General features: G+C 41.9%; 4 protein-coding genes across 8 annotated transcripts; 3 read left to right on the forward strand and 1 right to left on the reverse strand.

Annotated features, from left to right (window-relative positions):
* Positions 1 to 11,588: 11,588 nt before the first annotated feature.
* On the forward strand, positions 11,589 to 20,389 carry upk1b.L (uroplakin 1B L homeolog). 3 transcript variants are annotated; one of them, XM_018245829.2, is made up of 8 exons: positions 11,589 to 11,727; positions 16,037 to 16,107; positions 16,450 to 16,650; positions 17,047 to 17,121; positions 17,494 to 17,616; positions 17,718 to 17,897; positions 18,186 to 18,269; positions 18,869 to 20,389. In XM_018245829.2, exons 2-8 carry the CDS (start codon positions 16,042 to 16,044, stop codon positions 18,917 to 18,919), a joined length of 780 nt encoding a protein of 259 aa, XP_018101318.1. In that variant the 5' UTR covers positions 11,589 to 11,727; positions 16,037 to 16,041; the 3' UTR covers positions 18,920 to 20,389. The 3 variants fall into 3 exon arrangements, with proteins under 3 accessions (XP_018101318.1, XP_018101317.1, XP_018101319.1); XM_018245828.1 differs by lacking the exon at positions 11,589 to 11,727 and adding an exon at positions 11,799 to 11,871; XM_018245830.2 differs by lacking the exon at positions 11,589 to 11,727 and adding an exon at positions 12,155 to 12,492.
* A 10,156-nt stretch (positions 20,390 to 30,545) lies between these two features.
* On the reverse strand, positions 30,546 to 118,851 carry arhgap31.L (Rho GTPase activating protein 31 L homeolog). Of its 2 annotated transcripts, none has more exons than XM_018245832.2 (12): positions 118,158 to 118,851; positions 64,212 to 64,314; positions 63,109 to 63,253; positions 45,754 to 45,836; positions 40,298 to 40,405; positions 40,050 to 40,195; positions 38,915 to 39,116; positions 36,333 to 36,460; positions 35,210 to 35,269; positions 34,438 to 35,103; positions 33,770 to 33,993; positions 30,546 to 33,516 (listed from the first exon to the last, which is right to left on the reverse strand). In XM_018245832.2, the coding sequence occupies exons 1-12, from the start codon at positions 118,255 to 118,257 to the stop codon at positions 31,243 to 31,245; spliced, it is 4,239 nt and encodes a 1,412-aa protein (XP_018101321.1). In that variant the 5' UTR covers positions 118,258 to 118,851; the 3' UTR covers positions 30,546 to 31,242. The 2 variants fall into 2 exon arrangements, with proteins under 2 accessions (XP_018101321.1, XP_018101320.1); XM_018245831.2 differs by having other exon boundaries at positions 33,770 to 33,996.
* Positions 118,852 to 144,806: 25,955 nt separating this feature from the next.
* Positions 144,807 to 202,508, forward strand: b3gat1l.L (beta-1,3-glucuronyltransferase 1 like L homeolog). Its single transcript, NM_001094610.1, is given in 6 exon segments — positions 144,807 to 145,160; positions 181,420 to 181,568; positions 183,789 to 184,321; positions 189,713 to 190,009; positions 201,938 to 202,042; positions 202,311 to 202,508. Coding segments are annotated over 4 exon segments (1,029 nt in total). The 5' UTR covers positions 144,807 to 145,160; positions 181,420 to 181,456; the 3' UTR covers positions 202,025 to 202,042; positions 202,311 to 202,508.
* A 30,434-nt stretch (positions 202,509 to 232,942) lies between these two features.
* b4galt3l1.L (beta-1,4-galactosyltransferase 3-like 1 L homeolog) lies at positions 232,943 to 262,850 on the forward strand. 2 transcript variants are annotated; one of them, NM_001095308.1, is given in 7 exon segments: positions 232,943 to 232,994; positions 244,923 to 245,300; positions 250,527 to 250,762; positions 253,883 to 254,073; positions 256,174 to 256,296; positions 256,494 to 256,598; positions 262,629 to 262,850. In NM_001095308.1, coding segments are annotated over 6 exon segments (1,065 nt in total). In that variant the 5' UTR covers positions 232,943 to 232,994; positions 244,923 to 245,059; the 3' UTR covers positions 262,798 to 262,850.
* The last annotated feature ends 975 nt before the right edge of the window (positions 262,851 to 263,825 follow it).

A 263,825-nucleotide genomic window follows, 5' to 3' on the forward strand; every position in this document is an offset into this window, starting at 1 on the left:
GGGCCCGGCAGCGCTGCATTTTTTTGAAGATCCGGGCCCCCCTTACGAGCGCCCGAGCCGTACATCTTGCCTCTTCAGTGCCGAATGCGGAAGTGCCGAAAAGCCGAAGCCGATGCGACGAAAAGACCCGAAGTCATGGAAAAAGCCGAAGTCCCGAAGTCACGAAGCGCCGAAAAGACCCGAAGTCACGAAAACAGCCGAAGCCGAAGTCCTGAAGCGGTGAAAAGACCCGAAGTCACGAAAGGAGGCGAAGTTGAAGTACTGAAGCCATGAGTTCAATTCTACTGAACACCAGTTTGTGTTTTTTTTTTTTTTAATCCCCTGGCCACCAATGTATTATTTTAATATTCTATAGGCCCCTGCCACCAATCTTTTTTTTAAAACTTTTGTTTTTGGGGCCCCAATTTTTTTTTTAACTCGTAAGGGGCCCCTTGCCACCATTGTTTTTTTTTGGCGGTTTTTTTTAAAAAAAAAATTAATTTTCTTTTTGGTGGCCCCAAATTTTTTAACTTGTAAGGGGGCCCCTGCCACCAGTTTTTTTTTTTTTCAAAAAAAAATTATTTTTTTTTAAAATTTTTTTTGGGGCCCCAATTTGTTTTTAACTTGTAAGGGGGCCCCTGCCACCATTTTTTTTTTTTTCAAAAAAATTTTTTTTTCTCCAAATTTTTTTTTTGGGGCCCCAATTTGTTTTTAACTTATAAGGGGGCCCCTGCCGCCAATGTTTTTTTTTTTTTTCAAAAAAAAATTAATTTTTTTTCAAATTTTTTTTTGGGGCCCCAATTTGTTTTTAACTTATAAGGGGGCCCCTGCCGCCAATGTTTTTTTTTTTTTTCAAAAAAAAATTTATTTTTTTTCAAATTTTTTTTTGGGGCCCCAATTTGTTTTTAACTTAGAAGGGGGCCCCTGCCACCAATGTTTGTTTATTTTTTAGTTTTTTTTACATTTTTTTTGTTGGGGCCCCAAGTTTTTTTTAACAGGGGGCCCCTGCCACCAATGTTTTTTAAAAAAAAAAATTTTAATTTTTTTTTTTTGGGGCCCCAATTTTTTTATAAGGGGGCCCTGACCATCAATAGCTTTTTACAACTTGTGTGGGGGGGGGGTTACTTTTTTAGCGCTGATGTCTGTGTGGTCTTTTAACTGCGATGTGGGCGGGATATGGGGCGGAGCTTGGTCGTCAGTGTGGGCGGGGCCCAGGGGGCCCCAAAAATTTTGTTGTACGGGGCCCCGTGATTTCTAATGGCGGCCCTGCTTGCACCGACCCACTAGACTGGGGCTTATTTCTGTGGGATTACAGAAAATTATTTGTAAATAATGATCTTTGTGGCTATTAACTTGGATATTGCACAAGCCCCTTGTCACCTGTATAATGAGCCGCAATCCCATAATATGGTGTTTTACCCAGAGGCAGCCCTACAGGGACTGGGGTATCATCTATCCATAGAATTCTCTGGTCCTGAGTTTTCCAGATAAGGGATCTTTCTGTAATTTGGATCTTCATACCCTAATTTAGGGGTAAATTTATCAAAGAGTGAAATTCCGCGACTAGAGTGAAATTCCGCAGCTCTCAATTAATTTCTATGGGATTTTGAAAGGCGTATTTATCAATGGGTGAAAATGAAAGTTCACCCTTTGATGAATACGCCTTTAAAAATCCCATAGAAATGAATGGGGAGTGGCGGAATTTCACTCTAGTGGTGGAACTTCACTATTAACTTCACTCTTTAATAAATATAAGTTATTATATTATATCTTAGTTGGGATCAAGTACAAGCTACTGTTTTATTATTACACAGAAAAAGGAAATAATTTTTACAAATTTGGATTATTTGGATAAAATGCAGTCAATGGGAGGCGGCCGTTCTGTAATTCGAAGCTCTTTGTATAACAGATCCCATACCTGTATCACCTCTGCAATACTTTGGATTAAAGGAAAATTATACCTCCCGAACAATGTAGGTCTCTATAAAAAGATATTGCATAAAACAGCTCATATGTAAAACCCTGTTTCATGTAAATGAACAATTTTCACAATAATATACTTTTCTAGTAGTATGTGCCATTGGGTAATCATAAATAGAAAACTGCCATTTTCCTGGGATCGTATGATTCACGGTGCACACAAACAAACCAAACCAACTATTCATGTTAGGTCACATGAGCCAATTTACAGACAGAGTTGTGTCTTTTGCTTCAACACTACTTCCTGCTACAGTTAGAGTTGCAGTATTTCTGGTCAGGTGATCTCTTCCTGTTACGGTTAGAGTTGTAGTATTTCTGGTCAGGTGATCTCTTCCTGTTACAGTTAGAGCTGCAGTATTTCTGGTCGGGTGATCTCTTCCTGTTACAGTTAGAGCTGCAGTATTTCTGGTCAGGTGATCTCTTCCTGTTACGGTTAGAGCTGCAGTATTTCTGGTCAGGTGATCTCTTCCTGTTACGGTTAGAGTTGCAGTATTTCTGGTCGGGTGATCTCTTCCTGTTACAGTTAAAGCTGCAGTATTTCTGGTCGGGTGATCTCTTCCTGTTACAGTTAGAGCTGCAGTATTTCTGGTCAGGTGATCTCTTCCTGTTACAGTTAGAGCTGCAGTATTTCTGGTCAGGTGATCTCTTCCTGTTACAGGTAGAGCTGCAGTATTTCTGGTCAGGTGATCTCTTCCTGTTACGGTTAGAGTTGCAGTATTTCTGGTCGGGTGATCTCTTCCTGTTACAGTTAGAGCTGCAGTATTTCTGGTCGGGTGATCTCTTCCTGTTACAGTTAGAGCTACAGTATTTCTGGTCAGGTGATCTCTTCCTGTTACAGTTAGAGCTGCAGTATTTCTGGTCAGGTGATCTCTTCCTGTTACAGTTAGAGCTGCAGTATTTCTGGTCGGGTGATCTCTTCCTGTTACGGTTAGAGTTGCAGTATTTCTGGTTGGGTGATCTCTTCCTGTTACAGTTAGAGCTGCAGTATTTCTGGTCGGGTGATCTCTTCCTGTTACAGTTAGAGCTGCAGTATTTCTGGTCAGGTGATCTCTTCCTGTTACAGTTAGAGCTGCAGTATTTCTGGTCAGGTGATCTCTTCCTGTTACAGTTAGAGCTGCAATATTTCTGGTCAGGTGATCTCTTCCTGTTACAGTTAAAGCTGCAGTATTTCTGGTCGGGTGATCTCTTCCTGTTACAGGTAGAGCTGCAGTATTTCTGGTCAGGTGATCTCTTCCTGTTACGGTTAGAGTTGCAGTATTTCTGGTCGGGTGATCTCTTCCTGTTACAGTTAGAGCTGCAGTATTTCTGGTCGGGTGATCTCTTCCTGTTACAGTTAGAGCTACAGTATTTCTGGTCAGGTGATCTCTTCCTGTTACAGTTAGAGCTGCAGTATTTCTGGTCAGGTGACCTTCCAAAACTTCTTTTCAGTTCAGTAGAAATAAGAAATAAAGACTTTTTTTCAATTACTTTTTATTTGTGACCTTTTTTTTTTACTTATGAAGTTGAAAGTTTCATCTTTCCCCTTCTTATGTGTTTGTGAAGCAGCTCTGGGAGTGAGGGGGTCAGCGACCCTGTAACAACCCAAAGAGAAAGTTGATGTGTCCCTCCACATCTCCAGTCCTCTTATCTTCTTGACCTTGTACTCCACATCCTTTGATCTCTCTCTGAGACTATTTGTGATCTCCACTGTTTCCTCCAGTCTCCTACTCCTCTTGATTCTTCTTCATTTGGATTCAAGTCTCAACCCTCCCAACCAAATCTGATTCCTGGACAAACAGGACCTTCCCATCCCTCTTCTCTGCATTTGATGTTGGTCACCAATCATCTCGGCTCTTGGCTTCCCTTGACATTATCTGATGCTGCTTTTCCTCAGATCTCTCCAACAAGTCCAAAGCTTACGGTGACAGTTCTTCCAAGAATAGTCTCCATACAGGGAGGTGCCAGCCTATGAAAATGATGACTGAAGGTCAATAGCTAGGACCCCAATCCATCATTCTTCTGATTTCTGATCCTTCTGGTTCTTCCTAATGTTCTGCTTCATAAATACTGAATACATTCCCAGTTACTCTTACCCTCCAAAATCATGTCTTCTCAACTGTGTTTGGTTTTCTTACCAGCAAGACTCAATCTTCCCTCTCTCAACCTTCCCTGACATCTTTTATATTTACCAGACTTTATTTTCTCCGTTCTTCTTCTGCCAGTCACTCTACTGAACAATGGGCTTCAGTCTTGGTCCTCACATACAAAGCTCTCGAGAACTGACCGGCGGGTGACTCTTCTCTGCTCACAAACTTCATTTTCTGAGCAGAACAACCATTTTCTCACTGACTTCATGTTCTGCTGACTGTAGCCAAACTGAACAGCAGGGGGTGCTGTTGTGTCAAATTCACAATATTAGCAGAATAAAAACTAATAACATTTTGAAAAGGTAAAAAAAAAAAATGAATGTAAATTGCTGAAGTAAAGAGGAGCAATTTTACAGTCGTTGGAGGGTTTGCATTTCCTTCAAAACCATCAATTTTAGGTAAGTGAATCCGCTGCCCAATAACTTCATGTAAAACATCAAGCAGCCAACCTTGGTACATGTATCTTAACCCAATTAACCTCTTTCATAATTGTGAATGAAATCTCTATAAATCCCTCTATAAGTGAACTGCAGATACCGGCCCTTCTCTTGAGATTAGAGGCCCTCCTGCTGCTTCTGCACTAGCCCCCATATTGGCAACATCTGCACTTGCTAAGGATCAGCTTGATACCTCAAGTGGCCTCATTCCTTCACTTGCCTTACAATGCCCACGGCCACAGAAGTAAATTGCAACCTAAAGAGGCTGTATATGGACTGGCTTGTTCAATATCCCACAGCTTGTCCCCAATGGACCAAATAGATGAATATTTAGCCATTTATTCCTTTCTATAATATTAATCTATAAGTAGACGTATAAGTCATTTCTGCATCTTTCCACTAGAGGGAGCAGCAATGAAAAGTCACAAAGTCTGACTTGTCATTAAAGGAATAGCGTGACAGGCCCCCATTCTGGAAACAGCTGCACTGGCACAGAATACGCCATTCATTTTGGTCTCAAATGGGGGGGTCACTGACCCCATCTAAAAAAACAAATGCTCTGTAAGGCTAAACATTTATTGTTATTGCTACTTTTTAATTGCTCAGCTTTCGATTCAGGCCTCTCCTATTCATATTCCAGTCTCTTATTTAAATCAATGCATGGTTGCTAGGGGAATTTGGATACTGGCAACCAGATGGCTGAAATTGTAAACTGGAGAGCTGCTGAATAAAAAGCTAAATAAGTCAAAAACCACAAATAATAAAAAATGAAAACCAATTGCAAATAGTCTCAGAATATCCCTCTCTACATCATACTGACAGTTGATTTAAAGGTGAACAACCAAGTGAACTGGGGGGAACAGGAGAGCGTTATACAGAAATGCACCACTAGGTGGCAGCAGTAACACAGAGGCTTAGTGAGGCCTCCTCTCTGATACTGTCAGACAAAAACTTAAAACTTCTAACCCATCACAGATCAGTAATTCCCAGAACTCATGATTTAAAGAATTTCAGAAATTTTCAGAACCTTTTGTCCCACAGAATTCCTCCTCTGCATTAATCAAAGAGGAGTAAAAGGTGTTTTCATTCCTGTTAAATGGATCTGCACTAGTAACTCTCCCTCCTGCACTTCTCCTTATTCACCTGTGTGTGGCGCTGGTCCTGACAGGCCCATAGCAACTGCACTGGGGGAGACCATAGACACAAGTAACTGGGCCAATACATAATCCTGCAGACAGTGCCTGGGGGATATAGGCATGACAAGGAGGTACAAGCTGACAGGGCAGCATAAAGTCTATGGTCTCATTACGTAGTCTAGAAAATTGCAAACTCTTGATCACATTCTAAAACACAGCAATTTAATTAGCTCCTTCTTGGGGTTATATTTCAGCTTGTGTAAAACAAATAAAAAATGTACCCCCAACTGTAAATGATAAGGATATTAGAAGTCACTGAGGGGTTGTTCTGTGACCATATAAAGACACAAGGCTGCAGGCTGAGTTATACAGGGAACTCTGAGTATCACTCATGTATTATAAGGGATAATGTACCCCCTACTGTAAATGATAAGGATATTAGAAGTCACTGAGGGGTTGTTCTGTGACCATATAAAGACACAAGGCTGCAGGCTGAGTTATACAGGGAACTCTGAGTATCACTCATGTATTATAAGAGATAATGTACCCCCTACTGTAAATGATAAGGATATTAGAAGTCACTGAGGGGTTGTTCTGTGACCATATAAAGGCACATGGCTGCAGGCTGAGTTATACAGTTATACAGTATATATTTATATTTGCACATAATAAGGCCTCTCATTGAGTGAGTGTGAGTGAGTGTGAGTGAGTGTGAGTGAGTGAGTGTGAGTGAGTGTGAGTGCTTGCGTATGAGTGAGTGGGTGTGGCCAATAATAATGAAGAGCTACAGGTTGTTTGTAGTGTTTGTGTGAAACCAGAGGCAGAAAGTCCTCATTCTTTACATAACTGGGACACATTCCTCCCCAAACACACCAGGCAGGTTTTACAGAAACCCCTTCCCACCCCTCACAGCAAAACCTTGCCTAGTCCCCATGTGCGACAACAGCTTCACCTGTTTAAAGGGGAACTAATGCAAAACAAATATGAAATAATAAAAGTGTGGACATTCCACTGTACCCCCAGCTGCTCAAGCTCAGGATACGGAACCAGTCGGGGGTCGCTGCATCCCTATCCCTCCATAGAATTTTACAGTAATTCCATCGCTGCACTTCATGCAGAACATTAGAAGATTCACAGGGAGCTGGAGTCTTAGCCGGGGTAGAAGTTGCTGCTAATACATTGTTTCAAGAGTCAGAACCAGCAGTGCAGAGAATAGAAAGGGACAGACCTGCTTTCAATAACAGAGGACAAACTGAAGGATAAAGAACTAAATGCCACTTACATATGTGCATTAAAGTCGGGCATATCTGAGCTGCCCCCACCCCAAATAAAGGGCAAGTTAAAATGCAGATGGATTACCCATAATGCTCCGTATAAAAGCAAAAAAGCTTTCAAAGCCAAAGGCTCATTTATTTGTCTCTTAATGGGGTTCCCCGGCCAGCGACCAACGTCTGCCTAAATAAATGACTTGTTTACCCATTTAATTCCCGGGGCATTCGCTTAGCAGTCAGAAAGTTGAGAGCCGACCGACCCCTCCAGCTTCTCACAAAACACTGGGTATTATTGCTGGAGTTGGACTGGGCAGACAGACTGCACCATTGTTAGAATAATAGGGGGGTATATGGGGTGCAGAGGAGGAGCAGGAATCAGGGTCACAGAGAAGGAATTGGTTTCAAATGTGGCTTTTGATGCAACACCTTTACATGAACAGTTGTGTGTGATATTCACATTTTGTACTGCTAATATCCTTATTTGTATGTATTACAGCGTACCTCCCAACTGTCCTGTTTTTAGAGGGACAGTCCCTCTTTTGACAGCAAAACCCGCAGTCCCTCGTTTGTACTGGAAAGTCCCGTTTTTCTCTGCACTGAAGAGCCACAAAAAGAAACAAAGTTTTTAACTTATATGGCTTTTGTCAGAGAGCCCAGAACAGCCACAGCTGCAGATAAGATACTTTTGTAACAATTTCAAGATAAGCAAATAATTAATGTAACAATATAAGATAACAGGTCCCTTGGGAGAAGTTACACTCACAGCTTAAAGGGCAATTCACCTTCATTAGCAAAACTGTAATAACTTAAAATATGTTCAGTCTTTCTTAACCTCCCAAATTTTGTAAGATGAACATGGTAATTAGGGGGTGTGGCCACGAAATGGGCTTGGGCAAAAAATGTCCCCGCGGTACATGCTTTTTATTTCAAAGATGTTGCTATGTATGCTATAGTAGAGCCTACTTATGGGGCTGTTCCTGCTGAATTGTGCTTAGTACAGAGGAATACCTATGCTGCCATAGTTTGTTTTATGGGATCTCTCTGTACAGACTATGAGCAAACTTAAGGTGGCCATACACGGATAGATCCGCTCGTTTGGCGATGTCGCCAAACGAGCGGATCTCCCTCCGATATGCCCACCTTGAGGTGAGCAATATCGGGCTGATCCGATCGTGGGCCCTAGGGCCCAACGATCGGATCCTAGCGTTCGCCAAACGGGCGGTCGGATCGCGGGACCGCATCAACGAACAGATGCGGCCGCGATCCGACGGGATTTTTAATCCCATCCGATCGAGATCTGGCCGACTTTCGGCCAGATCTCGATCGGGGAAGCCCGTCGGGGGCCCCCATACACGGGCCAATAAGCTGCCGACACGGTCTGTCGGCAGCTTTTATCGGCCCGTGTATGGCCACCTTTAGGGACTGTTCCTGCTGAATTGTGCTTAGTACAGGGAATACCTATGCTTCCATAGTTTTATGGGATCTCTCTGTACAGACTATGAGCAAACTTAGGGACTGTTCCTGCTGAATTGTGCTTAGTACAGGGAATACCTATGCTGCCATAGTTTTATGGGATCTCTCTGTACAGACTATGAGCAAACTTAGGGACTGTTCCTGCTGAATTGTGCTTAGTACAGGGAATACCTATGCTGCCATAGTTTTATGGGATCTCTCTGTACAGACTATCAGCAAACTTAGGGGCTGTTCCTGCTGAATTGTGCTTAGTACAGGGGAATACCTATGCTGCCATAGTTTTATGGGATCTCTCTGTACAGACTATGAGCAAATTTAGGGGACTGTTCCTGCTGAATTGTGCTTAGTACAGGGAATACCTATGCTGCCATAGTTTTATGGGATCTCTCTGTACAGACTATGAGCAAACTTAGGGACTGTTCCTGCTGAATTGTGCTTAGTACAGGGAATACCTATGCTGCCATAGTTTTATGGGATCTCTCTGTACAGACTATGAGCAAACTTAGGGACTGTTCCTGCTGAATTGTGCTTAGTACAGTGGAATACCTATGCTGCCATAGTTTTATGGGATCTCTCTGTACAGACTATGAGCAAACTTAGGGACTGTTCCTGCTGAATTGTGCTTAGTACAGGGAATACCTATGCTGCCATAGTTTTATGGGATCTCTCTGTACAGACTATGAGCAAACTTAGGGACTGTTCCTGCTGAATTGTGCTTAGTACAGGGAATACCTATGTTGTCCCTGAAGCTCAGCACTATTCACACTTATACACAATGTGCGGCACTTCAGTCTGACTCTGTTACTTCAACTGCAAAAATTGCATTGGGTTCTATTTAAACTTGTTAAAAAAAAACATCCACTTTTACCATAATATTTTTTAAAATCCAAACCCCTGACTCCTCCCTCCCCACAGTCTTGCTCTTTATTTCTTACTGTTCCTTGAAAAACCTGTTCCTCTACTTTCCTCATGTAAACACGGTGGGTTATATACTTAAATATATATATATCATATACTGACTGCTCTATCCCCCAGAAACAATCCCTCTGCACGGTGCCCCCCAAAAAACTGCCCCTCTACTCCTAACCCTAACCTGTTAGAGGGGGACAAGCCATTCTTAATTTACAGTAGGGGGTACATTATCCCTTATAATACATGAGTGATACTCAGAGTTCCCTGTATAACTCAGCCTGCAGCCTTGTGCCTTTTTATGGTCACAGAACAACCCCTCAGTGACTTCTAATATCCTTATCATTTACAGTAGGGGGTACATTATCCCTTATAATACATGAGTGATACTCAGAGTTCCCTGTATAACTCAGCCTGCAGCCTTGTGCCTTTTTATGGTCACAGAACAACCCCTCAGTGACTTCTAATATCCTTATCATTTACAGTAGGGGGTACATTATCCCTTATAATACATGAGTGATACTCAGAGTTCCCTGTATAACTCAGCCTGCAGCCTTGTGTCTTTATATGGTCACAGAACAACCCCTCAGTGACTTCTAATATCCTTATCATTTACAGTAGGGGGTACATTATCCCTTATAATACATGAGTGATACTCAGAGTTCCCTGTATAACTCAGCCTGCAGCCTTGTGCCTTTTTATGGTCACAGAACAACCCCTCAGTGACTTCTAATATCCTTATCATTTACAGTAGGGGGTACATTATCCCTTATAATACATGAGTGATACTCAGAGTTCCCTGTATAACTCAGCCTGCAGCCTTGTGCCTTTTTATGGTCACAGAACAACCCCTCAGTGACTTCTAATATCCTTATCATTTACAGTAGGGGGTACATTATCCCTTATAATACATGAGTGATACTCAGAGTTCCCTGTATAACTCAGCCTGCAGCCTTGTGTCTTTATATGGTCACAGAACAACCCCTCAGTGACTTCTAATCTCCTTATCATTTACAGTAGGGGGTACATTATCCCTTATAATACATGAGTGATACTCAGAGTTCCCTGTATAACTCAGCCTGCAGCCTTGTGTCTTTATATGGTCACAGAACAACCCCTCAGTGACTTCTAATATCCTTATCATTTACAGTAGGGGGTACATTATCCCTTATAATACATGAGTGATACTCAGAGTTCCCTGTATAACTCAGCCTGCAGCCTTGTGACTTTATATGGTCACAGAACAACCCCTCAGTGACTTCTAATATCCTTATCATTTACAGTAGGGGGTACATTATCCTATTGGTGCGTTGCTAGGGGAACCAGATAAGAGCTTAATTAAATATACTTTATAAAAGGAAGGTTTCAGACAAACTGAAAGTCTTCGCATCACAACGATTACATTTGCATGCAGATAAATTGCTTCTTTTTAACATGAATAAAACAAATACAAAGGGCATTTACCATTTAAAGGGGAAGTTTCGGTAAGGAACAAAAGCGCAGATGAGAGGGAAAGGCAGGAAATCAGGTAGTTGTGCACTAATAACCCCCATATACATACAACCTGTATCCTGCCATATAGTTCTGCACTATGAGTTGTGCATGTGGCACTGCAAGTGTTAACTAAGCCTTTCGTTTCCCACTGGGTCTGTATCTATGGGGCACTACTTTTCTATCGGCAAATCCCCCTAGATCCCACCGGAGACCCTCATAATATACAGGATCATATAAACCTACAATGGCTGCCAGGACTTTTACTGGGGCCCTAGGGGGCCCTCTGGGTGTTATCCTGGCCGGTCAATCCTACCAATTCTGTTTAAATTATACTCCCAGCAGGAATAGCCTGTCCAATCTGACACTCCCACCATATCTAGGACTCCAACTCCCAGCATGCCCTGTAAGTCAGAGAGAGGCAGAAACAGCACTGGGCCCCTGTAACATTGATCTGTTTTCTAAATGGAGACAGATTGAAGTTGGGCCCCTGCACCCTGGGACCCAGAATGCTTTGCACATTTCTTAGTTGCATTAACATCACTGCAACATAAACTGGTTATGCAGAACCATCAGTGCAGTCAATATCAGTTGTAGAATACATGGCACTACAAGGGTTAAACCTGGCATGCAGATAAAGAATGGCATCAGTTGTAGTTCAGCAACTCCCAGGGTCTTGAGGTAAAGAAACAGGGCCCTATAAAACCACATGGGGCTCCCCGAGTCACATTCCTGCCTGAGAAACAAAGAGACCTGATGCTTTTCCCCAGCCAAAAATCAAAGAACAGGTTTGGCCAGGTCCCTTGGTCACATGACTGGTTCCCACCAATAGCAGCGGGGCTCAGGTAAGGCTTGATGAATCTTTAAAGAGTTGCTGGAGAATCAGGCAGGACAGGTGTTTCCCATCTCTCAGGCAGGACAGAAGGTAAGTGGATCCCACCCCAGGGGCCCCCCAGTTATTGGCCAATCAGCCAATCAGCCTGGGTAATATCTGCTTTATACTCACATATTATGGGATGTCCTTCCATTCTTTCTTTCAAGGTTTTACCTACAGCCGCTGTAATTAAGGGTAAAGCAGCAACATGACTGTGTATTTGGGCCCCTTATGCTGTTCTACTGCGCCATGGTATCGGTTGGGATATTCTGGGAGATATAGGAAAGTGCTCGGTATATTCAGAGTGTGTGGGAATGATAGGGTTAAAGCCATCTGTTTATCAATTAACTCTTAGCAGTTCCAATTCAAACCAAAGATTTGCAGCTGCTGCTGCCCCCAAGAGCTTACACTCAGATTACGCACATAGTGTAGAGCAGCAGTTCCTTTCAGTCTGTCAGTGGGTGCGGCTCCTGTATGCACATTATATAAATAATCATCTGCCTGCGAGCAACTGCACCCAACCTGCACCCAACCTATATCTCTTCTGATCATGCCTATAGGGTGCTGGTAATAATGATCTGCTCACTCTTTTATCCATGGAGAAAGTTTACTTCCCCTTTTATCTGGATCTGATAGAAATTGGGGAAGGGGTTGTTGAATGTGAGAGGCCTGTGTTGGTTTTTTCTGTCTCAGTTACTATATAACTATAAAGGTGCTCAGAGGGGACACTCTTTGGGGTATTGGGGTTGGAGTGTGAGTTTCCTGCAGAGTAAAATCCCCAATCAGCTCCTGGTACAAATACACTGCAAGACTTATGTGAGTAAACTTCCCCTTTATTCTGGGAAATATTATACAATCCAATGTTGTGTTACATGTTGAGGCTTTTGCATTTGTGTAACCCTAACACTTATATAGAGGGGAATTTTGTGCATATTCCTTGGCTTTTAATAACCGGGAACATTACCCAAAAAGTTGTGTTTGTGTTCATTATTCGGGATGCACTGAATCCAATATTCGGCCGAACCAAATCTGAATTTGCATATGTAAATTAGGCGTGGGAGGGAAAATCATGTGCATATGCAAATTTGGATTCAGTTCGTTATTCGGCCGAATCTTACTTTTTGAGTTCATTATTCGGCCGAATCGGTGCATCCCTATTCATTATATAATGAAAGAAAATGCAATAATCCTTTAACCGTTTCCACTGATTTTAATGTGATGTGTGAATGTAATTGCTGCTGTAAGTGGAGTCCGTCTGGCTCTTTATATTATTCTCTTAATTACTAGTTGTGACTCATGAAACAATTTATCACAAGCCGCTTTTGTACAAGGCTTTGTTTCCTGGTGCAGTTTTATAGTCTGGGGGGAGAAGTAATGGACCCAAAGCTGAATGTTTGAGGCAGAGCGGGGGTTAAGGACCAGTAATAAGATTAGAATGTCGGGGTCTGTGCCTTCTGTCGTCACTCTGTGTTTGGGGGTGTCTGCTTGTGTCGGGGTGCAACACATACTATTTAGCTGGTATCCGGCTGATTCAATCTTTGTGGTCCATTAGATAACATGCCGGGGCGATGTCCCATTAATGAGCTACAGCCAACGAGTGGCCCCCAAATCCTGAAACCAGGGGGTACTGCATGGAAAGGCACAATAGGGCTGGTGCTTATAGGGGAGGGGAATTTGTTACCCCATTTCACTTGTTTGCAGGGCCCACCATCCAGGGGACAGAGGTGATCAGTAGGTTAATAATTTGGGGGACCCCTCTGCTAACTTACTAGTATGGGGCCCCATGATGACTAATGGGGGGCTCTGCTTGAGAAAATGAATGTGCATTGTGCTACGTCATTAATAGGGAGTAGTGATGAGCGAATTTATTCGCCAGGAACGAAATTGCTGCGAATTTTTTTTCAAAAATTAGCGAATTTGCAGTGAAAATTGAACGCCAACAATTTGCCAGCATCGAATGACTTTGGCGACGGTTCCGACGCCAGCGTTAAAGAGTTTTTTCGATGCCAGGCCTTGACTTAGGGCAAAAAAATGCAGATTCAGGAAAACAACTTGTTTTCAGTTTTCCTGTTTGTCCTGTTGTACTCGCTGTGAGATTCCAAAAACAAAGGCCCTGGAACGTCTCCACGGAGCGGCAGCATCAGGGCGTGTCCCTGGGTCCATTCAGCACCAGACACATTGGAGGTTCATGATGAAAAAAATCCAAAGGGTCAAAATGATTTGTCATCAGCAAAGGAAGGGTCCTTTTTTCTAAGGGCGAACAGAAGTATAGGAGGTTGTTCTTCACTGTAAGGACAGTCAATTAACCATGTGATGGCTCCACTTGGGGTTATATCACAGTAATGTCCTGTATAATAGTAAATGGAACCCACACACACACGGGACCCTAAAATACTTTGAGGTCCAAATCTAAATATATTTGTAGTTACTCAGCCGAGGGGCCATAAATGTTACCGAGGGCCGTTACTGGCCATTCACATCTGGGTCTCTGATTTCCCCTAATGCATTGGGGCCCCACTGGCCCCGCCCTTCTGTATTCTTTATTTTTCCCTTTCTCCAGCCCTGGTGCCATAGAAACTCCTTTAACATTAAAGTGTTCTGACCCGACTGCTGGAAAGGGTGAAGGTTGGCCCTTGGAATGTAGAAGGAATGTTACTTGACTGGCCCAACATGTTGGGGGGGGGGGGGGGGTCTGTCTGTCTGTCCTTCTCCCAGGCTGAAACATCTGCAATGGGACATATTTATTAAAGGACATGGAGAATTCTTTTAAAATTAATTTTTGTTAAATGTTTTGACACCCAATGACTTGTCACTATTCTGTATAGTCACAATAGCAACTCCCTGCACCCCTATCAGAACTTGTCTGTCTTGGTGACTGTTACCCCAATGTTTCTATATATCTGTAACCTTGTTATGAACTAAGGGGGCCCAGTCTGAAGGTCAGTTAGGGGGAGATTTGGGGTGAGTGCTTATTTGTACCCTGGGTACCCCTGGAACTATAGCAGGGTGACACCCCAATGTTTCTATATATCTGTAACCTTGTTATGAGCTAAGGGGGCCCAGTCTGAAGGTCAGTTAGGGGGAGATTTGGGGTGAGTGCTTATTTGTACCCTGGGTACCCCTGGAACTATAGCAGGGTGACACCCCAATGTTTCTATATATCTGTAACCTTGTTATGAGCTAAGGGGGCCCAGTCTGAAGGTCAGTTAGGGGGAGATTTGGGGTGAGTGCTTATTTGTACCCTGGGTACCCCTGGAACTATAGCAGGGTGACACCCCAATGTTTCTATATATCTGTAACCTTGTTATGAGCTAAGGGGGCCCAGTCTGAAGGTCAGTTAGGGGGAGATTTGGGGTGAGTGCTTATTTGTACCCTGGGTACCCCTGGAACTATAGCAGGGTGACACCCCAATGTTTCTATATATCTGTAACCTTGTTATGAGCTAAGGGGGCCCAGTCTGAAGGTCAGTTAGCGGGAGATTTGGGGTGAGTGTTTATTTGTGCCCTGGGTACCCCTGGAACTATAGCAGGGTGACTGTTACCCCAATGTTTTTATCTTGGATGAGGGGCTGACCAGATGTTTCTGCCTTTAGCCAAGTTATAGGCACAACAGGTAGTGAGGAGAAATGGGGAATGACAATTGTCACTCCCCAAAAATCTTGCTTTCATTCAGCAATGGTTTCCTCTTTAAACCATGGATGAAACATGCTTAATTGAAGCATCTGGCACACTGAGCCGCGCCTCTTTCTCTTGCAAATTACAGCATCTCTGTTGCACAGTATGGAGTTGTGATGCTCGGCAACACTATATACAACCAGTGAGAGCTGTAAGTAAATAGCATTAGATACATTGACTGAGCTTGCCAGTGTTCTCCATAGAGAGAGAGATTTTTTATTTTATATAAAAAAAGCAAAAACATTATTTTATTTATTTTTGCTTTTTAAAAATATTTTACATTTTTTTTTAAATATATTTTTATATTTTACTGAGTGGAATTCTTGATGCTCTCTCCTCCCTGCCCAGCTATGCATACATGAGAAGCTTGGGATGTTTTTAGATCTCAGATCTGGTCTGTGTTCCCTTTAAACAGACTGACCGGGAGAAGAAAAACCTGTTTTCCCCTGTTGATTCAGAAAACACCAAAGATAAAAATGTAACATTGTATGAAATGCGAGCGAGTTGCATTCCTTCTCATGGGTCGGGGCACACGTTCATCTTCTCGGTCTTCCATGGTGTAAACTATAGAAACCCTATAGGCCCACATTCCACACTATGTCCCAATCCTGCAGCTTTTCTTAATCATACTCAACTTTATTATATATATATTTATTTTTTTTTTGACATTTTTTTTTTTCTTTAAGGGAAAATGAAAGACGATTCTGGCATTCGGTGTTTCCAGTCCCTCCTTATCTTCGGCAATGTGGTCATTGGGGTAAGTAGCTGCTATATCCCTGGAGAAAATTCTGGAGAGGTGCCTAATAACTGAAACATTTGTTTCCCTGTTTTTGGAAATCAAGTCTCAGGGCACCTGTCCATAATTCGGCCATAATTTTGATGCCCCTAGTGCCTACTAGTTGTTTCTTTCACCCTCCACGTTTTATATAATTAAGTTGGATGTTGCTCCTGTATCTTTGTGTTCCTTGCAGCCCTCTGTGGGCCACATGGTCCAACGATGGGTCCAACTAGGGGATGTCCACAAGTCCAACAAAGGTAACCTTCAACGTTCTCTCAAAAATGGCTTGTGTTTTAATCATGCCCCACCTCATCTTTCCAGCTCTGTGGTCTGGCCCTGACAGCCGAGTGCATCTTCTTTGTGTCGGACCAGAGTGGTATCTACCCGCTGCTGGAGGCCACCGACAACGATGACATATTTGGCGCAGCCTGGATTGGCATCTTTGCTGGATTCTGTCTTTTCGTCTTGTCTATCCTCGGCATCATTGGCATCATGAAGTCGAACAGGAGACTGCTAATGGTGGTAAGGCTTGGGTACTGATCCAGTGAGGTTCTGCAGGCTCCATTCACTTTGGACCATTGGATGTTGGGGTTATATTAGAAAGGAACTCGCCTCAAAGAATAGAAATCCATGTTTCTGTCCATCTGGTTCCAAGACCTATTGGGTGTGGTCACAGTCATTCTACCCCTGATTCACTGGCTAATGTAGAACTCAGACAATTTCTGCACATAGTATTTATTTGTGAGGGTCCCTTCAAGAGTAACTGACCCATACTATTCAGTGGTGGTTGCCACAGTGACCAATCAGCCCTTAGTTGGTTTAATGCCATTCGATGCCAGAAGATAGTAGACTGGTTGGATTGGGTTATTGCTTGTTACCAGTGTTGGATGATGGTACTTTACTCCTTCTTCATTTCAGTATCTCATCCTGATGTTCATTGTGTATGCCTTCGAAGTGGCCTCCGCCATCACTGCTGCAACTCAACAAAACTTTGTAAGTATTTCTTGCCTAGAGATTTCCCAAGTCACTAATCCATGAAAATACTAAGGGAATAACTAATTGGAGATGGAAGAAGAAGGAGACAACTGTGGGTCTTCTCACACATACTGAGTAGGGGCATTAAGCAATAAGTCTTTGGACAGACCTGATAGGCAAACATTTGTGGTTTAGACCATCCAATAATCCTAAATCCCTTCCCATTAAGGTATAACTCAAGCATGTCCCCAACAATGTGTGACCATTAAAACAGTGTGGTTCCCTTACCAATTGGTGTGGTGGAACAAAAAAAGGTAATTGAAGAGGGTGATAGGAATTTCAGGGCTCTAAGTTCTACCTTAAACTTTTTTTTCTTCTTCCTTGGTCTAGTTCATTCCAGAACTCTTCCTGAAACAGATGCTAGAATTTTACCAAAACCCAAACCCAATCAACAATGACAACCTTTGGAAAATTAATGGAGTCACTCGCACCTGGAACCGCTTTATGCTTCTGGTATGGTATGGGGTTGTGTGTTTGGGTTGAAATGAGCTAAACATCCCTCCAGGACAAATTCTATAGTCCCTAAACTTGGGTTCCTTTTTTTTTTTTCTCAGAACGGCTGCTGTGGAGTCAACGGACCACAAGACTGGCAGACCTACAACTCCGTGTTCAGGCAGTTTAACAGTGACTCTGCCTACCCTTGGCCTCAGCAGTGCTGCGTCATGAACAGCCTCGGGCAACCCGTAAACCTGGATGCCTGTAAGCTTGGTGTTGCTGGATATGTGAATCTGAATGTAAGTATTCTAGCAGGACCTGCATAAATTGGGATGCATTATATATACTTCCAACTCATTGCCATCTGCCTTTAGCCGAACAGTTGACTTGCCCCTGTAAAGAGAGGAAGATAAGGGCATTGCTGCTGTAAGCCCCTTTTAAATGTAGTTAAGGGAAATATAATGCAGGTAATGGTCTATAATGCTGGAGTGGTGACTGTGAGTGGGGGGCAAAGTGATGGCAAAGGATTTTGTTGAGGGCAAATGAAGACCTATTTCATAACGATGTAACTTTTTGATACATTATAGGGTTGCTACGACCTGATGGCTGGCCCTATGACCCGTCATGCCTGGGGAGTTGCCTGGTTTGGATTTTCCATTCTCTGCTGGACAGTAAGTAACTCTCAAATTGCTTCCAAATGATCCAGGGGAAGGTGAAAAAAACCCACTTGAAGATAATGACCCCATTGTGGTCAACCAGACTAGTACCTTGATCAGCTTCATACTTTAGTATTAATGCCAGTATCCTTGTATTTTCCCACTTTCTAAAAACTTATCCCACTTATCACCCAGGTGACCCAGCTACGTCATCATAATATGTTTGTGCCCAACCTAAAGTGACTCTAAAGCTGCCCATACACAAGTAGATCCTCTGAGTAGATATGGTCTACCTACAATTATTTACCCAACCTGTCCTCCCAAGTGGTGTGTGCCAACCATGCTACAGTTTGGATCACATGGAGGGTCAGGAAAGACCTGTTGAGCAGTTGACATCAATGGCCCACTTGTGTACTCAATCCGTGGGATTTTTCGGTCTTCGAGATCAATAGCTGGTTGAGTTTCCATCACAACTTGGTCAGGGAGGGCTCTGCCTTTAGTCCTCATATATAAATCTTTTAAAGAAGCTGGGATAGTTCACCTTAGAAATAACAGACAGGAGAATTTAAGGAATATTACAACCAGGCTTTATTTTTTTTTTTTTCTTCTTTCAGTTCTGGGTTCTCCTTGGGAGCATGTTCTACTGGACCCGTATTGAGTATTAAGGCAGTTCAGACTGACTTTCTTCCTAAACCTTTTATAAAGGAAGGTCTACACTATCTTGGCCAGCATGAAGGACATGCCTTTTGGGCCTTTGCCAATCTCAAGCACGAACAACTGTTTTATGAAATATTGGCCCATGGACATGTTTGGAAGGAGAAGCCACGTGGGACACGCCTCTGTGTGTATAAAGTGTCACTGATTCCTGATCCATCCCTACTAGGACAAAACTGGTCAAATGAGTCTTAGAACAAGGTATTTGCTTCTGTTGACCAAGCTTGGATGATCTTTAACCTTCATCGTTTTGGAACGCCCTCCTCCCCCTCCATCCCACTGTAGACACGTGCATTTTAATAGGAGTTACACAGTCCTGCCAATTATAGATTTTTTTTTTTTTGTCTGTTTTATGTTTTTTCTTTTTAATTATATATTAAAGTTTATAGTATATCTTTTGAACTATTTGCATATGAACAAGTAATTGCAATCACAATTTTTTTTGCCTTAATCTTTCCTTTTGTCTCACTGAGCTTCGTCAGATTTCTCCACTATGGTTTTTATAATTTTTTTATAGGTGCCATTATTTTTGTCTATAGGCTGCAATTAGTCTGTCACAAACAGAGCGTGGGGGAGGGGGAAGGTAGAAGTCCTGATGATGATAAGTTGATGACTAGTCTGGATACCTTGACCTACAATAAGGAATTTTTCACCATCAAGTGATGTCCATGTAATATGTTCAATTGACTAAACGTCTAAAGATAAAACACCTCTTGCCCCAGGTCAATATCCCTCTCTTGAACGTTTCCATATTATTCCTCCTCTGAAACTCCTTTGTCCATATCCAGGAACAGTATGAAATCTTCAAGGTCTCTCCTACGTTCTTTGGAGTAAGAGATGTGTCCTACAGGAAAGAAGGGAGATCTTTCTACCTAAGTGTCAGGGCATACGCTCAGATTTGGGGAAATAAATCACCCGGCGACTAATCTCCCCGAACTGCCTCCCGCCGGCTAGAATGTAAATTGCCGGCTGGTTGGCACTTGTATCGCTTCGTTTTCCAATGTCGCCCGAAGTTTCCTCATCCGATGACTTCAGAAAACGAAGGGATCCGAGTGCCATCTCACCGGCGATTTACTTTCTAGCCAGCGGAAGGCAGTTCGGGGAGATTAGTCGCCCCGAAGAAGAGGAGATTAATCTCCCCAAATCTTAACGTGTGCCCTGACCCCAAAAGTCCAGAGTTCTTGTAAACCACTGTGTTGTTTTGTCTGTTTATTGCTCGGTTTTTCCATTCAGTGTGTAGAACTGTCTGTAATAATTTATTCATAATGATAAAAGCTTCATAATGTGAAAGGTCTTTTTCAATCCATGAAAGTAAGGAAATTCTCTCTTGAGCAAATGGGTTATTGGTTCATTAGAATAAATCACGCCACCCAACTAATACAGATCTGCTTTATAATAATCAATAAATTTACATATATTGACTTTGTTCTGATATATTTCCTATTTATATTTTAACAGAAATATAGGAAAGTTTTTAGTTAACGCTAATGCAATTTTGAGATTTAAAGTAGGGGGTACGTTATGCCTTATAATACACGAGTGATACTCAGAGTTCCCTGTATAACTCAGCCTGCAGCCTTGTGCCTTTATATGGTCACAGAACAACCCCTCAGTGATTTCTAATATCCTTATCATTTACAGTAGGGGGTACATTATCCCTTATAATACATGAGTGATACTAAGAGTTCCCTGTATAACTCAGCCTGCAGCCTTGTGCCTTTATATGGTCACAGAACAACCCCTCAGTGACTTCTAATATCCTTATCATTTACAGTAGGGGGTACATTATCCCTTATAATACATGAGTGATACTCAGAGTTCCCTGTATAACTCAGCCTGCAGCCTTGTACCTTTATATGGTCACAGAACAACCCCTCAGTGACTTCTAATATCCTTATCATTTACAGTAGGGGGTACATTATCCCTTATAATACATGAGTGATACTCAGAGTTCCCTGTATAACTCAGCCTGCAGCCTTGTGCCTTTATATGGTCACAGAACAACCCCTCAGTGACTTCTAATATCCTTATCATTTACAGTAGGGGGTACATTATCCCTTATAATACATGATTGATACTCAGAGTTCCCTGTATAACTCAGCCTGCAGTCTTGGGCCTTTATATAGCAGTGGAACTCCTGTGATGTAATAATAATAATATATTTACAAGGGGAGAATCTAATAGCCGGGGCTCTCTAGATAGAGTTAGAATGTCCATTGCTGATGACATCCAGAGGTGGTTAGAAATGTGCTGAGTTTCTTGAGCTGTGTTGGAGAAAGAGTCTTTGTTACACAGGATTGTGGTTAAAGGGCACCATTTTGGATATGTCAAAAATGAGGTTTGGCCCCAAAAAAATTCATTTCAACCAGAAAAACAAGAAGTCTGGATTGAGCTGCATGAAACACGGTGATGCAACAACAACTTAAAGGAATGCGGAAAACAAAGGGTTGGAGTCGCCCATTAACACCAACTTCACTTACTGCCATTGATCTTTTGTTAAACCCTAGTGGTTAATAGAGAAATGTTTATATGAGAGATCATCTGATATGGGCTTCACAAGTAACCGTTGCACCTCCAGCAGTCACAGGGAAGTCATTCTGAGTCTCTTTCTACAAAGGTTGGCTGTTTAGTTTCTTATTGGATCAACTTTACTCCACTTATTAGTTACAAGCCTGAGTATCTTGTGCTACTAGAGCTTCTCAGATTCAGCCCTAATGTGTCCCCTTCCCTGACTTTGTCAGCACTGGGGTCTTCTGACTTTATTTTCAACAATGTGAATTCAAGTGACTGAATATGAATTGTCCCCGTCCTTATATACACTGGCTGGGGGCTACTGGTGATCACTAGAGCTCTGTAACTTTCTGTACTCTGGGGGTACCCATTGCAAAGTAGCTTCTCAGCTCAGACTCTTGGTGGGTTACTGGCACCAGACAATGTCCTGTAGTACCACATTATTATATTTGATTAAGGGCAGGACCAAAGAGGAGACTGATCATCCAATGGGGTGCAACACCATTAGATCTTGTGGGCAAACCTTTTGGAATGACCAAAGTTGTTAACAGAAATACTAATAACTGTAATGGTCACATTATCTAAAGGCTGCCCCTGCTGTTGAAAACTTCTTTAGTAGATGTGGCCCTACAGTCAAGGCTCTCCCTCTTAATTTTGCAACAGAGCCCAACGAATGTATCTTGTTGCAATCTGATATCACTCCAGAGGTTATAGTATTGTAACAGGTGTATGGAACAGGGGATACCTAAGATCACAAGCTCCCCATTTAGATTGCATCAGATCCAGTCACATTGGGTTCAACTCCCAGTAGGGCATGTGCTACATGTTACTCTTCCTTCGCATATGGGCCCTCACTGTACTGTTGTAGGAAGGGTTAACCACACTGAATCTCCATCATACAGCTTGGGTCCCTATACTGGGAGCATTAGCCCAACTACCCTCCTCATTGGAGCCTCTGACTGCTCTAATAACTACCCTGATCTTGCCTCTCACTCATATAATAAACTATTACAAAGTATCTTGGTCCTATTGAAACCTACCTCTGTTCTAGATCCTAAAACACCTCCAGCTTCCCTTATTATAAACTAGGGGAATCCTGACACCCCATTGCCAAGATCTGAATTGCAAAGGGACCTGTTACCCCTCCCAATATAGGCCCAAATCTAGCTGCCCAAGAACCCTACAGGTTGGTAAAACCTTCACCCTCCTACAGGATTAACTGGATTCCCACTGCCATGGAACTACTTCTTACAGCACAGTTTGTGTATGACTTGCACAAAAGCAAAAGTTGTACCTTACAAACATATTTATAGGGAAACTGTCATGGGAAAGAACATTTTTCAAAATTAATCAGTTAATAGTGCTGCTCCAGCAGCATTCTACACTGAAATCCATTTCTCAAAAGAGCAAACAGATCTTTTTATATTCAATTTTGAAATCTGATATGGGGCTAGACATATTGTCAATTTCCCAGCTGCCCCAAACCATGTGACTTGTGCTCTGATAAACTTCAATCACTCTTTACTGCTGTACTGCAAGTTGGAGTGATATCACCCCTCCCTTTTCCCCCCCAGCAGCCAAACAAAAGAACAATGGGAAGGTAACCAGATAGCAGCTCCCTAACACAAGATAACAGCTGCCTGGTAGATTTAAGAACAACACTCAATAGTAAAAACCCATGTCCCACTGAGACACATTCAGTTATATTGAGAAGGAAAAACAGCAGCCTGCCAGAAAGCATTTCTCTCCTAAAGTGCTGGCACAAGTCACATGACCAGGGGCAGCTGGGAAACTGACAAAATGTCTAGCCCCATGTCAGACTTCAAAATTGAATAAAAAAAATCTGTTTGCTCTTTTGAGAAATGGATTTCAGTGCAGAATTCTGCTGGAGAAGCACTATTAACTGATGCGTTTTGAAAAAAACATGTTTTCCGATGACAGGATCTCTTTAAGAAACCTCCCTCCTCGTTCTGCCTCACATATCAATGAGAGAAACTACACCCAGACATAAGGAAGAATCAGTGGTATTTCAGATTCCAAGAACTGACGCCTAGTGTTGTTTCTCTGTTGTTTGAGGAGCGTCATGTACAAGCTCCAGCAGAAAGCTTTACAATATGTGGTTATCTTGATGTCAAATATCTTTTAGCCTTTATTCAGCCACATTCCATGCACTCATTCAGCAGTCTATTGTTTGCATTCTCATTACATGAAAGTCACAATCTTGAATTTAATTAGATCAGGGGACGTCCACCAGAAGGCGAGGAGCAGCCACCTCAGTCAGACAAGTTCTGAGGATGGGAAACTTGGTCAAACCTGTGGTGATTGTCTACATGATAAGTTGCACCATTATATTGTGGTGTTCCCTTTCATTCAGTCCGGCCAATGGAAATGGAGACTCTGTAACCAGCAAGTGGTCACTGTCTGCAGAGTTGATTCATGTTTCTAGTGATACATGGACTGAACAGTTGGCTGGACCCCCTTCACACTGGTGGTCTTTCAACTCTAGCTCGAAGCATCTAATATGAATTTACATGTCTTGCCTAAGTTCATAAGTTGGGTTTGTCCCTGCAGATATAGCACTAGTATTAGTTTCACCTTTGGGTTTCTATTATACCCCTATATTGGCCCCTATTGGTACAGCACCAATGGTAGATTCACCTCCGACCCAAGTCTCTAACTATATTATTATTATATCTCTTGATGTCTTCACATATTATTTATATAAAGCACTGCGTATCTTGACAGCGCTATATAAATAAATGATGATGATACTCTTTTTATCCCTGTTTCTGGCTTAGAGAAAGGGTCTCCTACTCCAGCCATCTTTGTCTCAACTTCTTCTCTGGTCATTTTATAAACACTTTTAGGCTTATTCCAGCATTTAGATCTCCATATCTGAAGTTACCAATATAGAACCCTCTACAGTAGTGGTGGTTCTATCAGTCATTCAGCCATAGTTACAACACTACCAAGGGAGCACCCACCCCAGATGTAACATTCATTCACCTTCAAGATGGGTATGTAGGTAAATCGAGGGAACAAATCGGAATTCTTTCCATATCTTACCATAGTTGACCTTCCCTGCTACTGGTTTAGGTCCCTGGGGGGGGCAGAGTCTTACAAATGGCCATCCTAATGCCATGGGGTTAGTTGACAGCTCTACTGTAGAACCCCATGGACCTCAGCCACCCAAATCTATATCATACATCATATATTTCCAGAAATAAGGGAAGAAGCTAGAGGATTTAGGGATCAGATGAAAAAAAGAGGCCATGTACTTTCCTACCTCCTGCCCTATCCAACTGATTGTCCTACAGCCAACCCAATGACCAAAGTAGCTGGGGATATTTTGCCCTTTTATATAATAACAGTAAGACATTATTTTGTAACTGTGAGGAATTCAGATAAAATATCTTAATGAGATCACACAGCAGCAACACAAGGGAATCCAAAGTATGTGATTGGAATTTGGCCTAAGGTGAAACTGAGAAGCTGCACAAAAATATTCACCTGTATTTCCTCTCCATCCGTCCGACTGAAGGTTGATCTGATACAGCAGATACCACTAGTGGGGTGAGAAGTTGGGCCGGTCTATTCAGTCTATTCAACAAGAAGCAGGTGGACACATATTGTGGCAAAGTGTCTCAAGGGGCTACTGGGGGAGGAGTGCTAATTCATTATGGGGGGCTGCTGGGAGTGGAGAGTTGTGGGGACCAATTACTGAGAACTGCTAAGGAGAGAAAAGTTGTGCTAATCATTACTGGGCACCACTGTAGGTGATGATCAGCCAGAGCAGTAAGGTTACAGACGGCCACTGAGAGGGGAAAAGCTGAGCTCATCAGTGGGTGCAGGAGAAGTTGGGCTGATCCAGTGCCTGATTAGAGAATATGTGCAGAACAATTACAGGGGCCGAGGAGAGAAGCTGTGTGGCTCAATAAAACTGAACTGTGAAGGAAGGAGCACTATCTTGGGTCAGTGCTGTCGCTGCTGAGAAAAGCCGTATACACCATCACTGAGAAACTGGAAAGAAAGAAATATCTGGGGAGAAACTGCTTTTTTTTATCTGAGATGATCATGACCCCTATATTGAGTGGCAATGGGGCCCTTTAGTGGCATATATCAGGGAAGATAACAGACAATCACTACTGAGAAGAGTACTAAAATATCCCTTGCAAAACATTTATCATCTTCATCCCTACTGTAAATCACTTATCTTCTCCCTTCTTACAGTAAATCGTGGATTATCTTCCTTCCTAAAGTAAATCACTGATCTTCTTACTTTCTACAGTAAATCATTGATTAGCTTCCTTCCTACAGTAAATCAATGATCTTCTTCCTCCTTACAGTAAATCACTGATCGTAATTCTTTCTAAAATAAATCACTAATCTTCTTCCTTTCTACAGTAAGTCACTGATCTTCCTTCCTACAGTGAGTAACTGATCTTCTTTCTTCCTACAGTAAATCACTAACCTTCTTCCTTCCTACAGTAAATCGTGGATTATCTTCCTTCCTACAGTAAATCACTGATCTTATTCCGTCTTACAGTAAATCACTGATCGTATTTCTTTCTACAATAAATCACTTATCTTCTTCCTTCCTACAGTAAGTCACTGATCATCTTCCTTCATACAGTAAATCATTGATCTTCTTCCTACAATAAATTATTGATCTTCTTCCTTCCTACAGTAAATCACTGATCTTCTTCCTTCCTACAGTAAATCATTGATCTTCTTCCTTCCTACAGTAAGTCAATGATCTTCTTCCTTCCTACAGTAAATCATTGATCTTCTTCCTACAATAAATTATTGATCTTCTTCCTTCCTACAGTAAATCACTGATCTTCTTCCTTCCTACAGTAAATCACTGATCTTCCATCCTACAGTAAATCAATGATCTTCTTCAATCTTACAGTAAATCACTGATCTTCTTCCTTTCTACAGTAAGTCACTCTTCTTCCTTCCTACATTAAATCACTAATATTCTTCCTTCCTACAGTAAGGCACTGATCTTCTTCCTTCCTACAGTAAGTCACTGATCTTCTTCCTTGCTACAGTAAATCACTCATCATCTTCCTTCCAACAGTAAATAACTGATCTAATTTCTTCCTACAGTAAATCATTGATTATCTTCCTTCTTACAGTATATTATTGATCTTCTTCCTTCCTACAGTAAATCACTAATCTTCCTTCCTACAGTAAATCACTGATCTTCCTACAGTAAATCATTGATTGTATTTCTATTTACAGTAAATCATTGATCTTCTTCCTTCCTACAGTAAATCACTGATCTTCTTTCTTACAGTAAATCGTTGATTATCTTCCTTCAGTAAATCAATGATCTTACTTTTTACAGTAAATCATTGATTATCTTCCTTCCTACAGTAAATCACTGATCTTCTTCCTTCCTACAGTAAATCACTGATCTACTTTCTTCCTACAGTAAATCATTAATCTTCTTCTTCCTAAAATAAATCATTGATCTTCTTCCTTCCTATAGTAAATCACAGATCTTCTTCCTTCCTACAGTAAATCACTGATCTTCTTCCTTCCTACAGTAAATCACTGATCTTATTCCTTCCTACAGTGAGTCATTGATCTTCTTCCTTCCTACAGTGAGTCACTGATCTTCTTCCTTCCTACAGTAAATCACTGATCTTCTTCCTTCCTACAGTAAATCACTAATCTTCTTCCTTCCTACAGTAAATCATTGATTATCTTCCTTCCTAAAGTAAATCACTGATCTTCTTACTTTCTACAGTAAAGTATTGATTATCTTCCTTCCTACAGTAAATCACTGAACTTCTTCCTTCCTACAGTAAATCACTCATCATCTCCCTTCCAACAGTAAATAACTGATCTAATTTCTTCCTACAGTAAATCATTGATTATCTTCCTTCCTACATTAAATCACTGATCTTCTTTCTTCTTAAAGTAAATCACTGATCTTCTTCCTTCCTACAGTAAATCACTGATCTAATTTCTTCCTACAGTAAACCATTATCTTCCTTCCTACATTAAATCACTGATTGTATTTCTTTCTACAGTAAATCACTGATCTTCTTCCTTCCTATAGTAAATCACTGATCTTCTTCCTTCCTACAGTAAGTCACTAATCTACTTTCTTCCTACAGTAAATCAATAATCTTCTTCCTACAATAAATCATTGATCTTCCATCCTACAGTAAATCACTGATCTTCTTCCTTCCTACAGTAAATCACTGATCTCCTTCCTTCCTACAGTAAATCACTGATCTTCTTCCTTCCTACAGTAAATCACTGATCTTCTTCCTTCCTACAGTAAATCATTGATCTTCTTCCTTCCTACAGTAAATCATTGATCTTCTTCCTTCCTACAGTAAATCACTGATTTTGTGACTTTAGTGATGAGCGAATATGTCGCATTTCACAGACGAATTCGTAAAACAGTGGAAAAAAAATCTTGAAATGGTGAAGAATTTGCAAAACACATTGAAGTCAATAGGATTCAAATTTTTTTACAGGTGTGAATTTATTTACAAATGCGCAGCAATTTTTCTCGCTCCAAAAGCATTAAAGTCAATGGATATTTCTTATTATGGCAATTTTTTCCCCTGGTGAATTTTTGCGTATAAACATTTGCAGACTGCAAAATGCTGAATTTTGCTGCCAATCCATGGCTGGCAAAAAATTCGCTCATCACTAATCTTCTTCCTAGATGACTGACCCACTTTCTTCCTGAGTAACAATCCACTCCCTTCCTAAGTGACTGATCCACTTCTTTCCTGAGTGATTCACCCACTTCCTTCCCAAATGGCTGGTTCATTTATTTTCTGATTAACTAATTCCCTTCCATCCCAAGTGACTTATCCACTTCCTTCTAGAGTGACAAACCACTGCCTTGCCAAGTGAATACGCTCCCACTTCCTTCCCAAATGGCTGATCCACTTTCTTTGCAAGTGACTATCCACTTCCTTTCAATGACTAATCCACTTCCTTTCAATGACTAATCCACTTCCTTCCCAAATGTCTGATCCACTTTCTATGCAAGTGACTAATCCACTCCCTTTCCAAATAACTAAGCCACTTGCTTCTCAGGTGACTAATCCACTTACTTTCTAAGTGACTAAACTACTTATTTTCCGAGTAACTAATCCACTTCCTTTACAAGTGACTAAACCAATTCTTCTCCAAGTGACTAATCCACTTCCTCTCCAAGTGACTAAACCACTTATTTTCCTAGTGACTAATCCACTTCCTCTCCAAGTGACTAAACCACTTATTTTCCTAGTGACTAATCCACTTCTTCTCCAAGTGACTAATCCACTTCTTCTCCAAGTGACTAATCCACTTCCTCTCCAAGTGACTAAACTACTTATTTTCCTAGTGACTAATCCACTTCCTCTCCAAGTGACTAAACCACTTATTTTCCGAGTGACTAAACTACTTCCTCTCCAGCTGACTATCCCCTTCCTTCCCGCGACTAATCCACCTTCCCAAATGACTTATTTTTCGAGTGACTAATTCACTTCCTCTTCAAGTGTCTAATCCACTTTCTTTCCAAACAACTAATACACTTCCTTTTTAAATTACTAATCCACTTCCTTTTTAAGTGACTGATCCACTTCCTTTCTGAGTGACTAATCTACTTCTTTCTCAAGTGACTGATCCACTTCCTTTTTGAGTGACCAATCCACTTCCCAAATGGCTGCTCCACTTACCGAACTACTTATTTTCCAGGTGCTTAATCAATTTCCTTCACACGTTATTTTACTGTGACCTTTAAGAATTTCCTGTGCAAATTGCGATTTACATTTTTTCAAACATTTTGCTTTTTCCAGTTTATTAGAAAGTGAGACAATTAAATACACATGTAGCACCTTAATTTTTTTTTTTATATATATAACATTTTCCTGTCGGATCCACAGTCCAGTTTTACAGGGCCACTTCACAATCCACTTTCTCAAAATATATTTATAACTTTCCATATTTATATTATTATACAAAATAGGTTTTTAGCTGCGCTGCTTGGCGAGAAAGTCCGTATACCTCCTGTTTATATATAATACAGCAATGGAACATTTTCCTATAATAATGGTGAGAAAATAAATTCACCCCTTGCAATGGACACAAATTCCGTTTTGCTGTAGAAAAAATGTTTTAAAAATAATTTTTCAAGCACAAAGTTAAAATAAAATATCAGGGTGAGAAAAAAGCAGATAAAATCAAATAGTCTTCTTTATACATTTCCTTTATACAGACACATGGGGTCACTCTATGAACCAGGGCCGAGGAGTTTTGGGGGGTTCCATGTTTGGAAACACTAAAGGTCTTTAATACTTTCTTCACATGTAAAGGATTTTTCCTATCGCTGTTGATTGGGACTTTTTTTAAAGAGACTTTTTTTGTGAAAACAGGGATAAAATTTGGACAAAAAAAAAAATTATGATCAGTGGCCAGGGAGGGAAATTTTACACATGAGATTTTTATTATAAGGGGATTTTATTTTTAGGCATTTTTCTGTTTTATTAATAAAGAAATCCAGATAAGAAGTTATTTTTGTCTAATTGAAATAAATACTTTGAAGGAATTTATAATCATTTAGTTGCTTCTATAAAGGTGTTGCATATTATAAACTAACAAGAGGGGTGTGGCCTGGCATTGTTTAGGGTGTGGCTAGATTTTGGACAGATTGTAAATAGAATTCTTTTTAAAGGGGTGCTTTACCTTTAAGTTAACTTTTAGTATGTTATAGAATGGCTAATTCTAAGCAATGTTTCCATTGGCCTTCATTTTTTTTCTTTTGTTATAGTTTTTAAATGAATTGCCTTCTTCTTTTGACTCTTTCCAGCTTTCAAATGGGGGTCACTGACCCCCATCTAAAAAACAAATGCTCTGTAAGGCTACAAATGTATTGTTATTATTACTTTGTATTTCTTATATTTCTATTCAGGCCTCTCCTATTCATATTTCAGTCTCTTATTCAAATCAATGCGTGGTTACTAGGGTAATTTGGCCCTAGCAACCAGATTGCTGAAATTGCAAACTGGAGAGCTGCTGAATAAAAAGCTAAATAACTCAAAAAACACAAATAATAAAAAATAAAAACCAATTGCAAATTGTCTCAGAATATCACTCTCTACATCATACTAACAGTTTATTCAAAGGTGAACAACCCCTTTAATACATACAACTCTAATTCACCATTGGAATCCCATACTGGTGGACCTGTTCCCCTCCTCGTATTTATGGGTAGTCTTTCCTATTTATACTTATGACTTGTGTAGAACAAGGAGTTTGGGTGGGGAAAAACTGGATAAGGAGGGGTTGTAATATGGCTTGCCCCAGGGCATGATGGGGCATGTTGAAACTCGTCTATGGAGATTGACCCCCCTATACATGGTATAAAGTCCAAATGTCTGACTCAAACGTGCCTACCGATTGGATGGATGCACATGATGTGAACTGCGCTGCAGTGTAGCCATCACATTGGTTTACACAGGGGATGCACAAAAGCTGAAGGTCCTTGGCGTGTAGACAAACAAACACCAGCCATCGTTGGGAGGTCTCTCAACAACCAACCAACCAACCAAAGCCATCCATTTTATATTAAAATATGTGTTGGTTAATATTTTAGGAAGTGGTTACTCCATTTAACCAAGTGTCCTTATTCAATAAAACATCAACAGAAAATAAAATAACTCTCCGACCTGTCGACACTGCTCTCAATACTTTAACATTATATTAATTCTGACAATACAAAGTTTGGAAGTCAAGTCAACATTCCTCATTCAATTTGTCTCCCACTCCGGCTATCAAGAATGACGGATCTCCTCTGTGGTTGGTAGAAACAACTGGTAGATGTCTCTAGTCTTTGACCATTTTTGGGAATCGTTAGTTTGTTCCTTAGTACGACCCCGTCGGGAGTCATTTGGTTCTCCAGTGCCGACTCCTGAGTGGTGGTGTGAGTTGGACTTTTTATTGGCGACAAAAGAATTCTGGAGTCAGCGGGAGAGGGATGATCCATAATTGGGAAAGGCGGGCTGAAAAGGATAAGACTTTGAGGTCTTCCAGGTCTGGACCTGAAATTGGGTTTTGAAAAACCAGAAGGTCTATCCATTTTGGATGACAGAGGTGTGTCTCCACTAGCTTCCCCATCAGATGTGCGTTTGCGACGAAGTATTGGGGCATCTTGAGAAACTACACGGCTCTCTGCCTGGCTGCTGCCATTAGACTGGTGAGACTGATGAGAAGAGTCTGAGATTGGATCATTGTTTTCCTTCTCCTCCACAACTTCTTTCTCAGGCTTGGGAACCTTTGGTTTATCAACGTGGGCATTGCATGGAGCTAAAGTTTGGCTTGAAATGGAGTTACACTCGGGCTGAGCCAACAACTCTTTTTTTTCCTCTGGAAGAACTTCAGAATCCGTATTGACTGTGTGCAAGGGCTGTGGAATTTGGGTGTATTGAACCTTTGGAGGTATCACGGGTACAGCTTTTGCTTGGCACATCTTAATCATAAAAGAGGCCCTCACCGCTGACACGCTCACAGGTGCCGAATTGCGTCGACCAGAAGGAGCGTGAGCAGCAGGCACATACAAGTCATTGTCTTTGGTTTGTAAAGACGAGTGCAAAGTCCATGAATCCCCCTTTCCCTGATTTATATCATTGGGTATTTTTGTGGTTGCATGGATTTTCTGAGCACCTATATCACTAGAACCACAGCTGGCTGCACGCTCAAACGTAAATAATTCATCTGCAGGATTGGAAGTATCCAAGCTCAGGGAAGATGGTCGAGTTTTGGGTTTTCCTGGTGCCTCCTCCTTATTATGGCTATTCTCAACAGTTTTTTCTGAATTAGAAACAGTGGGGGGCCCATTTCTGTTCTGCACCTCTACTGAATTTACTGGTATGGCAGGCAGCATTAGAGTTGAATGAAATGTTTCATGGCTCTTGATCAGTGGAACTTGCAGTAATGAGTCACCCCCGTTTTCTTTATTGTTTTTATTATTCTCTCCAGAACTAGATGTATTTTGGTTTTCAGCCGGAGATAAGTCTATCGTTTTCGCCAAGTGCCTTGACTGTTCAGAATCATTGTGTGAATTCTGCTTAACTGACATGTCTGTCTCAGACCTGGGATGTAGTAGACCATCAACTCTGTTTATTCCTACAAATTTACATGTCCATTTGCTCGCTCGGGTATCTTTGCTGTCTAGAGATAGACTGCGAGTAAACTCCGGCCTCTTATAAAGCTCTCCGGTGGTTCCCCTACGTTTTGGTTGGATTGACGGAGCATCTTTATCTGTCATGTTTTTTAATTTTGGTGAGTGCAGTGGACTTGTCACCCACTGGTGATCTTCCCAGAATTCTTCTAGTTCAAATGGCTGTGCATTGTCTCCACCAAGTTCATCATCGTTGTCTAAAGACCCACTCGATTTTCTTTCTAACCTCAACATTTGTACGTTCTTGTCTCGGCTTGACTTCGCTGTGTCTACAATAACCTGCAAATTATCTTTCTCTTGGGTTTCTAATAGTGTCAGATTGGAATTTCCAGTCTCACTCTTAATGGGCACAGGTTCAAAGAAACCCAAAGTGCTATTTCCTTTCTCTGTGTCACAATTCCAAATCTCTTTCTCACCAATGACATGTCCTTCATGCTCCTTGCAAAGCTGGTTTTCCTGAGGTAGAAGAAGACTTTCAGTTGCCTCCACTGGCAAGTCAAAATCTGCATTTTGAGGAATGTTTTCCAGTCTTTCCTGGGGTGGTTGAATAGAGTCCTGTTTTTGGTGGCTGTCATTTGGTTGAATGCCCGGATTGTCAATCACTAACAAATTTACAACAGCACCACCGTTATTTACTTCAGGTAAAAGAGGACTTTGTCTAAAGTCAGGGGTAGGCTGAACAGTGTCAGAAGAACCTTCAGGTAGGACAGAGGGGGATGGAAGTTCTTTGAAGTCGGTTGAAGGCTCTGATACAGGAAATTCTTCCTCGGACTCAATGATCTTTAATTCCTGCTGAATATCTGACCACAGAGGGTCAAGAAAAGAGAGGGGCGTGTCCTCCTAAAAATAAAAAAAAAAGAGTAAGGAGATGTTTTTGACTTGAATAACAACTGACATTCAACACATTTGGGGGCCAATTTATCATGGTGTGTATCAATGGATAAATTAGTCCAAATGGGTTCGACTTCATTGAGGAGACGACAGCAGTGGTCCTATTGGGCCCCATCTTGTTTGTAGTTCCTCCAATTGGACAGCACAGACCTAAGGAAAAGAAAATATGAATCGCCTGAACACAGAAGCAAACTCTACACACCTGGTCAATGTGGAATGTTTGCTCTGGTTGGTTCTTTGGGTTTTCCACTTGCTGTGACCTTGTTGAGTCTGGGTCAGGCCCAGATGGAGGGGAGCTAGCAGCTGCCTGTAAATCATCAGCGGGTGGAGGTGCCTGTTCTGCCGCCAGTTTCTTCTGTGCCACCTCACTTGCCTCTTGCTCCAGCAGCATTTCCAATAAAATCTCTTTGATGGTAAGAGTCGCCTCTTCTGTGACATAAATATCAAGAAAATTAATGTTAAAAAGTGTTATATTACATGAATTTTAGGTTTCTAGAAAAAAATATGATGATGAAGGAATATATTGCACCAAACCAAAACATCATTAGGGCAAACATTTGTATTGATTTTATATGAATTATGTCATCAACAAAATTCTTGGTAATGCAACCAAGGTTTGGAAAGAAAGGGTGGGAAAGTTAAGAGACCAGTGGAGAAAAGGTCTGAAGTGTAGAAGAAGGAGAACAGAAGAAAGATGGGAGAGAGGAAGGCCAGAGTTAGAGGGAAAGAGAAAAGAGTGAAGAAGAAAAATAAAAGGAAGGCTAGAGAGGAAGGGAGACTAGTGACCCCAGTCCAACACTGACCAACCATAGGAAGCCAGGCAGCTGCTGAGAGAAGTCAGTATGGAAAGAAACGAGTATTTGGCATTACCGTTTTCTGAATCGGACTCATTGGAACATGTTCTCTTTGGTCCTACATGCTTATCACTGTTTCCAATGGTGGGAGAACGAGGCTTTTCCTTGATCCCAGTATGGCTACATTTCTCCAGCGTGGCAGATTTGGAGATTCTATCGATCTTATCAGGATCCAACAAAGGAAGCTCCTCCAGGCTGGACAGAAGAGGCCTATCCTTGGCAGACCCTCTGCACGGGGTACTGTTGGTGTTGATAACAGCCGACACTCGTAGAGGTACTGACACTGCAAATGGCTCTGAGATGTTCATGGCCTTTCTCTGGTGCCTGGGAGAGGCTTCTAGAGGGAAAAGGCTACCAGGAAAGCTGGATTTGGCTGCTCCATCTCCCGCGGAGTAAAACATCTTCCTGATGTTTGGAGATGTCTGCTCACTATCCAGATCATCGCCAACCCTAAAGACTTTCATCTGTTCAGGGGGTGGCTTAGGTTGAGCGCTCTTGCCATTTGTCTGCCCAGACCCCAACCCTCCTGTGGCCCCTGTGACATCTTCTGCATCCCATTCAATTTCATGCTTGCTAACATCATAAGCACTGCCTGTTCCAGTCGCCCGAGACTTCAGTGTTGGTATGAAAAAGCCCCCAGTGGCCACTGATCTCTTGAATCTGCTCACCTTCTCATCTTCTCCTGTGAAGACATGAGGCAGAATAAGCCAAAAATGTTGACATTATATAGACCAGATTGGTCCCAACTCCCTGATTTACTTGTGTTTGTTTCCAGAATTCACACTCACCTTCTGCTGGCAGGGAACAGAGCGATTCCATACTCTTGGCTGGGCGAATGGTAGCTTTATCTACAGGGAAAGGAATAGCATGGGGTTAGGCTAATGACTTGTCCATATATAGCTGTTTACTAGTTAGGGTTGCCACCTGTCTGGTTTTGCCCCCAGTATTTGGAAGAGTCAAAACTACCTGCTCTGTTGTCCAAATTAGGAACTCAGGACTACCTGAGATTCACGCGGTGATCGGCCAATCGTCCCTGACGTCACTGGCCTGCCCCTAGAATGTGAAAGCCCTGCCCCCGCTATGTCACAGACCCCTCAATGTCATCAACCAGCCCCCTGCTCAGAGTTAGCGAAACCTAAAAGTGGCAACCCTAGTACTGGTACAAAATATACTTATGGGTAAGAGCCATTTTAATAATATCTAGGGCAGCAAATACATATTCACCAATAATATCAACCTAACTGACCTTCAAATTGAGCTTTTGGGTGCATCTAGGAGAACAGGTGGCCATTCTCTCCCTAACTGAGCAGAGCCACTCCTGCCTCCATTCCAAGACTCCCCCCCCCTGAGGTGGCCAGCTCCATAGTTTTGGAAATATGATTTTATATTATGCAAGTTTGTGTTCCAGTCCCACCACTATGGTTTGTGCAGGGGAGACGTGACCATGGCAGAGCTTGTTGGCCAGAATGACTGTTGGGTGGGCAGCTTGTTGGACAGATGGATGTTGGGTGGGCAGCTTGTTGGACAGATGGCTGTTGGGTGGGCAGATTGTTGGACAGATGGATGTTGGGTGGGCAGTTTGTTGGCCAGATGGCTGTTGAGTGGGCAGCTTGTTGGACAGATGGATGTTGGGTGGGCAGCTTGTTGGACAGATGGCTGTTGGGTGGGCAGCTTGTTGGACAGATGGCTGTTGGGTGGGCAGTTTGTTGGCCAGATGGCTGTTGAGTGGGCAGCTTGTTGGACAGATGGCTGTTGAGTGGGCAGCTTGTTGGACAGATGGCTGTTGGGTGGGCAGAGCTTGTTGGCCAGAATGGCTGTTGGGTGGGTAGCTTGTTGGTCTGATGGCTGTTGGGTGGGCAGCTGGTCAGAAGGCTAGCAAGATGAATACAAGTAGAGAAATTTCGAACTTACCACTCATCTCCTTCTGCCCTCTCACAAACACACTCCCATTGCGGCTTAATTTAGTCTTGGTTTCCGTTCCGGACCGACCCAGATTAAATATGGACTTCCACTTCTTAGATTTGGTGGAGAGTTTCCTCCTTCAAAAGCAGATAAAGATGATTTATTTACCCACGGGGCAAATGACTAAATGCAAGAAATGCAAACAGTTGGCTTTGAAGGGACTCCCCAAACCGACCGACCTTCACATTATCATCCCCATGATATTCTGAGATAATTTGCAATCGGTTTTCATGTTTTAATATTCAAGGTTTTTGAGTTATCTAGCTCTTTTATTCAGCAGCTCTCCAGCTTACAGTTCCAGCAATCTGGTTTCTAGGGTTCAAATTCCCCTAGCAACCATGCCTTGATTTGAATAAGAGACTGGAATATGAATAGGAGAGGCCTGAATAGAAAGATGATCAATAAAATGTATCAATAATAATACATTTGTAGCCTTACAGAGAATGTTTTTAATGGGTCAGTGACCCATATTTGAAAACTGGAAAGAGTCAGAAGAAAAAGCCAAATAATTAAAAAATGAAGACCAATTGAAAAGTTGCTTAGAATTGGCCATTCTATAACATACTTAAAGTTGAACGTTTAAAGGTGAACTACCCCTTTAAGTTTTAAGTGCATCTGGAGTGTGAGTGGGGTTAATCGGGGAGCAGGAGCCTCACTATCCAATCGGGTATCTATAAAGTAAAGTGACCTTCAGCTGAAACTGTGAAGGCCAAACTTATGTCTTATGATTGACAGGCAGGTTCCACCAATAGCCGACTCCACAGAATGTCCCAGAAATAGCTCAGCAACATGCCTAGGATTCCAGCCACTCATTCACTCTTCTCTCTGTGCCGCCCCTTAATTAGCCATGTCAGGGGATCAGCACTTTTTTCCCTTAAGAATTCTACTTATTACTATTTTTAGCTATTTCTATAGCAGCAACATATTCCCCAGCACTGTACACAGAATAAACATAAATCCCATCAGTCCCTGCCCCAGTGGAGCTTACAATCTATGCTCCCTATCACATTCACACACACTACAGTCACTATATAAATAACTATAATAATCATTATAATAAAAGTCTGAACATGAATTATATGAAAGTAACACTAGGTGGCGCCCTCCAACCACACTCACATTGGAGAAGTCGGCAGTGGGCGGGGACAGTATTTCCCTTGTGAACTCAACAAATTCAAAATTCTTCAAGCGTTTTTCAGAGAATAAACATAAAGAACAATGTTTTGCAAGAACTATAACTGCGTTTCCCCCGGATGCATAAAATATAAATACAGCAGTAAAGTTCCATTTATTACAGGTAAAGTCGAACAACCCACTTTCGGAGAATTTGTATTTTGATTGAGTTCAGTGTAGGGATGCACTAAATCCACAATTTGGGATTCGGCCCAACCCCCGAATCCTTTGTGAAAGATTTGCTAAATACAGAAACCAAATCCTAATTTGCATATGCAAATTAGGGACAGGGAAAAAAAGTTTTGCATTTTTTTCTCTTCCTTGTTTTGTAATGAAAAGTCACGTGATTTCCCTAATTAACATATGCAAATTAGGATTCGGTGCATCTCTAGTTCAGTGCGACTTGACTTTATTTCTTGAAATAATTATAGAAAATGGAATTTTACGCAACAAGGCTTGAACACCTGGGGCCCCCCAGCCATAAAAGGATCCAGTGGGGCCCCTGATGGATTAATATGTTATTATATGTTTGATAAACAGTGAATGAGGCCCATTATCACTTAAAGGAGAAGGAAAGGCTAAAAGTAAGTACGTTTTATCAGAAAGGTCCATATAAATTAGGGATGCACGCACCAAATCCAGGATTTGGTTCAGGATTCGGCCAGGATTTGGCCTTTTAAAGCAGGATTCGGATTCGGCTGAATCCTTCTGCCAGACCGAACCAAATCCGAAATTGCATATGCAAATTAGGGGCAAGGAGGGAAATCACGTGATTTTTTGTCACAAAACAAGGAAGTAAAAACCGGTTTCCCCTTCCCACACCTAATTTGATTATGCAAATTAGGATTCCGTTTGGTATTCGGCTGAATCTTTCGCAAAGGATTCAGGGGTTCGGCCGAATCCAAAATAGTGAATTCGGTGCATACCTAATATAAATACACCAGTAAACCCTCAAAGTAATGCTGCTCTGAGTCCTCGGTCAAAAGAAACAGCACATTTCTTTCCTTCTATTGTGTACTCATGGGCTTCTGTATCAGACTTCCTGTTTTCATCTTAAACCTCCAGGGCTAGGGCTTGAGCATGCTCAGTTTGCTCCTTCCTGCTCTGCTGTAATCTGAGCCCAGAGCTATGAGAGCAGGGAGAGACTCAGGCAGGAAAGTGGTCACACCAAGCTAATATGGCAGCTGCTATCCTTAACAAACAGAGAGAGTTTCTAGAGCTTTTTACTCAGGTATGGTAAAGTATTTTGCAGAATACAAAGTGTAGATATCTATATATTTAACTGAAATGCCCCAGTTGTAGGTAGGAAGACTGGGGGGAGAGAAGGTACAACTTGGCATCAGACTTGTAGAACCTACTTATTCTCAGGAAGGTCAATGACTGTGTGGAACAGGGATCCAGTGATGGGTACAATCTCCGGCAGGCTGTTCTCCCTCCTCTCCTTCCGCGCAGGGTGGGTGGCAGATAAACTCATGGCTTGTGCCTCCTCCAGGCTGACCAGCTTCATGGGAAGTGACCCTGATGGCAAAGTCAAGCTCTTCATCATCATCACGCGGCATTCTGGGGGGGGGGGGCAGAACGTTTTGTTAGCTGAAATGGTCAGTGAGGGCAAATTTGCTTAGGAAAGATGTGAGAAAGGTTTCTAATTTTATTCCTAAGCAGAAGAACATCAGAGCAGCCTCTTTCTTTCTCCTGACAACTTCCTTGACTACTTGGTGGTCAGACTGGTGGGAAACTGACCAGCAGGTGGCGCTGTTGTAACACAATTCATTTACATTAACAGCACGTGTATCCCTTAATATCTTGGAATAAAAACAAAATAAATAATGAATGTACATTGCAAAAGTTCTTAGAATAGCCCTCTCATCAATTTTACATTCACTTATTTAAAATGTTTACTTATCCTTTAATGGAAGGATGTGGTTGGCCAATCATAGCTCCCCCACTAGAGTTTCCTATTAAGTACTGCTGGTTTCCTGCCCACAAAATAGGAACTGGTTGGCAACCCATTAGTTGGTTCTTTTGGTGCAAATGGAAGAGCTGGATGCTGCTAGAAAGACTGCTTGCTATACATGCCCCTTTAAGGGTCTCTATTCTATCCTACAATGACACTGATGGAGTCAATGTTTTGGCACAGCCCCAGACATGGCACCAGCCTCCCAAAACTGAATCCTCAGCCGTGCAAACAAGCTTGAGATAAGGAGACCAGAAACCCTTTAGTGTCATGTTTGTAAAGGTGGCTGTTCAGACCCAACAATCCTGCCCGTTATGGTCAAACTCATGGAGAACAGAAGACATTTTGGCACTGTGTTGCCATAGTGATCGACAATATAACATAAATATATCATCAGCTCCGGTTCCTTAGCCAACAGCCCCTCAGATGATAAAGCATCAGATTCAAGTCTCACTTAAAGACCCAGTACAAGACACACACACACAATAATCAATCAGAGTCATATTTCAACCTAAAGTCAATGAGCTGAGCCCACTTACCCTCCTTCTGCTTCATGGGAGCAGCCGGGATCTTGTTGAATATTTGGTCCACGTTGTTGAGGATAAACTCAATGACAACTTGCTGGACACGGACCTCCATGAAAGCGGCATCCCCATTGCACCCGACATCTTCTATCTCTTTGGACCTGGAACAGAGACAGACTTTACTTCCCAACCGACCCAACTCCAATGCACAATTTAGGATCCCACCACAATGGCGGACGCATGGCTAAGGCAGTGGCTCCTACCTGAGTAGATTTGGGGCCCAGACAAGGGCCAGGTTTCTGATGTGCATGTTGGTGGTAGAGCTGTGAGATGCAATGTGCGTCAGGTGTTTGCTCAGATACTCCAGAGTCCTGTAATAGTAGGAAAATGTAAATAGAGTCTATCGGATAGGTAATCCTTTCAAATAAGTGACATTCTAAGAAATTTTGACATTTACCTCCAAGATATTAAAGGAAATATGCGCTGTTAATGTGAATATATTTGTTACAACAGCACTGACTGTGATCCCATCACTAACCAGCAGGTGGTGCTGTTTTAACAAATATATTAACATTAACAGTGCATATTTCCTTTAATATCTTGGAATCTTCAAAAAAAAAAAAAAAAATCTAAAATTCAAATAGTTTATAATAGCACTCTCATCAATTATACATTCACTTAACTGGATTGCTTAGCTGCCCTGCTCCCAAATATCCTGCCAATGCCCCTCCCACCCAAGGGTGGCCCACAGGATCGGACTGGGCCCCACCAACCTCGACCCGCACCCTGCTGGTGACCCTAGCTGCTCACTGACTGAAAAAAATATACCAGGGACGTGCGCAGGGGGGGGCATGCAGCTGGAGAGGGGGGCTGGGGAAAACGTGGGGGCCCCTGAGACAGAAACCCCGATGGGCCCTGGAACTCCAGTCCGAAGCTAGTGGCCCTACCCTATAATAATAAATAAGAGGTCTGGGTCCTGTGTTCTACAATTCTCTTAGTAACACTTACAAACAGGATTATTTCTTTGGGGACTTAATGGAGTTTTCCTTAAAGAGGGTGTTCACCTTTAAATTAACTGTTAGTATGATGTAGAGAGGGATATTCTGAGACAATTTGTAATTGGTTTTCATTTTTCTTATTTGCAGTTTTTGAGCTATTTAGCTTTTTATTAAGCAGCTGTCCAGTTTGCAGTTTCAGCCATCTGGTTACTAGGATCTAAATTCTCCTAGCAACCATGCACTGATTTGAATAAGATACTGGGATATGAATAGGAGAGGCCTGAATAGAAAGATGAGTAATAAAAAGTAGCAATAACAATACATTTGTAGCCTTACAGAGCGTTTGTTATTTAGATGGGGTCAGTGACCCCCATTTGGAAGCTGGAAAGATTCAGAAGCAAAAGACAAATCATTCAGTATCTAAATAAAATAAATAATATAGACCAATTAAAATGTTGTTTAGAATTGGCCATTACACATAGTAAAAGCTAACTTATAGGGGAACCGCCCCTTTAAATAAACTGTAAATAAAGTGTCTGAGAGTAATGGACCAGCCTATGGATTCACAAAGCCCAGTCTCTGGAGCTCGCTGCTCTCTATCCCAAATTCCTTAATTGTCAGCTGCTCCCAAGCTCCCTGTACTTCCATCATCATCATCAATGGGAAGGAGTGTGACTGAGTGGGGCTTGGGCTCAGCCAACAATTCCCCTGGAATAAATGTTTTGTGCTGATTGTGAATAAATCACCAGATATTTCCAGTGGCCTCTCTTAGCTAAACACTAAATAACATCCCTGCAACTGAGGCTGAATCTCCAGGAATGTTTATCTGAGCCCTGACATCCACTGGGGCTGGAGAAGTCTTGTGCGAGGAGCAAAGAATAAGGCAGAGCCTCTGCAGTGTAATCCTGAATAGGAACAGCCTCTAAATTTGGTCATTGCCTATCTAGAGATATGTCCTAACACTATTCCAGCACAAGTATACTCTTCTACTAAGCACAATTCAGCAGGAACAGTCCCTAAGTTTGCTCATAGTCTGTACAGTAAGATCCCATAAAACTATGGCAGCATAGGTATTCCCTGTACTAAGCACAATTCAGCAGGAACAGTCCCTAAGTTTGCTCATAGTCTGTACAGAGAGATCCCATACAACTATGGCAGCATAGGTATTCCTCTGTACTAAGCACAATTCAGCAGGAACAGTCCCTAAGTTTGTTCATAGTCTGTACAGTGAGATCCCATAAAACTATGGCAGCATAGGTATTCCCTGTACTAAGCACAATTCAGTAGGAACAGCCCCTAAGTTTGTTCATAGTCAGTACAGAGAGATCCCATAAAACTATGGCAGCATAGGTATTCCCCTGTACTAAGCACAATTCAGCTGGAACAGTCCCTAAGTTTGCTCATAGTCTGTACAGAGAGATCCCATAAAACTATGGCAGCATAGGTATTCCCCTGTACTAAGCACAATTCAGCTGGAACAGTCCCCTAAGTTTGCTCATAGTCTGTATAGAGAGACCCCATAAAACTATGGCAGCATAGGTATTCCCTGTACTAAGCACAATTCAGCAGGAACAGTCCCTAAGTTTGCTCATAGTCTGTACAGAGAGATCCCATACAACTATGGCAGCATAGGTATTCCTCTGTACTAAACACAATTCAGCAGGAACAGTCCCTAAGTTTGTTCATAGTCTGTACAGTGAGATCCCATAAAACTATGGCAGCATAAGTATTCCCTGTACTAAGCACAATTCAGCAGGAACAGTCCCTAAGTTTGTTCATAGTCAGTACAGAGAGATCCCATAAAACTATGGCAGCATAGGTATTCCCCTGTACTAAGCACAATTCAGCAGGAACAGCTCTGCACTTCTCACAAATGAAACTACAGAACTTGGTGAAGACTATTATTACCAACTAGACCTTCCCTATGTGGTTGCAGTTTGAGAACTTTACAGAATTAGAATTACTGGAATATAAGGGGACAGAAGCACAGGGGGCACAGCGAAAGAATTAGCAGCCGAGTAATTTGAATTAAGATGGAATATTATTTATGCTGAAAAACCCACACACAATCCATGTTACAATAAGTGTTGCTGTTGCACAAATGACTAATCTCACGCCAGGCACAAAGGAAGGGATTTGAGGGGGGAAAAACATTATGTTCTTTTCCAGTAAATAAAATACTTTTCCCACATGAGATTCCCAGGAGACGCTTTCTGTTCCATGTTGGAGGCAATTCTTGGGGGTTTTTTTTGATAAGAAGGGAATAAGTTAGTAATTTACAGCTTTTAACCTCAAAACATGCAGAAGCAAACATAGACCCTTTTTTTGGTCTTACCGGCCCTTTAAGTTTATAGTGACAAATACATTAACCAATAGTAGCAGGGGGCGGGACACAAATTTATATAAGCCAATGAAGGATGAATCTTCCCTGCAATGAATGTAATGATACAATATATTATAGATGTCACATGACTTCCTCTCACTTTGGCTCTAGGCATTATGGGTCAATTCCCTTTATAAGGGTGGGGGGTAGATTGTATTTTATAGTTGAATGAACCCAGAATGTTATAAGTTTTAAGTATTAGTGCTGTGGGACTCAGAGAGATGTAGTTCAACAACAGCTAAAGGGAGACAAGTTGTAACTCCCTGAAATAAACCTTTTTATTCCTTCAGACCAGGCCTTGGCCTCCCCACGCATTTCTAACAAGGGAGCTGCTCATTGCAGGAAGCTCAATGTTAGTTTATAGGCGTTAGATCATTGAGCTCATGGGGCACATTAGGGTGGTCTCCTCTGACTGTAGTGAATCAGACTGGGTGCCCTGTGTAACCCACTCCCTCACATACAAAGAATCCTCTCTATCCCAATAACCAGCACCTCCCAATGGAAAATGCACCGCAATGTGTTTGAACTGCGTGAAGCTGGGGCTGCGCCCAAATACAATCTCTGTGTTATTTGGCGCAAGCTCAGGGGGTGAAATTTCAAGTTTTTACGACATGATGATCTCATTGTTTAATTATGTTCTGAAGCTGCAACTCTCAACATCCTTATACAAATATGACTCACAGCAGCAGCTTTATGGGATCTCTCTGTACAGACTATGAGCAAACTTAGGGGACTGTTCCTGCTGAATTGTGCTTAGTACAGGGAATACCTATGCTGCCATAGTTTTATGGGATCTCCCTGTACAGACTATGAGCAAACTTAGGGACTGTTCCTGCTTAATTGTGCTTAGTACAGGGGAATACCTATGCTGCCATAGTTTTATGGGATCTCTCTGTACAGACTATGAGCAAACTTAGGGGACTGTTCCTGCTGAATTGTGCTTAGTACAGAGGAATACCTATGCTGCCATAGTTTTATGGGATCTCTCTGTACAGACTATGAGCAAACTTAGGGACTGTTCCTGCTGAATTGTGCTTAGTACAGGGAATACCTATGCTGCCATAGTTTTATGGGATCTCTCTGTACAGACTATGAGCAAACTTAGGGACTGTTCCTGCTGAATTGTGCTTAGTACAGGGAATACCTATGCTGCCATAGTTTTATGGGATCTCTCTGTACAGACTATGAGCAAACTTAGGGACTGTTCCTGCTGAATTGTGCTTAGTACAGGGGAATACCTATGCTGCCATAGTTTTATGGGATCTCTCTGTACAGACTATGAGCAAACTTAGGGGACTGTTCCTGCTGAATTGTGCTTAGTACAGGGAATACCTATGCCGCCATAGTTTTATGGGATCTCTCTGTACAGACTATGAGCAAACTTAGGGACTGTTCCTGCTGAATTGTGCTTAGTACAGAGAATACCTATGCTGCCATAGTTTTATGGGATCTCTCTGTACAGACTATGAGCAAACTTAGGGGACTGTTCCTGCTGAATTGTGCTTAGTACAGGGGAATACCTATGCCGCCATAGTTTTATGGGATCTCTCTGTACAGACTATGAGCAAACTTAGGGACTGTTCCTGCTGAATTGTGCTTAGTACAGAGAATACCTATGCTGCCATAGTTTTATGGGATCTCTCTGTACAGACTATGAGCAAACTTAGGGGACTGTTCCTGCTGAATTGTGCTTAGTACAGGGAATACCTATGCTGCCATAGTTTTATGGGATCTCTCTGTACAGACTATGAGCAAACTTAGGGACTGTTCCTGCTGAATTGTGCTTAGTACAGGGAATACCTATGCCGCCATAGTTTTATGGGATCTCTCTGTACAGACTATGAGCAAACTTAGGGACTGTTCCTGCTGAATTGTGCTTAGTATGACTGGATGGGCTCCTGTTGTCTGTATGTCACTTTCCCCACTATACAGTCAACCCATCCCCCCACAAGAGTCATCAGGAAACGTCTATCATCTTTGCTGGGGGTGACGTCACATTGAAAGGGGAAAGAAAATGCCTCCAGGAAAAGAAACGGTTAAGTATAAAGCCATCCCGTCTGTCTGTTCTGAGAAGCAGAGGAAACAGTATAGGGATGAGGTCATTTTGACCAATTCTATAGTTTTTAATATACAAGTTTAGTATTGATATTCCTAAACAGAACTGGTGCCAGAAAGTTTAAACTGGGCCCGGGGTGAAACCCAGAAAAACCCCGATATTCATGGGCCCCCCAAAGAAAGTAGGGGCTGAGGCTGCAGCTCCGGTGGGCCCCCGAACACCCCAGTCTGATGCTGAATTCCAGGACTAATCCCCATTAATATTGTGCACTGACTCACTCACCTGTAATGGGAAGGAGGCAACTCCTGTATCACTTCCAGAATTCGGAAGAGTTTCTCTCCGTCCACCGAGCATGATACTGCTTCCTGCAAAAGAAATAACAGATTATAAATAAACACATGATTTGGCTCAGGTAAAAGGTGTTTAGCCCTGAAACAGACTTTACAAATCTAAGTGAGTCTAAGTGAGTCTGCACAGCTTGGTAGATAGGGTTTACATTAGAATACTGAGCAGGTAACCTCTGAGGTGCTGTTATTCGGTGCATTTTTGTTATTCTGTTGATTTGTATTTATTAAGAACTATTACAAGAAATGTGACCACTGAATGCTGAGCAAAATAGACCTCAGCGACCCTAAGTGAGCCTGAATAGCTTGGTGGATATGATAATCTCAGAAACTAAAGATATGTACATAGAAGCCTCCTTCCCCTTGAAACCCTTGTAAGAAGCTCCAATAAACATGACCGCTGACTGCAGCCTGAAACAGACCTCCCTAATAGTGATAGGCGAATAAATTCGCCAGGCATGAATTCTCAGCAAACTTCCGCGTTTCGCCGCCCGCGAATAAAATCATCAAAATTGTTGCGCGTCAAAATTATTTGGTCGCTCATTGACTTTAATGCATTTGGCGAATTTTACAATGCTTTGCGAATTTTTTTGCCATTCCGCAAATTTTCCAGTGAAGCGATACGGGACGGATTCGCCCATCACTACTCACTAATTCAGGTCCAAGTGAGTCTGCACAGCTTGGTAGATAGGGTTTACTGTAGAACACTGGGCAGGTAACCTTTAAAGAGATTCTGTCATGATGTTTTGGTGTCCTTTTTATTTCTAAATGACACTGTTTTACACTGCAAATAATTCACTGTACAATATAAAATGTCATTCCTGAACCAGCAAGTGTATTTAGTTGTAATATTGGTGTGTAGGTGCATCTCAGGTCATTTTGCCTGGTCATGTGCTTTCAGAAAGAGCCAGCACTTTAGGATGGAACTGCTTTCTGATAGGCTGTTGTTTCTCCTACTCAATGTAACTGAATGTGTCTCAGTGGGACCTGGATTTTACTATTGAGTGTTGTTCAGGCAGCTGTTATGTTGTGTTAGGGAGCTGCTATCTGGTTACCTTCCCATTGTTCTTTTGTTTGGCTGCTGGGGGGAAAAGGAAGGGGGTGATATCACTCCAACTTGCAGTACAGCAGTAAAGAGAGACTGAAGTTTATCAGAGCACAAGTCACATGACTGGGGGCAGCTGGGAAATTGACAAAATGTCTAGCCCCATGTCAGATTTAAAGATTAAATATAAAAAAATCTGTTTGCTCTTTTGAGAAATGGATTTCAGTGTAGAATTCTCCTGGAGCAGCACTATTAACTGATGTGTTTGGAAACAAACATGTTGTCCCATGACAGTATCCCTTTAAGGAACTAACACTTGGGAAGCTCAAGAATACTATTATTGGCAGCATGAGATAAACAGTGGCATAAAATAAAAGCCCCGGAGCCTATGAATCCAGCATTGCAGGCTGCGTCGCATCTGATTTGATCCGCTCATAACCCCAGATGTTTCTCTCCAGCCTGCAGCCTAATACATTCCCAGTCACAGCCCAGTCATGATTAGTAAATGCAGCGTTTGGCAGTTGTGCCCATCAGCTAATTTGCAGTCAGGAGGGGGCAGAAAAACATTTTTAATGCTCCGATGCATTTGGCTGGGGGGGGTGCAGTGTATGTACAGTCTATTTATTGACAAAGGAAATGAGTTATAATTATAGTCATTAATAATGTACATGAAACAAATCCACTCACAGCTAAAAGGGCAAATAAACCCCATTTATAATTAGGGATAATGTTCCCTTTATCTTTCTATAAATGTTAACTAGTCGCAGGGCTGATTCTGATGTCCATAAACGGGACTGAATCATATCTTTATCCTGCTTTCTGGGAGACACTGCTGTGAATACACCGGCACAACTGGTCTAATGAGTCCAGCAAATGAGACTGCTTTACAGCGCCATCTGCTGTTTAAATACTGTGTAGCGACTGGGCTTGTCTCTTGCTTGGTAGGTAGCGATGAGCAAATTTATTCACCAGCCTTTAAAGGACCAGTAACATAAAAAAAATTTTTTTTAAAATACATTGAAAGCTGGAAAGGGTCAGTAGAAGAAGGCAAATAATTCAAAAACTATAACAACTAAATAATGAAGGCTAATTGAAAAGTTACTTAGAACTGGCCATTCTTAACTTAAAGGTGAGAGGGGATGGGGCTTATGGAGTGGATAGGGGGTTTGGGTTGATCGCTGGGGGTGTGGACTTTGGCATGGCCCATTCCATTTAGCTGGTGCACCACCCAGGGAATAATATTAGACTAATAAATGGGCCCCCTGGGGTACAGGGTATAACTATATACCAGCAGAGGAGGGTCCCAGATAGGACCTTCCTGTTACCTGGGAAGAAGCCCACAGACCCCTTCATTCATGGGTAGGGTGGGAGGGGATAGTAGTAACATAATGGGGGTCCCAAACATTCTTTTGCAGAAAAGTGCCCAGGAAAGTGAATGACACCACCGATATATAGTATAGGGCCTGTGATTTCTAATGGCAGTACTGCCGAAAAAGTATTCTATGTATTTAATGTAAGTTTCATTTGCATGTCTGACTCACCCTCAGATTAAAAGGGCAACTCCACCCAAAAAATCATCAAAAAAATGAAATTGTCAGCAGCTTTCATTACAACTTTTTTAACTCTATTTTGCTGTTTATAATCTCTGCACTGCTGCTCCTGAAATCTTAAACAATGTAGCAGATGCCAGCTGATTATAGTTATGTAGGATTAGAATATTTGCTCCCCATCTATATTATTACTGTATATGAAATGCAAAGTGCTCAGTAGTGCTATAACAATAAATACAGTTAGGTCATCCAAAAAAAAACCCAGAGAACCCAAAAAATAAATAAATGTTCAAATGTGCTGATGCTCCAGATAAATGTCTCCCCTCCCCCTCCCTGCTGTGTCCCCTTTAAATAAAGGATGCGTCAGTCATCACCCCCAGTCTGGACATCATTCACAGGAAGTGAGTCTCACTAAATATCAAGTGAATCACACACAGACACAGAGACAGACACATAGATACAGACAGACACACACACAGACACAGACAGACACACAGACAGAGACACACAGATACAGACACACAAACACACACAGACACACACACACAGATACAGACACACACACACAGACACAGAGACAGACACACAGATACAGACATACAGACACAGACAGACACACAGTCAGAGACACATAGACACATACAGACACACAAACACACACACATAGATACAGACAGACACACAGACCGAGACTCACACACAGACACAGATACAGAGACAGACACACAGATACAGACACACAAACACGCACACAGACACACAGGTACATACAGAGACACGCACACACAGGTACAGACAGACACAGAGACAGACACACAGATACAGACACACAAACACGCACACAGACACACATACACACATACACAGAAACACAGGTACAAACAGACACACAGACACACAGATACAGACACACATATACAGACACACAGATACAGACACACAGACAGTGTCAGACTGGGATGCCAAGGGCCCACCAGAAAACCTTAGACAGTGGGCCCACTTTCCAAACTATTATTCCTCCTCTCTTCTCTCAACCTCTTTATTCTTCTAGTCTTACTATATTTTTCCATTATTAAGCATTTTTCCCCATAAAGGAATAAGAAAGGATCATGAAAAAGGCTAAATGGCTAGAAGTAAGAGGGGCCACTGACACCTGGGCCCACCGGGAGTTTTCCTGGTATCCTGGGGGGCCAGTCCGACACTGCACACAGACAAACAGACATAGACACACAGATACAGAGAGACACACAGACAAGACACACAGATACAAACAGACACAGACAGACAGATACAGACGCACAAAAGACACACAGACACATATATACACACACACACACAGATAAAGACACATAGGGGCAAATTCACTAAGCGCCGAAGCGCCTAACGCTAGCGTCAATTCGCTAGCGTTGGGCATTTTCGTTACTTCGCAAATTCACAAACGGACGCTGGCGTAAATTCGCTAGTGTAACTTCGCACCCTTACGCCTGGCGAATTTGCACAACAGACGTAACTACGCAAATTCACTAACGTGCGCATTGTACTGAACGCTACCTTTTATGCTAGACTTCCTTCGCCACCTCAGACCAGGCGAAGCGCAATAGAGTAGATAGGGATTGCTTCAAAAAAAGTTAAAATATTTTCTAAGTCCCAAAAAACGCTGGCATTTTTTCTATATTATGGGTGATAGGCTGAAAAAGATCGAAAAAAATTTTGGGGCTCCCCTCCTTCCCCCCTACATTTCCTAACTCATGGAAACTTACCTAGACAGTGGTCACATGTGTAGGGCAAAATAAACATTTTATTTGATGTTTTGAAGGTTTCCCAGGCATTTGTAGTGATTCTACGTATTCCTCCATTGAAATCTGAATTTGGCGCCGTATGCAAATTAACTATCGCTAGCGTAACTTCGCTTCGCTTAGCGAATCAACGCTAGCGCAACTTCGCAACCTTACGCTACCCCGGAGTGCAACTTCGGATTTTAATGAATTTGCGAAGCGCTGGCGAAAATACGCCTGGCGAACTACGATTCTTAGTGAATGTCCCACATAGATACTGTGAACAGACAGACTCAGATAAAGACACACAGTCACTACTGTCAGGATAATAGTCGTGTGAGTGGGCGTGGGACACACTGATTTAATGTTATGTAAATTACAGGGATTTTCAGGAGAAATCCACAAAAGTCAAATTAGCAGGTTTTTGTCAGTGGAGATCGTGTGACAGTCGGCCGCTCCTACTCAACTGCCCACTGTTTCCTTGTGCTGAGACAACTGCTGCCAAATATAATAAAAAATAACATTGTCTGGAGACTCGACCGGCCGACCCCAAAATATTCACTTTTCTCAGGGATTTAGGTGACCAATAAAAAGGATGAACCCCCAGAACAGGGAGTATCATTCTTTATGGGGGTAACTGATTTATTGGATTCAGTTTGCAGTGGTTGGATATTAAAGGGTAAATAGTGGTGTGGAACATACGGAATCTACACTTTATAACCAGGCCATTAGTTACATCTATTTTTGGCTTTATCTGCCCTTTATTTCCCTAGAATGTAAGAAATTGTGGAACCCCAGCAAGTGACCCCCACGTGATTGACATTGGGTGGGGTTAGGGTTGCTCCCTGCGCTGTAAATAAGATCATCTCTGATACATTAACAGATACATTAACTGATATATCCGTGGAATCCCAGCAACAATCTGTCAGTTCTATCAGTTTATACAACACAGAAGGGGAAAACAATAGAAAAAGAAAAAACTGGGGGGGGGGGATACATTATTTGGGTACAACTAGTTGAATAACAGTTATTGTGCAGGTGAATTGCCCCTTTAATTACAGCAGTTAATATTTATACATGTTGATAATTAACCCTGTAAGGGGCCTCTGTTCCACGGGAGAATAAGAAGTGGGTGACATCATAAAGTCCCATTTATTACCAGTTACTCGTGCGTCACCAGTTACATTGTGTCCCCGGCACTTAACGTTTCTTGTTTAATCAGGGATGTCACATTCACAATAACTTTGTTGCTTGGAGTAGTTCAGCATAATCCAAAAAACTTTACTAAAACTTGTGTATTTTTATACCTGTGGGGCAAACACACAACTGGAGAGAATGAAGCAGATAGTCCTGGTACCTATGGTGCTCTGCTTGCGGGACAGATAGAGTAGATCAATGTCAGCCAGGAACCCCCACCCTTTTATACAACTATACTATGAGCCCCATCATAGAACAGCACTGTGACTCCCAGCATAGAATGAAACTGTGACTCCCAGCATAGAATGACACTGTGACTCCCAGCATAGAATGACACTGTGACTCCCAGCATAGAATGACACTGTGACAGTGAACAGTGCTGTGACTCCCAGATTAAAATGACACTGGCCCTAACACAGAACATCACTGTGATTCCCAACATAAAATGACACTGTGAATCCCAACATAGAAGAGCACTGCGACATCCAGCATATAATGACACTGTGACATCCAGCATAGAATGACACTGTGACTCCCAGCATAGAATGACACTGTGACATCCAGCATAGAATGACACTTTGACTCCCAGCATAGAATGACACTGTGACTCCCAGCATAGAACAGCACTGTGACTCCCAGCATAGAATGACACTGTGACATCCAGCATAGAATGACACTTTGACTCCCAGCATAGAATGACACTGTGACTCCCAGCATAGAATGACACTGTGACTCCCAGCATAGAACAGCACTGTGACTCCCAGCATAGAATGACACTGTGAGCCTAAGAACAGAACAGCACTGTGACTCCCAGCATAGAATGACACTGTGAGCCTAAGAATAGAACAGCACTGTGACTCCCAGCATAGAATGACACTGTGAGCCTAAGAATAGAACAGCACTGTGACTCCCAGCATAGAATGACACTGTGAGCCTAAGAATAGAACAGCACTGTGACTCCCAGCATAGAATGACGCTATGACTCCCAGCATAGAATGACACTGTGACTCCCAGCATAGAATGACACTGTGACTCCCAGCATAGAACAGCACTGTGACTCCCAGCATAGAATGACACTGTGACTCCCAGCATAGAATGACACTGTGACTCCCAGCATAGAATGACACTGACTCCCAGCATAGAAAGACACTGTGACTCCCAGCATAGAATGACACTGTGACTCCCAGCATAGAACAGCACTGTGACTCCCAGCATAGAATGACACTGTGACTCCCAGCATAGAAAGACACTGTGACTCCCAGCATAGAATGACACTGTGACTCCCAGCATAGAACAGCACTGTGACTCCCAGCATAGAATGACACTGTGACTCCCAGCATAGAATGACACTGTGACTCCCAGCATAGAATGACACTGTGACTCCCAGCATAGAACAGCACTGTGACTCCCAGCATAGAATGACACTGTGACTCCCAGCATAGAATGACACCGTGACTCCCAGCATAGAATGACACTGTGAGCCTAAGCATAGAAAGACACTGTGACTCCCAGCATAGAATGACACTGGCCCTAACACAGAACATCACTGTGATTCCCAACATAAAATGACACTGTGAATCCCAACTTAGAAGAGCACTGCGACATCCAGCAGCTGCCCACCAGAAAATAATACTGTACTCCCACCAAAGAACAGCAGCTTAAAATACCCCATTAATCTCCTTGGTCTTCAGCAGCCCCACAGCATCAATCAGTCCCAGCATCGCCCAGCCATAATATATCTTTAGCAGCTGATTAAAATGATTTTTCCCTTATTCAGAGCTCAGTTCCTTACAATATGGGGGAGAAAAAAAATAAATAATGTTTCTGTGTTGCCTGTTGAATTTATAGATGTTGGTATCCATGGTAACGAGATCCAGGAGGAACATCAGGTAGAACTAAAGTGGAAAAACAAAAACTGGGAGCTGATCCTGAGATGGTTTTAACTATATATATATATATATATATAATTGGATGTGATGTAACGAATACAATCGGTCTTATAAAATAGGTCATGAATTCAAAAGAAATGATTATTAAAATGTACTTTGCCCCTTAAGTGCAAAAATCTGAAGCAAAACTGTTCTCTCTCACCTCTCCCAAACATCTGCTGCCCCACGGGACGGGTCAACGACCCCCGGGGAATTTTACCTTAAATAATTGTATTTGAACTGTTTTCTTTGCAAACAGAAATGTGCATTTCTCTAGGAATCACAGGAAACTTTTTAGTAGGGGCTTAGCTGGGGGTGAGATTGAACTCCAGGGTCAGGGGGTTCTACAGTGAGAGGCTCCATGACATGAAAGGCAATAGATTGAATAGAAATTGATTTATGGGTTGCAAAGGGGTGGGGCTTTCAGGGAAGTGGGTGGGGTTTATGTGTATCTTCCAGGGTGGTTTGAGGGCCCCCATGGAATAAAATGTTTGTTAGCCCACCAACCTAAAATGCCACTGTTTGAAACAGAGTTTGTTTTTTTAATCAACCTCAGTTATTATGTTTTATTCTTGAGTTTAAAGGAGAAGTAAATCCCATCCTAAGAGCCTGAGGCATGGGAAGCATTAAAATAAATGAAACATGTGCCGGATCTGGGAGTCTTCTATTACACTCAGGCTGGACCTTATTATGGTGGAGCTTCCATACTGATAACTGTGCCCTTTCTGGGTTTAGCTTCTACAACATTCTGATTGCTACATAGTTTTAAGGTTGTATAAAAGGGGTTCTTTTTTTATAGTTTTTTAATTATTTGCCTTCTTCTGACCCTTTCCAGCTTTCAGATGGGGGTCACTGACCCCATCTAACAAATGTTCTTTAAGGCTAAGGCCACTGATTCTGTGACACTTAAGGTTAACGTTAAAGGGTATGTAAACCTAAAAATAAAACATTGCCTAATAAAAGTATACGATAAGGTGTCATTTCAAGCTTTTTACGAAGATGTACTTTTAGATTGCAAGCTCTTTAGATTACTGAAAAAAATGGGGGGTTAAAGGGGTTGTTCACCTTTGAGATAACTTTTAGTATGCTGTAGAGATGGATATCCTGAGATACTTTTCAATTGGTTTTCATTTTTTATTATTTGTGTTTTTTGAGTTATTTAGCTTTTTATTCAGCAGCTCTCCAGTTTGCAATTCCCCCTAGCAACCATGCAGTGATTTGAATAAGAGACTGGAATATGAATAGGCTAGGGACTAAATATATATGAGTAATTAAAAGTAGCAATAACAATACATTTGTAGCATTTAAAGGAACAGTAACACCATAAAATGAAAGTGTATTAAAGTAATGAAAATATAATGTAGTGTTGCCCTGCACTGGTAAAACTGATCTGTTTAGTTCAGAAACACTACTATAGTTCATATAAACCAGCTGCTGTGTAGCAATGGCAGACATTTAAACAAGTCTATATGTCACAGGATAAATAGTGGATAACAGATAACATCATTATGTTCTTCAGAGCTTATCTGTTATCTACTGTGTATCCTGTGCTTGAATGGCTGCCCCCATGGCTACACAGCAGCTTGTTTATATAAACTATAGTAGTACTTATCTGTTATCTACTGTGTATCCTGTGCTTGAATGGCTGCCCCCATGGCTACACAGCAGCTTGTTTATATAAACTATAGTAGTACTTATCCGTTATCTACTGTGTATCCTGTGCTTGAATGGCTGCCCCCATGGTTACACAGCAGCTTGTTTATATAAACTATAGTAGTACTTATCCGTTATCTACTGTGTATCCTGTGCTTGAATGGCTGCCCCCATAGCTACACAGTAGCTTGTTTATATAAACTATAGTAGTAATCATCTGTTATCTACTGTGTATCCTGTGCTTGAATGGCTGCCCCCATGGCTACACAGCAGCTTGTTTATATAAACTATAGTAGTACTTATCCGTTATCTACTGTGTATCCTGTGCTTGAATGGCTGCCCCCATGGTTACACAGCAGCTTGTTTATATAAACTATAATAGTACTTATCTGTTATCTACTGTGTATCCTGTGCTTGAATGGCTACACAGCAGCTTGTTTATATAAACTATAGTAGTACTTATCTGTTATCTACTGTGTATCCTGTGCTTGAATGGCTGCCCCCATGGCTACACAGCAGCTTCTTTATATAAACTATAGTAGTGTTTCTGAAGCAAACAGATCAGTTTCACCAGTGCACGGCAACACTGCATTATATTTTTATTACTTTAAAACACTTTTATTTTTTGAGGTTACTGTTCCTTTAAGAGCATATGTTTTTTTAGATGGGGGTCAGTGACCCCCATTTGAAAGCTTGAAAGAAAAAGGTAAATAACTAAAAATCTATAAAAAAGATAAATAATGAAGACCAATTGAAATGTTGCTTAGAATTGGCCATTCTATAACATACTAAAAGTTAACTTAAAGGTGAACCACCCCTTTAATAATGCCTGTTAGTGAGAACAGGTTGGCAGCAAAAGTGTTAAAGAGAAGCCAAGGAGGACTCAGAGCTCTCTGTTGACAGAGGAGAAGTGTTCGCTTCATTGCCGAAAAGAATTTGAAGGGTCTGCTTGGGGTGTAGGAAGGAAAACACAGGAATTCTAAGAAAGATCCATTTGCACCGTCCCAGCTTTATTTGCAACACCCAAAAGGCATTTCCAGGAAAACCTGTGCCTCGCAGTGCTGGGGGGGGGCAAAAATAGACCCTGAAAATCAGACTTGGGCTATAATAAAAAAGGGGCCCCTGGCAATGATGGAAAAATTGTGTGGAAAAAAAATAATGTCACGGCAACCCTAAAACTGACTCTTTTGAAGGTCTCTTATTTTGCAATGATTCTCCATAATGTTATTCTTCCCAGCAGGTCTACTTTTATTGCCGTTACAGCCAAGTCTCCCATCAGCAATCATGGGGGCCAATACAACTTAAAGGAGAACTAAAGAAGTAGACTAGAAATGTTGTACATGATGTTTTGTGCTTCTGTACCAGCCCAAGGCAACCACAGCCCTTTAGCAGTAAAGATCTGTGTCTCCAAAGATGCCCCAGTAGCTCCCCATCTTCTTTTCTGCTGATTCACTGCACATGCTCTGTGCTGCTGTCACTTACTGAGCTTAGGGAGCCACTCACAATATACAGTACACATAGAATAGAAATGTCACAATATAAGGCTGATTAGTCATTAATACACATAATTACTACATGGCAGCACAGAAACCAGTGCAATTAGCATCAGAATTGAATAATCAGCAAACCTGTAGCATCAGCTTATATTACAGCCAGGGAAGCTCATTTTCTGCTGGATAATTAGTGACGAGCCCTAAGCTTAGCTTCTCAACAGCCAATCAGAGCCCACTGAGCATGTGAGTGTCACAGACACTTTCCAAGATGGTGACCCCCTGTGACAAGTTTGAAGTCCTGGATCATTGCTGCTATTGACAAGCTCAAACTTTAGCCTCGTGCAATAAGTTCACTATATAAAATATGGCATTTTTAGCCACATTAATTTTTAGGGTTTAGTTCTCCTTTAATGTCCGAGGGTGAAATCAGTTAGGCTTTCTGTAAGCAAGGAAACTTACTGGAATTTCGTGTGTTTATGTAATATTCTGAGTCAAGTTTTGCAGGGATCTTGCTGGCATATCTGGGGTTAGTGCAGTGCTCTGAATTGATTTACTGCAGGGATCTTACTGGCATACCAAGGTTAATGTAATGTTTTAAACCAATTTTCTGCAGGTATTTTACTGGCATATCTGGGATTAGAGTAATGATCTGAATCAATTTTTTTTCAGGTATCTTTCTGGTATATCTGGAGTTAATGCAATGCTCTGAATTCAATTTCTGCAGGGACCTTGCCGGAATAGCCAGGGTTAGTGTAATAATCTGAATCCATCTTTGCAGTGATCATGCCGACATATCTGGGGTTAGTGTAATGATTTTAGTCCATTTGATGCAGTGATTTTGCTGGCATATCTGGGAGAACTGCAATGCTCTAAATTCATTTTCTGCAGGGATCTTACTGGCATATCAGGGGTTAGTGCAATGATCGGAACCCATTATCTGCTGAGATCTCGTTGGCATATCTGGGGTTAATGCAATGCTCTGAATCCATTTTCTTCAGGGATCTTACTGGCACATTATTTGTTAGTGTAATGTTTTTAATCCATTTTCTGTCTCGATCTTGCTAGTATATCTGGGGTCAATATAATGATCTGAATTTTCTGCAGGAATCTGACACATATGGAGTTAGGGCTCTTACAGACGAGCGTTTGAATCTGCGCTCCCCTGCGTTCCGTTTTTATGTGTTCAACCGCAGGGGAGCGCAGGAATAGACGCATTCATTTTTTTTCAATGGAGCTGTACTCACACAGGCGCATGTAGGCGCTGAACGCAGGTTGAGACGCAACATGCTGCATTTTTTCTGCGTTCTGCACCTACATGCGCCTGTGTGAGTACATTGAAAAAAAATGAATGCGTCTACTCTTGCACTCCCCTGCGCTGAACGCATAAAAACGGAACGCAGGGGAGCGCAGCTTCAAATGCTCGTCTGTAAGAGCCCTAAGTGTAATGATCTGAAACCATTTTATTGGCATGTCTGTGGTTAATGTACTGCTCATCTGATCTCATCTTTTATCATATGTCCTGTTAAAGGACCAGTAACACCAATTTTTTTTTTAAAGATAGAACGAAAAAAAACCCCACAAAGACAAATTAAACTTTTAAATCGCTAAGTCTTTATTAAGAAATAACTTACCAAAACTCTGCTTGCGCTCCTCTTCAGAAAAGGCAAGACAGCGACGATCCATCATGCGGCGCTGGATTACTTCCCCCTGGCTATCTCCTACAGGGAAAGCAGGGAGGAGAAATCAAGCGCCGCATGATGGATCGCCTTTTCTGAAGAGGAGCGCAAGCGGAGTTTCAGTAAGTTTAAAGACTTAGCAATTTAAATGTTTAATTTGTCTTTGTGGGGTTTTTTTTCGTCTATACGAACAAATTTTTTTTTTAGAAAAAAATTTATGTTACTGGTCCTTTAAAGCAGTCCCTGAATGCATAGCTATATGGTCAGCCGGTACGTTCAAACAGAGTAACAGAGTAAAAGTAAGTCTCTAGCCATGGACTCACAGAGGCACATTTTTTAAGGGTTGAATTAAAAATTAAAATTTTCACATTTTTTTATGGTCAAAAGTGTCAAATTCAACTAGGGAATTATACAAACTCGCTTTGAGTTTTTTAAAAAAAATTTAATTAAATTTTCGAGATTTATCATACTCTGGCACGTTAAAGGGATACTGTCATGGGAAAAAACATTTTTTTCAAAATGAATCAGTTAATAGTGCTGCTCCAGCAGAATTCTGCACTGAAATCCATTTCTCAAAAGAGCAAACTGATTTTTTTATATTCAATTTTGAAATCTGACATGGGGCTAGACATTTTGTCAATTTCCCAGCTGCCCCTGGTCATGTGACTTGTGCCTGCACTTTAGGAGAGAAATGCTTTCTGGCAGGCTGCTGTTTTTCCTTCTCAATGTAACTGAATGTGTCTCAGTGAGACATGGGTTTATACTATTGAGTGTTCTTCTTTTGTTCTTAGATCTACCAGGCAGCTGTTATCTTGTGTTAGGGAGCTGCTATCTGGTTACCTTCCCATTGTTCTTTTATTTGGCTGCTGGGGGGGGGAGGGAGGGGGTGATATCACTCCAACTTGCAGTACAGCAGTAAAGAGTGATTGAAGTTTATCAGCGTACAATTCACATGATATGGGGCAGCTGGGATATTGAGAAAATGTCTAGCCCCATGTCAGATTTCAAAATTGAATATAAAAAAATCTGTTTGCTCTTTTGAAAAATGGATTTCAGTGCAGAATTCTGCTGGAGCAGCACTATTAACTGATTCATTTTGAAAAAATGTTTTTTTTCCCATGACAGAATCCCTTTAAGAATTCGACTATTTGCCACCCCTGCAGGTTGACATTTGTATTTTTTAAAGCAATTGTGTAGATAAAATTCCTGTTGAAACTCATCATTCGGAAAAGTTTACAAGCGGATTAAAATGCTCTGCGTGTCCCTTGGTTACGGTCGCCTAATTTCCCCTTTAAATCCACACCCACATACAATGCAAGCGGAAAAGCAGTTCATTTTGCTGCCTGCATCAGACTGCAATGAATTCAATGCGGCCATGAAGGATGTATATATCATGAATTACCAGTATACATCCATGTCACTGGCTTCTGCAAACTGGTGACTGGACAAATATCTGTATACAGAGTTTGGGTGGACCCTGGGCATATTTGGGAATAATGGGGTGTGGCCAAGGCAGATAAAGGTGACTTTTTTTTAAAAGGGCGGTTCACATTTAAGTTAACTTTTAGTATGTTATAGAATGGCTACTTCTAAGCAACTTTTCTATTGGTCTTCATTATTTTTTGTTATAGTTTTTTTTTAAATTATTTTCATTCTTCTTCTTCTCACTTTCCAGCTTTCAAAATAGGGGTCACTGACCCCATCTCAAAACAAATGCTCTTTAAGACTACACATTATATATTATTATTGCTACTTTTAACCATTCATCCATTCAGGGCTCTCCTATTCATATTCCAGTTTCTTATTCAAATCAATGCATGGTTGCTAGGGAAATGTAGACCTTAGCAACCAGATGTGAGCTGTCGGCATATAAGACATACGCCCTTCCCATCCCTTAATTTTCTGCCTACAGGGAAAGTGTTTTCTCTGTTGTCCGATAAACTGGGAATCAGCAGCCTAAGTACCAATAACCAGGATCCAGCTCAGCGGCACTGACAGATTCTGAATGACTGGAAACAGTTTGACTGAATGAGTGGAAAGAGTTCAACTCTGTGGTCTCTCTATAATTGGATTTGTTCCCTCCAGACCACAGCCCAGGCTTAGGGGGTCTCGGCTACTAATGGACCTTTTATTTATGTCTCCCAGTGTCTCCCAGTGTCTCCCACTGCTGATCATTCCATGTTCACATGCCAAAGTGGCATAAATCACGGGGCGGCAGTGGGGAAGAGGCACAATAGTAAAAGAGAAATGTGCAGAATGTGAAGAGTAAACAGCAGTTAAATTCCATCCCTGAGCCTCAAGCCTCCAGGACTGTGCCCAGTGGAGAGGGGCCCGAGGACCGGTGACCATTCTACGCAAATCTCTTTGTTGGGCACAACCACTCACAGGCACATTTATCAAAGGTCGAATATCGAGTTCATGGGAGTTTTTAAAAACTCCCATAAACTCCCATGATCGAAATTTATTAAAAAAACAAAAACTCGGGTGAATAGGATCGACCCGAAAACTCGAATCAAATTCAATGCGAGTTTTAAAAACTCGATTCAAGTTTTTTCTCCCATAAAAAAAACTCAAATGTCAGGAAGGCTGCAAACAACTCCAAATTGATCCCAGGACGTCTTCCATTGACGAAAACAGCAGCTGCAATTTCAATATATATTGGTAAAAATATATGTTGGGGCCCTAAAATGAATTTACTATGGGGCACAGTAACATGTAGTTGGGGCACAGTAACATGTAGTTATGCCACTGGGCTCAGGTGTCAGTGGCCCTCCTGCTGCTAAACATTTGGCCTATTTTATGGCCATTCCCTATTTCTATGAGAATAAAGAGGCTAAATAGATGGAACAATAGATTATAGTGTGTAAAGAAAAGAGACTAGAGGTTGAGTGAGGAGAAGAAAAATAATAGTACTGAGAGTGGGCCCCTGATCTAAGGTTTTTGGATGACCCTGGTCTAAGGTTTTTGAGTGGGCCCCTGGTCTAAGGTTTAGTCTAAGGTTTTTGGGTGGGCTCCTGGTCTAAGGTTTTTTGGCGGGCCCCTGGTCTAAGGTTTTTGAGTGGGCCCCTGGTCTAAGGTTTTTGAGTGGGCCCCTGGTCTAAGGTTTTTTTGTAGGCCCTTGGTCTAAGGTTTTGGTGGGCCCCTGCTTCAAGGTTTTTTGGTGGGCCCCTGGTCTAAAGTTTATTGGTGGGCCCCTGGTCCAAGGTTTATTGGTGGGCCCCTGGTCCAAGGTTTTTTGGTACGCCCCTGGTCTAAGGTTTTTGAGTGGGCCCCTGGTCTAAGGTTCGGTCTAAGGTTTTTGGTGGGCCTTTGGACTAAGGTTTTTGGGTGGGCCCCTGGTCTAAGATTTGGTCTATGATTTTTGGGTGGGCCCCTGGTCTAAGGTTTGTTCTAAGGTTTGTTGGTGGGCCCCTGGTGTCTCAGTCCAACACGGATACCACTACAAACAATTTGGCAACTCCCATTAGTGAAACAGTGATACTAATATAGAAAGTCAAAGGAATCTAGAGATAAAAGTGAGGAAGAGGAGGGGGTCTCTGTGTGACACTTTGCCTTTAATACTGGTGCTATAAATATGGGCCCCAGAGACAGCTGCATGGCAAAAACAAGAGCAGCCCCCCCCCAAATAAATGCTACACATACATACTTCACATTGTGATATCTGTGTGCTGATGGATTTATATGTAGTAAGAACAAAACAGACTTTGCAGTGTCGCCTTATATAGAGTAGAACTGCGCTACTATATCTGCATGTGCCGGGCCTTACTAATAGCCGAAGCATGTCTGCGCTGAGAGTTGTAGTTCAGTCATTATATGTTTCCTTGGTCACATTATTCGGATAACAGTCATTACTTTAACTTCCCCTTGTTTTTAACATTGAACATCCTCACTGCTGTATAAAGCAGGACAGAGACCAAGGGGAAGTGGAATTGTCTGTAATAATGGGGCAAAGAGCTGACAATCTGAGCTGAGCATGTTGATGTATATAAATCAGTGGGTTTCAGAGCTGTATTTAGGGGGACGGCACAAAAGGTGTGACCATATAGAGTGGGTGATAGTTCATATTACAGGGCAGGAAGAAAATATGATTATTATGTCCCCCTTAAAGGGGTCGTTCACCATTGAGATGGTCAGTGACCCCCATTGGAAAACCGGAAAGCGTCAGAAGAAAAAAAGCAAATAATTCAAAAACTAAACTAAACAAAATAAATAATGAAGACCAATTGAAGTTACTTGGAATTGGCCACTCTATAACATACTAAAAGTTAAACTTTAAAGTGAACCACCCCTTTAAAGGAGAACTAAACCCTAAAAATGAATGTGGCTAAAAATGGCATATTTTATTTATTGAATTTATTGCACGAGGCTAAAGTTTGAGCTTGTCAATAGCAGCAATGATCCAGGACATCAAACTTGTCACAGGGGGTCACCATCTTGGAAAGTGTCTGTGACACTCACATGCTCAGTGGGCTCTGATTGGCTGCTGAGAAGCTAAGCTTAGGGCTCGTCACTAATTATCCAGCAGAAAATGAGCTTCCCTGGCTGTAATATAAGCTGATGCTACAGGTTTGCTGATTATTCAATTCTGATGCTAATTGCACTGGTTTCTGTGCTGCCATGTAGTAATTATGTGTATTAATTACTAATCAGCCTTATATTGTGACATTTCTATTCTATGTGTACTGTATATTGTGAGTGGCTCCCTAAGCTCAGTAAGTGACAGCAGCACAGAGCATGTGCAGTGAATCAGCAGAAAAGAAGATGGGGAGCTACTGGGGCATCTTTGGAGACACAGATCTTTACTGCTAAAGGGCTGTGGTTGCCTTGGGCTGGTACAGAAGCACAAAACATCATGTACAACATTTCTACCTACTTCTTTAGTTAGGCTTTAGTTCTCCTTTAAGCTGCTAAAGAAGTGCAATGCCCTCTCTGCAGTGAATACAGCCCTGTGGATAAGAGTAGAAAAGTCTCCTTACGGTGAACTTGCTGTAGAGTTGGTAAGTCAGGAGCGGGTTGGGCAACTCCCGGAAGTACAATTTGCACAAGGAGCCGACACAGTGAATGTCCTGGAGGTAGACATCTCTGGTCAGGTCTGGGGGCTGATCCAACCCAAATTCTTGCCTGGAACAACAAAGAGGGAGACATTACAACCCTGAGGGGGGAAGACTGAAGGATTCTGCTCACTCCCACCTGTGGGTTACAAGCTATTGTATCATCGCTACTCAGGCTGCTGGAAGCCAATCTACTATTTGGGATTCCGCCGAATCCATGAATCCTTCATGAAAGATTACAGAATTTATTCCTAATTTGCATTTGCACATTAGGGACAGATAGGGAAACAGTGTAAAAAAATTGTTTTACTTCTTTGTTGTGACAAAAAGTTACGTGATTTCCCTTCCCGCCCCTAATTTGCATAAGCAAGTTAGGATTCGGTTCGGCCAAGCACAAGGATTCGGCCGAATCCTGATGAAAAAAATTCGGCCAAATCCCAAACCGAATTTTGGATTCGATGCATCCCTAATGACAATTTTAGGATGTTTTAAGATTTTGCAGTTGGTCTTTGTCTTCTGTTCTCTGTGGTTTGAGAGTCGTTTCACTTTTCCTGTTCTGCAGGGATTTAAAGGGGAAGTAAACCCCCCATAGCACCAGCCTCCTCCTAAAATGCTTCAACCTCACTTAGATGGTTCCCCTGTCCCTACAATCCCAGGTTCTATGGGATCACCCGGAGCAGACACATTAGATATTGACCTGTTCCTGACTAGTTGGATCAACTCCCTGTAGCCTGGGTCCAAAACTAACATGGCCAAACATGGTGGCTGAGAACCTCATCATTGCAACTGAGCATAAGATAAAAGGAATGCAGTGCAGTTGTTAGTTCCCCTTTAAAATGATCTGGTTGTTAGGGTTTCATTTTCCCTAGCAACCAGGCAATGGACCCCAAGATTAACCGAAAAGGGTCTGAATAACAAAATGAGAAAGCCTGTTAATAAATATACATCTTTATGTTGCCTTTGTAGGGGTTTCTGTTGCAAGTCCTGCATATGTATTATATGTAGCCCCCCCCACTCTTTTGCAGTACCGTAACTTCTGTATGTTGGACGTCACCCCAGACAGACGGTAGATTCCATCCACCACTCCGTGCGTTTCGATGAACTCGGCGCAGCTCTTCAGTACATCAGGGACTGCAAAGAAAAGAGGATTAAAATAGTGAGACCAACCCAGCTTGCTCCTGCTACATTGTTTCAGAAGTCAGAACCAGCAGTGCATAAAATCTATACACAGGGGGACCTGAGATTGTAATCTCTGTACAGCGCAGTGGAATACGTCGGAGCTATATAAATACATGATAATAACATTGCAGGGGTGCCCATATACTGGTTAATGAGTATAGCAGTGCAGCTATGGAGAATATCACAAGGTTTCTAAATTAGTAGCTTTGAAATTCAGTCATTCGTAACCCACAGAGACAAATACCCCCCTACTCCCCCATGGAACATTCCAAGGGTTTAAATCAAATGCTTCAGGAGCACATGACAAACCCAAAGAGTAAATCTCCCTGCCGGGGCCACAGAGTGGATGAGTCCTGACGTTCCACAGACCCAGATTAACTGTAATGATCAAAGAATTCCCTGATGTTCCTTCCCAAGCGGCAGACCTGATTCACAGATTTAGATGGGGCAGTAATTATACCCCCAAACTGCATTTGTTACAATTGTTTCTTTGCTTACCTTAAATTGTTACAATTGTATCTTTACTTATCTTAAATAGTTACAAATGTATCTATGGTTATCTTAAATTGTTACAATTGTATCTTTGTTTATCTTAAATTATTACGATTGTTTCTTTATCTTAAATAGTTACAATTGTATCGGTTTATCTTAAATAGTTACAATTGTATCTTTGCTTATCTTAAATTGTTACAATTGTTTCCTTGCTTACCTTAAATAGTTACAATTGTATCTAAGTGCAGATACTAAGTATTCTGGGCTCTCTGCCAAAACCCTCTTATTTAATTACATTTCAGAAACTTTGTATCTTTTTCTGGCTGTTCGGTGCACGAAATCAAAAGAGAAACTACAGACATTTCAGGAACAATCCGGGTCTGCGGGCACAGGACTGTCCTGTGAAAAACTGGACAGTTGGGAGATATGCAATCGTTTACTTCTTGTTCAAACTCACCCCCAGCAGTGGTTTAACTATAGAGGGAGCCAACCTCATAGTATCTGGGGGGAGTCCAGGAGGAGAGGGCACCCAGTAAGGACTAGTTGAGAGGTAGAATGCAGGTTACATGTATATTGGGAGTAGCAGGTCTCATCCACGTTGTTCATGTGCCATTTGCAGCCCAACGACTGTTTCATAATACTTGTTCTTTTCACCTAAATCATTATTCTCTGGCTATAAAACTGTGTACTAAGCACAATTCAGCAGGAACAGCCCCTAAGTTTGCTCATAGTCTGTACAGAGAGATCCCATAAAACTATGGCAGCATAGGTATTCCCTGTACTAAGCACAATTCAGCAGGAACAGTCCCTAAGTTTGCTCATAGTCTGTACAGAGAGATCCCATAAAACTATGGCAGCATAGGTATTCCCTGTACTAAGCACAATTCAGCAGGAACAGCCCCCTAAGTTTGCTCATAGTCTGTACAGAGAGATCCCATAAAACTATGGCAGCATAGGTATTCCCTGTACTAAGCACAATTCAGCAGGAACAGCCCCTAAGTTTGCTCATAGTCTGTACAGAGAGATCACATAAAACTATGGCAGCATAGGTATTCCCCTGTACTAAGCACAATTCAGCAGGAACAGTCCCTAAGTTTGCTCATAGTCTGTACAGAGAGATCCCATAAAACTATGGCAGCATAGGTATTCCCCTGTACTAAGCACAATTCAGCAGGAACAGTCCCTAAGTTTGCTCATAGTCTGTACAGAGAGATCCCATAAAACTATGGCAGCATAGGTATTCCCTGTACTAAGCACAATTCAGCAGGAACAGTCCCCTAAGTTTGCTCATAGTCTGTACAGAGAGATCCCATAAAACTATGGCAGCATAGGTATTCCCTGTACTAAGCACAATTCAGCAGGAACAGCCCCTAAGTTTGCTCATAGTCTGTACAGAGAGATCCCATAAAACTATGGCAGCATAGGTATTCCCTGTACTAAGCACAATTCAGCAGGAACAGTCCCCTAAGTTTGCTCATAGTCTGTACAGAGAGATCCCATAAAACTATGGCAGCATAGGTATTCCCTGTACTAAGCACAATTCAGCAGGAACAGCCCCTAAGTTTGCTCATAGTCTGTACAGAGAGATCCCATAAAACTATGGCAGCATAGGTATTCCCCTGTACTAAGCACAATTCAGCAGGAACAGTCCCTAAGTTTGCTCATAGTCTGTACAGAGAGATCCCATAAAACTATGGCAGCATAGGTATTCCCTGTACTAAGCACAATTCAGCAGGAACATTCCCTAAGTTTGCTCATAGTCTGTACAGAGAGATCCCATAAAACTATGGCAGCATAGGTATTCCCCTGTACTAAGCACAATTCAGCAGGAACAGTCCCTAAGTTTGCTCATAGTCTGTACAGAGAGATCCCATAAAACTATGGCAGCATAGGTATTCCCCTGTACTAAGCACAATTCAGCAGGAACAGTCCCTAAGTTTGCTCATAGTCTGTACAGAGAGATCCCATAAAACTATGGCAGCATAGGTATTCCCTGTACTAAGCACAATTCAGCAGGAACAGCCCCTAAGTTTACTCATAGTCTGTACAGAGAGATCCCATAAAACTATGACAGCATAGGTATTCCCCTGTACTAAGCACAATTCAGCAGGAACAGTCCCCTAAGTTTGCTCATAGTCTGTACAGAGAGATCCCATAAAACTATGGCAGCATAGGTATTCCCTGTACTAAGCACAATTGTCACAGTCAAAAAAAGCATTGACGTTAATAAATGAGTCCCACTAGAGTCCCCGGCACTCAGCAGAAGAATAAGACGAGTGTATTGTGTAAGTGACTCCATATAAACATAAATAAATGTGGGGGTGACATGAGAGCGGTTGGATGGGTTGCTCGGGCTCAGCGAGGGGTACAGCTGTCAGTGGGTCCCACTTGCTGCAGTTGAAGATCAAGAAACAAATTCCCTTTGAAATAGAAATAGCTGTGAAAACCATTTCATGACTCCAGAGCTGACATATGTGAGAGAGGATTCTGCCACAGGGGCAATGGGATGTTCTGGAGCAGCAAATCCACAATAGATCTGCCTATTTGTGCCCAAATCTGGAACCCAATTTTCCTTCTGATTGACCAATAAAAGAGGAAGGAATCCCCTATTTGAAGCTGTCTTCGTAACTTCAATGTGATATTCAGAGCAGCAGCTGAATCAGACAAGTACTAACAGTGTCAGTAGCTGGGCCTCACTTGCTAAAAAGGCATCCGACCCTTCCTTAAAGCTTTCTACTGTATCTGCCAGTTCAAGGAGAGTGTTCACTTCCATTCCTTCGTCTCTTGTTAGTGTATATTGCTTATTTAGGGGCAGACTTATCAAAGGTTGAGGTGAATTTTCGAATGAAAAAAATTCGAATCTCATAACTGTTGTTTTAGCCTATGGAGGCCTCCTAGAACCTATTTGGAGTCAATTGGTGGACTTTGAAAAAATCAAAGGTTTTTTTGGGGAAAAACTTGGAATCGAATTCGATCAAATGCGCTATTCCTTCGTTTTGTACTATTCAAATTCAGCCAAATATGGACCTATTCGATCGAAAACAGACCTATTAGACAAAAAAAAACCTTCGACTTAATTTCGGTTGGTCTTTTTGAATTTCAAAGTTTTTTCAATTCCAAATTCAGCCCATGATAAATATGCTCCTTAGTTTATACTATCTCATATCCATGTCATGCTGATTTGGTATTATGTCCCTTTAAAGGGGAACTGATGCGAAAATGAAAATTTAATATAAGCTTCAGCATACTGAATTAAGAAACTTTCTCAAAACAATCAATGAAAAATTCTGCATTGTTTCTGAAATAATCAAGTTTATCTTCACTATTCCTCTCTCAGCATCTGTTTCTCTTCATTCTCTCTTCATGCAGCAGTTGGGTGTCAGATATTCACTGACAGTTAGATCCAATATATCTTATAGGGGGGCTCCTTTTGCCTAGAAGATGTATTAGAGATCACTCTATTAAACTCACCAGACATCAAGGGGCAAATTCACTAAACGACGAAGCGCCTAACGCTAGCGTGAATACGCCAGCGTAGCTCATTTTCGTTAATTCGCCGATTCACTAACGCTGGCGTTTTTTCATTTTTTATGGGTGATAGGCTGAAAAAGATCGAAAATTATTTTGGGGCTCCCCTCCTTCCCCCCTACATTTCCTAACTCATGGCACCTTAACTATACAGTGGGCACATGTGTAGGGCAAAATACAAATTTTACTTGCTGTTTTGAAGGTTTCCCAGGCTTGTGTAGTGCTGCTGCATATACCTCCATTGTAACTTCAATTTGGCGCCGTATGCAAATTAAGCATCGCTAGCGTAACTTTGCTTTGCTTGGCGAATTAACGCTAACGCAACTTCGCAACCTTACGCTTCCCCTGAGCGCAACTTCGGCTTTTAGTTAATTTGCGTAGCGCTGGCGAAAATACGCCTGGCAAAGTGCGGGGAAGCGCGGGGAAGCGCGGCGAAGCGGACACTGGCGCAATAACGAATCTTAGTGAATGTCCCACCATGTCTCTCTAGATGCAGAATTTTGTTAGATTTTGTTTGTACTGCAATCAGTTATTTGAGTGAGCTCTAATACATCTGCTAGGAAATGAGCCCCCCTATAAGATATATTGGATCTAACTGTCAGTGAATATCTGACACCCAACTGCTGCATGAAGAGAGAATGAAGAGAAACAGATGTTGAGAGAGGAATAGTGAAGATAAACTTGATTATTTCAGAAAAAATACTGAATTTTTAATGGATTATATTTAGAAAGTTTCTTATTTTAGTATTAGCTGTATTTTTATTGTATTGGTATTATTTCTTTATTATTATTATTAATTATTTATTTATTAGTATTATTATATGTATTATTATTATTTTATATTTCAGTATTTTAAGATTATATTAAATAAATTTTTCTTGATAGTTCCCCTTTAAGAAACCTAAAGCAGCACAGGAATACAGGAAACAAAAAACCCCAAATATTCCTACGTAAATCATCGTACCGTCAGTGAGGCCATGCAGCTGCGACTGAACTGCAACAGTTTCATCTAAAATTCATCTCTCAGGATCCCCCAGGCAGTAAAGGAGAACTCTGCCCAAAAACAGATTTTTTGTTTAATAAAGGGAAATGTCATTCTCAACAACTTCCAATATTGGTGTATCCTTTTCTGTTTTCTGGTTCAGACTCTCAAAACAATGCTAAAGAAATCTGGTAATGAGCTGGCTGCAGCTACATTGGTTCAGGAGGCAGAACCAGCAGTGCAGAAAATATAAACCATCAGACTGATATACTGCCTTCAATATCAAATGTACAGTGCACCTAATAGTGAGTAAGGTAAAACACCCTGACTGCTCCTCATGGAGGCTGGTTCATTACCTGTCGGGGGCCCCCCCACTGTTTATTGAAGCCTGTTGCACTGACAGGAGCTACATGGGAATGTTACACCGAGAACTGAGTGAGAACTGACAGATTTGGCATTTTTATTTCTTTAAGGATCAAGTTGTTGACACAGTGAAGTATGTGCATGCTATCTCTGCCCCCTTGTCTTGCTACAATGCAGCAGCAGCAGCAACCAGGAGAAGAGGCAATTGCTTTCATGTTTCTCCTCGGTATTTATGAAAAATGACGGTTAACTTTTAGGGGGCAGATTTGTCAAAGGTCGAAGTGAAAATCCGAATTAAAAAATTTTTAATTTCAAGCTAATTTTTGTGTACTTAGACTAGGGAAATCGTCCAAATTTGATTTGAAAAAAATTTGAAAATTCGAAAATTCGAATAATCTTGTACTGTCTCTTTAAAAATGAGACTTCGACCATTCGCCATCTATTACTGTTTTAGCCTATGGGGGACCTCCTAGAACCTATTTGGAGTCAATTGGTGGACTTTATCTTGGAAAAACTTCGAATCAAATTCTAAGTCTTTTGTACGATTCGAATTCAATCAAAAACACACCTATTCGATCCAAAACTGACCTATTCAGCAAAAAAAACAGATTTTCTGATAAATTTCGATTGGTCTTTTTTAATTCAAATTTCAAAGTTATGGGAGTTCAAAAAAACTCCCATTACTTCGAAATTCGACCCTTGATAAATCTGCCCCTTAGTATGTTATAGACTGGTTGATTCAAAGTAACTTTTCAATTTGCCTTCTTCTGACTCTTTCCAGCTTTCAAATGGGGTCGCTGACCCCATCTAAAAACAAATGCTCTGTAAGGCTGCACCTTTATTGTTATGGCCGCATTTCATTACCCATATTTCTATTCAGTCTCTGTCTTATTTATATTCCAGTCTCTTATTCAAATCAATGCATGGTTGCTAGGGTAATTAGGACCCTAGCAACCAGATGGCTGAAATTGCAAACAGGAGAGCTGCTGAATAAAAAGTTAAACAACTCAAAAACTGCTAGGGATGCACCCAATCCACTATTTTGGATTCGGACGAATCATATGCAAATTAGGGATGGGAAAAACAATATTTACTTCCTTGTTTTAGGACAAAAAGTCACACAATTTCCCTCCCTGCCCCTAATTTGCATATGTAAATTAGGATTCGGATTCGATTCGCTTGGGCAGAAGGATTCAGCGGAATCCAAATCCTGCTGAAAAAGGCCGAATCCCGAACCGAATCCTGGATTTGGTGCATCCCTAAAAACTACAAGTAATAAAAAATGAAAACCAATTACAAGTTGTCTCAGACTATCCTTCTCTACATCATATTAACAGTTAACTCAAAAGTGAACAACCCCTTTAAAGGGGAAGTTCATCTTCCAAACGTCTTCAGTTGTTTTCATATAGGGAAAGGGGATGTAAACCCAAAAAGTAAAACAATTTAACAGAAGCGGCTGATTAACAGATCCTTTCAGGTTCAGCTTCTGCTAAATTGTTTCAAGAGGCAGAACCAGAAGTAAACAAACACTACTTTCAATGAAGAAATGACAGGTATACGAAGCTGGAAAACCACTGATTATTTTAATGGATAAATACAGGAAAGTTGCTTAAAATGGTCATTTCTTTATTTAAAACAAACAATTGCCTTTAGCAGAAGTTCCCCTTTAATAGGACAGTGTAGGAAATGGTCAGTTTAAAGGAATTTTGTGACAATTTATCCAAACAAGAGGATTTGGTCATTTCCTCTCATCTGTTCCACAGTCTCATTGTTCAGCCATTAATCTTCCCTGAGATTAAAAGGGAGCACACGTCCTCTGCCGCTGTCCCAGCTACACGCGTGTCTCCGAGTGTGTTACACGGGGTCTCCGAGTGTGTTACATGCGTGTCTCTGAGTGTGCTACACGCGTGTCTCTGAGTGTGCTACACGCGTGTCTCTGAGTGTGCTACACGCGTGTCTCTGAGTGTGCTACACGCGTGTCTCTGAGTGTGCTACACGCGTGTCTCTGAGTGTGCTACAAGCGTGTCTCTGAGTGTGCTACACGCGTGTCTCTGAGTGTGCTACATGCGTGTCTCTGAGTGTGCTACATGCGTGTCTCTGAGTGTGCTACATGCGTGTCTCTGAGTGTGCTACACGCGTGTCTCTGAGTGTGCTACACGCGTGTCTGAGTGTGCTACATGTGTGTCTCTGAGTGTGCTACACGCGTGTCTCTGAGTGTTCTACACGCGTGTCTCTGAGTGTGCTACACGTGTGTCTCTGAGTGTGCTACAAGCGTGTTTCTGAGTGTGCTACACGGGTGTCTCTGCGTGTGCTACACATGTTGAATAATGCTCGGTGTAGCAGAGGGGGTGTTGGGGTTACATTACAGTGAAATAACAAATAATGTTGGTGAAAAGAATGAAAGTTACAATAAACTGCTGCAGAGGCCAGAGAAAAGGCTGATTAATCACTGCACAACTAATGAAGGCTGGAGCTCAACACTAAGTCATTAACCCTGGGGGTTCTGTGTGCTTCTGAACCCCATTACCACTGGTTGGGGGTGTGCTCTTGCTCATTCACAGGACTGATCTACAGCTCCCCGAATAAACAGCACCTAGTTCAACAGTTACACCAAAAAATGTGTTTAAGAGTAATGAAAATATAATGTACTGTTGCCCTGCACTGGTACAATAGGTGTGTTTGCTTCAGAAAGACTACTATAGTTGTGTAGTCATGGGGGCAGCCATTCAAGCACAGGATACACAGTAGATAACATAAGTACTACTATAGTTTATATAAACAAGCTGCTGTGTAGCCATGGGGGCAGCCATTCAAGCACAGGATACACAGTAGATAACAGATAAGTACTACTATAGTTTATATAAACAAGCTGCTGTGTAGCCATGGGGGCAGCCATTCAAGCACAGGATACACAGTAGATAACAGATAAGTACTACTATAGTTTATATAAACAAGCTGCTGTCTAGCCATGGGGGCAGCCATTCAAGCACAGGATACACAGTAGATAACAGATGAGTACTACTATAGTTTATATAAACAAGCTGCTGTGTAGCCATGGGGGCAGCCATTCAAGCGCAGGATACACAGTAGATAACAGATAAGTACTACTACAGTTTATATAAACAAGCTGCTGTGTAGCCATGGGGGCAGCCATTCAAGCACAGGATACACAGTAGATAACAGATAAGTACTACTATAGTTTATATAAACAAGCTGCTGTGTAGCCATGGGGGCAGCCATTCAAGCACAGGATACACAGTAGATAACAGATAAGTACTACTACAGTTTATATAAACAAGGTGCTGTGTAGCCATGGGGACAGCCATTCAAGCACAGGATACACAGTAGATAACAGATAAGTACTACTATATCATGGCCGCAGGGTGCTAGCGCCGGCCGCATACTCCTAACGCCGGAGCATCCAGTGCTCCTTACAATGCAGCTGGGCGACATGCCGTCCCTAAAATGTTGCCACCCTAGACCTGGGCCTTTGTGGCCTCGCCACAAATCTGAGCCTGGGGGCAGCCATTCAAGCTGGTAAAAGGAGAAAAAGGCACAGGTTGCTTAGCGGATAACAGATAAGCTCTGTAGTATACAATGGGATTCTACATAATGACTACAGAGCAACTTGATTATATAAACTATAGTTGAGTTACTGAAGCAAACACAGCACTTGTACCAGTGCAGGGACCCAGTACATTATATTTTCATTACTTTAAAACAATTTCATTTTTAGATGTTACTGTTCCTTTAAGCACTGAAACACACATACAGCCCCCGAGGACTGGGTTTGGGGTATTATATTAAACAGCTGTTTTGTGAATATTGGGTTGTAAGTCCCCTCTTGATTTCTGCTTCCAGGGCTTTCCTAGTTAATAAAGTATCACTTATAGGGCAGAGTACATCCGGGCCAACAATTATTTAGTATAGGGACTCCATGTTACTAAGTTGGAATGTTCCACCAATCAGTGTACCTCCTCCATAATTTCAATAAGCCCACCACTATTTATACCCCATATTTGGCACTGTCTCACTGAAAGAAAGGCAACTGAGGAACCCCGGGGAGTCAGCTTGGTTACATGGTTCTCTGATTCAGCCACAGCATCAGTTCTGCCTTAAATCCCATATTAAAGAACAGCTGGGTCCCATCATTGCGGGTGCCGGACACATTGATGCCCCATCTTCTCCTGACGCTCCCTAATCAGACACGGGTAATGCAAGGGCAGAAGCTGTTTTGTATTTCTCATTCATTTCCCTGCACTGAAACCTCCCCAGATGGACTTGCTCCAAAGTGATTACCCTCAAATGTTACAGAGGCATGAACAATGTTAAAGCTCAGGGCTCTCTCTATTCCCCGTGGGTGTTTGAACACCTACATTAGGCCATAGGCATTTTTTTCTGCCGGCATTGAATCTATTCAGGCCTCTCCTATTCATATTCCAGTCTCTTATTTAAAGAAGAACTCACCCCCCTACCATAAGCCCCCCTAAGCTTACAGGCAATGTCCCCCTACACAGATTTACTAACGGGCACTGGCGTAAATTCACTAGTGAAGGAGATAGACACTAGCAGTACTTCGCACTCTAGCGCCAGGCAAATTTTCGCTTTGGCGAATGGACGTAACTACGCAAATTCACTAAGATGCAGCTTTTCCTGAACGTTACCCTCTTGCGCCAGACTTGCCTTCACCACCTCAGACCAGGCAAAGTTCAATAGAGTAGATAGGACTTCCTCCAAAAAAGTTGAACATTTTCGAAAACGCTGGCGACTTTTTTCAGGGTGATATGCTGCAAAAGATTTTTCTTGGGTACCCGGCTTCCCCCCTACATTTCCTAACATATGGCACATAACCTCTACACTGGGCTCACAACTATTTTATTTTATTAAGGTTCCCTGGACTTGTGTAGTGTAATGTATTTGCTGCAACATATACGTCCATTGTACTTTAACTTCCCGCCGTATGCAAATTAGCCAAAGCTAGCGCAACTTCAATTTGCTTGCCGAATTAACACAATCGAAAATTCACCATCGTTAGGTGCCCTAGACGCAAGTGTTGTGATGTGAGCGAAGCCGCCGCTGGCAAATTTTCGGAGGTTAGTGAATTTGCTCCTACATGTTTCGGCATAACCCTTTATCAAGTGATATTGTCTCTTAAGGTGTAACACAGACACCTGAACCTGCAGCCGTAAGGAATTGAACATTGGGGTCTGAATCAGAAAAACTTCTTTATTATTGATTCAGACAGTGGAGATATTTACATCACACTGGTTGAATTTGGGGGAATTACCTAGTGTAAAAAGCACCAGTTAGTCTACTAAGTGGTTTGTAGGTCACAAAGAGCGAAGCTCACAGACCTTCTGGAAAATAGGGACTTGGTATGGTCAGTCCCATTTGTTGAGGTCAAGTGACCCCCATGAGAAGCGTTTAACTAATTAAAGAGACTTTGTTTTTATTGGTTTCCTGCCTTATTCCATCAGTTTCCCTGTGAAGTGTCTTCAGATAAACAGTTGCCTATTGTGTCCTTATGGGATCCCAGGATAATCACCATATCCTGAACAAACAGACGGATCAGCAGGCTTGGGGGGTACCATGTCGACTTTAGTTTATCATGGTGGGTTTTAGAGAGAGTAAAGCTGGCCATAGATGTTGAGATTTTTAAAAGATCAGATCCTGATCGTGAGACCACGATCTTCTCAGAACGATCGTACGAATTTACATCAACTAAAAAGACCAATTTGCCAGGAAAACAAAGGGGAGCTGCTTGGCCCTGCAACCATATATAGATTAGACAGGGACCGATAAAGATTTTTTGACCTGGCCGATCAATTTCCTGACAGATGTCGGCCCAAAAATCGTAAGATGTACGATCGTTCGAATCCCACTAACCGCACGATAATTTCGAAGGATTGGTCGGGCTTCCTTAAAATCGGTCGTTCGGCAAGAAGAATCATCGCGTCTATGGGGAGCTTTTAAGGATACCAAGTAACTTTATTATGAGCTGGAATTCACAGGCATGTGGGTGGGGCCATATCAATAATTCATGCCTGGCCTAAGAAGCTTACAATCATTTACTCCTGTAAAGGACATGACCATCTGATTCTCAAGATGCAGAAACCTTTTTTCTCTTGGACAAAAATGTCCATTCTATTGGACTATAATAGGAATGGGAGTAAATGAATGTGGGCAAGTCTGACCTTTGATGGGTGTGTAGGCTAAAATAAGGGATGTCCAACCTGCAGGCTTCAAACTGTTGTTAAACTATAATCCTCAACCACTGGAGGCAGGAGTAATTGAAGTTGACCTATTGTAGGGCACTGGAGGGATAGGAGTTAAGCTGGCCATACACAGAGAGATCCGCTCGTTTGGCGTTGTCGCCAAATGAGCGGATCTCTCCCCGATATGCCCACCATGAGGTGGGCAATATCGGGCTGATCCGATCGTGGGCCCTAGGGCCCAATGATCGGATCCTAACGAATAGCAATGGGCGGTCGGATCGCGGAACCGCATCAACGAATAGATGTGGCCGCGATCCGACGGGATTTTTTGTCCCAACCGATCATTCGGGGAAGCCCGTCGGGGGGGGCCCCATACATGGGCCAATAGGTCGGCGGCACAGTCTGTCGGCAGCTTTTATTGGCCCGTGTATGGCCACCTTTAGACAGTCCAACTGAAACGTAAGCAACAAGTGTCCCATAACCCCAGTGAAACATTAGTAATTAGTGGTGTTCACCCTCTTTAATCAGGATATCAATGGGTTGTACCTAGTCCACAAGTTCCACTGTGTTTCAGTCAAACGAACAACAGCAGAAGGACGAGGTGCTCCCTAATACAAGGTGAACATCTGATGATCATTAAAGCCATCACCAAAGGTTTCCTCATGATTAAAAGCAGGAACAATCCCTGGAAGGGTCAATTCATGTCACACACAGACCTGCTTGTTCCTAAGCCGGCCAAGTTCTCTCCTGTTCTCTGTCAGTAACACAATAGAAACCAGATGGAGATTTGAGAATCCCAAAGTCAGACGGCTTTGGTTATAGGTTTTATTTTTCTTACGTTTTCAGCAGAGAAATTCTAAGACAAGGGCAGGAGAAGAATAACAAGCTAAGGATGGTGACCATATCTGAACTTGGCTGGCGGGGGGATGAATTAATTTGTAAAGAATCACAGAAGATCAAGCCAGGCCAGGGAACGGAAACCCAATCATGTTTAAATGTCTAAGATCTAGCCAAGATGTATGAAAGCTCTGATCTGCACTAAATTACAATTCTTTGGAGATCTCTGTGGCAACTTGCTTAGTTGGCATAGTCACCTGGCTACTATTTAGCTGAATGTAACTGCTGTCACTGACTCAAAGGGAATTGGTTTGGGCATACCTGAGGGACGTATTCACTTTCCTGTGGTTGCTCCAGATGTGGTTTTCATGGTCAAGCCTAAACCTCTTAAACCTAAGTAATAATCCCTATTCTTCATACAATGAAACAACATGAATGTAGTCTTGATTGTGAGTGTTTCAGCCAGTAATATGCTCACAGAACAACCCCTCGATGACGTGTCGGACTGGGACACCAGGGGCCCACTCTCAGTACTATTATAATTCCTCTCCTCACACAACCTCTATTCTGCTAGTCTCTTTTCTTTACATACTATAATCTATCATTCCATCTATTTAGTCTCTTTGTTCTCATAGAAATATGTAATGGCCATGAAATATGCCAAATGTTTTGATGCAGGAGGGCCCCCCTGACACCTTGGCCCACCGGTAGTTTTCCTGGTATCCCTGTGGGCCAGTCCGACACTGCCTCGATGACTTCTAATATCCTTATCATTTACAGTAGGGGGTACATTATCCCTTATAATACATGAGTGATACTCAAAGTTCCCTGTATAACTCAGCCTGCAGCCTTGTGTCTTTATATGGTCACAGAACAACCCCTCAGTGACTTCTAATATCCTTATCATTTACAGTAGGGGGTACATTATCCCTTATAATACATGAGTGATACTCAGAGTTCCCTGTATAACTCAGCCTGCAGTCTTGTGTCTTTATATGGTCACAGAACAACCCTCAGTGACTTCTAATATCCTTATCATTTACAGTAGGGGGTACATTATCCCTTATAATACATGAGTGATACTCAGAGTTCCCTGTATAACTCAGCCTGCAGCCTTGTGACTTTATATGGTCACAGAACAACCCCCCAGTGACTTCTAATATCCTTATCATTTACAGTAGGGGGTACATTATCCCTTATAATACATGAGTGATACTCAGAGTTCCCTGTATAACTCAGCCTGCAGCCTTGTGCCTTTATATGGTCACAGAACAACCCCTCAGTGACTTCTAATATCCTTATCATTTACAGTAGGGGGTACATTATCCCTTATAATACATGAGTGATACTCAGAGTTCCCTGTATAACTCAGCCTGCAGTCTTGTGCCTTTATATGGTCACAAAGCCCCTTAGTGACTTCAAATATTCATATCATTTACAGTAGGGGGGTACATTGTATGTGAATATTTGCAACACACTCTCATTTGATCTCTGATTCATGGGAGAGCTGCTCTTACAATAACAAAGCAGAACAGCTGAATAGTTTTTGCCCTTATATCTTTTCTTGTCCTTTATGGTTTATTTCCTTGTGCTCGGTTTGCGGTTTTGATAGTTGCCGGGAGATTAAAGCCATCTGGGCTGAGATTCTATAGAGGCCTCAATATGATTCTGAGTTCAGTGGGACAAGCTGGGAAACGGATCTTTTTCCTGTTTCGCTGATAAGAAATCATTCAAATTTCCTGAAATCGGAAAGGCCAGTATGGAGATACATGGAGACTTTGAGCCATGAAGCATGAAGAAACCTTCACCCTAGACCAGGGGTGCCCAAAAGGTAGATTGGGATCTACCAATAGACCTTTGGCTGGTAATCAGTGGATCTCAAGACACTGTCTACTAACAGTCTGACTTAATTACCCTCCTGTTTAATTATTTTCATTAAAGGATAAGTAAACCTTTGAAATAAGTGAATGCAAAATTAATGAGGGGGCTATTCTAAGCACTTTTGTTATTTACATTCATTATTTATTTTGTTTTTATTCCAAGATATTAAGGGATACATATACTGTTAATATGAATGAATTTTGTTACAACAGCGCCACCTGCTGGTCAGTTTCCCACCAGTCTGACCAGCAAGTAGTCAAGGAAGTTGTCAGGAGAAAGAAAGAGGCTGATGTTCTTCTGCTTAGGAAAGATGTGAGAAACGTGAGATCAGAGCAGCCTCTTTCTCCTGACAACTTCCTTGACTACTTGCTGGTCAGACTGGTGGGAAACTGACCAGCAGGTGGCGCTGTTGTAACAAAATTCATTCATATTAACAGTGTATGTATCCCTTAATATCTTGGAATAAAAACAAAATAAATAATGAATGTACATTGCAAAAGTGCTTGGAATAGCCCCCTCATCAATTTTAAATTCACTTATTTTAAAGGTTTACTTATCCTTTAAGATATTTATTACAGTTTATTTATTAAAGTTACATAATACATAGTTTTTACTTAACCTAACAATATACATTTGCTCATAAATCAATACAATATTTAAGTAATGTTTTCATTGGAACAGAATGCTAACAATGTTTTTTATGGATGTAGATCATAATGCAACGACATCCCTAAAAGTAGACCTCTCATTAAAGGGATCCTGTCATCGGAAAACATGTTTTTTTCAAAACGCCTCAGTTAATAGTGCTACTCCAGCAGAATTCTGCACTGAAATCCATTTCTCAAAAGAGCAAACAGATTTTTTTATATTCAATTTTGAAATCTGACATGGGGCTAGACATTTTGTCAATTTCCCAGCTGCCCCTGGTCATGTGACTTGTGCCTGCACTTCAGGAGAGAAATGCTTTCTGGCAGGCTGCTGTTTCTCCTTCTCAATGTAACTGAATTTGTCTCAGTGAGACATGGGTTTTTACTATTGAGTGTTGTTCTTAGATCTACCAGGCAGCTGTTATCTTGTGTTAGAGAGCTATCTGGTTACCTTCCCATTGTTCTTTTGTTTGGCTTCTGGGGGGGGAAAGGGAGGGGGTGATATCACTCCTACTTGCAGTACAACAGTAAAGAGTGATTGAAGTTTATCCGAGCACAAGTCACATGACTTGGGGCAGCTGGGAAATTGACAATATGTCTAGCCCCATGTCAGATTTCAAAATTGAATATAAAAAAATCTGTTTGCTCTTTTGAGAAATGGATTTCAGCGCAAAATTCTGCTGGAGCAGCACTATTAACTGATTAATTTTGAAAAAAATGTTTTTTCCCATGACAGTATCCCTTTAATAAAGTATGGGCACTCCTGCCCTAGACAGTCTGGGTGGCACCATTTGGGACACGCATGGTACATAGACACAATGGAGTCTGTGTACTGTCACAATTCATTAAAGACGCCCAAAAATTGCACTTTCCTCACCGCAAATGCCCAATGATGACACAAATGAAGACCGGGCAAAATGAACAACATGTTCGCCCACTAGCACAAGCCTATGACAGATTAAACGGAACTACAAGGACCCACAACTCTGGTCCAACAGACTCACCCGTGGGCCAAAAGACCAGAGCAGCCCAATTTACCCATCTACATATTTGGGTGTCCAAAATTGACTAGATCCAAGCAATAAGCCCATATGTGATCAAACCTTTATCCCAAATCTTGTTGATGAGCAGACTGATTTACCCTTTGGGATTGCACAGCAGGAACAGCCAGATAATGATAATAAATTAATTGCATGAAAAATTAGTGTGTGTGTGTGCGCGCGTGCATGTGTCCCCATGTGTGTGGTCTGATGAATACCTTAAATTCTAGATTTCCTCACAACCCACTGTAAGAGTAAAGAAGGAAACCACAAGGTTCAAGGGTTAGAGGTCAAAGGTTAGTTGGATAGAATTGCTCCATCAGATCCTTACACAGCTCCAGTTGCACATTCTGCAGGAGATTTTGGGAATGATCCCATACCTGGAAACTCTGTTTCCAAATTTTTATGAAAAATTGTAAAAATACTTCCATAGGGTCATCAAGCAATAACTTTTGAATGACACATCACCCGATAATATTTTCATAAGCCTAAAATTACTCATTCAATTCCTAGTTTGATAAGGGGGTGTGGCAAAATTATGGGAATGGTTCAGGTGATGATTTGGAATCTTGATCATGATCTATTCACTAATTTTTTTCATCAAATTTTTTTCTGCTTGATTTAGTCAGGCATCATCTGATTCTTAAAAAGAAATTGCGTATTTGCTTTTTACCCCCAAAAAATTCCAAAATAAAAAAAAATGTGATTGAAAAATAAGCGACAAGTTCGAAAAATAGCAAATTCACCTTTGGTGAAAAAATGAAATTTTATATTTTATCACAATAATACTACAGAATATAAATAAATACAAAAATTTTATTTTAAATATTTAAATCTTTTTCTGTTTTCTTTGTCTTTTCTTTAACCAGGTACAATCAGATTCTTCACAAAAGTTCATTTTTCTGTTTACCCAAAGAAAAATGTCAATACAAATTTACAAGAAAAAAAAACCTGGTTGAAATAAGTAAGACAAGAACAAATCCAAGATGATAACTTTACATCATTTTTATATTTTATCATAATATTCACATAGCAGAGAAAATAAATATAATGAGATTTCTGTTTTTAAAGGGCATGTAAAGGCAAAAAAATAAAATCCAATTTTTACTTTCTTTAATGAAAAAGAAACCTATCTCCAATATACTTTAATTAAAAAATGTGTACCGTTTTTATAAGAAACCTGACTGTATGCAGTAAAATTCTCCCTTCATTTACTGCTGTGGATAGGAATTGTGAGACGGTCCCTAACTGCTCTGCAGGGAAACAATCATATTTATGAACAGCAGGGGGAGCCCCCGCCTTACTTTCCCAGCCGTGCAGAACTCAAGCAGCTTTGTTTATGACGATCCCTAAGCAGCCCAGACCACACTGAGCATGTGCACAGTCTTAGTCTTGCAAAGATGTTTAACAAAGTTACAAGATGGTGACCCCCTGTAGCCAAATTTGAAAGCATAAATCATTTGTTTGATTAGGCTTGTGGTGCAGTAAGTTCATGTTTATATTAAGTATACAAAATACAGCATTTCTAGCCTTATTCTATTTTAGACTTTACATGCCCTTTAAGGTATTTCTGTTTCTTTAAACCCCCTTAATCTGAAGCAGCAACTCAATTTTTTTTTTCAGAAATTCAAAAACTTTTTTGACCAAATGGAAAGAAACTGATTAAAAATAAATTTCTCTTTAGACAAAATTAGACTTAGAAAGAGAAATTTTTTGAAAAATTTGGATGACCAAAGTTTAACAAAAAAGTGGCTTAGAATTTAATTACCTTTAGCAACACCTTTAGCAACACATTTATTATGCTTGCCCATTTCATGGTTTGAGCCTAGTAGAGGGGTAATCAAATAAAAGGGCAGATGCAATAGTCAATTTTGAGGTCTAACGATGGACTAGGCAGCCAATCAACCCATTTGATATGCATAATGTTTTGTTTAGATATTGACTGGACAAGCGGAGGACTGTGCATGAGTTCTGTAGTCGATGAAAAGAGTGGTTGGCCCAAGCAGTTCTGGTCAAACAAATGGTGTATATATGAGTAATATAAGACAAGAACTCTAAAGTATACTAGAAGAGGTCCAGTGGGTCTGGAATGAACCACCTGCAAGTCCAGACTTCGAGGCAAGGTTTTTTTACCCTTTAGTCATAATATTTTATTCCCACCTGCTTAATAAAACAAATAAAACAAATTCATGGGATATCTTCAGACAGTTCCTTCCCAGAGACCCGACAAAGTCGTTATTCATGGTGAAGCCGAGGAATGAGAAACATTGTTAACTGGTGATTTATTTCAGGATCAGCAGCCGAGCTGCCCAGATGAACCCGTTCCTATGTTTAGCTATGTCTCCACATTCCGGAATACAACAGAAATAATACACCTTGAGTTCCCGCTAAACAGAAATAAATCTGTTGGCTTGTGGTGAGACATAGAAGGCCTAGAGATTACTCCAAATAGAAGAGTAAATATTTAAGTTTTTTTTTTAATACATTTTTAAGGAAAGAAATTATTTATTGGTAGAAGATGTAAGAGTTTGTCAGACAGGACAAAAAAGTAAAAAGTCATGCTCGTTATTATGTAATTATTTCCTAATTTGTGTCCGACTTTCACAGTGAGGTCACACTGGGCAAATCAGTTAGCTAGCTTAGACACTTGTTTTTTCCAAGTTATTTTCAGCCAATGGAGAAGCACCATGAGTCAGGGTTCAGACATTTTTAAATTTGCGGTATTTCCTGAATTCAACAGAAGAAATAAAATTTTAATAATCTTATTCAAGTTTTGACTTGCCATTGTGAAGGTATTTTTAGTTCTTGACCTCCAGCAAAAACTTGTATTGGAAAAATTCAATCACATTAATGGCCAAAAAAAAATCTAAATCATCACAAATAAAAAAATCACATTAATCCATTAATTTTTCCATTCAAATACCTTGGATGTTAAAATACACCCTCACTGACTTTAATAAATCAGATTTTAGTTGCCTAAACTCAAAATTTCAAATTTTTTTGCCATGATTTTCTTGAATTGAGGCTGAAACAAATTCATATATTTATAAATCTTCCTCTTGGCGGACAATATTTGAATTCAAGATTTTCTTGCCATGATTTTCTTGAATTGAGGCTGAAACTCAAATTCATATATTTATATATCTTCCTCTTGGTGGACAATATTTGAATTCAAGATTTTCTTGTATTGATGCTGAAACTCAAATTCATATTTTTATAAATATGCCACACTTAGGGAAAAATATTTGAATTCACAATTTTTGCCATGAATTCTTGCATTGAGGCTGAAACTTCAATTCAGATATTTATAAATCTTTCTCTAAGGGAAAAATATTTGAATTCAAGATTTTCTTGCCATGATTTTCTTGCATTGAGACTGAAACTCAAATTCAGATTTTTATAAATCTGCCTTAGTGAAAAAATAAGTGAATTCTCGATTTATTGCCATGATTTTCTTGCATTGAGGCTGAAACTCAAATTCAGATTTTTATAAATCTGCCTCTTAGGGAAAAACATTTGAATTCACTATTTTTTTGCCATGATTTTCTTGCATTGAGGCTGAAACTCAAATTCAGATTTTTATAAATCTGCCTCTTAGGGAAAAATAAGTGAATTCTCGATTTATTGCCATGATTTACTTGCATTGAGACAAACGGAAATTCAGATTTTTTTTTTATAAATCTGCCTCTGATGGAAAAACATTTGAATTCACAATTTTTTTGCTATGATTTCCTTGAATTGAGGCTGAAACACAAATTTAATTGTTTATAGATCTGCCTCTTAGGAGCAGATTACTCAAAATGTAAGATCAGAAAAATTCACCCACTTTTCTATTTATTCCTATGGGATCCTTAGAAGCGTATTTGTCAATGGGTGAACTATGGAGTTCACTATTCAATATTCGGTACATAAGCTTCTAAAATTCCAATAGAAATAACTAGGATTTTTTTCTGTGGGTGAATTGATTGATGTGAGTGCCTATCTCACTTTTTGAGTATTGCAGTAAAGTTCCAAGTGTACCTGAGATCTATTAACCTATAGCAACCGTTTCAGCTGAAAACAGATGCTACAAGTCCATTGGTGGTGCTATGGTGGTAGGTAGGGAGGTGCTTTGAGTCAGTAGAGAAGGGTCATCGGTATGGTAGCCAGACTGGGGCACACTCCCTCTTTCTTGTTCTTGAAGTTTAGCAAATGTTGCCAGATATTCGAGAGAACCTGAGCCCCTGGAGGTAAGTAAAATACTGAACTGACCTCTTTCCATTTGATATATAACTAAATATTTAGCTAAGAAATTGGTTATTTGTGAGCACCACCTGCTTCCCATTCTGCATTGCATTCCTCTTCTCCTCTCACAACGCTCTCCATTTATTGTTCATTTTATTCAAAAAAGGGGCTATATTGTTTCAGACAGAAATCTATCATTACAAAAATAAAACATTCTGCCAGTGAATAGACTTGCACCTCCCTGGCGGGGATCTTATTCCTCGCTCTCAGTGTATCACTAATTGACTCTGAATGCCACACTGGGGTTTGGTGACCAAAAAATGTAGTCATGCTTTCCGTGCATGTAACTGAACCTAAATCTAATTCAGATGGGGGAGAAGGAAAACTATTAAAGGGCATATTCACCTGGAAATACAGTTCTGATTTACCTAGAAAATGCTAATGGGAGGTCATTGGCCATTTATTTTATTCTTTGTGGTTCCCAGTTAATTTGATGGTTATGTGGTCTCTAGACTAAGGCATGCATGAAGAACTGAATGATCACAAAAATTAAAAATTAATATATTTCCAGTATTATTACAAAGTAACCCATTGTGACATCAGTCTCTCCAACACCGAACAAGAATTTTAGGAAATAACAAATGGGTCCCTTTAGGATACAGTTGTATGTCCTGTCATTGGGTGTAATTAAATTTTTAGGTTCAAAATCCACTCAGTGGCATGCACATGGTTGGAAACCTCTCTGAACCTCTGTTCCATAATTATTATTATTAAGTGACCCATTGTGACTTTGTAGAGTCCCTTTAACATACAACTGTGTGTGCTTTCATTGGGCAAAAGGTAATTTTCAGCTTTACAATCCATTAGTAGCATGGTCATGACTGGAGACCCCTCTCTGTTCAACCATTATTATTATTATCATCAAGTAACCCATTGTAACATCAGTCTTTTCCCACACTGAGAAGGAATGGCAGGAAGACTTTATAGAGTTCCTTTAGCATACAACTGTGTGTTCTTTCATCGGGTAAAATGGAATTTTTAGCTTTACAATCCATTTAGTAGCATGGTCATAACTGGAGACCCTGCTCTGTTCAGCCATTATTATCATTAAGTAACCCATTGTGACATTCTTTCCCAACACTGGATAGGAATGACTTTAAGAAACAACCATGCATTTCAATTCAGCATTTTGTTCTTTCTATTCATACAACCCATTTTGCTGTTTATGTCTGAAAAACTGTGATAAAACAGCCCTTGAACTTATGGGAGTCTGGCTGGAAAGAAGAGAAGAAAGGAGATAAATCCAGATCAGACAGACTGCAGGACGCATTTAGACTGGGGATTTCTGATGGCAGATTGGTGACAAACTCTGTCTAATTCCTGTTAGTCCTATTGCCAAATCCCAAGGCTGTGATATGGGGGAGCAAGTCTGAATAAAAAAAGAAGAAAACATCCAGCTGGACCATTAATATCTGCACAGGGCAGCGAGTGTTCAACATCTAAAGATATTCATTTAGGGGAGAAATTAGTTTCAGTGGAAATGAAAAAAACAGAAACATGCAGAAATGTTTTCATTGTTTACGTTGTGGACAGAAACATTCTCTGAAAGATAGAAAACCTCCCAGCTGTCACATTTTTTAACTTGTGGATATAGAGAGAGACTTTCAGGACAAGCATTAAAGTGTATACAAATTAGCTCACGTCTAGCAGTTAGCATTTAATGGCCCGGTGCAATTAAAGTAATGGGCGGTAGTCCATGTTTTTCCTTTGTCACCCTGTTCTGTTGCTACAGGAAAGTCACCTAAGAAGATATCAGTGGTTCCTGGACACAGTTGAGTCAACAATGTTCTGGGGTTTGCCTAAGACCTGCCATCTTTCGACCTTCTGCAAACCCCCCTTAACAGCCAGAAATGGATCTGCACCCTGCTCCTCAAAGGAGTGCTCATCTCGGGTCTAGTCCAATCCACCTTCACTTTTCAGCTCACTGGTATTTGAGGTAAACTTGCTCCTCACAGGAGCCCTTGCTTGGGACCTACCATATCTCTATCTTCAGGGAGTAGCTCCCATTGGCTGACCTTCCACTATTACAAGAGCCTTCGGCTAGGGGCAACTCCATCTCTATCATATCCCTCCTAATGGGATGAACCTGCTGCTCACATGAGCTTTTTCTGGAGACCATTCATCTCTGCCTACAGTACAATGTACTTAGTGAGCAGTAAATTGCTCCTCACACTAGACCTTATTTGATGCATACACCATCTTCACCTTCAACACGTCCTACTCAGTGACTGGAGAGTAGTTGACATTCTACTATTACAGGATCCTCTTACCAATCATCTTCATATACAGCTCAATGTTCCTAGCTCCTTCCTTCTTACAATAATCCATATTTGAGGCCCATTCCATTTTCAACATACCACATTTCTCTAGTAACCCACGATAACTAGGCAGTTCCTTTCAAACCAGTAAATGCCTTCTACTGATGGATTGTTACGAAATATTGGAGAAACAGTGCACCTGTGCACTTTTCATTATATATCTGCCATTGATCTCCTGATTATTATTATGACCTTACGAAAATAATGTTAAGGAAATATTTCCACTGCCAGTAGCAAAACTTGAACTGAGAGTCTATAACACAAAGAGGTAAGGGCTAAAGCAATCGGTCACCGGGGTTGGACTGGTAGACAGGAAGGTGCCATTAAGCAGAACTTTGTCTTTAAGGTCTTTTCTAGGAAATTACAATATAGCAATTTTGTACATTTCCTTGGTTTTTTTTTTGTGCCCTCTCTACGGGAAACAAAGGCCTCCATCTATTTTACTTATCTGCTATTCTTAGAGCTGTCATGTATCAGTCAGCTGATAAAAACTCAAGCTCAGGTCAACAACAACCAGTAAAGGGAACGTTGTGCTTAAATAAAATGTAGTTATTTTTTTGCCATTTTTAGCTGAAAATGCTAATGGGTTGGTGAGGTCATGGACCAGAGAAACCAGAAGGCAGATGGATTGATCAGGGGGTGTTATTGTCCTATACACAGAGGCAGAAATCTGTCCACTTTATGTTCAACATTAAGGTCAATAAAATGGGCTCATTTTATAACGAGTTCTACTAATTCAGATCAAACATACACAACCACATCTATGGAAGATAGAGGCAACTTGTCCCTGCTATGTTACAACCTGAGGTGCAGAAGGGGATAACTGTGGGTGACACAAGGGAAACCAGGGTAACTTGTGCACCATTTAGAACTTGTAAACTGGGGAGCACCAAGAAACATAAAACACTGGGGAGGCCTTACACCTGACAGTTCTAAGCTGTGCTTCTTCCATCCCGCAGTGCATCACATGTACTTGTACCAGTTGTTTCTATTTATTTAACTGTGTGTATCCTAAAATGAAGGCACCAGCCTTTCTTCACCCTTTTTTGGAGATTTTCAGTCTTGTCCACATTCCACCTGGACTATTTTACAACCTTCACCCACCCAGTTATGCCTTAATTAATCCAAGTATCCACCACCACTCCCAAATCCCACATATGAATCAGGGAGGGTCACAACCCTTAGCACTGAGTAGCAAGACTGATGTATGATTTAGTCTAAAGCTATCCATACATTGGGAGGCCTCTTGAGCCTAAAGGTGGCCATAGACAAAAAGATCCCCTTGTTTGGCGACATCACCAAACGAGTCAATCTTTCCCCGATATGCCACTAACGGGCATGGCTATATTGGAGGTAATCTGAACTTTCGGCCCTATTGCCGAACGATCAGATTACGATGAGAGCGCAATGGGCCCCGGCGGGATAAATGTCGGGACTTTCCACACACGGCCCGAAAATTGTTCAAATCCTCGATTCGTACGATAGGATCTTTGCGTCTATGGCCACCTTTACACTGGGAACAGATCTTGACCTAGTTTGGCCACCATATGCTGATTGGTCATTTAGTCAGTTGGACAGGTTAGTGATCCCCAACCAGTAGCTGGTCAGCAACATGTTGCTCTCCAACCCCTTGGATGTTGCTCCAAGTGACCTCAAAGCAGGAGCTTATTTTTCAATTGCAAGTTTTGGTTGTATAAAAACCAGGTGCACTGCTAAACAGAGCCTCAATGTAGGTTGACAATCCACATAGGGGCTACTAAATGGCCAATCACAGTCCTTATTTGGCACCTTAGGAACATTTTTCATGCTAGTGTTGCTCCCCCACTCCTTTTACTTCTGAATGTTGCTCACGGGTTCAAAAGGTTGAGGGTTAGAAGATTTATTTTGGCCAACGATAATATCTCTGCATGTATTGCCTATCTGACAATATCAATGGGTAACGGTCACTACTATGTCGGACATAACTTTGAAACGACTGCTGTCTGTCACTTAATGGCCAGAACATTGTCTGATTTGTTCTTTGTACAACTTCATTTAATCTGAATGGTTAGTGGAAGGTCCAGAGATTGCAATGAACAAGTGTTTGTCAGACATAAGGATATATCTACATGTCTATCGCCAGCTTAACTCTACCTCCCTGCTATAACACTCATCACACCAGTGCCTTGTTGCCATCTTCAGTGATCAGCATTATTCTGCTAAATCAAAGAAAACCCAATAAATGAGATCATTTTACCTTTTTTTCATGAATTCGTGTAATGCTCTTGTTATCTATTCCTAACAATATGGCACTTATCCTGCATGTGAATGGGGCAAACACAACTCTAATCGGCTCAGTGACTGCTATCAAGTGACTTTTGGTTCACAAAGAAACCATTACAACCTCTTAATCCTTCCCAGCAGGGCACTGAGCTACATAAAATCCCCCCCCAGGGAACTTTTTATGGCTCTATAATACGATTAAAAATGTATGTGCACAAAAGCCTACAATATCCCAATTTAAAGCCTACAAACTAGCTTTGAAGAGGCAAATGAACAGCTAAAATATAAAGCTAGATCACTCATCATAAGAGCACAGTCTATTAGCACCAAAAAACACTCCTGATTTTAACCCTACTGCTGGTGCTATGCCAGCCTAAAGGTCACCAAACCAGTTCACTTTTACTTGGTCATTTCATACCAACAGACTGGGCATTTACAGAATATTGGGGACTGCCCAACAGTGACTGTGTCCTAGTTAAAGCCTACAGAGATGCCTGGTCATTTTAGAAGAGACAGTGTTATAATAAGGGATCAGCTTAGCCTAGAGTACTGCAGCGGGTTGGGTACCTGCGGGTTACCCACAAAAAAAAAAAATCAGGCACCCTTCAGAATGAGGGGAGGATTTTTAGGTGCGGATACAGATGCGGGTCTGCAGGTCGCAGGTCTCATATAAATTTCTTATCTTATGTAATATTTATATATTCTATCTTTTATAAAACATGTTTCTGTCCCTGCCCACTTTTGATGACGTCACTTCTGGTTTACAGCACCATCACTTCCTGTTTGATGGTGGTCAGCGGGTTGCGGGTCAGGGTGCGGATACGGCAGTTGTGGGTCTGGGTAGCGGATCAAAGTGTGTAAAAATACGAGTTGCGGCCGGGTCCGGGTCTTAAGCTGCCCATAGACGCAAAGATCTGATCGAACGTGTGTGGAGAGTCCCGACATTTTTTAAAAGACACTTTTAACCTGTCAATCGGACAGGTTAAAAGATTTCTGTCGGCTGCCGATAATATCTCTGCACGTATTGCCGACCGTATGATTATCGGTGGGAGACTGTCACCAGCTTTGGTCAGACATAACTTTCATACGATTGCTGTCAGGGGCAGAACATCGGCTGATCTGTTCTTCTCTACTGTATTTGATCTGAATGGTTAGTGGCAGATCGGGAGATGGGAAAGTCCGATCATACGATGATTCATACGATCGGATCTTTGTGTCTATGGCCAGCTTTAGAAATTGGTTCCGTGCAGGACTCTAGTTTAGCCACAGTGAGTATCAGCCTATAGGATGTTCAGCAGAAATTGGTAAATTAAAAACAAAAACTGTTACTGATTTTGCCTTGCACCCTGGTTGCAGTATAAGGGCCAAAATTCATACACTGTTTGGGACTGGTTCCAAATGGAAATACGGAACAGCCAGGACTACACAGGTCTCATTCCTGCTCGCTTTGATGATGACGATGAGTCTTCTTCATCTGAATAGTACAGACAACATCCTGGCCCCTAATTGTAACCCTGGTGCTGGGGCCAAGCTGTCCTGTGTGTTAATCACCTGCGCCTTTTGTGCAGAATATTGCTTTTGGCAGGGGAACAGAGAGAACGGAGAGAGAAAGAGGTACATTGGATGCCAGGCCAGAGCAGTTTGGCAGCAGCTGAGGAACTGGCTTCAAGTTTCCAGAACAGGAACTGGCAGTAATAAGAGGGAAAAGTGACAAAACATCAGGGAATCCGCGTGACATGCGCCACCAAACGTAGAACCGTCGCGTCTGAAAAATGAGCCGTTCAGCCGTAAGATGGGGAACCTGAGAAAGTGACGACGGCACAAAGACACTTAAAGAGATACTGACACCAGTTAAACCTTTTTTTTTACATTTATCATAACAATGTCTTTGCATGCGATCTACAATTTTACAATAAAAGTATTTGCAGATGCTTTTTTACATTACCCATCTGATCCCCACCCCCTGTTCCTCTATGAGGGGGCTGCCATATTTGAGCTTCAGCTGTCTATTAGCATTAGAAATTCTAACTGACATTCAGGTTGGGAAAACAGTCAGGTTTAGGAACTTCAATTACAATTACTTTCAAAAACAGACCTATCGGTGAAAAACTCGAGCTACAGGTAACTTGGGGAGACATTTATCAAAGGTCGAATTTCGAATTCATGCGAGTTTTAAAAAAACTCTAATAAATGTTCATGAACTCGAAATTCGAACAATTGAAATTTATTTTGAAAATCGAATATATATATATTGCTCTTTGTGCACGCATATGTATATCCATCAGGGAAGAGATAGTGTGTGCCATACAGGGGCAGCAGTAATTAGCTCCTAACACAAAATGGAGGCTTTAAAGGAGAAGGAAAGGCTGGAGACACTTGGGGGTGCCAAACGTTAGGCACCCCCAAGTGATTGTAGCAATTTACCCAAAACCCAGATCTCTCCTATCAGGAGAAATCTGCACCGGCCCAGGGTTATAGGAGTGAGCACCACGGAGAAAGCTACTTCTGTCTTCGCGCAGCTGCGCATTTCCCCGGACTGACGCATGCGCATTTGAACGAAAAAGCCGACTTTACAGTTTGAAGACGGAAGTACCGGTAGCTTTCTCCGTAGCTTTTTATCAGTTGTCGTGCCCGTATTTGCCTACTTCCAATCATTTTGCCTTTTCCCCCACGCAATGGCAAGCATAGAAGCAGATCAGAAGCAAGCGATATAGGTATTTGCCCGATCCCCCCATCTCACCGCTTCTGCAGTTGAGCCACTGGAAATACTGATAGAAGAGAGCGGTAAGAGATCAGGGAAAGACAAATCCATGGCAAGTCACCCACATAGACAGGGGGGGAGCACAGACTGACATTTAAAACATGAACAGTGCGGGAAAAGTCAAGTCCAAGTCAAATGCTTCGAGTCACGTGACAGCTCCATTCACACAGTGTTACACAGCATTTGTGCTCCTGAAGCGCAGCCTTTCGGTTTTGCGTACTGACTCGAGTATAAGCCGAGGTCGAGTTTTTCAGCACATTCAGCACACTCGAGTATATACGTTATGCCCCCAAAGGTAACAATAATAAAGAAGCAAAGCAGCAGTTACAAATCTCACAATTGCAGCCACAACTTTCCATACTATATACTGTGGTGACTGGGAAAGTTTAGTGTCTGTTTCCCCAAATCCCAAACGCAGATTTCTTGGGTTACAGAATACAAGGCTTGTTTGTTCCCCTTACTGGAGAATATACCTTGTGTGCCATGAATCTAATGAGCAAAGTCAGTGTCTGAGGACGTGGCTGTTCCTCCTGTTTTCCTTAGCCCCTGAGATAAGGCTGGTGTGACAGTCTGACAGTCCAGACAATGAGAGAGATAAGATTAGTAAATAAGCAAAGCATTCATACACACTGTCAGGAACATGATTGGGCCCATCTGAGATTCTGTTCTGCCCTATGAGATGTAGCAAGCTCTTGTAACCAGAAAAAATAGCTGTGTGGGATAGGAGAGCACTTTAGAGTAAGGGCACACAAGCAGATTCGGGGAGATTAGTTGCCCCAGCAACAAACTGCCTCTTCTTCAGGACGACAATCTCCCCGAATTGCCTTCCCCTACCTTCCCGCCGGCTATAATAAAAAATCGCAGTGCTTCATTTTCCGAAGTTGCCTCACAAGGAAACTTCAGGCGACTCCCACTGGCGATTTTTCATTATAGCCGCGCAAAGGTAGGGGAAGGCAATTCGGGGAGATTGTCGTCCTGAAGAAGAGGTGATTTGTCGCTGGGCAACTAATCTCCCGAAATAGCAGCGTGTGTCTCTGCCCCAAGAGTTAACTGCTAATATTGCTGGGAGACTCACAGAGGTGTCATAGTTTTATGGGATCTCTCTGTACAGACTATGAGCAAACTTAGGGACTGTTCCTGCTGAATTGTGCTTAGTACAGGGAATACCTATGCTGCCATAGTTTATGGGATCTCTCTGTACAGACTATGAGTAAACTTAGGGACTGTTCCTGCTGAATTGTGCTTAGTACAGGGGAATACCTATGCTGCCATAGTTTTATGGGATCTCTCTGTACAGACTATGAGCAAACTTAGGGACTGTTCCTGCTGAATTGTGCTTAGTACAGGGAATACCTATGCTGCCATAGTTTTATGGGATCTCTCTGTACAGACTATGAGCAAACTTAGGGACTGTTCCTGCTGAATTGTGCTTAGTACAGGGAATACCTATGCTGCCATAGTTTTATGGGATCTCTCTGTACAGACTATGAGCAAACTTAGGGACTGTTCCTGCTGAATTGTACTTAGTACAGGGAATACCTATGCTGCCATAGTTTTATGGGATCTCTCTGTACAGACTATGAGCAAACTTAGGGACTGTTCCTGCTGAATTGTGCTTAGTACAGGGAATACCTATGCTGCCATAGTTTTATGGGATCTCATTACATTGCTACTACGTTGTAATGAATTAGTATAGCGCAATATGTATTCACTAATAAGATATTTAACAGGTGAGGAGTAATTGCTACCTGCTGATTGGTCGCTACTGTTTATTATATCAGAGGCAAATTCTGTAACGTACAATAAATCACTAAAGAAAAGAAAACCTTCAGTTTACCCGCAGTGGGACTGACACTGATTTGTGGCCCCTGTTCAATCTCAGAGGCTGATGACAAGTTGACGGTATGAGGAAAAACAAGCTCTGTGAGCTCTTTATTCTCAGCGCCACTATCTGTAGTGCGAGTCGGAGCAGGTAGCCATTATCACTTCCTCCTGCTCCACATCCCAATATTCAGCATTTCCTGGCTGCTGGGCCTCAAGCACCGGCCAACATTGTTCCACACATCTCAGCCTTGGAAGCGGCAGGGGCTGCATTGGAGCGGCACTTCCTGTTGATGTCAGGCCTCACTTCCTGCCTTTGCACAGTCGCTTCCTGTAAGCCGATATGTGACAGGGGAACATTCTTTCCCCATACTGTGACCATAAGAAATATGCAGGGTTTTTTATTTTCCTGTCACTAGCAGATTGCCTGCTCTCTCGTGTTGTGGAAATAAAGAAAAATCAAAGAGATAAGCAAAAATGTTCCCACAGCTTTGGGATCCTCTATAATAGGCTTAAACCTTTACATTCATTAAAAACCCACCCGTCCTGAAATAAAAGAGCCAGGGTGGGTTAAAATTCCCTTAGGCTCCGAGTTTATTGCCATTATTTAATACAGATCCCTAGAAGGCAGGCCCAGAATGGCAATCTGTGAGTTCTGGCAAATGCCAGAGGGGCTGCTGTAAGTGGGCTGGTGGGGGACTGATTGGGCTTCTGTGTATTTGAAATGCCAGGGCCTATTTTGAGTCCCAGTCCAGTGCCAGAAGGCCTCCAATTATACCTTTCTTGACACCCTTGTCATGCTCTGACCATGTTTACAATCTTGCTCCCCACGCAAATGCTGCCTGTATCTGAGGTAACAGTAGGGTTTTTGGCCTTCTCAAGGTCCGGCTAACAACCAGATACACCCAAACTACATCTGGTATAGTTTTCCCCTGGAGGTCTCACTTGGGGCCTAGCTGGAGGTCTGTGGTGGAAAGCACATCACCGAGACAAGAAGTTACAAATATGGCAAAGAATGGCAATGTGGAAGCGGGTTCCTCTGGAGAAAGTGCTGTCATGGAGGATGTAGAAGAGAACCTGTGTTTGGAGGCTGTCTGTGGTGCCCTGCTGTAGGTTGGACACAATTCAGCAGGAACAGACCATGGTAAAGAAGCTGCTGTAGGTGCCTGCCTGGAAGTCAACATGGTGCTTAATGGAGAGCAGTGTCCTGTGGAGAGCGTGTGTAGTCCTCAAATGATCAGAGTAAAAAATGCTTTCTGTGAGGGGCTAGGCCACCCAGTGTCGGACTGGGATGCCAGGGGCCCACCAGTAGTGATGGGCGAATTTATTCGCCAGGCGCGAATTCGCGGCGAATTTGCGCGATTCGCGGCAGGCGAATAAATTCGCGAAACGCCCGCGAACATTCGCCGAAAAAATTCGCCGGCGTCAAAATGTTTTTTTCGAAAAAACGGACGCCGGCGTCGGAAAAACGGGCTCCGGCGTCAAAAACGGGCGCCGGCGTCAAAAGCGAGACGCCGGCGCCGTTTCACGAATTTTTAGCCGTTTCGCGAATTTCGCACGAAATTCGCGAATTTTTCGGCGAAGCGAAACGGCGCAAATTCGCCCATCACTACCCACCAGAAAACCTTAGACTGTGGGCCCACCTTAGACCAAGGACTCACTTTCCAAACTTTTATTCCTCCTCTCCTCACTAAACCTCTTTATTATCCCAGTCTTTTATATCTACTTAATATATTCTTCCATTATTAAGCATTTGTTTCCCTTAAAGAAATAGGGAATGACTATGAAATATGCTAAATGATTAGAAGCAAGAGGCCCACTGACACTGGGCCCACCGGGAGTTTTCCTGGTATACCGGTGGGCCAGTCCGACACTGAGGGCACCCCAGTATGCAGCCTATGAAAATCAGGTGTAATGTATAGCCAGAGCCAGACCATGCTTACAAATTATGCCCCAAGGCATGGAACCATAGTGTGAAGGTCTGTTCTAATCTAAATTAAGAAATTATTTCTTAGATGGAGGGGCTGAACCAAAATGATGATGTGAATGTGCCATCAGGGTAACAATTGGCAATGTGGCTGCTCAGTGAGTCTCTGGAGTGAGAAATTTACAGTAGCGGAGGGAGGGAGGCCAAAGTAAAGAGGATGACTGGAAAGAAGAGGATAAATCCTCAAAAAGTCAGAGGAAAAGCATTCCCAAGGAAATCACCTCTCTAACAGAGAATAGGTTTCTCCTGCTGGAAGGTAAAATTTGGGGAAACTAATGGAGGAGGAAGTGGAATTATAGGGAAAGGATAAGGAAGTAGGAAAGAGGAAAAAAGGTTTGCGGGTTAGAGTTGAAAACAATGAAGGAGAAATGGAGGTGAATTTGGTCTCTGAAGGAAACGTGGGAGCATCTGGAGTTGGGAATGCCGTGGAACCCCAACAAGATGGCCAATCTAACCCCAAGTTCCACATTTAGTTCCCACCCCAAGAAGACTTGTTTCTGTGGAAAACCTCGACTCTCATTTCCGTGCCCTCTCCCTTTGAGAGACTTACAGTATTCTGGAGGAAAGTTAATACTACTTGAACAGCAAAAGGCTGCCAAATAATCCTCATCATAACTCCTGACTTTTCTTTTCATGGGATCATTTTTGTTATATGTAATTTAAGGACATTACATAGGAATTGACAGTGGAACAAGTCTCGGATCCCTTAAAGGAGAAGGAAAGGTTAAAACTAAGTAAGCCTTATCAGAAAGGTCCATCTAAATATACCAGTAAACCCCCAAAGTAGTGCTGCTCTGAGTCCCCTGTCAAAAGAAACACTGCATTTCTTTCCTTCTATTGTGTACTCATGGGCTTCTGTATCAGACTTCCTGCCTTCAGCTTAAACCTCATTGCCCTGGGCAAGAGCATGCTCAGTTTGCTCCTCTTCCCCCCCCCCTCCCTTTTTTGCTGTAATCTGAGCCCAGAGCAGGGAGAGGCTCAGGCAGGAAGTGATGTCACACCATGTTAATACTGCAGCTCCTATCCTAAACAAAAAGAGAGTTTCTAGAGCTTTTTACTCAGGTATGGTAAAACATTCTACAGAATAAATATAGCATTCTAGCTTGCACTATTGCATCTAATCTATTGGCAATAAAATCCCTCCGTAGCTTTCCTTCTCCTTTAAGTCTCAAATCTCAAGGGAAACTTTGGCAAATTCTTCAGAGACCCCATGGGGCATTATTAGGAGTATATATATCAACTCTGCAACCCAAAGACTACTTTATGGCTATTTATGCATGTCGATTTAATTATTATTTAGTATTTCCTAACTATATTAAAGGGGATCATGGGACCCAACCTTATTAGACTGGGGCATTTTTATTGGTTAATAATCCTTTGTCTAAAGGGAACAATATGGCATTAATCCAAACCTCAAAAAAATTACTTTTCACACATGTTCCACCCAGTCTTTCCTATTTAAAATGATTCAGCTCCTTTGGTGTCCCTGGAGAATGTTGCTTTTGGGTCAAGCTGGATGACATCACCAACAGAGCTGCATACCTCCCAATATTCTGAAAATAGAAAGAGGGACAAAAAGATTTGCTGCATGCATTGCGGCAAAGTTTTGACCATGCCCATTGGAAAGTTTTCTGGTGGTTTTAGGGTTAGGTTTTATGTGTTATAATAGTTTCTCTAATGAAGGTGAATTGCCCTTTATGCTGCAAATCACTCCCAAGAGACCTCCTTAACTTAAATTGTTACAATTGTATTTTTGCTTATCTTAAATTGTAACAAATGTATAAAAGTGCACCTGCCACATATTCTGGGCTCTCTGCCAAAAGACAATTGAGTATTAGAAACATTGTATCTTTTTTTGGCTGTTCAGTGCAGGAGATCAAAGAGAAAGTTGGACATTTCAGTAATAGTGATGGGCGAATTTGCGCCGTTTCACCGAAGAATTTGCGAATTTAAAGCGCAAATTCGCAGCGAATTTGCGCCTGGCGAATAAATTCGCCCATCATTATTCAGTAACAATCTGGGACTGAACTATCAAAATCGGCACTGTTCTGCGAAAAACGGGACAGTTGGGAGGTTTGGAGCTGTCAAAGGGGTTACAGGAGCCTCTAGTCTTGACATCTTTCTATAAATGTGATGCCTGTTAGAACTGAAATCTAAGGCAGTAGTATGGCTTTAGAACTTTAGCACAAAGCATCATTATGTCAGTGCTTGATGATATTTAGCTGGGTGCCACCAGAGAATGCGGAGATTTGTAGTTCACCAGAAATCAACGTCTCAGGGAACAAAAGGGATAAATTAGGAATTTGAACTCGTTTATAAGCTTTAAGTTCCTTCTAAGATACTGTAAGGGAGAGACACCTTGATACCCTAAAATGAAATTGTATCATAATAATTATTAAGACAAATAGCTTTAATTTCCTTGTATTATGTAGAGGTGCCTAGAACATTCCTTCTCTGTATAACTGTAAGGACGGGAGCTGCCATACTGTTTCCCTGAAACAGTAAAGTATGGGGGCGGGTACAGAAACCCACTGAAGCTTTGGGAGAACATACAATATTCTTACAGACAGGGCCCAGGCTAGAATGAAACATACGACCCCAGCACAGTTCTGTTGCAATGAAGAGAACAGGGAATTAAATTAGCAGCTCCTACGAGCAACAGAATCACACACAGGGAATGTAATTGCACCGCCATGGGATAACCTTTGGCAGAGATTGTGGGAGAACTCTGGAACCAGATGTATTTCTACTTAAAGAGTAGGAGTAACAGTCATGAAACTATGATTCCTGGCCAATTGCTTCTCATTGGATGGGAAAGCGGAGCCTAAAGTGAGATTATCAGATCACATTGCTGGGATATATGGCTATAGTAGCCACAACTTCTCCCATAATCTGGCAACCTTACAAAGGCTGGGTACACTTTAGGCCTCAAGCTGTTGTTGAACTGTAAATTGTATTTACAGGGTATTGGGGGTGGAAACATTGCCTAAATCTGAGGCACAATCTGGCAATGAGGGGGCATGACAAGGAGCGAAGGGGCTGGCCAGTAATGGACAAAACTGGAGATTTCTGATTCCTTGGGTGCACCATTGGCTCGATAAGGAGACGATTTTAACCCATTTTGTTGGGGTCCCTGTAGGCAACAGTTATTTTAATAAAGATGCTCCCAAATCTTATCACTGCCCTGGGTTTGGTACAATTAAGAGTTACCCCTGGCTTTGAATGAAGTGTGTTCTGCATGCACAGCGTTCCCTCTAGAGCTGCATTTAATACACTGTCTGGTTGGTCTGTAATTCTTCTAATGCTCAGGTTCCCTCATGCCCATGGCAACACTCTTCCTCTTATTGCACCACAAAGATTTGAAGAGGATATTGGGAGTTGCAGTTCTGCACCAGTAACATGCCCAGTACCACTTGGAAACCCACTTTGTGCTATTCTTGAGGTCCATGATACAAGACTGACACTTTAAAGGAGAACTAACCCCTAAAATGAATAGGGCTAAAAATGGCATATTTTATTTATTGAATTTATTGCACCAGCCTAAAGTGTCAGCTCGTCAATAGCAGCAATGATCCAGGACTTCAAACTTGTCACAGGGGGTCACCATCTTGGAAAGTGTCTGACACTCACATGCTCAGTGGGCTCTGATTGGCTGTTGAGAAGCTAAGCTTAGGGCTCGTCACTAATTATCCAGCAGAAAATGAGCTTCCCTGGCTGTAATATAAGCTGATGCTACAGGTTTGCTGGTTATTAAATTCTGATGCTAATTGCACTGGTTTCTGTGCTGCCATGTAGTAATTATGTGTATTAATTACTAATCAGCCTTATATTGTGACATAACTATTCTATGTGTACTGTATATTGTGAGTGGCTCCCTAAGCTCAGTAAGTGACAGCAGCACAGAGCATGTGCAGTGAATCAGCAGAAAAGAAGATGGGGAGCTACTGGGGCATCTTTGGAGACACAGATCTTTACTGCTAAAGGGCTGTGTAGAGAAGCACAAAACATCACGTACAACATTTCTAGCTACTCCTTTTAGTTAGGCTTTAGTTCTCCTTTAATCAGGGCAATGTAGTATTCTACTTCTCTCTACAGTGAGGGCTGCAGTCAAGGCAAGCATTATGGCAGTATATTAATCTGCTTGCATTTGCTACATTGTTTAAACAGTAAGAACCAACAGTGCAGAGAATATCAACAGCCAGTCAGAGCAATTACATTTAAAGAAACCTTAAAACCCACTAATGAATGTATACATTAATTTATATTGGAAAGTAGCTTAGAATGACGTGAAGTTTAAGGCAACATTCCCCTTTAAGGAGCGCAAGGAAAAATGACTGTAGGACAGAGCTCTGCACTTTTCTTTACCCTAATCCACAGAATAGGGCTTTTCATGTTTTCGGCTGAAGCAGAATGGTGGCATTTTGAAGATCCAGCTGGAAGCAAAAATTCATCCCACGATGTCCAAACTGGAGAACAAAGCCCCTCTCAGAACCTCCCTGCTCTCTCCCAGTTTGGGGCAAAAGTTCCCCTCAGGGGCATTCTTGGGAACAGACACAGTGCTAAGCAATAAACAAGATGGCTGTCACGGGGAATGTTTAATAATGCCATTTAGCTGTTCTTTGCTCAGATGGTTTAATGGTTCATTGTTTGAGCTGTACATTCTGTGCCCCATGGCACCAACTGCCCAATTTACTGTGCCCAGGAGACTGCGCCTTGAATAGAGGGTGGGGGAGAAATCAGGATGTTTCCCTAGATTAGAATCAAACTGGGTCGAGAAGACATTGGCTCTGGGCCCCAACTTGTAAATGATGCCTTTAATAATGCCTAAAAGCTCTCATCTATGTTAATAACCCTCCTATTGTGATATTAGGTTGTGATCAGTCATAAACACATACCAACAGGTACAGGCATAGTTGCAGTAGGAATAACCCCATGCTTGGGTGGTATCCCCCTTTCCTCAGCACAATTAAGCAGGAACAGTCCCCTAAGTTTGCTCATAGTCTGTACAGAGAGATCCCACAGAACTATGGCAGCATAGGTATTCCCCTGTACTAAGCACAATTCAGCAGGAACAGCCCCCTAAGTTTGCTCATAGTCTGTACAGAGAGAGCCCATAAAACTATGGCAGCATAGGTATTCCCCTGTACTAAGCACAATTCAGCAGGAACAGCCCCTACGTTTGCTCATAGTCTGTACAGAGAGATCCCATAAAACTATGGCAGCATAGGTATTCCCCTGTACTAAGCACAATTCAGCAGGAACAGCCCCTAAGTGTGCTCATAGTCTGTACAGAGAGAGATCCCATAAAACTATGGCAGCATAGGTATTCCCCTGTATTAAGCACAATTCAGCAGGAACAGTCCCTAAGATTGCTCATAGTCTGTGCAGAAAGATCCCATAAAACTATGGCAGCATAGGTATCCCCTGTACTAAGCACAATTCAGCAGGAACAGTGCCTAAGTTTGCTCATAGTCTGTACAGAGAGATCCCATAAAACTATGGCAGCATAGGTATTCCCCTGTACTAAGCACAATTCAGCAGGAACAGTGCCTAAGTTTGCTCATAGTCTGTACAGAGAGATCCCATAAAACTATGACAGCATAGGTATTCCCCTGTACTAAGCACAATTCAGCAGGAACAGTCCCTAAGTTTGCTCATAGTCTGTACAGAGAGATCCCATAAAACTATGGCAGTATAGGTATTCCCTGTACTAAGCACAATTCAGCAGGAACAGGAATTCTTAGAGATCTTAGTTCCATTTAAACCATGCAACTATAACACCCTTTTATCTAATATAGTACAGAAGGGTTTGTAGTGTTGGTTTCTAACCTAAGGTATGTGGGTCTTGGTAATTCTGAATAGAAAGATTTTTTTATGCCCCCCCCCCCCGAATGTCTTAAAGGAGAAAAAAGGTAAAATCACTGGAGTATGCCAAGGAAATCATGGCACAACATTTAGCAAACAGTAGCCCAAGCTGGTGCTTATTTTGCAGAAGAGGCATATGGGGGTACCAGTCTGTCACAGGAGACATCTCTATAACTCCTACAAGGGATATGGGAGCTACAGTTGAACTACACCTGGACCCTGCTGCACCATTCTGCAATAATAAGATCAGGGTAAGGCAAGTTAGAACATGACTGTCAGACAGTAATCACAGGAAAGTCATTCCCTCGCAGTAACTCTAAGCACACGCCAGTGATTCAGCAGCATCTCATGTCCCTCCAACCCATCGGCCCCAGTCACAGACAACATCCAGCTCCGCTGCCTTCTTTGTGTTGTCTTCTACTCATCCTTAAAATAATAACTGTATCTGGGCCGGACATTGACAGACAATTTCCTCATTCAACTCTTTAAAGTGATTCATTCCTGCAATATTTTCCCATTAATTATTAACAATTCTGTTCAAGATTCTTCACTTTCAGGTTCACAAAGGGGTTGGGGCTGCCATATTGCTTCCCTTAGACTTTACAGTATAAAGCTATAACTAAGAATGTTCCTTCTCTGGATATTTTTATTTGTACATAAGAATGGGAGTTGCCATATTGTTTCCCTTAGACATTAGAGAAAATTCCTGTTTATACTTAAGGGCCGGAGAAGCCACGTTGCTTGCCTTGGCTGAATAATGAGATTTATGTTGCAATGGCTATATGCAGATATTATAATGCAGGGCCTGGTTCATTCTATTGTTATCTGATGATGAGGATGATGATGATATAAAAAATAAGACAGGCATCTGACAGGCATCAGCAGAACAGTGCCAGGGGAAGGCATGAGTGCAAATGTATTTATTTAGGAAGAGGTGAGGGAGAGGGGCAGATGGGAGTTTCTGAAGGTGAGTAAAGAAGAAAGTCCGCTCATGTCAAGGGTTTGTGTTGGGGAAAGTTGGCCCCATAACGCTGAATCATTCCTACGGAATATGCATTCTATTTCCCACTGCAATTACCAGTGACCTTTAGCAACAAGTTTTCTGTTCATGCAGTTGCTTCTCTGAGAATCCATTGTTTCTTCCCTTTGTCAGACTCCAAATGGGTCACAAGGGAGGTTTGAGAACTGCACAAGATACCGGCAGAGGCGCTTTCATTGGGGCGACTTACTCAGCACTAGAGATGTCGCGAACTGTTCGCCGGCGAACTTGTTCGCGCGAACATCGGGTGTTCGCGCTCGCCGGAAGTTCGCGAACGTCGCGCGACGTTCGCCATTTTGGGTTCGCCATTGTTGGCGCTTTTTTTTGCCCTCTCACCCCAGACCAGCAGGTACATGGCAGCCAATCAGGAAGCTCTCCCCTGGACCACTCCCCTTCCCTATAAAAACCGAAGCCCTGCAGCGTTTTTTCACTCTGCCTGTGTGTGCTGAAGAGATAGTGTAGGGAGAGAGCTGCTGCCTGTTAGTGATTTCAGGGACAGTTGAAAGTTTGCTGGCTAGTAATCGTTTTGATACTGCTCTGTTATTGGAGGGACAGAAGTCTGCAGGGGTTTGAGGGACATTTTAGCTTAGGTAGCTTTGCTGGCTAGTAATCTACCTTCTACTGCAGTGCTCTGTATGTAGCTGCAGTGGGCAGCTGTCCTGCTTCTGATCTCATCTGCTGACTGCTGCAATAACAGTAGTCCTTGTAAGGACTGCTTTTATTTATTTTTTTGTTGTTTTACTACTACTACTACTACTACTATAAGAGCCCAGTGCTATTAGTCTAGCAGTGTTGGGGAGTGGGACTGGTGTGCTAATCTGCTGCTCCTAGTAGTTCAGCAGCACCAACTTTAATTTTTTTTTTTTAATATTCATTTTTTTTTATTTTACTTTTTTTATTTTACTACCGCTGTAGTAGTGTATAAGTTGACCTTTTAGGCATTATTTGCCCTGTAGGCATTATTTGCACACTGTTTTCTTCAACCCGCCATCTAGCTGTGTGACCTTGTTCACATTCTGTCTAAATATCCATAATATTACCGTCTCCAGAAAAAACACCGGAGTGACTTTTTTCAAGCAGCATTCATATATTTTACGTAATCCGTATCCACCGCTGTAGTAGTGTATACGTTGACCTTGTAGGCATTATTTGCACAGTGTTTTCTTCAACCCGCCATCTAGCTGTGTGACCTTGTTCACATTCTGTCTAAATATCCATAATATTACCGTCTCCAGAAAAAACACCGGAGTGACTTTTTTCAAGCAGCCATAATATATTTTACGTAATCCGTATCCACCGCTGTAGTAGTGTATACGTTGACCTTGTAGGCATTATTTGCACAGTGTTTTCTTCAACCCGCCATCTAGCTGTGTGACCTTGTTCACATTCTGTCTAAATATCCATAATATTACCGTCTCCAGAAAAAACACCGGAGTGACTTTTTTCAAGCAGCCATAATATATTTTACGTAATCCGTATCCACCGCTGTAGTAGTGTATACGTTGACCTTGTAGGCATTATTTGCACACTGTTTTCTTCAACCCGCCATCTAGCTGTGTGACCTTGTTCACATTCTGTCTAAATATCCATAATATTACCGTCTCCAGAAAAAACACCGGAGTGACTTTTTCAAGCAGCCATAATATATTTTACGTAATCCGTATCCACCGCTGTAGTAGTGTATACGTTGACCTTGTAGGCATTATTTGCACACTGTTTTCTTCAACCCGCCATCTAGCTGTGTGACCTTGTTCACATTCTGTCTAAATATCCATAATATTACCGTCTCCAGAAAAAACACCGGAGTGACTTTTTTCAAGCAGCCATAATATATGTCCCTGAAATCACTAACAGCTCTCCCCCTACACTATCTCTTCCAAGCACACACAGGCAGATTTTTCAGATACATTTTTGCCCTTGATCCCCCTCTGGCATGCCACTGTCCAGGTCGTTGCACCCTTTAAACAACTTTAAAATCATTTTTCTGGCCAGAAATTTTTTTTTTAGATGTTAAAGTTCGCCTTCCCATTGAAGTCTATGGGGTTCGCGAACCGTTCGCGAACCGCTCGCGTTTTTGCGCAAGTTCGCGAATATGTTCGCGAACTTTTTTTCCGACGTTCGCTACATCCCTACTCAGCACCACCTGCATCAGGAATTGGGAGGTAGAGTAAGTTACGATGGCATATATATAAGCATTTATATACGGACATCATGGAAGAAGAGGAAGATTGAAACTGCAGGGGAAGATGGAAATAGTAGGGCAAGGTGGAAACAGAAGGGCAAGATGGAGACAACTAAGGCAAGATTTCAACAGTAGGACAAGATGGAGCAAGTACTGTAGGACACAACATGGTGACAGTAAGACAAAATCGAGACAATTTGTGAAGCTGGTGACAGTAGGGCAAGATGGGACAGTAGGATGAAATGGAGACAGCAGAGCAAGATGGAGACAAATGGAGATCGTAGGACAAACATAATATCAGAAGAGAAACTTTAGGGCAAGACAGAGACAGTAGGGCAAGTTGTCAACAGTAGAGCAAGTTATCAACAGTAGGGCAAGATGAGGACAGTAGGGCAAGAGGGAGACAGTAGGGTAAGATGTAGATAGTATGGCAAGACAGAGACAGTAGGACAAGACAGAAACAGTAGGACACACAGTAGGACCTGATGGAAACAGTGGGGCAAGACAGAGACAGCAGGGCAAGATGCAGACAGATGGAGACCATAGGACAAACATAGAAGAGAAACTTTAGGGCAAGACAGAGACAGTAGGACAAGAGGGAAACAGTAGTACAAGAGGGAGACAGTAGGACATGATGGAGACAGTAGGACAAGACGTAAATAGAAGGGCAAGACAGAGACAGTAGGACAAGAGGGAGACAGTAGGACATGATGGAGACAGTAGGACAAGACGTAAATAGAAGGGCAAGACAGAGACAGTAGGACAAGAGGGAGACAGTAGAACAATATGGGGACAGTAGGACTTCATAATAACAATAGGTCAGTATGTGAGCAGTGGGTGCACATCCTGTGGGTCAGTTCCATTGAGGGATAAACATGATGCTTTGTCCCTTATCTAAATGCTGAAATGCTAAATTACATTTACAGTGCTGTTGCCTGGAGAATATTGCCTATAGCAATCCCTTCCCAACAGGTCTTGTTAAAATCCCCACCTGGTTTAATGGAATTCACTGGCGCCTCTACTCCTGCTGCTGTTCATGAACAAATATCCGCCAGTGCTGATATTGGTTTTGCCAGTAGAACGGTGCCAGATGCTTTACAAATACCTGCGTGATTTATATGTACTGCCTCGGAATGGTATATTTGTCTAAGTGAGCTAAATAAATCCAGTAGGTTTGTTTGACATGGTCCCCCTGCACTAAATACAAATACAAGTATAGTAAATCTAAATACAAGTAGCCTGGGTTCTTTTTAAGATACATCATCATTTTTATTGTAACAATTTAAATTCAGATATCTGGGGGGTAAGATTGCAGGATTATATACTGGAAAATGGGGGCCCTATTTATAAAGCACCATGGTAGTAACTTGGATATTCCCTGTCTAAATAGGAATTGCCTGTTTGTATAGCTTGAAGAAATTTCCACTAAAGTCAGGGTGGGGGGGGGGTAGGAAAAAGTCAGAGAAATGTCATTATTACAGTATAATCTCAATAGCACTTAGAAAAAATAGCAGCAGGACAAGTTGGTGACAATGGGGCAATATGGTGACAATGGGGAGTGATGGTAAGAGCTGGGCCAATAGGACAATTTAGTGACAGGGGGGTAAAATGGAGATAGTTGGTCAAGACTGACACAGTAAGGACAAAATTAAATTAGGACAAGATGGAAACAGAAGGGTAAAATTGCATCAGTAGGGCAGGATGGCGACAGTTGGCCAAGATAAAGACAGCAGAGCAAGATAGAGGCAGTAGAGCAGAATATAGACAGTAGAGCAAGGTAGAGGCACTAGAGCAAGGTAGAGGCACTAGAGCAAGGTATAGGCAGTACAGCAAGGTAGAGGCAGTAGAAAAAGGTAGAGGCAGTAGAAAAAGGTAGAGGTAGTAGAAAAAGGTAGAGGCAGTAGAGCAAGGTAGAGGCAGTAGAGCAAAGTAGAGGCAGTAGAACAAGGTAGAGGCAGTAGAGCAAGGTAGAGGCAGTAGAGCAAGGTAGAGGCAGTAGAGCAAGGTAGAGGCAGTAGAGCAAGGTAGAGGCAGTAGAGCAGGATGGAGACAATAGAGCAGGATCGAGACAGTAGACCACGGTAGAGACAGTAGGGCAGGGTGAACATTTTGGATAGGCCTACTTAGACTGATAATTATCTTTTGGGGTAATTGGGTCTGAGGCAAACTAGACATTGTAGGACCAATATTTATATAAAGTAGGTTATGACTATCAAAAATGTTTTCCTCAGCTAGCAAGAGGTTAACAGAACTGCTTCCAAACCCAAGAGCATGCTGAAGTGGAAGATAGCCTGGGCCAAGAAAATTTGCATTGGGGCCCTTGGGACACTGATCTGGACAGATTCTGCAGTTCCAAAGCCCAAAATTACTACCGTATGTTAGAACTGTTTCATTTCAACCTTGAACTACGAGAGTGAGAGGGAGCGAGGGAGGAAGTCCGGGCCTCTTGTGTTTCTTCACACATCCTGATCATAAACTGCACTGTTCTATATCCATAACAAGGCTTCCTGCTAGGACTTTGGCCTGGCCATGCCCCACATACTGGATCAGTATGACAGGTACTGGTTTCCTCTTGAGCCCCTCATTGACAGATTAAAGTCTCTGTTGATATCCCCAGAACAATTAAAGGGAGAATTTGCGAGGTGCCCCACCCGAATATCATCTTCTAGCTCATGGGTTCCATCATCATCTCCAAACTTTGTAATACATAGTCCCAAGGGATGGGGATCACCAGGATGTAACTATATTCCCATCACAATTGCCTTCAACTGGAAACTTGCCACAAAATGAAATAATTGGTCTTCAATGACAAGGGGCCACCAAGCTTTGAAGGTGCCTACAGCACAGGTTCCAAGGTTGGACCAGCTAGGGAAAAAGGTGAACCATATAGAAGGTGAGGCTTACATTAAATTATGGCAGCAGTCAGTCCAACTACCAGCTCTTTCAGGGGACCTTTACAGTCATGTAGAACATTCTCAAAGTGTCATATTCTCTGTGGCCAACTTTACGCATTATTTATCAGGCCCTGCTATGGGTGCTATCAACCCCATGATCCCATGTATAAGTCAAAACATTGAAGACCACTCATAGTTCCTCCTCAGCACAATGTTTACTTCCCTAGTGATGGGGACAAAATAGTTAAGAATCCTTGGTCAAGGGAAGAAGTTGCATCATCTAATCAGAGAACCAGAAAGCAGAAAGGCAAAGAGGAACGTTACAATACAAAAACAAATAAAAAATAAACGGCAGAGCAAAAGGGCAGCCGACACACAGAATCCCGCCTTTGATGATTGTTACTCTACAAAATAGGGGAAATAGGACACAGCTGAAGCACCTTCTAAATTCCACCCATAAAAGAAGACAGAGGTTTTTATGTAGATATATAAAATTAGAAGCCCGGCCTCATAAAAGCCGTGACAGATTGGACTGTTCGGGGCCAGATTATGTTCATGTTTTCAGGAGGGATGAAAGCAGCTGCGCGGGGATAATTTTAGTGTGAACAAGAATAAAAATAATCAGTATTCTTTTGTCTCCTCCCCTCTCACTGGGATCTGTATGCAATACAATCACATTGAGATACACTGCCCCTACAAATTGTGCTTCAACTACAACTCCCATCCCAGCAGTTTTCACTGTTCGTTATAGTTTATAGGATGAAGGTTACATGAATGACTGCCATGGCCATGGTTGGGGCAGAGTGCAACATTTTCTTTGCTGGATACCAATATTTATATAAAGCCTTTACATCCGGGTGTGGTCCAGCTGCAACTACCAGCACCTACTAACAGCCAGGAACTACTAAAGGGCAGTAGGCAACGCTGATCTAGCCATCTTTTCCTACTAGTGTTATCTTGCCCTACTGGCTATATTTTTATTTACTGTCATCACCCTATCCCACTATCTCCATCTTGTCCTACTGTCACCAACTGGTTCCATCTTGTTCTCCTGTCAACTATTGGCTCCATCTTGCCCTACAGTCTCCATATTGTCACCATTTTACCCTACTGTTGATATGTCCTACTGATGACACCATCCTTGCAGCCTGGGGTGCTCCAGCTGCAACTACCAACAGCCAGTGCCTATTAAAGGGCTGTGGGCTGGGCAACAATAATAGGAAGCATTACTGCCACTATCTAGGCATCTTCTTTTACTAGTGTCATCTTGCCCTACTGGCTCAATCTTTACCGACTGTCACTGCCTTGTTCCATCTTGTTCTACTATCCCCAACTTGTCCTACTGGCTACATCTTGTTCTCCTGTCGACTTCTTGCCCTACTGGCTCCATCTTGTCCTACTGTCTCCATCTTGCCCTATTCTTGCATTCATTTGCTATGTAAGTCATCTTGACCTACTGCTTCAATCTTGACCTACTGTTGCCATCTTGCCCATTTGTCCTCTTTGGGCTTACTGTTACCATCTTACCTTACTGTCTATATCTTGTCCTACATCTGGCACCATATTTCCATCCTGGGGTGCTCCAGCTGCAACTACCAGCACCAACCATCAGCCAGGAACTACTTAAGGGCTCTGGGCTGGGCATCTTGCCTTACTGGCTCCATCTTTACCTACTATCACTGCACTATGGAACTAGGTCCATCTTGTTCTACTGTCATCTACTTGTCCTACTGGCTCCACCTTTTTCTCCTGCCAACTTCTTGTCCTACTCTTGGAATCATTTACTATTGAAGCCAACTTGACCTATTTCTGCAGTCTTGACCTACTGTTGCCATCTTACCCAATTGTCCTCACTGAGTTTACTGTCACCATCTTACCCTACTGTAGAAATCTCGCTTTTATTTTTGACTTACTATAAGTGATGTTCAGAGAGGTCCATCCCCTTTAATGTACAGGTGCTAATATGCAGGGTCCCACTAAATGCTGGGTGCAGGTTTGGTGTCTCTGCCTGTGCTAAAACCGACACATTTCCTCACCTCCCAACAAGACCAAAGATGTCTGTGACTAGAGAACTAACAAGCAGCCAGCACAATAAGAGACAAAATCAGGACTTTACCTCCAAATAAAACTTAATAGGAGAAACTAAGAGCTGCACCGATTGGTCAGTCAGTAATGATGATTCCGAGCCGACTTCAAAGCCCAAGATTGTGTATGAAGAGCTAATGGGGATTAAGAACTGAAAGAGCGAGTAACATGGAAACACTGACTTCACCCACCAGCCAGACCCATGACCGAAACAGATGTTCTGTGCAACTACAGAGGCCCCACGGGTCCAACAGTGAGTAAAGCCCAATCTTTGTTAACTTCTTCACTGCCAGACAGTCTGGTTTCCAAGTGCAGCTGTGATGTCCTCTGTGGCCTCAATGCATTAAACTGCATGCAGCTTTATATTGCATTTATCAGTGCAGGACTACTAAGCACTAAGAGCCACAGGGGATGCAGGGAGTTGTAGTTCTGCAGAGGGTTTTAATAACCGCAATACATCCATTAAATGTATCACATTTTCAGATTCTCCCCAAACTTTATGGGTTTTCCATACATAAAAAGAAACCAGTGACTTCACATGGGGGGGGGGAGACATCCGGCTGAACACTGGGTGTAACTCTCCTCTGGAAGCCATTTCCATATTCCCCTGCCAAATGTCTATTTGTAGCTGAACAACAATAAAATCTGAAGTTGTGAGACACACAGTCCATGTGCTCAACCAGCGCTGCGGTTTTATACAGATCCCCTTACATCTGTCACATGCCTCATTCAGAGCTGGGAAACAGCATTTAAGGGGAGATCTGCCCCATTAGAAAGGAATTTCTCTAATATAAGCACATAACATGTTATATTCTTACATAGTTTAATATCTTACCCCTTAAGTCTCACTCATGTATTATAAGGGATAATGTACCCCCTACTGTAAATGATAAGGATATTAGAAGTCACTGAGGGGTTGTTCTGTGACCATATAAAGGCACAAGGTTGCAGGCTGAGTTATACAGGGAACTCTAAATATCACTCTTGTATTATAAGGGATAATGTACCCCCTACTGTAAATGATAAGGATATATCAGAAGTCACTGAGGGGTTGTTCTGTGACCATATAAAGGCACAAGGCTGCAGGCTGAGTTATACAGGCAATTCTGAGTATCACTCATGTATTATAAGGGATAATGCTTGTAATGATAAGATATTAGAGTCACTGAGGGGTTGTTCTGTGACCATATAAAGGCACAAGCTGCAGGCTGAGTATACAGGGAACTCTGAGTATCACTCCCATGTATTATAAGGGATAATGTAACCCCTACTGTAAATGATAAGGATATTAAAGTTCAGAGGGGTTGTTTTCTGTGACCATAAAAGGCACAAGGCTGCAGGCTGAGAGGGAACTCTGATCATCATGTATTATAAGGATAATGTACCCCTACATTTCAACTGAAGTGCATTTGAGTATACTCTGAGTATCACTCCATGTTACCGTACCTACATAAGGGGGAGGAAGTCACTTATAAAGTTGATCTAATTTTAATAACTGGATATGTGACAGTAGGTCATTTTGTACATGAATCCCGTAGGAAATTTCTTGTGTATTGGTTATAAGGATAGTAGAAGTCACTGAGGGGTTTGTTCTGTGGGGACCAGATAAAGAACACAAGGCTGAGGCTGAGTTATACAGGGAACTCTGAGTATCACTCATGTATTATAAGGGATAATGTACCCCCTACTGTAAATGATAAGGATATTAGAAGTCACTGAGGGGTTGTTCTGTGACCATATAAAGACACAAGGCTGCAGGCTGAGTTATACAGGGAACTCTGAGTATCACTCATGTTTTATAAGGGTTACTGTACCCCCTACTGTAAATGATAAGGATATTTCAAGAGGACTTCACTCAAGGAAAAAAACTGCATTGCTGAGTAAGATTAAAAAAAATTCCCCTGATCTCTCCAGTAATAACTCAGGATACAATAAAAACTACAGTGGAAATCATTTTAGTTGATATGGAACCCATTTATAATATTGATCAGACAATTGCTCATGTAATCTCCTTCCTGCGAGGAGGCGCCAGAGATTGATTGTAAACCCAGTGTTTATGTTCTCGTTCACTAGAGGTTCAGTCCCTGGGGCCATTAATCACTGGATCAGTTCTGTGTATTCTCTGAGCTAAATGCACATAATTCACTCGGCAGCTTATGAGGTTTATACAGAAGATGCTGATCCAAAGTCAACCATGGAAACACACAGGTAATGTCCTATAAATCAGACTTTAGTGGCATGAGCTTAAAGAGGTGGTTCACCTTTAAGTTAACTTTTATGTCTGTTATATAATGGCTAATGCTAAGCAACTTTTTTAATTGGCCTTCATTTTTCTCTTTCTAATAGTTTTTGAAAGATTTGCTTTCTATTTGACTCTTTCCAGCTTTCAAATAGGGGTCACTGACCCCATATAAAAAACAAAGGCTCTGTAAGGCTACACATGTATTGTTATTGCATCTTTTTATTAGTCTTCTTTCTATTCAGGCCTCTCCTATTCATATTCCAGTCTCTTATTCAAATCAATGCATGGTTGCTAGGGGAATTTGGACGCTAGCAACCAGATTGCTGAAATTGCAAACTGGAGAGCTGCTGAATAAAAAGCTAAATAACTCAAAAACCACGAATAATAAAAAAAAAACAATTGCAAATTGTCTCAGAATATAACTCTCTACATCACACTGAAAGTTAACCCAAAGTTGAAAACTTTGTGTATGGAGCCAAACGGCCGGGCTGACCCAGAAATGTTTAGATATACAGTATACTGGTCAAGTCAGATAACATACCTCCCAACTGTCCTGTTTTACAAGGGACAGTCCCTATTTTCACAGCTCAACCCGCAGTCCCAGATTGTTACTGAAACGTCCCGACTTTCTCTTTGATCTCCTGCACTGAACAGCCAGAAAAAGATACAAGGTTTCTAAAACTTAATTGGCTTTTGGCAGAGAGCCTAGAACAGCCACCAGGTACATTTCAATACTTTTGCAACAATTTAAGATAAGCAGGTCTCATGGGGAAACTGTGACTTGCAGCTTAAAGGGCAATTCACCTTCATTAGCAAAACTGTAACACATAAAAACCACAGAAATGTGTTCAAACTTTCATAACCTGCCAAATTTTGTAACATTTTGGCCACAAAAATAGGCGTGGTCAAAAACATTTGACGCAATCCGCACGGTAAATCTTTTTGTCCCTCTTTCTATTTCCAAAATGTTGGGAGGTATGGAGTAGGACCCTCACTCCCTAGGAAACTGGGAATGCTGGGAAGGGAACAGTGCAAAGAGCAGCAGGTGGGACACAGATGTCCCAGTGACATTCCTGAACCTCTGTCCTTAGCTGCTCCATGTGGAATCCATTACCCCAAATTCCTTCTGATATTTGCCTGTGCCCCACGGCCCCTGTCATCCGCACAGAAGAAAGCGAGAGTCACAGGAACCCAACACATTCCTACAGCTTCTCTGTCCCTGCTGCAGCTTTATAGTAATAAAGAATAGTAAATAGCAACTTTATAGTAATAAAGAAGAGTAAATAGCTCCTTTATAGTAATAAAGAAAAGTAAATAGCACCTTTATAGTAATAAAGAAAAGTAAATAGCACCTTTATAGTAATAAAGAATAGTAAAGAGCACCTTTATAGTAATAAAGATTAGTAAATAGCGCCTTTATAGTAATAACAAATAGTAAATAGCACCTTTATAGTAATAAAGAGTAGTAAATAGCACCTTTATAGTAATAAAGAAGAGTAAATAGCTCCTTTATAGTAATAAAGAAGAGTAAATAGCACTTTTATAGTAATAGTAAATAGCACCTTTATAGTAATAAAGAATAGTAAATAGCACCATTATAGTAATAAAGAGTAGCAAATAGCACCGTTATAGTAATAAAGAGTAGTAAATAGCACCTTTATAGTATTAAAGAATAGTAAACAGCACCTTTATAGTAATGAAGAATAGTAAATAGCACCTTTATAGTAATAAAGAATAGTAAATAGCACCTTTATAGTAATAAAGAATAGTAAACAGCACCTTTATAGTAATAAAGAAGAGTAAATAGCTCCTTTATAATAATAAAGAAGAGTAAATAGCACCTTTATAGTAATAAAGAATAGTAAACAGCACCTTTATAGTAATAAAGAATAGTAAATAGCACCTTTATAGTAAAAACGAATAGTAAATACCTGTAGTACCTTTATAGTAATAAAGAATAGTAATTAGCAGCTACAGCCACCAGGAAGATCATAGAAAAGCACAAGAGACTGGGCAAATATATGATTTGACCAACTCCGTTTTTCTACTTGGCATCGAGCTGTGACTATGGATAGAGCCAAATGTTGTGATTGGGGGACACTGGGAGCTGTAGTTCTGCAGCAGATTAAGGGTGTGGGTTGTAGACAGTTGCTGGTGTATATCCTCACACATGGGCTTCAGTCTGCAAAATAACTATGTAATAACTCAGTCTGTCAAACTGCCACATGACTGCACCGGGTTGTATTTACTTTACGTGAGTGGAAAAAAACTGATGAAAAAGGGCATTGAATCAGCTTCACTTAGCTCTTCCCTTGGAACACTTACCTCTTTGTGAGCTCAACCTGCACTCTGCACTGTGATAGGCTGAAATGCAAATGTAATCATTATCACCAGCCTATCAGAACCTCACATAATTAGCAGCCCATCAGACACGAAGAACATTAGTGTAACAGTCACCCTATAGTTCTGCCCCCAAATCTCCCCCTAACTGACCTTCAGGCTCGACCCTCTTAGCTCATAACAAGGTTACAGATATATAGAAACATTGGGGTAACAGTCACCTGCTATATTTCCAGGGGTACCCAGGACACAAATAAGCACTCACCCCAAATCTCCCCCTAACTGGCCTTCAGACTGGGCCCCCTTAGCTCATAACAAGGTTACAGATATATAGAAACATTGGGGTGTCACCCTGCTATAGTTCCAGGGGTACCCAGGGTACAAATAAGCACTCACCCCAAATCTCCCCCTAACTGGCCTTCAGACTGGGCCCCCTTAGCTCATAACAAGGTTACAGATATATAGAAACATTGGGGTGTCACCCTGCTATATTTCCAGGGGTACCCAGGGTACAAATAAGCACTCACCCCAAATCTCCCCCTAACTGGCCTTCAGACTGGGCCCCCTTAGCTCATAACAAGGTTACAGATATATAGAAACATTGGGGTGTCACCCTGCTATAGTTCCAGGGGTACCCAGGGCACAAATAAACACTCACCCCAAATCTCCCCTAACTGACCTTCAGACTGGGCCCCCTTAGCTCATAACAAGGTTACAGATATATAGAAACATTGGGTGTCACCCTGCTATAGTTCCAGGGGTACCCAGGGTACAAATAAACACTCACCCCAAATCTCCCCCTAACTGACCTTCAGACTGGGCCCCCTTAGCTCATAACAAGGTTACAGATATATAGAAACATTGGGGTAACAGTCACCCTGCTATAGTTCCAGGGGTACCCAGGGTACAAATAATCACTCACCCCAAATCTCCCCCTAACTGGAATTCAGGCTGGGCCCCCTTAGCTCATAACAAGATTACAGATATATAGAGACATTGGGGTGTCACCCTGGTAAATAACCCACTATATTTCATGCCCTACATCCCATGGACTCCATATTCAGAAACAGAAGAGAGAATAATCACAGAGATAAAGGATAACATGACTCTGGGTGCTGGTTGGGTGAAGAAGTAACGGGTTACATTCCAAGCAGTTTGGGGCAATTAAAGGGTCCTGCACTGGAGGGAAGGGGAGAGCAGCACAGACTGGATCAGCAGCTTCAGTGAATTCTATCAAACTGAATTAAATCTGCTTCAATGGGAAAGACTCAGTAATTAGCAGATGCCGCCTATGATTTATCGACCAATATCTGGCCAGGAACAAACCATCAGATCTACCCCAGAGTGTCCATAACTGGGAATAGTCTGCTGGTCTGGAGATCAACAAATGAGTGGATCTGCACTTGCATCTCCAGCTTTTCTCAGTCACCCAAGGACTCGAAGTCAGAATAGACCATGTAGTGTAAAGTTGAATTGATTGTTTAGTTAGTGATGTACATCCATTATTTATTACATATCAGTCCTGCCACTCTCTGTCCAAGGCCAAGGAAAGGAAAAACACTATTCAGTGAAGATTTGGATATTCAGGAGTGGGAATGTGAGTGCAGAATTCATTCAGACACCCCATTATATCTGCCCCCCAGAGCCACTGTAATTACTGGCCCATGCCCGGCCTTAGAATAGTATTGCAAGATCCTCAGGTGTGAGGTTGGGAGGGAGGATGCTGGGAGTTGTTCTCTATTACATAGTCACATAGTAGATGAGGTTGTAAAAAGACAAACGTTTATCAAGTTCAACCTTCAAATCCTTCTAGTGATCCAGAGGGGAGGCTAAACATGACCCCTCTGATGTGAATGGGCTGGATTGTGAGTGTTTTACAACTGGTCTTCAGTGTGATGTTCTCCCCTGAACTACAACTCTCAGCTGCCATTGGGGTTTATATGACATTGGCCTGAAAGTCAATTGCCCAGTATTCCGGGGGTGCTGGGAGGTAAAGTGACCTCAGTCTATCCCCTTCCCTAAAAAGAGTGGGTGAGGGGTAGAGGAAGGCCCAGCAGTAAGAGAAGGCGTGGCTGAATTAAACAGGAGGTGTGGCTAAATGAATGAAGGCGTCTTAGTGGGAGAAGAATTTAGAGGACTTTGATCATGATGGTGGTAGAAAGTGTTAATAGAGGGTGTGGCTCAGCTTGGTAGGATAAGGTGTGGCTTAGTAGTAGGAGAAGTTTGCAATTGGTGGAAAGAGAAGGAGTGGCTTAAACATAAGAAAAGGTGTGTCAGGTTCGTGGTCTCAAGGAAGACACTGAAAAGGTGTCACTAAGGCGGCCGCACATGAGCAGCTATTGGCTACCAACTCTTGCTGGGTGCAAACTAAAACCCTCCCATGGTTAGAGTTCCGCTGGAGCTGGCTGTTAGCCTTTGGGCCACACTGAGTCACATATTGAGGCCTTTTGGTAAAGCCCCTGCATGCAATTTAGTATGCAATTTAGTATGCAATTTAGTATGCAAATAGTATGCAAATCACAAGCAAAATTCTACACATTCCAGTACTACAGTATACACTTATACGCTGCTTTCAGGCTGCTCAGAACAAGCACCTTCACTATCTGCTTCAGTACAAGTGCCAGCTGAACTAGAGCCAGCCCCTCACTCACAGTACTAACTGTCAGCCTCCATGCAATGCCCCCATACACATGCCAATCATTCTCAGGATCTCCCAAATCTCAGAACGACCAATCAGCTTTGCCAAACTGTTCCACACCAGGCAAGTCCTGTCCCATCTGTAACAGCAACACAACCAGCCTAGTGGTTTTTTAACCCTTCCCTCCCACTGTGAGTACAGTATTCATATAATCCAAGGGGGGGAGATTTTCTATTGGTGTCTACAGGGTTAACACACTATAACCTTATCCCCCCTAAATCCCATGTGCCCTAACTCCCCCCTATCTGCTGTTCATATTTCTGAATCCCAGCGCTGAAGGAGTTAAGACACCCAGGCTCCCCTTACAAGCAGCAGTTGAGCTCTAACACACACTTGTGCACTTAATTCACATCAGATGCTCCCGGCAGAGGACTGGGCAGGACTTAACCCTTTCTTGCCCACAAGTCGGCCTTTATATTCAATGGAGTGTTTCTTGCCCAGCTGGAGCTTATAAACATTGTAGCAATGTAACAACCTGGTCGTATTGATGAAAATAAAGACTTTCTGTTTGCAGCAAATAGGGATGCACCGAATCCAGGATTTGGCCTTTTTAGCTGCATGGCCGAACCGAATCCGAATCCTAATTTGCATATGTTAATTAGAAAAGATGTTTTTTACTTTGCGGCAAAAAGTTAAATTTTTTGTACCTTTTCCTTTGCCACCCCTAATTTACACATGCAAATTAGAATTCGGCCGAATCTTTCACAGAAGATTCGGCTGAATCCCAAAAAGTGGATTTGGTGCATCCTTAGCAGTAAGTGACCCAGTGAATATGGGGAGAGATAAAATGTATCAAGAGACAAACTGCCTGTGTTCTATAGGGAGAAGCATCAGACGTAGGGTTAAGGGGTATAAGACTTAGTGATTGTGCATGTGATCACTGCTACTTTGTGCAGTAGTCTGTACACTACAGTGATTGAGAGGCTGAATGAGTATTAAGCAGCAGTAGTGGGGTAAGTAACAGCAGGGCAATAATGGGGTGACATTAATATCCCTACACCCCCCATTGTCCCCTATAAAGTAGGTACTTACCATCCTGCCCAGAGCTCTCCAGATACTCCGTTAGATCACAGCCAAATGCACCAATGGAGCTTTTCTTCTTCAATTTCGTCTTGGCTCCCTTGTTCTTCATGAGTTGGTCCAGAGAGGTAGAATCCTCCCCCCGTCCCTCAAGTTAAAAAGGGAATTAAATGAGATAAATCCTGTTGGGAAGGTGAGGGGCACCAGTAGCCTCGCCCTCAGGGCTTTGCAGGGAGCATCGGGGTGTCCTACACAGTCCCAAGCAGCCCATGGAAATGCAGCAGCTCCAGTGAAGTTCAGCTGTCAGTGAGGAGGGGGCAGGCACAGAGGAAGGGATCTAGGAGGGGTGCCAGAACTTTTAGGTGCCCCAGTGACAGACACTTTAGGGCTGGGGGGGACATCACCTCCAGAGGGGAAACTAGAACAGAGACTGACGGCTCAATGTGCCCCCTAAGCACCAGCAGTAACAGCAGTAACAGTAACAGCAGTAACAGTCAGGAGTCAGAAAAGCAATGAAGAGAAAGGAGAACTTCTCCTACTCAGGGACCCCTGACACCCCAGATACATATGTCCCATAATCCCACTGTCTGCAGAGGAACTTTGGGGGTTTTTTGGGACCCAATCTGTAATTTCTCTCTCTCTCTCTTTCCTCCTTTTCTTACAAATCACTGGGTTATTGAGCTCAGGAAATGCTGTTAAGGAAATGAGGAAGGAGGGGGGTGAGGAGGTTGTTTTTTTGGCAGGAGTATTAGGGGTGGGGGGGGAGGAGCCGGGATTGGGCCACATAATAACGGGACAGGCACGAGCAATGATGTGGCCCTACTGGGGGCGGTGAAAGAAACTTCCTCTGTCTATGGGGGAGAAAAGGGAAAAACTCATGGGAAGAAGCAAAAGGAAGAAGCAATGGTTTCCTGGGGAGATGGGGCACAGGGTACTTTGTGTGGGGGCAACCAGTGTTTAAGGGTTGGATTTAGGGTGCAGTAGAGACGGAATTTGGCCTGGGAAATGTTGCTAAAAGTACAAAGTGCTGAATTTGAACTACAAATCCCAGAATTCCCTGACAGCCTGAATCTATCTTCTGTCTGTCTGGATCCTTCAATATCAAAAAAATGATAAAAGTTGAAATTGCTGAATGTCTTTAACAGGTCCTGTTGGACTACAAATCCCAGAATTCCGTGACAGCCTGAATCTATCATCTGTCTGTCTGGATCCTTCAGTATCAAACTGGAAAAAATTGATAAAAGTACAAATTTCTGATTGTCTTTAAAAGGTCCTGTTGAACTACAAATCCCAGAATTCCCTGACAGCCTGAATCTATCCTCTGTCTGTCTGGATCCTTCAGTTTTAAACTGGAAAAAAATGATAAAAGTACAAATTGCTGATTGTCTTTAAAAGGTCCTGTTGAACTACAAATCCCAGAATTCCCTGACAGCCTGAATCTATCTTCTGTCTGTCTGGATCCTTCAGTATCAAACTGGAAAAAGTTGCTAAAAGTATAAATTGCTGAATATCTTTAAAGGGGTTGTTCACCTTTGAGATAACTTTTATTATGATGTATTTGCAATTGGTTTTAATTTTTTATTATTTGTGGTTTTTGAGTTATTTAACTTATTATTCAGCAGCTTTCCAGTTTGCTGTTGCAGAAATCTGGTTGCCAGGGTCCAAATGACCCTAGCAACCATGCATTGATTTCAATAAGAGACTGGAATATGAATAGGAGAGGCCTGAATAGAAAGATGAGGAATAAAAAGAAACAATAACAATACAAATCCCAGAATTCCCTGATAGCCTGAATCTATCCTCTGTCTGTCTGGATCCTTCAGTATCAAACTAGAAAAAGTTGCTATAAAAGAACAAATTGCTGAATATCTTTAACAGGTCCTGTTGAACTACAAATCCCAGAATTCCCTGACAGCCTGAATCTATCTTCTGTCTGACGCAGGTAGAAACAACATATCCAGCAGCTGCTGGGGGGGCAATATAGGGGCCCAACGGGCGGGTTGTAACTGGTTTGAAATGTCAATATTAACATATAGGGTGACCACCTTAAATGTCAGACATAATTAGCACATCCTGCTGAGATAATTAGTATTTAATGAAGATACGCCGCACAGTCTGTGCTGGTTTCCAACCTGCCATGAAGTGTGAATTGCAATGGATTGCTAGTTTCCCATTCAGTGTGTTCATGTTATTTAAATAAAAGTGTCGATTGTTGACTGCCCTCCTGCTCTTCTACTACTACAACTCCCAGAATCCTCTGACAGCAGTGGACAGGGGGATGTTGGGATGTGTTGTAGTTCAATCACCTTTGGAATGTTTCAGGAGACCAATTCCTGTGGCTTGTCACAAGGGTAGCAATGCGGCACTAAAGACTGGGGTACAGCCCCCCAAATAGGAACCACACCCATATTTTTGCCCTCTAGACCCCACAACAGATTTGGGTGCCACCCCCATAAAACCTGAAATGATTTCATCCAAGGGAGCGGTTGCAAATGAGGCGGAGAAGCCTGTTTTGGATGTTGGTGCTACATAAATGAACGAGGCAAGGTAATGTGACAAAGAGCTTACAATCTATCACTTACAGTATTTTATAGGTTTATTTTTATAGACTTAAATGAAGGCCTGGTATGTATTTGCCCCACACTTTGGAGTCAGTTGTCGCAGGCAGCCAAGGAGTTAATTGCTGTGAAGCCGAAATGTCAATGAAAACAGATGGGAAAGTAAAAAAGGACAAAACCGCCTATTGATGCCCAAAAATAGCAGCGAACCCAAAAACTCTGCTGACAAACAAGCGCTTCTTTCCTCATGCTCCCAGGAAATGGAAAGTCACTGTCCCCATGGAAAATATTTATTTTATCCATAAAAAGAAATAAACTTTAAATCTGCAAATCCTGTGAAATTGTGTAAAAAAAAAAAAAAAAAGTAATTTTCCAGTGGTCAAACTGCACCTCCTGTCTGTCATTTCTGATAATATTACTCCTAATGAGCCGCAACTCACTGTGTGCCCAGAACCTTCCCCCTCTGTGTATTTGTATTGATATATGTGAGAGGGAGCTGCCATATTAATTCCTCATGCCAAATTATTTCCATTAGAGACAAGGGCACAATCTCCACACACTGGGCAAATCTGGTGCAACCAGTGGATGTGCAAAGCTGGATGCTGGAAGTATAGCTCTATACTGGGAATAGGAATATACTGATGGGAATGTGCTGGAGCAGGGAGTGCTGGTACTATGGCAGGTCAGATTCACTGGGGTTTTCTGGGAAATGAATGGTTATTGGAATAATACATGCCGAATGCCGGGCAGGGTAGAGTTGGTTCCATGTTCCTAGTTATTTATTGTAACTTCTGGCAATAATAATGATTTTGTTTGTTTGCCTTGTGTCCATAATACCCTACTATCCCCATCTTACTGTCTCCATCTTGTCCTATTGTCTCCACCTTGTGACTGACTTGGAGGGATACAAGTGGGAGCCGGCTGGGATTTGTGGACACAATTGAACCTTGGGCCTATCTTTCTTTTAGGATACTACTGTCTCCACCTTGTCCTACTGTCTCCACCTTCTCCTACTATCCCCATCTTAATAAACTCTCTCCACCTTGTCCTACTCTCTCCACCTTGCCCTACCGTCTCCATCTTGTCCTACCGTCTCCATCTTGTCCTACCGTCTCCATCTTGTCCTACCGTCTCCATCTTGTCCTACTGTCTCCATCTTGTCCTACCGTCTCCATCTTGTCCTACCGTCTCCATCTTGTCCTACCGTCTCCATCTTGTCCTACTGTCTCCATCTTGTCCTAATATATCCATATTACCCTGCTCAATCTCAGTCTTGTCCCACAGTCTCTATTTTACTCTACTGTCTCCATGTTCCACAGATAATCACAAGCTTCATTGAAGCATCTGCTTCAAATCCCATTGTGTGTCTATAAAAGCCCATCACATCATTCATTGAACGTAGAATAAAATATTGGTCTCTTGGTCCCTCTCTTCCTGATGTCCAGACCTCCTCCCCTCGCCCTGTGCATCCCGTATGGACTGTCTCTGGCATTTGGCTTCACAATAAAAGAATTGAAAATAAGAGAGTGGGAAATTGTAACCAGCTGCCTGTGTCCCTGTATTCCAATTAATTTCATTTATATTCTTATAATTAGACATTGCACACACTATAAAGTCTTACATTAGTTATTGGTAGATATAAGGGAAAGTAACAACCAGTTTCCTGATTTGAGATTATTCTGTTTAGTAAATTGTTTACTAAAGTAGAGTGTTTCAGCAGCAGTTAGGGTTGCCACCTTTTCTAGAAAAAAATACCGGCCTTCCTATATGTTTATCTTTTTTCCCTATTAATAACATTGGGATCAATCAATCATTTTTACTGGCCAGGCCGGTAAAATACTGGTCAGGTGGCAACCCTAGCAGCAGTCCTGTCCTGCTTTATGGCAGCTGAGATTCTAGCTATCTGTATAACAGAACATTCTGTCCCAGTGGCTGCACAGATCCTATCTGATCCCCATTGTAAGCAGCAGTCCTGTCCTGCTTTATGGCAGCTGAGATTCTAGCTATCTGTATAACAGAACATTCTGTCCCAGTGGCTACACAGATCCTATCTGATCCCCATTGTAAGCAGCAGTCCTGTCCTGCTTTATGGCAGCTGAGATTCTAGCTATCTGTATAACAGAGCATTCTGTCCCAGTGGCTGCACAGATCCTATCTGATCCCCATTGTAAGCAGCAGTCCTGTCCTGCTTTATGGCAGCTGAGATTCTAGCTATCTGTATAACAGAGCATTCTGTCCCAGTGGCTGCACAGATCCTATCTGATCCCCATTGTAAGCAGCAATCCTGTCCTGCTTTATGGCAGCTGAGATTCTAGCTATCTGTATAACAGAACATTCTGTTATATAAAGGACAATACATCACACAAATGAATGTTCCTTAGGACCCACAAGGGATATGACAGTTGCTGCTGGGGGTGGCACAGAATTGACGTTGGTTCAAGTTCAGGATAATCACCCCCTGCTTTGTGTTTCAGTGATTTGTTTCTTATTTGGAAGGAAAGATTGGGTCTCTATTAAACAAAATCTCATCCAAAACACAGAGGCTTTTATTTGGAAAGTTTCCGGCTGGAGTAAAGGGCTCCTGTGTTCAGACTCAGGGCTTTGGGAGCAGCAGGGGACGTGTCAGTGAGACTTGGGCAAACACAGCCCCGACTTTATTCACTCCCCTTCCTCACAGACCCACTTACCTTTAGATACTCACCCCCTTGTTTTCTTTACCTTCACGGCCAGTTTGATCCATTTCACTGACCAACTTGGCAGCATTAAAAACTGGTTATTTATTTGATGCATAAAATTAACTTGTAATTGAGCTTTTTAATAGGATTGTGTCATTGCATTATTGCACTTTTATTTATACATAAAATCAGTATAATCAGTGGTTTTGATGCAAATTAGGATTCAAATTTGGTTCGGTATTTGGCCAAATCTTTCGCGAAGGATTCGTGCCGGCCCGGACTGGCAATCTGTGGGTTCTGGCAAATGCTAGAGGGGCTGCTGTAAGGTCCCATAGACAGTCACTATTCAGTGGGCTGGTGGAGGACCATTTGTGTACTTGGAATGCCAGGACTCCAGACCCGGATTCGGGGGTTCGGCCGAATCCAAAATAGTGGATTTGGTGCATCCCCAGTAAATGACAGATGGAATCTGAGCGAGAGAATAAGGCGCATGCTGACGTTGAGTCCAGGCTTGGGTCGCCACCCGTCCCATTAAAAAAGTGATTGGTCAGCCCCACACCCACTCATTCTTCGGGGGTCAGGCCAGTCCATGCTGTGATGTTAGTACAATAATGTGCATGTCCACCCCGAGCTGTTGCAAAGGGCATTTGAGAGCAGTGGAAAAATGGCACAGCAAAGTACCGCACAACCTTAGTGATTATTGTCCAGGGCCGGACAGTGTCAGACTGGGCCCCCCCCCGTTCCAGCTGCAACCTCCCTCCTCCTCCCCTGACCCCCCGCCCCAGCCACAACCCCTATCTGCCCCCTATGTGCACCTTCTTCTTTTTGCGGGTGCAATCAGGGCCATTTGGGGAGAGCAGGGTATAGGGTTTCCAGCCAGGGTGTGGGTCGTCCGAGCCCATGAGGGCCAGGGCCTACCAGATATTTTTTCCTGGTCCCGCTGGCCCTGTCTAACACAGAATTGTGCTATACATGTACTTCTTCTGTTGCCCACCCCTATCTCGGTCCTTGTCCCACCACCACCTGTTCCTCATTTACCACCCCCTGTCATCAATGTGCAAACTCGTGTATATGGGGGGACAAGACGGATGGTCAGGTCGCCTAGGACTCCAGGCCAACTTTGCCCGGCACTGTTTTGGTCACTGGGATGGGTCACAAATTGGCAACCCCAAAATGTTTTACATTTCTTGACCTTTAATTGTCAGCTTACATCACATGTAATGTTAGAAGGACCTGGGATAAGTTTCCAGTCCCAGGGCACCTGCCTCCCACCAGTATTTTATAATAGAAAGAGAGAATGGGAAGATATTCCTGTACAATATGCAACTCACTGACAGTGAAACCCCTTTTATTTTAGGCCATGCTCTAATCTACTAGATAAGGTGCTGCCAGGGGATCTTTTCTTTTTGCATAAATTTATGAAACTTCCGAATGTCCTTATATTCCCCATTTTCAGTGGATTTATACAGTAGACGTGTGGAAATGTAATTTCTACTCAATGCAGTCTGTATGTCCCTTTTTATTCTCTGGGTCCGACTCTTGAAACAATGTAGCAGAAGTCCATTAATCAGCTGGCGCCTGCTACACCACTGCCTATAACCCACTCCTTATTTTGGGCCTTGGTGTAAGAGCAGCTCCTGGTAACATTGGCTCAGCTGATGGGACATCTCCTTGCTGCTCCTCCAGTAACAATGGGATGTTGTTTAGGTCTTGGCTTCCCCCCTCTGGCCTTCTCTCCTCTGTGACCCCTCCTGGGCCTGCGCTCTGCACAGCTCCGCAGCCCTTTCCTGGCTCTGCACCAAGCAATTCTTTCACATCGCATTGTTAATCAGGAAACAAACAAGGAACAAGGCATTGGGTGGGCACTGGTGGACATTTAAAAATAGCCCCTCTCCTCTTCCCTGTCCCCTCCCTCTGGCCCTGGAGAGAAGCCGGGGCTCGCGCTGTCCTTCCCTGCTGATAACAAATCAGCCTCTTCTGGTTGTCTCTGAGGTTACACCCAGAACCAGCCTCAAAGATGGAGCAGACAGTGAAACTTTAAATATAGCAAATTGTTTTGTTGCAAAAGATTTGTATTTTTTGTAATAGGAATTTAAGAGTTTAGGGTGCCAGTGGACCCCAATGTAAATATAAAAGATACTTACTCCAGAGAAGTTTATTTGAGGACCTACAGCTGCTGTTCTGTTACCATATTCCCAGCAATTTATAAGAAATACTCTACGCATTCTAGTAAGGCTGGAGCCCCAGGGCAGTAACCTATAACATTCAGGGAGCCTTGAATTCTGACAAAAGTTTATGATCCAGCAGTGATATTAGGGCAGGATAGTGATAATAGGGCAAAATTGAGACAGTAGGACAAGAGAGAGACAGTATGACAAGATGGTCTGGAGACAGTAGGGCAAGATATAGACAGTAGGGCAAGATGGAGAGAGGGTATCAGGTGCTTAAAGGAAAACTATACCCCAACATGAATACTTAAAGTTTAGATCATATTAAGTGTCATATTAAAGAATCTTACCAAACTGGAATATATATTTAAGTAAATATTGTCATTTTACATCTCTTGCCTTGAGCCACCATTTCATGATGGTCTGTGTGCTGCCTCAGAGATCAGCTGACCAGAAATACTGCACCTCTAACTGTAACAGGAAGAAGTGTGGAAGCAAAAGACACAACTCTGTCTGCTAATTGGCTCATGTGACCTAACATGTATGGTTTGTTTGGTATGTTTGTGTGCACAGTGAATCGTACGATCCCAGGGGAGGCCCTTATTTTTTAAAATGGCAATTTTCTATTTATGATTACCCAATGGAAAATGCTACTAGAAAAGTATATTATTATGAAAATGGTTTATTTACATGAAGCAGGGTTTTACACATGAGCTGTTTTATGCAATATCTTTTTATAGAGACCTACATTGTTTCGGGGTATAGTTTTCCTTTAATCTGGATAACACTTTCCTGCCCAACTGGTCCAGCATACAATGTAGAAACAAACCAGCAGCAGACTGATTGTAGTGAAGTAAGTAAATTCTTGTTTATTTTAGCCCATGTACATACAAGGTAAGGGCAACATTTAAGACCTCACTGGGCCCTTTATCAAGTCTCTAGACGGAGACAGTAGGACAAGATGGAGACAGTAGGACAAGATGGAGACTGTAGGACAAGATGGAGACAGTAGGACAAGATGGAGACAGTAGGGCAAGATGGAGACAGTAGGGCAAAATAGGAATAGTAGAGCAAGATTGAGACAGTGGGGTGATATGGCAACAATAGGCCATGAAGGAGATAGTAGGTGATGGTGGGGCAAGATGAAAACAGTTGGACAAACTAGTGACAGTAGGACAAGGTGCCAGTAATAATATGAAGGTCACTAATGTTTGCCTTTAACTTTGGGTTCATGCAAAGAGCTTAAAAACCCCACAACAAAAGCCTAAGTGTCGCTGATGTTGAGTTTGTTTTGGGCCCCGTCCCACCAGACTGGAGGGTCCAGGGCCCACCTCCCAGGCCCCCCACCAGCTGCAACCTCCCTCCACCTACCCTGACCCAACGCCCCAACTGCAAACCCTCATCTGCCCCCTCTCGGCTATGTGGGAAGATCAGGGGGCAAGGTCCAGGGTTTCTGGCTAGTGAGTAGGTCTGGGTCGTCTCCACCTTACAAAGAGCTTAAAAACCCCACAACTAAAGCCCAAGTGTCGCAATGATTTGGTTATTGCCGGTGTTATGGCAAAGGACTGGTGTATTGAGTCTCATGAACAACCATATACCTCCCAGCAGCAGAGTTGCCTATTCCTCTGCCTGATACCGTGAAGATCTCAAGGGCACGTTCATTACTCAGTATGATGTTGGCCATCTGCCCTCGGAATATCAAAATTCCACATATTCTTGGCACCCGGCCTTGTTTACATTGTACTCTGAGCCACTTTCCAAGCCGTAAGCACAGAAACCTCATCCAAAACAATGAGAAGTGCTTAATGGCAGGTTGAGCCAAAGGGCAAGAACATTCAGGTGGTTCCATCACCCATAAAGCTCTACGGAATAGAATGGTCCACCCAGTGCCAATTTCCAGTTGCATATAACAGGCAATGAAGTTCCCAGATAATTCATTTTCCCTTGGTTCACCTCTGCTCACTTTAATGATATGATTGATATATGTAGCTCCGCCCCTGAGCTATAAGAGTTGGTTGCAGAGAGATTGGACAGTTAATGTGCAGATTGCATGCAAACCACAGAACTAATTGCATCATAAGAACGGCAAGGATTTCTGTGGAACTCCCAGTTGATCCACAAAAATTCACTGAGCTCAGCTGTTCCCTTTCTTCTATTCAAAGGCTGATGAGCTAAAGATCCTGCCGTACAGCACAGAGTATAAAACAGCCAATTTATATACAATATATATATTTATACTGTATTTACTCAGCTCTGTATGAAGCCAGTAACAGAAACTACTGAAATACTAACTGCCCATAGCTGACATTTTAGACGTTCCAATTAAAGGGACACTGAAAACAAGGCTACAATTTGATTTGTGCCTGAAATAAATGGGTATGGCTTACTAAAGCCGCACTCAGAAATAAGGTGATTCATTTTATTCAGAAGAATTCATAGTCCCTCTAAGTGTTTGTATGGGGAGTTCATTACCTGGTGCTCATGTGACTGTGTCTACTTCCTCATGAATTATACATTTATGTGATATGGGTGCCAGCCAATATTTATAGGTAAAATCTGGAGGTTATGGGTCATTACTGTCTTAGACCTGGCCTGTTCATAAACATCATAGTCCCTACCTCAACCTGTTTTTAGGATTCCCTTACCCTTTAAATGATTCACATTTGTCAAATGGCTTTTAAGTGACTTGGGACAGCTGATTATTAGACCTGCGAGAAGTGCAAGGCATTGTGGGAACAGAACGCTAGTTCCTGCAATATTGTTTCAAAAGTCAGAACCAGCAGTGCGGTGACCAGACAGGAACAAGTAGGCACTGCTTTCAGTTGGAGTAGCAGTTAGACACACACAATGAATGAAACTGTAGATTCCACAGGAAAAGGAAAAACAGTTCATGATCTGATTGTATGGGAGTTGCATAAATGTCTCCAAAACAGACAACGACCAATTGAAAAGCATGACATGGTCTCACTGAAGCTGCTCTTCCCCTTGTACTAAATTAATACTCCCGGCCAAAGTCATCCCCAACCACTCAACAAATATTCAATGTAGAGAAAGAGATGACAGGCTGCACAGTGACATCTTGTGGCCACTAGAGGAACCTACAGCAATAGAAGTCCGTTTTCCAGCTCATTAAAGGACAAGGAAAGGCAAAAAAATTAAATCCCATTTTTACTTTCTGTAATGAAAAAGAAACCTATCTTCAATATACTTTAATTAAAAAATGTGTACCATTTTTATAAGAAACCTGACTGTATGCAGTGAAATTCTTCCTTCATTTACTGCTGTGGATAGGAATTGTCAGACGGTCCCTAACTGCTCTGCAGGGAAACAATCATACTTATGTACAGCAGGGGGAGCCCCCGCCTTACTTCCCAGCCATGCAGAACTAGAGCAGCTTTGTTTATGAAGATCCCTAAGCAGCCCAGACCACACTGAGCATGTGCAGGGTCAGGGTCAGGCAAAGATGTTTAACAAAGTTACAAGATGACAGCTCCCTGTGGCCAACTTTGAAAGCATAAATCATTTGTTTGATTAGGCTTGTGGTGCAGTACGTTCATGTTTATGTTCAGTTTACAAAATACAGCATTTATAGCATTATTCTATTTTAGACTTTCCTTGTCCTTTAAATTCTCCCCCCATTGTAAATGATAAGGATATTAGAAGTCACTGAGGGATTGTTCTGTGACCATATAAAGGCACAAGGCTGCAGGCTGAGTTATACAGGGAACTCTGAGTATCACTCATGTATTATAAGGGATAATGTACCCCCTACTGTAAATGATAAGGATATTAGAAGTCACTGAGGGGTTGTTCTGTGACCATATAAAGGCACAAGGCTGCAGGCTGAGTTATACAGGGAACTCTGAGTATCACTCATGTATTATAAGGGATAATGTACCCCCTACTGTAAATGATAAGGATATTAGAAGTCACTGATGGGTTGTTCTGTGACCATATAAAGACACAAGGCTGCAGGCTGAGTTATACAGGGAACTCTGAGTATCACTCATGTATTATAAGGGATAATGTACCCCCTACTGTAAATGATAAGGATATTAGAAGTCACTGGGGGGCTCTGTGACCATATAAAGACACAAGGCTGCAGGCTGAGTTATACAGGGAACTCTGAGTATCACTCATGTATTATAAGGGATAATGTACCCCCTACTGTAAATGATAAGGATATTAGAAGTCACTGGGGGGATCTGTGACCATATAAAGACACAAGGCTGCAGGCTGAGTTATACAGGGAACTCTGAGTATCACTCATGTATTATAAGGGATAATGTACCCCCTACTGTAAATGATAAGGATATTGGAAGTCACCGAGGGGTTGTTCTGTGACCATATAAAGACACAAGGCTGCAGGCTGAGTTATACAGGGAACTCTGAGTATCACTCATGTATTATAAGGGATGATGTACCCCCTACTGTAAATGATAAGGATATTAGAAGTCACTGAGGGGTTGTTCTGTGACCATATAAAGGCACAAGGCTGCAGGCTGAGTTATACAGGGAACTCTGAGTATCACTCATGTATTATAAGGGATAATGTACCCCCTACTGTAAATGATAAGGATATTAGAAGTCACTGAGGGGTTGTTCTGTGACCATATAAAGGCACAAGGCTGCAGGCTGAGTTATACAGGGAACTCTGAGTATCACTCATGTATTATAAGGGATAATGTACCCCCTACTGTAAATGATAAGGATATTAGAAGTCACTGAGGGGTTGTTCTGTGACCATATAAAGGCACAAGGCTGCAGGCTGAGTTATACAGGGAACTCTGAGTATCACTCATGTATTATAAGGGATAATGTACCCCCTACTGTAAATGATAAGGATATTAGAAGTCACTGAGGGGTTGTTCTGTGACCATATAAAGGCACAAGGCTGCAGGCTGAGTTATACAGGGAACTCTGAGTATCACTCATGTATTATAAGGGATAATGTACCCCCTACTGTAAATGATAAGGATATTAGAAGTCACTCGGGGGCTCTGTGACCATATAAAGGCACAAGGCTGCAGGCTGAGTTATACAGGGAACTCTGAGTATCACTCATGTATTATAAGGGATAATGTACCCCCTACTGTAAATGATAAGGATATTAGAAGTCACTGGGGGGCTCTGTGACCATATAAAGGCACAAGGCTGCAGGCTGAGTTATACAGGGAACTCTGAGTATCACTCATGTATTATAAGGGATAATGTACCCCCTACTGTAAATGATAAGGATATTAGAAGTCACTGAGGGGTTGTTCTGTGACCATATAAAGACACAAGGCTGCAGGCTGAGTTATACAGGGAACTCTGAGTATCACTCATGTATTATAAGGATAATGTACCCCCTACTGTAAATGATAAGGATATTAGAAGTCACTGAGGGGTTGTTCTGTGACCATATAAAGGCACAAGGCTGCAGGCTGAGTTATACAGGGAACTCTGAGTATCACTCATATATTATAAGGGATAATGTACCCCCTACTGTAAATGATAAGGATATTAGAAGTCACTGGGGGGGCTCTGTGACCATATAAAGGCATAAGACTGCAGAATTGCTAGTATGACCATTGTGGAGCAAGACCATGGAAGAAAATGGAATTAGAGTACTGTATTAACCTCAAGCATGCCAGTAATACCACTTAATAAAACAGACAGTAAGCGACGCAAGAACCACAGACTTAAACAAAAAGAGTAGCCCAGTTTTTTCTTTGCAAATCCTCTCCCTGCCCAAATCTTTCTCTCCATCAAACCTCACTTTCCAATTTCCTTCCAATCATCTTCAAAACGCAGACGGCTGATTGGATTGTGAGCTGTGCGGTGGAGGCAGATAATTGGCCGAGGTCACCTTGACACTTCAGATCTGATTAGTTTTAGCTCCGACACTTCTACAGGGAAATGAGATCGGCTTTAACAGCTTTATTGATCAAAGTCTCGTGCAAAACGACGGAAAACCCGGAGCGGAGGCCGGACTTCTTTTTTTTCTTATTATAAAGAGAAAATTAAATTTTGTCCTTGCCATTCCCTTATTGTCTATGGAGATTCAGATTAATGATTATAAACGTTTAATTTGGTCCAGCTCAGCTGTGTCTGTTGTTTTCTGTTTCTACCCCCATGTGTCATAAAGGCACTAAGTTTGCCCAGGTGCAGTAACCCATAGCAACCAAAAAGTTTCTTTATTAAATGACCCGTAAATGCTGCCTGCTGATTGGTTGCTAGTACTTAGTTTTATTACATGACCCACTCCCCCAGGAACCCTAACTTTTCGGTCACCTGGGCCCCCTAAAAAAACTCCCTTGCATGCATAGTCACACCCCTTATTTGCTGAGAGTACTCCCCAATTATGTCGCAACCCCTCACATAAGCCATCTTTACCCTCAAGCCCTGCCCCATTTGTGACTTGCAGCATTCCACCTTGGGGCCCTCATTCTACCCCCCTTGACGATGTCCTTAGCTTTTAGATAAAGGGTAACCAAACCTCTGCCATAAAGCAAGACAGAACTGCTGTATTTTTGCCAGAAAATCGAAGTAATTTTATATAACTAATGTTATAATTTTGCATGGTATTGGGCATTTTCAAGTCCAAGTAAACACTATTATTTGGCAGCAGTATTCTTTTAAAATCCCTTTACACCAAAAAAAAGGGATCTGCAATGGGGGAGCCAATGACCCCACAGATTTGCTCTGTCCCAGGGCCAAAGAATCTGAATCTGATTGAATCTGTGTTCTGAGCAGATGGAGAAGACAATGAATCCGGAGTCTCAGCTGCGGATCTTTCTCTGTAACCCATTAAGTTCCAGCATTAACATACAGGATTATATTGCTCTCATCCATCATAATAAGATTTTTTTCCTATCAGTGTCTCCCATCGTATGATAATCCGGTGGTGTCCTGCTTTAACCAGCGCCCATTAATAACCCGGCTGAAAGGGTCACATTGGTCTCTCATTTCTTGAAAGAAGTGACTGCGGCTTTAAATATAACAAAAAAAAAGAAAGAAAAGACAAGGTGAGATCCCCTTAACTTCAATGTTTACTTGGATGGGGAAGGTTTATCCTGTACACTCCCTATGCCCACAATGTGGGTGCAGATGTAATGTATTGAAATTGCAAGGGGGTACTATGTGGGTGTAGGGTGCTAAACCAGACCAAGGGCCGTCTGCAGGGGCATGTGCAAATTGCACCCCATTATTAATAGCTACACCTTACTGAAACCTCATTAATATCTACATCTTACTAGAACTTCATTAATATCTACACCTTACTAAAACCTCATTAATTTCTACACCTTACTCAAACCTGATTAATATCTACACCTTACTAAAACCTCAATATCTGCACCTTACTCAAACCTCATTAATATCTACACCTTACTAAAACCTCAATATCTGCACCTTACTCAAACCTCATTAATATCTACACCTTACTAAAACATAAGTACATCTACACCTTACTAAAAGTTCATTAACATCTACACCTTACTAAAACCTGATTAATATCTACACCTTACTCAAACCTCATTAACATCTACAACTTACTTAAACCTCATTAATATCTACACCTTACTAAAACTTCATTAATATCTACACCTTACTAAAAATTCATTAATATCTACAAGTTACTAAAACCTCATTAATATCTACACCTTACTAAAACCTCATTAATATCTACACCTTACTAAAACCTCATTAATATCTACACCTTACTAAAAATTCATTCTAAGATGATGTTCCTCTTCAACTATGTCCCCAGGGAGGGCAGGGAAAAAGCGCACTGGGAGAAAGAAGGAGACTAAATCATTAGCCTTGTTTTACTCAATGGGGCTCATGATAACAAACATATTGCATTTAACAGATACAACGGGTGCAGATTGCAGGTTGAGCCCATTTGGAGGGCTTTATTATTGCCCCCCATGTGAGATGCCATTTTGCTTGTCTAGCCAATCTCCATAGCAGCTCCCACTGGCAGAGAACATACAAATCACACGTCTGTAGAATGAGGAGAGGGCAGAGGCAAGATATGTACATTACTACTAACTGTATATTACATGTAGTAGCACTTCTGATTTACTCCATAAGTAGCCTCTATGCCCTTCATAACAGCACAATATCAATTTAAAGGAGCAGTAATATATGTCTGACTACCTAGTAAATAAATAAAGCTAATTGATATAACTGTATATGTGCTATAAAGCCACGCACAGTGCAATGGCTCCCTCAAGGGAAGCCTCCTGCTTATCTCTTTATTACAGGTGATGTAGGCTGACATTTTTTTAGCTGCAATGCCCCGTGCTAACCAGTAGGTGGAACCAACGCACCACATGTGCAATTTACAATACCACTTCTTCTTGGTCTGTGCTGTAAGTCTAAAATTGCAAAAGCTGCTCTCCCCAACAAGTACCCAAAGAGTACAGAGCATGCTGGGAAAATTGCTTGCACCAATTCTGCAGAAACCAGAGGGGGGATAATGTCTTAAAGAGGTGGTTCACCTTTGAGTTAACTTTTAGTATTATATATGAAGTGATATTCCAAGACAATTTGCAATTGTTTTCATTTCTTGTTATGTTGGTTTTTGAGTTATTTAACAGCTCTTCTTTATGCAATTTCAGCAATCTAGTTGCTAGGGTCCAAATTCCCCTAGCAACCATGCATTGCTTTGAAAAAGAGACTGGAATATGAATAGGAGAGGTCTGAATAGAAAGAGGAGTAATACAATGTAGCAATAACAATAAATGTGTAGTATTACAGAACATTTGTTTTTAGATGGGGGTCAGTTACCCCCACTTGAAAGCTTGAAAGAATCAAAATAAAAAAGAGAATAACTGAAAAAACCTATAAAAATAAATAAAAAATGAAGACCAGTTGAAAAGTTGCACATAATTGGTCATAATACTGTATAATACTAAAAGTCAATTTGAAAAAGTTAAAAAGTTGCAATTTCTTCTAGTAACCTATAGGAACCAATCAGCGGACAGTATTTGCTGTTCCCCCATTTAAAATGAAAGATCTGATTGGCTGTTGCACCTGGACTAAATATTGTCAATTGTGTTTTATTACATTGTGTGCTAAGCCAATAGCCAAAACCTTTTGCCTAAATGAAACCTGTCCAACTGCTTGTGTCCCTATAAATAATATAATGTGCAACGGGAAACTGCTCAACCTTATTCCTTTCCAACACCTGTAAACTACAACTCCCAGCAGCCTCTATAGCATCAGGGAGGTTGTAGTCTTTATATTAGGGATGCACCAAATCCAGGATTCGGACAGGATTCGGCCCTTTTCAACAGGATTCGGATTTGGCCAAATCCTTCTGCCAGGCCGAACCAAATCCGAATCCTAATTTGCATATGCAAATTAGGGGCAAGAAAGGAAATCACTCGACTTTTTGTCACAAAACAAGGAAGTAAAAAATGTTTTCCTCATCCTATATGCAAATTCGGATTCGGTTCGGGATTCGGCTGAATCTTTCGGAAAGGATTTGGGGGTTCGGCAAAATCCAAAATAGTGGACTTGGTGCATTCCTACTTTATATCCCAAATCTATTGCTTGTAGTTGGATGTATCATTTATTGACCCGCACTGACCTGTTGGGCCAGCTGGAAGTGACAACGGCAATTGGGGGGGGCTGATTTGACAGATTTAGGGCTCTTACACACGGGCGTTTTTTTCGCACAGGCGTAGCCGCACTTAATTATTGTGTAGGGGGCTGTACTCACACAGACGCATGTATGTGCCGAACGCAGGTGAAATGCAACTTGCTGCGTCCCACCAGCGTTTAGCGCTCAACAAAAAAAAAACGCAACGCAGGGGAGCGCAGCAAAAAACGCCCGTGTGTGGGCCCTTAGACCTCCATTGAGGTGGGTAATAGGTTGGGCCACACCTGCCTCATACCTCCCAACTGTCCCTTTTTTGGAGGGACAGTCCCTCTTTTGACAGCTCAACCCGCAGTCCCTCATTTGTACTGAAAAAGTCCCTCTTTTCTCTGCACTGAACAGCCAGAAAAAGAAACAAAGTTTCTCACTTAATTGGCTTTTAGCAGAGAGCCCAGAACAGCTAACAGGTGCAAATAAGATACTTTGTAACAATTTTGAGACACAAAAATACAGTTTAGATAAGGAGAAATATTTTCAAACTTTCATAACCTGCCAAATTTTGAAAAACAAACATGGTAATTAGGGGGTGTGGCCACAGAAAGGGGTGTGGTCAAAAAATTGCTGCGCTACGTGCGGGAAAAAAATTTTTGTCCCTCTTTTTGCTTCCGAAATGTTGGGAGGTATGCTGCCTGACCCATGGGTCCTGCCTACGCATCACTAGTTGCTTCAAATCTGAAGAGGAAACTTTACATGGTGTCGCTTCCTTTTAACCCTTGCAGTTTATTTTAATTAGAATGATTTCAATAAAGCCTTTGCAGCAGTGTTGTTTTCCAAGGATTTCAGCGGTTTCTTCAATTTCACTGCCTGCTCCACCTAGTGGCAGAATCTAGCATTACAATGTAATATATGTATAACTTGTGCTTTGACTAGTAACACAGGCCTAAATTCATAAAAGAAATCCGAAGGGTATAAAGAAATATAATTAATTAAAAAAAAAACCAGAAGTCAAGGTCCCTTGGGTTAATTTAACCTAATTTATTTTAATTTTAGATTATTTCCCCTTTCTGCAGATCCTTCAGAAATGAACCATAAAGTAATTTACCAACATCCCCGTCGGATTTACAGTAAGGAGGTCATTAAAAGGCAATATACATTCAATTAGGTTGGCTTGTGCCGGGCACGAGGGCTAATTATCTGCCACTGTGTTACTTTCCCTTTGACTGTGGGACTAAATGAGATAACGTGAGCTGATCACTGATTCTCTGCAAATCCATTTCCCCTCCCGTAATCACAATTCTATGACATAACGATTCCGAGTGATCCAATTAAGCTTCACATAAAAGATATTCATCAGTTACATTAAAAAATAATTAGTGGCCGTGGCCTCGGCGTGACTCCTAATCGGGGGCTCTTGGAAGGACCGGCCTCAGAACAATAACAAAGAGAGAGCGGTTAATGCCGCAGAGGAGAATACGTTTAATAATAACGGGAGATCGTTAGGGCTGGACTTAATGACTGAGCCATGCAAACTCATTATTAGGATAAATCTGCCTGTTTACTTATAGGATAAACAAACCCAACCTTACCTCATTAGGGAATCATTTTTATGGTTTAATTAATTTCGTAGCCAAAACTGGAATAAATAACAGACTGGACACCATTTTTTTTTTGTAAATCTAAAAATTTGTTGGGAAGAAAGAGTTTTGATGTAATTCTCCTAAAAACCTAAATATCTGAGCAAATACTCATTATGGGCTATTCTCTATATTTAATTAGCAGCCAACACGCTCCAATAATGTTTCAGATACAATTGGCCAATACCAAAAGTACAGCCCTTAGCCCTAAAATTGTCATGTTAAAGAAACGGTTGGTTCATTGCTGGGGGGGGTGCTGTAGGGGAGAAGCTATTCTGATTCATTACAGGAGGGGTGATGTAGGGGAGAAGTTATTCTGATTCATTACAGGAGGGGTGATGTAGGGGAGAAGCTATTCTGATTCATTACAGGAGGGGGTGCTGTAGGGGAGAAGCTATTCTGATTCATTACAGGAGGGGTGATGTAGGGGAGAAGTTATTCTGATTCATTACAGGTGGGGTGATGTAGGGGAGAAGTTATTCTGATTCATTACAGGAGGGGTGATGTAGGGGAGAAGCTATTCTGATTCATTACAGGAGGGGTGATGTAGGGGAGAAGTTATTCTGATTCATTACAGGAGGGGTGATGCAGGGGAGAAGTTATTCTGATTCATTACAGGAGGGGTGATGTAGGGGAGAAGCTATTCTGATTCATTACAGGAGGGGGTGATGCAGGGGAGAAGCTATTCTGATTCATTACAGGAGGGGTGCTGTAGGGGAGAAGTTATTCTGATTCATTACAGGAGGGGTGATGTAGGGGAGAAGTTATTCTGATTCATTACAGGAGGGGTGATGTAGGGGTGAAGTTATTCTGATTCATTACAGGAGGGGTGCTGTAGGGGAGAAGCTATTCTGATTCATTACAGGAGGGGTGATGTAGGGGAGAAGTTATTCTGATTCATTACAGGAGGGGGTGATGCAGGGGAGAAGCTATTCTGATTCATTACAGGAGGGGGTGATGCAGGGGAGAAGCTATTCTGATTCATTACAGGAGGGGGGTGATGCAGGGGAGAAGTTATTCTGATTCATTACAGGAGGGGTGATGTAGGGGAGAAGTTATTCTGATTCATTACAGGTGGGGGTGCTGTAGGGGTGAAGTTATTCTGATTCATTACAGGTGGGGGTGCTGTAGGGGAGAAGCTATTCTGATTCATCACAAGAGAAGAATGGAGGAGAGAAGTTGCGCTTGTGCCATTTGTGGGAGTTCGGGGGGGGGCTGTTATGAACCAAAAGGGTCAGATCCAGGAGATTCTAAGGGAGAAGCCCATGTGCTGGGGGAGAATATGTTTAGTCTATAGAGGTGGGTATAAAGTGACTATCTGTGTCACTTTATCTGAGGATTCTGAAATGACAGTTGTTTGGCCTTTGCACATTTCTCTTCTTCTGATCCATCCTGATATTTAAAGGGGAAGTAACAATAAAATGACTAAGATACACTGTGGGGGTGTTGCCTCTGCCCCTCATGTTCCTTGTGTGACCCTGTACATGAGATTATAAGGGGCTTCGGGTGGATGATGTGAGGGCTGCCTATTCATATCACTACTCTCAAGCCAATTAGAATATTTACATTATTAGACCAAACTGTAGCCAATCAGGGCATTAGAATTCATTTTTATTCTCCCCGTACCCCTGTGTCAGGCCTCAGGTCATTATAAAGCATTAGATGTCACGTCCCAGGACGATTGTATCCACATCTGACAGATCAACCCCCACACCTAGAGATGATCTCTTGCACTTTATTGGGGTAATAAATCTCCCCCTGACAAAATCTCTCTGAAATTGCTTTTTAACATCCTCTTCTCCCGCGCGTAGTGACAGCGAGACGCGAATATTACGCCTTTCTCCTGTTTTATAAAGTGCGGCCCTGGGAAATCTTTTGTCTTCCGCCGAGAAGCTTTTTAGCTCTTGTCAGAGATCTGGGGCCGTGTCAGACTCTGAACTGAAGTAACGGCGCGATTAAACCTTCCTCCAGACGTAACAATTAGGGGCTGCGGAAATTTTAATTGTCTATTGGAAAGGTACAAACTGGCACCAAGTGTGGGGGGGGGGATGGAGCCATTAAAGACTATTCCATATACATTTCCATTTGCTACACTTATATTCTCTTCTGTTCTGCAGGGAACTCTGAGTATCACTCATGTATTATAAGGGATAATGTACCCCCTACTGTAAATGATAAGGATATTAGAAGTCACTGAGGGGTTGTTCTGTGACCATATAAAGGCACAAGGCTGCAGGCTGAGTTATACAGGGAACTCTGAGTATCACTCATGTATTATAAGGGATGATGTACCCCCTACTGTAAATGATAAGGATATTAGAAGTCACTGAGGGGTTGTTCTGTGACCATATAAAGGCACAAGGCTGCAGGCTGAGTTATACAGGGAACTCTGAGTATCACTCATGTATTATAAGTGATAATGTACCCCCTACTGTAAATGATAAGGATATTAGAAGTCACTGAGGGGTTGTTCTGTGACCATATAAAGGCACAAGGCTGCAGGCTGAGTTATACAGGGAACTCTGAGTATCACTCATGTATTATAAGGGATAATGTACCCCCTACTGTAAATGATAAGGATATTAGAAGTCACTGAGGGGTTGTTCTGTGACCATATAAAGGCACAAGGCTGCAGGCTGAGTTATACAGGGAACTCTGAGTATCACTCATGTATTATAAGGGATAATGTACCCCCTACTGTAAATAATGAATTTGATTCAAATATTCAGTAAACAGGCAAAAAAGTGTATCATTTATTTAAATTTTTTTTTAAATGTTGTAATGATATATTTAAGACATAACTGTATGAAAACGTGACACAGGGATATTAAAATCCATGTAAATGAAAGTTTTTATTCTTCACGAGACTGTGTGAGTCATTACAATGAGAATTTGAGTAAGAAGTATTCGGTGGAACTATTGAATTCAGACCAATGGCAGAATAATGACATATTCCATTATCATTAAATCCCCCAATCGCTCTCCCTCCCTCACAATAAACCTCAATAAAACTTCAGAGCGGCAGAAGATGGAAATCCGCTTGTTTCAACGCGATGAGCCCCGGCGCCGCATTCCCAACGCGTTTCACTCTGGTAACAGACCATGGACGTGAAGCTGCTGATTGAATGACCCCGGGGGTCACCAGCCTCTCTCTGATCTCATGGACCCGCTCCTGCAGTCCTCTCACAATCTCATTTATTTCTCTTTTTTTAAATTGTCTTTTTTTCCCCCCTTTTTCCTGTGACTTCCCTATAATATAAAAATGAGAGTTAAAGCAGCACATGAAAGTCTTTATAATGGCAATAATGGCATTTAGGGTTAGTTCACACGAGGAGATTCGGGGAGATTTTGTCGCCTGGCGACTAATCGCCTCGTCTTCTGGGCGACAATCTCCCCGAACTGCCCCAGCGTGGCTTCCCATAGTTCCCATAGGCTATAATAGAAAGTCGAGTGTGATTTCACGAAACGCAGCGCCGCGTATGCTTTAGCGCAGGCGACTTTTCATTATAGCCTATGGGAAGACACGCTGAGGCAGTTTGGGGAAATTGTCGCCCAGAAGACGAGGCGATTAGTCGCCAGGCCACAAAATCTCCCCGAATCTCCTCGTGTGAACTAACCCTTATAATGGAAGCTAATTTAATTCAAAGCGACCTTGCAAGACATTTTCTGCTGATGAGAGCTGTGTCACGCTGGCCATACATTGTAAGATCTGGTTGTAAGATCTGAACAATGAACTATCAGATCTAGGGGCAGTTTGGTGGTGTTTGTGGTAGGGACTGGGACAAACTGACTTTGGTGGGGGGGCTGGGCCGACGCAATGGTTCCGGGTGCAGATAAGGATTTAGGCAAAAAATCAGCCCCCGTCTGGCATTAGCCTTCAGTATCAATTTAAAGTCCAAATGCTGCACAATAAATACAGGGTTCCTCTACTGTCTCAACCCTACAGTTGCATCACCCCTGCTACTGCCTTCTTCATCTACTGACTCCATCTTGTCCTGAATTCACCATTGTGTCCCAATGTCATCTTATCCTACTGCCTTCTCCTTCCCCTACTGTCTCTCTCTTGCCTTACTGTTACCAATATTTTCCTAATGTCTACATCTGGCTGTACTGTTGCCTTAATACCCTGCTGTTTCTATCTTGCCCTACTGTCGCCATCTTGTCCTATTGTCTCCATCTTGTCCTATTGCGCCATTTTGCCCTACTGTCTCCATCTTGTCCTACTGTCTCCACACAAGCCTATTGTCTCCATCTTGTCCTTCTGTCTCAATCTTGTCCTGCTGTTTCCGTCTTGTCCTACTGTCTCCATCTTGTCCTACTGTCTCCATCTTGTCCTACTGTCTCCACCCAAACCTATTGTCTCAATCTTGTCCTGTTGTTTCTGTCTTGTCCTACTGTCTTCATCTTACCCTGCTGTCTCCATTTTAAACTGACTCCATCTTGCCCAACTGTCTCCATCCAGCCCTACTGTCTCCATCTTGTCCTACTGTCTCAATCTTGTCCCGCTGTCTCCATCTTTCCCTGATGTCTCCATCTTGTCCTACTGTCTCCATCCAGCCCTACTGTCTCCATCTTGCCCTACTGTCTCTATTTTTTACTGACTCCACCTTGTCCTACTGTCTCCATCTTGTCCTTCTGTCTTAATCTTATCCCACTGTCTCCATCTTATCCTACTGTCTCCATCTTACCCTGCTGTCTCCATTTTATACCGACTCCATCTTTCATACTGTCTCCATCTTGCCCTACTGTCTCTATTTTTTACTGACTCCACTTTTCCTACTGTCTCCATCTTGCCCTACTGTCTATATGTTTTATTGACTCCATCTTGTCCTACTGTTTCTATCGTGTCCGATTGTCAGTGGTGAAACTACCAGGAGAGCAGGGGGTGCAATTGTACCAGGGTCCGCACCCTCTGCAAGCCCACTGGCAAAAAAACACAGAAAAAAATGCTGCATGGTCTGCGCCCAGGCCTGCCACCTTATAATTAAGCTACTGCCTACTGTCTCCATCTTACTGTGTTGTCTCTATTTTATACTGACTCCATCTTACTCTACTTTATCTGCTGCCTCTCACTTATCCCGCTGCAGTTCTGCATGGCCCCAGGATGTCTATATTCCCAGCAAGTTGTGCCTCTTTGCATTTGTACCTTCATAAAATCATTTCTAACATGGGGGGTATGGTGGATTTTGCCAAACCTCACACATTTTGTCCAATCATAGTAAAGAAAATGAGGTTGAACTTAAAAAAAGACAAACCCATCAAGTTCAATGTTCTTGTCTAAATAAAACCTGATTGACTCCTGGCTGATCCAAATAAAGGCAAAAAACCCCATTTGAAGTATCTTCAAATTAAAGGCAACCCTTCCAATGTGGTTATTTTGGTCACACATCTCTTTCATGAGTAATGAAGCTTATATACGGTTATTCTGGAACCAGAGCAGCACTGGATTATAACCGATGTCGGGATAAATAACCTGTATGTGTACAATGTATAAAAGTGCTGTTCAAAGTAAAGTCAACAATCTCATTGCTCAGTATTCTGCCTCCAGTTCTGTAAAGTCTAAATGCGATGGTTCAACTCAAGAAGTAACCGTTGCTGGGGGCACCTCTACTAATCTCAGCCACATAAAATCTTAGTTTCTTTCTTAACTAAACCCTTTCAGACAAAACAAGGCCAACATCGCCCAAGCACAGCTCAAATAACCTCACTGGCTAGTAAGCAAAAATGAATTGTGAATGAAGCAATAGATATTCATCAGATCATTGGTGGGATCCCGTCCTAGTGAGTTTATTGTTATCCAGTCATTGAATCAGCCTGAATTGTGCTGATAACAGACATCTCCAATGAATACACTTTCATTTGTGCTCTGCCTCTTTGTTCCTTTAAGGAAAATGTGGAAGGAATAGAAGGTATTTAATGAGATTCCGCTTCCTAGTAAAACCCTCTGTATAATGAACTTATCACAAGTCTGAGACACTGACCCCAATGAGGAAACCTGTTCAATTAACGCCTTATTTGGGTAATGCTGAACATGGGGGAGTTCCTATGAGGAAACACCAGGAGTGTTAGTTACCCTTTATCCCATTTCCCTTCCTCAATCTTAGGCTTATTCACATTGCCATTTGCCAAAACCACAGAGAAGAGGTTGATGCCAGTTCTGAACATCTCCCTGGCGCTGACTTTAGGAATCAATACCCATTTCACAGCTATTGGAATCTCTTCTGGTTCTCTAAAACCACAGGGTGCCCAGATCACTTAAATACTAATGACCTGAAGATTAACATTTAAACAGCCATTAAACCTAAACCTTCTATCAGCACCTGAAATGAACGCGGGATGTTTCCAACTCTTGTTTGTGCTGGAATTGGTGGAACAGTCCAGCAAATCGCTACGGAGCGCTCATCAAGATAATTCAGGAGTCTGGCACATACAACATCAATTTTCGGCTTTATTCAGACGCAATAAAAGTGCAATTCTAACGCGTTTCATGCCCTAAATTGCACACCCACCGTTGTAACTTTTGCTGCGTCTGAATAAAGCCGAAAATTGATGTTATATGTGCCAGACTCCTGAATACATCTTGATCAGCGCTCCGTAGCGATTTGGTGGATCGGTGTTGTAACCGTCAAGAAGTGACCGGATTATCGCGAGAGCAGCGGTCAAGCAGGAGGAGAAACATATCAGGTGACCTCTGCCATTAACGCATCGATATACTTTGTCAGGACAGTCCTGCCCTGCTTTATGGCTGAGATTCCAGATCCGATCTGATTCCCATTGTATTGTCACATTCACTCCAATTTCCCAAGCCCAATTCCTACTCTACCACATTTCCTTTAAGGTTTCACTCCGCTCTGCTCCCCACATTTACATCCCTCCCATTTTTCAACCCCTTTCCCTTGATGTGTGGGCCGGCCCGATATCTGCAGGACTTGCAGGTTTATCTGCGGGTCGAGTGGGTTCGGGCCAACCACACTGCTTCTCTTGCAGCCACAGACTGTCGGCTTCCCACTTCCTGTTTAATAGACTTGCGCCTGCCCCACCCCTTTTGTGACATCATCGGCAGGGCGGGGCAGCGCGGGTCTATAAATGGAGGGGGAAGGCAATGGGCGCTGCTTTCTCAACTCGCCTCAGGCAGCAGCTCCTGAGTTACAAGGGGCAGCAAAAAGTCTCTCCTGGTAACTTTAAGAATGGAATTTCTGGTCATGAAACCGGAAACTTGTCTCTTCTAGTGCAGGGAGCACAATTAGGGGTGTGGCCCCCCCCATGGACAAGGTAAACGCTGTGGAGCAAGAGGGGCGGCATCACAGGAGCAGCAAGAGGCATAGAATCTCCCCTGGGGAAGGCGGGTGCAGTTCAGGTGGGTGCCGGTCAAGTAGATGCAGTAAGGTGGGTGCGGGTCTGGGTCAGTGAGTTTTTTTCGACCCACACAACTTTCCCTATTGCACCCACATTCTTCCTGGATTCCCTGCCCTTTCCCCAGTGCACCTATTTTCCCCTCCAGATACTCACAACCACAGCATTTCAATGTCCCAAAATCCCAACCCTGCCCCTCCAAATTCATATATTCATATACATATATCTGTGGCCCGTCTCCCTTTTGCATTAATTTTCCTTCCAGATTCCCAGTTCCTTTACCGTTGAACCCATTCTCCCATTTCATCGGCAGCTCCTCTCCCAGTTGTACCCCCATATTCCCAGCCCATCCCCCACTGACCCATTCTCCCTCCAGCCCCTCCCTCCCAGTTGCAGCAGATAAAAGCAGCAGTTGGGGGACACATTGGCTATGGGGGTGCCTCGGTTAAAGTGACAGCTCATATGAATGTGTCTCATCCAGCAGGACTTTGATCATTTGTCCAATCCGTTGCTTCTCCCTTCCCAGCCTGTATCTGTGCTCTCCATCCTTAGTGCTTATCTGTGTCTCACTTCATCAGCAGCAGCCAATCAGAGGCCAGGACACCCTAATCATCTCTAAATACCTCCCCACCATTCAAATTTAAATGAAAAGGATGAGGATTGTGCCTGCAGTCTCCATTCCGCTCTCAGAGATGTGACCCAGAGCCTGGCAAGTGAGGAATGCTCAGCGCCCTGTCTCTCTCTCCTTATTCCTGCCATTGGCAGAGCAGCGGGGGGATTAGGGGCAGCAGCCGGTGCTGCATATGAGACAGGGATCCTATTTGCACAGACAGGTTTAGGATTAGTCACACAATGCACAAATACTTTGCTCCCTGACTGGGCTGATTCTGACTCCTGATGTTGCTGCCGTGAGGGGCCACAGAAGAACTGGCAAGAAACCTGCCTCCCCCTCTGTTCCTGGCGCCCCTCTCTCTAATAGGAACGAGCGCCCCTCTGACTCCTCCAGCAAGGAATGGACCATCCTCTGAGCGCCAGGTGAGCTTGCAATCTGCTTTTCCCTCCCTGTGATGGGATGAGATGAGAAGACTGATGGCTGCGCATGTTTGATTCATCCACACAAGATATATACTGGGGGGCTGCCACCATAAAGGGCAAATAAAGCCTGTGGCATTTGAATTTCTCTTATGACTTGGCATTTTGGGTTACTCTAGTCAGGCACCTTAAGCCCCGAGTCAGGGCACTGCGTGTGCTTAGACACAGAGACAGAGGGGGTACAAAGGGTGCTTAGGGGCTCAGACTTCATCCCTGTTAATAACGTTAGGGTTACACTAGCGAGGCACCCTGAGACCCAAGGCAGACACAAAGGCAGGGGTGCTATATAGCAAACTAGGGGCATCGTATGGATCTCTAACTTCTTCCCTGATAATAACATTGGATGGGTTTACAGCACAAAGGCACCCTAATTCACAAGGTCGTGCATGGTGTGTGCGCTGAGACATAGATGCAGGGGGTGCTACAGAGGATACATAGGGAAGATTAAGGGGCTCACACTTATGGGGATGTTGGAAGCAGAATGACAACCCTGTGCTATTTGTATTGTCCCAGCTGCGAGATACTAGGGGCAAGATGCTACAATTGGCCCCAACATAAAGCCTTCATTATATTTTCCTAAAGATTTCTGGGGGGGGGGTTACGCAGCATGCGTAGCACACACTGACTACATTTCCCAGCATCCTCTTTGGTGGGGTTGCTGATGGTTGTAACTGACAACAACAGCTGGACAGTTGGGCATCCATGATCCTATTTGGCTACATGAATCAGTAACTAGCGATGAATACAAAGCAAACCATCAGATCTTTGCTTGCAATATAATCTGCCATAGACCAGTACTATCTAACTATGGGTTATTGAACAAAATCTTAAAAATCGGTTTGATTCTAGAGGATTATTTATGTGTTCATGTATGAATGGGAGCTGCCATATGGTTTATTGGCAGAGCAAGCTGTTAAACAAAGGCCAGTTAGTCAGCACCCTCTCTTCAGCAGTTATTGAAGTTGCATGGCAGCTCAGACATCAGTGCAGTCTGCAGCATGCATCTAGATAGCAGTGCAGTGGCAAGACCAGAATAACTTTACATCTCTCCCAACATGGATGGCAAACAGACATTAAGTCATTTGTTTATGATATGACTCCCATGGGTGCTGATGGCTTAGAGCCGTGGTTACATAGTAGCTGAGGATGAAAAAAGATACACATCCACCTTTAATGGAAATTCGATTGGTCTTCATTATTTATTTTGTATAGTTTTTTAATTATCAAATCTAGGATAACACTCATAATGGGACAGGAGACACTCAGGGGTACTTACATAGTAACATAGTAAGTAAGGTTGAAAAAAGACACACGTCCATCAAGTTCAACCTTTTAGTTTTTTTGTTTTTTTTTAGTTTTTTTAGTTTTTTTTTTTTTTTTTAATCTGCCTAACTTCCAGTTGATCCAGAGGAAGGCAAAAACTGAAAAAAAACAAAAAAATTCCTTCCTGACTCCAAAATGGCAATGGGACCAGTCCCTGGATCAATTTGTACTATGAGCTATCTCCCATATCCCTGTATTCCCTCACTTGCTAAACACCATCCAACCCCTTCTTATACCTATCTAATGTATCAGCCTGTACCCCTGATTCACTTCCCAGCTCTCCCTGTAACACCCCTTTCTCTCCTCTAATCTCATTGGCTCCCTCCTGTCTGCTGGGAGGAGCTACTGGTGAATAAAGCATCCGACCCTTCCTTGTACCTATCTAATGTATCAGCCTGTACCACTGATTCAGGGAGACAATTCCACATCTTCACAGCTCTCACTGTAACAAACCCCTTCCCAATATTTAGGCGGAACCTCTTTTCTTCTAATCGGAATGGGTGACCTTGTGTCAGCTGGAAAGACCTACTGGTAAATAAATCATTAGAGAGATTATTATATGTATTTATACATAGTTATCATATCACCCCTAACCGCCTCTTCTCCAGAGTGAACATCCCCAATTTGGCCAGTCTTTCCTAATAGCTAAGATTTTCCCTTTACCAGCTTAGTTGCCCTTCTCTGTCCCCTCTCTAATACAATAATGTCCTGTTTGAGTGATGGAGACCAAAACTGTACGGCATATTCTAGATGGGGCCTTACCAGTGCTCTATACAATGGGACCCCCTCCTCCCGTGACTCTCTGCCCCATTTAATACAGCTCAAGACCTTATTTGCCCTTGATGCTGCTGACTGGCATTGCTTGCTACAGACAAGTTTATCATCTACAAGGACCCCAAGCTCCGTCTCCATTATGGATTTGCCTAGTGCAGTCCCATTAAGGGTATAAGTGGATATTGTTACATCCCAGGTGCAGGACTTTACATTTATCAACATTGAAGCTCATCTGCCACTTACCTGCCCAGATTGCCAGTTAGTCAAGATCCTGTTGCAAGTGCCACATCCTGGATGGAATTAATTGGGCTGATAGTTTTGTGTCATCTGCAAACACTGATACATTACTTACAACACCCTCCCCTAAGTCATTAATGAACAAGTTAAATAAAAGTGGACCCAATACTGAGCCCTGGGGGACCCCACTAAGAACCTTACTCCAAGTAGAGAATGTCCCATTGACAACCACCCTCTGTACCCGATCCTGGAGCCAGTTTCCTATCCATATGCAAACGACTTAATTAAGCCCAACAGACCTTAGTTTAGAAAGCAGTCATTTGTGGGGCACGGTATCAAACAATTTGGCAAGATTTAAATAGATCACATCTACTGCCCCCCCCACTGTCCAGCATCTTACTTACCTCATCATAAAATGCAATCAAATTCGTCAGACATGACGTATCCTTCATAAAGCCATGCTGATTGTTGCTCAAAATGCCATTCACTAGGACAAAAATTTCAAATAATTTGGCCACCACAGATGTCAAGCTTACTGGCCTATAATTGCCAGGCTGAGATCGTAATCCCTTTTTAAATATTGGAATAACATCAGCTTTTCTCCAATCCATAGGGAGCATACCAGATGAAAGTGAATCTGAGAAAATCAGAAATAGGGGCTGGTCTAAAACTGAACTAAGCTCTCTTAGAACCCGGGGGTGTATGCCATCAGGCCCTGGAGCCTTGTTTACATTCATTTTTATTAAAGCTTTATGAATCATATCCTGAGTCAGCCACTGACTAGAGCTGAGCCATTAGTGCAGTTATAAAGTGAGCCTGGGAACTCAGACTCCTCTATTGTATACACTGAAGAAAAGAACTGATTTAACACATTTGCCTTATCTGTATCTGTTACAACCATACTGGTACCATTATTTAATGGAGCAACACTCTCAACCTGCATCTTTTTACTATTAATATATTTTAAAAAAGTTTTAGGGTTAGTTTTCACCTCCACCGCAATTAACTCTTCATTTCCTTTCTTTGCCTTCCGGATTGCTGATTTACAACATTTATTCCAGTGTTTATATTCATTAAATGCAGCTTCTGTCCCAACAGATTTGTAGTTTTTAAATGCCTTTCTATTCTTTCCTATTAACTTCTTTACTTCTCTATTAAGCCACACAGGATGATTCTTAGAGCTTCTACATTTAATCCTTAAGGGAATAAATTGAGAACAGTAATGATTTAATATCATTTTAAAAGACAACCATTTCAGTTCTGTGTTTTTACCTGAAAACTTATTGCTCCAATCAATGCTCTGTAGGGCAGCCCTCAAGGCACTAAAATTAGCTTTTCCAAAGTTCATGGTTTTTGTTGCCCCAGTATATTTTTGTTTTTTGCACCAGACATTAAATGATATAACATTATGGTCACTATTACCCAGGGGTCCAATGACTTGCACATTTGCTATAAGTTCTGGGTCATTAGAGATCACTAGATCCAGAATAACATTTTTTCTGGTTGGCTCCTCAACAACCTGTGCCATAAAATTGTCATGCAACAAGTTTATAAACTTGTTCCCATTAACTGGTCTGGCAGTATTTGTTGCTCCAGTCAATACCTGGGTAATTCGAAACAAAGTATAGCCACTGATATTTACTGCCCAGTCATGCAAATCATTCAGCCATGTTTCGGCCCATCACATCATATTTTCCCTCCAGCACCAGCACCTCCAGCTCTCCCATTTTACCAACCAGACTGGTTGCATTTGCAAACATACATTTAAAGGAGAAGGAAAGGCTAAAAGTAAGTAAGCTTTGTCAGAAAGGTCTATATAAACAGAAACGGAACTAGAGGGGGGCGGGCCCTGGCGCAGGACGCGCAGCCGGGCCCCCTCCGTACACCCGGAACTGGCCGGTAATATGCGCCGTGCGGACTGCCGGGGGGCCCTGAGGGGGTGCGGGCCCTGGCCCGCTCGCACCCCCTGCTCCCCTGGTAGTTCCGCCCCTGTATATAAATACACCAGTAAACCCTCAAAGTAATGTTGCTCTGAGTCTTCTGTCAAAAGAAACACCACCTTCTATTGTGTACTCATGGGCTTCTGTATCAGACTTCCTGTTTTCAGCTTAAACCTCCAGGGCTAGGGCTTGAGCATGCTCAGTTTGCTCCTCTCCCCCTCCCTGCTGTAATCTGAGCTCAGAACTGTAAGTGAGCAGTGACTTAGGCAGGAAGTGATGTCACAACAAGCTAATATGGGAGTTTATATCCTAAACAAACAAAGACAGTGTCTAGAGCTGTTTACCCAGGTATGGTAAAGCATTCTGCAGAATAAATATAGCGTTCTAGCTTGCACTATTGTGGTTATTCTATTGGCAATAAACTGTCTTGGAGCTTTCCTTCTCCTTTAATACTGGTACCATATTGAACATATGACATGTGCTCCTCCCTATCCTTAACAGTACCCCCAACCAAATCTCCTCCCCCATTTTCCCTTTCTTTACCCACTATCTCATCTAACCTGTCTTCCACTGAATCTTTTACTGAACCCTCCCTAGTTTAAAATCTCCTCCAACCTTCTAGCCATCTTCTCTCCCAAAACAGCTGCACCTTCATCATTGAGGTGTCACCATCCCTAGCAAAGAGCCTGTAGCCAACTGAGAAATCAGCCCAGTTCTCCAAAAACCCAAAACCCTCCTCCCTACACCAATCTCTCAGCCACGCATTAATCTCCCTACACTCCTGCTGTCTCATTAGCGTTGCTCGTGGCTCAGGTAATATCTCTGAGAAAATTACCTTGGAAGTCCTCGCCCTCAACTTTACACCTAGTTTTTTAAAATCGTTCTTGAGGACTTAACCGCCTCCTCTAACTTTGTCATTGGTACATATGTGTACCCCAACTCCTGGGTCTTCCCCAGCCCCTCCCAATAATCTGTCCACTAGTTCCACCACATGCCAAACCCTAGCACCAGGCAAGCAGCAGACTGTTCGGCATGTAGGGGCCTTATGACAGATTCCCCTATCCACCTTTCTAATAATTGAATCCCCTATAACTAAAAGCTGCCTTTCCTTCCTTGCACTCCCCCCACCACTTGTATTAGAACCACTGCCTCCCAGGAAGCTCTGAGAGTCAGTCTGCTCCATACACGCCAGTTCAGAGTTTTCCTCCCCAGCATCTTCAGCCAAAGCGACTGAATATAGAAGACAAATCTAGGATAACTAGATAACTATAAGGGAGTCAAATCTAGGATAACACTCATAATTGGATGGGAGACACTCAGGGGCACTTACCTTCTATATAAGGGAGTCAAATCTAGGACAACACTCATAATGGGTGGTTGGGGGATGATAAAGGAATATATATACTGTATATCCACAAACAAGGTTATTTGCCCTTTATGAACTGTTATAATGAGTTGTTTCAACAATTTCATTCTTTTCATGCAAAGATCTTATTTGGGAAGAGATTCCGGTGAGTGGGAATATATAGTATATGAGCAAGGGCACATGGGGCAATTAAGAGCATTTTGCTGCCCACTCAGTTGCCAGTTTTGTGGGTGGGTAGCAATAAGCTCCTATTTGCCCCTCCATTTCCCTGATTGGTAAATACCAGGCACCTGGACTCAGGGTTCCCTTATGAATCCTGCACTGATGCAGTTCCCATGCAAATGCAGTAATAAAAACGTGTGCAATTTGGCTTCGTCGGACACTAATTTTCACCCTCATTGGTGCATGGGGCGCACATTGCAGCAGATGTTACATAGCGGGTGCCCGTCACTATCATATTCAGGGAATAAAATGCTGCATTTTGTCCAAGGAAAACATGGGGATTAGTGTCCAATTTCATGAGCAATATAAATGGACTCCGGGCCCCTGAAGCGCCACAAGAGAATTGGGGGGGGGGGGTTGCATGTGAGTGATTGGAGGGAGATTGCTTGGAACTATGCGGCGTATCACTGAAAGGTTAAACCCGTGAGCTGCTTAATTGTAATCCAGAGGCAGAGAGGGATTAAAGAGCTAACAAGATAGTCCTTTATAATAACACAGGGGGGGGCTAAGAGCCAACGGGGATTTCTCAGTGGTCATGGAACAGAATGTGCTTCGGGGGGAGCCAGACAGGTACCTCGGCCATAGGAATGTTCTGGGCACAAAATCAGTTCTACCCTAGTACAATGCAATCTATGGGAAACAATATGGCAGCTCCCACCCTTATAGATAAATGTACAGAGCAGCAACTTTCCATTGCGTAGTCAACCAGACTGACCACAAATGTATTTACATTTAGGAATTCTCACTATTGATACATAATTGCTATTGATTGGGGCAAGGTGGTTCTTTACTCAGGTTTACTGATCCGTGAATGGACGAAAACCTAAGCATCTTATATTAGTTCTGCTACGCGCTCTTCACATCTGCCCAGTGCTCAGAATATGCCCCGGGTCCTCTCAAACCAAACGGGGGTATTGGCAGACTTTGCCCTGGACCCATAACAACCAATCAGCAGTTAGCATTTACTGACTAGGTTTAGCTTACAATAAAGGTGCCCAGCTATGTATAGTTACATTTCTATATGGGTCGTGGATCTCAGTGCAGCATATCAATTGCTCCTTTATGTGGCTGTTAAAGTACATTTCCTCGTCTTTATTAAATATGCATGAAAGCTGCTTAAGTCTCTAACACCTATTGTTTCTATGGGACATTACTATATCTTCCTTCTGCCCCTTTTAAAGAGGCTCTAAGCACTGAAATGTTTTTTTCTGAGCTTGATTAGTACAGGGAATACCTATACTGCCATAGTTTTATGGGATCTCTCTGTACAGACTATGAGCAAACTTAGGGGACTGTTCCTGCTGAATTGTGCTTAGTACAGGGAATACCTATACTGCCATAGTTTATGGGATCTCTCTGTGCAGACTATGAGCAAACTTAGGGGCTGTTCCTGCTGAATTGTGCTTAGTACTGGGGATACCTATGCTGCCATAGTTTTATGGGATCTCTCTGTACAGACTATACGCAAACTTAGGGGACTGTTCCTGCTGAATTGTGCTTAGTACAGGGGAATGCCTATGCTGGCATAGTTTTATGGGATCTCTCTGTACAGACTATGAGCAAACTTAGGGACTGTTCCTGCTGAATTGTGCTTAGTACAGGGGATACCTATGCTGCCATTGTTTTATGGGATCTCTCTGTACAGACTATAAGCAAACTTAGGGGCTGTTCCTGCTGAATTGTGCTTAGTACAGGGGAATACCTATGCTGCCATAGTTTATGGGATCTCTCTGTACAGACTATGAGCAAACTTAGGGACTGTTCCTGCTGAATTGTGCTTAGTACAGGGAAATACCTATGCTGCCATAGTTTATGGGATCTCTCTGTACAGACTATGAGCAAACTTAGGGACTGTTCCTGCTGAATTGTGCTTAGTACAGGGAATACCTATGCTGCCATAGTTTTATGGGATATCTCTGTACAGACTATGAGCAAACTTAGGGACTGTTCCTGCTGAATTGTGCTTAGTACAGAGGAATACCTATGCTGCCATAGTTTTATGGGATATCTCTGTACAGACTATGAGCAAATTTAGGGGACTGTTCCTGCTGAATTGTGCTTAGTACAGGGAATACCTATGCTGCCATCGTTTTATGGGATCTCTCTGTACAGACTATGACCAAACTTAGGGACTGTTCCTGCTGAATTGTGCTTAGTACAGGGAATACCTATGCTGCCATAGTTTTATGGGATCTCTCTGTACAGACTATGACCAAACTTAGGGACTGTTCCTGCTGAATTGTGCTTAGTACAGGGGAATACCTATGCTGCCATATTACTGTGTCCATAGAATATTCTGATCCTAGCTCCCACCCAAAAGGCAATCGCATATAACATTTTAATTGGCAGCAATCAGTACATCCCTTCCTATTCAGTTACATAGCAGTGTTTGGGTCACTAGCACAAGTAGCATGCGCTTTACCCATAATCCTAGACCTGCTCAGCCAGAGAGCCAGGGGGTGATAATCCTAATTATTGTACTTAATTAGGCCTCGCAGTGTATTGTCCTTAATAACATAATTGCTCCTTATAGCTAAATCCGTTAATGAGTGCTGTGCCCGAGTGGTTTAGCGATAGAAGCTCGTCGGCTACATGGCATATGTGTGGTTAATCCGGCATACGAGTGGATAATCCGGCATACGTGTGGTTAATTGGGTATTGTAGCCAGACTTGGGATTCCTCTCTTGTTGAGTTACATTATTGATTGGAGGAGCCTCTGGCTCAGCAGCGCGGCGTCTCCCGGAGGATTTCTCATGAGCTGAACACTCATTCCCTCCCCAGTGCCCATTGATCCTGCGCTGCGGCTCTGGGATGCAGAATTGCCTTTAATCAGATGCAACTCTTCGATTCGCAGTTATTCTATTAGTGATGAGCAAATCTGTCCTGTTTCACAAACACATTGAAGCCATGGACGTTTTTTTTTTTTTTAACCATTTGTTTTACCATGTGACTTATTTTGTGCAGTCGGACTCTAGGGACGTTTATTTTTTTCATGCCAATTACATGATATTAGTTTTTCAGGGGAGGTTGAACTCTATCAGTCAACGTCAGGGCAGTTCACCTTTATGTTTTCTTTTATTATGTTATAGAATGGCTAAATCTAAGCAACTCTTCAATTGGTCTTCATTTTTACTTTTTTTTCGTTTTTTAATTATTTCCTTTTGTCTTCTGACTCTTTCCAGCTTTCAAATAGGGGTCACTAACCCCATCTAAAAACAAATGCTCCGTAAATCTACAAATTTATTGCATTGCTACTTTTTATTACTCGTCTTTCTATTCAGGCCTCTCCTATTCATATTCAGTCTCTTGTTCAAATCAATGCATGGTTGCTAGGGGAATTTGGACCCTAGAAACCAGAGGATGAAATTGCAAACTGGAGAGTTGCTGAATAAAAAGCTAAAACCCCAAATAATAAAACAAATTGTCTCCGAATATCACTTTCTACATCATACTAACAGTTAACTCAAATTGAACAACCCCTGGGTGCAAATGGGTGCAGGGAGTAATGTAGTTAGGGGCTCTGTGGCAGAGGAGGCCCCGAGAGACATGTGGGTATCACGGGGCATCATTATACTTCTTGGTGGGCCCTGGTGACCAATGGGTTACTAACTGGGGCCCCAGGAGGGATATGGCCCAGGGCACAATTGCATTTTACACAAAACTGTCCACTGCCAAAATTATGTTAGAACTATGCGGAAAACAGTTGCATTCTGGGTAATAAAAACTGTTGATTTGTGTCCCCGCACTGTATTTGTTGCTGGAAGCAGCCGCAACTGGAGCATCTGTTTGTATTTATATTGTACCATTCACGTTACTATAGTCGTTGACATGGCACAGCATGCCATATGGCCGCACACGCAACACGCATCAAATCTAACATCTTTGGCTAAATATTTGTAAACAGTTATATAAAATAAACAGATACAGAGCAAGAATTTTGTTTATGGTTCCAAACTAGAACACTCTGATGGAAGCTTACAGTGGAAGGGGCAGGGAGTCTGTGACTCAAGCAGTGGGTGGGACTAAAACACTCTGATGGAAGCTTACAGGGGAGAAGATGGGAGTCTGTGACTCAAGCAGTGGGTGGGACTAAAACACTTTTATGGAAACTTACAGGGGAGAAGCTCTGAGTCTGTGATTCAAGAAGTGGGTGGGACTTGAATACTCTGATGGGGGAGGGAGCCTGTAACTCAAGTAGTGGGTAGGACTAAAATACTCTGATGGAAGCTTACAGGGAAAGAAGCAAGGGGCCTGTAACTAAAGCAGTGGGTGGGACTAGAATACTCTGATGGAAGCTTACAGGCGGAGGAGCATGAAGTCTGTGACTAAAGAAGTAGGTGGTACTTGAATACTCTGATGGAAGCTTACAGGGGAAGGGACAAGGAGCCTGTAACTAAAGCAGTGGGTGGGACTAGAACACTCTGATGGAAGCTTACAGGGGGAGGAACATGAAGCCTGTGACTCAAGAAGTAGGTGGGACTTGAATAATCTGATGAAAGCTTACAGGCGGAGGAGCATGAAGTCTGTGACTCAAGAAGTAGGTGGTACTTGAATACTCTGATGGAAGCTTACAGGGGAAGGGACAAGGAGCCTGTAACTAACGCAGTGGGTGGGACTGAAACACTCTGATGGAAGCTTACAGGGCTGTTATTCTATAATAAAAGCGGCAGGCCATATTGATAGACGAGAAACTAGGTTGAATGTTCCTTTACAAATATCTAGTGCTAATTTAGCTAAATTCTGACAGTAAGTCTCTATATACTCAAGTGCAGTTCACATCCAGTAGAACTGGCTTTTGCAGTCACCTCCTTTTTTCTCCACTATGTATGGACTGGGGGCAAGGTTGCACCCTTTAAAGCCCATACACTTAACACAAGCACCCTTTCTCAAAATTGGGGGTTCTGCATTCTGCGCCTTGTGTTAGATTGCACCTGAGCAGGCAGGGCCACCATCAGTAATCAAGGACCCGGTGCTGCTAAGTTAGAAGGGCTCTTGCCAGGGGGATCCCAATTATAAGTCCATTAGTCATCAGTGCCCCCCATTAGTGGTATAAAAATTGGGTTCCCGGGGGTGAGTGCCCGGCTAATATAGTTTCATGTCCCTCAGAACCTACAGACCCGCTCAGCAGCCGGGCGTCAGAGGCAGATCCATACAGAACAACAGACTGGCAGTAAATAGTATTTTGGCTTCTTTGGTGAAATAATATGAATACAGAGAGTGAGTGGGATTCTGGGGGATTCTGCACTGTATCACAATGTAGCAATTAGAGAATGTAGAACGGGATTCTGCTTGAGATAAACATATGGCAGCTCCTCATTAAATTTGTTGTTCCTTCCTTCCCGGCACAGACACAGCGTGCGGAATATTTCACAGGCTGATTAGTCCCTCACTTCTCCTGTTATCTGGGGGAAAGAGAAATCAGAGATGTTCTAAAGTGTGACTCCAGCGCACAGGATTATTATACAAAAGCTCTGGCATCAGAGTAGTGATACAGCTAGTACTTACTTACACCTCTTACTATGGGGGATGTACATACACTTATGGCTGGGAGTCTCTGTAACACGGTGGCACAAATCCTATTTGATCCCCATTGTAAGCAGCAGTCCTGTCCTGCTTTATGGCAGCTGAGATTCTAGCTATCTGTATAACAGAACATTCTGTCCCAGTGGCTGCACAGATCCTATCTGATCCCCATTGTAAGCAGCAGTCCTGTCCTGCTTTATGGCAGCTGAGATTCTAGCTATCTGTATAACAGAACATTCTATCCCAGTGGCTGCACAGATCCTATCTGATCCCCATTGTAAGCAGCAGTCCTGTCCTGCTTTATGGCAGCTGAGATTCTAGCTATCTGTATAACAGAACATTCTGTCCCAGTGGCTGCACAGATCCTATCTGATCCCCATTGTAAGCAGCAGTCCTGTCCTGCTTTATGGCAGCTGAGATTCTAGCTATCTGTATAACAGAACATTCTATCCCAGTGGCTGCACAGATCCTATCTGATCCCCATTGTAAGCAGCAGTCCTGTCCTGCTTTATGGCAGCTGAGATTCTAGCTATCTGTATAACAGAACATTCTGTCCCAGTGGCTGCACAGATCCTATCTGATCCCCATTGTAAGCAGCAGTCCTGTCCTGCTTTATGGCAGCTGAGATTCTAGCTATCTGTATAACAGAACATTCTATCCCAGTGGCTGCACAGATCCTATCTGATCCCCATTGTAAGCAGCAGTCCTGTCCTGCTTTATGGCAGCTGAGATTCTAGCTATCTGTATAACAGAACATTCTGTCCCAGTGGCTGCACAGATCCTATCTGATCCCCATTGTAAGCAGCAGTCCTGTCCTGCTTTATGGCAGCTGAGATTCTAGCTATCTGTATAACAGAACATTCTGTCCCAGTGGCTGCACAGATCCTATCTGATCCCCATTGTAAGCAGCAGTCCTGTCCTGCTTTATGGCAGCTGAGATTCTAGCTATCTGTATAACAGAACATTCTGTCCCAGTGGCTGCACAGATCCTATCTGATCCCCATTGTAAGCAGCAGTCCTGTCCTGCTTTATGGCAGCTGAGATTCTAGCTATCTGTATAACAGAACATTCTATCCCAGTGGCTGCACAGATCCTATCTGATCCCCATTGTAAGCAGCAGTCCTGTCCTGCTTTATGGCAGCTGAGATTCTAGCTATCTGTATAACAGAACATTCTGTCCCAGTGGCTGCACAGATCCTATCTGATCCCCATTGTAAGCAGCAGTCCTGTCCTGCTTTATGGCAGCTGAGATTCTAACTATCTGTATAACAGAACATTCTGTCCCAGTGGCTGCACAGATCCTATCTGATCCCCATTGTAAGCAGCAGTCCTGTCCTGCTTTATGGCAGCTGAGATTCTAGCTATCTGTATAACAGAACATTCTGTCCCAGTGGCTGCACAGATCCTATCTGATCCCCATTGTAAGCAGCAGTCCTGTCCTGCTTTATGGCAGCTGAGATTCTAGCTATCTGTATAACAGAGCATTCTGTCCCAGTGGCTGCACAGATCCTATCTGATCCCCATTGTAAGCAGCAGTCCTGTCCTGCTTTATGGCAGCTGAGATTCTAGCTATCTGTATAACAGAACATTCTGTCCCAGTGGCTGCACAGATCCTATCTGATCCCCATTGTAAGCAGCAGTCCTGTCCTGCTTTATGGCAGCTGAGATTCTAGCTATCTGTATAACAGAACATTCCTCTCTCAATCAGCCGCACATATGCTTTAACATTGGATTTCAGCATTGCCATTGAGGAAAGTTTTTCCCAAACCAGAACAGCTGTTCTCAACCCAAGGGATTCGCTGTAACCCTTCAATTAATCTGACCAAAGAGCTTGCAGCCTATGACTGACCGGTCCTATAATTAACCTACTTGTTATGGCTGCCACTGCATGATACCTGAATAAACGCTGATTGCCAAAGCCGTTGATAGGGGATTTCAATTACCCAGCGGCAGAGATTGTGGATGACTTTGAGGTTAAATCTGTGCCATGTGCCCTAATGGATTAGAAGATGGTTCCCTGTCATATTAATAATACCCTGTGCTTGCTGAGCACCAACTGCTCTTAAATACTTATCTGTTTATATGAAAATTATTCTGAAATTCATGATATAGTAATATATTAAGGCTTTGCTTCCCATTCCCATCTGCAGACTGTAACGCCTTCTTGACCCCACAGATAGAAATAGCCTTTTCTGGAAGCCCCTAAGGTCCTCCAAAATGCAAACTGGGCTATAAATAAAAAACAGAGCAGCAACTGAATCTCAAGGAGAGGGGAAGTTGATGTCTGGAATGTAGAGACTGTGTAGGTCTGCTGTAGGGCTGAACTGTACAGCAGCTACGGAGGCTGGGATGTAGTTTTCTCTCAATACTCCATGGTGCAAGCAGTATGTGCTTGGGGGATACAGAGCTAGGAAGGTTTTAGGGTTGAGCCACATTAAGCTCTAAAAAGAGTTGGGGAGCAACATGAGCCTTAAAGAGTCCATGGGGGCGCCAAATAAGGGCTGTGATTGGCTATTTGGTAGCCCCTATGTGGATTGGCAGACTACAGGAGGTTCTGTTTGGCAGTAGCCTGGCTTTATGAAATTAAAACTTATCTCCAAGCCTGGAATTCAAAAATAAGCCCTCACAGAGCAACATCCAATGGCTTGGTGAGCATGGTTGGGGATCACTGGTCTAGATTATAAATTGTCCTCACTAGCGGGATCATTTTGGGTGAAAGGCAAGAATCTTGTCAGGCACTTGGTCCCTATGGTGACCTGGTTAAACATACCAGTCTAAGGGGCAGATTTATTAAGGTTCGAGTTGTGTTTTCCATGAAAATTCGAGTTTTCTTTTGGTCAAAATTCATATTTTTGTGTTGTAAAAAAAAAACCTTGAATTTTCAAGGTTTTTTTTTTTAATTCTATTTTTCGTTATTTATTATACCCCAACCCTGGAAAAAGCTTGAATCTGAAAATACACCATCTAAAACCTGTCAAGGTCACATAGGAGTCAATGGCAGAGGTCCCTTGAACCATTTGAAGATATTAATAGCCTTCATGATGAAGAATTTTCAGGTTTCCCAACTCGAACTTGCAGAATCGAGTTTTTTTCCATTCTAGTTTTTTCTTAAATAAGATACCATTTGAGGTGTGAGTTCATTTAAGGTTTAAAAAGTCAAATATTCGACCTTGATAAATGACTTGATAAAGGACTTTCTTGGGCAGGGTTTGTTTTTGGATTAATGACATGTTTGGCCACATGAATGAGATTGAGCAAATCAGAGCATGGGCTGTTTAGATGAGCATCCAAGAGTGACACCATAGCTCCACCCCAATATTATATAACTCTGTGCAGGTCTCCTGACACTGCCACCAATGGCATCTGACATCAAATGTGGTAACAGAGACCCCATCAGATGTCAAGGATGTCACCCTGGAGGCCAATGTGGTGAAGGAGCTAATAAACTGGGTCCTGGGGGAGACAACCTTGCTAATAAAAGTAGGATGGAACCTTTTGATTTCTGATGGAGGCCTCAGTTTTTAATCCAACAGGTGGCCAACATTCTCTTGCATCCCCCAGTGACAAGGGTGGTTGTGTGTTCCAGGCCAGGGGTGGTGTTACACTGTGTAGGCTCCTGAAGATTCCAAGCCAAGCAAGAGACTTGTAAATGGCTTATAAGCCAGTGTAGGATAGGAATTCTGTAACTGATTCTTCAGGGGCACGAGAATGCCCCCACAATAAGTTTCGAGGTGCCATGAGAGACAACGAACCCCATGTTCCTCAGTATTGCTGCCGTTAAATATCATGTTCAACTTTGCCCTAGTCAATCCAACCTCACTTCTAGCTGAAGCTCCCAGAGGAAGGTGAAAAGAACTTGATTTTGATCCCAAGTTGGCTTCAAAGGGGGGAAAATTCCTTCCTGAGTCCAAACGGCAAAGAACAGGAAGTCTATCTTTAGAACAGGAAGTCTCTCTTTGCAACAGGAAGTCTCTCTTTACAACAGGAGGTGGGGAGTTAAAAAAAACAAAAATGGTTGCACAACAAAGCAGTCCATGCAGATACCAATATCTGTATTTCTGTGAATTAATGTTTTGTTATACATCTATAAATAGCTAGAGATTGTCTTTCTCCTAGGAACAACTTATATATCTGCTATAATATATATAATCATATATAATATAATATATAAGAGGCCAAATCATTCTGCACGAAGCAACATGAGAGACCAGGGCAGGGATCCCCTTAGGCTGACGCATTCCCTCTTCATCTCCTGTACATATAAACACAAACATTCCGTCCTGCTTTAATGTGAATCACTGAACAGAGATGTGGGGGTGGGTAATTAATTAAACAGGAATAATTTAACTGAAGCAATTGGCTCTTACTTTCGCACAACAGCCCATTCCATTGCCTTAGGTGAGAGCTGTCTCCGCATCGCAGATGTCTAGCAGTTTGATCAAATGGCTGAACACACTGCCGGCTTTTCACTTGAGCGGACGGAGTTTGATTTTTCTCCGAATTTTGGTCCAGAGTTATTTTTTTTTTCTCAGAATATTGCATAAGCAGCCAATTAGCTCATTGATCTGTAGGAAATTTCTTAACTCAACTGCTAAAGCCTAAATCTTTTCATTATCAGTTCCGCTGGGCAAGTCATTCCCATATCTGACCTAGATCATTGCAGCGACCTTCCTCACCAAGATGGCGGACTGCGCAGACTGTTGATGCTAAGGGAAGAATGCAACACAGAGTATTATAATGATCAGTTATAGGCACCCATGGCAGCCATTCAGCAACTAGTTTCCATTGCTTAGTCTGCATTAGAAAGGTGAAAGCTAATTGAGGGGGACTATAAATTAGCCTTCACTGGACTGTGCTACTGCCTACTCATAGGGCAGCTCATTCTATTAATATAAGGCCATATTTTAAAAACAAGTTTTCACATTTAGGAGTCAAGGAAGAAGTGAGACTTCCCAGAAAGTGGACTGCGTTTGGGATGAATCAGGAGCATGGTTTATCATCACTGGGGATCAGGGATGTGACCTTAAATGCCCTTAATTTTTATGGGATCTGTAATGACACCAAATAAGCAGATAAGTAAGACTCTCTGCTTCCTGATGATCAGTTGCTATAGGTTACTAGATGTTGCAAAATGACCTACTATACAGGGGTATAGGTGATAAATTAGGTGATCCTGAGACCACCCATCTTGGGTTTAGAGATCCCACCTACTTAAGGTTAGACCAATCAAATTGCCATTTTCAGATCAAGAGCCAATGTCCCATGGCACAAAGCTAGATCAACCCAATAGCCATTTTGGGGTCAGGAAGTAATGGCCCCTTGGCAAAAGGCCAGACCTAACCCCAATGCCAGTTTGGGGTCAGAATGAATCCCACCTGGCATAAGGCTAAATAGACCAACTCCACTACCATTTTGGGGTCTTCAAGGAATACCCCACTATAAATCAATACCAATCCCAATGCTACTTTGGGATCAGGAAGAATGCCCCCAACATAAGGCCAGATCAACATCATATACATTTTAGGGTTAGAATGGAATCCCCCCTGGCATAAGGGTAAACCAACCCCATGGGCATTTTGATGTCAGGATGGAATGCCCAACATAAGGCCAGAACAAGCCCATTGCCATTTTTAGGTCTGTATGGAATCCCACTGGCAACCAATTGGGGTCAGGAAAGAATAAGCCCCACCATAAGGCTAAAGTGGTAGTTGCCTTATTGAAGGTTGTTGCTTTCCTGAGGATCAACCTGAATATTTTTGAGAGGCTAAAAATCAGCAGCTTGTGTTTTTATTCCCGACATTATTATAAGGCATTTGGCTGAATATTTATACAGTATAGATGGGAATGGATCTGTAGTTATATAAAGGTCATGTTTTCCTTCTAAATGTGTTCTTTAAATCCCATTACTTACCAATTCAGTGCAATTCCACAAGCAGAGCCGCCAATTCTCTAAGCATATTATTGTGTCACTTGCAGGGCTCCAACAGCGAGAGGAGAGGCATCTGAACATTGTTGATTAGATGTTTTGTATTTTGCCCTCCTCAGAATGGGACTAATTATCCCTCCATAGACTCAGTGTTCTGATCCCCCTCGTATTCTCAACAGCAGACTGAATAGGCGTTATTAGCTTGCCCTGCTGGGTTAATGGTTTCCGGAACAGGCTCTGCCAATGGAATCAAACACAACACAAAAAAACATTGTCTTAACAGAAATTTCTGCAATTTCTCTATAAGGAAAAGGGTTATTTTGACTTTCAGAATTTTATTTATAGCTTGAATATTAATTCCAAAATGTTGAAAAGAGAAGGAACTTTTGGGTGTAAGTCAATCAATTTAACCTTTAAAAAGAAAAATAGCTACCATCTGATATATGGGATCATATTGTTATAAACTTTATTTAAATGTTGCCTACAGGTTGGTATAGCCATGGGAATCTTCTTAAGCTCTGATTGGCTATAGATTATTCTAGTTCTATAAGACTGGTGACCAGTAAGTCTACTATCCTACTGTATTGATTGGCTGCAGGTTGGTATTACCCTGTAAACATTCTAATGTCCTAAAACCTAAGATTCTGATGCTCTAACATTCTAAACGTTGTTGAAGCCCTTTAAAATGCTAATGCTCTGATCGAGTTACCTACTGGTTGGTCTAGCCCTATGAATATTCAGAAACTCAGGTTGGCTATTGGTTGGTCTAACACTGTGAACATTCTGAAGATCGAGTTGCCTACTGGTTGGTCTCATCCTGTGAACATTCTGAAGATCAAGTTGCCCACTGGTTGGTCTAACCCTGTGAACATTCTGAAGATCAAGTTGCCTACTGGTTGGTCTAGCCCTGTGAACATTCAGAAACTCAGATTGCCTACTGGTTGGTCTAGCCATGTGAACATTCATAAACTCAGTCTGGCTACTGGTTGGTCTAACACTGTGAACATTCTGAAGATCAGCTTGACTACTGGTTGGTCTAACCCTGTGAACATTCAGAAAGTGAGGTTGACTACTGGTTGATCTAGCCCTGTGAACATTCAGAAACTCAGGTTGACTACTGGTTGTTCGAGCCCTGTGAACATTCTGAAAGTGAGGTTGACTACTAGTTGGTCTAGCCCTGTGAACATTCAGAAACTCAGGTTGGCTACTGGTTGGTCTAACACTGTGAACATTCTGAAGATCAGGTTGACTACTGGTTGGTCTAGCCCTGTGAACATTCTGAAGATCAGGTTGACTACTGGTTGGTGTATCCCTATGAACATTCAGATACTCAGGTCGGCTATTGGTTGGTCTTACATTGTGAAAATTCAGAAGATCGAGTTGCCTACTGGTTGGTCTCATCCTGTGAACATTCTGAAGATCAAGTTGCCTTCTGGTTGGTCTAGCCCTGTGAACATTCAGAAACTCAGGTTACCTACTGGTTGGTCTAGCCCTGTGAACATTCATAAACTCAGTTTGGTTACTGGTTGGTCTCACACTGTGAACATTCTGAAGATCAGCTTGACTACTGGTTGGTCTAACCCTGTGAACATTCAGAAAGTGAGGTTGACTACTGGTTGGTCTAGCCCTGTGAACATTCAGAAACTCAGGTTACCTACTGGTTGGTCTAGCCCTGTGAACATTCATAAACTCAGTTTGGCTACTGGTTGGTCTAACACTGTGAACATTCTGAAGATCAGGTTGACTACTGGTTGGTCTAACCCTGTGAACATTCAGAAATCCAAGCTGGCTACTTGTTTGTCTAGCCCTGTGAACATTCTGAAGATCAGGTTGACTACTGGTTTGTCTAACCCTGGGAACATTTAGAAAGTGAGATTGACTACTGGTTTGTCTAGTCCTGTGAACATTCTGAAGATCAGGTTGGCTACTGGTTGGTCTAGCCCTGTGAACATTCTGAAGCCCAGGTTGGCTATTGGTGGGCATAGCCCTGTGATCATTCTGAAGATGAGGTAGACTACTGGATGGTCTAGCCCTGTGAACATTCTGAAGCCCAGGTTGTACATTGATTGGTCTAGCCCTGTGAGCATTCTGAAGCTTTGGTTCACTACTAGATGATCTAGCCCTGTGAGTAGTCTAAACTTGGATTGGCTACTAGTTTATCCACCCCTTTGAAAATGCTGTTCTTGTGACTGGCTACAGTTAAGTCTGATCCATTGAGAACACTAATGATGAGGGATAGTTAAATGTGATATTTTGGGGGAAGAGACGAAAAATTCACCAGACACTCAACAGCAAGTGAAGCGGGGCGGACCCCTGCGTGTTTATTCAAGTCTTGTGATGTAACGTTTCGGGGGCGGGCCCCTTCGTCAGACATATTTTGGGGGAAGCCATCTAGTTCCCAATAAGGAAGAGAAGTAGCTACTGTATGTTCATTCTCCTGAGTCCCATATCATAGAGGTTGATGTGTGTCCAGAGCCTTTGGTAGGAAAAATCAGCTATTAAAGATGTGCCCAGTGCATGAAGCCTCCAATCAGGGCAAGGGGACCCCATGGATATGAATTAGCCAGATGGTTAAGTTCTACAAGTGAGAAGTGTGGCATAGCGAGGCTATAGTTGTGAGCAGCTTAGGGAGCAAGGGGCACTTTAGTGGGCTAGTACTATTGGTGAATGCCCAACTGTCCCTCCCATCTGTCATTATCTTGCCCTAGTGCTGCCTCCTTGACCACTGTCCTACAACTGCTGTTCTGTAATGATCCACTGCATTAACCTCTATCTTCACCCCAACAGACAGTTCTGATCACACTCAAAGGAGAGTTATTCCTAATTAGCACAAGCTGCTGAGACAGTCCATCTTTGTGTTACACAAAAACCAAACTTTAATGATCAATAATAATGAAAAATGTCTGAGCCTGGTGGCACTTGGATCTAAACAATAAGTGCTGCTGGAAAGATGAATCTGAATTTATTACAGTAACACGAGAAACTTCTGAACATATGTGCAATTAACTAAACACTTAAGTAAAGTTGAAAGCCCACGCGTCTTCCTAATATTCCCTTTATGTATGAGAGGGGGTGTAGTGTGAAAGAAAGGCAATATGTTCTAGCATGTCGCTCCCCGAGCACAGGAAAGAAATTATTCTTGCAGGATTTACTTTTCCATCTTTTCTTTAATGTGAATAATACTCTCTAGAATCAATAATATTTTCCATGGGTTTAGATGAAGGGTCGCACCTGTCAACCAAACCTTGGTATGGAGTGGTTTAAGGAATAAAGCTTAAAGGGCACTCACCTGTGTGCCTTAAAGAGGAAGTAAAGTGTAAAATAGAATAAGGCTAGAAATGCTGTATTTTGTATACTAAATATAAACATAAACGTACTGCACCACAAGCCTAATCAAACAAATGATTTATGCTTTCAAAGTTGGCCACAGGGGGTCACCATCTTGTAACTTTGTTATACATCTTTGCAAGACCAAGACTGTGCACATGCTCGGTGTGATCTGGGCTGCTTAGGGATTGTCATAAATTATCAAAACAGCACAAGTCAAATAATATCTGCCAGAAGCCGATACAGCAAGAATAGGCAGACTGCACTGGGTTCTGTGTTGTCATGTAATCTAATGTGGATTTTGTAGTTTTTGTATTGTTTAATACAACTCTGCAGAACCAGAGGCTACAGCAAAATAATCCTCCAAATAGAACCCCAGTTTATCTGTTTAAATCTGGCTCCGTGATCTTTGTCCCTGCAGCTGGAGTTGGAAACAATAAAGGGGATGTAAAGGCAAAAATAAAATCTCTACACAGTCGCCGACTGCTCTACAGGGAAACAGATGAAGCTGCTTGAGTTCTGCATGGCTGGGAAGTAAGGCGGGGGCTCCCCCTGCTGTTCATAAGTATGATTGTTTAGCTGCAGAGTAGTTAGGGACCGTCTGACAATTCCTATCCACAGCAGTAAATGAATGGAGAATTTCACTGCATACAGTCAGGTTTCTTATAAAAACAGTACACATTTTTTAATTAAAGTATATTGGAGAGGCTTCTTTTTCATTTTGTTTCATTACATGCCCTTTAAGCATCAGATATTACCCCTAGATGTTTAAATGCATAACAAATAATTTATATTATATTTTAAAAATATATTTATATTATTTATATTATGCCAACAGCTGCACATATATATATATATATATATACCGTATATAGCTGGTTTTGGTAGTGATGTCCTAAGATACAAACACTGATCGGATTCATATTCCATCCCCGGGGGGAAAGCATAATAGAGGGAATACATATTTATAATCATGTTTATCTTGTTGGTGGCTTCATATTTACATACATTAATGTAGATTTCCATTACCTCTGACTATTGTTTCATCTTGTTTTCCTGCCCCTGGTGTAGTCCTTTGATAACCAGCCATGTGATTTTAGCATAGATACTAGCATAGGTGCAGCGTTTTCTCTGTTGACGGAACACGTACAGTAAAGGGCAAGGAAGCAACTGACATTTTTGAGCCTCATTTATGAATCCGGGTGGGGGGCAAAAAGCCTTCTTGGGTGTAACACATGGAATTGGCATTGTATTTATGCTGCCATGTGTTGTGGGATGTATTATACATAGAATGGACACTAGTAAATGTACCCTAACCCTGCAATGAGTTCTGGAGTGATCAGTAATGACATGGCCCCACACTACTAAGGTAAAAGGACCCACCTGCCTCCCGGGTACACCAGTTATTAGCCCCCTGGTTACCTGGGCCCCCTTGGTAGTTCTTTGCTCAAGGCAAAGAATCGTAATAAAATAATTGTCTCTAAATACAGCACTCCATTCAAGGGAAGGGGCCCACTGGGATTTCTCCCAGTGCCCCAAAGTGCCTGTCCAACCCTGCCCGGCCACTCCCTAATTGTGCCAAACTCCACCCCTTATCTGCCCTGTCACTGCTGAGCCAATCCAATTATGCCAAGTTTCGCTTTCGATACTCCCAAACCCCGTCCATTCAACACAAGCAACACCCATTTCACAGCTCATGATTTGGGGTTTTTCTTTTTTCATTTTGGAAACCCCTCCTTCCCATGGGGGTACAGTACCCCCTTTACCCACCTAATTACAGCCCTGGGGGTTATTATACATTATGTTGGCACTGCATTTATCCTTCCAAGCCTTTGGGGCATTATATATGGAATATGCCCTGGGAAACTATTCTGTGTAGAAAATCACCCTCTGTCTATGAACCCAAGGCAAAGAATAAATATAAAATAATTGGCCCTTGCTCTAAATACAGACAGGGTTGGACATGGAGTAAAAATTTGGTGGGCCCCGGCCCTTGTGGGCTCTGCCAACCCAGACCCGCACCAGCCTACAGCCCACACTGCTCCTTGATTGCGTACCCCCTCCTGGCCCTAATTGCTGCTGCAACTACAACACAGGTATGTGTGGGGTCCCAGAGTAGGGTTGGCACCTGTCTGGCTGGCGGGTCAAAACTGCCTGCCCGGTTTTCCTAATTTGGAAAGGATTCTATAAGATTGGCGCAGCGATTGGCCAATCGCCAATTGCTATATCATAGCCCTGCCCACCGATCCGCCCATGTACCGTCACCACCCCGCTTACAACATCATCGCCCCGCCCACATGATGTCATTGGTCCCACCCCTCACCCAGAGTTCCCAGCAGGGAAAGGTGGTAAGTGGTAACCCTAGCCTGGGAGGGGGTGAGGGACCCCGGAGGGGAGACGGGGGGCCTTGTGGCAAAAGCTCCAGTGGGCTTCCAGGCCTCCAGTCTGATGCTGAATAAAGCACTGCATTCAATATTCAGAGGGATCCTATAAGCAGTTAAACGATACCCTTCTGAGGAGGACAAACTCCAGACAAGAAATGATGAATATGACAGATATATTGTGTTCTATTGATTGTGGGTGAGTGATCACAGCCGGGGCCTTGTCTCGCTGACACTCTCAGTAAGGACTGCCATGAGATAAACAAAGTCCATAACTCTTACATAATGTAGATTTCTATATAATAATGACTGGCACGGCTAGAAAGTGCAGTTTGTTCAAGTGATGGACTTTCTATCATGTTGCTTTAATGCAACTGCCAACTCCAACACACGGTTACTCTTTCTCAAAGTCTCTTTATCTCTTTGTTTGCCATGTGTCTCACTCTATACCCCCAGGTGTCGCCTTCAGTTATTAATTGGGTGGAGCCAATTAAAATATTGATTTGAATAAGAGACTGGATTATGAAAAGGAGAGGAGCTGAATAGAAAGATGAAGAATAAAAAGTAGCAACAACAATACATTTGTAGCCTTACAGAGCATTTGTTTTGTTAATGAGGGGTCAGTGACCCCCATTTGAAAGCTGGAAAGAGTCAGAAGAAGAAAAGAAGGCAAATAATTCAAAAACTTTAGAAAGGAAAAAATAAAGACCAGTTGAAAAGTTGCTTCGAGTTGGCAATTCTATAACATACTAAAACTTAAAGGTGAACCACTCTTTTAAGAGGTTGGATTTGGTTCCCCCCAAAAATTTTAAAAAGTGTTCAAAAAATTCAACCAAATCCCGGACCTAGTACAGTATCGAGTACATCCCACAACACTGAATCTGAATTCGAATTTTTCATTACTGTCAGGCTTGGGGTCGATAGTTTGAATACTGTTTTAAATTTAACTTAGAAACCAACAAGTAATACCTCTACTAAGATCATTGTAAAAGTTAATTTTTAGGCAATGCTTTCCCTTTACATGAAATCAAAAGGCGTTATTGGCCTTGGTGATGTACAGAGGGTTAACGGTCTGATCCTTAGATTTGCAGCAGTCCAGTAAAGCCCTACAGACCCATGACACTTCTTTGCTTTATGGCTGGAACTAAATCTCCAAGAAAACTCATTTTCTTCTTATCTTTCCCTTCTGCCTAAATCATTGTGCCGTCACTCCTTGCTCCAGGGCTCCCTAAATCACAGGGCGGGCAGCAGAGAGAGGCCTGGGAACAAGAGAGATTGGTTATATTGACTGTCTCTCACTGAGGCCTCTGTCTCACCAGGCATTCCAGGTATATTTGTGCAGTTTCCTAAGTGTGGGGTGCTGGGAGTTGTAATTTAGTACACGTATGGGACCTGTTATCCAGAATGCTCAGGACCTGGGGTTTTCCGGATAACAGATCTTTCTGTAATATGCATCTTCATACCTTAAATCTACTAGAAAATCATGTAAACATTAAATGTTGGTTTTGCTTCCAATAAGGATTAATTGTATCTTAGTTGGGATCAAGTACAAGCGACTGTTTTATTATTACACAGAAAAAGGAAATCATTATTTGGATAAAATGGAGTCCACGGGAGAAGGCCTTTCTGTAATTCAGAGCTTTCTGGATAATGGGTTAGCGGATAACAGATCCCATACCTGTATAATGTAATCTAGTGGTTGAGGTTGAAAATACCCCAAATCAGTCTTTTGCTTTAAAAATTCTGATCTGGGTCCAGGGAATTAAGACAACACAAAAAGAAATAAAAATCATGTCTTCATTGTGACTCGGGAGTGGAATCTGTCCTGGTTCTAAAATGGTAATTGGACCAGTCCCTGGATTAACCTTGTACAGAGGGAACACTGGTTACGTTACATACAGGCAGGGCCGCCATTAGAAATCACGGGACCTCGTACAAAAAAAATTTCTGGGCCGAGCCCACCCCGGCCGCAAGCCCTGCCCCAGATCCCGCCCACCCCACAGTTAAAAGACCACACAGACATCAGCGCTAAAAACAGTAACCCCCCCCCACAGAACTTATAAAAAGCCATTGATGTTCAGGGCCCACTTATACGTTAAAAAACCATTGTCGCCAGTGCCCCCCATAAAAGTTTTTTTTAAACATTGGTACCAGGGCCCCCATAAAGGTTTTTTAAAAAAATCATTGGGTGGTCAGGTCCCCCCATAAGTAAAAAAAAAACATTCGTGCCAGGGCCCCCCTTACAAGTGAAAAAGAAACATTGGGCCCCAGAGAATATTTTTTTTTAGAAAAAACATTGGTGGCAGGGGCCTATAGAGTATTAAAATAATACATTGGTGGCTAGCGGTTTAAAGAAATAAAAAAAAAACACATTGGTGCTCAGTAGAACTGAACTCATGGTTTTAGGATAAGAATTTAGCCTGTAAGCTCCACTGGGGCAGAGACTGATGGCAATGATTGAAGTATAATATCTATAAAGCGCTGCAGATTATGTCAGCACTATATAAATAAAGTATAATAAACTCTCTCAGAACACTTAGCTTGCAGATTTGTGCTCTTGGGATATCCACTTGATGTTCTGAGCTACATCTAATGGTCTTTATTTGATACAGATAACTGAATATAATAGGAACTATGAGCTTGCAGCCTTGTGCCTTTATATGATCACATAACCCTTCAGTGACATCTAATATCCTTATCATTTACAGTAGGGGGTACATTATCCCTTATAATACGAGTGTTACTCAGAGTTCCCTGTATAACTCAGCCTGCAGCCTTGTGCCTTTATATGGTCACAGAACAACCCCTCAGTGACTTCTAATATCCTTATCATTTACAGTAGGGGGTACATTATCCCTTATAATACATGAGTGATACTCAGAGTTCCCTGTATAACTCAGCCTGCAGCCTTGTGACTTTATATGGTCACAGAACAACCCCTCAGTGACTTCTAATATCCTTATCATTTACAGTAGGGGGTACATTATCCCTTACAGGGCCGCCATTAGAAATCACGGGGCCCCGTACAACAAAATTTTTGGGGCCCCCTGGGCCCCGCCCACACTGACGACCAAGCTCCACCCCATATCCCGCCCACTCCACATAGCAGTTAAAAGACCACACAGACATCAGCGCTAAAAAAAAAAGTAACCCCCCCACACAAGTTGTAAAAAGCTATTGATGGTCAGGGCCCCCTTATAAAAAATTGGGGCCCCAAAAAAAAAAAAATGTAAAAAAAACTAAAAAATAAACAAACATTGGTGGTAGGGGCCCCCTTATAAGTTAAAAACAAATTGGGGCCCAAAAAAAAATTTAAAAAAAAATTATTTTTTTTTGAAAAAAAAAAAAACATTGGCGGCAGGGGCCCCCTTACAAGTTAAAAACAAATTGGGGCCCCAAAAAAAATTGGAAAAAAAAAATTTTTTTTTGAAAAAAAAACTGGTGGCAGGGGCCCCCTTACAAGTTAAAAAAATTTGGGGCCACCAAAAAGAAAATTTTTTTTTTTTTTTTAAAAAAAAACAATGGTGGCAAGGGGCCCCTTACGAGTTAAAAAAAAAATTGGGGCCCCAAAAAAAAAGTTTTAAAAAAAAGATTGGTGGCAGGGGCCTATCGAATATTAAAATAATACATTGGTGGCCAGGGGATTAAAAAAAAAAAAAACCACAAACTGGTGTTCAGTAGGATTGAACTCATGGCTTCAGTACTTCAACTTCGCCTCCTTTCGTGACTTCGGGTCTTTTCACCGCTTCAGGACTTCAATTTCGGCTGTTTTCGTGACTTCGGGTCTTTGCGCTGCTTCAGGACTTCGGCTTCGGCTGTTTTCGTGACTCCGGGTCTTTTCGGCGCTTCGTGACTTCGGCTTTTTCCGTGACTTCGGGTCTTTTCGGCGCATCGGCTTCGGCTTTTCGGCACTTCCGCATTCGGCACGCAAGAGGCAAGACGTACGGCTCGGGCGCTCGTAAGGGGGGCCGGATCTTCAAAAAATGCAGCGCTGCCGGGCCCCCCTTCATGCCCGGGCCCGGTACGCTTGTCCCCCCCTGTCCCCCCCTGATGGCGGCCCTGATCCCTTATAATACATGAGTGATACTCAGAGTTCCCTGTATAACTCAGCCTGCAGCCTTGTGCCTTTATATGGTCACAGAACAACCCCTCAGTGACTTCTAATATCCTTATTATTTACAGTAGGGGGTACATTATCCCTTATAATACATGAGTGATACTCAGAGTTCCCTGTATAACTCAGCCTGCAGCCTTGTGCCTTTATATGGTCACAGAACAACCCCTCAGTGACTTCTAATATCCTTATCATTTACAGTAGGGGGTACATTATCCCTTATAATACATGAGTGATACTCAGAGTTCCCTGTATAACTCAGCCTGCAGCCTTGTGACTTTATATGGTCACAGAACAACCCCTCAGTGACTTCTAATATCCTTATTATTTACAGTAGGGGGTACATTATCCCTTATAATACATGAGTGATACTCAGAGTTCCCTGTATAACTCAGCCTGCAGCCTTGTGCCTTTATATGGTCACAGAACAACCCCTCAGTGACTTCTAATATCCTTATCATTTACAGTAGGGGGTACATTATCCCTTATAATACATGAGTGATACTCAGAGTTCCCTGTATAACTCAGCCTGCAGCCTTGTGCCTTTATATGGTCACAGAACAACCCCTCAGTGACTTCTAATATCCTTATCATTTACAGTAGGGGGTACATTATCCCTTATAATACATGAGTGATACTCAGAGTTCCCTGTATAACTCAGCCTGCAGCCTTGTGCCTTTATATGGTCACAGAACAACCCCTCAGTGACTTCTAATATCCTTATCATTTACAGTAGGGGGTACATTATCCCTTATAATACATGAGTGATACTCAGAGTTCCCTGTATAACTCAGCCTGCAGCCTTGTGCCTTTATATGGTCACAGAACAACCCCTCAGTGACTTCTAATATCCTTATAGTAGGGGGTGCATTATCCCTTAAAGTGATATCTGTGTTATTGCAAGTAAACACACATGAATGTAATACATCCCATTTGCATTGCCGTGGCAGTCACAGCTCCACAGGTGTATACACCCGTCTCTGATTAATTATGGAGGGTTCCACACTCAGACTTGATTACATTACATAGGAAACATATTGAACAATCAGCATTAGAAAGGGTTACTCCAGTGGAATAAAACGACAGAACGTTTAGGGCAGGCAGTAACACAATGTGACACTTTATGCCGCACACATCACAAAGGCTGCCCTTGTGTGAGCGTTAAGAACGTCTCGTTGTGTTGGAAGTTACGCAGCGGTTGGAGAGATCAGTTCACTGGGACGGACTCAGCCAATTGGCTTCTAATCCTTTTCGGAGAGAGAGAAATGTCCGAACAAACGCTAACTGATGCCTGATACAGTATAGGGCCCCCCTCTGTCCCAATCAGAATCCTTTGCATTTTTGTGTTGTGCGTTCCCTATGAATGGCTTGTTTCATGCTTCGCACCAGACACACAGATCCATTGTTTTATAAAGTGGAAATGAAGGGCAGCGGGTATTAATGCAAATAATATGAGCTGGAAGGAGCAGAGCTGGCTGGAGCGGTGGCCGGAGATCCGGAGCCAAGGTGGAGAAATACAATAGGGGTATTGGCCACCGTAACTGTTCCCTGCAGGGCTTTAACACTTTCTAAATGTGCTTTGTCCTTTACAGACTTGTATCAAGTGCAAATGGGATCATCCATGGGCCCTAACCAGAGAGGGGCCACACTGGGTTGCAACTCTAGGGAGTGAAGCAGCTGTGGGTCCAGGGTGGTCTTGTCCTTAAAGGGGTTGTTCACCTTTAAATTAACTGTTAGTATGATGTACAGATTGATATTCTGAGACAATTTGCAATTGGGTTTCATTTGATTTTTTTGAAGTTTTTGCCCAAAAACCCCCCAAAAAAGCGGATTTTCTGCCAAAAACGCAGAATACCCAGATAACTTCAATTTGATATAGGTGCCTCTCCCATTGACTTATACAGGACTTCAACAGGTCCGAGATGGCAGATTTTCGGGATTCAGGCTTTTTGCAGCATCAGGGTATAATATAAAATTCGACTTTCTAGTGAAAAAAACTAGAATTTTAGAGTTTTTACTATTCAGACTTTGATAAATAACCCCCTTAGTATTGTGTAGAGAAGGATATTCTGAGACAATTTGCAATTGGTTTTCATTTTTTATTATTTGTGGTTTTTCAGTTATTTTTAGCTTTTTATTCAGCAGCTCTCCAGTCTGGAATTCCCTCAAATATATAGTTGCTGGGGTCTTGTTCACCTTAGAAACTAGGCAGTGGTCTGAATGAGAGACTGAAATATGACTAAGTGAGGGTCTGAATAGGACGATAAGGAATCGCCATTCCTGAATCGCTTGATTTTTTCAAGTTTTTGCCCAAAAACCCAGAAAAAGTCGGATTTTCTGCCAAATACAGCCGATTGACTTATACAGGACCTCGACAGGTCTGAGATGGCGGATTTTTTGGATTCCTGAAACCCCGAAAAATTTTTGATTTTCTGCCAAAAACCCTCGATAACTTCTGTTTCATATAGGTGCCTCTCCCATTGACTTATACAGGACCTCTTTAGGTCTGATATGGCGGATTTTTATATTTTGGCTTTTTGCAGCATCGGGGTATAATAAATCTTGAAAATTCAAGTTTTTATTTCCCTCTAAAAATGTGACTTTTCTAGTGAAAAAAACTTGAATATTAGAGTTTTTACCATTGAAAGCTGGAAAGATGCAGAAGAGGCAGGCAGATAATTAAAAATTATAAGAAATAAATGATGAAGACCAACTGCAAAGCTGCTAGAAATAGGACATTCTATAACATATTAAGGGCAGAGACAGACGAAAAGATTCTGGGAGATAAGTCGCCGGGCAACAAATCGACTCTTCTTCAGGCAAACTGCCTGCCCGCCGGCTAGAATCTAAATCGCTGGCAGGGTGGCACTTGGAGCAATTTGTTTTCCGAAGTCGCCTAAAGTTACAACTTCGGAAAATGAAGCACTCCGAGTGCCATCCTGACGGCGGTTTAGATTCTAGCCGTCAGGCAGGCAGTTTGGGGAGATTAGTCGCCCGAAGAAGAGGCGATTTGTTGCCCGGCAACTAATCTCTCCAAATCTTCTTGTCTGTCTCTGCTCTAAAAGTAAACTCAACGGCGAACCACCACTTTAAGTACATTTCACCCACAGGTACCATCTCACTTGTGTCTCTAAATGACTTGCAAATTAGGGGACAGGTAGGGGTTGAAAGCGGGAGCACCTAAGTGCCAGCACCTTGCTGCCCATCATGAAAATATTAATGCCGGAAGCAGGCAAAACAATATTCCTGGGGGTAGGTGCAGGAGTCCACACTCCCTTTTTGGACCCACCAATATATGTGGTATGGAGAGCAGGATGCAAAGTGCAAAAACATGGCTGATTGGACCCAATTTTTGCTCTTTGCACTCTGCTCTGCACATACAGTTTTAAATGACACTTTCATTTTCATGTCTAAAGCAAACACTATGGCAGCTCCCATCCACATATGGATATATACATGCACCACACTCTCACACTGTACTGACTAGAAGAATAATTTGGATAATAATAATTAGAAATGCTCCCTCTTATTGGCATCTTATATCTCCACTGAGCAGTTGGTGCTGTAATGACTGAGTATCTCTGTATGGGGGTCCGTGTGTTCTCGTGGGGAAACTCCCAGCACCCCTTGTCCTTTTGTGAACTTAATCTCTTTGTCTCTGACTCCCCCCGATCGATGCATAAAAAACAAAGTTAAAGGAAATTTGAAGAAGAGGAGAATTTGTTGGGAAGAAATGAATAGTCGGAGCCGGGCAGCGCGGAGAGGCGGCAGCTCGTTATGTAACGGCACAAACACAACTGCCGGCTCCCTAATTGCCTGGAGAGAGAAGAAAGCCAATAAGGGAGACAGATGGAGCTATTGCTTTCCTCCGGATTTAAATTGGAGGAGAGTTGTGTCTGGCGGGTGCAGAGCAGTGCAGGCAACAAACAAGCATGAATAATACATAGGGAGCCGCAGCACAGGTCAGACTCATGAATAATGAAACAATCGCCTTCACTCCGCTCACATTTGTTATTGGACGGACGGAATCTGCAGAACTGCGGCGATTTATTTAGATTCCTCGTGGGTGCAGTAATAACCACCGCTGGGCTGGAGCAGACCTCGTGCGCTGATATCATTACAACTCCCAGCATCTTACAGTTGTCAGGGGTTACTCATTACAGGACATTAATACAATGAAAGAAAATATCATTCGAAGCAACTTGCCAATATCCATCATTCCTCATTCTCACTGGCTATATAGTGATGTGTAAATGTCCTTGATACTGAAACCAGTGTCTCTTTTTATATTGTCTGCACTGCTGGTACTGACTCCTGAAACAGCACAGCAAGCACTAACCAATGAACAGAGCTGGAAGGATAGTTACATCTGACTAGTTGAGAAATGCTCTACCTGCACCCAGCTTCCCCCCTCTGTTTATAGACCCCCACAAGGTCACCAATATTTTACCCACAATTCAAAAAGATTTTTGCAGAATTCTGTTGCTAATGTGTCATCCCCTGTATGTTCTGCCCAGTACTAGTCACTGCTACTATGTGCGAGTCCAGACTGTTACCCCAATGTTTCTATATATCTGTAACCTTGTTATGAGCTAAGGGGGCCCAGCCTGAAGGCCAGTTAGGGGGAGATTTGGGGTGAGTGTTTATTTGTACCCTGGGTACCCCTGGAACTATAGCAGGGTGACACCCCAATGTTTCTATATATCTGTAACCTTGTTATGAGCTAAGGGGGCCCAGTCTGAAGGTCAGTTAGGGGGAGATTTGGGGTGAGTGATTATTTGTACCCTGGGTACCCCTGGAACTATAGCAGGGTGACACCCCAATGTTTCTATATATCTGTAACCTTGTTATGAGCTAAGGGGGCCCAGTCTGAAGGTCAGTTAGAGGGAGATTTGGGGTGAGTGATTATTTGTACCCTGGGTACCCCTGGAACTATAGCAGGGGGACCATTACCCCAATGTTTCTATATATCTGTAACCTTGTAGCATTATATACAATAGGACTATAGAGACAAGTGGCCATATTCAGTTCTTATTATCTTGAATTCTTTATTTTACCCATAAATAAGACAAAACCCAGTTGTGTTGTTTGGAGGGAGTGCTGATGGGACAAATGTACAACACGGAGCTCACAGTAACGCGGGTATACATTGGGAGCAAGTATCTTTAGAGAAAGGCGCAGAAAGTAGAGTTTCCTGGTCACGGTGACACTGACAAGGCACAATGGGGGTCATTTATCAACACTGGGCAAATTTTCCCATAGGCAGTAACCCCTGGCAACCAATCAGATTGCTGCATTCATTGTTCTACTTGCAGCTGGCTTCAAAAAGCTAATCGCTGATTGGTTGCTATAGGTAACTGCCCGTGGGCAAATTTGCCCAGTGTTGATAAATGAGCCCCAGTATGTTTCCTAAGAAAAGGCAAAGGAATCTGTGATGGTCAAAAACAGCTGGAGGCGATGCAGAAGCCTCAGATGAACTAACTGAACAAAAGGGCTGATTGCCAAGTAAAAATGTCACAGATGTACTAAAATAACCAGTTAACCCCTTGTGTACTGCGGTTGACTTCCCAGATGTACTACATGTGTTGCCATTGTAGCCAGCTCTATGGCACGGGCAATTGGAGGACTGGTATTCTGGAACAACAAGGTCCATTGGTCAATAAATACAGAATAAACAATGACAGTGGCATAACATACCTTCCATCTATAGCCGATCCCCCCACAAACTAACTTTTGGATAGATCAGCCCATTTCTGGGTCCCACAGTAGTTACACGGGGGAGCACTATGGGATTTAAGCAGCAGAAGTAAAATACTGTTTAATCTCCCATCACCAAACTCATTATGTGTATTTCCAGCTTCCTTTTTATTGATTCCAATCACTCTCAAATACTCCCCAGCTCTGGGCAACATGTGAGCCAGGGTGGGGGGGAGAGTCAGAGATGGATGACCCAAATTAGGCCCGGGAATGTAATTCCGAGAGAGCAGGGAAGGCTTACAAGAAGCATATTGTAGACATCCATCAGGCACCTTCTGACAGCCCCGTGTCCTGGGGTTACACAGGAGATCAGGAGAAAGTTTAAACTGGGGGTGCCTGGAGGAAAGGGAATAGGGAATTAAACTAATGGTGGGGAGACACAGACAGAAGGAAACTGTAACTCATGGGCCGCAGGTTGGACACCTCTGCTTTAAAGTTATTTTGTAAATGTAATTGGTATCTCTTCACTGCTGATTCTATCAGAACCATAACACAAAGGGTTAAACAAATGCTACTTTTAATAGCAAATAAAGGCAGAAGTAACTTCACATATAAAGTAGATATTAAGAAAAAGTCACATTTTGGGCAGTGATACATTATTATGACCATTGGGAAGCCCTGAAATGCTACTGCCCAGATTTCCAAATTGTGGCGTTCCCTATATTGAAGGGAAAGAGAAGTGCCTGAGAATGCAGGAGGATGGGGGCTATTTTTTTGGGTGGGTCAAGTAAATCTTGTTGCCCTCAAGCTTATGTTAAAGAAAAAGTGGCTGAATGTACTGCTAGGGCAGAATTACATGCGTAAAATGCGCAAATGTTCCTGCCTATGTTTGGGCTACACTTGATGTATAAAACATTGACAGGCCGATGATACTGATCCAATAAGAATATATAGTCAATAAAGTACCCCCTCTTGTAAATTATAAGGATATTATAAGTTACCGAGGAGTTTTATGATCAAATAAAAACACGAGGCCGAAGGTCGAGTGTTTTTATACAAGTCAGGGAACTCCGAGGTGACTTCAAATATCCTCATATTTTGCAACAGGGGGTACTTTATCCTATATACTAACCGAAGGCCTATCTATGTCCCGAGTGGAGGGGAGGCAGATGCGCACGCAACTTCGGTTAGGATCTATGAGATGCGCGCGCAACTTCAGCCGAAAGACATAGATGCGGCCTTCGATTAGCAGATGTGCTGGAAGGTTAGGATCAGAACAGGTTAGGATCGGGGAGGCAGATGCGCTGGAAGGTTAGGATCTAGGGAGGCAGATGCGCTCACCGTCTCCTTCTGCCTCCCGCCGCCTCTTCTTTCCTGCTCACTCAGGCGGCGACCGCTGGAAGGTTAGGATCTAGGGAGGCAGATGCGCTCACCGTCACACTAGGGGAACCGGTTGCGTACCTGCACGAAAGTCTGTATAAGCGTCGGCCATCTTGCTACTCCTCTGCGACTTTGTCATCCGCCCACTGCCAAATCCGCCCACTAAAGTCTGTATAAGCGTCGGCCATCTTGCTACTCCTCTGCGAGTTTGTCATCCGCCCACTAAAGTCTGTATAAGCATCGGCCATCTTGCTACTCCTTTGCAAGTTTGTCTAATGGCGGCGCTAGCGTCACTCTAGGAGGGGAACCGGTTGCGTACCTGCACGAAAGTCTGTATAAGCGTCGGCCATCTTGCTACTCCTCTGCGACTTTGTCATCCGCCCACTGCCAAATCCGCCCACTAAAGTCTGTATAAGCGTCGGCCATCTTGCTACTCCTCTGCGAGTTTGTCATCCGCCCACTAAAGTCTGTATAAGCGTCGGCCATCTTGCTACTCCTTTGCAAGTTTGTCTAATGGCGGCGCTAGCGTCACTCTAGGAGGGGAACCGGTTGCGTACCTGCGTGGGTGGCCATTTTTAGCAAAACGGGCTATATTATCTCCAAAAAATATTGATGTTGACATGATAAACAACCAAGTGATTGCATTACTTCCTGGACAAAGCTGTGTCTTTCTGAGTACTGACTGTATTGATTCTGAAGACGAAAGTGAGAAACTTAACTTCCCATTAGAATATTTAAACACTATCAACAATGCTGGATTACCACAACACAATCTTATACTCAAAGTAGGAACAATAGTCATGCTGTTAAGAAACCTTAAGGGTAGGGGCACACGGCGCGATTTCGCCGCGATTCTGCGCTAAGCGAGTTGTCGCTGCGTTTTTTAAGCCGAAATAGCTTTGCTAACTTTGGCGCTGGCGTCAATGCAAATCGCGGCGAAATCGCTGCGCTAATTCACACGCGGCGATTCGTTTTCTATTGTCGTCCGAAGTTGCCTCGCTGAGCGTTTCCGGGCGACAGTAGAAAAAGAATCGCCGCGTGTGAATTAGCGCAGCGATTTCGCCACGATTTGCATTGACGCCAGCGCCAAAGTTAGCAAAGCTATTTCGGCTTAAAAACGCAGCGACAACTCGCCCAGCGCAGAATCGCGGCGAAATCGCGCCGTGTGCCCCTACCCTAACACTAAGCAAGGTTTATGTAACGGTACACGGTTGGTTGTGAAGAGCATGAGACAAAATGTTATCAAGGCAGAAGTGCTTACAGGATCCCATAGCGGTGATACTGTTTTGATTCCCAGAATTGACCTTACCAGTTCTGACCAGGAATTACCTTTTAAACTTAAACGACGACAATTCCCCATTAAGGCTGCATTTGCCATGACAATCAACAAATCACAAGGACAAACATTGGATAAAGTCGGCATTTACCTATCTGAGCCTGTGTTTGGTCATGGTCAACTTTATGTTGCATTTTCAAGAGTGCAGCGTTCATCTGATGTTAAAGTCAAGATTTTAAGTACAGCTCACCAGGGAGAACTCATTCAAGGACAGGAGAACATTTTCACAAAAAATGTTGTTTATAAAGAAATTTTTCAGTAACACTTTACTACCAATAAACTCAAAATTTAAGAATTCTAATAGCAGATAGGTAATAACAAGCAATAGGCACAGATTCACTCTACATCCCCACAAATTAGCGTCGCCAGTTGCTGCCTGGGGATGCCGAGTAAATCAGCACCCATCACATTTTGCTGCCTCACTGTTGTTACCATTCTTTCATTAACGATTCTTTAGAGAATCGGGGGTTTACTGGTTTATTATAATACACAAGTTTCAGTGAGTCATGTGACAGAAATGACATCACTACTCACCGTTTATAACTGATGACATCACTAGTCACCGTTTATAAGGATATCATTTACAAGAGATTAATGGCTTTTGTGTATTATATGTCTATAATGTACCTAAATGTGCTCCCTTTGTCTGTCCCTAGGTAAGGAGATGACCTGGCTGGGGGTTCTGGGTGCAGTATGGTGAGAAGACGGAACCTTCTGACCACCCTGCTGATTGTTCTGCCATGGGCGCTCCTCTTCACTCTGTGGCACCAGCACCCAACTACCCGCTACCTCAACCTTCTAAGAAGTAAGATGATGATTTATATATCTGTCATTCCATCCATCCATCAATCTACCATCTATACTATTTATACATCCATCTACCTGCCATCTATTCATTATCTGTCTATCTGTCTGTCTGTCTATCTGTCTGTCTATCTATTTATCTATCATCCATCTATCCATCCGTCCATCGATCCATCTATCTATCTGTCATCTATCTATTATCTATCTGTCTGTCTGTCTATTTATCTATCTATCATCTATATCTATCTATCTATCTATCTATCTATCTATCTATCTATCTGTCATCTATCTATTATCTATCTATCTGTCTGTCTGTCTATTTATCTATCTATCATCTATATCTGCCTATCTATCTATCTATCTATCATCTCTCTCTCTATCTATTTATCTATCTATCTATCTATCTATCTATCTATCTATCTATCTGTCTGTCTGTCTGTCTGTCTGTCTGTTTGTCTATCATCTATCTATCATCTATCAATCTATCTATCTATCTATCTCTCTCTCTCTCTCTCTCTCTCTCTCTCTCTCTCTCTCTATCTATCTATCATCTCTCTCTCTCTCTCTCTCTCTCTCTCTCTCTCTCTCTATCTATCTATCTATCTATCTATCTATCTATCTGTCTGTCTGTCTCTCTATTATCTATTTTTACTTTCCTTGTTCTCTCTCGTTTTCCCAAGTGCAGGAAGGTTTATGTTGGCTCATTCACGCTTCGTTTGCTCTTGGCTGGTATCACTATCCATCACTCTCTCTCTTTTTATCTATTTCTTTCTGCCAAATAACGGGAGTTTTATTGATTTTGTTTTTTTTTCTGTAGAAAATCTATTGAAGGGTTTGTTGTGCTTACAGGATGATATAATGAGTGCATAGATACTGTGGGAGAGCGACAGTGCTGTGTCCTAAGCATTTTGCAGCCCAAGAGAGATTTATATAGTCGGGCACTAGCTCCTGGGTTCAGTAGAATTTGTTCCTATTTCTGAACGCAAATAATTGTTGTTTAAAACCATGAAATCCCCGCTGGGCCTGGTATATAAACAGAGGGGGTACATGAGTCACATCTCTGCAATTAGCAGTGCAGCCCAAACCTGTGAGACTTACAGTGATCTCAGCAGGGGTCTCACTACCCACCATGGCATTTTGCATTAGTAGAATTAGCCCTTTGCCTTACTGTACACACTGCCTTACTGAATACAGAATCTTACAGCTGCAGCCCCTTCCCAAAAAAGAGAGGAATGTCTGCAGCAAGTTTAGCACCTGGTGATTCCCCGATGTGCCGGTGACCATTTCCAATGCAGGAGCCGAATATGTTACAATCACACATCTGTGTATCACACACCTGAGCCAATGGCAGATACTATACAGCCCCCTGGTGCCTGTGTATTGGGGAAACTGCCAAAATCAGCTTGTTCTGTACAGCGGGTAAAGTGTGTGCCCTTCTATACACAGCACATTGGCACAGCAGCCAATTATTATTAATATTTTAATAGGACCAGACTGGGAATTTGTCATATTCAATAGACTGTCACTATTTATTGGGCCGTTGGGGGGCTGTTCGGGCCTCGGTGTGCTTGAAATGCCAAGGCCTATTTTGAATCCCAGTCTGGGCCTGGTCCTTATTCGATGATCCAATAGGCTGGACCCTGGGAAATGTTCTCTTATACACGGTGCAATCAGAGAAGACATGGATCACCTAACTGCCCTGATCTGATTGGCCAGATAGTAAAACGTGTGGGCCCAGCTACCTATAGATTGGTTAGAGGGGTTTTTACCCTCACATCGTTGGATTGGCCATTAGTCTGTCCAAACTCTCAGATGAGGGACCTGTAATGATGACCGTGGAGAAGTGACCAATCATAACAGTCCATGTGAAGCAGTTTAGGCCTATCCTGTACAAGAAATACACAGTTGGTCCCCCACTGTCGACAGCACACAACATTACTCACAATTCACAGAAGGATCACAAAGGAAAACAACTCTGACCAATCAAAAACTATCATATCCCTTCAGTTAAAAACTACTTCAGATACTGGTAGAGCCATGGCCAGAAATGTCTCTCTCTTAGCAGGAAAATGTTTATTCAAAAAGGCCAGAAAATGTCTAAATTTATTAAAAAATGATGTGACCTGTGTTAAACCTGCCCCATAGACCCACCAAGGGCTGCTGATATTCCTGTGGGAGAGAATTGCTGATTTATTTCTCCCTTTAACCTTGTTTATTGCAGAAGATGCAGGTGACAACTCCACATCCAAACCTCTCTTTCACAATGTGACCCCAGCTAAAGAGGAAGACTTACACTGTGGGCACCAACATGCTACTCGTGAGACCCCCGTCGTTGTCCGGACTTATGTTTACTCTCGTCCTCCCCCTTGGTCTGAGGATATTCCCACCATCTACGTCATCACTCCCACCTACAGCCGTCCAGTCCAGAAGGCTGAGTTGGTTCGACTGGCCAACACTTTCCTCCATGTGGTCAATTTGCACTGGATCGTGGTTGAGGATTCCCCGCGGAAGACCAAGCTGGTGGCCAATTTGCTGGAGAAGGCCGGGATCAACTTCACGCACCTGAATGTAGAAAGCCCACGCAGCTTGAAAGTAGGCCTGTCTCGGATGCCTTCCCACAGTCCGCGGGGGACCACTCAGAGGAATTTGGGCTTGCGCTGGCTCAGAGACAATATCAATGCTTCCAACCCACCTGAAGGGGTGGTCTACTTTGCAGATGATGATAACACTTACAGCCTGGAACTCTTTGAGGAGGTATTGCGGTGGGATTTATGCAGTTGTAGTTAAGTTAAATTAGCCTTTTTTTTTATCTCATATAGCTACAGTAAAGCCTATCCACCAAGCTGTGCAGGCTCACTTTCTGTGACTATTAGCTTTGCAGGATTGGCCAGATTCCTTGCTGAAGGCTCCATTAAATCCATTTCAATTAATATGCCCCTGAAATGGAACCAGTTGACTCAAACATTCAAATTTGCATGCATGCAATGCTGCTTGGTTATAAACACTGGGCAAATTTGCTCCTGGACAGTAACCCGTAGTAGCCAATCAGTGGTTTGCTTTTTCAGCCAGAGGCAGGTAAAACACTGAAAGCAACGTCTATGGGTTGTTGTGCAGGAGTAAAGCTGCTCAGTGTTTGTAAACGACCCCTAGTGCCTGCACAGCTCCCTAGATACACTTTACAGCACTTCTTAGGCTTAATTTAATTATAATAACCATTTAACCATAATTTAAGGATGAATGTTAAAGGGGTTGTTCACCTTTGAGTTAACTATAAGTATTATGGAGAGTGATATTCTGAGACAACTCGCAAATGGTTTTCATTTTTAATTATTTATGGTTTTTATGGTATCTGGTTGCTAGGGTCCAAATGACCCTATTAACCATGCATTCATTTAAATAAGAGACTGGAATATGAATAGGAGAGGCCCTGAATAGAAAGATGATTATTAAAAAGCAGCAATAATGATACATTTGCGGGTTTACAGAGCATTTGGGGTTTTTTTTTTAGATGGGGGTCACCCCCTTTTGTAAAATGAAAAGAGTTGGAAGAAAAAGACAAAAAAGACTGAAAAGATGCTTAGAATTGGTCATTCTAACATACTAAAAGTTAACTTAAAGGTGAACCACCCCTTTAAGGAGTAGAGTACCTAGGGATGAGATCCCTAATTTACAGAACATTTACATATTTATATTCCTTTACATTCATTCTTGCCACCGACCACCATGCCTTATGCCCTTCTCATTCCCCGACTCTGTCACCTTTTTCTGTGTATTCTGGGCAAATGACAGATGTCAACCAACCTCAGTACTGTCGTCTAATTAACATAAATGAATCAGAAAAGGGCTAAATGGGCAAAATAGCTCAGCGATTTCCAATTTACATATTTTTTTTTGTTTGTTTCAAAGCTGTTAAGATATTAATCTGTTTGCGAACTGCTAATATAGTGAATTCTATAACAACAGTGCCACCAGCTGGTCATTCCCTGTAATTTAGATACATTTAAAAGGAAAACAGAGAACTGTTCTAATGTTCATCTGCTCAGGAAAGAGATCAGAAGACCTTTCTCTTGTCTTTCTTTAGCAGAGCAACATCGGAACAGTTCTGTTTTTCTACTGAATGTATTTCTTTGTTGCCTGCACCTCTCCCGATTCCCATTATCTTTCCATCCCACCTACAACTTTACCTGTGTTCATGCTTTTCCTATGACTTCCCATCTTACTGCTATCCTTCCTATATACCCTATACCATTATATGGCCTTCTCAATCCAGCTCCTCTCTCTAATTTAATTGGTTCTTCTTTCCATCTCTCCCACACCTAACTAGGGATGCAGGATTCGGTTCGCGATTCGGCCTTTTTAAGCAGGATTCTGATTCGGCGAATCCTTCTGCCTGGCCAAACCAATCCTAATTTGCATATGAAAATTAGGTGCAGGGAGGAAAATCACATGACTTTTTGTCACAAAACAAGGAAGTAAGAGATGTTTCCCCTTCCCACCCCTAATTTACATATTCAAATTAGGATTCGGATTTGGATCAGTATTCGGCTGAATCCTTAGCAAAGGATTCGGGGGTTCAGCCAAAAAAGTGGATTCGGTGCATCCCTACACCTAACCCTTTGCTTTTTGTCAGCGCCGATTCAGGAGAAAACGCCGCCTGAGGCGGCTCCTGCAATGCCGCCCCCCTCCCCGGTTTACCAGTCGGAAGGGGAGGCAGGAACTCTAATGCGGAGATCGCAATTGCGCTCTCTCGAATTAGTAAAGCCAAATTTCCGGTTTAAAAAACGGAAATTCGTCTCTTAAAGGTACCAGGAGCGGCTTTTTGCTGCCCCTGGAAACCTCTCCGGCGTGCCACCTGAGGTGAGTTTCTCAACTCGCCTCGTTGGCGGCGCGCCCCTGCTTTTTGTCCTCATTTGCCTCTGGTACCTCTCCCCAAAGGCATCCCCTTCCTGCTGCAAAATCCATCTTTCATCCCTTTTTAAACTCACCAGTCCTGGCGGCTTTCCATCTTCTTTCCCCTCCTTGCACCACCCTTTGATACCTCAACTCTGGGTCGGACTGGGCCAGCGGGACACCGGGAAAAAACCTGGTGGGCCCCAGCCCTCGTGGGCCCCTGCCGGCCCAGACCCCCTCTCCCAATCTGCTGGCCCTACAAAAAATGTTTGAGGTGCCACGCAGTAGGGGGGCCCAGGACAGCACCCTCCAGTCCGACCCTGCCTCAACTTTGCCTTCTGCCCCCTGCTGTTCCTCAATACTCAATAACAGCAATGCTCTTTCTGCTTATACTGTGTATAAAATGTTTCATTTCATCTGATTTTCCTCCTTCAGAGATAATTTTAGCTTTGCTGTTTAATTGTTTACCTTTCTTTGACTTTGCATTTCTGACTTGATGGAGTGGGGGGTCCCAGCTGTTACCATGGCAATCTCTGTTCCCTTTGGGGGTATGAGAGGCAAGGGCTGTTTTAACGTAGCAGGGAGCCACATATATTTCTACAGTTCCGGCTCCGAATGCAGAAAAAGCCGCAGTAAACTTTGCATTTGGGAGAGAGAGGATGACGGGTTCACAGCGAGGAGGGAAAAACACAGATTTACAGCCGAGAGTAACAAAGAGCCCAAATGATGCATTATTTAGAGGCTTTTCATTTACGCTGTGCTGCGGTGAATTTCGTTTTTTAATGATAAATGTTCCGGCTGATTATGGTGCTGCCCAGTAGGGACGGATCTGTCTGACGTGTGTTATTCTATAAAACGTATTTATGTCACATGTGAACTCTGGAATAAATGCCGCCAACGTCTTCTGGCAATTTCCTTAGAAGTGAAAGGGGAGCATTCGGGTAACAAAATAAGGAAACACTTAAATATGCATTTTTGCACCATGTGTGGGGCAGACTAGAGCAGACATTAGTCTTACAGGGGGTTGTTCATCTTAAAATTAATTGTTAGTATGATATAGAGAGTGATATTCTGAAACACTTTGCAATTGGTTCTCATTTTTTATTATTTGTGGAGTTATTTAGCAGTTTGCAATTTCAGCCATCTGGTTGCTAGGGTCTAAATGACCCTAGCAACCATGCATTGATTTGAATAAGAGACTGGAATATGAATAGGAGAGGCCTGAATAGAAAGATGAGTAATAAAAATTAGCAATAACAATACATGTGTAGCCTTACAGAGAATTTGTTTTTTAGATGGGGTCAGTGACCCCCATTTGAGAGCTGGGGAGAGTTAGAAGAAGAAGGCAAATAATTTATAAACTATACCAAAGAAAAAATGAAGGCCAATTGAAAAGCTGATTAGAATTAGCCATAATGCAACATACTAATTGTTAAAAAAAATACCTTTACAAGTCAACCCATAGCACATGGACTCAACCCATAGAACAACTGAATTCATCTTGTAGACAGACAAAATAACTATTGCTGCCACTAGACATTTATATCCCTTATGCTGAAAGCAGGCTCCTATCACTCACACAACCTGCCTGAACTGTCCGGGTGACTCCATTAATAAATAGATTGAGAATGTATTTTTATTAAAATACCTTTAATTAGGACAAAAACTATTTACACACTGACGATAGATCCTATTTAACGCGAGTATATATATATAGAGAGAGAGAGAGAGAGAGAGAGAGAGAGAGAGAGAGAGAGAGAGAGAGAGAGAGAGAGAGAGAGAGAGAGAGAGAGAGAGAGAGAGAGCTCACACATATATATCTATATATACAGTATATCCCAAAAATGGCAGATACGTACCAAGATGTTCTTGACATGGTTATTGGAATTAATTTACCAGACATGGGCCAATATTGATGGAAGAGGCCATCACTCATACATGTCTAATAGACTCATGACTCGATTGAGAGTGGCTTAGTCAGCAACCAGTTCCTGCTCATGCCTGGCCGGCTTTAGTTTATATTCAGAAGCATCAAACTCAGTTTAAATTAAACCATTAAATCCTCATCAATTTTGTTTACGAAGATTTTGATTTCATTCAATTATTTGCTTTTCTCTTCTGCCTCTCAATATCCTAAAGTGTAAAACGACCCTCTAAGCCTAAAATGAAGATCAGTGATTCCCAGCCAGTGGCTCATGAGAAACATGTTGTCCAACAACCCCTTGGATGTTGCTCCCAGTGGCCTCAGAGCAGGAGCTTATTTTTGAATTCCAGGCTTGGAGACAAGTTTTGGTTGTATAAAAACCAGGTGCACTGCCAGTCTCCTGTAGGCTGCCAGTCCATATAGGGGCTACCAATAGCCAAGCACAGCCCTTATTTATCACCACCCAGGAACTTTTTGCATTCTTGTGTTGCTCCCCACCTTTTTTTACATTTGAATGTTGTTCATGGGTAAAAAAGGATGGGTATCCCTAATGTAGAGATTAGAAGAATGGGGCAAATTCACTAAGCGCCGAAGCGATGAACGCTAGCGTTATTTCGCTAGCGTTTGGCATTTTCGTTACTGCGCAAATTCACTAACGAATGCTGGCGTAATTTCGCTAGTGTTACTTCGCACCCTTACGCCTGGCGAATTTTCGCTAGCGACGTAACTACGCAAATTCACTAACGCGCGCAGTGTACTGAACGCTACCTTTTACGCTAGACTTCCTTCGCCATCTCAGACCAGGCGAAGCGCAATAGAGTAGATAGGGATTGTTTCAAAAAAAGTCAAAAAATTTTCTAAGTCCCAAAAAACGCTGGCGTGTTTTCTACATTATGGGTGATAGGCTGAAAAAGATCGAAAAATTTTTTGGGGCTCCCCTCCTTCCCCCCTACATTTCCTGACTCATGGCAACTTACCTAGACAGTGGGCACATGTGTAGGGCAAAATAAAAATTTTATTTGATGAATTGAAGGTTTTCTTGGCATTTGTAGTGCTGATACGTATTCCTCCATTGAAATTTGAATTTGGCGCCCTATGCAAATTAGCCTTCGCTAGCGTAACTTCGCTTTACATAGCGAATCAACGCTAGCGCAACTTCGCAAGCTTACGCTACCCCTGTGCGCAACTTCGGATTTTAGTGAATTTGCGAAGGGCTGGCGAAACTACGCCTGGCGAAGTGTGGCGAAGCGCGGCGAAGTTGCGCCTGGCGAAACTACGATTGTTAGTGAATTTGCCCCAATGTCTCTCATGTCTCTCTGTGTCTCCTACAGATGCGCTACACCAGGAAAGTGTCAGTTTGGCCGGTGGCATTTGTAGGAGGACTACGATATGAATCTCCGCGGGTCAGTCCATCCGGCAGAGTGGTCGGCTGGAAGACTGTTTTTGACCCTAACCGCCCATTTGCCATTGATATGGCTGGATTTGCCATCAGCCTAAAACTAATACTTGAAAGACCTCAAGCTAATTTCCGACTGGAAGGAATAAAGGGTGGATATCAGGAGACCAGCTTGCTGAAAGATCTGGTGACCATGGATGGTCTTGAGGCCAAAGCAGCCAACTGCACTAAGGTGACTATCCTTTTTCATTGTTAAAGGGCAATAAAATGTGAACCTGTTGGATGTTGTTGACCTAAAACTCCTTTGGCTGTTGGTGGGACACTGTAGTTTGAATGAGATTTGGAGATTAGAACATAAGTCAACCCTGGATGTAGACCATCTAAAAGACTATAATGCAAGCGTATCTAAGTATCTAAGCATTTTAGATACTATAATGCAAGCGTATCTAAAAGTATAGATAGTTTTTTAGATCCAGTACTTTTCCAATGATTAGTGAGACTTGTAAGTGATTTGTAAGGGACTATTTCTCATTTTTTTGTAACTTAATTCTTAGGTTTCAAAACTGAGTGAAAATGCTGCCCAAACCCGCAGAGAAGATGCTTTGTAGATATTTGTTGAGCTCAATCTTTTTGATTGCGTCATTCATTTTTTGGAAGGGGAACTAATGACATCTGGCATCATTCGTTAAAATTAGGAACAAAAGCCTTCTGTTGATGGCGCGGTTGGATCCCGTCCCTGTTTCCGATATTATTGTCTATCAAGCCTCTGTCCCCTGCAGCTTTTGTTAACTAGATCTCTGATTTATCTGCACGGAGTTTCCTCATTGTTTCATCAAGTAATTACATTTGTGTGTTCCCTAAGCCTTGTGCCATTGGTTCCTGGGCACCGTGGGTACATTATTATGATACATCTCTCGTACTCAGGTGGCATAATAACAGGATCCAAGATGGGCAAAGGATGTTGGTAACCCCAACCTGAAAACTCTCTTGGAAATCCGGAGCTGGGTGCAGCACTAATGGATGCAAGACTGCCCTGTTCTTATGTCTGCCATAGAGTCCGCAGTAAATACAGGGCTCTGTTTTAACCTGTGCAAGTTAGAGGACAGGTATGAAATGGAGACAGAACTGTATTCAGGGGTGGGGGACAGAGCGCAGAGACCTGCCACAATTTTCCAAGATGCAGGGCACAAAGTGCAAAAAACAGAGAATTTGCACCATTTTTGCACCTTCTGCTTATTAAATAAACCCCTAATTTATTCCATCCTTGTGGACTTAGGAGTTCTGTTGCCTTTTGCCATCTTTACATTCTCATTTCTTGTCCACTGCCTGTCCCACTGCTGTTGCGTGACAGGGGGCAGGGCAGAGGGGGCCCTGAGACAGCAGCTCCGATGGGCCCCCCAGTCTGACCCTGGCTGTCCCTCCCTTCTGCCCCCTCTGCTGTTGCTTATTGACCCCTGCTGTCCCTCTCTATTGCTCTGCTACCAGGCTGCATATGTTCCCCTATTCCAATATTTTAGGTGTTAAAGGGCATGTAAAGGCAAAAAAAATAAAATCCAATTGTTACTTTCTTTAATGAATCTCCAATATACTTTAATTAAAAAATGTGTACCGTTTTTATAAGAAACCTGACTGTATGCAGTGAAATTCTCTCTTCATTTACTGCTGTGGATAGGAATTGTCAGACGGCCCCTAACTGCTCTGCAGGGAAACAATCATACTTATGAACAGCAGGGGGAGCCCCCGCCTTACTTCCCAGCCATGCAGAACTCAAGCAGCTTTGTTTATGATGATCCCTAAGCAGCCCAGACCACACTGAGCATGTGCACAGTCTTGGTCTTGAAAAGATGTTTAACAAAGTTACAAGATGGTGACCCCCTGTAGCCAAATTTGGAAGCATAAATTATTTGTTTGATTAGGCTTGTGGTGCAGTAAGTTCATGTTTATATTTAGTATACAAATACAGCATTTTTAGCCTTATTCTATTTTAGACTTTACATGCCCATTAAAGGGGTTGTGTACCAGAAAGATCACCAGAAATAATGACTTTTTCCAATTACTTTCTATTTTCTATTTGTGACCGTTTTTCTAATATTGAAGTGTAAAGTGTCATTTTTTACCTTCTGAAGCAGCTCTGGGAAGGGAGGGTCGCAGACCCCCAAACTGTTCTAAATTGATACATTTAATGGATACATTTCTTAACTTTGTCCCTGCTGAGCAGAATCTCTGGGTTTCATTACAGGCAGCTGTTAGACTTGATACAATAGTTGCTGATACTCCAGAGATGCTGCTGAGAAATGGATCAGGTGTCTGCACCTGAATTACTGAGCTGCCAGACTCAAACACCAGAGACAGGGACATTAAATATTTTGAAAAATCAGTAAAAAAAATAAATAATGGAAAGTAAATGAAACAGTCTTTATTTCTGGAGAACAATCTGAAAACAACTGAACTGGAAAAAAAAGGCATCCCCTTTAATATGATCTATTTCAGACAGGGTTTTGGGAAACACACCCAGAGCTGCTTTAACATTTCTTGAGTTCAAATCATCCATTAAACATATACAAAAAGCATTAGTGCCCATGTATATTTTCTTCTGTCAGTAACCATTATCAGCTTCTTCAAGTCTAGGTAATACCTGAATAGAAAATGACCGCAGAGATTTCAGCTCCATATTATTATGATGATGATGACAGTATGTTTAGCCTCAGTGTTTTACCCCTCTCCATTTCCTTGTCTCATGGGCTGACTTACTCCTGCTTAATAATTCAGAAGGAATCGATTTGTCGTTTTTGTCATTCCGTTATAGGCAGATACGTTGAAGAGAGGGGGTTTTATAGTAAATGGTTGTTTGCCACCTGTGTGATGCTTTTAGCAAAGCAGCTAATGGCCTTGATCAGGCTTTACAACTCCCCTAGTCTAATATAAAGACATTCCAGCCTTGTTCCCAGTGGGCCTTCAGTTCTGCTCACCCAGCCCTCAACACTTTCCCTTTCACCTATAAACCTTGCTTTCTTTTTGGTCAAAAATCTACAAAGACTAGTTCCTCTACAAACCAATTTTTTCGAAAAAAATTTAGGACAACTTAAGCTCTAGGAAGGATTAGGCTAGAAATACTGCATGGTTTGTTTTGAGCTTCTCTACCAGTCCACAACAACTGAGAAAGATCTGTGCCCCTGAAGATGCCCCAGTAGCTCCCCGTCTTCTTTTCTGCTGATTCACTGCACATGCTCTGTGCTGCTGTCACTTACTGAGCTTAGGGACCCACTCACAAAATACTAGAGATGCTCCAAATCCAGTATTTGGTAGGGATCTGGCCTTTTTCATCAGGATTTGGATTTGGCTGAACAGAATCGAAAAAATTCACATGACTTTTTGTTAGACAAACACAGGGTCAGATTGGGCCAGCGGGAAACCGGGCCAGCAGGGGGGGCTGGAGGGGGGCCCTAAGACTGCAGCCCCAGTAGGGCAATCTAGTCCAACTCTGCACAAACAAAAAAGTCAAAGAAATTTTCCACGTGCGATTCTCCTTCCCCCTGGTTTCTCTAATTTACATATGCAAATTAGGGTTCAGATTCAGTTCGGTATTCAGCAGAATCGTTCACAAAGGATTCGGAACATCCCTAATATATACAAGCTAGATAAATAATAAATCCAAATTCATATTACATGGCTGCATAGAAAGCAGTAAACTTTGTATTTATTGAATAAATAATAATCAGCCCTGGAGCATTAAATTCTATGACAGATATAAAATTATTCTTTACTGTTGTTTTGATGATTTCCCATGACCCCCTAAGCTTAGCTTCTCAACAGCAGCCCAGAGCCCACTGAGCATGTGCAGTTCCACTGACACACAAGGGAGTGATTTATCAACATCTGAATACAAATTTTTGTTCAAAATCATATCTTACAAATCTTACAAATTTTAATTATATTTTCAAAAACTCAAATGTTTGGCAATTGTTAAGCATGAAAAACTCGAATGTAAAACTTCGGCAGCTAAAAGCTTGCAAGTTCATGTAGGAGTTGTCCTAGGCAAAATTCAAGCCATTTTTGTAATTTCAGATTTTACCATTTTTTTTGTTTTTCTGAGCTTGTAAACTCACAAATTTGAGTTTTTTGAGCTTGTAAAATCCCAAATTCAAGGTATTCAGGTTTTTTTTTCCAATATTGTATTCAATCGAGTTTTTATATTTGGATTTTTCAATAAATAAGCATAGATTTCAGGTTTTAATTGTTTTTTTCAGGTTTTAATTGTTTTGAAGTACAGGTATGGGTACTGTTATCCAGAATCCTCGGGACCTGGGGTTTGGATCTTTCTGTAATTTAGATCTTCATACTAGAAATTCATGTAAACATGGAGTTTTTGCCTCAAATACGTATTAATTATATCTTAGTTGGGATCAAGTACAAGTTACTGTTTTATTATTACACAGAAAAAGGAAATCACTTTTAAATTGATTTGGATAAAATGGAGTCTATGGGAGATGGCTTTTCTGTAATTTGGAGCTTTCTGGATAACAGGTTTGTGGATAACAGATCCCATACCTGTATAAAACTCCTCTAAAACCTCACAAATTCGATTTTTGATAAACAAGCCAAAAAGATGCCTTGAAACAAAGAAACAAAAGATGGCCTAACAAGATCAGAAGAATTATGGCTGCTGTGAGCAACTGGATCATTATTGATATAGGACTGCAGACACTCTGGGCTGGTACAGTAAGTCCAGTATATAAAATACAGCATATTCATGTGAATAAATGCCAGTGAAGCCCACAAGAGACTAAAATAAAATGTAGCTTTCATCAGGATTTTTTGATCATCTGAACATTTGCCCAGCGTGATACACGCTTAATTATTTACATCCAAAAGCCTCTTCCAAGCTTTTTTCTACCCAACTGCCTTTGGAAGATGCTGAAAGCAAAACATGTGCCTTCTGCTGATTATAAGGAGGCCATCTGCCCATTACCCGCACTTGGCTCCCTATTAGTCAATTAGGGGGAACAGTCCGGCTAAACAGCTGATGATGCCGTGTGATTGTTGAGTAAGTAGAATGAGATATGAAAGAGACACAGATGAACGGTGTAAAGGAACAGGGATGCATAAAACTTCCTTTTAGCCTCACCTACAGTTGGGATTATGTAGAAAGCAGATGCTCCATACTGTGATGTCCTAGTGCTATAGGTCTATTGCTGGTTCTACCACATGCAGCTCAATGGGGTGAGTGCAGAATTGTTGGGTTCAGTCTCAACAAGGGTCCCCTCTCCTAACAAGTCACCCTGTTTAAGTTTCTTGGACAGCAAATAAGAGGTCACCTCATTTGATACTTGATCCCGTTGGAAGGGCTTCTAGACATGTCTAAAACATTTCCCCCAGAGCTCAAACATGTTTTCATTCAGGTTGAGTGCCAACTGCTTTTGGGGCCCTGGAGTTTGGAAGCATCTGAAGGGCACATTCCAGGCTCCACTAAAAAATCTTTTAGGGTCCCCCATCCCCAGTATAAGACTTTTTTTCCACAAAGCAGTCACATGCAATCAATAATCCCAATACAGTCAGTGCTGGAATTGGGGAGGGATACACAGGGATGCCAACCCTTCACTTCTTTATTTTTGTGATATAGCAGCCCCTCAGAGGGGATGCACACGTTTTGAATCCCAGAACTTTCTTTTGCTCCTCTCCACTTCTGCATGCAAATAGAATGCAGAGGTAAAATATATCATTAAATAAACAGAGGATAAAAGGAGAGAAGGGATTGCTGGGAGAGAAGTAGAGAAGAGATAGAGAAGTGTTAAACAGATGAAGAAGGTGGAGGTATCAGAGAGGGTTATAGAGAAAAGGAGAGAAGAAGAAAACGGGAAACAAATAGAGAAAATGAAGGTATTAAACAGCAGCAGATTAAGGAATAGTGAGAGAATGATATATATGATATAATCTAGGGTAATAAAAGAATATGATGGGGTTGTGCTATGTTATGACCCACAATGCACAGGCAAGGTGCTGCGTTTGCAGAAGCTGAATTGACAGCCAAGAAAAGTCATATGCACAGTTTTATTTTGGGGTCCCCATAGGCAGGGTCAGACTGGGCCGGTGGGACACCGGGAAAAAACCCGGTGGGCTCCCGGCTCTAGTAGGCGCCGCCAGCCCAGATCCACACCCTGCTTTTTTTCCTGCCGGTCTCGACATAAAAGCAGTTCGCGCACACCCCCCCGGGCGGACGGGGCAGACAGGGGCCCTGAGGCATCAGCCTCGGGGGGCCGGAGGGGGGCCCTGGGCCCCCCAGTCCGACTCTGTCCACAGGCCACATACATAAGTAAATCTATACATACTGGGCACTAAACTGTGCATTAGAAGGAAACAACAAAAATGAAATAGCAAAATGGCATTGCTTTAAAGTGGGTGAAACCGGAAAAATTGGTGCTTAAAGGACCAATGACATAATTTTTTTAAAAAAACACAACACAAGGACAAATTAAACTTTTAAATCTCTAAGACTTTATTAAGAAATAACTTACCGAAACTCCGCTTGCGCTCCTCTTCAAGAAAAGGCGATCCATCATGTGGCACTCGATTTCTCCTCCCTGCTTTCCTTATAGGAGATAGCCAGGGAGGAGAAATCGAGCGCCGCATGATGGATCGTCGCTGTGAGGAGCGCAAGAGGAGTTTCAGTTATTTCTTTTTAATATCTGAATTTGTTATTGTTTTTCAATATGACAAATAAAAAAGATGCAATAAAGTATAACATGTTCTCAGCTGCAAGTTTGTTCATGTCTAAATATGTTATGCCATTCTTTACAGAACATTCTCAATATCTGACCATATCTCATGGCCTCTCAAGCGTAGGTCCGGATAACAGTATTGGTCCTAGAGACGCTCATTATGTAGATCCTGCCCTGCTCAATCTATTTCAATTCAATGCCATTCATGCAGCTGGCTTGTAGTTGGGGAGGGAGAAACAGTTGTTGGAAGGGGGGGAAGAAAGGTTAAGAAGAGAGACAGGTATCGTAACTACAATATATATTTACCAAATTACATCTTATTTCTTACATTGTTCAAGTAGTTCCAGAGTCAGGGGAGTGAGACTCAGATTGGGGTTTCAGTTATTTCTTAATAAAGACTTAGGGGCTGATTCACTAACTTCGAGTGAAGGATTAGAAGTAAAAAAACTTCGAATTTCGAAGGTTTTTTTGGGCTACTTCGACCATCGAATGGGCTACTTCGACCTTCGACTACGACTTCGAATCGAAGGATTCGAAGTAAAAATCGTTCGACTATTCGACCATTCGATAGTCGAAGTACTGTCTCTTTAAAAAAAAAGTTCGACCCCTGTTAGGATATGCACAGTGGTTTATTTTGTCTGCCTGTATGTGTGATATAAATGCTTTTCCTCTCTCTCTATTGCTGGCCAGCAAATCTCTTTTTCTTCCCATTTTTCTTGCTATGCAGACAAAGTAATAAACTATGCTCTCCACATTTTACCCAGCATTACAAGAATTAAAAATATTACTTACCAAGTGTGTCTGTTCCCATTTGGTATAATGGGAGCAAAACCTAAGCACTGGGTGTTTGCAGGATGCAAGCACTGAGCTTAATTACCAATTGGTAAAAGCTGCAGCAGGTCACATGTAAGCAAAATGTGTTTTTCTTATATGCTGATAATGGGGTTTTGCCTGTGTTTGTTTTGTGAATAATAAGATTGTAAGCTCCTATTATGGGGAGATAGGAAGCAAAATGTATATGAAGGTATTATTTTGTTAATAATTTCAACTTTGTTGTAGCTGAATGTGTCTTTAAGAGCATGGGCTGCTGGGAAAGGCAGACTTACCTACTTAAAGAACATACAAAATGCTGTTTAGTAGAACTCCTGATCTCAGAGCAAGCAGTCTGAGTGCAGAGGGTAGCTGCCTGGAAAGGGGTAGTTGCAAAGTACCCTGTTTATTTTTGTTATATGGAGTTATCACAGTGCTTTCTGTGAAAAAATACTTTTCTTCTGGTTTTTTTTTGTATAATTTTCCTCTGGAAATAAAAGAACTTTCCAACAACTGCTGACTCCTGATACTTGATGAATGCAGGAAGAACTTACATTCCAACAACCCCCTAGTTTGGCAGATAAAAGCTACTGAAGTCAATGTTAGCCTATGGGGAAGGTCCCCATAGGCTTGCCTAACTTTTTTTGATCGAAGGATATTCCTTCGATCGTTGGATTAAAATCCTTCGAATCGTTCGATTCGAAGGATTTAATCGTTCGATCGAAGGAATTATCCTTTGATTGTTCGATCGAATTTTCTGCGGTAAATCCTTCGACTTCGATATTCGAAGTCGAAGGATTTCAATTCCTAGTCGAATATCGAGGGTTAATTAACCCTCGATATTCGACCCATAATGAATCAGCCCCTTAGGGATTTAAAAGTTTAATTTGTCTTCGTGTTTTTTTTTTTCTTGTTCTATACTAACAATTTTTTTATTTTTTAATTTACATTCACTAGCCTTCTTCTCCCTGATTAAAGGAGACAGATGACACTCTAGTCCACAAGGTCTTCAGACGGGGAGAATTTCTGGTGGATAATAGATAATATTAAATAAGAAGGAATTGTTTTCAGGAGGCAAAGCATATTTTGATTAAATACATTGTGAAGATCATCTTAAGTTCTCTTTCTAGTTTACCGTATCCATTCCTGGCTGAGCTTTAGTTTCCAGTGCGGTATCTGAGGCTGTTGGCCTGAACCATCCTTAGGGCAAGGCCAGACATGGCGTTTTTACGTTGCGTTTTTTAAAAAAGAACAGCCAGGCGTATATACGCATAAACTGCACTACCACTGAAACTAATGGAAAACGCACTATGGCAATTCACACAGGGCGCTTGCAAGCTGAAATCCGCCACAGGACGCCAGTATTGGCGTTTTTTTAGCAGAAACGACAATACGTCAAGAAACTACCAAATCAATAGACTCTATGGGATCTGCACGTTTGAAACCACACTTTGCGTAAATACGCAGCGTATATTAAAGGGATACTGTCGTGGAAAAACAAGTTTTTTACAAAATGTATCAGTTAATAGTGCTACTACAGCAGAATCCTGCATTGAAATCCGTTTTTCAAAACAAGAAATTGATTTTTTTATATCTAATTTTAAAATTTGCTATGGGGCTAGACATTTTGACATTTCCCAGCTGCCCTCAGGTCATGTGACTTGTGCTCTGATAAACTTCAGTCACACTTTACTGCTGCACTGCAAGTTGGAGTGATGTCATTACCCCTCCCTCCTACAAGCTGCTGTAATGTAAATAGAGCCTTGTCTGCTGAGCCTGTAATTTGAACAATAGGCAGGAATCAAGATAATCTCCCACTGACACCACTTCAGAAGGACTGAAATAAGATAGTCCTGTGATCACTGCCCCCACTTACGTTTCAAAAATAAATATATATATATACACACACACAATTCAATTTGGGCACTGGAAAAAATATTTTATATAGATAGTTTATTATATTTGTTTACACAAAAATGAATGGCAGAAACACAGGAGTACACTCCCAGGACTGATGACAGGGAATAGAAAAAAAGGATAAAATAAGGACATACTTGAAAACCAGGAAAATTTAAGAGGAAGTCTAGGAAGGGTTAAAATAGCTCAGGAGAAAGGAGGCAGTAAGTAGTTAATGAAAAAAGAAGTATTGCAGGCAGGAAAGGAGCGCAGTGTGTGTGAGGTGGATATTAGCAGAGGGAACTCACAGCTCCTTTACCTCATCTAGTAACCAGTAAAACTAACTAGGAAGGCAGCAAGGAGAGAAAGTTCCCCCCTCCAAAGGAAAGCAGAGAACAAACTTACAGAAGGGGAGGAGCTTTGATAGTGTCTGTGGGAGGAGGGGCTGCTAGTGCAGCTGTAGAGCAGGACGTAGGAAAGTGAAAGTAATTGCTTCCCTGCAAACCATGTGACCTCTCTCCTCCAAACATCACACGCATGGGCAGAGAGGGGAGGGGGAGGGTACAGCTAGATTCTCATGTTGTAGTGCAGGGACCTGGCTTTTCATTACAGAGTGGCTGCCTCAGGATGAATGTGTAATGAGCACAAATGGAAGCCCCCATGACAAAATACAAACTAAAATAACCTATGCATGGATTTGTGGATTAACATTTTATTTGCCAGACAGTGTTTATGGATGTGTGTTTTTTTTATAAAAATGCAAAAAAAAAAAAAAATTTAAAATGACGACAGATTCCCTTTAAATATGGCGTCCACGTTCTCAATAAGAACAATGAGAAGTGCATGTTGGGATGAGATGTGCATGTTCTTTATTAAAAACGTAACGTAAAAACGCCTCAAAAACGCCACGTCTGGCCTTGCCTTACTGCCTCCCCCATAGCCCTCCTATTGTATTACAACTGTCTAACAAGCATCTAAATAAAACAATGAGTGGTCTAGAAGCCCAAGGGGGAGTCTTATTAGAGATAAAATGTAATTCTAAGCAACAATACATATCAGTTAAAAATGTTCAGTGGTTTTAAAGTCATTGAACTGTCAGGTTGGTAATTGAAGAAGGAGATTGAAGGATGACAATGGGTAAAGGACTGGGGAGGCTGCTGAAAAACCTGCTGTCTTTTCTCTGCCTTTACTTGTCCTTTAAATGACAAATGAATACACGGTCTTGTAACAATAATTAACATTATCTGCCTGAGGAGGAAACTCATGTAGCCCTGGAAAGTTGCATTAAAATAATGTATTCAGCTTTTAGCATTGCTTAATAAGGTATCACCTTTAATCTGACAACAATTACCATTCCATTAATATTAAAAACCCTGCTGAAGATTTAATTCATTGAGTGCATATTATATGGCCTTACGTTGATGTTGTTTTTTTGCCCTAAAGAAATATATGTGTCATAAAGGAATAAGCAATTCGTTTTTTTTGGCCTTTGTTTTTTATTTAGTCTATAACCACTTGCAGATTTTTCTTAGCACCACCATATCTGTTAAAGGGGTTATTCACTTTTTGTTTAACTGTTAGTATGATATAGAGAGGGATATTTTGAGACAATTTGCAATTGGTTTTCATGTTTTATTATTTGTGGTTTTTGAGTTATTTAGCTTTTTATTCATCAGCTCTTCAGTTTGCAGTTTCAGCCATCTGGTTGCTAGGGTCCAAATTACCCTAGCAACTGTGCATTGATTTAAATAAGAGACTGGAATATGAATAGGAGAGACCTGAACAGAAAGATGAGTAATAAAAAGTAGCAATAACAATACATGTGTAGCCTTACAGAGCATTTGTTTTTAGATGGGGTCAGTGACCCCCATTTGAAAGCTGGAAAGAGTCAGAAGAAGGAGGAAAATAATTTAAAAACTATAAAAAAATAAATAATGATGACCAATAGAAAAGTTACTAAGGACTGGCCATTCTATAACATACGTAGGGGGTTATTTATCAAAGTCTGAATTTATCTCAATATTTTCTGCTACAAACACTGATCAAATCCACTTATTTATTATTACATTATCCCGAAAATTTGCTTTGCGGGAAAAAAATCAGAAGTTAACAAATTTTTTGGATTTTTCATCGAAACCTCAGAAAACTTTGGGGTATTGCATGAAACCCAGCTCATTAGAAAAAAACTATTGGGACTTCTCCCATTGACTTTTACGCAACAGGTCTGAGATGCCGGATTTTCTGATTCTGACTTTTCCATCCTCGTAGTTTAATAAATTCCAACAAAATCGTGATTTTTTTTTTAAAAGTCAGATTTTACTTAAAAAAATCACAAATTTTTCGTGATTTTTGCATTCGGAGTTTGGTAAATAACCCTCTAAGAGTTAACTTAAACGTGAACCACCCTTTTAAAGGGACCGATAACCTTTTAAAAAAAACGAATTCATTTTTAAAGCTGATATTTGACGAATATGGTAAAAAATAGAATATAAAGGAAAAAATTTAAATTAGTTGTGGCACCTTAAGATGTGGTTCACCTTTAAACATAACTATTAGTATGTTATAGAATGGCTAATTCTAAGCAGCTTTTCAATTGGCCTTCATTGTTTTCTTTTTTTATAGCTTTTTGAAGGGTTTGCCTTCTTCTTCTGACTCTTTCCAGCTAAGTTTCATCCATGTCAACTGCTCCTTTAGGCCATTTGATATAAACCCCGTAAATCTCTTCTTCCCCGTCGCAGGTCTTGGTTTGGCACACGAGGGCTGAGCGTCCAACTCTTGTCAATGAAGGGAAAAGGGGATTCACTGACCCAAACATAGAAGTGTAGCCACATGAAGCGACTTCTGTAAGTACTTGGCTGGGCCATGGGATCTTCAGACATGATCTTCAATTTGATTGGTGGGAGCGAAACTTTTAGAACTTGAATGCACTTGCAGCTCAGCTGATTATCGTGGCTAATAAAACTACATTGACTCAAATGTGTGATGTCGTGAAAACAGAATAAATGGGTGCTCTGTGTGTCTCTATTATATAAAAATGATATGTGCACAAAGCTTTCAAATATTTAACCCAGTTATACATTTCTGCAACTTTTTTTTTTTTTTTTTTTGCAGGCCAACTTAACGGTTATTCGCACAAAAATCAAGGCGTAAGGATGAAGCCAAACCCTCAACCTGTGACGTGGCCTTTCCGTCGTGTTCACCGTCCCTCCTGGAAGCGCTTCCTTGTGCTTCACCACATGACCATTCCTATTTAACCGGACAGAACTAAGGACAATGTTGCTGCTAAAATTGAAAACCGGAAAAAAAAAAGAAAAAAAAAAAATGACTTTTATTTGATGTATCGCTCAGATGAACAATATGCTGGTGGAATCTCAACCATATGGGGTGGTGTAACTAAGCCAATTAAAATGTTCCCGATGCCTGAAGCGTTTGTCATGTGTGAGGCGCTCGGTGTTCATGTTATCGGCGCATCTGACAGGTTATTTCGACGTTAGAAATAACAGATATCCGAGATGATTAAAAAGAAAAAGTATTACCGGATAAATAGTATTCTGAGTTTAAAGGGGAAGTTCACCAGAATTTTCAGCGACTCTTCAAGGGGAATCATCATGGAAGTGGTTTATATAAATGTATGTTGTTGTAATTATTATTCTAAATATAATTAATGATAAATTATGTAAACAATATCAAGGCTGCTCTCCCGTGCCCCGCGGCATAAAAGAAAAATTCTCCCTTTTTTCAGGAGTTGGATTTCCACCGGTCCAACTGCCTGCTTTTTAAATTTTTTAAATTTTTCAAATTAGGAAAACCAGGCAGGATTCCCTGAGGTTGACGTGCAGATCGGCAATGTCATAGCCCCACCCCCGATGTCACATCCCGCCTCCGCTACGTCACGTTCCCGCCTCCCAGCCCGGAGTTAGTCAGGTGGCGACCTTATGTAAGTGCCCTCCCTGCTGTGCCAATGTGCTCAATAGCCAAAATCAGTAGTGATGGGCAAATTTATTCGGCAGGCGTGAATTTACGCGTTTCGCCGCCGGTGAAAAAAATAGTCGCGACAATTCACCGACAGTCATTAAGCAGACACCCATTGATGTGCGTCAAGTTGCTGGTGTTGGAATTGTCGCCAGCACCAAAATTTGCATTGCATGAATTTTTCGCCCGTTTTGCGAATTTCATGGCGAAGTGAAACTGGACAAATTCGTCCACCACTCATCAGCTCAGAGTTCTGACCCGAGAAGCGTGGTGCTGATGTTGAGGGGCGGAATTTTACCCTTTTAAATCAAATATTAATTATATTTGGAAGAATACTTAACACATCAAGGGCAGTTTATCTGGGAATAAATGAGATTATTTAACAGGCAGGCAGTGGATTGGATGTTGGAATGGAGGGGACAAAACAGAAGACATCCTAGGGTCCTGTCTATGACCCAAACAGAACTTGGAGAACCTGTCCCAACAACATCACAACAGGTCTGTTTCTAGTCCCCTGAACAACGTAGATTTCAAGGTCAACAATAAGTGAAGGGCCACAGGTTGGATTATCACTAATTCACTAAAGACACAAGACACACTAAAGACAGCTCTGAGGATGTTTATGGAACAGACGCTCCATTTGCAGCAGAGCATGGAACCCCAAATTATTACCATGCCTCGGAACCCGTGTTTCTTTATCCACCTCTGGTGGAGGTACAAGGTGCCCAGGACAAAAAGAATGGTGATAGCAAAAAAAGTTTTTGTTATAATATGAACTCTACTTCCTGGTTCTTACGAGCACAATTAAATCCAATCAGCAGTTGACTGAGGATCCCTCTGTATAGTTAACTGCTCCTTATCTCAAAGGCTACAGCTGGGGATAGGGAGGGGTTTGTTTTTACAGAGGTCTGCTGAATTGTTTTGTCACGACCAGGAAGTAGAATTTATGAAAACAAAAAAATGAATCATTTGCCATTACTTTCTCCTGTGCCATTGAAAGCACCAAGGTATTGCGGTCTATCAAGAATACAGAGAATACCTCTTTCTGTTCAGGCCTCTCCTATTCATATTCCAGTCTCTTATTCAAATCAATGCATGGTTGCTAAGGGAATTAGGACCCTAGCAACCAGATTCATGAAATTGCAAACTGGAGATTTGCTGAAAAAAAAGCTAAATAGCTCAAAAACCACAAATAATAAAAAATGAAAACCAATTGTGTCTCAGAATATCCCTATCATACTAACAGTTAACAACCCCTTTTAGACAATTGTATAAAAAGGCAACATATTCCTCAGCACTGTACACTAGATATGAGTACATCAAACCTACAGATTATACACAAAAATACACGCAATATCCAATACAAGAGGAAGCGATGTCCACACTCAATAGAGCTTACAATCTAATTATCAAATAAAACAGCCGGGCTGCCAATTGTATGCGTCCTTATACTCAACAGGGTCTGGTCAGCTGGGGGTTTTGCTACAATTAGGGATGCACCAAATCCAGGATTTTGTTTGGGATTCAGATTCGGCATGATCTGTCTCTCACACAATCTGTACATCAGTATTATGCTCGGTGTTTCTCAAGGCAAAGACAGAAAAAAGAGGTTCAATAATTGGGAAACACCTTGGGGCATATTTTAAAGCTGTGTAAACTGATGTAAGCTTTGCTTCCCAAACTGTGGGGCTCAGAGATTTGACTGGGGCAGAGTTGGGCAGGCTGGGCAGGTGACCTAGGCAACCTGGCCGGTCAGGGAGCTGAATAGATGCTCACACAAGTGAAAAGTCGGGCAGGGAGGAGAGAGGGGACCGGACTGGAGTAGGAGACAGAGAAGGTAAGTGCCTGGAGACCCCCAGCTTTGCACCCTAGGAACGTTCCTACCTTGCCTCCCCCGTGTTCTGGCCCTGGACTGGGGGGTGGGTCACAGGCTGTTGGCCAGATAGGAACATATTTTCAAGGTCATTAAAGTCTTCCTTCCATGAGTCTCCCCTGCCCTGAAATAAACTGAAGTGAAGGGATGTACTGAATCCACTATTGGCATTTGGCTGAATCCCCAAATCCTTCATGAAAGATTCGGCTGAATACCGAACCAAATCCTAATTAGCATATGCAAATTAGTTAAGGGATGGGGAAAAAAACATGTTTTACTTCCTTGTTTTGTGACAAAAAGTTGTGATTTCCATTCCCGCCCCTAATTTGCATATGCCAGTTAGGATTCGGATTTGATTTGGCCAGGCACGGGGATTCTGCAAAATCCTACTGAAAAAGGCCGAATTCCAAACCAAATCCTGGATTTGATGGCACACAAAGGGATGCCGACCCAAACCATATGTATAAATCTACAGGTAGGATTGCAATTTTTTTTGGCCTGTAGAGTGAAAATAATGCTTCATGAAAATGTTATTTATAGGGAAGCAAGATAAAAATATAGGAAGGTTGCTATTTTTTTTTTTTTCCAGAAAAGGTGGTAACCTTACCTACGGGTCTTGTGGGTTTCAGACTGGCACATCACTAGTGCAAAGTGCTAAAATAAAGGCAAGATTTAGAGTTATTTGATGCCATGCACAAATGTATTTATTTATACATATCTCTGAGCACTAATGTGTCTGCCCAACCTTCACTAATGATGAGTACAAAGAATAACCATGTGCCTGGACCCAACTAGAGTTTTGGGGGGCCCCCAGCAGTGGGACTTTCAATGACTGCACCCCCCCCCCAGCAGAGGCAGTTGCCCTTCCTAAATAATGAACATAATGATATAAGACACCCTAAGCACTATGTGACATCCACCCAAATATACATACATTTATATAAACTGCTTTCTGACAGCCAGAAAAAAGTGCATTCGGGTTCAGGGGTGGGGAAGGTTACTTCTAGAATGACTAATCCTCTGTGATGTTTCAGGTAATGAATGTTTCAGGTAATGACCGACTCATCAGACTGGTCCGACTGGTATGAGCACATCAGACAGGTTAGAAGCCAACAGAACAGGTGTGAGTTTCCTTACGGCACAGGAAATTTGGGTGTTAACCAGACTTGCCCATTGGGACTGTTGGCCCCGTGTTATCTGGCTCCCTGGAGATCATTGCTGAGCAGAAGAATATCTAGGTAAGGGGGTGCACAGGAAAAGGGGGGGGTGTGGCACTGGTGTGAGGAGAAGAATCGGAACTGATATCTTGGTGCAGCACCTTCACCTCCAAATCCTGGAAAAACCAATGGCAGAGAGCGTATCTAGGAAACATTGGACACCCTTCTATAAGAATAAGCTGCATGTTGCAAAGGTGCTAATTCATTTCTGATATTTCCTAAGTAAATTTTTTTACTCATGCTGCAATACTCCTCATGACTGATGCAGAAAATATATCCTCTCCAGTATTTTACAGGCCTGGTCGTCAAAAATGATGGTTGATCCTAATGTTATCACAGACATCAAAGAGAAAAAAAAAATCTCCAGCACTTTTATCGGCTTAGACCTCCTTCACAAAATAGGAATGCTTAAAGGAGAAGGAAAGGCTTAAATTAAGTAAGCTTTATCAGAAAGGTCTATATAAATACACCAGTAAACCCTCAAAGTAATGCTGCTCTGAGTCCTCTTCAACAGGAACACAGCATTTCTTTCCTTTTATTGTGTACACATGGACTTCTGTATAAGACTTCCTGTTTTCAGCTTAAACCTCCAGGGCTAGGGCTTGAGCATGCTCAGTTTGCTCCTCTCCCCCTCCCTCATCCCATCCCTGCTGTAATCTGAGCTCAGAGCTGTAAGTGAGCAGGGAGAGACTCAGGCAGGAAGTGATGTCACACCAAGCTTATATGGCAGCTTCTATCCTAAACAAACAGAGACAGTGTCTAGAGCGGTTTACTCAGGTATGGTAAAGCATTCTGCAGAATAAATATAACGTTCTAGCTTGCACTTTTGTGGCTAATCTGTTGGCAATAAACTGTCTTGGAGCTTTCCTTCTCCTTTAATGGATTCTGACACCAGCCATAAATTAGTATAACGAGTCATATCTCGCTCACCATAGATAAAGGGTGGCCCGGGTGCCCACTGCCCCGGACCCTGCTCTTAAATTAACCTTAAAAGACCTCAGACGCTATGAACGCTTAATATGTTATTTAAATAAAGTATACTATTTTGCGTTCATGTCTGGAGACTAACGATTCATTCGGAAACCCAGGAGTGCGCTGCCTCTACACTATAAAGTTGCAGTTAGTGATCCAAATGTTATTAATAGGGAAAACAGATAAATATATAGGAAGGCCGGTATTTTTTTCGAGAAAAAGTGGCCAAACTGCACCACAGCATTCTGGGTGCTAGTATATATATATATATATATATATATATATATATATATATATATATATATATATATATATAATTCTGGGGGTTCTCATCTCATGAAAGGGGAGAAGGCGTAGAGACGGGAAGGAATCCTAATGTGTAGAGCACATGGCAGTTATATTTGGCACTACCAACATTCAGATGCTGCCTTGTAACCTGCAGCCGTTTCGTACAGTAACTCTACAGTTCTCAGAAATTGAGTGCACTGCTGCTCCTGGCTTCTGCCTGACTGGGGAGCCTGGGAGACTCAGTAGCCACATCTCATATAAAGCCATACCTGATTCACTAAATAAAGGAGATGCGAGACAGAACATTGTCTATAAAATAGACCAGAAACCTCCCTTTACTGCTTCTATTAAAAGCCAATCGAATGCATTCTCTCTGCCTGACTCATTTGTAAGATGACTAGCATATTAAAGGAGAACTAAACCCTAAAAATGAATAGAGCTAAAAATGGCATATTTTATATAGTGAACTTATTGCAGGAGGCTAAAGTGTCAGCTTGTCAATAGCAGCAATGATCCAGGACTTCAAACTTGTCACAGGGGGTCACCATCTTGGAAAGTGTCTGTGACACTCACATGCTCAGTGGGCTCTGATTGGCTGTTGAGAAGCTAAGCTTAGGGCTCGTCACTAATTATCCAGCAGAAAATGAGCTTCCCTGGCTGTAATATAAGCTGATGCTACAGGTTTGCTGATTATTAAATTCTGATGCTAATTGCACTGGTTTCTGTGCTGCCATGTAGTAATTATCTGTATTAATTACTAATCAGCCTTATAGTGTGACATTTCTATTCTATGTGTACTGTATATTGTGAGTGGCTCCCTAAGCTCAGTAAGTGACAGCAGCACAGAGCATGTGCAGTGAATCAGCAGAAAAGATGGGGAGCTACTGGGGCATCTTTGGAGACACAGATCTTTACTGCTAAAGGGCTGTGGTTGCCTTGGGCTGGTACAGAAGCACAAAACATCATGTACAACATTTCTACCTACTTCTTTAGTTTCACTAAAGTCCTTTGTCCTTTAAGTGAGAAAACCTGCATACAGTGACAGCAGTGATGTCTAATACTCCTATTGGTTACAGGTCGATCTACTCTTGGGAGTGTTTTAATATTCTTATTGGCTGCAGGTTAATTCTAGCTCCACCCTCTTCAAAGATGGCTACACTCAGACCAATGCCCAGGTCTGTGTAAAGGACAGATGGGGCTGTTTTATTGGGTCTGCTGATGCCACTCTCTTCTTCATAAAAAGCACCACTTGAATGATAATAAAGATCATGTAAATTCAAATTATATTGCATATTTTTTTCCTGCCACCCTATAATAACTATTGTAATTTATTGAGCTGCACTGGATGTTTAATGAATCTTATATTGTCATAATACTTATCTTATAATACTGATAGACTAACCTTAGTGATTTTTGGACATAGCTCTTCAAACCCCAAATAACAAGGAGCCTGAAGTGACAATGAAAATGCAATGAAAGAAGCAGAATGCAGGAGTAGGGAGCTGTACAGACATTGTCAGAGACTTGATATTGTTACTGGCCAAGTATATCACAGCCCTGATCCAATTACCCCTTGTAAGATCCATAGGAACAAGTGCAATGTGCAGTTCTCAGTGATTTCCCAGTGCTAACTGAAGTGATAAATCCTGCTGCCTACAGCCGACTTGCTATTGATTTATAACGTGCTACTTGGCTCCTGTTGCCCAGATCAAACCTTGTGGCTCCTACAAAGCGTCGGCCTGACCTCTAAATTATGCAGACTCCTCCAAATGCGCCATAAATCTGCCTGATTGAGTCTCTGCTGAGTAAATGTTTGAACCTTCCCTGTCGTTACACTATTAATTAATTGCTCATACACTTCTAAGGCTTCTGAAAACATCAAATGCACATATTGATATTGGCCATATTCACCCCCCAAATCTCTCACTGCTCAGTGAGAACGTGGGTTACACCCCCAGACACTTTATAGTCAGGGTGGTTCATTAGGGGGTGGTGTATATTTATTTAAGGGGTTATAAACCCAAAAATTTATTTTTGCCTAATGAAAGAAAATATAATCCTAAACAATTTACCAGTATAGGTTAAAGACACATTTCCTCTGGTTTTCTAGGTACCGGTATGGGAATCGTTAACCAGAAACCCGTAATCCAGAAAGTTCAGAATTACGGAAAGGCCGTCTCCCATAGACTCCATTATAATAAATTAATCCAAATTTTAAAATTATTTCCTTTCCTCTGTAGTAATAAAACAGAACCTTGTACTTGATCCCAACTAAGATATGATTAAAGGAACAGTAACACCAAAAAATGAAAGTGTTTTAATTAATGAAGATATTGTGTAGTGTTGCCCTGCATTGGTAAAACTGATCTGTTTGCTTCAGAAACACTACTATAGTTTATATAAACAAGCTGCTGTGTAGCCATGCGGGCAGCCATTCAAGCACAGGATACACAGTAGATAACAGATACTATAGAACTACTATAGTTTATATAAATCAGCTGCTGTATAGCAATGGAGGAAATTGGAAAAAGGCTATATGGCACAGGTTAAATAGTGGATAAAAGATAACATTATGTTCTACAGAGCTTATCTGCTATCTGCTGTGTAACCCGAGCCTTTCTCATTTGAATGGCTGCCCCCATGGCTACACAGCAGCTTGTTTATATAAACTATAGTAGTACTTATCTGTTATCTACTGTGTATCCTGTGCTTGAATGGCTGCCCCCATGGTTACACAGCAGCTTGTTTATATAAACTATAGTAGTACTTATCTGTTATCTACTGTGTATCCTGTGCTTGAATGGCTGCCCCCATGGCTACACAGCAGCTTGTTTATATAAACTATAGTAGTACTTATCTGTTATCTACTGTGTATCCTGTGCTTGAATGGCTGCCCCCATGGCTACACAGCAGCTTGTTTATATAAACTATAGTAGTACTTATCTGTTATCTACTGTGTATCCTGTGCTTGAATGGCTGCCCCCATGGCTACACAGCAGCTTATTTATATAAACTTTAGTAGTACTTATCTGTTATCTACTGTGTATCCTGTGCTTGAATGGCTGCCCCCATGGCTACACAGCAGCTTGTTTATATAAACTATAGTAGTACTTATCTGTTATCTACTGTGTATCCTGTGCTTGAATGGCTGCCCCCATGGCTACACAGCAGCTTGTTTATATAAACTATAGTAGTACTTATCTGTTATCTACTGTGTATCCTGTGCTTGAATGGCTGCCCCCATTGCTACATAGCAACTTGTTTATATAAACTATAGTAGTGTTTCTGAAGCAAATGCTCCAGTTTTACCAATGCAGGGCACCAGTATATTATATTTGTATTACTTTAAACCACTTTTTTTTATGTTACTTTTTCTTTAATCCGTATTGGAAGCAAAACCAGCCTATTGGGTTTATTTAATGTTTACATGATTTCCTAGTAGACCTAAGGTATAAAGATCCAAATTACGGAAAGATCAATTATCCAGAAAACCCCAGGTCCCAAACATTCTGGATAACAGGTCCCATACCTGTATTTGGAAATGTAATTCCTATTGAAACCAGTGTCTGTGGTGGTTCTGACATTTGAAACAACGTAACAGAAGCATTCTTCTTCTGACTCTTTCCAGCTTTGAAATGGGGGTCACTGACTCCATCTATTGTTTTTGCTATTTTTTTTTATTAGTCAATTTTCTATTCAGCAGATTGCTGCTGAAATTGCAAACTGGAGAGCTGCTGAATAAACAGCTAAATAACTGAAAAAACACAAAATAACAAAAAACTTAAAACCAATTGCAAATGTATAACTCTCTATATCATCAGAAAAAAAACATATGAACTGTGCAATAAATCCACCTTTTGCATTTCCATTCAATTAATTCAATGTTTTTGCTGCAGTTCCTGCTGGCAAAGCATTTTCAGGCAGTTTCTTGTATTCTGAGCACATCTCCCCCCCCCCCCCCCCGACTGTCTGTACTATCCCAGCCCACTAGCACCACCTTGTGAGATTCTTTTTAACTTCTCACCATGTTTAGTTCAAAAGCGTCCACTGAACATTTTTAATGAATTTATTTTGCAAAGTTGCTCAGAATAAATAGTTATTGGGTTGACATCCCCTTTAAGGAGGTTGTTCGCCTTTAAATTAACTGTTTTTGAGTTATTTAGGTTTTTATTCAGCAGCTCTCCAGTTGTTCAGCAATCTGGCTGCAAGGGTCCAAATTACCTTAGCAACCATGTGTTGATTTGAATAAGAAACTGGAATATGAATAGGAGAGGCCTGAATAGAAAGATGAGTGATTAAAAAGTAGTAAAAACAATCCATTTGGAGCATTACAGAGTATTTGTTTTTATTTAGGGTCAGTGATAGGGATGTAGCGAACCGCCGATAATGTGTTCGCGAACGCCGTTCGCGAACACCGGCAAAAATTGCGAACAGTTCGCGAACAGTTCGCGAACTTCGAACATCCGAAAATCGTTCGATTCGAACGATCGAAGGATTTTAATCGTTCGATCGAACGATTTTCGTTCGAATCGAACGAAAATCGTTCGATTTTAGCGATCGAATGGTCGAACGATTTTGACGCGAACGCCTATTGGCGAACGTCGCGCGACGTTCGCGAACTTGCGGCGGACGCGAACAGCCGATGTTCGCGCAAACAAGTTCGCCGGCGAACAGTCCGCGACATCCCTAGTCAGTGATCCCCATATGAGGGCTGGAAAGAGTCAGAAGATGAAGCCAAATAATTCAAAAACTATAAAAAAGAAAAAATGAAGGCCAATCGAAAAGTTACATACTAATAATTAACTTAAAGGTGAACCAACCCTTTAAAGGAGAACTAAAGCCTAACTAAAGAAGTAGGTAGAAATGTTTTGTGCTTCTGTACCAGCCCAAGGCAACCACAGCCCTTTAGCAGTAAAGATCCGTGTCTCCAAAGATGCCCCAGTAGCTCCCCATCTTCTTTTCTGCTGATTCACTGCACATGCTCTGTGCTGCTGTCACTTACTGAGCTTAGGGAGCCACTCACAATATACAGTACACATAGAATAGAAATGTCACAATATAAGGCTGATTAGTCATTAATACAGATAATTACTACATGGCAGCACAGAAACCAGTGCAATTAGCATCAGAATTGAATAATCAGCAAACCTGTAGCATCAGCTTATATTACAGCCAGGGAAGCTCATTTTCTGCTGGATAATTAGTGACGAGCCCTAAGCTTAGCTTCTCAACAGCCAATCAGAGCCCACTGAGCATGTGAGTGTCACAGACACTTTCCAAGATGGTGACCCCCTGTGACAAGTTTGAAGTCCTGGATCATTGCTGCTATTGACAAGCTCAAACTTTAGCCTCGTGCAATAAGTTCACTATAAAAAATATGCAATTTTTAGCCATATTCATTTCTAGGGTTTAGTTCTCCTTTAAGGCTTAAGATGAGCTCCCATTCAGTTTGTGTATAAAATATGATCACAATGATCTCGACCCACACCCTCTACATCTATCTATAAATGTGAGTGAATGACGAATAAGAAATGCGTGTTTCCCGACAGATCCCTCAGATTATTACAAAAGAGTTTCTATAATGATTAGATGTCATGTCTATAAATATACTGGGCATGTTCAATTGCCCAATGTTTGACTTCAAATGTGTTGTTGCTTTCAGACCCGGGATGATTGTTATTCATTATTGGCAAGAGACACAGTCACACACATACAAAACCCTATTTGTCCTCTGGTTCTAGAAACATCCAAGCCAACATCAGTTCTGCCGCAGATCTGTGCTGCTATATTGTTTCAGGAGTCAGAATCTATAAACAGCCAGACACGTAATGATTTCAATGGTGAGAATTCGTTTTTGGGTGGAGTTCCCCTTTAATAACTGTGAACAGGGCTGGAATGTTATCATTAGGAGCTGCTCTAAAAGGGCTAGTTAATGTTTTATATGGCCATTAAAGCAAGAAATGGAAGCAGGAATTGGTTCTTCAAGCTGAACAGGCCGTGCGTGCGCAAAGCAAATGTTAAATAATTCACACCGGGGACTTAGTAACCCCCCAATAAACCTGTGTGACCTTCCGCTCATAAAAATAAGTCATTAAAGGGGATGTAAAGGGGATGTAAAGGCAAAAAAATTAAATATTTTACTTTCTTTACTGGAAAAGAAATCTATCTCCAATATACTTTAATTAAAAAATGTGTACAGTTTTTCTAATAAACCTGACTGTATACTGTGAAATTGCCCCTTTGTTTTTCTTACTCTGACAGCTGCAGAAAGGAAACTTCAGACGGTCCCTAACTGCTCTTCAGGGAAACGATCATACTATCAAACGGCACGGGGGAGCCCCCCACCTTACTTCCCTGACCTCGAGCAGCTTTGTTTGTTTCCCTATAAAGCAGGCGGCGACTGTGTAGAGATTTGTACCCGCAGACCCAGTGCACTCTATACACTATATTCTGATTATTAATCAGTCTTGCTGTATCGGCTTCTATGGCAGATATTATTTGACTTGTGTTGTTTTGATAATTTATGTTAATCCCTAAATTTAAGCTCCTGACTGGAGCATGTTCACAGTCTTGGTCTTGCAAAAGATGTTTAACAAAGTTACAAGATGACAACCCTGCGGCCAACTTTGAAAACATAAATCATTTGTTTAATTAGACTTCTGGTACAGTAAATTCATGTAAACGTTTAGTATACAAAATACAGCATTTCTAGCATTATTCTATTCTAGACCTTTGTTGCCCTTTAACGGTGAAGCACAAAGTGCGGATCTATGGTCTCGGACACCAATAAACAGACCAAGTTATCTCAGTTGATTTGAAACTGTCTGGGGGAACGAGTTTAATCTCCAAGGGCAAAGCAGAGAAATTGTCTCTAGTCCATTGATTGATCCAGTGCTGGAGAAAAGAGAAAAACTGGAAAGATAAAGAATCTACATCAATTTACACAATGTGGTATTTCGATACATGATGCTTCACAAATCCCTTAAATCTAATCTAATCAGTGCACTCCACTTGCATAAACAGGAAATCCCATGGGACATATTGAACAACCCATAAATAATGTCTACTTGAATTAAACATAATTTAAATTCCCACCATTCCCTACATTGCACTTTCCTAAGTAATGATGAATTTTAAAGTGGTTGGGCCTCAAACCCTTCGAGAGATGGAAAACGGAGGGTCCCTCAGCCATAAAACATACAGTGAACAAACAATGCAAGAAGCCTTTGACCATTCAAGCACTTTGGGAAAAATTCCCAATAATACACTCATATAATATGGCATTCATGCAACGACACGTTACACAAAAAAGGTATGCACTTATTTGTTAGACTTAGACTGGGACAGTCCCCTTGATAGACTTTTGGAAAAATGAGGTATAGGCAAGGGAGCAATTTCACAATGTTATAAGAGAAACTCTGCTCTATACGACTAAAGGAAAGGATGGTTGCACAATGGTTGCCAGACTTAGTTATGGAGGACATTCTGGAGGAACTGCGCAGTAACATCCAGTCAAAAGTTTGGGAACCCCTCTTAATTCTTTGGAGTTGTGTTTATCATTGGCTGAGCTTTCAAAGTAGCAACTTCCTTTTAATATATATCATGCCTTATGGGAACAGTAGTATTTCAGCAGTGACATCAAGTTTATTGGATGAACAGAAAATAACAAAATTAGACAGGTGCATGCATTTGGGCAATTTACATCAATATTTAATTGAGCTCCTTTTGCAAATGTAACAGCCTCTAGACGCCTCCTATAGCCTTTGATGAGTGCCTGGATTGTGCGGAATTTTTGACCATTCGTCCATACAAAATCTCTCCAGTTCAGTTAAATTTGATGGCTGCCGAACATGGACAGTCTGCTTCAAATAATCCCATAGATTTTCCATGATATTCAAGTCGGTGGACTGTGACGGCCATTCCAGAATATTGTACTTCTCCCTCTGCATAAATGTCTTTGTAGATTTCCAAGTGTGTTTAGGGTCATTGTCTTGTTGGAATATCCAATATAAGTAATATAAGTTCTACAGGGAACTCTGAGTATCAGAGTATAAGGGATAATGTACCCCCTACTGTAAATGATAAGGATATTAGAAGTCACTGAGGGGTTGTTCTGTGACCATATAAAGACACAAGGCTGCAGGCTGAGTTATACAGGGAACTCTGAGTATCACTCATGTATTATAAGGGATAATGTACCCCCTACTGTAAATGATAAGGATATTAAAAGTCACTGAGGGGTTGTTCTGTGACCATATAAAGTATTTTTTAGCTATAGAGGGAAGAAAAGGGTGGGCTGAGGGTGCATCAGTGGTAGGCCGGGAGCAGTTTGAATGGTGATCACAAATTTACCGGCAGCTACATTGCCGGTAAATTTGTAATACCGGCCCGGCTGGTATTTTACCGGCTAGGCCGGTGAAATACCGGCCAGGTGGCAACCTTACCTACTGTAAATGATAAGGATATTAGAAGTCACTGAGGTGTTGTTCTGTGACCATATAAAGGCACAAGGCTGCAGGCTGAGTTATACAGGGAACTCTGAGTATCACTCATGTATTATAAGGATAATGTACCCCCTACTGTAAATGATAAGGATATAAGAAGTCACTGAGGGGTTGTTCTGTGACCATATAAAGGCACAAGGCTGCAGGCTGAGTTATACAGGGAACTCTGAGTATCACTCATGTATTATAAGGGATAATGTACCCCCTACTGTAAATGATAAGGATATTAGAAGTCACTGAGGGGTTGTTCTGTGACCATATAAAGACACAAGGCTGCAGGCTGAGTTATACAGGGAACTCTGAGTATCACTCATGTATTATAAGGGATAATGTACCCCCTACTGTAAATGATAAGGATATTAGAAGTCACTGAGGGGTTTTTCTGTGACCATATAAAGGCACAAGGCTGCAGGCTGAGTTATACAGGGAACTCTGAGTATCACTCATGTATTATAAGGGATAATGTACCCCCTACTGTAAATGATAAGGATATTAGAAGTCACTGAGGGTTGTTCTGTGACCATATAAAGGCACAAGGCTGCAGGCTGAGTTATACAGGGAACTCTGAGTATCACTCATGTATTATAAGGGATAATGTACCCCCTACTGTAAATGATAAGGATATTAGAAGTCACTGAGGGGTTCTGTGACCATATAAATTCAGATTGTTGCAGATATTTTCTCTTTTGGGACCTTTGAGCAAATCACCCCTTGGGAATCCAGCTGCAGTAATCTGGGGTATTGTGAGGAATCAGGCGGGATAGGCACAAACATTTGCTTAAGTGTCACATTGTGTTAAAGTCGAGGCAATGAATCTTGTGAAGTCAACCCAGATGCCTTGTTATTTCATTTAAATCTAAACCTTTAAGCACCCACACCCACAATATAAAACCACAGATTACTTGTGTTTAACATAGGATTACCTGTTCAGTAAAAGTAAATACATCATTACAGCGTCAACGTAAATACTGTATATTTATAGCGAGAAGTATTCTTGTAATAAAATATCCAGATACCAGGTTTTAGTATGATGTAGAGAGTGATATTCTGTGCATTTTTTATTTTTGTTATTTAGCTTTTTATTCAGCAGCTCTCCAGTTTGCAATTTCAGCCATATGGTTGCTCAGGTCCAAATTCCCCTAGCAACCATGCACTGATTTGAATAAGAGACTGGAATATGAATAGGAGAGGCCTGAATAGAAAGGTGAGTAATAAAAAGTAACAATAACAATACACTTGTAGCCTTACAGAACATTTGTTTTTAGATGGGGTCAGTGACCCCATTTGAAAACTGGAAAGAGTCAGAAGGAGAAGGCAAATAATTTTAAAAACTATAAAAAGAAAAAATGAAGACCAATTGCTTAGAATTAGCCATTCTATAACATTTTAAAAGTGAACTTAAAGGTCAAGTACACCTTTGAGCCCCTGCTCATTCCCATAGCAGACTGCTTCCCAAGTTGGTTAGGACCCAAAAATACCTAGTCCCCATCCCCTTATATCACTGCACAGCCTTTATGATATCTCCTGGTAGCATTTGAAAGGAAATGTGGCAATCATTAGTTCCCACAGTCACCCAGTCTAGCCCATATAAAATAATTCTGACCCCCATAAGGGAATGGCACTCACATTTACTGTAAAGGATTGTGTACTCCTTGTGTTGCAGATGCCTACCATTTGTGTAATCATAGAGGAAGAAGAGCACACAGATGCGGTCGGGGGGGGCAGGGAAAAGGGGGGCTGGAACCGCAGAATCTGCTTCCTCTATAGCAGCTCCCTTGCCTGGAGCTCTCTTGTCCCTGCAGCAAGCAGATTAAGCACAATTCAGCAGGAACAGCCCTCTAAGTTTGCTCATAGTCTATACAGAGAGATCCCATAAAACTATGGCAGCATAGGTATTCCCCTGTACTAAGCACAATTCAACAGGAACAGCCCCCTAATTATGCTCATAGTCTATACAGAGAGAGCCCATAAAACTATGACAGCATAGGTATTCCCTGTACTAAGCACAATTCAGCAGGAACAGTCCCTAAGTTTGCTCATAGTCTGTACAGAGAGATCCCATAAAACTATAGCAGCATAGGTATTCCCTGTACTAAGCACAATTCAGCAGGAACAGTCCCTAAGTTTGCTCATAGTCTGTACAGAGAGATCCCATAAAACTAGGGCAGCATAGGTATTCCTCTGTACTAAGCACAATTCAGCAGGAACAGTCCCTAAGTTTGCTCATAGTCTGTACAGAGAGATCCCATAAAACTATGGCAGCATAGGTATTCCCTGTACTAAGCACAATTCAGCAGGAACAGTCCCTAAAGCTCCCCATAGACGCGACGATTCTTCTTGCCGAACGACCGATTTTAGGGAAGTCCGACCAATCCTTCGAAATTATCGTGCGGTTAGTGGTATTCGAACGATCGTACATCTTACGATTTTTCGGCCGACATCTGTCGGGAAATTGATTGGCCAGGTCAAAAAATCTTTGTCGGCCCCAATGCAATCTCTCTATGTTTGCAGGGCCAAGCAGGCAGCTCCCCTTTGTTTTCCTGCCAAATTGGTCTTTTTAGTTGATGGTCAATTCGTACGATCGTACGATCGTTCTGAGAAGATATTGGTCTCACGATCAGGATCTGATCTTTTAAAAATCTCAACATCTATGGCCAGCTTAAGTTTGTTCATAGTCTGTACAGAGAGATCCCATATAACTATAACAGCATAGGTATTCCCTGTACTAAGCACAATTCTGCAGGAACAGTCCCTAAGTTTGCTCATAGTCACTAAATATTTATAGGTTATTTCACAAGTAAAACAAATCATTCCCCAGTATTATAATTGTTTACCCAGTATTGCACATTGCTTTGTGGTACCATTTATTTTTTTAACTGATGAAATGTCACTCTCTATTGCATTGCTACCGATTGGGGTCCAAACACTTCTTCAATGTCACCAAACAGTCAATGGGAAAGGCTTTGAAGTCTTGTGTTAAATAATCTTACTTTTTCCTTTTTGTTGTCCTTGTTTAACCTCAAAGGCAGATACTGGAGTGTGTTTTTTTTTCTTTATATTCATGTTGTTTAGTAATCTCTACATCTGTTTGTTGTGTAACATGACAATGAGAAACTCAAGCATGTGTACAATGGAGGTGTCTACACCAGCGTGTAACAGATAGTTCCCGCATTGTAGCCACAGCTGCAGTAGCGCATTACCTGTGCAGCACTCCCATTACACCGAGGGCTGCAATCCAAGGGAAGTGCATCTATTTAATTACTCGTTTCAGCTAAACTTTGCCCTGATCTGTGATATTATTTCCCCTGCAGGAACCCTTTTCTTTTCCATTAACACCTTGGTCTGGGCACACAATGTACAACGGATTTGTTTACACTTAAAAGGAGATAACAGAATAAGGTCGTAGATTCGGCTGGCAGCAAACTGCAGAGTAAGTTCTACCTAGTCTTTCATTTGAAGGTGATGTTCACCTTTCTGTTAACATTACAGAATAGCTCATTCCGAGCAATGTTTCAATTGACCTTCATTTTTTATAGTTTTTACATTATTTTCTTCCAGCTTTCAAATGGGGGTCACTGACCCCATCTAAAAAACAAATGCTCTGTAAGGCGCATCTGGACCATGTAATATACTTGCTGAGTCATATTTTACATTATTTATCTTTACGATAGTACTATATTTTATGCCCAATGCAAGTTTTCTTTAACACCCCAAAACCACACCTTACTAGAGACACTATATTCATGAGAATTTGGGTTTTATCATCCTATTGCAATGCAGAGCTTATAAAAGGGATAATGTCATGGAAAAACATTTTTTTTTTTTCAAAACACCGGTTAATAGTGCTGCTCCAGCAGAATTCTGCACTGAAATCCATTTTTCAAAAGAGCAAACTGATTATTTTATATTTCATTTTGAAATCTGACATGGGGCTAGACATATTGTCAGTTTCCCAGCTGCCCCCAGTCATGTGACTTGTGCTCTGATAAGTTTCAGTCGCTCTTTACTGCTATACTGAAAGTTGGAGTGATATCAGCAGAACAGTGGGAAGGTAACCAGATTACAGCTCCCTAACACAAGATAACAGCTGCCTGGTAGATCTAAGAACAACACTCAATAGTAAATTCAGGCCCCACTGCGACACATTCAGTTACATTGAGTAGGAGAAACAACAGCCTGCCAGAAAGCAGTTCCATCCTAAAGTGCTGGCTCTTTCTGAAAGCACATGACCAGGTAAAATGACCTGAGATGCACCTACACACCAATATTACAACTAAAATATACAGTTGCTGGTTCAGGAATAAAATTGTATATGGTAGATTGAATTATCTGAAGTGTAATTAAGAAATAAAACTACACCCTAAAAATCATGACAGAATCCAATTAATGTCACATACATAATGCACATGATGCATGAATAATACAAAGCTAATTGTGATACTGAGCAGTGTCGGACTGGGACACCAGGGGCCACCCAAAAACCTTAGACCAGGGGCCACTATCACTACTATTATTCGTCATCTCCTCAATCAACCTCTATTCTCCTAGTCTGTTTTCTTTACATACTATAATCAATTATTCCATCTATTTAGCCTTTTTGTTCTCATAGAAATAGAGAATGACCATGAAATTGGCCAAAAATTTAGCAGCATGAGGGGCCACTGACACCTGGGCCCACCGGGAGTTTTCCTGGTATCCCGGTGGGCGCACCCTAATTTATTTATTTATAAAAATGGCAGACAGAGGCGTGCATCTCTTAGACAGTGAAGCATCTCTAACATCCACCTAGCAGACAAAGACAAGAGCGATTTTATAATATTTACACAACTTGTGCCAGAAATAAGTGAAAGTAAATATTTGCAGACTCGTAAAAGTGGAATATCTTGTGTGAGCTGTCTGCCAGTGAACAATGAAACTGCACCTGTGTTTAGTGACTTGGACTTAACAGAACAAGTAGCCCTGGTCTTATATTATGGCAACAATACAACAGCATAAAAAAAACCCAAAAAACTTATGATAGGTTTGAGATTAGGTACATGCCCAGCTGGAGTTGCTATGAGTGCCAGTTCAGTGTTGTGAGGTTACACAGTTGTGTAAGAGAATGCATGCCGGCACAGGCAGTTATTGTTTTGTAGAAGGCATGTTTAAGCCATGGGCAGTCGCCATTGCCGAATAGTAAGAGAAAGAAGAACTTGTTTATATGACTCCGTGCTCCATGTACCTCCCAAAAATATTTTAATAAAGGCTTGGGGAGGTTTACTCCAACACCAATTAATTTTTCTTAACACACAGAATTGAGGAATAATATATGATGTTGGCACTGCATTTATCTTACCATGTGTTCTGGGTATTATATACATACCTCCCAACTGTGCCAGTTTTTCGCAGGACAGTCCCCATTTTGACAGCTCAACCTGCAGTCCCGGATTGTTACTCAAATGTCCTGACTTTGTCTTTGATCTCCTGCACTGAACAGCCAGAAAAAGATTCTAAAACTTGATTGGCTTTTCGCAAAGAGCCCAGAATACTCGGCAGCTGCACTTAGATACATCTGTAAACATTTAAGATAAGCAAAGATACAATTGTACCTATTTAAGAAAGGAAGGTCTCTAGGGAGATTTGAGGTTGAGACTCACCTTCATTAGCAAAACTGAAATAACACATACAACTTGACCCTAAAACCCCCAGAAATGTGTTAACATTTTCCATAACCTGCCAAATTTTGTAAAATGGATGCGGTATTTAGGGGGTGTGGTCATAATATGGGTGTGGTCAAACATTTGCTGAAGGTTGCCTCTTTCTATTTTTCAGATGTTGGGAGGTATGTTATATATGCAATCATTTTTTCCTGCAATGTATTTTGCCATATATATCTATATTAGGCATGCACCGAATCCACTATTTTGGATTCTGCCAAATCCCCAAATCCTTTGTGAAAGATTGGGACAAATACAGAACCAAATCCAAATTTGCTATTTGCAAATTAGGAGCAGGAAAGGAAAAAGTAGAAAAGAATTTTAACTTCCTTGTTTTGTGACAAAAAAACACATGATTTCCTTTCCTGACCCTAATTTGCGTATGTAAATTAGGATTCAGATTTGGTTCCATGAGGCACAAGGATTCGGACGAAACTTGGCCGAATCCCAAAACAAAACTATCCTGCCATGTTTTCTTGAAAGGGACACTAGGAAACAACCTAGTGGGCCCCACTGGCCCAGACTCGCTACCTGCCTGCCTACCGACTCCCCCCGGCCCCAGTTGCAGCCGCAAGAAGAGAAGGTATGAGACATGCATGGGGGTGCCAGAGGGGGTTTGTGCCTGGGTCAGGGGGCCCTGATGAGGAAGCCCGGTGTGCCCCACAGTCTGAAGCTGTTTCTGGGGTATTGTATGTGAAGTTGGCCTTGGAATACTGGCCTGTTCCTCCCCAAACAGAAAAATCACCCTCCACCTATCTGTAGAGATACATTAGTGCCATGCCCACCATATGATATAGTAGAGCCACCACCTCTAACCAGATGGTTTTAATTACTTGCCATTGCCACACTGTCAAATTTGGGCTTCTTAGACTCTGATAGCCAGGGCCCATTCTCACAATAACTAGATGTAGGTGCTGCTAGAAGGTCTGTGGCAGAAAAAACAAGGATTGAAGGCAATTGTCCAGCTTTAGGTTGGTCTAGGACCTGGGTCAACAGGGAGAGTACAGGATTGCCATATCATATAGTATGTTAGGAGAGGTCTTTACACAGGAGAGTGGGCAACTTCCAACTTAGATGTGCCTACATACAAGCCCTAGCTAGAGGAGATCTACAGAGCAGAGGCATGGTACAGACAAGGAATAAAAACATCAAATCTACAGGAATGGGCACAGAACCGAACCCCAACAGAAAAGGAAGAAGGCAAAACTCCATTGTAAGTGACACTAAAAGAGCAATTTGGAAGGTAAGAGGAAACCAGAACCAGCCAACATCACATAGGAGAAGAGAATATAGAGAAGAGGGAGGGGAGTGAGTCCTGTTAAAGCAGTTTTTGTGGAATGATGTGGCTGAAAACCATATTGTAGGCAGTCAAGTGAGCCACTAGCAACGAAAAAGCAGTTGGTTTGATACCAAGCCCTCAAGTAGACTAGAGATGGTATGGAGGTTACCATAATAGAAGGGAAAGCGAGAGGGTTATTAGCCCATGTTTCAGAAGGGTGAGATTTAATAGAATAGAATTAAACAAGGGGTGGTTTTGCAGAAGAAACAAGATCAAAAGAAAAAGCAGTAATATGTGCGGAAATCAAAAGTTGTTTTTTTTGTTTAAGGGAAATAAGCAATAATTTTTGTAGTTGGACTCAGGGTGGTGATAGAGGGAGCCCTGACCATCCAGAGGGGCAGGGGCTAAAGAGGAAAGTGATATCTATCAGGTAAGCAGGCTCTTCAAGCACTGATCCCATTATCACCCCAAGGAACCTTCCACTGCCCAAAGTTAAAACCAGCCTAAATCTAAATGTATTAACTACATATTTAGAATGTGGTTGCTTTTCTAGTTTAATGCATGTTGCTTTCCCACAATTTCGGGCTGCAATATTGCAGTGGTAAAGGTCACACCTAATTTTTTGGAAGGCAAGTAGGAGGACACTCTGAGCTGATCCAGTACATGGACTCCAGGGCAGAATTTATGCTGATCCACAATGAGGTTTTATGGAAGAATTCCATAGTTTTGTTAGAAGGTCAACGAGGGGAGTACCGAATTTGTACTGATCCATTACAGGGATAGTAGGGGACACATTTGAGCTGATCCATTATAAAGGCTACTGGTGGAAAATAGGTTGATCCAATGGCTGGGTATAGAGGTTCCCATTCATTCTAACCCCAACTACTTTAGCAAGACTATAATTAGGGGTGTAACTTGGCACGTCTGGACCCCCAGCAAAAAAAAGATTTCATGTACGTGTAGGAACCATGGATCCTTAATGTGACCCTTCCCAGCTTGTGATTGTAATCTATTCCCCTTGTTGTTTTCCATTGACTAGAATGCAACTACTGTGAATGAAACAGCAGCCTTGTGCTGGCACCCTATGATCACTAACTGCACCCTTACTCATTCTAGGCTGCACCTGCATGTTAATAAGCGTTTCACCTTTTATATCAGGTTTAACCTACATGAAGCTGCCACATCCGTTTTTGTTATGTATAGGAATGACTCAGCCTCCTATTACAGTACATACCAGATTAACCAAGTATTGTCCGTCTAGTTTATATCTTCTGACGTCTTTCATTCCATATATATCTTAAAGGGGTTGTTCACCTTTGAGTTAACTTTCAGTATGATGTAGGGAGGGATATTTTGAGACAATTTGCAATTGGCTTCCATTTATTGTTTGTGGTTTTTGAGCTATTTAGCTTTTTATTCAGCAGTTTGCAGTGTCAGCAATGTGGTTGCTAACGTCCAAATTACCTTAGCAACCATGCATTGATTTGAATTAGAGACTGGAATATGAATAGAAGAGGCCTGAATAAAAAAGATAAATAATAAAAAGTAGTAATAACAATAGGGTCAGTGATCCCCATTTGGAAGTTGGAAAGAGTCAGAAGAAGGCAAAGGATTCAAAAACTATAAATAATAAAGAACAATTGAAAAGTTGCTTAGAATTTGCCATTCTATAATATTCTAAAAAAGTAAAATGTGAACCACTCCTTTAATATGCAATTAACTACTCACCCTACATGTAATCTCAATTGTGATTCAGCCTGGGACATCTGAATGACACTACAGCTTTAATCATATTACTGTTGGCCCACTTGCCTTATTATTAAGTGAATATGTGTGGCTCTTTGCCAGTATAACTGCTTTGTGTACAATCTCATATTTATGTTTCATCTGCAAACACTGACAGGAGGGAAAACACTTAATATAAAGAGGCAAGGCCGTAGCACCTGTTCTTGTTTAGTATTTATTATATACTAAAGGGGAACTAAACTTTGTTTTTTCATTTTAACTATTAATCACATCATTTCCCCCTTCTCTCTCCCCAACAGCATGACCCCCACTGCCTAAAAGTCAACCAATCCCTGCAGCCAGTTACCCACAGCAGCATTTTGGAACCACCAGATATGGCCCTGGCATTTCTGTTCCTAGTGCTTAAATATAGGGTATCCAAGGTTCCCTGGGGTTTCCCCTTCTCTCCGACTCCCAAATCTCGTTCTCCCTCGAGTTCAGTAAACACAATATTCTTTCAATAGATTGGATTCAGCGGAGACAAGCATCTAAAGGGAGAGTTTAGATGCTTGTACAACCATCACAATTGTGAGTGAATTTTTAAAAAAAATATTTTTTATGTAATAAAAGGTTTTCCACTATCCTGTGCTCCATTGTTTTAAACTACAGCAGAGGTGGAGACCTGATGGAGCAACTGTGGTTAATGATGTGCGCTGTTTAACATTAAAACGTCTGTGAGTACCCATCAGAACTATTACACATGGTGGTTTAAGTTGGGGTGATTATACAGCGACAGCAAAAAAAAATACACGTGGTGGATATATAAAGAGTGGGTCAGTTAGGCCATATTAATATAAAATACTACACTATATTATTCTTTTTGCTTTTACTTGTTTCCCTGAGCTTTTAGCGTGGACTCCAATCTATTGAAAGAATATTGTACTTCTGTTCCTAGGTTCTATGGTGGTGTAAGGGGTGTAACTATAGAGGAAACTTTGGCTGCAGGAGGTATAGGGGGCCCATGAGGCCCAAATAAAGAGCAATTTCAACATATATTGGTAAAACAGGAAAACCTCTAGATATATTGGGGGCCCTAAAATTAATTGGCTGTGGGGCCATCTAGTTACACCACTGGGTGGTGTAGGGTGCCAGATGCATGCTCACAATTAATTGGGGTGTGGGGTATACCAAATTGATGGCTGGAGTTAGATCCTTGAAAATCCCTAACTGGCGCAAGCTCCCTCATCCTAACTTATGGCTCCTGCTACAACAATGTTATAACTTTCTGTTTCAGCAACTGCAGAAGTTCTAGGAAATCTCATTACTCAAGCAGTTTAATAAGTAGCCAGAGAAACTCAGCACAAGGTGTCAATATTCCCTTTCTGAGCTGCAGTTCTGCCGGCTGGAATTAAGTGGTTTATAAAGAAGTGTAAGATGAACATTGCTTTGCCTGTAAATAATTCACTTGGTACAAGGTTACATAACGCTATAAGTGGGTCCGAAAAGGCTTGAAAGACAGAGTTTTGACCCGCTAACGGTTATTTGTTTCAACATGAATAATGCAGCGAGGAATGTCCGCTTACACCCTTGTGTACTCACCTCCTGGGCCAACTCTCTAACTGCTCATTAACAATGCATTGCGCTTTACTAAGGACCATTAGTGGAATATTCTCTTAATGTCCGACTGGAGCCTAATGCAAAATGGGCAGAGAAAAGGGGTCGGAGGTGGGAGTAAATGAGATCAGGAATGAGGGGGTTGCAGCTGGGTGATGAAGATATTAATCAGAATTTTTCCTGACCCTCTGCTACTGTATGAAAGTGTAGGTATCAATGACAAGAATATTTTATAGTTTCACTTCATTCCAGAAAACATTATAATTTTCTTTGCCCTACACAGGGGTCTGAGTTGCCACATCCAACCTGGAGTTCAGCAGAAATGTTAAATAATAAATGTTCATGGCTTGGATCAAAAAGGTATATAAAATAATAATACCATCCTCTCTACAAATAGAGAATCATATTCAACAGTATGGAGTACAACATACCACTGCATACAGGGCAATTTCATTGTCTGCTTTACTTGGTCTTTTAACTTGTCCCAAATTTATTTTGCTAAACAGTTCCCAAATGGTTTTCGATAAAGGGAACACTAGAGAATACATTAATTTCTGAGCTAATTAAAATGCCAAATTTTAACAAGTATTTCTCTATATATCTAATGAGCAATCGCTTTTCCTCCAGGGCACTTCTGAATGTCACATTTAAAAGTTACCTTGTTCTTGGTATTTTTTTTTGGGGGGGGGGGATATGGTGACTGACCTCACTCCACTTCTTTTAATCCTAAATTCTATCCTGATTTACAGGATGGGGTGCTTTGGCATCTTAGAACTCTCTCTTTTTTATGCTGAAAATCACGGGTGCTATCATGTGGTGGGTAGGGGCATTGCTGATGTCACAATGTAATTGTATGCTGGGAGTCACAGTGCTGTCCAGTTCTGTGGATTCTGGCAAATGCAAGAGGGGCTGCTGTAAGATGCCATAGGCAGATGCTCTTTATTGGACTGATGGGAGCTGATTGGACCTCTGTGTTATTGAAATGCCAAGATCTATTTTGAATCCCAATCAGGACCTCTAAGTAGCAACTCAAAATATCCATGGGGTAGGAGAAAAGTGATTAGAATCACTAGGGGGGAGGTGGCTAACAAATTGGTTTCCCGTGATTTTATGCTTCCTTCTTCTCAGTTGACTGCAGAACCATAAGTGCAGAGAAAATAAACAACCAGACAGAGACTATACTTTGTTCAGTAGCTGGATCGGGTACCGAGGGTGGTTGTTAATGGGACATTCTCTACTTGGAGTAAGGTTCTTAGTGGGGTCCCTCAGGGCTCGGTACTGAGTCCACTTTTATTTAACTTATTCATTAATGCCATTAATGTATCAGTGTTTGCAGATAATTCAGAATTATACATGCCAATTAATTCCATCCAGGATGTGGCACTTGCAACAGGATCTTGACAAACTGGCAGTCTGGGCAGGTAAGTGGCAGATGAGCTTTAATGTTGATAAATGTAAAGTCCTGCACCTGGGATGTAACAATATCCACTTATACCCTTAATGGGACTGCACTAGGCAAATCCGTTATGGAAAAGGAGCTTGGAGTCCTTGTAGATGATAAACTTGTCTGTAGAAAGCAATGCCAGTCAGCAGCATCAAGGGCAAATAAGGTCTTGAGTTGTATTAAATGGGGCAGAGAGTCACGGGAGGAGGGGGTCCCACTGTATAGAGCACTGGTAAGGCCCCATCTAGAATATGCCGTACAGTTTTGGTCTCCATCACTCAAACAGGACATTATTGTATTAGAGAGGGTACAGAGAAGGGCAACTAAGCTGGTAAAGGGAAAATCTTAGCTATTAGGAAAGACTGGCCAAATTGGGGATGTTCATGCTGGAGAAGAGGCGCTTAAAGGGATACTGTCAAGGGAAAAAATTATTTTTCAAAATGAATCAGTTAATAGTGCTGCTCCAGCAGAATTCTGCACTGAAATCCATTTCTCAACAGAACAAACAGTCATGTGACTTGTGCTCTGATAAACTTCAATCACTCTTTACTGCTGTACTGCAAGTTGGAGTGATATCACCCCACCTCCCTTTTCCCCCCAGCAGCCAAACAAAAGAACAATGGGAAGGTAACCAGATAGCAGCTCCCTAACACAAGATAACAGCTGCCTGGTAGATCTAAGAACAGCTCTCAATAGTAAAACCCATGTCCCACTGAGACACATTCCGTTACATTGAGAAGGAAAAACAGCAGCCTGCCAGAAAGCATTTCTCTCCTAAAGTGCAGTCACAAGTCACATGACTTGGGGCAGCTGGGAAATTGACAAAATGTCTAGCCCCATGTCAGATTTCAAAATTGAATATAAAAAAATCTGTTTGCTCTTTTGAGAAATGGATTTCAGCGCAGAATTCAGCTGGAGTAGCACTATTAACTGATTCATTTTGAATTTTTTTTTTTCCCATGACAGCATCCCTTTAAGGGGTGATATGATAACTATGTATAAATATATAAGAGGATCATATAATGACAGCTGACACAAGGTCACCCATTCCGATTAGAAGAAAAGAGGTTCCAGCTAAATATTGGGAAGGGGTTTGTTACAGTGAGAGCTGTGAAGATGTGGAATTGTCTCCCTGAATCAGTGGTACAGGCTGATACATTAGATAGGTATAAGGAAGGGTTGGATGCTTTATTCACCAGTAGCTCCTCCCAGCAGACAGGAGGGAGCCAATGAGATTAGAGGAGGGAAAGGGGTGTTACAGGGAGAGCTGGGAAGTGAATCAGGGGTACAGGCTGATACATTAGATAGTTATAAGAAGGGGTTCGATGGTGTTTAGCAATTGACGGAATACAGGGATATGGGAGATAGCTCATAGTACAAGTTGATCCAAGGACTGGTCCCATTGCATCTTGGAGTCAGGAAATAATTTTTTTTTGGAGAGGCTTCAGATGGGTTTTTTTTGCCTTCCCCTAGATCAATTAACAGGCAGATTTTATAAAAGTTTGAACTTGATGGATGTGTGTCTTTTTTCAACCTAACTTATTATGTTACTGTGTAATTAAACTGCACCATTACTGAAAATGACAATGAAAGTGGTTTCGAATGACATTTTCTTTCATTGCACAAGAAAAGTTTTTTGGGTGGAATTCCCCTTTAATGCATAATGATTTGTGTTGACAATATCAGGGTGACAAAACTAGAAAGAGGAAGTCCTGGAATGGGCCTGTTTCGATGATGCGTAACTCAGAAGACAAGCCTTGGTTTACATGCATAAGCACATGGCTTGAATACAATGAATAAAATCCATGTTTGGAGCACATGGGTGATAGGAAAAAATGCAAATATTGTGACCAAGGTGCTACCCGTGTCCCTCCATGTCACTGGTCCCAATTCATGTTTTGGTAATGTACTCGGTAATTCTAAATCACACGGGATGATATTATGGTTCATAAAAATGCAATGAACACCCCGTGCTCTCTGCCTCCTTCTAAAGAGCAGCTCGTGGTTTCCTTGGCACTTTGCTGCTGAACTGAATGCCACCAACAAACGTTACCAGTACAGTGCCCAGGGCAGTAGTTATAAAAGAAACAGTCCCGGTGACTGCCGGGGGGCCCAGGTGGTTAAGCGGGGTCCAGTACTTCCCGAAAACCCTAACTGCTCTTAGGGTTGCCAACTTTTCTGCTGTAAAACTTGATAGGTGCGAAGGGTGACTGTGTTCAGGGGCGTAACTACGAGGGATGCACCGAATTCAGGATTCGGCCGAATCCTTGTGCCTGGCTGAACCGAATCTGAATATGCATATGTAATTTAGGGGCAGGTAGGGAAATCATGTGATTTATCATCACAAAAGCCCCTTTTTCCTTTCCTGACCCTTTGCATATGCAAATTAGGATTCGGTTCTGTATTCAGCCGATTCTTTCACCAAGGATTCAGGCATTTGGCGGAATCCCAAATAGTGGATTCGGTGCATCCCTAGCAACTACAGAGGAAGCAGACCTTGCGACTACAAGGAGCCCAAGAGGTATAGGGGGCCCCATGACTCTAATATATGAGCAATTCAATATATATTGGTAAAACAGGACACCCGGTGTATATTTTGGTGGCCCTAAAATTAATTTGCTGTGGGGTCCAGTAACACCTAGTTAAGTCACTGACTGGGCTGTTAATGTAAATGACAGGGTGGGTGAGGGGCAAGAAAAAAGGGGTGGTTCACCTTTAAGTTAACTTTTAGTATATTATAGATTGGCCAATTTTAAGCAAAATTTAAACTGGTCTTCATTATTTATTTTTAATAGTTATTTCATTGTTTCCCTGACCCCGTCTAAAAAAACAAGTGCTCTGTAAGGCTACAAATGTATTGTTATTGCTACTTTTTATTCCTCATCTTTCTATTCAGGCCTCTCCTATTCATATTCCAGTCTCTTGTTTATATTAATGCATGGTTGCTAGGGGAATTTGGACCCTAGCAACCAGACTGCTGAAATTGCAAACTGGAGAACTGCTAAATAAAAAGCTAAATAAGTCAAAAAACACAAATGATAAAAAAATGAAAACCAATCGCAAATTATCTCATAATATCTCTCTCTACATATAAGTGTTGTGTTACTCATAATAACTATATGATACTGATAATATTCATTTGCCCTGCTTACATTTTTCCTTCTGTGTTACCTTGAGAATGGTTGCTAGGGTAATTTGGACCCTGGCAACCAGATTGCTGAAATTGCAAACTGAAGAGCTGCTGAATAAAAAGCTAAATAACTCAAGAACCACAAATAATACAAAATTAAACCCAATTGCAAATTGTCTCATAATGTCACTCTCATTAAACTAAAAGCTAATTCTGAGGTGAACAACCCTTTTGAGGAGACTTATGCATTTCACGACATACAGTGCAAGCCTGCGCCCCAACAGCACTCCCCTTTCTCTCTTCTCCGGGCAACTGCCCTTTATATAATGTGGCGTCACAGCGACCGTGATTGGCTCACAGGAAAAGAAAGCATTTAAGGTGAAATTGGTGACGTACGTACTTCGAGGAGAGTCCCACAAAAAGCAGGAGAGTTGGGAGGTATCGGGGGTGCAGACTGAGAAGCAGTTTCAGTATAAACATGTCTTGCTGGTGAAACAGAGGGGCCAGGACATGATTTTTACCAGAGAATTATTTGGGAAAATACATTTCAGTAACAAACTATTATTTTACAGCAGAAGGCTGAAGAGAACACCAATTGCCACACAAGAGCGCAGGCCCGGACTGGCAATCTGTGGGTTCTGGCAAATGCCAAAGGGGCTGCTGTATGGTTCCATAGAAAGCTACCATATAGTGGGCTGGTAGGGGACTGTTTGGGCTTCTGTGTCCTCCCAGTCCAGGCCTGAGCGTCAACTTGTGAGGGGCCAGTGTAGCATCAAACCATGCGGTGTCTCTTCTTACTGAAAAGAAGATGGCGCCCGTGAACTCCGCTGGACAGAATCTGCACCAAAGGGTAAGTAAAGACTTAGGGGCATTTGCCCAGGCATGTTGGGTTTGCTTCTCCTTTAAGTCTTTATATAACCTGACTAATTTCCAGTTGATCCAGAGGAAGGCAAAAAACCCCATTTGAAGCCTCACCAATTTGCCTCAGAGGGGGAAAAAATTCCTTCCTGACTCCAAGATGCAATGGGACTATAGACAAAAATCAGCAGCACACTGTTAAGTTGCAAAAGTGCTCAAGTGCATCATTTATTTAGCCCATAGCATACAAAGGCAATGTTTCGAGCCAACCAGGCCCTTTATCAAGTTGCAATGGGACCAGTCCCTGGATGAACTTGCATACCTCCCAACATTTTGGAAGTAAAAAGTGGGACAAAAAAATTTTTTCCGCACGTAGAGCAGCAATTTTTTGACCACACCCCTTTCTGTGGCCACACCCCCTAATTACCATGTTTGTTTTACAAAATTTGGCAGGTTATGAAAGTTTGAAAATATTTCTCCTTATCTAAACTGTGTTTTTGTCTCAAAATTGTTACAAAGTATCTTATTTGCACCCGTTAGCTGTTCTGGGCTCTCTGCTAAAAGCCAATTAAGTGAGAAACTTTGTTTCTTTGTATGGCTGTTCAGTGCAGAGAAAAGAGGGACTTTCCAGTACAAATGAGGGACTGCGGGTTGAGCTGTCAAAAGAAGGACTATCCCTCTGAAAAAAGGGACAGTTGGGAGGTATGAACTTGTACTATGAGCTCTTAAAGTAACATACCGGTAAATGAGTTTTATAGTAACACAGATCTGTGGTAACATATTTACTGTCACTCCCAAAGGCGGGTGAAATATAAAATGATTTTGCTGAGGGGACCACGACTGGGTGTCACAGGATTACTGGGCTTCCCCACTCACAGCAAACACTGCTCATGCACGAGTCCACTAGGGGCAAAGCTGGCAGCAAATGGCGCCAAAACAAGCCCAGATACTCTTGCATTATCACTAGAGCAACACCAATAAACTCTGCAGGGGGTGGGCGGGGCCGCTAAGGTCGCGCGCTCAGGCGACACTCTCCACAGCTAGAGACCGCCCACATTTGCCGATTCTACCAATCCCAGGCCGCCGTGGCCTAACGGTATGGTGTGGGCGTGAGTAAGTGCGCGCGAGAGGTAGCGGCGTCCCCTGGACGTGAGCGCGCGTAATGCGGGGACGCGCATGGTGGCAGGTGACTTGGCGGCTCCTGACGGGACATTCGGCGGCAGGTAAAACACTTCTGCTCTCTTATAACTCCCTGCTGCCTTTGTACTGTGACTTCTTATAACTCCCTGCTGCCTTTGTACTGTGACTTCACAACTTTCTGTGAGCGGGAACCTCAAACTACAAGTCCCAGCATCCCGTGCAGCGACTTCCCGGCTCCTGTTGGCAGGTACTACGCTATTGGGGGATGGATCTCTTCCCTGTAACCCATTAACCGGCTTGTGTGTCTGAATATCCAATTGTGTTTCACATGGAGTCAGAGCTGCCATGGTGATTGCTGGTTGTGAAGCTGGAGGAGTGGTTCACCTTTAAATTCACTTTTAGTATGTGATAAAATGGCGAATTCTAAGCAATTTTTTAATTGGTCTTCGTTTTTTATAGTTTTTTAATTATTTGCCTTCTTCTGACTCTTTGCAGATTTCAAATGGGGGTCACTGACCCCATCTTAAAACAAATGCTCTGTAAGGCTACAAATATATTGTGATTGCTACTTTTTATTACTCCTCTTTCTATTCAGGCCTCTCCTATTCATATTCCAGTCTCTTATTCAAATCAGTGCATGGTTGCTAGGGGAATTTGGATCCTAGCAACCAGAGTACTGAAATTGCAAAACAGGAGAGCTGCTCAATAAAAGACTAAATAACTGAAAAACCACGAATAATAAAAAATGAAGACCGATTGCAAATTGTCCCAGAATATCACCATCTACGTCATACTAACAGTTAATTTAAATGTGAACAACGCCATTAACACTGTGGAAGACAGAAATGCGGTTGTGATGGGGAAGATCTATCGTCTGAAACATGGAGGGTGTGGCTTTAGTTCTCCTTTAACAGCAGTAGCCTTGTACTTTATAAGGGCAAAGACACGGTGCTGTTTCGGGGAATTTAGTCGCCCAGCGACTAATCGTTTCTTCGGGTGACTAATCTCCCCGAACTGCTTTCCTGCCAGCTAGAATGTAAATCGCGGCAGGATTGCACTTCGTTTTCCGAAGTCGCTCAAAGTTGGTGGAAACTTCAGGCGACTTCGGAAAGCTGAAGCGAACCAAGTGCCATCCCGCCTGCAATTTACATTCTAGCCGGAGGGAAGGCAGTTCAGGGAGATTAGTCGCCTGAAGAAGAAGCGATTTGTCGCTGGCGACTAACCTCCCGAAATAGCCGCGTGTGTGTCTGCCCTAAATGGGCACCGGGTTCCGTGGTGAAAGTATTTAAAAGGGTGGTTCATCTTTGAACTAACTTTTAATATGTTATAGAATGACCAATACTAGGCAACTTTTCAATTAGTCTTCTTTGTTTATTTCATATAGTTTGTCCATTATTTGCTGTCTTCTGCTGATCCTTTCCAGCTTTCGAAAGGGGGTCACTGACCCCATCTTAAAAAACAAATGCTCTGTAAGGCTACAAGTGTATTGTTATTGTTACTTTTTATTACTGATCTTTCTATTCAGGCCTCTCCTATTCATATTTCACTTTTTTATTCATATCAATGCATGGTTGCTAGGGTAGTATGCACTCTAGCAGCCAGATTGCCAACATTGCAAACTGGAGAGCTGCTGAATAAAAAGCTAAATTGCTCAAAAACCACAAATAATTCAAAATGAAAAACCAATTGCAAATAGTCTCAGAATATCCCTCTCTACATCCTACTAACAGTTGTCTCAAAGTGGACAACCAGTTTTAATGTATGTAGCAGTAGGGTAATAGGGTAGGAATTTGATGTTTAAAGATGGGAAATAATAGTCAGTAAACCCTTTTCTTGCATCCGTCTGGCAACCCGGATTTCTATTGCCGAGTTGAAACTCAAACCTGTTTTTTCGGCTTGTGATCGGTCCGACTGCTCATACTTGTTGGACCAGTCTGAGTAGTCTAAAGACTTGTGTAAAGCTTGGGTACCTGCAGCACAACTCAGATTAGCAGTCGTTCTGTATACGCAATGGGAGCCAAATTAGCTGCTACCAACACAGTAACTACGGAAATTATTGATCAGAACCTCAAGATTCCAGTGGGAAATTGGCTCAATTTTTGTTTTCCTGGACACTAAGAAACCAAACACCACTTTGGTTCAAAATTGCTGAATTTAATGGAACTGTAAACCCTTTCCAAACAAACTCATGTTAAGCAGCAGTTTTGGGTTTTACATTAAAGGGGTTGTTCAGTTAGTGTAATGCAGGTTAGAGTCCTGCGCGGAACCAATTTGTTAAACCTGGACCCCCATACTTACCCGCTACCCGACCCGCAAGTACCTTATCTGCAACCTGATCCGCTGACCATCAAGAAACAGGAAGTGATGTCCTTAGAAGTAGGCATGATCAGAAAAAAATGAGTAAAACAGGAAGTGATGTGATTGTAAAACGGAAGTGATGTCATTAGAAGTAGGCGTGATCAGAAAAAAAGGCGTAAAACTCGCTATTGAGAAGACCCACAAACCTGGAGAACCGCCGACCCGCATCTATACCCTCTCTCGAAACTTCTACCTGCAACCCGTGGATGGGTACCCGACCCTCTGCAGGACTCTAATAGGGTTGCACCTTCTCTGAAAAAAAATAGCAGCCTTCCTATATATTAATCTTTTTTTTTTCCTATTAATAACATTGGGATCAACCATCATTTTTTTTTACTGGCCAGGACTGTAAAATCCCGGCCCTAGACTCTAATGTAGCGCCACCTGCTGGTAAGGCCAAGTATACAGTTGGTAGAAAATAAAGTTAATGAGAAGAGGAAAGTCTTGTGATGCTTTTCTGCTCGCTTAACTTATTATTTTTCTGTTGACTGTGTCCAGTTGGCTGAAATAGACAGCAGATGGAGATGTTATTTTATATTCATAATATTAGCAGTGCGAAAACTGCTACTGTTCTTACTGTTTCTAAATACTAAAAACAAATTATGTCAATAGCTAAAATGCTCAGAAGAGCAATGTTGCTTAGGTTTGTATAAATTCAGTTCATTTTCTTTAATCTGTTTGTGCTAGTGATGTACCCAAGACCTTTAGGTATTCCCAAAGATTGGGTGGTCTTGGGACCCAAAAGGCTGCTACTAGATGCCCCAGTCATGCAGAAGACTTACTATTGCTTTAAAGGAGAAATAGGACATTTAGGAGTTTTCTTTCCTTGTAATATGGATAATTGTAATTTTGGATACCACTACAGGTATGGCACCAGTTATCCAGATTGCTCGGGATCTGGGGTTTTCCGGATATCAGGTCTTTCCGTAATTTGGATCTTCATACCTTACGTCTACTAGAAAATCATGTAAAAATTAAACAAACTCAATAGGCTGGTTTTGCTTCCAATAAGGATTAATTATATCTTAGTTGGGATCAAGTACAAGCGACTGTTTTATTATTACACAGAAAAAGGAAATCATTTTTAAAGATTTGGATCATTTGGATAAAATGCAGTCTATGGGAAACGTCGTTTTCCGTAATTCGAAGCTTCCTAGATAATGGGTTTCCAGTAAACAGATCCCATACCTGTATAATATGATAAACGTTATGATATTTGTATTATATTTTAAAGGCTTTGCCATTTTTTTGCCATTATAAAGCACTACTGGAAAACTTGTTGTTTTTTTACAGAATTCCCCAATCCCCCCTCCTTCTGAAAACAGAGTAATTTGTTCAGTTGGAGATAATGAGCCCTGTACATATAATCCCATTCCAAAGATGCAACCTTTGTTAGACTGTGAGATAAGAAGCAGATCATTATACAGAGGCTTTATCTGTTGTTTTGTAGTACTATCTTCTCTTAAGGTGACTCAAAGATCCGCGGATCTTTCCCCGATATGCCACTAACGGCATGGCTATATCGGGGGTAATTCGAATGTTCGGCCGTATGGCCGAACGATCGAATTACGATGCGCCAAGGGGCTCCGACGGGTCGGTCGGTTAAAAATCCAACCTTCCCGATCGATATCGTGGCCAGATATTGATCGGGAAGACCCGTCGGAAGCCCCCATACACGGGCAGATAAGCTGTCAAATCGGTCCAAACGACCAATATCGGCAGCTTTATCTGTCCGTGTATGGCCACCTTTACTCAAACAGTGACTCGGCAGTTAGAAAGTTAATGAGAAAAAGACATGTTCAGCACACACCCTATTTGTTGAGCTCTTGCTGAAATAGATGCGAAAAATATGAATAGAGAACTGGGCGACAGTATACATAAATAATATACACACAAGGGAAGGGCTGCATAATTTCTCATTTTCTGTTTGAAGAGGAGCTTTATAAATAAGCTTTTATTTTTTAAAATAAAATGTATGTTTATTCGGCAGCACACAATTAAAAATAAGCCCCTTGGTTACTTTTTCGGATAGCAGGTATAGTAGGGAGAGATGGTGTCTATAGTAACAGTGGATAATAGTCTCTGGGAAGGGAGTGTAACTGTGGGATAGTAGGTATAGTAGGGAGAGATGGTGCCTATAGTAACAGTGGATAATAGTCTCTGGGAAGGGAGTGTGACTGTGGGATAGCAGGTATAGTAGGGAGAGATGGTGCCTATAGTAACAGTGGATAATAGTCTCTGGGAAGGGAGTGTGACTGTGGGATAGCAGGTATAGTAGGGAGAGATGGTGTCTATAGTAACAGTGGATAATAGTCTCTGGGAAGGGATTGTGACTGTGGGATAGCAGGTATAGTAGGGAGAGATGGTGCCTATAGTAACAGTGGATAATAGTCTCTGGGAAGGGAGTGTGACTGTGGGATAGCAGGTATAGTAGGGAGAGATGGTGTCTATAGTAACAGTGGGATAATAGTCTCTGGGAAGGGAGTGTAACTGTGGGATAGTAGGTATAGTAGGGAGAGATGGTGCCTATAGTAACAGTGGATAATAGTCTCTGGGAAGGGAGTGTGACTGTGGGATAGCAGGTATAGTAGGGAGAGATGGTGCCTATAGTAACAGTGGATAATAGTCTCTGGGAAGGGAGTGTGACTGTGGGATAGCAGGTATAGTAGGGAGAGATGGTGCCTATAGTAACAGTGGATAATAGTCTCTGGGAAGGGAGTGTAACTGTGGGATAGCAGGTATAGTAGGGAGAGATGGTTCCTATAGTAACAGTGGGATAATAGTCTCTGGGAAGGGAGTGTGACTGTGGGATAGCAGGTATAGTAGGGAGAAATGGTGCCTATAGTAACAGTGGATAATAGTCTCTGGGAAGGGAGTGTGACTGTGGGATAGCAGGTATAGTAGGGAGAGATGGTGCCTATAGTAACAGTGGATAATAGTCTCTGGGAAGGGAGTGTGACTGTGAGATAGCAGGTATAGTAGGGAGAGATGGTGTCTATAGTAACAGTGGGATAATATTCTCTGGGAAGGGAGTGTGACTGTGTGATAGCAGGTATAGTAGGGAGAGATGGTGCCTATAGTAACAGTGGATAATAGTCTCTGGGAAGAGAGTGTGACTGGCATAGCAGGTATAGTAGGGAGAGATGGTGTCTATAGTAACAGTGGATAATAGTCTCTGGGAAGGGAGTGTAACTGTGGGATAGCAGGTATAGTAGGGAGAGATGGTGCTTATAGTAACAGTGGATAATAGTCTCTGGGAAGAGAGTGTGACTGTGGGATAGCAGGTATAGTAGGGAGAGATGGTGCCTATAGTAACAGTGGATAATAGTCTCTGGGAAGGGAGTGTGACTGTGGGATAGCAGGTATAGTAGGGAGAGATGGTGTCTATAGTAACAGTGGATAATAGTCTCTGGGAAGGGAGTGTGACTGTGGGATAGCAGGTATAGTAAGGAGAGATGGTGCCTATAGTAACAAAAAAATACAAAAAACATTTTATATGGACACCTTAAGCTGGTAGCTAGGGGAGTGGTAGCATGCCCTTTGGTCGTTGCTTTATTGCTTGTTAACAGATAAAACCTAATAATCTCTTTTCCTACTCATTGGAACAGTTACAGCTGGAATCCCTTTTCATTGGGAGAGTGGTTGCTATCACGCTATGTCAAGTGCTTGTGCACAGCAACCTCATTGTCCTTATATCTTGACTCTAAAGGTAAGGGCACACCTGGAGATTCGGAGAGATTTAGTCGCCCGGCGACTAATCGCCTGTTCTTTGGGCCGACCACTCTCCCCGAACTGCATTCCCGTGTCTTCCGCCTGCTTCAATGAAAAACCGCCTGCGCCAATGCACTGGCGGCGCTTAGATTTCTGAAGTCGTCCGAACTTTCCTCACGAGTAAACTTCAGGCGACTTCGGAAATCGAAACTCCGCGAGTGCATTGGCGCAGGCGTTTTTTTTTTCATTGAAGCAGGCGGAAGACACGGGGAAGCAGTTCGGGGAGATTAGTCGCCCCAAAGAAGAGGCGATTAGTCGATGGATGACTAAATCTCCCCGAATCTCCAGGTGTGCCCTTACCTTAAAGGGATTCTGTCATGGGAAAATGTTGTTGTTTTTTTTACAAAATGCCTCGGCAGAATGCAGTACTGAAATCTGTTTTTGAATAGAGCAAACCAATTTTGTTTTTTAATATTTAATTTTGAAACTTGAGGTGAGCTATCCATTTCCTTACTCCCAAGTGCCCTCAGTCATGTGACTTTTTGCTGTATGAGTTCTAGTCATCTTATGCTGTTCTATGTGCAATGTAAGTGGTACCAGCGAGTAATATATGTGGTTAGTACAATGTGTATGAGGATGTAACTTTTCTGTACCTTGTGTGGGACTGGGTGCCCGTACTAGGGATTCACTCAATCCACTATTTGGGAATCCTTCGTCTGATGAATACCAAACCGTTCCGAATCCTAATTTGCATATTATAAATTAGGGACAGCAAAGAAAAAGTGTAAAAGAACATTTTTACTTTCTTGTTTTGTTACCAAGTCACGTGATTTCTTTTTTTCACCCCTAATTTGCATAAGAAAATTGGATTCCAGGCACAAGGATTTGAATCCGAATCCTGCCAAAAAATGCCAGATCCCCAACTGAATCCTGCGATCAGTACAACCCTAGCCCATATGGATCCCTGACTGGTACTGACATGCACACAGTTTGCTGAGAGTAACCCAAATTCTCAGATTCAAGCGTTCCTGGTTCTACTCGCTGCATGACTGTGTTGCCTTGATGAGTTCTACTCTAAGGGGGTTATTTACTAAACTCCAAATGCAAAAATCACGAAAAATTTGTGACTTTTTTTTTTTATATAAAATCTGACTTTTAAAAAATCACAAATTTTTCAGAATTTATTGAACCCTGAGGATGGAAAAGTCAGAATCTGAAAATGCGGCATCTCAGACCTGTCGAGGTTGCATATAAGTCAATGGGAGAAGTCCCAATGATTAATTGATGTGCGCTGGGTTTTTGCGCAATACCCCGAAGTTTTCGGGTGAAAATTCCGAAAAAAACGCAAAAATCGTATGTAAAAAATCGTGAAAATCTGATTTTTTTTTCCCTGCAAAGCAAATGTTCTAGAAAATTTAATAATAAATAAGTGTAAAAACCCGAGTGGATTTGATCAGAGTTTGTAAAATATCGTCTTGGATCATAGTACAAGTACGGGATCCATTATCCAGAAAGCTCTGAATTAGGGTAATTCAAAGATAAAGCTATGAATGTCTTGTAAATTATATCTTTATAAACGGTGAGTTCTGATGTCATCAGTTATAAACGGTGAGTTCTGATGTCATTTCTGTCACAAGACTCACTGAAATTTGTGTATTATAATAAATAAAGTACCCCCAGTTGTAAAATAAGAGGATATTAGAAGTTACCTCGGAGTTCCATGACCTGTATAAAAATACTCGGCCTTCGGCCTTGAGGTTTTATATGGTCATGAAACTTTTATATGGTCATGAAACTCCTCGGTAACTCATAATATCCTTATATTTTACAAGAGGGGGTACTTTATTCACTATATAATTTACAAGATATTCATGGCTTTTGTGTATTGGTAATAGAACGCACATTTATTCCATGTCCAACTGTGATTTGATCATCTCTGAACCAACAAGACTTCTCACTAATAAAAACTCAATACCACGACCCAGGTAACATATATCCTTTATAGTCATCCATAACACTCCCTTATTAGCCAATCACAGACAGGCGTGTGTACTTGTCATTGCCGTGTTAGGCAAGGTGGTTCCTGGTGGGCGGGGCCTGCTCTTCTGCCGTACTCACTGGCTGTCCTGTATTGGTGTGGCCCCTGGCAGCACAGTGTAGTGTAGTTCTGGAGTTTATATTGCCCCTGTGATTGGGAGCTTTGTAATGCCCTGTGTAATATAGAGTGGGATGAAATAGTGGAGCTACAGGTTGTAAAAGATAAAAGTCTGGTTGAGGAAGTGTCATAAATGTAATTATTGCTCATTGTGTTCCATTGTTGATAACTGTTAGTGACTAACAAACACCTAATCCGTATGTATCCAGGCTTGATCATGCTTTTAAAATAGAAACACTTTGTGCGTTTTTGTTTATTCAAATGTTCTTGTGACTTTAAACCCTCTGCCCCTTTCTGTATTTCCTTTTCCATACTCTCTCCTTTCATCTCTTCATCTCCTCCCCGCTCTTTATGTCCCCTTTTCTTTGTGCTGTATCCTCTCTCCTTCTGCTTCATTCTCTCTTTTTCCATTTATTTTCTATACCACTTCTTTCTGCCAGGTTGCTAGGGTAAATGGTACCTTAGCAACCAGATAAGAGTTGATATTCCCAACTGAAGAGCTACAGAACAAGAAGTTGAATAATTCACAAACAAACCCAGCTGCAAGCTTCCATACAGACCACTGGCTATACTATACAGGTGGGATCCGTTATCCAGAAACCCGTTTTCCAGAAAGCTCAGAATTACAGAAAGGCCATTTCCCTTTGACTCCATTTTATCCAAATAGTCCAAATTTTTAATAATGATTTCCTTTTTCTCTGTGATAATATATTGTATATTGTACTTGATCCCAACTAAGATATAATCCTTATTTGAAGCAAAACCAGTCTATTAGGTTTATTTAATGTTTACATGATTTTCTAGCATGAAAGAAGATCCAAATTATGGAAAGATTCGTTATCCAGAAAACCCCAGGTCCTGAGCATTCTGATAACAGGTCCCATACCTGTAGTTGGGACACAATTTTGATTATTACGTATGTACGATTCATTTGCCAAGACTATTTAGTCATCCAAAAGTAATTAAATACTTATGGTGATGAAGGGTCCAAATTACTGGAGGGTTGGGTAGAGTCAGGGGCTTAACTATCTATCGATCTATATATACCGTATATATGTATGGGATCTGTTATCCGGAAACCCATTATCCAGAAAGTTCAGAATTACAGAAAGGCCGTCTCCCATAGACTCCATTATAATCAAATAATCCAAATTTTTTAAAATGATTTCCCTTTTCTCTGTAATAATAAAACAGTAGCTTGTACTTGATCCCAACTAAGATATAATTAATCCTTATTGGCGGCAAAACCAGCTTATTGGGTTTAGTTAATGATTACATGATTTTCTAGTAGACTTGAGGTATGAAGATCCAAAATATGGAAAGATCCATTATCCAGAAAACCCCAGTTCCAGAGCATTCTGGATAACAGGTTCCCAAAACTGTGCTGAAAGTTAATTTGAATTTGCTTGTCAGCTGCCCCCTTAAAGGAGAACTAAGCCCTAAAATATGGCTAGAAATTCTGTATTTCATATACTGAACTAACTGCATCAGCCTAAATTTTCAGATCCAGCTCTTTCATGTTGTCCACAGGGAGCTGCCATCTTGGATTTAGTTAGGACTGTCAGTGGCACTGCACATGCTCAGTGTGATTAGAACATGAAGCTACCCAGAGCTCACTGAGCATGTGCAGTGCCACTGAAAATGTTTGTGTCATAGAAGCTGATGCTACAGAGCTGCTTATAAAATTCTGATGCAGACTGCACTGGTTTCTGAGCTGGTAAGTAATGAAAATCTAATTGAATTTCTAATTAGCATGTGCTGAAAAAAAATATGGGGAGCTACTGGGGGCATCTTCAGGGGCACAGATCTTCCCTGCTAAAGGGCCGTGGGGGCCAATAGCAACCAATCAGTGATTAGCTTTTTAACGCCAGCTGCACGTAGAACAATGAATGCAACAATCTGATTGGTTGCCATGGGTTATTGCCCATGGGCAAGTTTGCCCAGTGTTGATAAATGACCCCAAATGTGCAGCATTTCTAGTCAAATATCTTTGTTAAACTATAGTTCTCCTTTGAATTATATTGTATACAGTGTTTAAATATTTTGTACATAAATCTAAAAAAAAACCACCTTTGAGTTCCCCTTTAATTTAAGATGAGTTTATTAGGTATAAGGATATAAAGAACTCATTTTCTATAGATGAGTGAGCCTACAGTAACCAATCCAGCGACAAGATGTGTTTATACGACAAATAAAGCAGAGCCCTTCCTATTCACCTGTATCCAGGTAACAACTGAGTGCAGCTGAGTGTTATGTAGCCGCAGGGAAAATAAGGCATAAACTGATGTTTGCAAAACATGATTATTTTATGTTGGTGCTTTTTTTATTAGCAGGGCCTGCAGCTGGGTGTATCTGGTAAGATCCAGGGGTGTAACTACAGAGGAAGCAGACCCTGTGGGTGCAGGGGGGCCTCAAGAGGTATAGGGACCCCACAAGGTCCTAATTCATATACAATTTCAATAAATATTGGCAAGGCCGTCTTCAGAAATCACTGGGCCCTCTACGGCAACATTTTCTGGGCCCCCTATTCCCCGCCCACCCTCAAACCCCACCCCATATGTCGACCACCCCACAGTAAAAAGGCCACACACACAGAGCTAAAACATTAAACCCCCCTAAGCTATAAAAAGCCGTTGATGGCCAGCCCCCCCCCCCACACACACACATGTTATAAAAAAGCCATTGGTGATCAGGGACCCCCATGCAAGTAAAAAAAAATTGATGGCCTGCCACCCCCACCCCCACGTTGTAAAAAGCCATAGGTGGTCTCCTTTAAGTTGAAAAAAAATTAGTGGGCAGGCCCCCTAAAATCTTAGAAAAATAGTTTGCCAGGGTTTTTATTACTGAGCCCCACATCAAGTTATTTTTCAGGCCCCCAAAATGTCTAGAGGTTGACCTGTTTTACCAATATTCAGGGCCACCATCAGGGGGGGGGGGCAGTTGTCCCGGGCCCCACAGGGTTTTATGTCTATGGGGGGCCCGGCCATTCACTTACTTGATTAGTCGGGCCCCCCTGCTTTCAGATTACTGCCAGCATCATAAAATAGGACAGCAGCTCCATGCACGCAAGCTTTTTCTCCTATTCAGATTCTCTGTACCCTCATTGGTTCTTTAAGGATAAAGAACCTGGTAAAGCTGTACAGGTATTGGATAGGTGAAGTAGGAACTTCCCCTCCAGCCTATCCAATCCCTGTACAGCTTTACTGGGATTTATCCTTAAAAAACCAACATCTTGGATTTAGTTAGGAGTGTCAATGGCACTGCACATGCTCAGTGTGCTTAGCAGAACATGAAGCTGCCCAGAGCTCACTGAGCATGTGCAGTGCCACTAAATTTGCATATGCAAATTAGAAACCAGTAAGGGAAATCACACAATTTTTTTGTCATAAAACAAGGAAGTTAAAAATGTTTTTCCACTTTTTCCCTTCCCGTCCCTAATTTGCATATGTGAATTAGTATTCGGTTTGATATTCTGCCAAATCTTTTCATCTTAATCCCAAATAGTGGGTTTGGTGCATCTCTAGTATCAACATGTTTCAGCCTCCCCAGCCAATGATCAGTTGATATTGGGCACCTATAGACACCTGTCCGGACAGAACCACATCAACCTGAGATCAAACCTGCCCAATCAATATCTGAGACCTCCTAGTGCTCCATACAGGGGCCATTAAGCTGCCGACTCCGTGTGGAGGGGCCACTGTATGTCCAGCGTGAGTCTTTGGTACAAGGGCATTTGTATTAGGCCTGGGCAGTGCCAGTTTGGCTAATGGTTTGTGTTTATTTGCAGGTGATGGTGCTGCTCCTGTAATGATGGTACCACTGAAATCATGGCCAGGAAATTCTCCGGATATCAATACAAAAGGAATGTCCCCCAAAACACACCGATCCTGAACTCATGAATAGAGACGGGCACAGACTGGCACCATGTTCCTGTCTCGCATTGACAAACACAACTTTCTGCTGCTGCTCTGCTTCTCTCAGCTTCTCTTCCTTTTAATTCTATACCGAAGAGGGGCTGCCGGCGTCTTCCAGGGCCTGTTTGGGGGATCCGATCCGCCTTGGGACTACTCCAAAACCCATGATGTGTACACCAACCTCAGTGTGTTTGTGCCCAACCCAGAGAATGTAAATACTCAGTTTTGCCCAGCAAAATCACCCATACTGGGTATGTATCTGACTGCCAAGGAAAATCTCCTGTCTGTCATCTCCTGTGCAGAACCAGGAAGTGAAAGTGGTTTCATTTGTTAGTTTAGAGCCAGAAATAACACAAACCATAGATATTTGTCAATTACAACTAGGGATGCACCAAATCCAGGATTCGGTTCCGGATTCTGCGTTTTCCAGCAGGATTCGGATTTGGCTGAATCCTTCTGCCCGGCCGACCCGAATCCTAATTTGCATATACAAATTAGGGGTGGGGAGTGAAATTGCGTGTTTTTCTGTCACAAAACAAGAAAGTAAAAAATGTTTTCCCCTTCCCACCCCTAATTTGCATGTGCAAATTCGGTTCAGGATTCGGCCAAATCTTTTGTGAAGGATTCGGGGGTTCGGCCGAATACAAAATAGTGGATTCAGTGCATCCTAATTACAACAATAGCCAAAAATATCCATCATATATCCCCTCCCTATCCCTGAAATCAGCTGTATAGGTTTAAATAGACATAAGAACTGCCACCCTTTCCCACTTGTCTTTGCCTGACAGATATGGAGGAGTCCATTACACAGGATTGTTATCTGGACATTAATAATAAACACTTTCTCCGCCTCCTCCCACATTTACTGACGAGAACCAGGACGCTGGGAAATGAAAGCCACACAGTATATATTTCTCCGAATCCTGTGAAAGTGGTTTATTGTGCCAACAAACTAGGCATCTGACATGCAAATTGAAATTAACTTTCAGCACAGGTATGGGACCTGTTATCCAAAATACTCTGAACCTGGGGTTTTCCGGGTAACGGATCTTTCTGTAATTTAAATCTACTAGAAAATCATATAGACATTAAATAAACCAAATCGGCTGGTTTTGCCTCCAATAAGGATTAATTATATCTTAGTTGGGATCAAGTATAAGCGACTGTTTTATTATTACACAGGAAAAAAAAATATTTTTAAAAATTCTCATTATTTGGATCCGTAATTCGGAACTTTCTGGATAATGGGTTTCCGAATAATGGATCCCATACCTGTATATCGTTTCATAAACCTCTAACCTTCATTAGATCAGCTGAATTACTTTAAATTGCCATAAAGAACTGCCACCCTTATACAGGGTTGGGCATTTAAGGGGTGGTTCACCTTAAAGGTAACTTTTATTGTTATAGAACAGCCAATTCTAAGCAACTTTTCAATTGGTCGTTATTATTTATTTTTTATAGTTATTTGTCTTTTTCTTCTGACTCTTTCCAGCTTTAACCGACCCCATCTAAAAAACAAATACTCTGTAAGGCTACAAATATATTGTTATTGTTACTTTTTATTACTCATCTTTCTATTCAGTCCTCTCCTATTCATATTCCAGTCTCTTATTCAAATCAATGCATGGTTGCTAGGGGAATTTTGGCCCTAGTTACCAGATTGCTTAAAATGCAAATTGAAGAGCTGCTGAATAAAAAGCTAAATAACTAAAAAACGTTCAATAATAAAAAATGAAAACAAATTGCAAATTATCTCAGAATATTACTCTCTACGTCAAACTAACAGAACAACTCTTTAAAGTGGCGGTTCACCTTTCAGTTAACTTTTAGTATGTTATAGATAGGCTAACTGTAATATACTTTTTAATTGGTCTTTATTATTTATTTTTATTGTTTTTTAATTATTTGCCTTCTTCTGACTTTTTGAATAGGTGTCACTGACCCCATCTAAAAAACAAATGTTCTTTCAGCTACACATTTTTTTGTTATTGCTGCTTATTATTACTATTTCTATTCAGGCCTCTCCTATTCATATTCCAGTCTCTTGTCAAATCAGTGCATAGTTGCTAGGGGAATTTGGACCCTAGCAACCAGATTGCTGAAATGGCAAACTGGAGAGCTACTGAATAAAAAGCGAAATTGCTCAAAAACCATAAATAATAAAAAATGAAAACCAATTGCAAATTGTCTCAGAATATCCCTCTCTATGTCATACTAAAAGTTAACCCAAAGGTGCACAACCCCTTTAATAATAAAACACTTTCTCCTCCCTGACGAGAACCAGAAAGCTGGGGAAAGAAAGGCAGTATATAGAATTTCTAAAAGGAGTATATGGTTTCATAAACCTCTAACCTTCATTAGATCAGTTGATTCAGTTTAAATAGACCTACAGAACTGCCACCCTTTCCCGCTTGTCTTTGCCTGACAGATAAGGAGGAGTCCATTACACAGGATTGTTGTCTGGGCATTAATAATAAAACATTTTCTTCTCCCACATTTACTGACGAGAACCAGGAGGCTGGGAAATGAAAGCATACATTTCGAAAGGGTTTCATAAACCTCTAACCTTCATTAGATGTGGACTACAATTCCCAGCATCCTTCGCCACCTAGAGAACCACAAGTTTATTTTCCTGGAGTCTTCTTTAGTCTTCACACATACAGCTTGTTAGTTCTGCCTGTCAAAGTGCAGCCTCCCTATTAAAGGTCAGATCTTTGCTCTGTTTTTTGTTTTCTAACAGGGGAAGTTGAGGCTAATTAATATATGACGTGTGTTTAAAGGTCAGGGTGAACATGAAAGCACCCAGAGACATTTAAACCTTTGGAAAGAAAAGGGCAATTAACTGGTTTGTTGCTACTGCACCCTACAATCGTTAAATAATAATGTGGCTGAAGCAGAACTTTAACACACACCTCTTTTAATATCATGTCTGGGAGTCGGCCAGAAGGTTGTGTGTTTTTTAGTTAAAGGTCAAATTAAATGTATAAGTATTATTATCCTTTATTTATATAGTGCTGGCATAGTCTACATGGCATTACAGAGATTATAATCTCCTTGCCTCAGTGGAGTTTACAATCTAAGGTCCCTATCACATTCACACACAGTTTCATATAGCGAGGCTGTTCCTGCTGAATTGTGCTTAGTACAGGGAATACCTATGCTGCCATAGTTTTATGGGATCTCTCTGTACAGACTATGAGCAAACTTAGGGGCTGTTCCTGCTGAATTGTGCTTAGTACAGGGAATACCTATGCTGCCATAGTTTTATGGGATCTCTCTGTACAGACTATGAGCAAACTTAGGGGACTGTTCCTGCTGAATTGTGCTTAGTACAGAGAATACCTATGCTGCCATAGTTTTATGGGATCTCTCTGTACAGACTATGAGCAAACTTAAGGGCTGTTCCTGCTGAATTGTGCTTAGTACAGAGGAATACCTATGCTGCCATAGTTTTATGGGATCTCTCTGTACAGACTATGAGCAAACTTAGGGACTGTTCCTGCTGAATTGTGCTTAGTACAGGGAATAACTATGCTGCCATAGTTTTATAGGATCTCTCTGTACAGACTATGAGCAAATTTAGGGACTGTTTCTGCTGAATTGTGCTTAGTACAGGGGAATACCTATGCTGCCATAGTTTGATGGGATCTCTCTGTACAGACTATGAGCAAACTTAGGGGCTGTTCCTGCTGAATTGTGCTTAGTACAGGGAATACCTATGCTGCCATAGTTTTATGGGATCTCTCTGTACAGACTATGAGCAAACTTAGGGGACTGTTCCTGCTGAATTGTGCTTAGTACAGAGAATACCTATGCTGCCATAGTTTTATGGGATCTCTCTGTACAGACTATGAGCAAACTTAGGGGCTGTTCCTGCTGAATTGTGCTTAGTACAGGGAATACCTATGCTGCCATAGTTTTATGGGATCTCTCTGAACAGACTATGAGCAAACTTAGGGACTGTTCCTGCTGAATTGTGCTTAGTACAGGGGAATACCTATGCTGCCATAGTTTGATGGGACCTCTCTGAACAGACTATGAGCAAACTTAGGGGACTGTTCCTGCTGAATTGTGCTTAGTACAGGGAATACCTATGCTGCCATAGTTTTATGGGATCTCTCTGTACAGACTATGAGCAAACGTAGGGGCTGTTCCTGCTGAATTGTGCTTAGTACAGGGGAATACCTATGCTACTATAGTTTTATGGGATCTCTCTGTACAGACTGAGCAAACTTAGGGGCTGTTACTGCTGAATTGTGCTTAGTATCTGACTGAACAGCCTGCTAGTTTTTAGGAATATTTTCCCTTTAAATACAGACCTGAAAACATGCTGCACTTGTGCAATTTTTTCTCAATCCCTCTCGCAGTGCTTTTTTATAATCTGTATCTGAGGGTTGGCAGTGTATGATGAGTATAGTGATTAATAACACAGGAGCAGGTTTATATATAGAGGTGGGGGGTTTATAAGGGCCAATAAAGGCTGAGATGTTCTTTGGGACCCAAACAAATCCCACAGCCAATTTGCCGGTATAATGTGAAGCCATTACGATGTAGGAAGAGTCAAGGCTGCATTTTCTCTTAAATCCCACAAAGAATAAATTACATTTCAGCCTCATTAACCTGTTTCAGCTTTTCCATAGAGCGCAGGGGCCCCAAGAGAGTAATCCTTAAAGGGTAACTATTACGAAAAAGAAAATTTAATATAAGCTTTCTCATACTGAAATAAGAAACGTCCTAAATGCAATCAATTAAATATTCTGCATTGTTTCTGAAGTAATCAAGTTTATATTCACTATCCCTCTCTCAGCATCTGTTTCTCCTCATTCTGTCTTCATGCAGCAGTTGGGTGTCAGATGAATGATCCAATATATCTTATAGGGGGGTTTCCTTTCCTAGCAGATGTATTAGCGCTCACTCAAATAAGATTCCAGTACAAACAAAATCTAACAAAATAACTGCCTTTTGCACAAATTCTGCATGTAGAGAGACATGATGTCTGGTGAGTTTAATAGAGTGAGCTCTAATACATCTTCTAGGCAAAAGGAGCCCCCTATAAGATATATTGGATCTAACTGTCAGTGAATATCTGACACCCAACTGCTGCATGAAGAGAGAATAAAGAGAAACAGATGCTGAGAGAGGAATAGTGAAGATAAACTTGATTATTTCAGAAACAATACAGAATATTTAATTGATTGAAGTTTCTTATTTCAGTATGATGAAGATTTTGATTTTCGCGATAGTTCCATTTAAAAATAGGTTGAAAGGGACACTGCACCCCCAGTCTCCTTTATGCAGGATTCATTTCATTGTAGCCTGATTATGGCACAAAGGGTTAAAAGGCCTGCTCAGTAGCAATTAACCTCATACTGTACTGGGTAAGGGAAACAATATGGCCGCACCCATGTGCATATAAGTACAATTTTACAGTGTATCCAAAATCCTTAACCAATATTTTATCCTCTCTCTTGCAGTTGGTCCTCTTAGTGTTTCATTCCAAACCCCCCCGACCCTGAAAAGAGTGCAGCAGAAAAACCGATATGTGAAGCCTGGCGGCTACTTCAGCCCGAGACACTGCTTTGGGCGCTACAGAACAGCCGTCATTATACCTCACCGAAACAGAGAGGCGCACCTCCGCACCCTCCTCTACTACCTGCACCCTTTCCTTCAGCGCCAGCAGCTTCATTATGCACTCTTCATTGTCCACCAGGTACAAGCAACGGTTGTACAGTAACGACTATAAACTTAAAGCGGTTGTTCACCTTTAAATTAACTGTTAGTCTGATGTAGAGAGGGATATTCTGAGACAATTTGCAATTGGTTTTCATTTTTTATTATTTGTGGTTTTTAAGTTATTTAGCTTTGTATTCAGCAGCTCTCCAGTTTGCAATGTCAGCAGTCTGGTTGCTAGGGTCCAAATTACCCTAGCAACCATGCATTGATTTGAATAAGGGACTGGAATATGAATAGGAGAGGCCTGAATAGAAAGATGAGTAATAAAAAGTAACAATAACAATACAATTGTAGCCTTACAGAGCATTTGTTTTTTAGATGGGATCAGTGACCCCCATTTGAAAGCTGGTAAGAGTCAGCAGAAAAAGGCAAATAAATCAAAAACTACAACAAATAAATAATGAAGGCCGATTGGAAAAAATACTTAGAATTGGCCATTCTATAACATACTAAAAGTTAACTTAAAGGTGAACCACCCCTTTAAGGGCAGCCAAATAAATACATGTAAAATTAGATTTCTGAGCATTTTTGCAAATTACTTTTTTTCTTCTTTTTTTTAATGATATACATTTTTACACCACTAATATCATAATTGTACCGGAGGGCCAGGGTCATAGTCAGCTTGCTATAAGAGTGATGTGCCGGGCTGTACCTCGGCAACACTACAGGGTTAATTTACAATGTAGAATAGAGATTTGGTGAACTTTGCATTCTGGGTTCTGCTTTGTGTAAATGTTCCATCTCAGACGTCTCACACCTGGAATATAACACTGATACTTTACACTTGGCTTTGCTGGTGGTAATAACAGGGAACTCCTGCTGCTTCTTCTTTGGATTTGACACTCGGAGCACTCTTGCTGAGCAGCGTTTAAACTGGTTTCTTTGGGTGTTTATACTTCCCCTTTAATTCCATACAGGAGCCGGTACAGCCGTCCACATTCCCTTATGCAGAGCTGTACACGCCACTATCTCTCACGTATTTGCTAAAGCTCAAACAAGGTGTTGATTGACAAATGGAATAGGAAGATTTTTAAAGGAACAGTTAGGGTAAGGACACACTGTGAGATTTGGGGTGATTTAGTCGCCCGGCGACTAATCGCCTCCTCTTGGGGGCGACTAATCTCCCTGAACTGCCTGCTACAATGAAAAAAATGCCTGCGGCATGGCACTTGCGGTGCTTTGTTTTGCGAAGTTGCCTCACGAGGAAATTTCGGGTGACTTCGGAAAACGAAGCACCGCGACTGCTATCTGGTTACCTTCCCATTGTTCTGTTGTTAGGCTACTGGGGGGGGGATATCACTCCAACTTGCAGTAAAGAGAGACTGAAGTTTATCAGAGCACAAGTCACGTGACTAGGGGCAGCTGGGAAACTGATAATATGTCTAGCCCCATGTCAGATTTCAAAATTAAATATAAAAAAATCTGTTTGCTCTTTTGAGAAATGGATTTCAGTGCAGAATTCTGCTGGAGCAGCACTATTAACTGATTCATTTTGAAAAAAACATTTTTTCAAACGACAGTATCCCTTTAAATAGTGGATAACAGATAACACCATTATGTTCTACAGAGCTTATCTGCTATCTGTTGTGTAACCTGAGCCTTTTCTGCTTTGTATGGTTGTCCCCATTGCTACACAGCAGCTTGTTTCTATAAACTATAGTAGTACTTATCTGTTATCTACTGTGTATCCTGTGCTTGAATGGCTGCCCCCATGGCTACACAGCAGCTTGTTTATATAAACTATAGTAGTACTTATCTGTTATCTACTGTGTATCCTGTGCTTGAATGGCTGCCCCCATGGCTACACAGCAGCTTGTTTCTATAAACTATAGTAGTGTTTCTGAAGTGAACACAGCATTTTTACCAGTGCAGGGCAACACTACATTACCGTATATTTTTCTTTTCAATAATTTTTATTTGAGTTTTAACATTTTTAGAGAGAACGTAGTTTTACATTTATGTAACATCATCAGATATTTGCACATAAAGGAAAGGTCCTATCTTGGTCTAGCGAAAGGGTCGAATGAAGAAAAATTTAAGTAAAAGTAACATGTTGTGTTTTATAAAGCTTTAGTATTGAGCAGTACATGTTCTAGGATGGTTTCTGCGAGGCCCCCTGAGTATCATAAAATACTGTATCGATATATCATGATTTTATGCGCTCACAGTTGAGGAAAATACTTGAAATAGAACCATATAGTAATAGTGGTCTTGATCCAAATCAATAGAAAATATAACCAAACAAACATCAGTATATATACAGGTATGGGACCTGTTATCCAGAATGCTTGGGGTTTTCTGGATAACGGATCTTTCTGTTATTTGGGTCTTCATGCCTTAAGTTAAATAAACCCAATCGGCTGGTTTTGCTTCCAATAAGGATTAATTATATCATAGTTGGAATCAAGTACAAGCGACTGTTTTATTATTACAAAGAAAAAGGAACGGAATTTGGATTATTTGGATTAAATGGAGTCTATGGGAGACATTCCGTAATTCCGAACTTTCTGGATATCGGGTTTCCGGATAAGGGATCCTATACCTGTATTATTATCAGATCGTAATCACCAGAGGATCGAAGGGGTTCTTGTAGTTGGGAAAGAATATCTATAAATTTCATGAATTTCTCCTATTGATCAATAAGTAAACTGGTTAGTCTTTCATTAACCCTTATCCAGTTCAGCTTGTCTTTAAAATGGGAAATCAGAACCCAAGGAGATTTCCAATGTTAAGCTATTGTCATTTTTGCAGGCAAAAACATAAAAGTTATCAAAATCTTTGTATTGGTATCGATGTTGGATATCTTTTTAGAACATTTAAAACTGCATTATATTTTTATTACTTTACAACACTTTCATTTTTTTGGTGTCCTTTAAAAGCTGCTCTGACAGGGCATGCTGGGAGTTGTAGTTTCAAAAGGTCAAGGCTACTTGGCATGTGCTGGTAATGTTATATGTAAGTCCAACTCCTTACCCAGAATCCTCGCTGCCTTAGTCCCACATCTAAAAGGGTCACCCCACCCTAGAGGGAAAGCGCTGCCCTGGATGCTGTATAGATTATAAATGATAGTAATAAGCAACTGCCTTTATCTCCCCAGGCCGGGAACAGCACATTCAATCGAGCCAAACTGCTAAACATTGGGGTGAGGGAGGCCCTAAAACTGGACGAGTGGGACTGCCTGATCTTACACGACGTCGACCTGGTCCCTGAGAACGACTACAACTTGTACATTTGTGATGAGGAGTATCCCAAACACCTGGCCAGCGCCATGGACAAGTTCCACTACAGGTAAGTCTGTGGGTGTGTCCCGCACAACTCTGCAATCTCATTGGTCTCAGTAAAGGGAAAATACAGCTATGGGATCCCTTATCTGGAAATCCATTATCCAAAAAGCTCTGAATTACAGGATGGCCCATCTCCCATCGATTCTATTTTAATCAAATACTTCAAATATATAAGAATGGTTTCCTTCTTCCCTTTAAAGGGGTGGTTCACCTTTAAGATAACTTTTAGTATGTTATAGAGTGGCCAATTCTAAGCAACTTTCCAATTTGTCTTCATTATTTTTTTTTAATAGTTTATGACTGACTCATTCTAGCTTTCAAAAGGGGGTCACTGACCCTGTTTAAAAAAAATTTTCTGTAAAGCTACACATTTATTGCTACTTTTTATTACTCATCTTTCTGTTCCGACCCTCCCCTATTAATATTTCGAAATATTCTCATTCAAATCAATGCATGGTTGCTAGGTTCATTTAGACCTTAGCAACCAGAAATTTGCAAACTGCAGAGCTGCTGAATAAAAAGCTAAATAACTCAAAAACCACGAATAATAAAAAAATAAAAACCAATTACAAATTGTCTCAGTTTATCCCTCTCTTCATCATACTAACAGTTAACTCAAACGTGAACAAACCCTTTAAGTTAACTTTTAGTATGTTGTATGTAGCATGGCCAATTCTAAGCAATGTTTCAAATGATCTTCATTATTTATTTTGTATAGTTTTTTAATTATTTGCCTTCTCCTTCTGACTTTCCAGCTTTTAAATGGGGGTCACTGACCGCATCTAAAAAACAAATGCTCTGTAAGGCCCCGAGCTTTCTGGATAACAGGTCTCGATCTTTCTGATTACCAGGTCCCAGGCTTTCTGGATAACCGATCCCGAGCTTTCTGATTAACAGGTCCCAAGCTTTCTGGATAACAGGTCCCATACCTGTATTACTTTATGGAGGTGCATTACATAGCAAATAGCTTGTGCTCTGGATAACAAATCCCGGGCTTTCTGGATAACAGGTCCGAGCTTTCTGATTAACAGGTCCCAAGCTTTCTGGATAAGGGGTCCCGAGCTTTCTGGATAACGGGTCCCGAACTTTCTGGATAACGGGTCCCGTGCTTTCTGGATAACGGGTCCCGAGCTTTCTGGATAACTGGTCCCGAGCTTTCTGGATAACAGGTCCCGAGCTTTCTGGATAACAGGTCCCTAGCTTTCTGGATAACAGGTCCCTAGCTTTCTGGATAACGGGTCCCGAGCTTTCTGGATAACGGGTCCCGAGCTTTCTGGATAACAGATCCCGAGCTTTTTGGATAACAGGTCCCGATCTTTCTGATTAACAGGTCCCAAACTTTCTGGATAACAGGTCCCGAGCTTTCTAGATAACAGGTTGAGCTTTCTGGACAACGGGTCCTGAGCTTTCTGGATAACGGGTCCTGAGCTTTCTGGATAACGGGTCCTGAGTTTTCTGGATAACATGTCCCGCACTTTCTGGATAACGGGTCCCGAGCTTTCTGATTAACAGGTCCCGAACTTTCTGATTAACAGGTCCCGAGCTTTCTGGATAACGGGTCCCGATCTTTGTGGATAACAGGTCCCGAGCTTTCTGATTAATAGGTCCCAGACCTGTATTACTTTATGGAGGTGCATTACATAGCAAATAGCTTGTGCTCTTGCGCCCCCCAGTGGATGTTTTTGTCATTTCAGACAGCAAGAAAGATTATGTCTCAGTCCATCTGATTTACATTTACATTCACAGTATCAGAGATGAGTGTTCCCAGGCACTCGGCCATTGGTGAGGTGCTGGGAGTTGTCCTTGAATCCTATATAATAAAGTTGAAGTGTCTCTGCGTCCAGTTCCTGTGTCCGTGGGATTGCGCTACTGCGCATGTGCCCCACGGACCGTCTCTGGCGAATTCGTCCAGTCCCTGTGTCCGTCTGTTTTTATAAATGTTTGACTACATATGTTCTAGCGCCCATTAATTTAACGGGCTTAATGTCTAGTAACATATAAATGGCTTGAAGCTGAGCTGTGTTATTGCCAAGAGCATTGTGCTTCCCCAACATACTCATTTAAAGGGGAACTAAAGCCACATTTATGTTCTATGTGTTTCCAGCTTGCCGTATTGGACGTACTTTGGAGGAGTGTCTGCACTCACCCCAGATCAGTACATGAGGATCAATGGATTCCCCAACAGTTACTGGGGTTGGGGCGGAGAGGATGATGACATCGCTATGAGGTAAGCATGAGTGGCAGAAAATGATATCCCCTCCCACTAACTCACACAGCCTATAGGTGCTTATTAGCCCTCCCTAAATAACATGGGCTCAAGGTAAAAAGCCGGCCTCCTTATTATTGCAAAGAGCAGGATCCCTGTAGGAAGACTTTCCCTTTCCTCTCGGCCGAGTGCTGACCATATTGTGCTTCTGTTTCCAGGATCCGTCTAGCGGGAATGAGCATCACCCGGACCCCTCTCAGCCTCGGCCGCTATAAAATGATCTCCCATAACCGCGACTCCGGCAACGAGGAGAACAGCAAAAGGTAAGTCACTAATGTTGCCATGGGACAGCAATGCATAGCAACCAATCAGCAAGAAGCATTCACTGGTCATCTGTTTAAAGGGATCGTTCACCTTCCAACACTTTTTTCAGTTCAGTTGGTTTCAGGCAGTTCACCAGAAATAAAGACTTTTTCCAATTACTTTCTATTTTCTATGTGTGACTGTTCTAATATTGCAGTGTCATTTCTTACCTTCTAAAGCAGCTCTGGGAGGGGGGTCGCCGACCCTGTAAACTGTTCTAAATGGATACATTTAGTTGATACATTTCCTATCTTTGTCCCTGCTGAGCAGAATCCCTGAGTTTCATTACAGGCAGCTGTTAGGGTCAGGGGACACGGGCACATTCGTGGAGTCGCCCCGGTGACAAATCGCCCCTTCTTTGGGGCGTCAATCTCCCCGAACTGCCTTTCCGCTGGCTATAATGAAAAATCGTTGTCAGGATGGCACTCGCGGCGCTTCGTTTTCCAAAGTTGCCTCACGAGGAGCGCCGTACCGCCGGCGATTTAGATTGTAGCCAGCAGGAAGGCTTTCCAGGGAGATTAGTCGCCCGAAAAAGAGGCGATTTGTCACCGGGTGACTAAATCTCCCTGAATCTTAGCGTGTGTCCTTTTTACCCTTAGAATTGATACAATAGTTACTGATACTCCAGAGATGCTGCTGAGAAATGGATCAACTCAATGTTGTAAAATTGTAACAGTTTAGAATCTGCACCTGAATTACTGAGCTGCCAGACTCAAACACCAGAGACACCGACATTCAACTTTAAACTCATATTTTGGAAAAACAGTAAAGAATAAATAATGGAAAGTAATTGAAAAAGTCTTTATTTCTGGGGAACAATCTGAAAACAACTGAACTGAAAAAAAGTGTTGGAAGGTGAACAATCCCTTTAAAGGCAAACATTATATTGGTTGCTATTGGTTACTGCTCCTGGGCAAACCTATTCTGCCAGCTGACATGGCAGCTTCTCTTTGGCCTCTGAGACCCTTGTAGTGTATTCATGGTGCCCCACATTACAGAAAGGACCCCTTATTCAGAAAATCCCACATTTGGACCATTGCAGATAACAGATCCCAAACCTGAATTCTCCTCTGTCCGTCCTGAAAACTCACATGATAACGTGTTTATAAATCACTGAAATAGCAGGCCTGTTGCACATCTCGCTGAACTACATCTATCTCTCCGGGGTGTAGTTAGTGCAGTGCGGGTATTAATTCATTGGATCATTCAGTTGCTCTTAACACTAGTAATGTTCAAAGCAGAGCAGATTATGCAGTGTATATAGCTATATAAATAAATGATGATAGTAAATAGGTGGAACCGCATAGTTACCTGTCCAGCGTGTTTCACTGAGCTCCAGAAACCTGGTGGTCCAGCAGAGGGAGCCAGAGTCCATCATAAACAGTCTGCTGTGTGGGAGTGTGATTTAGGGACCCATATTAACCTTTCTTAGAACCTTCTAATTCTCATCTGCCATTGGTCAGTTGGAGGGAATGGGGGAGCCTTACACACCCCTCTAACCCTCAGTTTAGCTGATTGGATCCTCTTACAATATAAACAGCAGCAAATACCCAGTCGTCCAGCAGAGGGAGCCAGAGTTCACCATAAACATAATCTGTTCCTGCTCTTGGGGAGTGTGATCTATGCCCCCCCCACTTCCATTCTTAGAACCTCCTAATGCTAATCAGCCATTGGTCAATTGGAGGGAGGGGGGGGGTAATTGATTTCCAGTCAGTTTCCCAAAGCAAAAACCACATTTTAAACGTAATTTTCTCCCGACATTTTAAAAATGCAGTAAAGCTCAGTATAACTCTTCCCCGTGTGTCAGATCAGTTCTTCATTTTATAATTATATTATGATCATTTATTATCATAATATAATCTGCTTTATTTCACCCCTCTTGTAGGTGCCCCATTAGGGAATTATTATCATATTAATAGGGATTAGTATTTTATAGTCAGGGCACAAGTTTCTGTTTAACCCTATGGGCAGAGACAGACAGTAGAGTAGTCGCCCAACGACAAATCTCTTCTTCGGGCGACTAATCTCCCAAACTACCTCCCCGCCGGCTAGAACGTAAATCGCCAGTGGGATGCCTCACGAGGAAACTGGACGACTTCGGAAAACTAAGCAATCCAAGTGCCATCCCGCCGGCGATTTACTTTCTAGCCGGCCGGGAGACAGTTCGGGGAGATTAGTTGTCCCGAAGAAGAGGAGATTAATCTCCCCAAATCTGAATGTGTGCCCTGACCCTAAAAGTCCAGAGTTCTTGTAAACCACTGTGTTGTTTTGTCTGTTTATCGCTCGGTTTTTCCATTCAGTGTGTAGAACTGTCTGTAATAATTTATTCATAATGATAATAGCGACTTCGGAAAACGAAGCAATCCTAGTTCCATCCCACCGGCAATTTACATTCTAGCCGGCAGGGAGACAATTCGGGGAGATTAGACGCCCGAAGAAGAGGAGATTTGTCGCTGGGCGACTAACCTTCTCGTCTGTCTCTGCCCTATAGGTGTAAAAGCCTCATTAAAGGATAAGTAAACCTTTAAAACAAGTGAATGTAAAATTGATGAGTGCTATTCTAAGCACTTTTGTAACTAACATTATTTATTCTGTTTTAAATCCAAAGATAGTAAAGCATACCTGTACTGTTAATATGAATGAATTTTGTTACAACAGCGCCACCTGCTGGTCATTTTCCCACCAGTCTGACCAGCAAGTAGTCAAGGAAGTTGTCAGGAGAAAGAAAGAGGCTGATGTTCTTCTGCTTAGGAAAGATGTGAGAAAGGTTTCTAATTTTATTCCTAAGCAGAAGAACATCAGAGCAGCCTCTTTCTTTCTCCTGACAACTTCCTTGACTACTTGGTGGTCAGACTGGTGGGAAACTGACCAGCAGGTGGCGCTGTTGTAACACAATTCATTCATATTAACAGTACAGGTATGCTTTACTATCTTTGGATTTAAAACAGAATAAATAATGAATTTTAATTACAAAAGTGCTTAGAATAGCACTCATCAATTTTACATTTACTTGTTTTAAAGGTTTACTTATCCTTTAACAAAACAAGTAAAACACGGATTAAACAAAAAGTGTAATTTATACAATTGTATATGATAAAAGTTTTGAACTCACACTTTCATGATTTTACTAGTTTTAGCTTCATGAATGAGGCAATATTAGCAATTTGAGTGAATATATTCTATAAAGGAAAAGTAAAACCTCCCAGGCATTTCTTTTAGCAGCAATGAGACCCTTGACTTAAGATAATAAAACATATTTCTGATACAAATCCCTATATGATGCAAAGTATCCTTTCTTGTATTTAGATCCTTATATCTTGTTACAGAAGTTGAATTACACAAATATGTCGGCAGGTTTAGAAAGCCCAGGTTATACTGAAAAAAAATAAACCCCCTCCCCTGAGAATTGCCAGTTAATGTCTGACTGACAGGTGTAGTTAGAGCTAAAGACAAATTCAGAAAAAAATTTTGTTAAAGGACAAGGAAAGTCTAAAATAGAATAAGGCTAGAAATGCTATATTTTGTATACTAAACATAAACATGAACTTACTGCACCACAAGCCTAATCAAACAAATAATTTATGCTTTCAAAGTTGGCCACAGGGGGTCACCATCTTGTAACTTTGTTATACATCTTTGCAAGACCAAGACTGTGCACATGCTCAGTGTGGTCTGGGCTGCTTAGGGATCGTCATAAACAAAGCTGCTTGAGTTCTGCATGGCTGGGAAGTAAGGCGGGGGCTCCCCCTGCTGTTCATAAATATGATTGTTTCCCTGCTCAGCAGTTAGGGACCGTCTGACAATTCCTATCCACAGCAGTAAATGAAGGGAGAATTTCACTGCATACAGTCAGGTTTCTTATAAAAACAGTACACATTTTTTAATTAAAGTATATTGGATATAGGTTTCTTTTGCATTAAAGAATGTAAAAATGGGATTTTATTGTTTTGCCTTTCCTTATCCTTTAACATGTTGTGCAAAAGACAAAATCTGAAAAGTGTCTGTTTAAAAGACAAAAGTGAAAATAGAGGTTTATGAATTTGGTGGGAAATCTGACATTTTTATCTCCACTTTTATTTTGTCTCAATATCGGCACTTTAGTGAATTCCCCCCCAGTCAGTCTGTTGGGGCAAAATTCATCCACAAGCACATTTTGGGGGCATAATCCGCCAATGGAGTTGTGAGGCTAAATCACTTGCTCGCCCCTCTATAGCTGAACTAGCCAATCACTGGGAGCAGAAACCTCACTGTAGTATGATCTACGCTCGGCACAGGGCTTTCACTAAACCCCAGGCTCCCAGAATCCCCGTGGGCAATAAAGCAGCAGATCACACACAATAAATAGATCTATCAAATAAAAGTGATAAAAGGCAGATTTGCCTGCTGGGGACTCCATAAGGCTAAACTGTCAGCTCCTTGTTGCACTGCTCCCCAGCACTGAGCCTGTTGGGACACCGTATGCGCATTGTTCTGTATTTATCTTGTGCAACGGACCAGGGCAGAACCATCACTCACACGATTCCGGGTCACTACCTCATCTCTCCACAGGCTCTGTGAACCGTGCAGTTCTGCATCATCAGCAATAATGAATGAAACTGTCACCGGAGGAGTTAGAAATGTCACAATGACCCGTGCAGCTGTTTCACTGATCATTTATAGCAGCGATTCTTAATTTAATGATCTGGACCCAAATGGGTGTCCAACCAAGGTGACCCTGATCCTGTTTAAAGGATAAGTACATCAAAGGCTACAAGCGCAGTATGTAAAGCTGTTATTTGGGCCTAATGCAGTGACCAATCAGACGTCTGCTTTCAGTATTGCAGCCTCTGGCTGGTTAAATGATAAGTAAACTTTTAAAATAAATGAATGTAAAATTGATGAGGGGGCTATTCTAATCACTTTGTAATATACATTCAATATTTATTTTCTTTTTATTCCAAGATATTAAGGGATACATGTGCTGTTAATATGAATGAATTTTGTTCGAGCAGCGCCACCTGCTGGTCAGTTTCCCACCAGTCTGACCAGCAAGTAGTCAAGGAAGTTGTCAGGAGAAAGAAAGAGGCTGATGTTCTTCTGCTTAGGAAAGATTTGAGAGAGTTTTCTAATTTTATTCCTAAGCAGAAGAACATCAGAGCAGCCTCTTTCTTTCTCCTGACAACTTCCTTGACTACTTGGTGGTCCTGCAGCGGGTCGGGTACCCGCAGGTTACCCACAAAAACCTGTCTGCGGGTTGCAGGTAGAAATTTCAGGAGCGGGCATAGACGCGGGTCTGATCACACCTACTTCTAATGATGTCACTTCTGGTTTACAATGACAGCACTTCCTGTTTAACTCCTTTCTTTCTGATCACGCCTACTTCTAATGATGTCACTTCTGGTTTACTATGACAGCACTTCCTGTTTAACTCCTTTCTTTCTGATCACGCCTACTTCTAATGATGTCACTTCTGGTTTACAATGACAGCACTTCCTGTTTTACTCCTTTCTTTCTGATCACGCCTACTTCTAATGATGTCACTTCTGGTTTACAATGACAGCACTTCCTGTTTTACTCCTTTCTTTCTGATCACGCCTACTTCTAATGACAGCACTTCCTGTTTCTTGATGGTCAGCGGGCCGTGGATCTGGTTGTGGATAAGGTACTTGCTGGTTGGGTCGTGTAGTGGGTCCAAGCGGGTAAGTATGCGGGTTGTGAGTCCGGGTGCAGTTTGCGGGTCAGGTACACGAGTCGGGGACTCTAGTACACGTATCCCTTAATATCTTGGAACAAAAATAAAATAAATAATGAATGTAAATTACAAAAGTGCTTAGAATAGCCCCCTCATCAGTTTTACATTCGCTTATTTTAAAGGTTTACTTATCCTTTAACACAGAATTTCACGACCCACTAAAGAGTGTTGCTTAGGAAAGACCCAGCCTGTTCCCAGTAAGTGAAGCTTTAGGGAGTGATTGGCAGGAGAATGCGGTTAACCCTTTCCTCTCTTGCAGGTACGACCAACTCGGCAACACCCGGAGAACATGGAGAGAGGACGGGATGAACTCGCTGGACTTCAAACTGATCTCCAGAACCAGGGCCCCCCTCTATACCAACATCACTGTGGAGATCGGCGACGCCCCCCTAGTGACTGAGACCCCGGCCCAATGGAAGCTCTTTTAACCCACTCAGTGCCGGCCGACGTGTACCGATAAATGCCTTATTTGCACATGAAACGGAGCGTCTCCTGTACACCCTGGACTTTTTTCATAGGATATTGGGGTGCTGTTCCCCCGAAACTTGGCCTTACATTTTTCCTGTTTGCGTCTACACACACAGGTAATGGGAGCAGTTGTGTGGCCTGAGATTCTACAACCAGGGAGGATTTGGGGCGGGTAATTATTACTAATACTGTAAGAAGACTTTTGTTGCTCCTTAAAGGACCAGTAACATCATACATTTTTTTTTAAAAAAAATTCATTACTATACATTGAAAAAAAACACCAAGACAAATGAAACTTTAAAATCGCAAAGTCTTTATTAAGAAATAACTTACCGATCGGCGCTCGATCTGGGTGACGTCACATGGAGTTGTATGTGTATGGCAGCACAATGGATTAGTGTGGCCCCTGGCCCCTTGGACTTTTCAACTTCCTGTTGCGGTGTATCCAATAAGGGGGGGTTGCCTGGTACTGGCCAGAGACAGTGGGGCTTTGGGGGTACAACCAAAAATGTTGTAGTTTTTCCATGTTCAACGCCAGGGGACTATGTATTAAAAGGGGCAAAATGTATCCTGTGCCTTAAAGGATAAGTAAACCTTTAAAATAAGTGAATGTAAAATTGACGAGGGGGCTATTCTCAGCACTTTTTAAATCTACATTCATTATTTTCTTTTAATTCCAAGATATTAAAGGATACATGTCCTGTTAATATGAATGAATAAAAATATTTCTCTTAATATCTTGGAATTAAAAAAAATCAATAAATAATGAATGTACATTGCAAAATAGGGATGCAACGAATCCACTATTTTGGATTCGGCCGAATCCTTTGCGAAAGATTCGGTCGAATACTGAACCGAATCCTAATTTGCATATGCAAATTAGAGTGGAAAGGGGAAACATTTTTTTACTTGTTTTGTGACAAAAAGTCATGTGATTTCCCTCCCCGTCCCTATTCGCATATGCAAATTCGGATTCGGTTCGGCCGAA

Source organism: Xenopus laevis, chromosome 2L (assembly GCF_017654675.1).
Source record: "Xenopus laevis strain J_2021 chromosome 2L, Xenopus_laevis_v10.1, whole genome shotgun sequence".
Classification (NCBI taxonomy): Eukaryota; Metazoa; Chordata; class Amphibia; order Anura; family Pipidae; genus Xenopus; species Xenopus laevis.

Bases quoted from the DNA above. Each gene is read 5' to 3' on its own strand.
- upk1b.L (XM_018245828.1), top strand. From the start codon at position 11,814: ATGGGATGTCCTTCCATTCTTTCTTTCAAGGTTTTACCTACAGCCGCT. The intron at 17,122-17,493 runs GTAAGTATTTCT...TCCTTGGTCTAG, and splicing joins CTGCAACTCAACAAAACTTT to TTCATTCCAGAACTCTTCCT. The intron at 18,270-18,868 runs GTAAGTAACTCT...TTCTTCTTTCAG, and splicing joins TTTCCATTCTCTGCTGGACA to TTCTGGGTTCTCCTTGGGAG.
- arhgap31.L (XM_018245831.2), bottom strand. From the start codon at position 118,257: ATGAAGAACAAGGGAGCCAAGACGAAATTGAAGAAGAAAAGCTCCATT. The intron at 40,196-40,297 runs GTAGGAGCCACT...TCTCTGTTCCAG, and splicing joins TGGGCCCCAAATCTACTCAG to GTCCAAAGAGATAGAAGATG. The intron at 33,517-33,769 runs GTGTGTAGAGTT...TTTTATTTTTAG, and splicing joins AAACATTCCACATTGACCAG to GAGGACACGCCCCTCTCTTT.
- b4galt3l1.L (XM_018245279.2), top strand. From the start codon at position 245,060: ATGTTCCTGTCTCGCATTGACAAACACAACTTTCTGCTGCTGCTCTGC. The intron at 254,074-256,173 runs GTAAGTCTGTGG...ATGTGTTTCCAG, and splicing joins ATGGACAAGTTCCACTACAG to CTTGCCGTATTGGACGTACT. The intron at 256,297-256,493 runs GTAAGCATGAGT...TTCTGTTTCCAG, and splicing joins GATGATGACATCGCTATGAG to GATCCGTCTAGCGGGAATGA.